Source organism: Desarmillaria tabescens (genome assembly GCF_030435595.1).
Source record: "Desarmillaria tabescens strain CCBAS 213 chromosome Unknown EV420scaffold_47, whole genome shotgun sequence".
In the NCBI taxonomy this organism is placed as follows: domain Eukaryota; kingdom Fungi; phylum Basidiomycota; class Agaricomycetes; order Agaricales; family Physalacriaceae; genus Desarmillaria; species Desarmillaria tabescens.
The window spans coordinates 1-256,556 of NW_026848346.1; the positions used below are offsets into that span (position 1 = coordinate 1).

The 256,556-nt window shown below is 48.5% G+C and overlaps 78 protein-coding genes across 78 annotated transcripts in view; 41 read left to right on the top strand and 37 right to left on the bottom strand.

The window, feature by feature from the left end:
- Positions 1–1,045: 1,045 nt before the first annotated feature.
- Positions 1,046–1,941, bottom strand: EV420DRAFT_1715790 (uncharacterized protein; the record flags this gene model as incomplete). Its single annotated transcript, XM_060479685.1, has 7 exons — positions 1,046–1,142; positions 1,193–1,263; positions 1,311–1,394; positions 1,434–1,509; positions 1,559–1,633; positions 1,698–1,735; positions 1,894–1,941. 7 exons carry the CDS (start codon positions 1,939–1,941, stop codon positions 1,103–1,105), a joined length of 432 nt encoding a protein of 143 aa, XP_060325726.1. The 3' UTR covers positions 1,046–1,102.
- Positions 1,942–3,833: 1,892 nt separating this feature from the next.
- Positions 3,834–5,113, top strand: EV420DRAFT_1715793 (uncharacterized protein; the record flags this gene model as incomplete). Its single annotated transcript, XM_060479686.1, has 6 exons — positions 3,834–3,945; positions 3,996–4,037; positions 4,090–4,322; positions 4,378–4,456; positions 4,508–4,812; positions 4,862–5,113. The coding sequence occupies 6 exons, from the start codon at positions 3,834–3,836 to the stop codon at positions 5,111–5,113; spliced, it is 1,023 nt and encodes a 340-aa protein (XP_060325727.1).
- A 788-nt stretch (positions 5,114–5,901) lies between these two features.
- Positions 5,902–7,336, bottom strand: EV420DRAFT_1767770 (uncharacterized protein; the record flags this gene model as incomplete). The annotated part of the gene is made up of 5 exons (XM_060480935.1): positions 5,902–6,055; positions 6,104–6,176; positions 6,224–6,422; positions 6,475–6,677; positions 6,728–7,336. 5 exons carry the CDS (start codon positions 7,334–7,336, stop codon positions 5,928–5,930), a joined length of 1,212 nt encoding a protein of 403 aa, XP_060325728.1. The 3' UTR covers positions 5,902–5,927.
- Positions 7,337–7,688: 352 nt separating this feature from the next.
- On the bottom strand, positions 7,689–11,496 carry EV420DRAFT_1484041 (uncharacterized protein; the record flags this gene model as incomplete). Its single annotated transcript, XM_060470038.1, has 23 exons — positions 7,689–7,844; positions 7,879–7,930; positions 7,973–8,019; positions 8,078–8,140; positions 8,356–8,427; positions 8,481–8,562; positions 8,589–8,628; positions 8,705–8,767; positions 8,822–8,860; positions 8,931–9,001; positions 9,048–9,086; positions 9,147–9,205; positions 9,263–9,283; positions 9,351–9,363; positions 9,444–9,504; positions 9,626–9,651; positions 10,224–10,236; positions 10,324–10,500; positions 10,642–10,748; positions 10,799–10,916; positions 11,118–11,242; positions 11,299–11,365; positions 11,409–11,496. 23 exons carry the CDS (start codon positions 11,494–11,496, stop codon positions 7,689–7,691), a joined length of 1,599 nt encoding a protein of 532 aa, XP_060325729.1.
- Positions 11,497–15,688: 4,192 nt separating this feature from the next.
- EV420DRAFT_1252702 (pseudouridine-5'-phosphate glycosidase) lies at positions 15,689–15,923 on the bottom strand (the record flags this gene model as incomplete). Its single annotated transcript, XM_060466742.1, has 2 exons — positions 15,689–15,741; positions 15,788–15,923. Coding segments are annotated over 2 exons (189 nt in total), but the record flags the coding sequence as incomplete, so codon positions are not given.
- A 317-nt stretch (positions 15,924–16,240) lies between these two features.
- Positions 16,241–16,942, top strand: EV420DRAFT_1570366 (Molybdopterin biosynthesis MoaE). The gene is made up of 3 exons (XM_060474253.1): positions 16,241–16,394; positions 16,522–16,710; positions 16,799–16,942. Exons 1-3 carry the CDS (start codon positions 16,250–16,252, stop codon positions 16,885–16,887), a joined length of 423 nt encoding a protein of 140 aa, XP_060325731.1. The 5' UTR covers positions 16,241–16,249; the 3' UTR covers positions 16,888–16,942.
- A 3,186-nt stretch (positions 16,943–20,128) lies between these two features.
- On the top strand, positions 20,129–20,848 carry EV420DRAFT_1484043 (uncharacterized protein; the record flags this gene model as incomplete). The annotated part of the gene is made up of 4 exons (XM_060470039.1): positions 20,129–20,192; positions 20,244–20,326; positions 20,516–20,548; positions 20,597–20,848. The coding sequence occupies 4 exons, from the start codon at positions 20,129–20,131 to the stop codon at positions 20,846–20,848; spliced, it is 432 nt and encodes a 143-aa protein (XP_060325732.1).
- A 2,213-nt stretch (positions 20,849–23,061) lies between these two features.
- EV420DRAFT_1570383 (uncharacterized protein) lies at positions 23,062–23,460 on the top strand (the record flags this gene model as incomplete). The annotated part of the gene is made up of 2 exons (XM_060474254.1): positions 23,062–23,084; positions 23,209–23,460. A coding segment is annotated over exon 2 (187 nt), but the record flags the coding sequence as incomplete, so codon positions are not given.
- Positions 23,461–24,858: 1,398 nt separating this feature from the next.
- On the top strand, positions 24,859–25,698 carry EV420DRAFT_1276588 (uncharacterized protein; the record flags this gene model as incomplete). Its single annotated transcript, XM_060467969.1, has 3 exons — positions 24,859–24,918; positions 24,969–25,144; positions 25,197–25,698. Coding segments are annotated over 3 exons (738 nt in total), but the record flags the coding sequence as incomplete, so codon positions are not given.
- A 27,406-nt stretch (positions 25,699–53,104) lies between these two features.
- On the bottom strand, positions 53,105–53,576 carry EV420DRAFT_1570390 (uncharacterized protein). Its single transcript, XM_060474255.1, has 2 exons — positions 53,442–53,576; positions 53,105–53,381 (listed from the first exon to the last, which is right to left on the bottom strand). The coding sequence occupies exons 1-2, from the start codon at positions 53,545–53,547 to the stop codon at positions 53,254–53,256; spliced, it is 234 nt and encodes a 77-aa protein (XP_060325735.1). The 5' UTR covers positions 53,548–53,576; the 3' UTR covers positions 53,105–53,253.
- A 222-nt stretch (positions 53,577–53,798) lies between these two features.
- On the top strand, positions 53,799–55,960 carry EV420DRAFT_1631108 (uncharacterized protein; the record flags this gene model as incomplete). The annotated part of the gene is made up of 9 exons (XM_060476140.1): positions 53,799–53,964; positions 54,018–54,054; positions 54,129–54,244; positions 54,293–54,661; positions 54,716–54,751; positions 54,801–55,034; positions 55,085–55,195; positions 55,247–55,433; positions 55,893–55,960. Exons 1-9 carry the CDS (start codon positions 53,857–53,859, stop codon positions 55,958–55,960), a joined length of 1,266 nt encoding a protein of 421 aa, XP_060325736.1. The 5' UTR covers positions 53,799–53,856.
- A 198-nt stretch (positions 55,961–56,158) lies between these two features.
- On the bottom strand, positions 56,159–57,029 carry EV420DRAFT_1570396 (uncharacterized protein). Its single transcript, XM_060474256.1, has 4 exons — positions 56,691–57,029; positions 56,623–56,670; positions 56,294–56,552; positions 56,159–56,241 (listed from the first exon to the last, which is right to left on the bottom strand). The coding sequence occupies exons 1-4, from the start codon at positions 56,843–56,845 to the stop codon at positions 56,194–56,196; spliced, it is 510 nt and encodes a 169-aa protein (XP_060325737.1). The 5' UTR covers positions 56,846–57,029; the 3' UTR covers positions 56,159–56,193.
- Positions 57,030–57,945: 916 nt separating this feature from the next.
- EV420DRAFT_1648065 (uncharacterized protein) lies at positions 57,946–59,046 on the bottom strand (the record flags this gene model as incomplete). Its single annotated transcript, XM_060478109.1, has 10 exons — positions 57,946–57,990; positions 58,044–58,097; positions 58,143–58,196; positions 58,250–58,312; positions 58,367–58,425; positions 58,506–58,601; positions 58,656–58,689; positions 58,766–58,788; positions 58,838–58,868; positions 58,918–59,046. 10 exons carry the CDS (start codon positions 59,044–59,046, stop codon positions 57,946–57,948), a joined length of 588 nt encoding a protein of 195 aa, XP_060325738.1.
- A 1,948-nt stretch (positions 59,047–60,994) lies between these two features.
- Positions 60,995–62,312, bottom strand: EV420DRAFT_1484047 (uncharacterized protein; the record flags this gene model as incomplete). The annotated part of the gene is made up of 8 exons (XM_060470040.1): positions 60,995–61,173; positions 61,348–61,404; positions 61,549–61,639; positions 61,687–61,723; positions 61,770–61,786; positions 61,840–61,889; positions 61,940–62,017; positions 62,048–62,312. 8 exons carry the CDS (start codon positions 62,310–62,312, stop codon positions 60,995–60,997), a joined length of 774 nt encoding a protein of 257 aa, XP_060325739.1.
- Positions 62,313–62,348: 36 nt separating this feature from the next.
- Positions 62,349–62,692, top strand: EV420DRAFT_1570428 (uncharacterized protein; the record flags this gene model as incomplete). The annotated part of the gene is made up of 1 exon (XM_060474257.1): positions 62,349–62,692. A coding segment is annotated over exon 1 (220 nt), but the record flags the coding sequence as incomplete, so codon positions are not given.
- On the top strand, positions 62,555–63,166 carry EV420DRAFT_1570430 (Molybdopterin biosynthesis MoaE). The gene is made up of 4 exons (XM_060474258.1): positions 62,555–62,582; positions 62,635–62,820; positions 62,843–62,844; positions 62,873–63,166. Exons 2-4 carry the CDS (start codon positions 62,688–62,690, stop codon positions 63,020–63,022), a joined length of 285 nt encoding a protein of 94 aa, XP_060325741.1. The 5' UTR covers positions 62,555–62,582; positions 62,635–62,687; the 3' UTR covers positions 63,023–63,166.
- Positions 63,167–64,085: 919 nt separating this feature from the next.
- EV420DRAFT_1767779 (uncharacterized protein) lies at positions 64,086–65,384 on the top strand (the record flags this gene model as incomplete). Its single annotated transcript, XM_060480936.1, has 7 exons — positions 64,086–64,219; positions 64,270–64,311; positions 64,364–64,596; positions 64,653–64,731; positions 64,783–64,938; positions 64,981–65,087; positions 65,136–65,384. The coding sequence occupies exons 1-7, from the start codon at positions 64,108–64,110 to the stop codon at positions 65,382–65,384; spliced, it is 978 nt and encodes a 325-aa protein (XP_060325742.1). The 5' UTR covers positions 64,086–64,107.
- Positions 65,385–65,978: 594 nt separating this feature from the next.
- Positions 65,979–67,538, bottom strand: EV420DRAFT_1715818 (uncharacterized protein; the record flags this gene model as incomplete). The annotated part of the gene is made up of 10 exons (XM_060479687.1): positions 65,979–66,153; positions 66,204–66,274; positions 66,322–66,520; positions 66,570–66,598; positions 66,661–66,746; positions 66,803–66,815; positions 66,885–66,923; positions 66,979–67,209; positions 67,260–67,309; positions 67,358–67,538. The coding sequence occupies 10 exons, from the start codon at positions 67,536–67,538 to the stop codon at positions 66,114–66,116; spliced, it is 939 nt and encodes a 312-aa protein (XP_060325743.1). The 3' UTR covers positions 65,979–66,113.
- A 443-nt stretch (positions 67,539–67,981) lies between these two features.
- On the bottom strand, positions 67,982–71,650 carry EV420DRAFT_1484050 (uncharacterized protein; the record flags this gene model as incomplete). Its single annotated transcript, XM_060470041.1, has 15 exons — positions 67,982–68,082; positions 68,146–68,266; positions 68,319–68,381; positions 68,431–68,469; positions 68,548–68,610; positions 68,665–68,746; positions 68,907–68,961; positions 69,098–69,137; positions 69,216–69,316; positions 69,550–69,575; positions 70,300–70,325; positions 70,455–70,817; positions 71,075–71,216; positions 71,267–71,332; positions 71,367–71,650. 15 exons carry the CDS (start codon positions 71,648–71,650, stop codon positions 67,982–67,984), a joined length of 1,572 nt encoding a protein of 523 aa, XP_060325744.1.
- Positions 71,651–75,596: 3,946 nt separating this feature from the next.
- Positions 75,597–76,222, top strand: EV420DRAFT_1570437 (uncharacterized protein; the record flags this gene model as incomplete). The annotated part of the gene is made up of 5 exons (XM_060474259.1): positions 75,597–75,722; positions 75,744–75,745; positions 75,783–75,804; positions 75,855–76,012; positions 76,088–76,222. Coding segments are annotated over exons 4-5 (238 nt in total), but the record flags the coding sequence as incomplete, so codon positions are not given.
- A 1,452-nt stretch (positions 76,223–77,674) lies between these two features.
- Positions 77,675–78,958, top strand: EV420DRAFT_1648074 (uncharacterized protein; the record flags this gene model as incomplete). The annotated part of the gene is made up of 6 exons (XM_060478110.1): positions 77,675–77,786; positions 77,837–77,878; positions 77,931–78,163; positions 78,221–78,299; positions 78,351–78,658; positions 78,710–78,958. The coding sequence occupies 6 exons, from the start codon at positions 77,675–77,677 to the stop codon at positions 78,956–78,958; spliced, it is 1,023 nt and encodes a 340-aa protein (XP_060325746.1).
- A 310-nt stretch (positions 78,959–79,268) lies between these two features.
- Positions 79,269–81,103, bottom strand: EV420DRAFT_1313839 (uncharacterized protein). The gene is made up of 6 exons (XM_060468620.1): positions 80,994–81,103; positions 80,513–80,945; positions 80,254–80,456; positions 80,003–80,201; positions 79,883–79,955; positions 79,269–79,832 (listed from the first exon to the last, which is right to left on the bottom strand). Exons 1-6 carry the CDS (start codon positions 81,041–81,043, stop codon positions 79,705–79,707), a joined length of 1,086 nt encoding a protein of 361 aa, XP_060325747.1. The 5' UTR covers positions 81,044–81,103; the 3' UTR covers positions 79,269–79,704.
- A 1,088-nt stretch (positions 81,104–82,191) lies between these two features.
- EV420DRAFT_1570451 (uncharacterized protein) lies at positions 82,192–82,558 on the bottom strand (the record flags this gene model as incomplete). Its single annotated transcript, XM_060474260.1, has 2 exons — positions 82,536–82,558; positions 82,192–82,448 (listed from the first exon to the last, which is right to left on the bottom strand). A coding segment is annotated over exon 2 (187 nt), but the record flags the coding sequence as incomplete, so codon positions are not given.
- EV420DRAFT_1767781 (uncharacterized protein) lies at positions 82,394–83,506 on the bottom strand. The gene is made up of 8 exons (XM_060480937.1): positions 83,439–83,506; positions 83,213–83,360; positions 83,055–83,154; positions 82,969–83,003; positions 82,824–82,922; positions 82,678–82,766; positions 82,529–82,625; positions 82,394–82,503 (listed from the first exon to the last, which is right to left on the bottom strand). The coding sequence occupies exons 2-5, from the start codon at positions 83,270–83,272 to the stop codon at positions 82,878–82,880; spliced, it is 240 nt and encodes a 79-aa protein (XP_060325749.1). The 5' UTR covers positions 83,273–83,360; positions 83,439–83,506; the 3' UTR covers positions 82,394–82,503; positions 82,529–82,625; positions 82,678–82,766; positions 82,824–82,877.
- On the bottom strand, positions 83,286–85,616 carry EV420DRAFT_1648076 (uncharacterized protein; the record flags this gene model as incomplete). The annotated part of the gene is made up of 9 exons (XM_060478111.1): positions 83,286–83,506; positions 83,559–83,674; positions 83,736–83,955; positions 84,426–84,585; positions 84,634–84,941; positions 84,994–85,072; positions 85,128–85,360; positions 85,413–85,454; positions 85,505–85,616. The coding sequence occupies 9 exons, from the start codon at positions 85,614–85,616 to the stop codon at positions 83,286–83,288; spliced, it is 1,491 nt and encodes a 496-aa protein (XP_060325750.1).
- Positions 85,617–87,343: 1,727 nt separating this feature from the next.
- Positions 87,344–87,655, top strand: EV420DRAFT_1255075 (uncharacterized protein; the record flags this gene model as incomplete). Its single annotated transcript, XM_060466760.1, has 1 exon — positions 87,344–87,655. A coding segment is annotated over one exon (312 nt), but the record flags the coding sequence as incomplete, so codon positions are not given.
- A 237-nt stretch (positions 87,656–87,892) lies between these two features.
- Positions 87,893–88,111, top strand: EV420DRAFT_1248082 (uncharacterized protein; the record flags this gene model as incomplete). The annotated part of the gene is made up of 1 exon (XM_060466706.1): positions 87,893–88,111. A coding segment is annotated over one exon (219 nt), but the record flags the coding sequence as incomplete, so codon positions are not given.
- Positions 88,112–94,186: 6,075 nt separating this feature from the next.
- EV420DRAFT_1570466 (uncharacterized protein) lies at positions 94,187–95,344 on the top strand. The gene has a single exon (XM_060474261.1). The coding sequence runs from the start codon at positions 94,262–94,264 to the stop codon at positions 94,892–94,894; it is 633 nt and encodes a 210-aa protein (XP_060325753.1). The 5' UTR covers positions 94,187–94,261; the 3' UTR covers positions 94,895–95,344.
- On the bottom strand, positions 95,117–96,979 carry EV420DRAFT_901224 (N-terminal nucleophile aminohydrolase). The gene is made up of 12 exons (XM_060483925.1): positions 96,849–96,979; positions 96,704–96,803; positions 96,572–96,639; positions 96,464–96,522; positions 96,336–96,411; positions 96,178–96,277; positions 96,093–96,127; positions 95,935–96,042; positions 95,790–95,879; positions 95,649–95,738; positions 95,572–95,602; positions 95,117–95,520 (listed from the first exon to the last, which is right to left on the bottom strand). The coding sequence occupies exons 1-12, from the start codon at positions 96,897–96,899 to the stop codon at positions 95,339–95,341; spliced, it is 990 nt and encodes a 329-aa protein (XP_060325754.1). The 5' UTR covers positions 96,900–96,979; the 3' UTR covers positions 95,117–95,338.
- Positions 96,980–96,984: 5 nt separating this feature from the next.
- Positions 96,985–98,212, bottom strand: EV420DRAFT_1570484 (vesicular-fusion protein SEC17). Its single transcript, XM_060474262.1, has 4 exons — positions 97,817–98,212; positions 97,582–97,762; positions 97,357–97,531; positions 96,985–97,303 (listed from the first exon to the last, which is right to left on the bottom strand). Exons 1-4 carry the CDS (start codon positions 98,091–98,093, stop codon positions 97,067–97,069), a joined length of 870 nt encoding a protein of 289 aa, XP_060325755.1. The 5' UTR covers positions 98,094–98,212; the 3' UTR covers positions 96,985–97,066.
- On the top strand, positions 98,213–100,249 carry EV420DRAFT_1570485 (phosphoacetylglucosamine mutase). Its single transcript, XM_060474263.1, has 6 exons — positions 98,213–98,346; positions 98,398–98,515; positions 98,575–98,955; positions 99,006–99,446; positions 99,497–100,019; positions 100,072–100,249. Exons 1-6 carry the CDS (start codon positions 98,246–98,248, stop codon positions 100,149–100,151), a joined length of 1,644 nt encoding a protein of 547 aa, XP_060325756.1. The 5' UTR covers positions 98,213–98,245; the 3' UTR covers positions 100,152–100,249.
- A 19-nt stretch (positions 100,250–100,268) lies between these two features.
- Positions 100,269–101,724, top strand: EV420DRAFT_1767786 (uncharacterized protein). Its single transcript, XM_060480938.1, has 5 exons — positions 100,269–100,655; positions 100,706–100,930; positions 100,988–101,158; positions 101,215–101,338; positions 101,393–101,724. The coding sequence occupies exons 1-5, from the start codon at positions 100,379–100,381 to the stop codon at positions 101,544–101,546; spliced, it is 951 nt and encodes a 316-aa protein (XP_060325757.1). The 5' UTR covers positions 100,269–100,378; the 3' UTR covers positions 101,547–101,724.
- A 475-nt stretch (positions 101,725–102,199) lies between these two features.
- EV420DRAFT_1276582 (uncharacterized protein) lies at positions 102,200–104,433 on the top strand (the record flags this gene model as incomplete). Its single annotated transcript, XM_060467968.1, has 17 exons — positions 102,200–102,270; positions 102,328–102,341; positions 102,390–102,430; positions 102,495–102,612; positions 102,670–102,690; positions 102,748–102,784; positions 102,838–102,859; positions 102,917–102,940; positions 102,998–103,033; positions 103,089–103,187; positions 103,238–103,323; positions 103,376–103,541; positions 103,603–103,666; positions 103,789–103,802; positions 103,857–103,913; positions 103,964–104,055; positions 104,103–104,433. Coding segments are annotated over 17 exons (1,293 nt in total), but the record flags the coding sequence as incomplete, so codon positions are not given.
- Positions 104,434–105,777: 1,344 nt separating this feature from the next.
- Positions 105,778–107,063, bottom strand: EV420DRAFT_1648086 (uncharacterized protein; the record flags this gene model as incomplete). The annotated part of the gene is made up of 6 exons (XM_060478112.1): positions 105,778–106,032; positions 106,081–106,351; positions 106,439–106,518; positions 106,576–106,808; positions 106,860–106,901; positions 106,952–107,063. The coding sequence occupies 6 exons, from the start codon at positions 107,061–107,063 to the stop codon at positions 105,778–105,780; spliced, it is 993 nt and encodes a 330-aa protein (XP_060325759.1).
- Positions 107,064–109,283: 2,220 nt separating this feature from the next.
- Positions 109,284–110,080, bottom strand: EV420DRAFT_1570521 (Molybdopterin biosynthesis MoaE). Its single transcript, XM_060474264.1, has 6 exons — positions 109,930–110,080; positions 109,848–109,871; positions 109,718–109,797; positions 109,608–109,692; positions 109,373–109,558; positions 109,284–109,335 (listed from the first exon to the last, which is right to left on the bottom strand). Exons 1-5 carry the CDS (start codon positions 110,069–110,071, stop codon positions 109,410–109,412), a joined length of 480 nt encoding a protein of 159 aa, XP_060325760.1. The 5' UTR covers positions 110,072–110,080; the 3' UTR covers positions 109,284–109,335; positions 109,373–109,409.
- An 835-nt stretch (positions 110,081–110,915) lies between these two features.
- On the bottom strand, positions 110,916–115,706 carry EV420DRAFT_1570535 (uncharacterized protein). Its single transcript, XM_060474265.1, has 17 exons — positions 115,491–115,706; positions 114,856–115,433; positions 114,725–114,809; positions 114,614–114,671; positions 114,120–114,564; positions 113,903–114,068; positions 113,521–113,848; positions 113,440–113,471; positions 113,347–113,391; positions 113,275–113,298; positions 113,204–113,225; positions 112,947–113,148; positions 112,675–112,890; positions 112,453–112,620; positions 111,858–112,400; positions 111,567–111,809; positions 110,916–111,519 (listed from the first exon to the last, which is right to left on the bottom strand). The coding sequence occupies exons 1-17, from the start codon at positions 115,636–115,638 to the stop codon at positions 111,148–111,150; spliced, it is 3,675 nt and encodes a 1,224-aa protein (XP_060325761.1). The 5' UTR covers positions 115,639–115,706; the 3' UTR covers positions 110,916–111,147.
- Positions 115,707–117,962: 2,256 nt separating this feature from the next.
- Positions 117,963–119,475, top strand: EV420DRAFT_1570547 (uncharacterized protein). The gene is made up of 6 exons (XM_060474266.1): positions 117,963–118,333; positions 118,381–118,399; positions 118,451–118,649; positions 118,702–118,768; positions 118,821–119,157; positions 119,215–119,475. Exons 1-6 carry the CDS (start codon positions 117,977–117,979, stop codon positions 119,409–119,411), a joined length of 1,176 nt encoding a protein of 391 aa, XP_060325762.1. The 5' UTR covers positions 117,963–117,976; the 3' UTR covers positions 119,412–119,475.
- On the top strand, positions 119,472–122,052 carry EV420DRAFT_901768 (uncharacterized protein). The gene is made up of 5 exons (XM_060483926.1): positions 119,472–120,648; positions 120,698–120,782; positions 120,836–121,375; positions 121,432–121,611; positions 121,664–122,052. Exons 1-5 carry the CDS (start codon positions 119,572–119,574, stop codon positions 121,828–121,830), a joined length of 2,049 nt encoding a protein of 682 aa, XP_060325763.1. The 5' UTR covers positions 119,472–119,571; the 3' UTR covers positions 121,831–122,052.
- Positions 122,053–122,248: 196 nt separating this feature from the next.
- On the bottom strand, positions 122,249–123,014 carry EV420DRAFT_1648092 (class I glutamine amidotransferase-like protein; the record flags this gene model as incomplete). Its single annotated transcript, XM_060478113.1, has 2 exons — positions 122,249–122,904; positions 122,954–123,014. The coding sequence occupies 2 exons, from the start codon at positions 123,012–123,014 to the stop codon at positions 122,249–122,251; spliced, it is 717 nt and encodes a 238-aa protein (XP_060325764.1).
- Positions 123,015–123,772: 758 nt separating this feature from the next.
- EV420DRAFT_1622499 (splicing factor, Prp19-binding domain-containing protein) lies at positions 123,773–127,651 on the top strand (the record flags this gene model as incomplete). Its single annotated transcript, XM_060475814.1, has 12 exons — positions 123,773–124,103; positions 124,158–124,222; positions 124,300–124,343; positions 124,396–124,541; positions 124,589–124,872; positions 124,926–125,175; positions 125,223–125,402; positions 125,424–125,636; positions 125,903–125,988; positions 126,059–126,158; positions 126,217–126,723; positions 126,777–127,651. 12 exons carry the CDS (start codon positions 123,773–123,775, stop codon positions 127,649–127,651), a joined length of 3,081 nt encoding a protein of 1,026 aa, XP_060325765.1.
- Positions 127,652–127,707: 56 nt separating this feature from the next.
- On the bottom strand, positions 127,708–130,528 carry EV420DRAFT_901846 (PARP-domain-containing protein). The gene is made up of 14 exons (XM_060483927.1): positions 130,134–130,528; positions 130,033–130,081; positions 129,890–129,977; positions 129,634–129,839; positions 129,217–129,586; positions 129,099–129,165; positions 128,794–129,050; positions 128,560–128,746; positions 128,498–128,509; positions 128,425–128,447; positions 128,302–128,374; positions 128,204–128,244; positions 128,010–128,154; positions 127,708–127,954 (listed from the first exon to the last, which is right to left on the bottom strand). The coding sequence occupies exons 1-14, from the start codon at positions 130,407–130,409 to the stop codon at positions 127,895–127,897; spliced, it is 1,854 nt and encodes a 617-aa protein (XP_060325766.1). The 5' UTR covers positions 130,410–130,528; the 3' UTR covers positions 127,708–127,894.
- Positions 130,529–130,774: 246 nt separating this feature from the next.
- EV420DRAFT_902192 (uncharacterized protein) lies at positions 130,775–132,162 on the top strand. The gene is made up of 5 exons (XM_060483930.1): positions 130,775–130,908; positions 130,963–131,714; positions 131,766–131,825; positions 131,877–131,932; positions 131,984–132,162. Exons 1-5 carry the CDS (start codon positions 130,866–130,868, stop codon positions 132,033–132,035), a joined length of 963 nt encoding a protein of 320 aa, XP_060325767.1. The 5' UTR covers positions 130,775–130,865; the 3' UTR covers positions 132,036–132,162.
- EV420DRAFT_1715861 (uncharacterized protein) lies at positions 132,155–133,350 on the bottom strand (the record flags this gene model as incomplete). Its single annotated transcript, XM_060479689.1, has 2 exons — positions 132,155–133,131; positions 133,183–133,350. 2 exons carry the CDS (start codon positions 133,348–133,350, stop codon positions 132,289–132,291), a joined length of 1,011 nt encoding a protein of 336 aa, XP_060325768.1. The 3' UTR covers positions 132,155–132,288.
- A 138-nt stretch (positions 133,351–133,488) lies between these two features.
- On the top strand, positions 133,489–136,048 carry EV420DRAFT_1570561 (nuclease Le1). Its single transcript, XM_060474267.1, has 19 exons — positions 133,489–133,752; positions 133,808–133,970; positions 134,024–134,172; positions 134,225–134,240; positions 134,293–134,367; positions 134,416–134,453; positions 134,506–134,537; positions 134,595–134,657; positions 134,706–134,717; positions 134,766–134,837; positions 134,905–134,909; positions 134,964–135,058; positions 135,117–135,123; positions 135,174–135,180; positions 135,229–135,314; positions 135,363–135,539; positions 135,592–135,663; positions 135,728–135,775; positions 135,836–136,048. Exons 2-19 carry the CDS (start codon positions 133,968–133,970, stop codon positions 135,866–135,868), a joined length of 990 nt encoding a protein of 329 aa, XP_060325769.1. The 5' UTR covers positions 133,489–133,752; positions 133,808–133,967; the 3' UTR covers positions 135,869–136,048.
- On the top strand, positions 135,506–138,576 carry EV420DRAFT_901979 (peptide N-acetyl-beta-D-glucosaminyl asparaginase amidase A-domain-containing protein). Its single transcript, XM_060483929.1, has 14 exons — positions 135,506–135,539; positions 135,592–135,663; positions 135,728–135,775; positions 135,836–136,387; positions 136,435–136,546; positions 136,602–136,629; positions 136,685–136,709; positions 136,768–136,819; positions 136,872–136,958; positions 137,018–137,040; positions 137,098–137,322; positions 137,377–137,948; positions 138,002–138,125; positions 138,185–138,576. Exons 4-14 carry the CDS (start codon positions 135,883–135,885, stop codon positions 138,514–138,516), a joined length of 2,085 nt encoding a protein of 694 aa, XP_060325770.1. The 5' UTR covers positions 135,506–135,539; positions 135,592–135,663; positions 135,728–135,775; positions 135,836–135,882; the 3' UTR covers positions 138,517–138,576.
- A 60-nt stretch (positions 138,577–138,636) lies between these two features.
- EV420DRAFT_1276731 (uncharacterized protein) lies at positions 138,637–139,673 on the bottom strand (the record flags this gene model as incomplete). Its single annotated transcript, XM_060467976.1, has 2 exons — positions 138,637–139,399; positions 139,450–139,673. 2 exons carry the CDS (start codon positions 139,671–139,673, stop codon positions 138,637–138,639), a joined length of 987 nt encoding a protein of 328 aa, XP_060325771.1.
- Positions 139,674–139,739: 66 nt separating this feature from the next.
- EV420DRAFT_1570578 (uncharacterized protein) lies at positions 139,740–141,081 on the top strand. The gene is made up of 3 exons (XM_060474268.1): positions 139,740–140,149; positions 140,201–140,280; positions 140,333–141,081. Exons 1-3 carry the CDS (start codon positions 139,944–139,946, stop codon positions 141,070–141,072), a joined length of 1,026 nt encoding a protein of 341 aa, XP_060325772.1. The 5' UTR covers positions 139,740–139,943; the 3' UTR covers positions 141,073–141,081.
- A 34-nt stretch (positions 141,082–141,115) lies between these two features.
- EV420DRAFT_901967 (uncharacterized protein) lies at positions 141,116–144,206 on the bottom strand. The gene is made up of 5 exons (XM_060483928.1): positions 143,775–144,206; positions 143,616–143,727; positions 143,556–143,562; positions 142,549–143,503; positions 141,116–142,500 (listed from the first exon to the last, which is right to left on the bottom strand). The coding sequence occupies exons 1-5, from the start codon at positions 144,042–144,044 to the stop codon at positions 141,160–141,162; spliced, it is 2,685 nt and encodes an 894-aa protein (XP_060325773.1). The 5' UTR covers positions 144,045–144,206; the 3' UTR covers positions 141,116–141,159.
- Positions 144,092–144,968, top strand: EV420DRAFT_1648103 (TRAPP complex subunit trs31; the record flags this gene model as incomplete). Its single annotated transcript, XM_060478114.1, has 4 exons — positions 144,092–144,384; positions 144,434–144,630; positions 144,677–144,801; positions 144,855–144,968. The coding sequence occupies 4 exons, from the start codon at positions 144,092–144,094 to the stop codon at positions 144,966–144,968; spliced, it is 729 nt and encodes a 242-aa protein (XP_060325774.1).
- A 758-nt stretch (positions 144,969–145,726) lies between these two features.
- Positions 145,727–148,031, top strand: EV420DRAFT_902212 (MFS general substrate transporter). The gene is made up of 9 exons (XM_060483931.1): positions 145,727–145,920; positions 145,981–146,113; positions 146,167–146,515; positions 146,571–146,632; positions 146,694–146,721; positions 146,781–147,047; positions 147,103–147,171; positions 147,230–147,600; positions 147,657–148,031. Exons 2-9 carry the CDS (start codon positions 146,027–146,029, stop codon positions 147,777–147,779), a joined length of 1,356 nt encoding a protein of 451 aa, XP_060325775.1. The 5' UTR covers positions 145,727–145,920; positions 145,981–146,026; the 3' UTR covers positions 147,780–148,031.
- Positions 148,032–149,929: 1,898 nt separating this feature from the next.
- EV420DRAFT_1570584 (P-loop containing nucleoside triphosphate hydrolase protein) lies at positions 149,930–152,106 on the top strand. Its single transcript, XM_060474269.1, has 3 exons — positions 149,930–150,246; positions 150,299–150,800; positions 150,853–152,106. The coding sequence occupies exons 1-3, from the start codon at positions 149,979–149,981 to the stop codon at positions 151,940–151,942; spliced, it is 1,860 nt and encodes a 619-aa protein (XP_060325776.1). The 5' UTR covers positions 149,930–149,978; the 3' UTR covers positions 151,943–152,106.
- Positions 152,107–152,199: 93 nt separating this feature from the next.
- EV420DRAFT_902253 (UV radiation resistance protein and autophagy-related subunit 14-domain-containing protein) lies at positions 152,200–155,882 on the top strand. Its single transcript, XM_060483932.1, has 10 exons — positions 152,200–152,473; positions 152,529–153,644; positions 153,693–153,994; positions 154,046–154,148; positions 154,248–154,329; positions 154,386–154,515; positions 154,570–154,920; positions 154,969–155,047; positions 155,101–155,204; positions 155,258–155,882. The coding sequence occupies exons 1-10, from the start codon at positions 152,408–152,410 to the stop codon at positions 155,811–155,813; spliced, it is 2,889 nt and encodes a 962-aa protein (XP_060325777.1). The 5' UTR covers positions 152,200–152,407; the 3' UTR covers positions 155,814–155,882.
- Positions 155,883–157,071: 1,189 nt separating this feature from the next.
- Positions 157,072–160,781, top strand: EV420DRAFT_1715923 (pumilio-family RNA binding protein; the record flags this gene model as incomplete). Its single annotated transcript, XM_060479690.1, has 12 exons — positions 157,072–157,173; positions 157,232–157,270; positions 157,324–157,951; positions 158,003–158,058; positions 158,111–158,698; positions 158,749–158,986; positions 159,037–159,207; positions 159,261–159,427; positions 159,506–159,619; positions 159,670–159,840; positions 159,894–160,013; positions 160,064–160,781. 12 exons carry the CDS (start codon positions 157,072–157,074, stop codon positions 160,682–160,684), a joined length of 3,015 nt encoding a protein of 1,004 aa, XP_060325778.1. The 3' UTR covers positions 160,685–160,781.
- Positions 160,782–161,320: 539 nt separating this feature from the next.
- EV420DRAFT_1648108 (ribosomal protein S14) lies at positions 161,321–161,599 on the bottom strand (the record flags this gene model as incomplete). Its single annotated transcript, XM_060478115.1, has 3 exons — positions 161,321–161,329; positions 161,385–161,484; positions 161,538–161,599. 3 exons carry the CDS (start codon positions 161,597–161,599, stop codon positions 161,321–161,323), a joined length of 171 nt encoding a protein of 56 aa, XP_060325779.1.
- A 247-nt stretch (positions 161,600–161,846) lies between these two features.
- EV420DRAFT_1570605 (uncharacterized protein) lies at positions 161,847–163,017 on the top strand. Its single transcript, XM_060474270.1, has 3 exons — positions 161,847–162,002; positions 162,052–162,743; positions 162,798–163,017. Exons 1-2 carry the CDS (start codon positions 161,877–161,879, stop codon positions 162,727–162,729), a joined length of 804 nt encoding a protein of 267 aa, XP_060325780.1. The 5' UTR covers positions 161,847–161,876; the 3' UTR covers positions 162,730–162,743; positions 162,798–163,017.
- On the bottom strand, positions 163,018–165,369 carry EV420DRAFT_1570608 (SprT-like family-domain-containing protein). Its single transcript, XM_060474271.1, has 13 exons — positions 165,120–165,369; positions 164,994–165,068; positions 164,913–164,942; positions 164,627–164,863; positions 164,242–164,574; positions 164,129–164,187; positions 163,981–164,080; positions 163,882–163,924; positions 163,788–163,827; positions 163,717–163,738; positions 163,630–163,667; positions 163,470–163,577; positions 163,018–163,417 (listed from the first exon to the last, which is right to left on the bottom strand). Exons 1-13 carry the CDS (start codon positions 165,305–165,307, stop codon positions 163,236–163,238), a joined length of 1,455 nt encoding a protein of 484 aa, XP_060325781.1. The 5' UTR covers positions 165,308–165,369; the 3' UTR covers positions 163,018–163,235.
- A 44-nt stretch (positions 165,370–165,413) lies between these two features.
- EV420DRAFT_1570610 (glycoside hydrolase family 79 protein) lies at positions 165,414–167,834 on the bottom strand. The gene is made up of 7 exons (XM_060474272.1): positions 167,401–167,834; positions 166,990–167,354; positions 166,857–166,928; positions 166,709–166,804; positions 166,597–166,661; positions 166,463–166,539; positions 165,414–166,408 (listed from the first exon to the last, which is right to left on the bottom strand). The coding sequence occupies exons 1-7, from the start codon at positions 167,561–167,563 to the stop codon at positions 165,591–165,593; spliced, it is 1,656 nt and encodes a 551-aa protein (XP_060325782.1). The 5' UTR covers positions 167,564–167,834; the 3' UTR covers positions 165,414–165,590.
- Positions 167,835–170,672, bottom strand: EV420DRAFT_1570612 (WD40-repeat-containing domain protein). Its single transcript, XM_060474273.1, has 9 exons — positions 170,422–170,672; positions 169,752–170,323; positions 169,572–169,695; positions 169,362–169,522; positions 168,862–169,314; positions 168,518–168,809; positions 168,353–168,462; positions 168,189–168,305; positions 167,835–168,132 (listed from the first exon to the last, which is right to left on the bottom strand). Exons 1-9 carry the CDS (start codon positions 170,597–170,599, stop codon positions 167,995–167,997), a joined length of 2,145 nt encoding a protein of 714 aa, XP_060325783.1. The 5' UTR covers positions 170,600–170,672; the 3' UTR covers positions 167,835–167,994.
- Positions 170,673–170,789: 117 nt separating this feature from the next.
- Positions 170,790–172,647, bottom strand: EV420DRAFT_1570613 (uncharacterized protein). Its single transcript, XM_060474274.1, has 4 exons — positions 172,544–172,647; positions 171,726–172,493; positions 170,975–171,672; positions 170,790–170,923 (listed from the first exon to the last, which is right to left on the bottom strand). The coding sequence occupies exons 2-3, from the start codon at positions 172,324–172,326 to the stop codon at positions 171,110–171,112; spliced, it is 1,164 nt and encodes a 387-aa protein (XP_060325784.1). The 5' UTR covers positions 172,327–172,493; positions 172,544–172,647; the 3' UTR covers positions 170,790–170,923; positions 170,975–171,109.
- A 22-nt stretch (positions 172,648–172,669) lies between these two features.
- On the top strand, positions 172,670–174,130 carry EV420DRAFT_1276656 (WD-40 repeat-containing protein; the record flags this gene model as incomplete). Its single annotated transcript, XM_060467972.1, has 7 exons — positions 172,670–172,887; positions 172,939–173,185; positions 173,238–173,346; positions 173,396–173,566; positions 173,614–173,708; positions 173,746–173,846; positions 173,896–174,130. The coding sequence occupies 7 exons, from the start codon at positions 172,670–172,672 to the stop codon at positions 174,128–174,130; spliced, it is 1,176 nt and encodes a 391-aa protein (XP_060325785.1).
- A 1-nt stretch (position 174,131) lies between these two features.
- On the bottom strand, positions 174,132–177,072 carry EV420DRAFT_1570619 (SPRY-domain-containing protein). The gene is made up of 7 exons (XM_060474275.1): positions 176,091–177,072; positions 175,916–176,039; positions 175,843–175,857; positions 175,655–175,785; positions 175,527–175,601; positions 174,468–175,469; positions 174,132–174,420 (listed from the first exon to the last, which is right to left on the bottom strand). The coding sequence occupies exons 1-7, from the start codon at positions 176,860–176,862 to the stop codon at positions 174,284–174,286; spliced, it is 2,256 nt and encodes a 751-aa protein (XP_060325786.1). The 5' UTR covers positions 176,863–177,072; the 3' UTR covers positions 174,132–174,283.
- Positions 177,073–177,095: 23 nt separating this feature from the next.
- EV420DRAFT_1648116 (proteasome maturation factor UMP1-domain-containing protein) lies at positions 177,096–177,785 on the top strand (the record flags this gene model as incomplete). The annotated part of the gene is made up of 5 exons (XM_060478116.1): positions 177,096–177,167; positions 177,219–177,377; positions 177,424–177,525; positions 177,575–177,668; positions 177,724–177,785. The coding sequence occupies 5 exons, from the start codon at positions 177,096–177,098 to the stop codon at positions 177,783–177,785; spliced, it is 489 nt and encodes a 162-aa protein (XP_060325787.1).
- A 349-nt stretch (positions 177,786–178,134) lies between these two features.
- Positions 178,135–182,899, top strand: EV420DRAFT_1715929 (uncharacterized protein; the record flags this gene model as incomplete). The annotated part of the gene is made up of 9 exons (XM_060479691.1): positions 178,135–178,384; positions 178,432–178,896; positions 178,964–179,128; positions 179,180–179,778; positions 179,834–180,676; positions 180,734–181,065; positions 181,146–181,551; positions 181,608–181,682; positions 181,739–182,899. The coding sequence occupies 9 exons, from the start codon at positions 178,135–178,137 to the stop codon at positions 182,897–182,899; spliced, it is 4,296 nt and encodes a 1,431-aa protein (XP_060325788.1).
- A 51-nt stretch (positions 182,900–182,950) lies between these two features.
- Positions 182,951–184,643, top strand: EV420DRAFT_1715934 (uncharacterized protein; the record flags this gene model as incomplete). Its single annotated transcript, XM_060479692.1, has 1 exon — positions 182,951–184,643. The coding sequence occupies one exon, from the start codon at positions 182,951–182,953 to the stop codon at positions 184,373–184,375; it is 1,425 nt and encodes a 474-aa protein (XP_060325789.1). The 3' UTR covers positions 184,376–184,643.
- Positions 184,644–205,728: 21,085 nt separating this feature from the next.
- Positions 205,729–207,438, bottom strand: EV420DRAFT_1715944 (uncharacterized protein; the record flags this gene model as incomplete). The annotated part of the gene is made up of 5 exons (XM_060479693.1): positions 205,729–205,807; positions 205,857–205,951; positions 206,070–206,167; positions 206,217–206,247; positions 206,926–207,438. The coding sequence occupies 5 exons, from the start codon at positions 207,436–207,438 to the stop codon at positions 205,729–205,731; spliced, it is 816 nt and encodes a 271-aa protein (XP_060325790.1).
- A 595-nt stretch (positions 207,439–208,033) lies between these two features.
- Positions 208,034–211,328, bottom strand: EV420DRAFT_1715950 (uncharacterized protein; the record flags this gene model as incomplete). The annotated part of the gene is made up of 7 exons (XM_060479694.1): positions 208,034–209,028; positions 209,100–209,335; positions 209,387–210,235; positions 210,288–210,567; positions 211,101–211,109; positions 211,162–211,236; positions 211,289–211,328. The coding sequence occupies 7 exons, from the start codon at positions 211,326–211,328 to the stop codon at positions 208,034–208,036; spliced, it is 2,484 nt and encodes an 827-aa protein (XP_060325791.1).
- Positions 211,329–214,043: 2,715 nt separating this feature from the next.
- On the top strand, positions 214,044–214,645 carry EV420DRAFT_1570635 (uncharacterized protein). Its single transcript, XM_060474276.1, has one exon. The coding sequence runs from the start codon at positions 214,102–214,104 to the stop codon at positions 214,306–214,308; it is 207 nt and encodes a 68-aa protein (XP_060325792.1). The 5' UTR covers positions 214,044–214,101; the 3' UTR covers positions 214,309–214,645.
- On the top strand, positions 214,473–217,269 carry EV420DRAFT_1715953 (uncharacterized protein; the record flags this gene model as incomplete). Its single annotated transcript, XM_060479695.1, has 5 exons — positions 214,473–215,106; positions 215,145–215,647; positions 215,715–215,728; positions 215,779–215,939; positions 215,996–217,269. 5 exons carry the CDS (start codon positions 214,473–214,475, stop codon positions 217,267–217,269), a joined length of 2,586 nt encoding a protein of 861 aa, XP_060325793.1.
- A 413-nt stretch (positions 217,270–217,682) lies between these two features.
- EV420DRAFT_1276681 (uncharacterized protein) lies at positions 217,683–219,713 on the bottom strand (the record flags this gene model as incomplete). Its single annotated transcript, XM_060467974.1, has 9 exons — positions 217,683–217,760; positions 217,816–217,845; positions 217,895–218,175; positions 218,226–218,562; positions 218,614–218,722; positions 218,764–218,835; positions 218,892–219,380; positions 219,426–219,504; positions 219,557–219,713. The coding sequence occupies 9 exons, from the start codon at positions 219,711–219,713 to the stop codon at positions 217,683–217,685; spliced, it is 1,632 nt and encodes a 543-aa protein (XP_060325794.1).
- Positions 219,714–220,629: 916 nt separating this feature from the next.
- On the top strand, positions 220,630–222,067 carry EV420DRAFT_1276637 (pyridoxal phosphate-dependent transferase; the record flags this gene model as incomplete). Its single annotated transcript, XM_060467970.1, has 4 exons — positions 220,630–220,981; positions 221,034–221,380; positions 221,435–221,848; positions 221,906–222,067. The coding sequence occupies 4 exons, from the start codon at positions 220,630–220,632 to the stop codon at positions 222,065–222,067; spliced, it is 1,275 nt and encodes a 424-aa protein (XP_060325795.1).
- A 324-nt stretch (positions 222,068–222,391) lies between these two features.
- EV420DRAFT_1715959 (uncharacterized protein) lies at positions 222,392–231,995 on the bottom strand (the record flags this gene model as incomplete). The annotated part of the gene is made up of 7 exons (XM_060479696.1): positions 222,392–223,659; positions 223,711–225,652; positions 225,707–228,337; positions 228,390–228,464; positions 228,522–231,139; positions 231,189–231,683; positions 231,737–231,995. 7 exons carry the CDS (start codon positions 231,993–231,995, stop codon positions 222,392–222,394), a joined length of 9,288 nt encoding a protein of 3,095 aa, XP_060325796.1.
- A 1,147-nt stretch (positions 231,996–233,142) lies between these two features.
- On the top strand, positions 233,143–234,667 carry EV420DRAFT_903006 (uncharacterized protein). The gene is made up of 4 exons (XM_060483933.1): positions 233,143–233,570; positions 233,630–233,964; positions 234,015–234,085; positions 234,134–234,667. Exons 1-4 carry the CDS (start codon positions 233,331–233,333, stop codon positions 234,553–234,555), a joined length of 1,068 nt encoding a protein of 355 aa, XP_060325797.1. The 5' UTR covers positions 233,143–233,330; the 3' UTR covers positions 234,556–234,667.
- A 671-nt stretch (positions 234,668–235,338) lies between these two features.
- Positions 235,339–241,595, top strand: EV420DRAFT_903008 (uncharacterized protein). Its single transcript, XM_060483934.1, has 6 exons — positions 235,339–236,285; positions 236,338–236,457; positions 236,507–237,313; positions 237,364–240,378; positions 240,439–240,945; positions 241,003–241,595. Exons 1-6 carry the CDS (start codon positions 235,593–235,595, stop codon positions 241,417–241,419), a joined length of 5,559 nt encoding a protein of 1,852 aa, XP_060325798.1. The 5' UTR covers positions 235,339–235,592; the 3' UTR covers positions 241,420–241,595.
- A 203-nt stretch (positions 241,596–241,798) lies between these two features.
- On the bottom strand, positions 241,799–243,441 carry EV420DRAFT_1276640 (Oxysterol-binding protein; the record flags this gene model as incomplete). The annotated part of the gene is made up of 9 exons (XM_060467971.1): positions 241,799–241,886; positions 241,944–242,235; positions 242,275–242,392; positions 242,439–242,572; positions 242,627–242,874; positions 242,924–243,019; positions 243,074–243,181; positions 243,234–243,281; positions 243,332–243,441. The coding sequence occupies 9 exons, from the start codon at positions 243,439–243,441 to the stop codon at positions 241,799–241,801; spliced, it is 1,242 nt and encodes a 413-aa protein (XP_060325799.1).
- A 120-nt stretch (positions 243,442–243,561) lies between these two features.
- Positions 243,562–245,926, bottom strand: EV420DRAFT_1570651 (DEAD-domain-containing protein). The gene is made up of 8 exons (XM_060474277.1): positions 245,782–245,926; positions 245,673–245,735; positions 245,575–245,611; positions 245,487–245,528; positions 244,490–245,335; positions 244,284–244,431; positions 243,899–244,230; positions 243,562–243,846 (listed from the first exon to the last, which is right to left on the bottom strand). The coding sequence occupies exons 2-8, from the start codon at positions 245,694–245,696 to the stop codon at positions 243,620–243,622; spliced, it is 1,656 nt and encodes a 551-aa protein (XP_060325800.1). The 5' UTR covers positions 245,697–245,735; positions 245,782–245,926; the 3' UTR covers positions 243,562–243,619.
- A 758-nt stretch (positions 245,927–246,684) lies between these two features.
- EV420DRAFT_1622521 (histone-lysine N-methyltransferase) lies at positions 246,685–248,403 on the top strand (the record flags this gene model as incomplete). Its single annotated transcript, XM_060475815.1, has 2 exons — positions 246,685–247,114; positions 247,169–248,403. 2 exons carry the CDS (start codon positions 246,685–246,687, stop codon positions 248,401–248,403), a joined length of 1,665 nt encoding a protein of 554 aa, XP_060325801.1.
- A 2,134-nt stretch (positions 248,404–250,537) lies between these two features.
- Positions 250,538–251,507, top strand: EV420DRAFT_1570658 (uncharacterized protein). Its single transcript, XM_060474278.1, has 3 exons — positions 250,538–250,793; positions 250,847–250,897; positions 250,976–251,507. The coding sequence occupies exon 3, from the start codon at positions 250,980–250,982 to the stop codon at positions 251,472–251,474; it is 495 nt and encodes a 164-aa protein (XP_060325802.1). The 5' UTR covers positions 250,538–250,793; positions 250,847–250,897; positions 250,976–250,979; the 3' UTR covers positions 251,475–251,507.
- The window catches only part of EV420DRAFT_1570662 (SNF2-family ATP dependent chromatin remodeling factor snf21), a 5,130-nt gene continuing 81 nt past the window's right edge, over positions 251,508–256,556 (bottom strand). The window contains exons 1-13 of the mRNA XM_060474279.1: positions 256,479–256,556; positions 256,328–256,424; positions 256,136–256,278; positions 254,710–256,113; positions 254,359–254,656; positions 253,865–254,303; positions 253,617–253,812; positions 253,338–253,561; positions 253,012–253,219; positions 252,619–252,960; positions 252,295–252,561; positions 252,094–252,246; positions 251,508–252,039 (exon numbers count right to left, since the gene is read on the bottom strand). The exon at positions 256,479–256,556 is cut by the window's right edge and continues 81 nt beyond it. Coding sequence (XP_060325803.1) covers positions 251,641–252,039; positions 252,094–252,246; positions 252,295–252,561; positions 252,619–252,960; positions 253,012–253,219; positions 253,338–253,561; positions 253,617–253,812; positions 253,865–254,303; positions 254,359–254,656; positions 254,710–256,113; positions 256,136–256,278; positions 256,328–256,424; positions 256,479–256,556 — 4,248 coding nt within the window. The 3' untranslated portion in view covers positions 251,508–251,640. The remainder of the gene's footprint in view (positions 252,040–252,093; positions 252,247–252,294; positions 252,562–252,618; positions 252,961–253,011; positions 253,220–253,337; positions 253,562–253,616; positions 253,813–253,864; positions 254,304–254,358; positions 254,657–254,709; positions 256,114–256,135; positions 256,279–256,327; positions 256,425–256,478) is intronic.

Consider the following 256,556-nt stretch of genomic DNA (forward strand, 5'->3'; position numbering starts at 1 on the left):
GATTCTATACTTGGCTTTCATCATTTGCAATGATTCTGGAGCATATTATCTTGATCCCATAGCTAGTATCATGAAGGTGTGTTCACAATCTTAAAAGTCATTATTTATTAAGCACCTTATGTAGGGAGTTGCACCCACACTCATTGTTGGCAGAGCAGCTGCAGGATACACACGGCCAACTGAAGAACATGATGAAAGTGTGACAGTGTCAACCCTTCATTTCCAGACATCTTTGCAATCTTCTCAACCTTCACAACCTTCCATGGCAAGCTTTCAGCACTCCACCATGCAGAGTGGAGTCCTTGAAGTGGACATTGAAGCCCAAAGGGAGCAGTCAGATGAGCTTGTGGTAGTTGTTGAAAGGACAGAATAGAGCTCATGGTGGACATCTGAAAGTCAGGGTGGGATGGAGACTAAATTTAGACTGTAATTTTTTGCTTGCTATCCTTTTTGATTATTGTATTCTCTACTTTATTTTTCGATCAACTATAGAGTATCTAAACTTCTGTAATCCCCTCTTTGCTTTGGATCTTTATACATGAACCTGTAGGACAGTCCTAAGGAGCCATGTTATTCCAGGATGGTCACATCAAGCAAAGATCCTTGAGTGCTATTAATCTCAAGGCGGAGCTGCCATAAACGGTCAAAAGCTATTACCTCAAATGGTTCAGTCTCAGATGTCTACTCCCATCATACATCGGAGACGACAAGCACTACTCCCCACCAAGCTCAAGCTTGCAACCTTCCAAATGCACCATCAAACCCAGGTCTGCTGAATACATCGTGAGTATCACCTTTGCTCGTTGGTTCATGCCTGACTTCATCCCAGCTGGGCGAAACGAAGACACTATTTGGTGTATGTGTCCAAGTCACTCTGACGAGGTCATGTATGACTCTCCGGTACATACTTGGGGAAGTAAAGCAGAAAGCACAGATTTGGAAACGAGGATACTTCGAGAGAATGGATAGCAGAGTGGAAAGCTGATGCATAACAAGTACAGGAACCTTTAATCATCAATCTACCTTCCATTCTTTTTGGACTGTGTCATCTTCAGTACTAACAAGTAGTTCAATAGACCACATAACTAGCATGAAAAAGATGTTAATCCAGTGCCACCATACTTGGAATGAATGATCCAACACTGGACAATGGATCAGCGATGTACCCCAAGTGAAAGACGACAAGACGCACAGAGGAGGTGAGAGTACAGTGACGAAAATCAACTGTCGATACGTCAAGAGTATCCGAGTCAACGTCAATGTCTGGAGGTGAGATTAGCGCAAGTATACACTCTGAGCTGCTCTCTCACCGGTCGATCTTCCCATCCATTATCAACGCCATCTTCATTGTCCCAACTATCGGCGCCGATACCCAGCAAGATCTTCGAAGCCAGCTGCAACACTGTCAATCAGTACAGCAAGGCAACCAGCACCGGTTTAGGCAGCGTGTTCGTAACAAAGTTGAGCAAAGTCTGAAGATGAGGAATCAGGTTTGGGAGGAGTGGAACGCTATCACGACAGTCAGCATTGGCTCCCCGAAGGATATCATGGAACATACTAGGAATACGATGGGTCCAAAGACAGCTCCTGGTCAAATCCACAAAGCCAGGCTGGAAGATTTGATGATATTCGTCTGCCTCAAAAAGAACCCGATGAACGTAAGAAAGAGCAACATGGTAATCGCAACTCCGAGAAACGTCGAGGACAGCGGGGAAGATGCAGCTGCAGGGTATGCCTGGCGAGTGCATGTAAGTCAGAACCCACGAGCGCAAGAAGCAAATGTACATTGACAATCCACCAAGCACTAGCCACATACGTCCCAGCAGAAGCAATCAACAACCCAAACTGATACATCTCCCCCTCCTCCACCAACCTCTTCTCCTAAAACCATACCTTGATACTAGCCAAGGCAGCAAATATCAGTGTAGCACTGCAAGTCATTCTGTACAGTTCAGCCCCCACGAAATCCCAGTATATTAGCCAACAGTACCTCCATCCATCCAGTCTCAAGGGCTACTACTAGCTTGTGTGTGGACAATGCTTCTTGAACTTCAGGGTAGATGCAGATGTCCAGAGGAGCTGTGTGGTGAGCTGTGCTGAACTGGGCTCGAGATGCAAGTCTTAATGAAATATTGAACTAAGAAAAGGTTGTGCAGCAACCAAATATAAATACCAACTCACTAGCGATGCATGCAACAGAGGAATTAAAAACAAGGAGCCAATTAGGAGAAATATTCCGCATGATGTGGCAACTCTAGACCTTGCCAAGAAGAAAGAGCATCGTGTTATCGAGCACTAACTCGGATGACTGACTCAGGATATTAATTAGTGACCATGTGGTTGACGCGTCACAGAGAGGAAATGGCTCCAGGGTAGAGTGTATCTATTTTCGATATTTTTATTTATATAATTAGCTGTAGATAAAAGCATGGTAATTAGAAGTAGGTAGAGAGCTTTCGAACCCCCGCAGTTGTGACACGTAGCAGAGAGCCTAGTGTGCAACCAAAGGAATTGTGTTTGTAGCTTCGAGTGAGAGAATATTATTGGATCTAGAATTATTTTGAGATGCTTGAGAGGTCACGAGGCACACCTTGCTCGCATGCAATGCCTAGCTTGATTCTGGACAGTAATTGATTGCGCTCAACTCGGAGAAATATTGTATTGTGATAACTTGAATGTGCATTTGTGTTTGCGGAACATGTTTGTGAATTCTGAGTTGTTGCAAGTGGCAGAGGTTCAAACCCTTTGGCTTGTCAATACTCTTTGAGGGTTTTTGGTTTATTCCCAAGTAGCATAGGCTCAAACCCTGTGGCTTGTGGACATGTTTCTGTGTTTCTGTGTCTCTGGATCGCATAGGTTTGAACCCTGTGGATCTACGAAAGGTTTTTGAAGTGTTTTCTGCTTAGAGCGTGAGGCTTTAAGTCATGTGTAGTTTGTTTGATGGGTTGTGGCCACCTGTGTGTTGCGCACAATGTCAATTGAGGGTTGTACGTTCTTGTGGGACATTTGTAGGCTTGTGAAATATTACTTTCGCCTCGAGGCCGAGCGATACATATCGCTCACCTCCTGTCCTAAAAGCATTTGGACTTAGAGAATTCTTTTGAGCTAGCACGCTATTATATCTTGAAGAGCACAAGACATCTTTTAAGTCTATTGTTATTGTGTGCTTGTATCACACATCTCCCCTGAACTACTGAGATTCTGTGTGTGTGTGAGTGTGAGAGTGGGTGTGTTTAGTGTGTCTACACTATCGCATTTCAAGCTTGGCATGCACAGAGCCTCTTCACTGTGCTTTGGGCTCTCATTTCTATATAATTTGCAAAGCTGGTACCCCTACAAAAATCTCTACTGGGACACAAATATCAGGATCCTTCAGTGTAGTGACATTCGGAACTGGCATCAAAACATTCCTAGATTGTGGAGTAAGACCTACTTAAGATTCACATCATGACAGAACAGGCTCATGTTGGTAGGTGCCTCACTTCAATGAACATCTTGATTCTCTTCCCAGATAGAACCTAATTCAACAGAACATATATCTGTGAAGCTTACAGTTTATGTAAGTGGCTTTCCTACAATAGAGGCTTTTCTCCAGAAATATCTTACTTTGAGTCATGTCAATGGTTGCACTTGCGAGTTGAAATGAGTTGGAAATGTCAATGTACATCATGGTTCATTAGCTCATTGAACATGTGTAAAAATCTCAGTTTGACTTGATACTAATGGATATCTTTGCAGCAGCCAATGAGCATGGCTATGTGCTGCACTGTTTATAACAGTAGGGTTGGTACATGTTATTCTCACCCACTACCCCATTTCTCTTACTTTTCCTCATGGCCACTCAGACAGATATTCCACCAGATCTTACTGACAATGACAAAGCTTTCTTGTTTCAATATCTTGATGCTATCCTGAACTCCATAATTCTCTATGCACTATTACATGGTGGGCAACAATGTTTAGCACCTTCACATGTAAGTGTTAATTGATGACAGGCATATACACTGGAATTCTTGCTGTTACATTGTGGAATATATGTGAGCCAGGGGCATCTCTATTACAACATCCAAGCTGACATGAGTTGTACAGTCATCAATAAACACCGGCTGATCCGACGAGCCTTGGTTGTCATTATTATTCTCCTTCATGCTCTCATTACTATTGATTTGGCTGCTGATTGGTCATTTCTATGCTCTTCATTCATTGAAAATGGGAAAAGTTTTTGGACTGTATTCTTGAAGCTTGACAGTGTGAACCAAGCAGTCTATTTGGAGGCAGGTACTACAGCCTCTATAAGTACCATTCTTGCAGACTCATATATTGTGTGCTACTTCACTTGTGATTATCTATGTCAGCTTACCATCTTTTCAACTCTAGATTTGGTGCTGTTGGATGGTCTGGGGAAGGCGCTGGCTTATTGTCCTGCTTCCAATCCTTTGCCTAATTTCTGCAACTGGTAAAGTATCCAATCTCATCTACTCTTTTCATATATTTAACTTTTGTGTAGTTTCAAAAATCATTGATGTATACTATGTGTACTTCATTGGATCTGACTTAGTATTCCAGACACTCTATGTACCCTTTGTCCTGGCAACAACATTATGGTGCACACTGCTCATCATTTTCCGCATTTTGACTGTTACTGGGGTCAGACATGGAGCAGGTGGCCGACTGAGAGTTTATCACCATTTTATTGAAGTGCTAGTGGAATCCTCTGCTCTCTATTCAATAGCTCTGATTCTATACTTGGCTTTCTTCATTCACCTTGATTTTGGAGCATATTATCTTGAATCTATAGCTGCTATTGCAAAGGTGTGTTCATGATCTTAAAAACTTGTTATTTATTAAGCACCTTGTGTAGGGAGTTGCACCCACACTCATTGTTGGCAGAGCAGCAGCAGGACACACACGTCCACATGAAGAACATGACGAAAGTTCAACAGTGTCTACCATTCGTTTCCAGACATCTTCACAATCTTCTCAGCTTTCACAACCTTCCATGGCAAGCTTTCAGGACTCCAACACCATGCAGAGTGCAGTCCTTGAAGTGGATATTGAAGCTCAAAGGGAGCAGTCAGATGAGCTTGTGGTAGTTGTTGAAAGGATAGAATAGAGCTCATAGCTAACATCTGAAAGTCGGAGTGAGACTGGAGACTAAATTTAGACTGTAATTTTTTGCTTGGTATCCTTTTTGATTATCGTACTCTACTTAATCATAGTTAAGCTATTACAAGATGGTTGCACCTAGCTAAACGCCCTTAATGTGCGAAGCAAGAAAGGAGGTGTTGGGGTTAACCGAACTCATCTTGTTTCTTCCTTGTCAAGATTCCACCCTGCGTTTTTGCCCTGCCATCTGGGAACGCAAAAGTTTGCAAGGACTGCCTTTTGGAACCCCAAATAATGGCAGGAACATCTTCCGATGCGATATCCGGAGAATATTTTGAAAGGCGAGGTAGCAGATTCTGGTGCATCACTCGACCACAACATACGTTGTCTTTCTGGTCTAATGAAGATCATTGGGTGCTACTAATCTCGAGGCGGAGCTGCTGTAAAACGGTCGGAAGCTAGATATCACCTTGAATGGTTCAGTCTCAGACGTCTATTCCCAAACAACAAGCACTACTCTCCACAAGCTCAAGCTCGCAACCTTCCAAATGCACCGTCGAACCCAGGTCTGCTGAAGACATCGTGAGTATCACCTTGGCTTGTTTGTTCATGCCTGACTTCATCTCAGCTGGGCGAAACGAAGACGCCATTTGGTGTACGTGTCCAAGTCGCTCCGATGAGGTCACGTACGACTCTGCGACACATAGTTGGGGAAGTAAAGCAGAAATCACAGACTTGGAAATGAGGATACTACAAGGGAATGGATGGCAGCGAAGCAGAGTGGAAAGCTAATGCATAACAAGTACAGGAACCTTTAATCATTAATCTACCTTCCATTCTTTTTGGACTGTGTCGTCTTCAGTACTAACAAGTAGTTCGATGGACCACATAACTAGCGTGAAAAAGATGTTAATCCAGCGCCACCATACTTGGGATGAATGATCCAACACTGGACATTAGATCAGCGATGTACCGAGTGAACCAGGAGAAGACTTACAGAGAAGGTGAGAGTACACAGTCACGAAAATCAATTGTCGGTACGTCAAGAGTATCCGAGTCAATGTCAACGTCTAGAGGAAAGATTAGCGCAAGGACATAAGTATACACGTTCTCTCACCGGTCGATCCTCCCAGCCATTATCAACACCATCTTCGTCGTCCCAACTGTCGGCGCCGATACCCGGCAAGATCTTCGAAGCCAGCTGCAACACCGTCAGTCGGTACAACAAAGCCACCAACACTGGTTTAGGCAGCGTGTTCGTAACGAAATTGAGCAAAGTCTGGAGATGAGGAATCAGGTTTGGGAGGAGCGGGACGCTATCACAGCAATCAGTACTGTCGCCTCTCTGAAAGGTAGAGTAGTACATACTAAGAATAAGACGGGTCCGAAGATAGCTCCTGGTCAAATCCACAAAGCCAGACATTGTACGCCATGAACAAAGCCAGGCCGGAGGACTCGATGATATTCGTCCGCCTCAAAAAGAACCCAATGAACGTAAGAAAGAGCAACGCAGTAATCTCAACTCCCAGAAATGTCGAGGACAGTGGGGAAGACGCAGCCGCAGGGTACGCCTAGCGAGCGCGTGTAAGTCAGAACCCACGAGGGCAAGTACTAAACGCACATTGACAATCCACCAAGCACTAGCCACATACGTCCCAGCCGAAGCAATGAGTAACCCAAACTGATATATCTCCCCTCCTCTACTAACTTCTTCCCCTGCTGCCCCAGCTTCTGGACCACCACCAAACTCCAGAGGCCCTCCAGGGCAATGAACAGCGGGCCCATGCATGTGAGTATGGTGCCCTATACGGAGGTGGCGAAGCCGAGCCATGGGTGGACGGAGGCGGAGAATGCATTGAAGCAGACAAGCAGGAGGAACAGGTGCATCGGAACATGGAGGAGCGAGAGCACGGGGGAGCCCCAGAAGAGGATGAGGGTGCCGTGAATGGTGGCATGCACGGTGAGGAGGAGGGAGAGCAGGAGGAATGTGGGCCCTCTCCAAGCCAACCTTGATGCGTCCCCCAACGATTCCAATAGTAGCCGGGACGTAACCCATGGATCTGACAATGTCTTCGAGGTCTGACGAGAGGGTGTAGTTGATCAGGTGGGGGAACCCATGGGTGACGAGGATAGTCTCGAGAGCGACGACAGGTTTGTGTGTGGATAAGGCCTTCTTGGACTTCGGGGTGGATGTCAAGGGGGGCGGTGTGGTGGCGGGCGAAGCGTGCATGAGTGAGGATGGTCATGGTTGGTGTTAAAGAGCGGTGTTCATGCGTTCTGAGCGTGAGAGGACCGGCGGACGCCACCATAATACATCACCATTTGCGGCAGTTGATGAGATGTCAGGACCTCGAGAGCGGGCTGAATGAGGCTATTCTGTGGAGAAATGGGTGCGCTGTCGCCGATAAAACTCTGCATGAGCCAGGTCCGCCTCCTTTGATTATGTAATCACTACACTCGAACATAATCTTGTATTTAGCAGAGTCGACCAATAGTAACTGTTTCAGTGTTACACCCTCACTTTCCTCCCTTGCAGGGTCCAAAAGAAATAGCCAGTCTTGGGACTTGCCCAAGACGGCTATTCAAAATACTGGGACCCCACCATCATTCCATGGGACCTCTCCAGGCTTGTCCGAGTGACTCTTCAACCAGAAACCGTCTCCGAGTCGCGCGCGCTGTGCCTGAATCCTCGCAAGCATGCCTGCACTCCCTGCGTGCACAAGGGCGTGTGCGTCCACCTGCACTTGCTCGTAAACTCAGATTTCCGCGCACGAGGGTGTGGCTCCGCAAGCGTTCGGACTCGAAATTCTTGGTGTTTTGGAAACTGCGAAAATGTGAGGTGAATGTAGATTAAAACGTCACGTACCTGGCTTTCCTGAGAACGACTTGGCTCTGCGGTCGTGTCTCACTCATCTGCAAGAAAACCCGCTTAAAATTCGAGCGGAATTAACAAAAAATAACCCAAACTCACATTTACCTTTATTTTCTCGATGCGTCTCTGCAGGGTTTTAGTCTCGAAAATTTCGTGGTCGAACTCGAACCCAGAACGCGTAAAAGTTTACCGTAATGATATCAAAAATACGCCAAATAACAACTTACCGCGTATTTGACATCGAGTCAAAATGGAGAGCGGCGGAAAGAGCTTGATGAGCGTGAGATCAGCTCCCCGATGTTCACATCCCTGCAAATCAACTTCTGTCCCTGTGAAAAGAATGAGAAAACAAAGAAATTTCCCACCAAACAACTTACCTCGCTCGCCGGAAGACGATACATATACTCCAAACCTAACAAGCCTTCCCGGCACATGTTCAAGCTCAGATCCTGGAGAAAGTCCTTAGTAAGGATAGGAAACGCGACTCGTCAAGTGAACATACCTTGCTCGCCGGACGAAGATGCATCGTCTCGGAGTAATCCTGGTCTTGGTTTGATTTCAGTATCTTCGAGCCAGTGTCAGTGCTGATAATAGTTTAGTGATGACTTACCTCACTCGGCGGATGGAAATACGTCGTCTCAAAACAACTCCTGCATTAGTAGGAGTTCGGCAGCTTCAAGCTAAAGTCAGTATATTGATTATTTATCGACAGGAGCAAAGGCTTACCTTGCTCGGCGGATGAATATAGGTCGTCTCGACGCAACCCTCGTGTTGTTTCCAGGTCAGCAGCTTCAAGACAATGTCAGTGATGATATTGAGTTATTGACTTGATTGAATACTTACCTCGCTTGCCGGACGAACATACATCGTCTCGGAGCAATCCTGGCCATAGTTTGATTTAGCTTCGAGGCAAAGTCAGTGCTGATAATAGTTTAGTTTAGCGAAGACTTACCTCGCCTCAGCGGAGGGAGATACGTCGTCTCGACGCAATCCTGGCATTGGTTGGATTTCGGCAGCTTCAAGCTAATGTTAGTGGTGATATCGAGTTATTGACTAACTGAAGACTTACCTCGCTCGCCGGATGGCGATAGGTCGTCTCGGGGCAATCCTCATGTTGTTTTCAGTTCAGCAGCTTCATATCGAGTTATCGACTCAAACGAACACTTACTTCTCTCGCCGGACGGCGGTACGTCGTCTTGGGATATACGGAGTTCGTGATGACAACAACTATGGATTGATATGTGAGCACATTTTCTTTAGACAAAGATAATAAACGGGACTTACATTAGCTAGCTGGATGGTCACCTATCATGTCTACATGATCTACAACAACCGAAGCTAGACTTGAAGGACAGTAAGTCACTGAGCTCACCAAAATCCCCGGCCTTGAATAAAGTAGCGACAGAAACTAATCGGCTGTTAGTTAGTTCAGTTCTGAAACTGGTAGCTGCAGGCCAATACTCACCTTGGAAATCTAAACACGCTCTGCTCCGCAAATTCTACGTGAGTTGACCCATCCAGGAGACCTAGAGGTAAGAAAACGACGTGAACGTCGCGTCACATGTCGTCCGTCACGAAAATTCGACGCTTGAGGCCGTCTGGAGAGCGAAGGATTCAGCCAAGGTATCAACTCAGCGGAACACGTACCATAGCTTTGCGGTACTATCAACACTCTAAACCCAAGGTCATGAGCATAAGAGCGCACGATAGGAAGGGGTAAAATTTACCGTGGTGGTGAGAGGAAGGAAGTGTACACCACGTGGTTGATCAAATGTCGTTGATCCCGATATGGGCATCAACGCCCATAACTCCACCCCATATTATTAACCATCGAGGACAAGTGGGAGGCAGCAGGGTGCGCTGATTATATGCCAGATGGCGTAGAGGAGAGAGATCAGGAGGAAGGGAAGAGTGGGAGACGGGAGGTTAAGTTGATGGAGGTAATGGAATAAGAGGGAAACGGTTTGACAGGCTGTCGGCAGGACTCGACGACAAATTCACCAAGAGAAATCAACAAGATCACGGGGGTGGAGACGCGACAACGGGATACTTTGGCGGCTGGGACACCTGTCAAAATCGCTGAACTTCAAATATCTTGATGGCACCAAAATTACATCCCCCATTTTTAAGAAGCGTTCAAAACTCGAATCCACCTTCGAAACATGTATGCTATTCCGAATAAAATACGAATACAACAGTGTGTAATCCTGTCACTCAAACTCGCTATAGAAATATGCTCGAATACCCGAACGTCCTACCTGCAGATTTCGCGATCAAATGTCATGGGTGACTATGTGCCCGAGTCATGAACGCGTGTGTCTAGATATACAAACAAATAAACGTACGCCGTTTACTCTTCCTCCCTGGTCCATGCCAACAGTCGCCATTCTTGACTCCGAAGCACGTCCAGCCTGCACCTCTCCCGAAATCTTGAAGTTGACCGAGTACCACCGATTCAGACTTAAATTTCCATCGTGTTCTCCAATCCCCTGCTGGAATATTTGCACAGGTTCGAGAAGATCCTTCCAGGAAAAGTGAGTCAACAGAAAAACATGAAACAGACACGCACCCACCACAGTTTTCAGGTATATTCAGCTCCATATCCCCGTACCACAACGATGAAGGTCACTTGGATTTCCTGACCGACTAACTCTCAAGCTTACCAGCTTGTCTCTCTCGCTCAACAGCCTTCTTAGACTCCCCAGTTACTATCCGTACCCTCGCAAATCCGATATGACCCATTTCGAATGTCCGACATTGAAACAGCGAGCTTCCAAGACATCCGGTGAGCGGCGGGAAAATTTCTCAGAGACGGCGCACCCGACATCAAACAGAGGATCCCAGGCATTGAGCGCAGCAGTCGCTTTGGTAAGACGCGTCTGACCTGGCGCGAATACAGTGGACCCGACGGGATTCAGACAGCCGGCGGGATGTGCAGCTATAGTCGCCTCATCTCAAGATCATGAACTCGAATTCAAATTCGACCTTGACGGCGGCGCGCCAGGGGATGATTTTCTCTTGCCGTGATCAAGGCTTCAAGTCTGACATGCAAATCCAGGGTCCTCCGACGCCATGTTCGGAGCCACTCTAAATGGATGGTGAGTAAACAAGTTGATGGGTGATTGACATGGTTACTTACCAATGTCTTCTACGCAGTCTGCGTGATATCCTGCTCGACGTGAGGATGCAGTGCGCCACCCCCAAGAAAGTACGCTTGCGAGTCTTCGAATGCTTGCCGTCGCCCGGGTTTCATTCCTTAAGTTCCTATCCGCACTAAATTAACAGTGAGTCATTCCAAATTGAATTTTGAGGTCGCTTACATTTGAGGACCGTCTAATCCAGGGGCAATCGTACTGCTGGCTGAGAAACTCCGAGTGATCTTTGTCGCTGTAAGTCTGGAAGCAATTAATCTTGGTCGACTAATGGGTACCTGGAAGGTTTGCCAGTTTCTGAGCTTGATGCCGCTGTTGAGCAGTCAATACTGAGTCATACACGATAGAAGTATGTTCTCGATCCATTTTGGGTGCCATAAAGTGACGTTGATTCATAGAGTCCCATTCAAAATGAACCCGGTGATGAAACAAGAGAGATCTTGGCTCGAAACAGATCTTCTCGTGAGCAATGGTAAGTCAAACCATTGAAATCCGGCTTGCGATCTTTAATTCTACGGTTTCAGGGACTTGATGTAGAAATATGGGCCGGCATCTGTGGGAGAAGACGAGATAAATAAATGTTCAGGTGAAATTAGGTACCGGGAATTGAGGTAGAGCACGGGAAATTGATTCTGGGTCTGTAGGCGTCAACAGCTTCGATCCACAGGTGTTAGATATACATGTAGCGTGCTTATTTTATTGAATAAAACATAATTTCCGCAATACTTGAGTGAACAAATCAGAAATGAACTCATTACACGTTCATATAACAGAGACGACGCTTACTTCCGGGCTCATGGGGAAATTTGTTCCAAAATCCGGCCTAGTTGACTACCCACTTCACTAAAATCAAATTACCCCGTTGTATATCTTATATCCAAGTGTTAGTCATGTCATCTGTAGCCTAGAAGCAAACAAAACATACTCAGAAACGTTACATGTGTCCAGCAAGCGGGACATCGGAAGGCAGCCCAAAATCGAGGTATATGCTTTTGTACCGGCACCGTATGCGAACAGAAGTTTGCGCCAAGTGTATCCAAACCCAAAGCATCGGTGGATCCAGGATTTGCCGAAGTTATCCAAGGTGAGAGGTCACGCTCATGCTACTACGAGACTGACGTGAAACAGTAGAACGTCAGACGGGAGACACTTGCCTGACATGCATGATGCGCAACTCTGTTGACATCTTCGATCAAAAATGCCTCCCTCTCGAAATCTCGAACATTGCAAGTCCCCTTCGAGGTCTAGAGGGTGAAAAGTACACTATCAAAAGTGAATTGAGGGACGGGAAAGACGCGAGGCGAGGTGGATGGGCGAGAAAAAGAGGAAAGTCGCGAGAGCACGTGGTTGACGCGATCTGTGAAGTTATTAAGTCGCTGACGCTTATTCTCTCGCCACCGACTCGATTCTTGCTTGTTTCGCTTAGCCTGCCGTCCTCCTCCGCATCTTCAGACTTTCGAACAACCTCTATTTCCTACGACGTACTTCAAAATGCTTTACGTTTCCTTTGGTGCCAACCGAATGTCGTATGAACATTGAATTCTCCCGAGACTAGAAACCAATCACTTGCTATCTCGTTTCCATGTTAGTTTTACAACATCTTCCATTGTTCAAAGCTCACTGTTTATTCTTTCGACAGGTGACATTTTTCGTTTCATCTACCGCCTCACTATCAGCCGGACATGCTCTACTCGAGTCCCACCTCTCAACGCCTTCACTACAACATCGATGACGTCGGCGAGTCCTTGATTTTCGTCCATTTTCGAGGACTGCGGTTCATTTTATGACGTCGTGTTTAATGGGATGCTATTGGTGAGTGAACTTGAACTGGTTCTGAGAGTAAATTGTGCTGAGTCTCATGCTTGTATTCGTTCCAGGTCTAATAATGTTATTCTTTGAGGAATTTACGCAGCAGGGCCCTCATGATTTGCTGCATGGACCGGAAACCAACATCGGTCGACATCGACATATAACTGGCAAGACGTCCATCCATCCCGATGCCTCACATATGTTCCCATCAAAATGTCACGTCGATTCCTTGTATTCACTCTGAATTTCAGAACTTTCCTGTCATCACCACACGTATAATTTGAACAACCTTTGAATCCGGTGTTATTCGAATTTCGACCAGTTTCGAGTGCGGGGACATTTGCGCAGCCGGGTACAAGAATTGAATGGTATTTCGCCTATCACCGCACTCTCAGTATCGTCTCCGATATGGTGTTTGCCAAATGATTTCCAAGTGCAGAGCTGTCGTGCTATCAGCTGTTTTTCGTGTTCCTCGCCCGATTCAAGTTCTGGAAACGGGTACCAGCAATTCGAAATGTATGTATCTTGACCTTAATTTATTAAAATCCGATCCCCAGTTTCCTAGCCCCGAGGTCATTTTGAGTTTCGTTGATTTGCTGATTTCCCAATATGTGACTGGTAGCACGAGGATACGAAGACATCGAGCACTGGTGCGTATTTTTCAGGTTCGGTTTCTTCGGGAGTGACTCAAATTATATTAAATTTATTCAAGAGCGTTGATTTATTGTTTGCTTGATCAGTTGATCCACGCAGAGCGAACACACGAGTACAAAGGTGTACTCGATGGAACACGGCACGGAGGCTGGCAAGGTATCCAGTGCATCCGATCACCGCAAGTCAAGCGAAGCATTCAAGGTTTTTTTCTTCCCAGTCTAATCTCAGAGTTGGAGCTGACAGGATTACCCAGGAGACGAGGACAATGAATATCATTATCCGAACTGTTAATCTACGAAGTTCAAAGTCGCTGTATGTCAAAGTTACCGCACGCCGGAAATAACAACGTTGTCAGTCAGAACCGATCAACGTCCGATGTCTGCTTTGTTATCCTCTCTTCGTGTTCTCTCCGGGTCCTTTCAAACTTGAAACTCCACGCCGTTTCGGATTGGATTCCTTAAGCGGGGTCGATTTTGGGATCGAACTCCAGCGCCCTGCTTCATTCCCACTTCTCCCCTTCGTCCTCCCCTCCTCTTTTGACCTCTACTTCCTCACTCTCGACTCTGCTACTACCTAGTACGCTCTCGCTGGGTGCACGGGCCGGACTGCCTTAGTGCTGGCCTTGTGACTGTCACGCTTTCATCTTGATTGCTGCTTCATCGTCGAGCTCAGTGGTGAGCTCATCCGTTTTCTTTTTCTTTGATTTTATCCTCATAGCTTGTTTGGTAGTCCCTTTGCCATTGTTGTCGATCTCGATCTCGAAGATGGTGACGCGGTTCTCCCGCGTTCAAAAATGCAGAGGTAAGCTTTTTCCCCCTTGTGAGTGCCGTTGCCTTTTGTTGACGAAAATCCTTATCCGTAGCTATATATCAATCAATTGCATTGGTAGGACATGGGGCTGCTGGTGCGTGTATTGTCGTTTTGACGAATTTCTGTATTCTCAACTGCCTAGGTTTTTATAACCTGCCGTCTCCTCGAACAGTCGATTGACGCCTCTTGCCAGCCCGTTTTCGCGTGCAACATATCCCATAGTACGCCTTCTCAGTATCCTCTCGCTTGTCTCTGATGCCGTCATTTTAGGGTGAATCGACACGCCATCGACACATCCCCGACAAGCCCAATCAAGAGATGCCAATCTACCAACACCAACACGACCACCCACAAGCTCTACAGTCATGGCAGCTGTCCCGCCAACACTCGGCAAGCGTAGTGCCCCGGCTTGAGTCACAACGACTATTCAAGGTCCTTGTCTGTTAGTGCGACGTTTTCGCTGTGAATGAGGGGTTGATGGTAGTGTTATTGGTGTGGGATTTGAAGGTGCGTTGAGTTTACAATATTTTTTCTTTTTCGTTAGTATTCTAACAAGTAGGCTATGTACAGTGCGTGCACTCCCACCAACACCTGCGGCAGAGTCGTCGCACCCGGTGTGGATGTGTATCCTGACCGAGGACGAGCGACTTCTCTGCACTGACTCCCGCCCTTCAATACTTACGAAACGCGGCGCAATGGCTCAATTTATGACGACGAAGGATGCTGTGAATGAAGGCATGCTGGTATTATCAAGGTGTATTCACTTTACAAGGGTTTGCCGTTGGTATTCTAACAAGTAGCTTACGCAGAGTGCGCGCGCATCCACAGCAACACTCCCAGTCCGCACCCGCGAGATGGAGCTACCCTGTGAGGTTGTGCCTACTTGTACCCAAACACCGTCCTGCACGACGCCGGCTCTCCTTTCCTGCATTGCCTGGCATTGACACGATACGTGGCTGCCTGGTGAGAAGCTGTGATCGATGCGGCAGGCATGAGAAACGAAGGATGGGGGCCGACGGCTGACGATGGGAGGCGGGACGGGAGGCGGCAATTGCAGACGGACGAAGGGAGGTGCATGACGGCAGCAGGTCGATGCGGGCGGAGGGCGGATAGTGCATGAAGGGAGAGAATTCAAATTGAAGATGGCGGAGGAAGGTGATGTTGGCACACGTAGTCGTAGGTTTTGTACGCGTAGACGAGTTTGAATATCAGTCCGGAATGCATTTGTCGCGCGAGTTGGGGTTAATGTCTGTTGGGGATACATGGCAGCGTGTGTGGGTGAGCATACCTTGATTCCAGCCATAGCAGCGAATGTCAGTGTAGCACTGCAAGTCGTTCCTGTACACAACTCAGCTCAAACCCAGTAATCTGCCTTTAGCCGTACCTCCATCCATCTTGGCATCAATCACAGACGCGACATCCCTCCTCGAAACCTTGACAACCCCAGAATTCCCCTCCCTATCTGCCAACCTCTCAAGCTCATGTCTCTCCAAGCCAACCTTGACGCGTCCCCCAATAATCTCAATAGTAGCCAGGGCGCACCCCCGTGTATCGTATGATGTCTTCTAGGTCCGACGCGAGGGTGTAGTTGGTCGGGTAGGGGAACCCGTGTGTGATGAGGGTGGTTTCGAGGGCTACTATGGGTTGGTGTGTGGATAAGGCTTCTTCGGCTTCGGGTGGATATCGAGGGGAGCGGTATGGTGGTGGTGAGGGGCCGTGCTGTACCGGGCTCGAGAAGCGAGTCTTCGAGCGAGGCGTGCATGAGTCAGGATGGTCATGGTTGGTATTAGAGAGCGTTCATGCGTTCTGAGCATGAGAGGGCTGAACTATCGGCCCGGTCTCAAGCATGACAACTCCCAACACCTCCATAGACATCGCTCTAGACGTCCCAGGCGGGGTCTGCTCGATAACTTCACAGCCTCTGGACGTTCAGCAAATTGTCAAATATGTAGGCCCGGACAATGCTGCGGGCGCTACTGCCGTTTTCATTGGTAAGGTCGACTCGCTCTTAGCTTGGTTCTGATATCCTTATACTACTGCTCAGGCACTACGTGAAATTCATTCAAAGGTTGGTAGGAGCTCATCGGCACTATGGTGAAATGCACATCTATGTGCTAGGAAGAACCATTACACGCCTTGAATACCAAGCTTATTCGAAATTGGCTATCAAGACTATGGCTAGTATAATTCAAGACGCACGACAAAGCCTAACGTGCTCGGAGCATCACCCAGAATCTCAAAGCTCCCTCATTCATTGCGTCGTTCATCACCGGATTGGTGTCGTTCCCGTTGGAGAACCGTCAATAGGTACTGGCACAATCCTCACCCATCCCTTCAATACACTAACTCAACCCCCACTGCCCGGTTATCGCCGTCTCCTCTCCCCACCATAAAGAGGCCTTCGTAGCATGCGGGAGGATCCTCGAAGAGGTGAAACAAAAAGCACAGATTTGGAAACGAGAATACTACGAGGGAATTGGATGACAGCGAAGCAGAGTGGAAAGCTAACACATAACAAGTCCAGGAAACCATGAATCATTTAAGGTACCTTCAGCCATTCTTTTTGGACTGTATCTAATGAGCCCATCTGTGAAGTCCTGTCTTCTTCATCGCTCAACGAGCTGGTATCTCCCCTCGTTCGCCATCCTTTCCGATCTTTTCCAGGTGCCTGGTCATTCTTCTGTGTAACTTGATTTAACTTCCCTCCAATACCATCGCGCCATGCCAACATTAGCCTTGATATCTATAGCTCACCAGCCTATTCCCTCCACAGTCTTGGCCTGTGTCACCATCTTTGCCAATCTCGGCATCCAAGTGACGGCTAATGAAGAAACGACGATGGAAACAAAGATGAGTCGACTCATACTCGGATACATTGCGTAACGCCCTGTCTCTGGAGATGGATCGAGTACCGGAAAGCTCCGGAAGAGATCGGGGATCTTTAAGCTCATTGTGGGGTATGTGTTGTTGTATTCTCTTCCCTCCCTTTTCCGATCGATGCCCTATTTCCAGGATAACTTTCTCCTATCTTATATGACCGTCCTTCTGGCTCTTATTTCTATATGATTTGCAAAGCTGGTATCCCTATGAAAATCTCTACTGCGATTCAAATATCAGGATCCCTCAGCATAGTAATGTTCGGAACTAGCATCAAAACATTCCTAGATTGTGGAGCAAGATCTGCTTAAGATTCAGGTCATGACAGAACAAACTTGTGTTGGTGGGCGCCTCACTTGGGTTAATGAGCATCTTGATTCTCTTCCCGGACAGAACCTAATTCAACAGAACACATATCTGAGAAGCTTGCAGTTTGTATAAGTGGCTTCCCTACAATAGAGGCTTTTCTCCGGCAATATCTCACATCGAGTCACGTCGCACTTGTGAGTTGAAACGAGTTGGAAATGTCAATGTACACGATGGTTCATGAAGTCACTGAAGACGCATGAGGATCCTGGTTTGACTTGATACTGATGGACATCTTTGCAGCAGCCAATGAGTATGGCCATGGGCTGCACTGTTTATAATGGTAGGGTTGGTACATGTTATTCTCATAACCCACTACCCCGTTGCGCTTGCTTTCTCTCATGGTGGCTCAGGCAGATATTCCACCAGATCTTACTGACAAAGACAAAGCTCTTGTGCTTCAACTTCTTGATGCTTCCCTGAACAACCAAATTCTCTATGCGCTATTACATGGTGGGCAACAGTGTTTAGTGCCTTGACATGTAGGCATTAATTGATGACAGGTATATACACCGGAATTCTTGCTGTTACATTGTGGAATATATGTGAGCCAGGAGCATCTCCACTACAGCATCCAAGCTGATGTGAGTGACACAGTCATCAATAAACACCGGCCAATCCAACGAGTGGCCTTGGTTGTTGTTGTTATTCTCCTCCATGTTCTGATTACTATCTCTTTCGCTGCCCAATGGTCGTTTGTATACTCCGCTGTTGCGACTGCAGCCTATTTACACATGTAATTTTGCAATCTAGAGTGTTTTACATGCATACTGAGATATAGTGAGCGAGCGGACTAAAACTACGCGTCGACACTAATGCTACGCGGTGCAATGATATGGAATATAACTTATGGCATAAGAAGCAACGGGATTCTAAACAGGACTTAGTCACTGCACTGTACCTGATGGGCATGCATGATGAGAAGGCCAAACCCTATACCCAATGCCTTAGGCTCTAACTTACAAGCATGCTTGTGGGAGCTAGATAAAACCTTGAAGATTGCAGTGACACTGAGAGTACTTAGCACGCTCGCTAACTGTGATGTGTCGTACCTGAAAATCCAGGGAAATCCTTAAGCGAGATAACAGATATCACCGGCACGAGCTTGGGCAATGGGCTTCAGCCCAAGTCTGTGAGCCCGCGTTCCATTGTTCTGAGTCCCATTGTTCGAAGACTCACTTGTTGCCATGTCTACGAGAAGCCTCTGTGAATCCAAGAAAGAAGTCCTGAACGACATACGCCAGAACTGATAGTTCCGTGCGCCTAGACCTGTCGGTCGCTAGAGAACAAGCCCATGGGTGTCGGGAGAGCACCTCTTGGCACGTGTTTAGCGAGCTCACTATAGAAATGAGACTAAAACTGGGAAGTCCAACTCGGATGCCCAGTAAGGCGGCAGTGGCAACGTGCTACGCATGTAGGAGTCTGGGTACTGTGTGATGTTTGTAATTCTAATTCCCCTGTAGTATAAGTAGGCTGGTTACAGTAGGTAGAGGCAAAGTTTCGAGCCCTTGAGTTCCCATGCACGCGTTGAAGGCAGTACTGTAACAAAGGATCAGTTTGTGACTTCGAGCTGTGCATAGAATTAGCGAGCTCACTCAGAGAAATATGAGATACCCTTTTGATAAGACTTTTGAGAACTTAGTCAGAGTGAATACGAATCAGTGACGCTGTTTCTGTTCTGTTAAGTGTGATAAGTCTGTTCGGAGAATGTGTTGAAGTGGAAATCTGAGATCTGTTCTGTTCTGTTCTGTTTCAGTCTGTTCTGTGTCAGTTCTGTTCGAAGTTCCATTTCTGAATCTGTTTTCCGAGCGCTTCTGAAGTGTTCTTGAGTTGAGATAACCTGCTGGAGTTAGTTGGAGAACCCCTACATACAGTTGTGTAGCAAGTGGGCTAAGTCAGTGCTTGCCTGTGGTGTTCTTTTAGCGAGCTCACTAAAGTTTCAGCATGTATTGCCTCTGTTTCTGTTGGGATCAGTGTCCCTTGTGTATTATAACTCAAATCTGCCTTGAAGGTTGCGTTGTGCCAGTGAACGACCTTCCTGTAAAAAGTTCCTAGACTTAGGAATTCACTAGAGAAAGCTTAGCTTCACTAAGAGTGCTGAGAATAAGAGAAACTCTTTGAGATACTGAAGTATAGTTGGATCACATTAGAAATAATCGCTCCCCCTAGAACTTATGAGGGTGGTTGTAGTTTGTGTAGTTGTGTGAGTGTGTGTGTGGGTTTTTGAGGTTCGCCTTTTAGCCCACTCACTATTTCACAGGTGCCCACAGCCAGCCTCATCACCGCATTCATTGAAAATGGGCAAAGTTTTTGGACAATATTCTCGAAGCTTAGCAGTATGAACCAAGCTGCCTATTGGGAGGAGGGTATTCCAGCCTGTATGAGTACCCTTCTTGCAGACTCATATATTGTGTGTGCTACTTTGCTGGTGATTATCCATGTCAGCTTACCATCATTTTGACTCTAGATTTGGTGCTGTTGGATGGTCTGGGGACAGCGCTGGATTATTGTTCTGCTTCCAATCCTTTCCCTAATTTCTGCAACTGGTAAAGTGTCTGATCTCATCTATCCTTTTCATATACTCAACTTCTGTGTAGTTTCAAAAATCCTTGATATACATCATGACTACTTCAATAAAACTGACTCAGTATTCATGGTGGTCTACGTATCCTTTGTCCTGGTAACAACATTATGGTGCACACTGCTTATCATTTTCCGCATTTTGACTGTTACCGGGGTTAGACATGGAGCAGGCAGTCGACTGAGAGTTTATTACTGTTTTATTGAAGTGCTAGTGGAATCCTCTGCTCTCTATTCAATAGCTCTGATTCTATACTTGGCTTTCCGCATTTGTGGTGGTTTTGAACAGTATTACTTTGATGCCATAGCTGCTATCATGAAGGTGCGTTCATGATATTAAAACTCATTATTTATTAAGCACCTTGTGTAGGGAGTTGCACCCACACTCATTGTTGGCAGAGCAGCAGCAGGACACACACATCCACATGAAGAACATGACGAAAGTTCAACAGTGTCTACCATTCATTTCCAGACATCTTCACAATCTTCTCAGCTTTCGCAACCTTCCATGGCAATCTTTCAGGACTCCAACACCATGCAGAGTGCAGTCTTTGAAGTGGATATTGAAGCTCAAAGGAAGCAGTCAGATGAGCTTATGGTAGTTGTTGAAAGGATAGAATAGAGCTCATAGCTAACATCTGAAAGTCGGGGTGAGACTGGAGACTAAATGTTGGGATTTGCAACTTCAAGCTCATACTGGAAGATTCCTGAAGCTTTGGCTTACTCATTTGTCACGATACTTAGATATATTTAGTACTTTTGGTAGAATATTCTAGATACTTTGTGTAGTATATAAGGAGCTCATTAGGAGCTCTAGTAGCTAACAATTTGGTATTATACCTACTGCAAGCCTCCCACTGCAATAATTCCAACACTAAATTTAGACTGTAATTTTTTGCTTGCTATCCTTTTGATTATCGTACTCTCTACTTTATTTTTCAATCAACTATAGAGCATCTAAACTTCTGTAATCCCTCCTTCCCTTTGGTTCTTTAGGCATGAGCTTGTAGGACAGTCCTAAGGAGTGATGTTGTTCCTACATTTTCATGAATATAGGAACTCCAGAGAATGTACCCATAACCTAAGCCATACTCTGTTCTCCATTGTCACCTGACTCAGGTGTATTTTGCAGTGTGTCAATTGGGGAAAGCTTGCTTCGAGGATGCATCATATTTGGTGTAGCATCGTAGAGGAAGCATATATTACAAGACAGCTACACCTAGCCCTGAGTAATGTGTGAAGAAAGAGGAATCGGGATTAGCTGAACCCAGCTTGTTTCTTGCTTTTGTGCAAGATGTCAAGCTCCTGCCCTGCGCTTCACCCCACCATCTGAGAACTTGAAAGTTTGCAAGATCCACCGCCTTTCAGAACTCGAGCTAGCATCTTCCGACGGGATATCTGGAGTTTGATTCTACTTTCCCTTAACGCATACTTTGCTATGCTCGATATCACCTTCGATGATTCACTCTCATCCACAACAGACGTCTACTATCCCAGATCCCTGGCAGACAACAAGCACTACATCCATCATGCATCAAGCTCACACCCCTCCAAATGCACCATTGAACGTGAAGATGTTGGTATCATTGTGAGTAATCACCTTTGCAGCTCATCCATGATCGTGATCGTGAATCTTTGTCTTAGTGTACGTGTCCAAGTTTGAAATTTAACCACCCAAAAGTGCCGGTGGACATGCCACGAATCAAGGATTCTCCTCAGTACCAGTTTCCAGATACAACTTTGCGCCGGTGGTTGGTGCAGGCAATATTTGGGACGAAGTGTATGCAGTGCTCAGGGTGTGAACATACTCAGGGGGGTGTTAGTCACCGGCCCGTACTTTCTCCTGACAATCGGAGGGCAGGATGGTATGATTCTGTATATGACACTGGGTGCCCAGCCTTGCATATTCACGTCTGTCACACCGGTGAGTACGTGTTAGTCTTGTATGGGACATTGATTATCTGAGGTGATCCAGGCATGGAATGATGTCAATCTTACATGACTCACTGAAAAGATCAAATTGCCACTTGTATTGTGAGTTGAAGATATTAGCTGCTACCTCGCTTTGATGTTCATTATCCTCAACTTCAAGTGGACACGTACGAGCTACAACAGCAGGATCATTGTCTCTAGACAACTGCCATCCATTTGTACATGGAAAGCTCATAGTACGTTAATTTCCCCTTTGCCTAGCCGAATCGTGACTCACAGACGGACGGACTCTAGTTCATGCACAATGGTGGAATCGTCGATTTCCACCTGATCAAGCGAAAGTTGCAGAGTCAACTGCCTGATGTCGCTTTTGGCATGGTCCAAGGCAATACAGGCGAGTCATACCCAAAATTCCCTCCATTTCCCAGCTCACGCAGCCCATTAGATTCTGAATGGGCCTTTGCACTCTTTCTATCAAAGGTAACCTGAATTCTATGGCTGTTGTTTTTTAGTTTCTCATCTCCAGCCAGCTTCCAGACCCGAACACCATGACCTTTAGCTCCCAGACATTGTGAAAGGCAATGCTTGACACGATTGCTTCCTTGAATACCTTTGCGGAAGAAGCTGGGATCACTGAGGTGTGCTCGATGCTGTTTCTCTTGAGGTTCATGGATCTGATTGTGCTGTTTTGCTAGCTGAGTCTTATGAACTTTTGTGTGATGGATGGGGACACTGTTGTTGCTACATGGTATATCTCATTGTGGAAAGATGAAGCAGCCTCCCTGGTAAATATGCTTTGCTAAGCTCTATCCAGTTAATGACTGATGCGATCGCAGTGGTTCTCGTCTGGCACAACATTTAGTGAATATGCAGATGGCGGTCATTATAAAATGTTGAAAGCTGACAAGCGAGAGAACATAATCATGGTCCATCCTTTTAATTGTTTGCGTAATTTACATATCCTTCCAGACTGCGAGCGAACCACATACGTTTGAACGAGGTGAGGACTGTTTCTGTGATTCACCTATCGTGCTTATCCTCATTCCTTAGCTGATTGGATGGAAATAGAAACCAATACCATGGTCATCATCATGCCCAAGATGAATCTCTTACAGACACCGATAATCGACCAATTTTACGTCACACCTTCAGATCCTAATTCTGTTCGAACTACCGAGTTTGCACGAGAAAAGGGTTGCTTACGCCTCAGAAAGAGCTATCTTTGCCATAGATTATATAGAATAGTATATTGTTGTTGTTGTACATACAAATTGGAATCTCACTAGCAATTACCTGTGTGGGGCATGATAGTTGATCATTACATCCAACTGTACGATGAGTCAGCAGGAATGTGATTAGAGCTATCTTGCGAAGAAGGGAAAGAGCACAAGTTGTCCCGTTTCCGTTTCTTGAGGAGCGGGCTGTCATCATTTGAATAGCTAGCGGTGTTCCTATTGCAATGAAGTCAGTCAAAAACGAAGCTTTCCTCTTCAAGTAGGGTGAGATAAACTTACTTGGAGGGAGAACCATATCCTTTGATCTAGAGCGCAATGATGGCACAAACGGCAGTCCCAAGTACATGACTTTGTCGAGTTCGATCTCAAAGACCTTGGCAAGACCTGTCTTGTCATGAATGATACTGTGAAAGAGGCCCGAGAGCTTTCAGTCACTGGCCCGGCGAGGAGAATCCTTAGTGTCATAGCGAATGGGAAACCATAAACCCAGAAAATAGCAGCGGCAGTTTCAGGCTGTTGAATTTGAGCCAAGGTAGAAATGCTTGTAGCTCGAGCTGGTTCTCTGGCACAACGTCTCTCTCGAGGGTTCAGGACACCTGTTTCGGGGAGACTCGGGGAAGACGGTGTGAGAGTAGAGGCACTTGTGCTTGGCCTGCTATCAGATACATCAGGAAAGGCAGCGCAAGGGGAGGTGAGTAAAGAATGTTCTTATGCTTTGGATTGAGGGCGTCTCCTCATAGTAGGGGCAGGCAAGTTTGTTCAAACATTTAATATATCAGTATTGGAGCGGAATGAAGGGGAGAGAAATAGGTTGCAGTCGTCTGGGAATGCGATTGAAAGCCATGACATCGATTAAAGGGATACAACTTGTTTACATCGCGGGCTGCCACCCGCCGGTAGGTGCAATTTGCAATCAGTAGTTCTAGCACATCTTTGATGTCGTCGAGGGTGTCGAGGGAAGCTTTGTAGGGCAAAACAAACTCAGATCAAAAGATGCAAGGAATAGCTTGGTAGGGGTAGTACACAGGAGGAAGGGACTATTTTGGAATGCCAGCAAGAGGCATCGTGGTAGCAGGAAGTTTTGAGAGCATAGTGGATGTTGAACATTGAATGTTCAGATTGACATCAGTTGACAAGAGGGAATTTACCACGGCCCCTGTTGTAGTCATGTTGATCATGATTCTTTTGTCCCGCATCGACTGCAGTGGCATGCGTGTACCGACAAGGCTTTAGACGCGAACATGTCATTTAGCCCTTGGATTCTCTGGAGCACACTCTCCCATACTGCCAGGTAACGTTTCTTGTAGCTGACCTAAACATTTCTCAACCATGTTCGCAGACTTTCCACCGCCCTCCAGATCCTCATCTTCCTCTCTCTCACATTAGCAACACTCTCCAAACCTGCATTCCTCCTGCTCTCTCTCCTCCTCATCATACATGCTGCCATCCACGGCACCCACATCCTCTTGGGTTACTCATTGCTTCGGCTGGGACGTATGTGGCTAGTGCTTGGTGGATTGTTAATGTATGTTTGCTTCTTGTGCTTGTGGGTTCTGACTTACATGCACTTGCTAGGCATACCCTGCAGCTGTGTCTTCCCCACTGTCCTCGACGTTTCTTGGAGTTGCAATTACCATGTTGCTCTTTCTTATGTTCATCGGGTTCTTTTTGAGGCAGACCAATATCATTGAGTCTTCGGGCTGGCTTTGTGGATTTGACCAGGAGCTGTCTTCAGACCCATCTTATTCTCAGTATGTACTACTCTACCTTTTGGAGAGTTGACAGGACTGATTTTTGTGATAGCGTCCCACTCCTATCAAACTTGATTCCTCATCTCCAGGCTTTGCTCAACTTTGTTACAAACATGCTGCCTAAACCAGTGCTGGTGGCCTTGTTGTACTGGCTGACTGTGTTGCAGTTGGCTTCAAAGATCTTGCCAGGTATTGGTGCTGATAGTCCGGACGATGCAGAAGGACATTCAGTTAGGACTTGGATCATCACAGGCATATGCACCACCACCGAGAGTGAACCCAGTCACACCAATCCCCATTACCCTCCCTCCGAGTACGTTCACACCCTGAGTAAGCACCGCATAGACGTCATCCCAAATATTACAAGCACCAACTACCACCGTCTGTGCTGCAGAGTCGTACATGACTGTTACGGTTTATTCATTTTTCTTCGTATTACTCAGCTTGATTACTCATATGCGATTGCCACAGACAGTTTCTCACATACTATTATTAGCGTATCCAAAGTGTATTTAAGTAGAGCCTCAGCTGGTCTAAACCCCAGCTTCGGCTAAGGTTTAATCTACCCAACATCGAACTCCTTGTTTCGTGTCTATCTGTCCCCAATTGACTTCATTTATCACCTTTGACTTACTAGAGTATCATCCACCGAAGTGCGAGTGGTGATCCTAGTTCGATCTAAGTTGATTATAGTTGGTTGATAACATTTAGCCGAAGCTCGACACACGTTGCCCAGTGTCACGTCAGAGCACAATATGCTGCCCAACATTTTCCCAACCCTACTTCTTGCTGTGGTACTGGTTTGGGTGGTACCCTTTGTGCTACTCGACCCAACCTTCCCAATCCTGACCGTCATCCTTGTGGTGGTCATTATTCGGATTTATATCGCGGCCCCGATCCTAGCAGCTCTGCTCCTAGTAGCCTACACCGGCTACCTACGAGTTTGAGAAATCTGCTATTATATCTCTACACAGTCCGGCTATTCGCAATCCTAGCAGTATTACTGTTAGCGACGACTAGCTCTGTGACACCCGAATTCCCCTCAATAGGCGACTTCTCGTTGATGACCGGTTCCAACTATGAAACCGACCTCAGCCTGATCATTGCCATACTCATCACACTCACCATCCTTGTCATCTGACAGCTCGTATGCCACTTACTGAATTGTTACCAACTATCGCAGTAGCTTTTGGGTTGCTCGCAGGAGCACTGTTAGCGCTTGCCATTTGGACAGTCTATAGGTGTTGCATTCGTGCTCGAAGAGCAAGGCTCCCATTCCACTACATTCCACACCTTCTGATCCCATATCCTATGGTTCCTTATCCGCACATTCCGGTGCAACCAACGCTTCATGATGGACAACCCATCACACCTAGAGGAGAATCCTCAGGTTCCGGAGAGTCTTCCCCAACCCCAAGAGCAGCCTCTGTCGACATCACAGACATACGAGGCATCGACATACTCGGTGACATCCACGTCTCGCCCCCAGGAATCATTGACCTCCCTCCCGTTGGAGGAGAGGAAGGAGGGTCTCTGGACCAAGGCAAAGAAAGCGATGTCGATACCAAGTTCGAAGGGGACGAGCTCACAGATCTCGAAAGAATCCGCCTCCAAGACCTCCTCGACGGCCTCATCATGGAGAACGAAGGGGATGAGGACGATTCTGGAGTCAGAAGGATCGACCACGAGAGAGGTTACCATGGCGGAAGCAGCTATGAGGAGAGTGACAGAGGGCTCGGCCTTGGGGCCTCCGCTGCAACTACCACCTGTCCAGCTGGAGCAGACCCCTATAATGGTCGAATCATGCCAGGCACAGGCAGAGAGTCAGGAGGGATCCCTGTGGCGTGGCACCCCTCAACAAGTTGGGTCTTCACAGGGGGGGAAGAAACTCCTGTGGCCAGGACCTCAGCCCAAACCCCAGGGCCCGAGGACACCCCTGTCGCGAGGACCATTGCCCTCCCCACCGAGACAGAAGAGCGTATCTGGAACACCATCGAAGCGTACTCCCCGGATGCTCACCCCGATCTATACACAGAAGGAGCTGCCACCGACACAGTCGAAGAAATTGAGTGGACAGAATACCCAGGAGACACCGAGGAAGGAAGGAGGATACTTCGCAAGTTTGGAGGAGGTCCCTCCTCCGACCAATTCCCCGGAATCCCCTCTTTCACTCCGTCAGTTGCGCTGCGAGCCTTCGCTGTGCCCCTCCCTTTCAATCAGAGACCCTGGACTGACGAGTACAACATGCTTGTCCAGTCCAACTTCAACCTTCGAGCTGCCCGGGCAACCCCAGAAGGAGCAGCCCTCCTGGACCGAGGAAGAACGGCAAGCGCACGGACTCGGAATGCCGAGCGCCAAAGCCGTATGAAACTTATCCTTCACCCTTCCCATCGAGCCAGATGCAACCGACGATGAAGCGTGACGAAGAATTGGGACCGCAGAGCTACGACTCCACAAGGAGTCCCGCCGAGCCAGAGATGACCTTGAGCGACACGATGAGATTATGCAGGACTTCCTCTTCGAGGTCCTCGATGAGGACTGTTCTGCCCTATCAGAGTGGCGGAACCAGTATCATCTCTGGGAGAGACATAGGAGAGAGCATCCGAGGCCGTGGTCTACCAGAGGAAGTCGACAATGGAGCGCAGAAGAAGTCGCCCAGTGGAATGCCGAGCAGGCTGCCTCTCAGTGCGATCATGAGGGAGGTCATGAGGGACATTCAGAGGATACTCACTGAACCAATAACAGTGGTACCCCCCACCCTGAATCTCCTCACCTGGAACAACCTTTACGAGCTAATAGCCGAGGACATGGTGATGGACCTTCAGTGGTTACTCACGGAAGCAGGAGAAGATTACCTCAATGCTCGCCTCGACGGAGACGAGTACTTGATGAAGAACATCGTAGAAGTCGATACGTGGCACCGGGCCATGATAGTCTGGAACATTTGTCACCCCGAACACCCTAAGCAGGGCTGCGCAGCATACCAACGACTGGCGCCGATGCCACACCCCCTCGAAACCATGAGGTTTGCGGCAGCAGGAGGCGGCGACAATAAAGATGACGGATGGGCAGATGAGGGGGCTGGACCCTCTAACCCCAACAAGGGGAAGGGGTCAACGGTACCACCGCAACCTCCAAAAGGACCACCTCCTTTACCCCTGAACTATCCAGGGGGGTACCTGTCTCCAGGGCATAACCCCCATCTCTGATTGTTACCCAGACCGCCCAATCCACCAGTCCTGCCAGTCCCGCCATCGCCACCAGACCCGATTCCTCCATGGCAACTCGCTCCAGGGGCTGCCAATAACCCTTGGAACGATGTAAAACCCAAGTTAATCACTCAGCCCGAATACTTTACGGGGGTCTCCTCAGACATCAACCGTTTCCTTCACCACTGCGAGATGTATTTTCAGGTGTTCCCGATGTATTACACGATGAATGACCAGGGGCAGAACCCCTACCAGATCACGTTTGCTCAGGGGTACTTGAGGGGAAAGGCACAGGAATGGTGGGGCGACCAGTACTATCGCTACCGAGATGCACGTGGACATTGGAGGTTTCCAATGTGGGAGGAGTTCTCACACGATTTGACCATCCAATTCCGTGAAGTAGCGGAACTGGCCATCTGGAAACAGGAATGGAAGAAGCTCCACCAAGCGGACTTCAAGTCGGCGATAGAATTCTTCGTGGCGTTTGAGAGACTAGCCCACAAGTGCGAGGAGTTCGGGGATGAGAAGCAGATGTTCGAAGCCGTGGAAGCTGCTATATGACCCTCGGTTCGAAATACGGTTATGCATGGGGACAATACGCGCCCCACAACCTATGCAGAATGGAAGTGGCGCGTCGAAAGGATCGGCGCCAATTATCGCTACAGCGCCGCCCAAAACCTGGGCAATAAGTCCTCCTCAAACCAAAGTGGCAGTTCAGGTCGAGGCAACCAAAATCAGTCATCACAGAAGGGTGGAGGATCAGGCGATAAGAAGGATGCCACGGGAACCACATATGGTGGAGCAGGGCAGCCGATGGAGATTGATAAACTGCGGAGCAAGAAGCGATGCTTCAAGTGCGGAAATACCGGATGGAGCTGGGACCATAAATGTCCAATGGACAAATCGAAATGGATCCCCATCAAACTCCCTCCTCGCAAGAAAATCCCCGCTCAGCGCTTATGACAATTACTTGTGGAGGCAGAGAAGGAAGAGAATGGGAAGGGCACGAAGGTCGAGGAGGTCAAGGAGGAGAAGTTGTCAAAAGACGAGCTGGCATCAAAATAAGCGATTCGACGGCGTCAGCAAAGGACTTAGTTTCATCTGGTGCGCGCTCCTGTAATACTAGTCGGACTTATGCTACATATGTAGGTACTCTGTACGAACAATATACCAACTTTTTCGCCGTGTTACCCATAGAAGAAACTAAGGAAGATGAATCGCAAAAACACAACAGCGTAGGAGGGGATTTCCACCACTCTACGCAGCCAGCGTCCAGCAATGAACCCCTAGGGGCTGTCCGACCTCCGGAACCCCCGCTTGACCGAATGGGGAAAGTTCTGGAGTACCCAGCGAGCGCCTCAGGTCAAGACAAGACTAGCGCCAGACGTGGTTGCGGTCGCCCCGGCAGGGAGAACTGGCCAACGACCCTGACTGACGGGCCTTCACTCGTTGTTCCTCCAGTCAGTGGTGGAAAAGCAGCTGAGGCTGGGAACCAAGGGGACCACCTACACTCAGTAGTGGCCTCACCTGCAAATGGTGCCGACCCCCTTGGGGAGCCAACATGTGTGCGTCCGCCTTGGGTTACCGAGAGTACTGCCGGGGTTAGGAAGGAGGATAAGTATGGATCCACAGTGGGGGTTACAACGCCGAGCACAAGCGCCCATGGCCAGGGCCGAACACAGGGCAGCGCACCCTCCTCCACCAACTCGACGGAAGGTGACCAAGTGCTGCCGAGGGGCCCCTTTCGGCCTGGTGACCAAATGCCACCTCGAGGCAAGAACCCTTGCATTTCGATAGAGGAAGTAGAAGACGAAGAAGCCTACCTTCGGTCTGACATCCTGACTACGACCCCAAAGGGGACGTCTTCTGTTACTGCTGAACCCGAACTGGCCCCCGAAGCCAAGAGGGCCATTCTCGACATGTACTATGAACCCTTTGGAACGCATTGGACCTGCCGTGCACTATGACTTGCAAAGAATGAAGCAGCCACATTCTCTGCGCTAAAACAGTGGGTGCATCCGCATAGGGGCAGGGAGATAACGGTCGAACTATGGGATTCGCTCAAAGAGCAGCCAGAGACGGCGACAGAATCCAGGGAAAAGTGGGAGTGGATGGAGGACCTAAAAAAGCCCCCCATGTACATACGAGGAAGGAAGGGACGCAATGTATCCATCAATATGCACTTGGAAACCTTAGACACTCGAGAGACGTTCGCACTCCAGACGCTAGTAGATAGCAGGGCCACGGGAAGTTCCATAGACCGCACCTGGGCCCACGACCACGCCCTGAATCTCAAAAAGGCAGCCCGTTTGGTACCGGTCTACAATGCCGATGGCACTAGGAACAAGGGGGGCGACATCACCGAGTATGCCGAGGTACGGCTACGAATAGGAGATCACGTGGAGAGAATCGAACTAGCGGTGGTAGACCTAGGCAACACACCACTTTTCCTAGGTCACGATTGGTTACAAAGACACAATCTGCTTATCAATTGGGACACCGGAGCTGTCACCCTAGCCCGTTGTACTTGCCAAAAGATACCCTTCCACCTGCCTGACACAGACCCCTCGTCGCGCTGGGATGAGTACGAAGAAGGGGATACTATTCTAGTCATAGACTTTGAGGAAGCCTTTCATGTGCGGGCGATGGGGACTAAAGCCAATGAATTGGCCGCCTGAGCTAACGCAAAGAAAACGACAAAATCTTTCGAAGAAATCATACCAGAAGAGTATTGAGAGTTCCGAGACATCTTCGACAAGGAGAACTTTGACGAGTTACCCCTGTGGAAACCCTGGGATCATGCCATCGGGCTAATCCCCAACGCCAATGCCAACTTAGACTGTAAAGTCTATCCTCTCAATCCTATCGAGCAGGAAGAGTTGGACAAATTCCTTGACGAGAATCTCTCCACCGGTCGTATTCAAGCCTCGAAGTCCCCTATGGCGTCGCCCTTCTTCTTCGTCAAGAAAAAGGATGGGAAGCTTCGTCCAGTGCAGGACTACCGAAAACTGAATGAGATGACCATTAAGAACCGATACCCGTTGCCGCTCATTGGGGAGTTAATGGACAGGTTGAAGAAAGCAAAATACTTCACTAAATTGGATGTACGGTGGGGTTACAACAATGTTAGGATCAAACAAGGGGACGAATGGAAGGCGGCATTTCGAACCAACTGCAGCCTTTACGAACCATTGGTGATGTTCTTTGGGCTCACCAATTCCCCAGCCACTTTTCAGTGGATGATGAATGACATTTTTAAAGACCTCATTGCAGCAGGAGAAGTATCCGTTTATTTGGATGACATCCTCATTGCCTCCAAGTCGAAGAAGGACCACCGGCGTATCATACGAGAGGTACTGAAGATCCTACGAGATAACCACTTGTTCCTAAAAGCGGAAAAGTGTGAATTCGAAGTAGAGGAGACTGAGTATCTTGGGGTGATCATCAGTGAAGGAAAAATCCGTATGGACCCCGTGAAAATTGCGGGCCTACTGGACTGGCCAGTTCTCCTCAAGAAACAGGAACTGCAGTCCTTCTTAGGCTTCTGCAATTTCTATTGAAGATTTATACGTGATTACAGCAAGCACGTTAAACCCTTAATGTCGCTCATGGGAAAAACTGAATGGAAGTGGGGGGAAGCCCAACAACAGGCATTTGAAAAGCTCAAGAAGCTATTTCGCGAAGATGTGGTGCTGGCTATACCACTAGACGAAGGGAGATTCCGGGTGGAAGCAGACTCCAGCAAGGGAGCAGTCGGAGCCATGCTATCCTAATGGCAGGACGAAAAATGGCAACCAGTGGCCTTCCTTTCGAAAGCCCTATCTGTTACTGAACGTAACTACGAAATCTATGACAAGGAACTTCTTGCTATCATGATAGCTCTGGAAGAGTGGCACCAGTACCTCATGGGGGCTAGGGAAGACTTCGAGATTTGGACCGACCATTCCAATCTCCAATACTTCCGAAAACCCCAAAAGCTCAACCAGAGGCAAGCTCAATGGGTGACAGAATTGGCTGAATACCAATTCACGCTGCACCACAAACCGGGAGCTCAGAATCGCAAAGCGGACCTACTCTCCAGACGAGCGGACCATGATCAGGAGAAGGGGGACAACAAGGACATAGTTGTCCTAAAAGCCGAGCATTTCTGAGCCCTGGTTATGCCCATGGAGGAAGAGTTGCATGAAAGGATCAAGCTAGCTACTCATGACCCCCGTAGGTGGGATCGAGGTATTTCGGACTCTCTTAATCATGAAAAGGGAATCTCTAGGGACCAAGGAATGCTCTGATACGACGGGCACATTTACGTCCCCGTGGATTGACGGCTGCGGGGGGAGGTCATAGCACTGCGACACGATCACATAACAGCTGGACACCCCGGGATAGAGAAAACCAAAGAACTTATCCTCCGAGATTACTGGTGGCCCCGGATGCGCCAAGAAGTGGAGGCCTACGTCAAAGGATGCGAAGTCTGTCAACGAACCAAAGCAGACCGTCGTCCAAGAAAGGCCCCTCTTCACCCTAACGAAGTGCCGACGAAACCGTGGACTCATATTTCAGTCAACATGATCACTAAACTTCCTTCTTCGAAGGGATTTGACTCCATCCTGGTCATAGTCAATCAGTTTTCCAAGACAATCATCCCCATTGCTTGCACTGAGGAACTCACTTCCCTTGGTTTTGCCAAAATACTATGGGACCACATATATGTACCTTATGGAGTGATGCCCGAGAAAGTCATCTCAGACAGAGGGGCTATCTTCGTCTCCAAGTTTATGAGGGAGTTCTACAGTCTTATCCACGTCACAGGAAACCCTTCCACAGCCTACCACCCTCAAACGGATGGGCAGACGGAACGAGTTAATCAAGAGATCGAAAAGTATCTCAAGATGTTTGTGAGCTATCGACAAGATGATTGGAGCGAGTGGTTATCGTTAGCCACTTTCACTCACAACAATCGAGAACACTCGGCGACAGGTTTCTCTCCGTACAAAGTAGTCTTCGGGAGAGATGGGCAGGTCATCAAAATGACCCAACGACCCGACATCATCCCAGCTGCCTCAAAACTGGTTCAAGGTATTCAAGAAATACAGGAGAAAGCAAAAGAGTCGTTGGAGCGAGCGGCTGAATCTATGAAAAAGGCCTACGACAAGCACAAGGACAAAGCGGTCGAATACCAAGCAGGCGACAAGGTGTGGTTGGATTCTACCAACCTGAACCTTCCTTGACCCACCAAAAAACTTGGAGATTGACGTGTAGGACCCTTCACTGTCGTAGCAAAAAAGGGCGCCTCCGCTTATGAACTGAAACTCCCAGCGGGGTGGAGGATTCACAACAGATTCAACGAGTCCCTCTTAACTGCCTACCATGCTCCTGAATTCCCAAATCAGCCATGACCTGAAAGACTGCCTCCCAAACTCATTGACGATGAAGAAGAATATGAAATCGAGGAAATTGTAGAGCAGCGGGACAAAATTGTTGGACGAGGGCGGACCTGCCGCACAATCACCAAATACCTCGTAAAGTGGAAAGGGTACCCACATGAAGAGAATTCTTGGGTAAAACGATCCAATATGGCCAATGCGGAGGAGTTGGTAAACGAGTACGAAGCCCGGCTCCAAAGAATCCAATGGGAAATCGACAACAAAGGACGTATGGTGGGGATAGATAACAAAATACCCGCAAACAATATGGCTGCATATCACGAGCCATACACCCCTTGCGTTACTGATATTGAAACCGTCTATTCGTCCCAATGCTTGAATCCAAGGCACTCGGAGACCCAACAAGACTCTTATCCCTCTTCCCCTTCTTGTCAATCAATTGACTTAGCAGCCCAAAATTGGCACCCAGCATTTAATCCTGAACTCGAACTGGAGTTCCTACAAAGCAAATGGCCAACAGTCACCACAGATGAAGCCGACGGAGTACCCATGATAGAAGAAATAAACACCGAGGAAGAGGTTAACCTTCAAAACCTCCAAAGGATTCACGAAAACTGGGTTGATAAAGATGAAGAAGAGGACGATGATGATGATGACGATGTACCATCATTCTACTCGGAATCAAGACACTCATCTTCCGACGACGATGAATGGGAGTCTGATGACTCATTCGGGACGAATGAGTCTTAAGAGGGGGGTAATGTTACAGTTTATTCATTTTTCTTTGTATTACTCAGCTTGATTACTCATATGTGATTGCCACGGACAGTTTCTCACATACTATTATTAGCGTATCCAAAGTGTATTTAAGTAGAGCCTCAGCTGGTCTAAACCCCAGCTTCGGCTAAGGTTTAATCTACCCAACATTGAACTCCTTGTTTCGCGTCTATCTGTCCCCAATTGACTTCATTTATCGCCTTTGACTTACTAGAGTATCATCCACCGAAGTGCGAGTGGTGATCCTAGTTCGATCTAAGTTGATTATAGTTGGTTGATAACAATGACCTCATCAAAGTGCATCATGGCGACTTGGACATGTACACCAAACAAACAGCATCTTCATTTCGCCCAGCTGGGATGATGTCAGGCATGAACAAACAAGTAAAGGGATGATGCCAACATCTTCAGCAGACTTGGGTTTGACAGAAGGGGTGCATCGGGACTTGGAGGAGCGAGAGTGCGGGGGAACCCCATAAGAGGATGAGGGTGCTGTGGATGGCGGCGTGCACGGTGAGGAGAACGCGTCCACCGATAATCCCAATAATTGTTGGTATGCACTATGGATTTGACGATGTCCTCGAGGTCTGACGTGAGTATGTAGTTGGTCGGGTAGGGGAACCCATGTGTGATGAGGGTGGTCTCGATATTACGATTTCGCGCTTTATCTTATCTTATCAGCTCTATCGTAATCTCGCTATGCTAATTCTCCAGACTTGATCGCATTCACCATGCGGGTTCAGTGCGCTTAGCGTACCGTTGCAGACACTTGTAGTATATTTAGCACGACCCAAACTGTATTTAAGTAGCTCGACTGCAGGTCTTAAACCTCAGTCTCGAACTAAAGTTTATTCACCCGATAACTTAGTCTGAACTCACTCTCACTCAACTAAGCGATAGTTCCCTGCACGCAAACCTGCGAGCAACATAAAGCGCCTGACCGAAGTGCGAGTCACGCTTAGTTGTTTGGTCTTGTTTGTGTAATCGGTCGCTAACAATTAGTTCGAGACTTTCTTACTCTTCATCAACAACCACGTTGACGAACAGTACCGAATGAACCCCATTGAACAATACCTCACCGACCTCTTTGGACTCCAAGGCTTTATTGCCGCAGCCTACCTCGCATTCATATATGGATACGAGTACCGACGAAACCAGGAGCCAGTCTCCGAAGAAACTATCCCCGTCGAAACCCCCAACCCGGAGACTAGACAATCGAACACACCCCCTCCCGACTACGTCGACAACCGACCCGCATTCATCCACTTCATCTTCATCGACAGGGACGAGTGGATCACAGAAGACTCCGACTCAGACGAGTCCGACGAGTCCGACTCCGAAGTGGAAGGATGGCCCGCACAAAGAGGCCCAATCGTTGAAGAAGAAGAAGAGCGAGGAATCTACGAGCAAGGGGTGGACCAGCGTGTTCTCTCTCCCATTACCGAAGAAGAAAGCGAAGGGGAAAGCGAAGGAAGTAATCCCTGGGACGCCCCTTCCCCCACCTCCACCGAAAACTCAGCCGCCAACCCTGGATATGATTCAAACGGACAACGTCTCTATCAAAGAGGGCTTAGATATAATCTGGGAGAAAGAAGAGAGGCTGAAGATGGAACTGGAAGCAGTTCAGATGAAGAAAGCAGCGATACAGAAGAGGACAGTGGCAGCGACGAGCTCCCAGGGCCGCACAACGACTGGTCACCTCCAAGGCTGGATTCAAGGGGAGAAACATGGGGCTACTACTACGCCCGCAGCGAGTCCTCAGACGACGAAGGAAGCTACCTACAGCTCATCACGCGTCCCAACACCCCGGTCATCATCAACGATAGGGCCGGAGAAGCCACCACAGAGCTCGACCAGTGTGGCCCCACCTACGACGCCGATGCCAGCTGCGATGTATGCAGACAAGTACAGGACTACGCCGACGCCTGGCTCATGTACGAAGGAATCCAACCCCCTGCCTCCGTCGTCCCCTACATCATCTATCCACTCGCACCAGAACACCCCCACGCAGCCCCCGTCCCTTTCATCGCACCCTGGGTATGGGACCGACCACGAAGACCTGACTTCAATCAGGTCGTTCTCAGGGTCAATGAGTGGGCAAGAATCATTAGAAACTGGAACCGTATCATCACAGGAAGCACAGAGCCTTTCGAACGAGTCCGACCTATCGGACTTAGAAGAAGGCGAAATCTACGAGAACCCTGGAACAGGGCGGAGTACGATCTACAGCAGCAGCATTGGGTCGGAGAATACGGAGAGGAGGACATTATCCCGGAATTCGTGGAAGGATCTAGCTCGGGAGCCTACTAAGGCCGAGTTAGAAAATATGACCTATTTAGAAATGCTGCGATGGATTGAGAAGAAGCTGCCATGGGAACTGTCATGGAACAGTTCGCCGCAAGGACAGTACTTCCAGAAGGAAAAGAACTCCCAAATTGGGGCGCAGGTGATCTACCGAGAGACCATTTTTCACACAAACGCGTTATGGAACCAAGTACACCCGAACGACTACACGGACCCCGGGGAGCGATACCAGGTACCCGTCCCATCAGAAACAAGCGGAAGTACGGTGGATCTAAGCCACCTGTCAATTCTAAGAAGGACAGGCTATGTGGACCCAAGCCGGCTATTCGCGGCCGCAGGCACACCAGGAAGCGCAGGCGCAGCAGCAGCAGCAGTCCCCGTGGTACCAATACCAGTGCCAGCGCCACCAGGACTCATATCCCCGCATCACAATCCGGCACTACGATCGCTACCATGTCCAGCAGCGATACCTATCCCCGCCGATCCAGTACAACCACCGAACACGCCGCCACCCTTCATTGTCGGAGTAGCCAATACAAACCCGTGGGGACAAGTGAAGCCACAGCTCGCGGATCCCCCCGAGAAATTCAAAGGGGAATCCAGTGACGTGGACAGATTCCTAAATCAATGCGAGGATTATTTCAATGTTTTCCCCCAACAATTCACTATGAATACACACGGACAAATGTTAGCCACTAACTCTTATCGACTTAGATCGGGTTAGGATCGCTACTCGCACTTCGGTAGACGATGCACTAACAAGTCAAAGGCGATACAAGTCGATGGGACAGATAGTCGCGAAGAACGGAGTTCGATGTTAGGTAGAATAAACCTTAGCCGAAGCTGGGGTTCAGACCAGCTGAGGCTCTACTTAAATACACGTGAGTATTCTAAAAATATGATGCGCAGTCAGTCCGTGATGATCGCGCACCGCGTAATCCGGCTGACTAAAGAAGGAAAAGAAAAGAAAAGAAAAAGAAAAAGAAAAAGAAAAGAATAACCGTAACATTACCCCCTCCTTAAGACTCATTCGTCCCGAATGAGAATATATCTCCTTCCTTCCACATGAGCGAGTCGAGGGGCTCCCTTCTGCTTTAAAACAGGATCGATTGGACCTCCGCTACACCATAAAGAGCCACTCGTTGTGTTCGGCCTCTGACCCTCTCTCCCCCTGGACTTGGGTTCCTATAAATCCTAAGCCACTTTGCGCCGGTTAGGCCTCGACTGTCTGTCGGGATCCGCGATCCCTAAGGGTTCAATGCTCGTGCTTGAGCGGTGGAAATCCCCTTCTACACCGTGGATATTGATTTAGGACTCCTCCGAGCCGAAGGAGTCATTAGATTCGTCTTGCGAGGAGGAAGGTCGGGATTCGGAGTAAAACGACCATTCCTCGTCGTCTTCATCATCGTTATCATCATCTTCATCTTTGTCCCAATTTTCTGTGACCCGTTGTAGGAGGTCTACGTCCGAGTTATCATCGATGGGCGTTTCCTCCACTATCGGTACTCCGTCTGCTTCTTCTGCAGTTACTTCTCGCATCTCCATCGAGGACTGTGCGTCAGAATGTCTTGGATTGGTGCACTCGGAGGAGTAAACTGTTTCCACGTCCGTGACACATGGAGTGTCCGGGTCGTGGTATGGTGTTCGAGCCTCCAGGGGTATCTTGTCGTCTCGCCCGACCGTTTTTCCGTGTTTGTTGACTTCCCAATGAATCCGCTGGAGATGCGCTTCATACTCGTTTACTAGCTCCTCCGCGTTGGCCATATCCGAACGTTTGACCCAGGAGTTCTCCTCTCGCGGATATCCCTTCCATTTTACGAGATATTCCGTTATGGCCCGGCGAGTTCGTCCTCGGCCTACGACTTTGTCCCGCTGCTCCACTATTTCCTCGATTTCGTATTCTTCTTCTTCGTCAATCAATTCTGGGGGCGGCCTCTCAGGACGTGGTTGATTGGAGAAGGCGGGAGCCACGTAAGGTGTCAGCAACGACTCATTGAAGCGGTTGTGGATTTTCCATCGGACGGGTAATTTGAGCTCGTAAGCTGAGGCTCCCTTCTTGGCGATGATAGTGAAGGGTCCAACACGGCGATCTCCGAGCTTCTTGGTAGGGCGAGGGAGTTTTAGGTTGGTAGTGTCTAACCATACCTTGTCTCCCGGTCGGTATTCCGCCGCCGGACCCTTGTGCTTGTCATAAGCCTTCTTCATTGATTCGGCCGCCTTTTCCAGGGATGTCCTCGTTTCCTTCTGCGCCTTTTCGATCTCTGTCACCAATTTTGCCGCTGCTGGGACTACCGTTGGTTTTCGTGCTGCGGTAATAACCTGCCCGTCTCGCCCAAAGACTATTTTGTACGGGGAGTACCCGGTCGATGAGTGCTGGCGGTTATTGTGAGTGAAGGCCGCCAGGGGTAGCCATTCGCTCCAGTCATCCTGTCGATCGTTGACGAACATCTTCAGGTATTTTTCAATTTCCTGATTGACCCTTTCAGTTTGTCCGTCCGTCTGGGGGTGGTATGCAGTAGAAGGGTTTCCTTCAACGTGAATGAGGGCGTAAAATTCCTTCATGAATTTGGAGACGAAAACCGAGCCACGATCCGAAATGACTTTTTCAGGCATTACCCCGTAGGGCACATAAACATAATCCCTCAAGATCTTGGCGAACCCGAGAGAGGTGAGTTCTTCGGTGCAGGCGATGGGGATAATGGTTTTAGAGAATCGGTCGACAATGACCAGAATGGAGTCATAGCCTTTCGAATTTGGTAGCTTGGTGATCATGTCTACCGAAATGTGGGTCCAAGGGCGGACCGGGATCTCGTTAGGATGTAGCGGGGCTTTCTTCGGTCGACGGTCGGCCTTGGTTCTTTGGCAAACGTCGCACCCCTTTACGTAGGTCTCCACATCTCGTCGCATTCTGGGCCACCAGTAGTCCCGAAGGACTAACTCCTTGGTCTTTTCGATGCCGGGATGCCCAGCCGTGACGTGGTCATGTTTGAGGGCTATGATCTGCCCTCGAAGGTCGCGATCTATGGGTACATAAATGCGCCCATCATACCACAATAACTCTTGGTCGCGAGAGATGCCTCTTTCATGGTTAAGGGAGTCAGCGACTCCTCTGTCCCATCGTCGAGGTTCGTGAGTCGCTATCTTGATGCGCTCATGCAAGTCCTCGGTTGTGGGCATGATGAGAGCCCTGAAATGTTCGGCTTTGAGCACCACGATATCTTGATTGTCCTTTTTGCCCTGATCGTGGTCCGCCCTTCTAGACAGCAGGTCGGCCTTCCGGTTCTGAGCGCCCGGCTTGTGGTGTAGGGAGAACTGGTACTCCGCCAGCTCGGTGACCCATCGGGCTTGTCGCCGATTGAGTTTCTGAGGCTTGCGGAAGTATTGGAGATTGGAGTGGTCCGTCCAAATCTCGAAGTCTTCCCTGGCTCCCATGAGGTATTGTCGCCATTCGTCAAGAGCAATCATGATGGCGAGTAGTTCCTTGTCGTAAATTTCGTAGTTACGTTCCGTAACTGAGAGAGCTTTGGAGAGGAAAGCGACCGGTCGCCACTTTTCGTCTTGCCACTGAGAAAGTACTGCCCCCACCGCTCCTTCACTTGAGTCCGCTTCTACCTTGAACTTCCCTTGGTCGAGTGGAATGGCTAATACGACGTCCTCGCGAAACAGTCCCTTGAGCTTTTCGAAGGCCTGTTGTTGTGATGTCCCCCACTGCCACTCCTGCTTTCCAGTGAGCGCCGTAAGGGGCCTCACATGCTTGCTATAGTCGCGGATGAACCGGCGGTAGAAATTGCAGAATCCAAGGAAGGACTGCAATTCTTGCTTGCGTCGAGGTACTGGCCAGTCGAGTAAACCGGCAATCTTTACCGGGTCCATGCGAATCTTCCCTTCACTAACTATAACCCCTAGGTATTCGGTCTGTTCCACCTCGAACTCGCACTTCTCCGCCTTCAGGAATAATTTGTTTTCGCGGAGAACCTGGAGTACCCGGCGTACAATCCGCCGGTGTTCAGCCTTGGTCTTCGAGGCGATAAGGATATCGTCCAAATACACGGATACCTCCCCCGCTGCAATAAGGTCTTTGAAAATATCGTTCATCATCCACTGGAATGTAGCGGGGGAGTTGGTGAGTCCAAAGAACATCACCAAAGGTTCATAAAGCCCGCGGTTGGTCCGAAAGGCCGCCTTCCACTCGTCTCCCTGCTTGATTCGAACGTTATTGTAACCCCAACGGACATCCAGCTTGGTAAAGTATTTGGCCCTCTTCAACCTGTCCATCAACTCTCCGATAAGCGGCAACGGGTAGCGATTCTTGATCGTCATCTCGTTTAGTTTTCGGTAGTCCTGGACTGGACGTAGTTTGCCATCCTTCTTTTTTACGAAAAAGAATGGCGAAGCCATAGGAGACTTCGAGGGTTGAATTCGCCCAGTAGACAAGTTCTCGTCAAGAAACTTGTCTAATTCCTCTTGTTCGGCCTGGTTAAGGGGGTAGACCTTACAGTCCAAATTGGCGTTTGCATTGGGGATCAGCTCGATAGCATGATCCCAGGGTTTTCGAGGGGGTAGCTCGTCGAAGTTTTCTTTGTCGAAGATATCTTTAAATTCCCGGTATTCCTCGGGCACCACTTCCTCAAAGGACTTTGCAGTCTTCTTGGCGTTGGCTCGAGCCGCCAGCTCGTTAGCCTTAGTCCCCATGGCTCGTACGTGGAAGGCTTCCTCGAAATCAATTACTAGGATAGTATCTCCTTCCTCATACTCGTCCCAACGCGCCGAGGGATCGGTGTCGGGGAGGGAGAAGGGAATCTTTCTGCACGTACATCGGGCCAAAGTAACGGCTCCGGTATCCCAATCAATGAGCGGGTTATGACGTTGTAACCAGTCATGCCCTAGGAATAACGGGGTAGAGCCTAGGTCGACCACGGCTAGTTCGATCCGTTCCACGTGGTCTCCTATCCGTAGCCGTACTTCGGCATATTCGGTGATATCTCCCCCCTTGTTACGAGTGCCGTCGGCATTATAAACTGGGACGGGTCGGGCCGCCTTTTTCAAATTAAGGCTGTGGGCCTGGGCCCAGGCGCGATCAATCGAACTGCCCGTTGCCCCGCTGTCGACTAAGGCGGATAAGGCGTGAGTCTCCCGGGTATCAAGCGTTTCCAACTGCAGCTTTATTGAAACATTTCGTCCCTTTCTCCCCCGTATATACATCGGTGGCTTCTGTAAGTCCTCCATCCATTGCCACCGTTCCCGGGCCTGAGCGGCCGTTTCGGTCTGTTCTTCCAGTTGATGACACAGTTGATCGGTCACTTCCTCTCGTCGCCGTGGGTGTACCCATCCGTTGAGAACGGCGCGGGCTGCCGCATCTCCTCGAGCAATTCGTAAGGCCCGACGGGTCCATAGGGTACCGTGGGGTTCGTAGTACATCGCTGCGAATACCTTCTTGTTGTTGGCGTTCGCGGTGAGGGACATGGCAGGGGATGATGGCCTTTTAGGGGTTACGACGGGTATGTCGGATCGGAGGTGAGCTTCTTCATCTTCGACTTCTTCTAACGAAACCGAGGGAGTCTTGCTTCGAGGCGGCATTTGGTCACCGGGCCGAAGAGGGCCCCTCGGCGGCATTTGGTCACCTTCCGTTGAAGTGGTGGAGGAGGGCTCACTGCCCTGTGTTCGGCCCTGGCCTCGGGCGGTTGTGCGCGACGTTGTAACCTCCACGGTCGATCCTTTCTTACTGCTCTTCCTAGGCCCGGCGGTACTTCGGGTTGCCCTTCGCGGGGGCACACATATTGGCTCCCCCGAAGGGTCTGCACTGTTTGCCGTCGGGTGTCCCTTGGCTACTAGGGGCAGGTGGTCCTTCGAGTTCCCGGCCTCAGCTGCTTTTCCGACGCTTCCCACTGGAACAGACGCTTCCACGGGCGAAGACGCAGGCCCAGCGGGCTGGGCTGACGACCTTTCTCCCTCTCCGGGCTGACCTCCCTTCGTCAAGGGTGCAGTCGAGACACGACCTAGGGGGCTCTGCCCTCGAGGGGCTTTCCCTGTGCGGTCGGCCGGGGGTTCCTGAGCTTGGACAGCCCCTAGGGGTTCAGTACTGGGCGCAGGCCGCGCCGAGTGGCGGGAATCCCCTCCTACGCCATCGTCGGTTGGCGATTCAGTTTCCTTAGTTTCTTCGATAGTTAACGCAGCGAAAAGGTTGGTATATTGTTCATACGGGGTACCTACATACGTAGTATAAGTCCGACTAGAATTACATGAGCGCGCACCATTCGAAACTAAGTCCTTAGCCGACGCCGTCGAATCGCTTATTTCGACGCCGGCTGATCTTTTGACGACTTCTCATCCTTCTTCTTTTCTTCCTTGACCTCCTCGATCTTCGTAGTGGAAGCGGTTTCCTCTTTCTCGGCTTCAGCGAGCAATTGGCGGAGACGGGCGACGTTGGGCTTTTTGCGAGGTGGGAGTTTGACGGGAAGCCACTTGGACTTGTCGTCAGGGCATTTGTGCTTCGGGCTCCACCCCGTGTTCCCACACTTGAAGCACCTCTTGTCGGACCGCAGCTTATCGATTTCCATCGGCTGTCCGGCACCTCCATAGGTGGTCCCCGTGGCGTCCTTCTTATCGCCACCTGACCCCTGTCCACCGCTTCGTTGATTGCCTCGACCCGAACCGGCCTGGTTCGAGGAGGTCTTACTGCCCATTCCCTGGGCGACTCCGTATCGATAATTGGCGTCTATCCTCAAGACGCGGGCCTTCCATTGCGCGTAGGTGGTGGGGCGCTCGTTGTCCCCATGCATCACCGTATTCCTCACGGTCGGTCTGATGGCTGCTTCTACCGCCTCGAACATCTGTTTCTCGTCGCCAAATTCCTCGCATTTGTGGGCCAACCGCTCGAACTTCGCGAAGAACTCCACGGCGGACTTGAAGTCCGCCTGTCGGACCTTCTTCCACTCCGCCTTCCATATCGTCAGCTCTGCGACTTCGCGGAATTCTTGCGTGAGGTCGTGCGAGAATTCCGCCCAGGTGGGGAATCTCCAATGACCCTGCGGGTCGCGATACCGGTAATACTGATCGACCCACCACTGCTGCGCATCCCCCCGTAAGTACCCTTGAGCGAACGTGATCCGATAGGGGTTGTGCCCCTGATCGTTCATCGTGTAGTACATGGGGAATACCGCGAAGTATACTTCGCAGTGATGGAGGAATCGAGTGATATCCGACGATACTCCGGTGAAGTATTCGGGCTGCGTTACCAATTTGGGTTTGACATCGTTCCAGGGGTTGTTGGTCCCCCCGGGCGCTAACTGCCAAGGTGGAATGGGTTCCGGCGGCGACGGAACGTGGGGAGGCGCCGGCGGCTTAGGCGGTCGGGAAAGGGATCGTAGATTTCGATTTTCCCCTGGAGGGGGATACCCAGCAGGGTCGGGGTATCGCGGCGGCTTTGGCGGAAACGGGGGTACCGTAGACCCCTTTCCCTTGTCTTGGCGGGACGGTCCGGCTCCCGGATTGTCCATATCGTCGTCGTCCTCTCCTGCTCCTCCGAAGAAGCCTTCGGGAAAGAAGTCTGATTGATCAATTGGGTGCGGCATCGGTTGAGGCCGCCTATAGGGCTCGCACCCCTGCTGCGGGGCAGTGGGGTTTACCAGGTTCCAGACGATAGCCGCCCGGTGCCAGGTTTCCACCTCGAGGATGTTTTTCATTAGATACATGTCACCCATACTCTTGGCGTGACGGTAATCTTCTCCGGCCTCAGAGAAGAGCCACTGCGGGTCTTTCTCCATATCTTCCATCATGATTTCATACAGTCCGTGCCATGGCAATAATTCGAAGATTCCCGGCCTAGGCACTGGGCCCTGAAGAAGGACCTGCTTCACCGCTGCCATTACCGTCGGTTCCAGGGCCTGGTTCGGGGGCCGACTTGGCATTCTCCGCGTCCTTCCTCTCTCGGGCGATTCTGTCGATCTCCTTATTTCTTCGCCACCTCCCGATGTCGGAGTCCTCATTGGAGATCTCCTCCTGATAGACCCTCCACGCTCGGGCTCGGGCCTCGAGGTCTGTTCCTGCCCTTCGGGCGTATCCGGAGTAGCGAACGGCAGCAGCTCGTATCCGGTTATCGATTTCGGCGGGAGTGGCATCGGGCTCAACGGGTAAGTCCCAGAAGCCATCGGGCCCGTAGAGGGCGTCCTCCTCGGCGCGTCGGATGCGTGCATCATGCGCTCGGCCTCGCTCCATTCGGGCCTGAATTTCTGGGGACTCCCGGACATTTCGAGGGAATCGGAGGGACTCGACGTACGTGTGATAGAGGAGCGGCCAAGGACGCTGGGACGCAGGGACGGGGTCGGCGAAGGCTCGCGACGAGACGGACGGTTCCCAGTTGGGGACTCCGGCGAGGCGCTCGGCGGCGGTAATTGTCCCAAGTTCTTCGGCGTTGAAATCTGGGAACTCGCTCCAAAGCTCCCCACTCGTCGGCTCGATCGAGGAGACGGGGGGAGGGAGCGTGGGTGTCTCGGGCCTTTCAGGGATGGGGTCGGGCCTTCTTCTGGCCGCGGTGCTGGCCATAGCAGTTTCTTCCCCGTTGTCGGCGTAGACCCAACTGGTGCGGGGATGCCAGCCGACTGGGGGTCCTCTATTGGTTGGCCAGGGCCTTGGAAGAGGCTGTGGCTGAGTTGTACTGGTGGAAGCCACGGAGGCTCCGAGGCCAAGCTCTCCTGAGTCGGCGTCGTAGTCATCCTTTTGCCTCTGTATATACCTTCTGCGCTCTGCTCCGATGTCTGAATCTCCCCACTGGGCATCGACCCACTTGGTGGACGACCTTCCGGACCAGTTGTCTCTGGAATAGGTTGCATCCTCCTCCGTGTTCGGGTAGAGGTCGTCGAGGATGTCGTCGAGACGGGTTCTTTCCCACTTGGTGAGCTCGTCCCCTTCGAACTCGGTGTCAGGGCTTTCTTCGCCCGTGTCCAGAGGCCTGGTGCCTTGTCCTCGGCCTCCGTCGGGGTTTGACTCGCCTTCGACTGGAGACTGATCGAAGAGGCCTGGTAGGGGCGAGTCTCCTCTGTCGAGGAGTATGCTCCTGGTATCGGTGATGTCGACGGAGTCGGTTGACTCGTCGGTGGCGCTTCTGTAGGAGTCGGTGCTCGACTCTGAGGATCGCGAGCTGGGTCGCGACGATCCGTAGAGGGACTCTCCATAGAGAGAGTGTAGCTCTAGTCGAGGGGTTTCTGGGACTGGTAGGGTTTGTTGCGAGGCCGCGGGGATATCTATCACCTGCGGGGGATATGCGGGTACGCTGGGCACGTAGTGGAAGGGGAGCTGAGGTCGAACCCTTCTCTGTTGTCGGCAACAGCGGAGTGTGTAGTACAAAGAAATGGACAAGAAAAAGGCGATAAAAGTTACGAAGATTGCAGGAATGGCATCGGACCAGGGCATCCGTATAGAGGTCTATCCTTGGCGTAGGTCGACGATTGACCATGCAAGCTGGTATACCGCAAGAATGGTGAGAACGATCAAGAGCGCGATGATCAGGCTGAGGTCGGTCTCGTAATTAGAGCCGTTCATCAACAGGATCTCACACTCGTTGGAATCAGGGGAGCTCGTCACTATCAACAAGATGATTGTTAATAGGGATGCGAGCTGGAGGGCGAGAATGAAGGGTCTAATGTTGGGATACGTGGTGTCCTTAAACGAGGCGGGGATATAGCGTGTACAGGGCAACTAGCAAACTTGCTAGCAACACTGCCGGTATTCCGAGTCCGATTAGAAGGAAGGTTAAGTATACAGTCAAGAAGACTGCGAGGAGTAGGTCGTCGTAGATGATGATTTCAACAATCCACCTGGTCACTAACAACAGGAGGAGTAGCCGAGGGGGTATTAGCCACAAGGCTAGCGCAACGAAGTAGTGTATCGGATGAATGTTGGGTGGTAAGTGCTTTTCCGTCGGTCCACTCGCTGTACGTTGACAAGCACCGGGTTGTCCACACGAACGTAGGCGATGACCTCTCTGGTCAAGCAAGATGATATTTCGTAAAAGAGTTGGGCAGCGCTCTTTCTCGGAAGTGACGCTGAGCAACGTAGAGCGAGCTTCGGCTAAATGTTAGCCACTAACTCTTATCGACTTAGATCGGGTTAGGATCGCTACTCGCACTTCGGTAGACGATGCACTAACAAGTCAAAGGCGATACAAGTCGATGGGACAGATAGTCGCGAAGAACGGAGTTCGATGTTAGGTAGAATAAACCTTAGCCGAAGCTGGGGTTCAGACCAGCTGAGGCTCTACTTAAATACACGTGAGTATTCTAAAAATACGATGCGCAGTCAGTCCGTGATGATCGCGCACCGCGTAATCCGGCTGACTAAAGAAGGAAAAGAAAAGAAAAGAAAAAGAAAAAGAAAAAGAAAAGAATAACCGTAACAACAAAGCCCGAACCGGGTGGTATTCTGCACCTTCCGACTCACGGACAAAGCTCTTCACTGGTGGAACCACGCACGAGATGAGTACTATGACGAGACATGCGGATACCTGCGGTATCCTGCGTGGCATGTCTTCAGGCAGATCATAGAAGACCAGTTCCGAACCGATGCGGAGGTAGAACTCAAACTACAGGAGTTCAAACGCATCCGCCAGAACACGTACAAATCGGCAAAGGAATTCTTCCGGGACTTCGAACGACTAGCAAAAGAGTCCGGAAAGCATCACAATGAAGAGTATATGATCGAAATACTCAAGCCGGCAATCCGCAAGAACGTAAAGACCGCGATACATGCCACCGGCACCGCACTACCTCGTACATATGCCGAATGGAAATTCCGAGTGGAACAAATGGACTACAACTACCGCGTAGGACTAGCAGAAGATGCAGGCAGGAACCAGGGAGCGCAGGGTCAGCAGAACAAGGGAACGGGAAAAGCCGGAAGCTCCGGGAATTCCCAAGGGGACAAAAAGACAGGAACCGGCACCACGTACGGGGGCCAAGGACAACCGATGGAGATAGATCGACTGCGGAAAGAAGGACGATGCTTCCGCTGCGGTCACAAAGGCCATCGGAAGCAAGACAACAAGTGCCCAAAGGACGAAAGTACGTGGCTCGTCAAACACCAGCCCAAGTTCTCCCGAGCCCAAATTCGCGCAATGTATCAGCAAGTATTGAAAGATGAAGAAGGGGAAGCCTCCATGTCAAAAATCGAGGAGGTAAAAGACGAGCCGGCGGCGTAAGCGACAAACGCGCGTCGGCTAAGGACATAATTTCATTTAGTGGTGCGTCACAAGATTCCGCCGGTCGGACTAATGTACCGCATGTAGTACCTCGAGGCAATGACAAAACTTTCACGCTATCACAAAATGAAATTACCAAGTCGCATATAAAGAAGAACGGTGTACAGGGGATTTCCACCGTGCTCGAAGAAGAACCCCACTCAAGCTCCTTGGCCACCGGTGCGAAAGCACAAGCGGCGCATGCTGCGCAAGGCGGCAGGATACCCGGGATCAAGGTCAACATCGCTCCGTGGAGGGTAGGTACCGGCGCAGAAAACGGAGGAAGAGCGGCCGAGCCAGTAGTGGGCGACGGCGCCTCCAAGCGGGAGAGGAACGGTGCAGGGCCTCACCCGAAGGCGGAATGTACGCACCTGCCCTATGCGGCCAACTATCCCAACACGACGGAGCCGCAAGAGGGATCGCGAATCCCCATCAAGAAAACTGCCGCCCCGCAAACAACAGTCCAGACGACCGGGGACATCATCCACCCTCCCCCAATCACGGTGCGTCTCCCTTCGTCATCACTAACACATAATGGCACCGGGGGCTCGTGTTCCCCAGTGGGCGGGTCGGTGGGACCATTATGTGCATTCCCTATTTGTAATAAAAAGAATGTTTCTATCGAAGAAGTGCCAGATGAGGAAGATGACTACAGTTATCAACAAAGCCTCAAACCACGAGGGGAAGACCCGGTACTACATACCGAGGAGTACCCAGAGGATTACGAAGTAACGGAGTTGGAAGAAGAATATTACAACGACAAGTGGGACAAGGGGTGGCTCAAACCCCATAGCGCGGAATGGGTAAGAAGAAAGATGAGACAAGAAAAGACAATGGACGGAAAACTCGCTACTCTTCGAATGTGGGTACACCCGAGACGCCTCATAGAGGTAGACAAGGACCTCGTTCTAGAACTCCTCGGATCATCCAAAGAAACCTATAGGCAACGAGAACAATGCCTCCAAAACATGGAAGACCTATGCGTACCTCCCCAATACATACGAGGAGGAAAGGGAAGGAGTGTCACGATCCGCGTCCAACTTGAAACGTTGGATACCTCACAAGTACGGGCAGTGGACGCCCTGGTTGATAGTGGGTGCACGGGAAGCTGCATAAACCGAGCGTTCGTACAAGAACAACAAATGAACACGGTAAAACTGCCCAAAGCGCAGGCAGTGTACAATGCAGACGGAAGCAGAAACAAAGGGGGAGACATCACGGAGATAGTAGAACTGCGCATGACAATCGGTGACCATAGCGAAAAAATCGACTTGGCCGTCGTGGATTTAGGAAACGTATCATTATTCCTAGGACACGACTGGCTCAAACGCCATAACCCCCTCATCGACTGGAAAACAGGAGCAGTAACGCTAGCCAGGTGCACCTGCCACCAAATACCCTTCCTACTCCCTGATGAGGACCCAGAACAACAGTGGGGAACCGAGGTGGAAGAAGGAGACACTATCCTCGTCATAGACTTTCAAGAGGCCTTCCATGTGCGAGCCATGGGGAGCAAAGCAAACGAGCTAGCCGCCAAAGCAAACCAAGCTAAGGAAACCAAAACGTTCGAGGAAATAGTACCGGAACCATACCGGGAATACCAAGACGTCTTCGCCAAGGAGAACTTTGACGAGCTACCACCTCGCAAACCCTGGGACCACGCAATCGAACTTACCCCCAACGCACAAGCCAGCTTGGACTGCAAGGTCTATCCTCTTAATCCAGCCGAACAAGAGGAGCTGGATAAATTCCTTGACGAAAACCTAGAATCAGGAAGGATAAGGCCCTCCAAATCGCCCATGGCTTCACCCTTCTTTTTCGTCAAGAAAAAGGACGGAAAGCTCAGGCCCGTACAGGATTATCGAAAGCTGAACGAGATGACCATCAAAAACAGATACCCGCTACCGCTCATTGGAGAATTGATGGATCAACTCAAAGATGCCAAATACTTCACGAAGTTAGACGTACGGTGGGGATACAATAACGTACGGATCAAGGAAGGAGACAAGTGGAAGGCGGCCTTCCGAACCAACAGGGGATTGTTCGAACCCATGGTGATGTTCTTCGGGCTCACCAACTCCCCGGCCACCTTCCAGTGGATGATGAACGACTTGTTCAAAGAGCAGATCGCAAGAGGAGATGTCACCGTCTACCTGGATGACATCTTAATCTGCACCAAAGATAAAGGCAAACATCGAGCAGTAGTACAAGAGGTCCTGGCCATTTTACGTGCAAACAATCTGTTCCTAAAAGCGGAAAAATGCGAATTCGAGGTATTAGAAACCGAATACCTCGGAGTGATCATCAGTCAAGGATCAATACGCATGGACCCCGTGAAGGTCAAGGGAATCACAGAATGGCCCCATCCCACAAAGAAACGAGAACTACAATCGTTTCTAGGCTTCACCAATTTCTACAGAAGGTTCATCCAAGATTACAGCAAGCATGTACGACCTCTGACTCAATTAACGGGAAAGGTGGAGTGGACCTGGGGAACCGCTCAAGAAAATGCATTCCAGGAGATCAAGAGAAAGTTAGCCAAGGAGGTGGTGCTAGCCATACCCACACAGTCAGGCAAATACCGTGTGGAAGCAGACGCGAGTGAAGGAGCGGTCGGAGCAGTCTTATCACAAGAACAAGAAGGAAAATGGAGGCCAGTGGCGTTTTTATCCAAAGCCTTAACCGTCACAGAACGAAACTATGAAATTTACGACAAGGAGCTGCTGGCGATTATGTTAGCCCTCGAAGATTGGAGACATTACTTAATGGGCGCTCACCAGGAATTTGAGATTTGGACAGACCATCAAAATCTCCAATATTTCTGGAAACCACAAAAACTCAATCGAAGACAAGCGCGATGGGTAACGGAACTGGCGGAATACCATTTCACTCTACATCACAAACCGGGGACGGCCAACAAGAAGGCCGACCTACTATCCCGAAGGGCAGACCATGACCAAGGAGGAGAAGATAATCGAGAGGTGGTAATGTTGAAGCCGGAAATGTTCAGAGCCTTAATCATGCCGGAAGAAGAGGAAATTCACAAGCGCATCCGTACAGCGCTAAGAGATGTTACCAAATGGGATAAAGGGATTGAAGCATCCCTACATCACCCAAGAGGAATCACTCAGAGGGACGGATTGATGCACTACGACGGGCGATTATATGTACCTCGAGATGCCAAGCTACGAGGGGAGCTGATCGCCATTCACCACGACCACATCACTGCCAGACACCCCAGGATTGAAAAAACAAAAGAACTCGTACAAAGGGAATACTGGTGGCCAAAGCTAAAAAATGACGTGGAACGGTATGTGAAAGGTTGCGAGGCCTGCCAACGTACCAAAACAAGTACTCAGAGACGAAGGGCCCCTCTCCATCCTCACGCGGTACCCTCCCGACCATGGGAACACATAACTGTCGACATGATAGGTGAATTACCAGAGTCCAACAGATATAATGCAATCCTCATGATCGTAGACCGATTCTCGAAAGAGGTCATTCCGGTACCATGCTCTACCGAATTAACCTCCGCTGGATGGGCAAAAATCCTCCGAGACCACATCTGGGCAAAGCACGGGATGCCTCAAAAGGTGATATCCGACCGGGGGCCCCAATTCGTATCCAAATTCATGAAGGAACTGTACAGGATGTTACATATACAAGGAAATCCATCTACGGCATATCATCCACAAACCGATGGACAAACGGAAAGGGCAAACCAGGAGATCGAAAAATATCTTCGAATATTCATCAATCATCGGCAAAACGATTGGAGTGAATGGTTACCACTTGCAGCCTTCCAGCATAATAATCGAAAACACTCCGCAACGGGGTATTCCCCTTTTGAAATCAATCATGGACAAAAGCCACACCTGGCCCCGCTCTCCATCAAGGAAGGAACCAATCCAGCGGCCAGGGAATTCGTGGCAGATATACAAAAGGTTCATGAACAAACAACGAAGGCGCTGGAAAAGGCGGCAGAAACAATGAAGCGGCAGTATGACAAACACCAACGGACAGCCATCGAGTACCAGCCAAAAGACAAGGTATGGCTGGACTCTACGAACCTATCTCTTCCCCAACCAATGAAGAAACTAGGAGACAAGCGCGTAGGACCCTTTGAAGTGATCTCCAAACATGGCGCATCCGCATATAAATTACGGCTTCCCCCCGCATGGAAGATCCACGACCGTTTCAATGAAAATCTCCTTACTCCATATCATCCGCCGGAGTTCCCAATCCAAATACAGCCTTCACCGCCGCCACCAGATCTCATAGACGGACAAGAGCAATACGAAGTAGAAGAAATTGTAGACAGGAGAGAAAGAGCAAGAGGAAGAGGACGAAGGCACGGCACCGGAATCGAATACCTCGTCAAGTGGAAAGGATATCCCAGAGAGGAAAACTCTTGGGTAGATGAACAGGAACTAGACAACGCCAGGGACGCAGTCGAAGACTTTGAACAAGTCTTGTTCATCACCCGACCACCCGCAGAATGGTGGGAAGATAACAACGAATCTGACTCATGGTCCGAACATGAATCAGTAACGGAGTCGGAAACCGACCACCCATTGGTACAGGCAATCCAAGAATACCTGATAAAACCAAATGCCCCCTCTCTCGTAGGAGCTTACCCTCCAAAACCAAGTTACATCGCAGTCGGGACGACTGCCTTAACAGGGGGGTAATATTACGATTTCGTGCTTTATCTTATCTTATCAGCTCTATCGTAATCTCGCTATGCTAATTCTCCGGACTTGATCGCATTCACCATGCAGGTTCAGTGCGCTTAGCGTACCGTTGCAGACACTTGTAGTATATTTAGCACGACCCAAACTGTATTTAAGTAGCTCGACTGCAGGTCTTAAACCTCAGTCTCGAACTAAAGTTTATTCACCCGATAACTTAGTCTGAACTCACTCTCGCTCAACTAAGCGATAGTTCCCTGCACGCAAACCTGCGAGCAACATAAAGCGCCTGACCGAAGTGCGAGTCACGCTTAGTTGTTTGGTCTTGTTTGTGTAATCGGTCGCTAACACTCGAGGGCTACTAGTACTATGGGTTTGTGCATGGATAAGGCTTCTTGGACTTTGGGGTGGAACGTGGATGTCCAGAGGAGCAGTGAGGTGTGCTGTGCTAAACTGAGCTCGAGATGCGAGTCTTTGAGTGAGGCGTGCATGAGCCAGGATGGTCATGTTGGAGTTAAAGCTTAGCGGTGTTCATGCGTTCTGAACATGAGAGGACCGGCAGACGCCACCATAATAGCATCGTCATTTGTGGCAGTTGATGAGGTGTCAGGACCTTGAGAGCAGACTGAATGAGGGGGCGTGCTGTCGCCGATAAAACTTGTGAGTTTGGTGCAGCTCAGCCGAAAGACGGTGCCAGCTCACGTCCTGGAACAATGGGCTTCAGATTTACGATAGCAAAAGAGAGTGAAGAGCCATAGAAGGCTTGTCTAGTCACTTCAATCGTAGAGAAAAGCAAGGAAGTGTTCATTGGTACGTCTCATGGCAAAAATAAAGTGGATTGAATGTGGTGGTGGTTGTAGGCGAAATTTCCTCGGGGTTTGCTGATGGGCTGCCCTTCCAGTGATCAGATGCCTTGAATCTCTTGCTCGTCTCCCCTCCCCCCCCTCAAGTACTCATTTAGCTCTGAAGGCAACCAGCAAAATGGATTCTCTGGTAATAGAATCACGGTAATTTTCTCACTTCGACATGATATCTCAGTCAGCATTACCCATGACCCTTGTGGAATGGCGACTTATAAGCCTGGAAGTCATGGAAGTTTACATCCCATTGTTCCATCATGGCTAAAGACTTTACTGTTGCTATCGTGGGAGGCGGAATGTGTGGAATCGCCTGCGCAGTCGGTTTATCAAAGTCTGGTATTCAGGTTGATGTATTCGAAGCAAGTATATGTTGGAACCACAAGAAATTGACCATATGGCTGATATAATGATTTACTAGTCGAAATTCGAAGAGATAGGAGCAGGGGTTGGATTAGGTGGATATTCTATCTTTTATTGTTTTTGTAAATGCTGCTCTATTGACACTGCAAAGGTCCTAACGCCTTATGAGCCCTCAAAGGCTTGGGATTATACGATGCTGTCTTATCTTGCTCGGATACTGGGAGCCCTACTTTTAGACAGTTCCTATTTTTATCCAGATTGGACGAGCATAAGGTCGTGTATGATGTTAGTAAGACTTCTGCATATGTTTCTTACTGCGCTAACATGACTTAGTATCCTATAGCGTCCATGGATGACTTGGGGCTCGCCATATACAGACCTGTGTTCTTGGATGCCGTGGTCAGTCTTTTGGATCCTAGTATTGTCCACTTCAACAAGCATTGTGTGTCCATTGCATCGATGGAAGGCACCACGACGATCAATTTTACGGACGGAACGAAGCACGAAGCCGACCTGGTAATTGGAGCTGATGGTATCCGAAGTGTAACAAGAGATTACATCGTTGGAGATGGCGTACAGAAGCATTTAGAGTTCACTAATACAATCACATACAGAGGCCTCATTTCGCTTGAAGACCTGAAGGCAGCAGGGCTACAGACGGAGCTTTCCACGTGCCCCGTTGCGTTTGTCAGATTGAACAAAGTAGGGTCGGAGCTATCTTTCTCTTGATACTTTCCATACTCATAGCATTTTTAGCATTTCGTTATCTATCCCATTCATAGTGATAAAAGAGTATGCAGTAACTCAATCCATGCAAATCTAGAAGGTGACTGTGTCTTAGATTAATGTGGTCATTTTTGTGTCCAAGAAGGACATCCCTTTTCGACCTGTGCTTCCATCTCCATGGGTAGTGACAGCCCCAGATGGGGAGCTCCAGGACCACTTCCAAGCATGGGGTCGCAATGCCCGCATAATTGTGGACCACATGAAAACATCTAGTAAATGGTCTATACACACTCTGAACCCTCCCCTTGCAAGCTACTATCGTGATAGGGTAGTGCTAGTTGGCGATGCCGTGAGTGCCTCGACATTTCTTCACTCCATTCATTCTCTGATGCCCACTAGGCACATGGCATGCCGCCCCATCTTGGGGCAGGTGTTGGCCAGGGATTTGAAGATGTGTTTGTGCTTTGTGAATTACTCAAGAACGATCAAGTCACTAAGTCAAATATTGAGGTAGATATTTGAAATCTATTGTGTCATGCTATGGTAACAAGTGTTTTACAGGATGCACTTCAGGCTTATACAAAAGTGAGGTCGCCGCATGCGAATGGTGTGATCGAGCGGACCATCGAAGCCGGACAAATCTATGAATCATACCAACCAGGTATGGAAACGCAGGAGGCGACAAAATTGTCCAATTTATGGGAGCCAGTTTGGCACCTAGGGCTGCATGCCATCACCATATTATATGGTTTTCGGTAACCGTTATACGGAATACGAACCAAAGCCGAACGCACCCCAATGACCATTTGTATGGTACGGTGTACGGTTGTTCCATCACCGTCAAGACCTCTCACAGACGGCCATACAACATTGTAATACAGCTTATTGCTTAATCTTACTTTTGACTCAGCCAAGAGTCCTTTTTAGGGTAAGTCTATGACACAAAATAGCCATCATTCAATTTCGTAGCTTTATTAACTTGCTCTTTTAGCTGTCTTGTCAATTTTTCATACACATTCAAGACAATATACATGACTTTATTTTAAGTCTTCGATATCTCTAGCCCTGCTCAATGCGGCATAGCTGAATAAAACCAGGTGCATTTTACAGATTTTTGGCAATCTTAAAGGCATCTGACTAACTTCTTTATGAGCAATCAATTTCATACTCAGGCGCACGGTCGTCAACGACCGTAGACGGCCGTAAGGTACCCGTACCGACGCCGACAAGGCATTCAAACTGATCATACGGCACGGTATACGGATAGTTCCGTGACCGTCTGGGACATTGGCTTTACGGCCGTATACCGTATATGGTACGGTGCGCAGCCCTATTGGCACCACGATCTCGATGCAGATGTTAAAAGAGCGATAGAGATGGTTTCAAAGAATATCCAGGTTTTCTAAGGGGCTATATATGCATGTAACGATCGTTGCCTATCAATACAATTTTCTATGCTATGAGTGATTCTAATACACGATACAATTATAAGAAAATGTGCCTGCAAGCTAGAAACGGGTCGGCCTATGGGACCGACTTAATTCAGCATATTTTTTCTGGTGCGAATGTATATGCGCAACCGGTGGGGGGGGAGAGGCTATTGGACACCTGGAGCATCTCGTCGATATGCCTGCCATCTGCCGATCCGTATGTGTATTCCAAAACGGCCAATTCCTTACACTGTCCCGCTTGACGTGCAAAAGCACCCCTCGTGTCAACCAGACACGGCGTGGCATTCGGGCACTCGTGAAGTGCCGTGCTAGCAAAGTCGACGATGCGGATACCGTCAGGTGTGGTCAGGATATGGGACGAAGGCTTGACATTCCCAGCTTGGTGAATTTTGCTCATCGCAATCATGATTTTGCAACTAGAAGAAAGCTTCAGTGAAGGGGAGTTGTTCGTAGTAGTGCCAAGAAACAAACCCATAGTCGGCATGCCTGATGTTTGTAGTGGCACAGTGTTCCAACACGAGACAACCCATCCTCCTTCCACCGTTATTGGTGACGAATAGTCCATAACATTTGGGACAACAGTGCCTTGCAAAGCTTTCAGGTGCTGATTATAAACCTTCCCTTCCCACTGGAGGAAAGACAATTCCGTCTCGGTGCGTGCCACTTTGATAACGACAGGGGTGGTAGGCTGATGTCCGGATGGGCCCATGGAAGCGCGAAAGACGCGCGGTCGGATACTCTCGCAACAATGAATTGTGAATTGAGGGGTCGTATCGGAATCGACGTGACCTTTGAAACCGTCGACTAACATCCAATCGGAAAGTCCATTGTCACTTGATGGTAAAAGACAACCCTTCAAAGAGAGATAGAAAGGAAAGCCACCGAGACTGAAGTTCTGTGTGAGAAGGTTGAACATATCAGTAGCCAGGACGCCCATCAAAAACGCGCGAGCCTCGAGGCAGACAAAGTCAAGTCTTGATCACTGTCGAATATACACAGCCACCATCGTTGATGAAGTCCACCTCCTTCGATTATGTAATCACTACACTCGAACATAACCTCCCTTTCCTCTCTTGCAGGGTCCAAAAAAAATTGCCAGTCTTGGGACTTGCCCAAGACGGCTATTCAAAATACTGGGACCCCACCATCATTCCCTGGGACCTCTCCAGCCATGTCCGAGTCCGCCTCTTCAACCAGAAACCATCCCGGAGTCTGCGCGAATCCTCCCCGCCGGCACAAGGGCGTCGAAACCTCGCCTGCACTTGCTCGCAAACTGAGATTTCCGCACCCCCGATGGTGGCTCCCCGAGGGTTTGAACCCGGAACTCCTGGTGTTTTAGAAACTGCAAAAACATAAGTCAAATGTAGATTAAAACGTCGCGTACCTGGCTTGCCGGAGAACGACGTGGCTCTGTGGTCGTGTCTCGCTCGTCCTGAAAGAAAATCCGATTAAAATTCGAGCGGAATGAACAGAAAATAACCCAAATTTACGTTTTCCTTTATTTCGACGCGCGATGCCATTGACTCCGCAGAGTTTCGGTCTCGAAATTTTCGAGGTCGAACTCGAACCTAAAACACGTAAAAATTTAGCATGACGATATCAAAAATACGCAAATAACAACTTACCGCGATATTTAACATCAAGGCAAAATGGAGAACGGCGGAAAGAGTTTGATGAACATGACATCGGCTCTGCGAGGTTCACATCCTGGCAAATTAACTTGTGCTCCTGTGAAAAGAATGAGCAAATGTCAACAAGAAATTTCCTACAAAACAACTCACCTAGCTCGCCGGAATGCAATACGTATACTCAAGTCTCTCCCAACCCTTCACGGCACACGCCCAAGCTTTGATACTAGGAGAGGAATTTAGTAAGAACGAGAAATGACACTTGTGAAGTGAACATACCTTGCTCGTCGGACGAAGATACGTCGTCTCGGAGTAATTCTGGTCTTTCGGTATCTTCGAGCCAGTGTCAGTGTTGATAATAGTTCACCGAAGACTTACATCGCTCGGGAGATGGAAATACGTCGTCTCAACACAATCCTGGTGTTGGTTGAGCTTCAACACAATGTCAGTATAATAATAGGTTGTCGACTTGAGGTAGGACTTACCTTGCTCGGCGGACGAAGATGCGTCGTCTTGACACAGTCCCCGTGTTGTTTCCAGGTCGGCAGCTTCAAGACAATGTCAGTCATGATATCGAGTGATTGACTCAAACGAACGCTTACCTCGCTCGCCGGACGGTGATACGTCATCTTGGGACATCCGGGGTTCGGGATGACAGCAACTATGGATTAAGATATATGAGCACATTTTCTTTAGACAAAGATAACAAACGGGACTTACATTAGCTAGCCGGGTGGCCACCTATTATGTCAACATAATCTGCAACAACCGAAGCCAGACTTGAAGGGCCAGTGAGCTCGCCAAAACTCTTGCTCTTGGATAAAGCAGCGATAGAAACTGAATCGGCTGTTAGTTCAGTTCTGAAACTGGTAGCTGCAGGCCAACACTCACCTTGGAAATCTAAATGCGCTCTGCTCCGCAAATTCTACACGAGTTGACCCATCCAGGAGACCTAGAGGTAAGAATACGACGTGAACGTCGCGTCACATGTCGTCCGTCACGAAAATTCGGGGCTTGAGGCCGTCTGGAGAGCGAAGGATTCAGCCAAGGTACCAACTCAGTGGAACACGTACCATAGCCTTGCGATACTATCAACGCTCTAAACTCAAGGTCATGAGCATAAGAGCACACAATAGGAAGGGGTAAAATTTACCGTGGTGGTGGTGAGAGGAAAGAAGTCTACACCATGCGGTTGATCAACGTTGTTGATCCCGATATGGGCATCAACGCCCATAACACCACCTCGTATTGTTAACCATCGAGGACAAATGGGAGGCAGCATGGTACGCTGATTACATGCTAGATGGCGTAGAGGAGAGAGAGATTAGGAGGGAGGGAAGAGTGACTGTGGGAGACGGGAGGTTAGATTGATGGAGGTAATGGAATAAGAGGGAAACAGTTCGACAGGCTGTCGGCAGGACTCTCCGACAAATTTACCCAGAGAAATCAACAAGATCACGGGGTTGGAGACGCGACAACGGGATACGTTGGTGGCCAGCATACCTTTCAAAATCGCTGAACTTCGAATATCTTGATAGCACCATCAACGTCCGACGTCTGCTTCGTTATTCTCTCTTCGTGTTCTCTCCGGGTCCTTTCCAACTTGAAACGCTACGCCGTTTCGGATTGGATTCCTTGGATATAAAAGCCGGGTCGATTTTGGGATCGAACTCCAGCTCCCTGCTTTATTCCCACTTCACCCCTTCGTCCTCCCCTCCTCTTTTGACCACTACTTCCTCACTCTCGACTCTGCTACTAAGTACCTAGTATGCTCTCGCTCAGTGCACGGGCCGGACTGCGTACCCTACCTTGACTGCTGCTTCGTCGTCGAGCTCAGGGGTGAGCTCATCTGTTTTCTTTTTCTTTGATTTTATCCTCATAACTTGCTTGTAGTCCCTTTGCCATTGTCGTCGACCTCGAAGATGGTGACCCGGTTCTCCCGCGTTCAAAAATCCAGAGGTAAGCTTTTTCCCCTTCTGAGTGCCGTTGCCTTTTGTTCACGAAAATCCTTATCTGTAGCTATAAATCGATCAATTGCATTGGTCGGACATGGGGCTGCCGGTGGGTGTATTGTCTTTTCGATGAATTTCTGTATTCTCAACTGCCTAGGTTTTTATAAGCCTCTGTCTCCTCGAACAGTCGATTGACGCCTCTCGCCAGCCTGTTTTCGCGTGCAACATGTCCCACAGTACACCTTCTCAGTATACCCTCGCCTGTCGACTCTGATGCCGTCATTTCAGGGTGAATTGAGACATCCCCGACAAGCCCAATCAAGAGATGCCAGTCCACCAACACCAACACCAACACGACCACCCACAAGTTCTACAGTCATGGCAGCTGTCCTGCCAACACTCGGCAAGCATAGTGCCCCGGCTCGAATCAGAACGACTACTCAAGGTCCTTGTCTGTTAGCGGTGCGACGTTTTCGCTGTGAATGAGGGGTTGATGGTAGTGTTATTGGTGTGGTATTTGAAGGTGCGTTGAGTTTACAATATTTTTTCCATCTTTTTTGTTGGTATTCTAACAAGTAGGCTATGTACAGTGCGCGCACTCCCACCAACACCTGCGGCAGAGTCGTCGCACCCGGTGTGAATGTGTACCCTGACCGAGGACGAACGACTTCTCTGCACTGACTCCCGCCCTTCAACACTCACGAAACGCGGTGCAATGGCTCAGTTTACGACGACGAAGGATACCGTGAATGAAGGCTTAGTGGTATTATCAAGGTGTGTTTACTTTACAAGTGTTTGCTGTTGGTATTCTAACAAGTAGTTTACGCAGAGTGCGCGCGCATCCACAGCAACACTCCCAGTCCGCACCCGCGAAATGGAGCTACCTTGTGAGGTTGTGGTTACTAGTACCCAAACACTGTCCTGCACGACGCCGGCCCTCCTTTCCTGCACTGCCTGGCACCGACACGATACGCGGCCGTCTGGTGAGACGCTGCGATCGATGCTGCAGGTATGAGAAATGAAGGATGGGGGCCGACGGCTGAGGACGGGAGGCGGCAATTGCAGATGGATGAAGGGAGGTGCATGGCGGCAGTAGCCGATGCGGGCGGAGGGCTGGCAATGCATGAAGGGAGAGAAATCAGATTGAAGACGACGGAGGAAGGCGATGCTGGTGCATGTGGTCATAAGTTTTGTACGCGTAGAAGAGTTCGAATATCAGTCTGGAATGCATCTGTCGCGCGGGTTGGGGTTAATGTCATATTTTGAGATCTGACAATGCTAGGGATAGAGGAGCCATGGGGTGACTTCCTTCCCCCTCTTACTCATACCATTCTCTTCGGACTCGCGAACGGCTTGATCCACAGCCTTCTGGATGGAGGACCCCTCTTTCTCGTGCTCTTCCGGGATGGGTGCTGCTATCAGTATACCGTTGTCCATACCGAACTGCCATTGTGTATCTGAATAGAGATAATGAGCTCAGCGTGATGGTTTGAGAGAGAACGCGTACGAAGAAGCCTTGCGGCAGATAAAGGATTATCCACCTTACACGGAACCTGGTTTTATCAATTAGGCCTTCCTTGGGTACGTCAGAAGGGTGCCTTTACCCACTTGGATCCCCCTCCTCGACCTACCACCCTCGCTCGAGCGAGTGAAAAACGCGGGGAATTCACGAGATTTCCCATACGTGACTACAGGAACGCCCAGTGTTTCCTGTAGAATGTATTGGTAGGGGAACAAGGACCATTACGAGGACAAGACGTGCGAGATATTCCAAAGTCCTGCGAGGTTTCATTAGTAAAAGTGGCTCTCCAAGTTTTGGACGCGTCACGAACCTTCCAATGTCCAGAATGGATTTAACCCCCGAAGACACAAGACCGACTGGACAACGGGTGAGCTCAAAGAGGTCAGCTGAGATGTCCATTGCTGATGGATGGTTCGTTAGCGTTATGTTATTCGCAATTCAAGAACACCATAAAGTCTTGTGCTCCACGATGAACGCCACCAAGCCTAAAAAGCGCATGAGATCACGTCGTTCGAGTAGGAAAATGCTCACCCTCCCGTTGCGAACACCTGTAAAAAGAAAGAATTGGCTATCACCGACGGTACATGGGGAAGAACCATACCTTGATTCCAGCCAGAGCAACGAATATCAGCCTAGCACTGCAGGTCGTCCCTGTACACAATTCAGCTCCCGCAAAACCCTCTTTAGCAGCAGTTATGTACCTCCATCCATCTTGGCACCAAAAACAGGAGCGATATCCCTCCTCGGAACCTTGACCACCCCAGGATTCCCCTCCCTATCTGCTCAAGCTCATCCCTCTCCAAGCCAACCTTGACGCGTCCCCCGATGATTCCAATAGTAGCCAGGACACACTCCGTGGATCGTACGATGTCTTCTAGGTCGGGTGTAGTTGGTCGGGTAGAGGAACCCGTGTGTGACGAGGGTGGTTTCGAGGGCTACTATGGGTTTGTGTGTGGATAAGGCTTCTTGGACTTTGGAGTGGATACTAAGGGGAACGGTATGGTGGGAAGCTGTGCTGAACCGGGCTCGAGATGCGAGTCTTCGAGCGAGACGTGCATGAGTGAGGATGACCATGTTCGTGTTAGTAGAGAGCGCTTGAGAGGGCGGAAGATCGGCCCGGTCTCAAGCATGACAACTCCCAAGGCCTCCATCGACATCGCTCTAGACGTCCCAGGGGAGGTCTGCTCGACAACTTCGCAGCCCCTGGACGTTCAGCAGATAGTCCAACCTGTATTGGATGACGCTGCAGGCGCTACCACCGTCTTCATTGGTAAGGTCGACTCGCTCTTAGCTTCTGATCTCCTTATACTGCCTAGGTACTACGCGAAATTCATTCAAAGGCTGGTAGCAATCCATCGGGGGGCACTACAGAAAAATGCATATGTGTGCTGGGGAGAACCGTTACGCACCTTGAATACCAAGCTTATTTTGAAATTGGCTATCAAGACTATGGCTATCATTCAACACACGCAGCAAAGCCTGACACGTTCGGAGCATCAACCAGATTCGCAGAGCCCCCTCATTCGTTGTGCCGTTCATTACCGGATCGGTGTCGTTCCCGTTGGAGAACCCTCAATAGCTACTAGCACAATCCTCACCATCCCTTCAATACACTAATTCGATCCCCAGTTATCGCCGTCTCCTCTCCTCCGAGTCACCGTAAAGAAGCCTTCGTAGCATGTGAGAGGATCCTCGAACAAGTCAAGCGAAAGGCACAGATCTGGAAACGAGAATACTACAAGGGAATGGATGACAGTGAAGCAGAGTGGAAAGCTAACGCATAACAAGTACAAGAAACCATCAATCATTAATCTACCTTCAGCCATTCTTATTGGACGATATCTAATGATCCCATCTGTGAAGCCCTGTCTTCTTCATTGTTCAACAAGCAGATATCTCCCCTCGTTCGCCATCTTTTCCGATCTTTTCCAGGTGCCCGGTCACTCTTCTGTGTAACTTGATTTAACTTCCCTCCAATACCGTCGCGCCATGTCAACATTAGCCTTGATATCTATGGCTCATCAGCCTATTCTCTCTACTCAGTCTTAGCCTATGTCACCATCTTTGCCAATCTCGGCATCCAAGCGATGGTTAATGAAGAACCGATGATACAAACAAGATGGGTCCGATCGACTCATACTCAGATACAGTGCGCAATGCCCTGTCTCCGGAGATGTGTCAAGTAAGTACCGGAAAGGAAACAGCCTCTGGAAGAGATCGGAGTTCTTCAAGTTCATCACGGGGTACGTGTTGGATTCTCTTCCCCTGCTTTTCTGATAGATGAATCATTTTCAGGGCAAACTTTCATCCATTGTGTATGGCCGTCGGCCATTCGGGGTATGACTTACAGATGTCGATACCCTTGCCAATCCCTTTCTCAGAACTCTGTAGCCTTAAGCTCCACCATCATACATATCATCGAAACTTACAGGCTACTTTTTTTCTGTCAACTTTGCAGCCAAATCTCACACTCTGACGGAATGACCTCAATCTGACAGCTGCGCTGAAATCTCATCAGGATGGTCCCTTGATTCTCTTCCAGGATGCAACTTCTTCCGTGATCAAACAGAACCCATCTCTGAGAAGCTTCCAGTTTGCATTGCCACTTTCCCCATGATGTATGACTTTTTCCAGGAACATCTCATTTCAAGTCACATCTCTGTCGCAAGTTGTTGAAACTATCAATGTGCACAACAGCTCAATTATTTGCTGAGCATGTTCAGCATGCAAGGATCCTGGTTAAACTTGATACTGATGGTCATCTTTGCAGCAGCCAGTGAGCATGGCCATAAGCTGCACTGTTTATAATGGTAGGGTTGGTTGGTACATGTTATTCTCATCCACCACCCTGTTTCTCTTACTTTTCCTCATGGCCACTCAGACAGATATTCCACCAGATCTTCCTGATGAAGACAAAGCTTTCATGTTTCAAACTCTCAATGCTTCTCTGAATGAACAAATTCTCTATGCCCTATTACATGGTGGGCAACAATGTTTAGCAACTTGACGTGTAAGTGTTAATTGACAACAGGCATATACACTGGAATTCTTGCTGTTACATTGTGGAATATCAGTGAGCCAGGAGCATCTCTACTATGGCATCCAAGCTGATGTGAGTGACACAGTCATCAATAAATGCTCACCGATCCGACGAGCCTTGGTTGTTGTTATTATTCTCCTTTATGCCCTCATTACTATCAATTTGGCTGCTAGTTGGTCATCTATATACTCTGCATTCATTGAAAATGGGCAGAGTTTTTGGACCATATACTTGAAGCTTAATGGTAGGAACCAAGCAGTCTCCTGGGTGATGGGTATTCCAGCCTGTATGAGTACCATTCTTGCAGACTCATATATTGTGTGCCACTTCACTTGTGATTATCCATGTCAGCTTACCATCTTTTCCAAATCCAGATTTGGTGTTGTTGGACAGTCTGGGGACAGCACTGGCTTATTGTCCTGCTTCCAATCCTTTCCCTAATTTCTGCAACTGGTAAAGTGTCTGATCTCATCTATCCTTTTCATATATTCAGCTTCTGTGTAGTTTCAAAAATCATTGAGGTACATCATGACTACTCCAGTGCATCTGACTCAGTATTCATGATGCTCTACACATCCTTCGTCCTGGCAACGACATTATGGTGCACACTGTTTATCATTTTCCGCATTTTGACTGTTACTGGGGTTAGACATGGAGCAGGTGGCTGACTGAGAGTTTATTACCATTTTATTGAAGTGCTAGTGGAATCCTCTGCTCTCTATTCAATAACTCTGATTCTACTCTTGGCTTTCCTCAATCACAATGATTTTGGATTCTATTACATTGAAGCTATAGCTGCTATTGCAAAGGTGTGTTTATGATCTTAGAACTTGTTATTTATTAAGCATCTTGTGTAGGGAGTTGCACCCACACTCCTTGTTGGCAGAGCAGCAGCAGGACACACACAGCCAACTGAAGAACATGATGAAAGTGTGACAGTGTCAACCCTTCATTTCCAGACATCTTTGCAATCTTCTCAACCTTCACAACCTTCCATGGCAAGCTTTCAGCACTCCACCATGCAGAGTGGAGTCCTTGAAGTGGACATTGAAGCTCAAAGGGAGCAGTCAGATGAGCTTGTGGTAGTTGTTGAAAGGACAGAATAGAGCTCATGGTGGACATCTGAAAGTCAGGGTGGGATGGAGACTAAATTTAGACTGTAATTTTTTGCTTGCTATCCTTTTTGATTATTGTATTCTCTATTTTATTTTTTGATCAACTATAGAGTATCTAAACTTCTGTAATCCCCTCTTTGCTTTGGATCTTTATGCATGAACCTGTAGGACAGTCCTAAGGAGCCATGTTATTCCAGGATGGTCACATCAAGCAAAGATCCTTGAGCGCTATTAATCTCAAGGCGGAGCTGCCGTAAATGGTCGAAAGCTATTACCTCGAATGTTTCAGTCTCAGACATCTACTCCCATCATACATCAGAGATGACAAGCACTACTCCCCACCAAGCTCAAGCTCGCAACCTTCCAAATGCACCATCAAACTCAGGTCTGCTGAATACATTGTGAGTATCACCTTTGCTTGTTGGTTCATGCCTGACTTCATCCCAGCTGGGCAAAACGAAGACGCCATTTGGTGTATGTGTCCAAGTCGCTCTGACGAGGTCATGTATGACTCTCCGGTACATACTTGGGGAAGTAAAGCAGAAAGCACAGATTTGGAAATGAGGATACTTTGAGGGAATGGATAGCAGAGTGGAACGCTGATGCATAACAAGTACAGGAACCTTTAATCATCAATCTACCTTCCATTCTTTTTGGACTGTGTTGTCTTCAGTACTAACAAGTAGTTCGATAGACCACATAACTAGCATGAAAAAGATGTTAATCCAGTGCCACCATACTTGGAATGAATGATCCAACACTGGACAATGGATCAGCAATGTACCCCAAGTGAAAGACGACAAGACGCACAGAGGAGATGAGAGTACAGTGACGAAAATCAACTGTCGATACGTCAAGAGTATCCGAGTCAACGTCAACGTCTGGAGGTGAGATTAGCGCAAGTATACACTCTGAGCTGCTCTCTCACTGGTCGATCTTCCCATCCATTATCAATGCCATCTTCATTGTCCCAACTATCAGCACCGATACCTGGCAAGATCTTCGAAGCCAGCTGCAACACTATCAATCGGTACAGCAAGGCAACCAGCACTGGTTTAGGCAGCGTGTTCATAACAAAGTTGAGCAAAGTCTGAAGATGAGGAATCAGGTTTGGGAGGAGTGGAACGCTATCACAACAGTCAGCATTGGCTCCCTGAAGGATATCATGGAACATACTAGGAATATGATGGGTCTGAAGACAGCTCCTGGTCAAATCCACAAAGCCAGGCCGAAAGATTCGATGATATTCGTCTGCCTCAAAAAGAACCTGATGAACATAAGAAAGAGCAATGCGGTAATCGCAACTCCGAGAAATGTCGAGGACAGCGGGGAAGATGCAGCTGCAGGGTACGCCTGGCAAGCACGTGTAAGTCAGAACCCACGAGTGCAAGAAGCAAATGTACATTGACAATCCACCAAGCACTAGCCACATATGTCCCAGCAGAAGCAATCAACAACCCAAACTGATACATCTCCCCCTCCTCCATCAACCTCTTCCCCTGCTACCCCAGCTTCTGGACCACCACCAAACTTGATAGGCCCTCCAGAGCGACGAACAGTGGGCCCATATACGTTAGTATCGTACCCCATACGGAGGTGGCAGGGCCGAGCCATGGGTGGATGGAGGTGGAGAATGCGTTGAAGCAGATGAGGAGGAGGAAGGGGGCATCAGGACTTGAAGGAGCGATAGCACAGGGGAACCCCAGAAGAGGATCATGGTGCCATGGATGGCAGTGTGTATGGTGAGGAGGAGGGAGAGCAGGAGGAATGCGGGTTTGGATAGTGTGGCTAGTGTGAGAGGGAGGAAGATGAAGATCTGGAGAGTGATGGAGAGTCTGCAAACATGGTTTAGATGTGGAACCATACCTTGATACTAGCCAAGGCAGCGAATATCAGTGTAGCACTGCAAGTCATTCCTGTACAGTTCAGCCCCCACGAAACCCCAGTATATTAGCCAACAGTACCTCCATCCATCCTCGTGCCAATGAGGGTGGTCTTGAGGGCTACTACTAGCTTGTGTGTGGACAATGCTTCTTGAACTTCAGGGTAGATGCAGATGTCCAGAGGAGCTGTGTGGTGAGCTGTGCTGAACCGGGCTCGAGATGCAAGTCTTTGAGTGAGGCGTGCACAAGTCAGGATCGTCATGATGCTGCGGACGATCACTATTTATGGCAGTTGATGAGATGTCAAGACCTCGAGAGCAGACTGAATGAGGCTATTCTGTGGTGAAATGGGCACTCTCTCGCCACTCGTGTGTGTGGTTTAGACCTCCTTGGATTATGTACTCACTACACTCAAACATAACTACACCCTCAATTTCCTTTCTTGCAGGGTCTAAAAAAAATTAGCCAGTCTTGGGACTTGCCCAAGACAGCTATTCAGAATACTGGGACCTCTCCAGGCAACCACCTCTTCAACCAGAAACCCTCTCTGAGTTGCCTGAATCCTTGCAAGCGTGCCTCCACTCCCCGCATGCACAACAACATCGAATCAGGCTTAAGTTAAATCTTGGGTACCTGGCTTGCCTCAAGAACGACATGGCTCTACGGTCATGTCTTGCTCATCCTGCAAGAAAATCCACTTAAAGTTCAAGCAGAATCAACAGAAAATAACCCAACTTGCGTTTTCCTTGATGTGTGATGCTGGCTCCACAGGGTTTCAGCCTCGAAAATCAAGGTCAAACTCGAATCTAGAACGTGTAAAAATTTAACACAAAGATATTGACAAGATACTAAATAACAACTTACCATACTATCTGACATCGGTTCAGAGTCGAGAACAGTGGAAAGAGCTTCATGGGTCACTTCAAATCTACCCTGCAAGCATGCCATTGACTCCGTAAGGTTCGCATTCTGGCAAACCAACCTCTGTCCCTGTGAAAGAATGAGAAAATATCAATGAGAGTTTTCCTACAAAACAACTTACCTCGCTCGTCGGAAGGCGATACATATACTCAAACTCTTCACTGCATTTGTTCAAGCTCGAATACTGGGGAAACACCTTAGTAAGGGAAATGAGACTCATAAAGTAAACATACCTTGCTCTCCAGGCAAAGATATGTCGTCTTGGAGTAATCCTGGTCTTGGTTTCATTTGGGTAGCTTCAAGCCAGAGTCAGCCCTGATAATGAGTTATTGACTTAAGCGATGATTTACCTCAATCAGCGGATGAAGATACGTCGTCTCGGCATGATTCTGGTGTTGATTGGAGTTCGACAGCTTCAAGAAAATGTCAGTGATGATGGTAAGTTATCATCTTAACTGAATGCTTACCTCGCTCACTGGATGAGGATACATTGTCTCAGAGTAATTATAGTCTTGGTTTGATTTAGGTAGCTTCAATCCAAAGTCAGTCCTGATAATAGGTTATCAACCTAAGCAATGACTTAGGTCACTCGGCAGACGAAGATATGTCGTCTCGAAACAGCCCCCACGTTGGTACTAGTTCAGCAGCCTCAATCCAATGTCAGTATAATGATAGTTCATGGACTAGAGCAGACACTGACCTTGCTCACCTGACGAAAATGCATCGTCTTGACACAATCCCCATGTTCTTTCCAGTTCGGCAGCCTCAAGACAATATTAATAATGATATAGAGTTATTCACTTAACCGAACATGTTGTCTCGGAGCAATCCTGACCTTGGTTTGATCTAGCTTCAAGGCAAAGTCATTGCAGGCAATAGTTCAGTTTAGTGAAGACTTACCTCGCCTCTGCGGATGCAAATACGTTGTCTCGGTGCAATCCTGGTGTTGGAAGAAGTTCAGCAACTTCAAGCAAATGTTAGTGATGATATAGAGTTATTGACTTAATTGAAGACCTACCTCACTCTCCAGATGATGATACGTCGTCTCGGGCCAATCCCCGTGTTGTTTTTGGTTGGGCGGCTCCAAAACCCTGGCCTTGAAGAACATAGCAACGGCCACTGAATTGGCCATTAGTCTAGTCCTGGAACTGGTATCACTAGACCAAGACTTGCATTGGTAACGTAAATGCGCTCTACTCTGCAAATTCTACGTGACTTGACCCATCCAGGAGACCTATAGGTAAGAAAACGACGTGAACATCATGTCATATGTCGTCCATCACAAAAATTCGGGACTTGAGGCCATCTGGGGAGTGAAGGTTTCAGCCAAGATACAAACTAGAAACACATACCATAGCTTTGTGCTGCTAACAAGACTCTAAATTCGAAGTCATGAGTGTAAGAACATACGATGAGAAGGAATAAAACTTAGCGTGGTGGTGGTAGGAGGAAAGAAGTGTGCACCACATGGTTGATTGATGTCGTTGACCCCAATATGGGCATCAATGCTCAAGACTCTTCTTGCAATGGAAAAGCATTGAAGGAAAGCCACAGAGCAGAGAACATGCTGTTTCCGTGTTAAATGAAGTGGAGGAGGGGATAGTGGGGAGGGAGAGGGAGGGAGGGAGGGAAGAATGGGGATGGAAGGTGGCAGAGTTTGTACAGGTAAAGGTATAAGAAAGAAAATAAACTGACACGGTATCAACAGAACTTCGGCACTTGTCAACAATAGGATAAACAATATTGCGGGGGAAAAACATGACGACGGACTCTGTTGGTGTTGTCACACCTGTCAAACATCTATACTTCAAACATATACAATCTTCTGCGCTCGAGAAGCCTCAACACTCGGATACCGTAACCCTCAAATTGTGTATTTTGTTCAGAAAAAATAAAACTGAAATCGGACATCCGTCTGTCATTTAACTTGTTCAGAAATGGGCTCGACTTGAATGGCACACTTCCAAATTTCCATCAAATGTAACATTAACTGTGTCCCTGAGTCAAGATGTGCCAAGATATACAAACAAATCAACGTACGTTGTTTACTCTTCCTGCCAACAGTCACTGCCCCTGACTCTAGCTCCTGTCGTCATCCGTACCTCCCAAGAACTCTCAAAGCAGCCCACTGAATACCAGCAATTCAGGTGTAAATCAGGCAGAATTCATCCATCATGCTCTTGGACACAATGCTGAAAGTCCCTGGCATCCTTTGAAGGTAAGTCAACAGGAATTCATGGAGTAGAGATGTACTCACAGCATTTCTCAGGCTTATCCTCTTCCCACAGAGAAGTGAATTTCGAGAGTCTTGAAATCCAGAGGTGTATGCACCTGTGTTTGCTGTTGCCAGCAATTTCCCGTTGAACTGACTTCTCCATCTCTCGCATTCAACCGTCTGGCCAATGGCACGAAATTGAATCCAAAGACGCAATCGCCATCTATACCCTGGTAATTCCAATTCTGATCTGCACTCAACCCACAATGATTCAGCTTCAACTTCAAGGCAACCAGCTTCCAAATCATTCAGTGAGCGGCAGGAAAATTTCTTGGAGACGATGCACCCGACGTCAAATGGAGGATCTTGGGCATTGAGCGTAGCAGTCGCTTTGGTAAGACATGCCTGACCTCGTGTTAATGCAGCAGAACCAACAGGATTCAGACAGCCAGTGGGATGTGCAGCTATAGTCGTGTCTTCTCAAGATCGTGAACTTGAATTCAAATTTGACCTTGACGGTGGCATGCCAGGGGACGATTTTCTCCTGCTATGATCACTTCAAGTTTGACATGCAAATCCAGGGTCCCCCGACGCCATGTTCGGAGCCACTCTAAATGAATGGTGAGTAAACAAATTGATGGGTGATTGACATGGTTACTTACCAATGTCTTCTCCATGGTCTGCATGGTATCTTGATCGACGTGGAGATGCAATGTGCCACCTCTGAGAAAGTACGCTTGCGACTCTGTGAGTCTTCGAATGCTGGCCATCATGCAGGTTTCATTCCTTAAGTTCGGGTCTGCACTAGATCAACAGTGAGTATTCATTCCAAATTAAATTTCGAGGTCACTTACATTTGAGGACTGTCTAACCTAGGCGCAATTGTACTGCCAGCTGAGAATTTCAAGTGATCTTTGTCGCTGTAAGTTGTGATAGCATTTATTCTTCATTGACTATCGGGTTCCTGTAAGATTTTCCGGTCTCCAAGCTTGACGCTGCTGTTGATCAGTGAATGGCGAGGCATAGGCAGGAGAAGTACATTCTTGATCCATTTTGGGTGCGCTAATTGACCTCGATTCATAGAATCCTATCGCAAATGAACCCTTTGGTGAAACAAGAGAGATCTTGGCTTGAAACAGATCTTCTCGTGAGTGATGGTGAGTCAAGCCATTGAAATCTGGCTTGCGATCATTAATTCTGACGGTTTCAGGGACTTGATGCAGAGATCTGTCGGGCATCTGTGGGAGAAGACGAGAGGAATGAATGTTCAGGTGAAATTAGGTACCAAGAATTGAGATAGAGCATGAGAAATTGATTCTGGGTCTGTAGGTGACAACGGCATCGATCCACGGGTGTTAGATATACATGTAGCATGCTTATTTCCTTGAATAAATCATAATTTTCTGCGATAGTTGAGTGAACAAATCAGAATGAACTCGTTACGCATTCCTATGAAAGAGACAATGCTTACTTCTGAGTTCATGGGAGATTTTATTCCAAAATTTGGCCTAGTTGACTACCTGCTTCAATTATCGCATTGTACATCTTCTATCCAAGTGTTATTCACATCATCTGTAGCCCAGAAACAAATAAAAACTTACTCTGAAACATCACATGTGTCCAGCAAGTGGGACATCAGAAGGCAGCCCAAAATCGAGGTATATGCCTTCATATCGGCACCCCATGTGAACAGAAGTTTGTGCCAAGTGTATCCAAACCCAGAGTCAGTTGATCCAGGAATTGCTGACATTATCCAGGGTGAGAGGCCACATTCATGCTACTACAATACTGACGTAAAACAGCAGAACATCGGATAGGAACTGGAAATACAAATTGAAGAAGGAAGAACTTACCTGACAGGCACAGCTCTGTTGACATCTTCCATTAAAAAAACCTCCCTCCCGAAATCTCGAACATTTCAAATCCTCCTCGAGGTCTAGAGGGTGAAAAGTAAATCACCAAAAGTGAACTGAGGGAGGGGAGAGATGCGAGGCGAGATGGATGTACGAGCAAAGGAGCAAAGTCCAAGCAAGAGCATGTGGCTGACACAATCTGTGAAATGATCTAGTTTGCCGGCGCTTATTCTCTCACCACCAAGACTCAAGTCTTCTTGTTTCACATAGCCTGCCATCCTCCTTCGCATCTTCAGACTTTCAAAAGACCTCGATTTCTTATGACGTATTTCAAAATGCTTTACGGCTCCTTTGACGCCAAGCGAATGTCATATGAACATTGAATTCTCCCGAGACTAGAATAATCAATCACTTGCTATCTCGTTTCAAGTTCCAGGTTAGTTTTACAACATCTTCCATTGTTCAAAGTTCACTGCTTACTCTTTCGACAGGGGACAGTTTTCGTTTCACCTACCTCCTCACTATCAGCTGGACATGCTCTGCTCAAGTCCCACCTCTCGACACCTCCTTCCACTAGGATATCAATGACATCGCCGATTCCCTGATTTTCATCCATTTTCTGGAACTGTGGTTTATTTTATGATGTCGTGTTTAATGGGATACTACTGGTGAGTGAACTTGTGCAGGTTCTGAGAGTAAATTGTGCTGAGTCTCATTCTTGTATTTTTTTTAGGTCAAATAATGTTATTCTTCGAGGAATGTATGTAGCAGGGCCCTCATAATTTGCTTCAAGGACTCGAAACCAACATCAGTCGACATCGACATATCACTGGCAAGACGTCTATCCATCCTGATGCCTCGTGTATGTTCCCATCAAAATGTCACTTCAAATTGTTGTATTCACTCTGAATTTTAGAACTTTCCTGTAATCACCACATGTATAATTTGAGCAACCCTTCAATTCGGTGTTATTCAAATTTCAACCGGTTTCGAATGTGGGGACATTTATGCAGCCTGGTATGAAGAATTGAATGGTATTCCTCCTATCACTGCACTCTCAGCATTGTCTCTGGAGTGGCGTTTGTCGATTGATTTGCAAGTGCAGAGCTGTCATACTCTCAGCTGTTTTTCATGTTCCTCCCCCGATTCAAGTCCTGGAAATGGGTCTCAGCAATTCAAAATGTGTGTATTCTGTCCTGAATTTGTTAAAATTTAACCCATCCCCAGTTTCCTAGCCCCGAGGTCATTTTGAGTTGCTGCTTTCCCAATATGGGACTGGTAGCATGAGGATACGAAGACATCGAGCACTGGTGCATATTTTTCAGGTTCTGTTTCTTTGGGAGTGACTCAAATTATATTAAATTTCTTCAAGAGCGTTGATTTATTGCTTGCTTGATCAATTGATCCACACAGAGCAAACGCATGAGTACAAAGGTGTACTCGATGGAACACGGCACAGAGGCTGGCAAGATATCCAGAGCCTCCGATCACCACAAGTCAAGCGAAGCATTCAAGGTTTTTTCTTCCCAGTCTAATCTCAGAGTTGGAGCTGACAAGATTACCCAGGAGACAAGGACAATGAATATCATTATCTGAACTGTTAATCTATGAAGTTCAAAGTCGCCATATGTCAAACTTACTGCACACTGGAAATAACAACGCTGTCAGTCAGAACTGATCAACGTCCGATGATTGCTTCATTATTCTCTCTTCGTGTTCTCTCCGGGTTCTTTCCAACTTGAAACTCCACACCGTTTCTGATGAGATTCCTTGGATATAAAAGTGGGGTCAATTTTGGGATCGAACTCCAGTTCCCTGCTTCATTCCCACTTCACCCCTTTGTCCTCCCCTCCTCTTTTGACCTCTACTTCCTCACTCTCGACTCTGCTACTACCTAGTATGGTGTACGGACTTCCATCTTGATTGCTATTTCATCGTCGAGCTCAGTGGTGAGCTCGTCTGTTTTCCTTTTCTTTGATTTTATCCTCATAGCTTGTTTGGTAGTCCCTTTGCCATTGTTGTCGATCTCGATCTCGAAGATCGTGATGCAGTTCTCCCACGTTCAAAAATGCAGAGGTAAGCTTTTTTCCCCTTGTGAGTGCCATTGCCTTTTGTTCACAAAAATCCTTATCTGTAGCTATATATCAATCAATTGCATTGGTAGGACATGGGGCTGCTGGTGTGTGTATTGTCTTTTCAACGAATTTCTGTATTCTCAACTGCCTAGGTTTTTATAAGCTGCCGTCCCCTCGAACAGTCAATTGACACCTCTCGCGAGCCTGTTTTCGCGTGCAACATGCCTCATAGTATGCCTTTTCAGTACCCTCTCGCCTGTTTCTGATGCTGTCATTTTAGGGTGAATTGACACATCCCTGACAAGCCCAAACAAGAGATGTTGGTCTACCAACACCAACATGATCACCCACAAGCTCTACAGTCATGGCAGCTGTCCCACCAACACTCGGCAAGCATAGCGCCCCGGCTCGAGTCACAATGACTATTTGAGGTCTTTATCTGTTAGTGCAACGTTTTCGCTTGAATGAGGGGTTGATGATAATGTTATTGGTGTGGTATTTGAAGGTGTGTTGAGTTTACAATATTTTTTCATTAGTATTCTAACAAGTAGACCATGTACAGTGTACATACTCCCACCAACACCTGCGGCAGAGCCATCGTCGCACCCGGTGTGGATGTGTACCCTGACCGAGGATGAACAACTTCTCTGCACCGACTCCCGCCCTTCAACACTCATGAAAATGCAGTGCAATGGCTCAGTTTACAACAACGAAGGATGCTGTGAATGAAGGCATGTTAATATTATCAAGGGGTGTTGACTTTACAAGGGCTTACTGTTTGTATTCTAACAAGTGGCTTACGCAGAGTGCGCGTGCATCCACATCAACACTCCCAATCCGCACCTGTGAGATGGAGCTACCCTGTGAGTTTGTGCCTACTAGTACCCAAACACCATCCTGCACGACACTGGCCCTCCTTTCTTGCACTGCCTGGCACTGACACGATATGCGGCTGTCTGGCAAGATGCTGCAATTGATGCTGAAGACGAAGGATGAGGGTCGACGGCTGAGGATAGGAGGGCGGGATGGGAGGCAGCAATTGCAGATGGACAAAGGGGCGGGCAGAGGGAAGGGAGAGAAATGAGATTGAAGACGGTGGAGGAAGGCGATGTTGGTGCACGTAGTCGTAGGTTTTGTACGTGTAGCCGGGGATACAGCTGGCTGACTTCTAGGGCTACTACTGGCTTGTGTGTGGATAATGCTTCTTGGACTTTGGGGAGCAGTGCGGTGGGAGGCTGTGCTGAAACCGGGCCAACAACCATTGACATCGCTCTAGACATCCCAGGCAGAGTCTGTTCAATAACTTCACAGCCCCTGGACATCCAGCAAATAGTTCAATCTGTAGGGGACGACGCTGCGGGTGCTACCACCGTTTTCATTGGTAAAGTCGACCTGCTCTTGGCCAGGCTTGGCTCTGATATCCTTATACTGCCTACTAGGTGCTACACGAAATTCATTCAAAGGTTGGTATCAAACCGTTGGCACTATGGAGAAATGCATATCTATGTACTAGAAAGAACCATTATGTGCCTTGAATACCAAGCTTATTCAAAGTTGGCTATCAAGACTATGGCTAGTATAATTCAAGACGCGTGGCAAAGCCTAACATGTTTGAAGCATCAACCAGAATCGCAGAGTTCCCTCATTCGTTGCACCATTCATCACCGGATTGGTGTCATTCCCGTTGGAGAACCTCAATAAGCACTACTACAATCCTCACCCATCCCTACACTAACTCAAATCCCAGTTATCGCCATCTCCTCTCCCCACCATAAAGAAGCCTTTGTAGCATGCAAGAGGATCCTCGAAGAAGTAAAGCAAAAAGCCCAGATCTGGAAACGAGAATACTACGAAGGAATGGATGACAGCGAAGCACTTGGATGTTCAGCGGTATCAACCCCCTAGAGCTTTGAACAGCCGGTTTTTTCTGGGCTTTACTGGACTCAAATCCACCATCACCAGGAAATTCTGGAACTGGAGAGATGTCATCTATGAAGCGGCTGAGATGCTAGTACTACGGAGCTTTTGCTCTGGTAAACCAGACTCAATGATCCGTATGAAGACAGGTTGTTCAATGCATGTAGACGGAACTTTAGCATCAACGATCACTCAACGATGAAACCGGCATTATAGAAATGACAAACTGAAGGAGGTACGAATGAATAAGTGAGCTTTTTAAAGAATCATTGGTTTGGACAATAATCGCCATTTTAATGTGTTATCTAGTATTATTAGTATAGCCTGAAACGACAAAGACGTCGTGAGTTGCAGTGCCACCTCTGGGATGCTGGTGGTAGCACATGTACTGCCTTCCGTGATTACGGTCACCAGAATAATGAGCCCAACTGTGAGACCTTGTCTTCTTCACCACACAGCGAACAGCTATCTCCCCTCCTTCGCCATCTGTCCCGATCCTTTCTAGATGCCCGGCCACTCTTCTGTGTAACTTGATCAACTTCTTTCCAATACCGTCGCATCATGTCGTTTCTATGGCCCACCCGTCGATTCTCTCAGCTCTCAGTATTGGCCTGCTACCGCCTTTACCTACCTCAGTGTCCAAGTGATGGCTATTGAAGAAACGACGATGGAAACAAAGATGAGTCGATTCATACTCGGATACATTGTGTAACACCCTGTCCCTGGAGATATATCGAGTACTGGAAAGCTCTGGAAGAGATCAGGATTCTTTAAGCTCATTGTAGGGTATGTGTTGTTTTCTCTTCCCCTGCTTTTCCAATAGATGCCCCATTTACAGGATAACTTTCTCCCATCTTATATGACCATGCTTCCGGCTCTTATTTCTATATGATTTGCAAAGCTGGTACCCCTATGAAAATCTTTACTGAGACTCAAATATCAGGATCTTCAGCATAGTGACATTCAGAAACTGGCATCAAAATGTTCCTAGATTGTGGAGCAAGACCTACTTAAGATTCACATCATGACAGAACAGGCTTGCATTGGTAGGTGCCTCACTTGAGTTAATGAACTTCTTGATTCTCTTCTTGGATAGAACCTAATTCAACAGAACACATACCTGAGAAGCTCACAGTTTGTGTAAGTGGCTTCTCTACAATAGAAGCTTTTCTCCGGAAATATCTCACTTCGAGTAACATTGGACTTGCAAGTTGAAATGAGTTGAAAATGTCAATGTACATGATGGTTCACTAAGTTGCCAAACATGTTCAATATGTATGGATCCTGATTTGACTTTATACTGATGATCATCTTTGCAGCAGCCAATGAGCATGACCATATACTGCACCATTTATAACAGTAGGGTTGGTACATGTTATTCTCATAACCCACTATCCCATTGCACCTGCTTTCTCTCATGGTGGCTCAAACAGATATTCCACCAGATCTTACCAACAAAGACAAAGCTTTCATATTTCAAGTTCTTGATACTAACCTGAACACTCAAATTCTCCTGGCATTATTGCATGGTGGGCAATGACATTTGGTGTCTTGACATATAAGTGTTAATTGATGACAGGCATATACACTGGAATTTTTGCTGTTACATTGTGGAATATATGTGAGCCAGAAGCATCTCTACTACAGCATCCAAGTTGACATGAGTGACACAGTCATCAATAAACGCTCAGGGCTGATCCGACGAGCCTTGGTTGTCATTATTCTCCTCCATGCTCTGATTACTATCTCTTTTGCTGCCAAATGGTCTTTTATATGCTCAGCATTCATCAAAAATGGGCAAAGCTTTTTGACTGTGTCTTCAGAGCTTAACAGTGTGAATCAAGCAGATTATTTGGAGATGGGCATTGCAGCCCCTATGAGTACCATTCTTGCAGACTCATATATTGTGAGTGCTACTTTGTTAGTAATTATTCATGTCAGCTTACCATCTTTTCAACTCTAGATTTGGTGCTGTTGGATGGTCTGGGGACAGCACTGGCTTATTGTTCTGCTTCCAATCCTTTCCCTAATTTCTGCAACTGGTAGAGTACCTGATCTCATCTATCCTTTTCATATATTCAACTTTTGTGTAGTTTCAAAAATCATTGATGTATATCATCAGTACTTCAGTGAAAATTACTCAGTACTATTCCTGACACTCTATGCATCCTTCATTCTGGTAACGACATTGTGGTGCACACTGCTTATCATTTTCCGCATTTTAGCTGTTACTGGGGTTAGACGCAGTGCAGGCAGCCGGTTAAGAGTTTATTACAGTTTTATTGAAGTGCTAGTGGAATCTTCTGCTCTCTATTCGATAGCTCTGATTCTATACTTGGCTTTTTTCCTTTGTGATGATTTTGAATATCTCTATTTTGATGCAATAGCTGGCATTGCAAAGGTGTGTATGCTATCTTGAACACTCTCATGTTTTATTGAACACCTTGTGTAGGGAGTTGCACCCACACTCATTGTTGGCAGAGCAGCAGCAGGACACACACAGCCAACTGAAGAACATGATGAAAGTTCATCAGTGTCTACCATTCATTTCCAGACATCTTCACAATCTTCTCAACCTTCAGAACCTTCCATGGCAAGCTTTCAAGAATCCAATATGCAGACTGCAGTCCTTGAAGTGGACATTGAAGCTCAACAGGAGCAGTCAGATGAACATGTAGTAGTTGTTGAAAGGACAGAATAGAGCTTATGGTGAGACTGGAGACTAAATTTAGACTGTAATTTTTTGCTTGCTATCCTTTTTGATTATTGTCCTCTCGACTTTATTTTTTGATCAACTATAGAGTATCTAAACTTCTGTAATCCCTTCTTCCCTTTGGATCTTTATGCATGAGCTTGTAGGAGAGTCCTGAGGAACAATGTTATTTCTACTGTCTACATGTTTATGAGTATAGTAGGAACTCCAGAGAACATTCAACATACCCATAACTCAGGCCATACTCTGTTCTCCATCATTTCCTGATTCAGATGCATAGTTAAGCGATTACAAGATGGTTGCGCCTAGCTGAACGCGCTTAATGTGCGAAGGAAGAAAAGTGCTTCGGGATCAGCCGAACCAACTTGTTTCCTGACGATGCCATGTGAGGATCCAAGTCCTAGCTGAAAGCCTTTCTGAAGGGTATTCGTGGCTGAGCAACCAGTATGGGCTCGCTATCGATGTGCTCGCGTACGAGCTAGTAGTCCCAAATGCCATCATCCATTACAACGATTATGTTCAAACAACAGCAGCGACTATGGCTGCAAGTCTTACCACTCCACCTAACAATGCTTGCGGTTACATCGACTTGCCCAGTAAGACAGCCCGTCGCCACCATACCTGGGATAGTAAAGCAAACAGCACTGGTTTAAAACGAGAATATTACGAGGGAATGGGTGACAGCCAAGCAGAATGGAAAGCGAATGCATAACAAGTACAGGAACCGTGAAACATTAATCTACCTTCCATTCTTTTTGGACCGTATCGTCTTCAGTACTAACAAGTAGTTCGATGGACCACATAACCAGCGTGAAGAAGATGTTTATCCATCGCCACCATACTTGGGATGAATGATCCAACACTGGACAATGGGTCAGCGATGTACCCCAAGTGAAAGACGAAAAGACTCACAGAGGAGGTGAGAGTACACAGTCACGAAAATCAATTGTCGGTACGTCAAGAGTATCCGAGTCAACGTCAACGTCTAGAGGAAAGATTAGCGCAAGGACATAAGTATACACGTTCTCTCACCGGTCGATCCTCCCAGCCATTATCAACACCATCTTCGTCGTCCCAACTGTCGGCGCCGATACCCGGCAAGATCTTCGAAGCCAGCTGCAACACCGTCAGTCGGTACAACAAAGCCACCAACACTGGTTTAGGCAGCGTGTTCGTAACGAAATTGAGCAAAGTCTGGAGATGAGGAATCAGGTTTGGGAGGAGCGGGACGCTATCACAGCAATCAGTACTGTCGCCTCTCCGAAAGGTAGAGTAGTACATACTAAGAATAAGACGGGTCCGAAGATAACTCCTGGTCAAATCCACAAAGCCAGACATTGTACGCCATGAACAAAGCCAGGCCGGAAGACTCGATGATATTCGTCCGTCTCAAAAAGAAGCCAATGAAGGTAAGAAAGAGCAACGCGGTAATCGCAACTCCGAGAAACGTCGAGGACAGCGGGGAAGACGCAGCCGCAGGGTACGCCTAGCGAGAGTCAGAACCACGAGCCAGCCTCACACACAAAGGAACGAACAACGCACATTAACAATCCACCAAGCACTAGCCACATACGTCCCAGCCGAAGCAATGAGTAACCCAAACTGATATATCTCCCCCTCCTCTACCAACTTCTTCCCCTGTTGCCCCAGCTTCTGCACCACCACCAAACTCGATAGGCCCTCCAGCGCGATGAACAGCGGGCCCATGTAGGTGAGTATCGTACCCCATATGGAGGTGGCGGGGCCGAGCCACGGATGGACGGAGGTGGAGAATGCATTAAAGCAGACGAGGAGGAGGAACGGGTGCATCGGGACTTGGAGGAGCGATAGCGCGGGGGAACCCCAGAAGAGGATCATGGTGCCATGGATGGCGGCGTGCACGGTGAGGAGGAGGGAGAGCAGGAGGAAGGCTGGTTTGGAGAGTGTGACTAGTGTGAGAGGGAGGAAGATCAGGATCTGAAGGGCGGTGGACAGTCTGCGAGGATGGTTTAGAAACGTTTAGGTCAGCCACGAGAAACGTTACCTGGCAGTATGGGAGAGTGCGCTCCAGAGGATCCAAGGGCTAAACGACATGTTCGCGTTCTGTCGGTACACGCATGCCACTGCAGTCGACGCGGGACAAAAGAATCACGAACAACGTGACTACAACAGGGGCCGTGGTAAATTCCCCCTTGTCAGCTGATGTCAGTCTACATCCACTGTGCTCTCAAAACTTCCTGCTACCACGACGCCTCTATGCCGACACTCTGTATGTGTCGGCATTCGTTCCTTCTTCCCGTGTACTAACCCCTGCTGAGCTATACCTTGCATCTTTTGATCTGAATTTTTTTGCCATACATAGCTTCGCTCGACACCCCCCGACGACATCAGAGACGTGCTAGAACTACTGATTGCGAATTGCACCTACCGGCGGGTGGCAACCCGCGATGTAAACGAGCTCTCATCTCACATTGTCTTCAGCCTATCCCTGTCATGGCAATCAATCGCATTCCCAGACGACTGCGACTATTTCTCCCTCCCCTTCATCGCGCTCCAATACTGAAATACTTAATATATGAACAAACTTGCACACCCCTACTACGAGGAGACGCCCTCCGTCCAAAGTACATAAACAGTCATTACCCACCTCCCCTCGCGCTGCCCTTCCTGACGCATGTCAAGCACAAGTGCCTCTACTCTCACACCGTCTTCCCCAAGTCTCCCCGAAACAGGTGTTCTGAAGCCAAGAGGGAGACGTTGTTCCAGAGAACAAGCTCGAGCTAAAAGCATTTCTACCTTGGCTCAAATTCAACAGCCCGAAACTGCCGCTGCTATTTTCTGGGTTTATAGTTTCCCGTTCGCTACGACGCTGGGGATTCTGACTGAAAGCTCTCGGACCTCCTTCACAGTGCCATTCATGACAAGGCAGGTCTTGCCGAGGTCTTCGAGAGCGAACTCGACAAACTCACGTACTTGGGACGGTCGTTTGTGCCACCGCACTCTAGATCAAAGGATATGGCTCTCCCTCCAAGTTTATCTCACCCGACCTGAAGAAGAAAGCTTCGTTTTTGACTGACTTGCGTTGCAATAGGAACACCGCTAGCTATTCAAATGATGACAGCCCGCTCCTCAAGAAATGGAAACGGGACAACTTCCCCTTCTTCGCAAGATAGCTCTAATCAGTAGATATCACATTGCTGTCGACTCATCGTACAGTTGGATGTAATGATCAACTATCGTGCCCCGCACAGGTAACCCCTGGTTAGATTCCAATTAGTATGTACAACAACCAAAATATGCTATTCTATATAATCTATGGCGAAGATAGATAGCTCCTTGCGAGGTGTAAGCAACCCCTTCTCTCGTGCAAACTCGATAGTTCGAGCAGAATTAGAGTCTGAAGGCGCGACGTAAAATTGATCGATTATCGATATCTGTAAGAGCTTCATCTTGGGCGCGATGATGACCATGGTATTAGTTTTTATTTCCATCCAATCAGCTAGAAGCAGATACGTTCAAACGTAAGTGGTTCGCTCGCAATCTAAAAGGATATGCAAATCACGCAAAAAGATTAAAAGAGACGCACCATGATTATGTTCTCTCGCTTGTCAGCCTTTGACATCTTATAGTGACCGCCATCTGCGTATTCACTGAACGTCGTGCCGGACGGGAACCACTGCAACCGCGTCAGTCATTACCTTGATAGACCTTAGCAATGCATTGTTTACCAGGGGAGCCGTTTCATCCTTCCGTGATGAAATATACCGCGTAGCAATTACAGTCTCCCATCCGTTACACAAAAGTCGATAAGACTCGGCTAGCAAAACAGCACAATCAGATCCATAAACACCAGGAGAAACAGCATCGAGCAAACCTCAGCGATCCCAGCCTCTTCTGCAAAGGCATTCAGGGAAGCAAGCATCGCCTTTCACAATGTTTGGGAGCTAAAGGTCGTGGCGTTCGGGTCTGGGAGCTACCCGGGTATGAGAAACCGAAACCGAAAAGAGAATTCGGGTTACCTTTGATAGGAAGAGTGTAAAGGTCCATTCAGAGTCTAATAGGCTGCGTGAGCTGGGAGATGGAGGGAATTTGGGGTACGACTCGCCTGTATTGCCTTGGACCGTGTCAAAGGCGACGTCAGGCAGTTGACTCTGCAGTTTCCGCTTTATCAGATGGAAATCGGCGATTCCACCGTTGTGCATGAACTAAAGTCCGTCCGTCCGTGAGTCACGACTCGACTAGGCAAAGGGGAAATCAATGTACCATAAGCTTTCCGCGCACAAACGGATGGCAGTTGTCCAGAGACAACGATCCCGCTGTCATAGCTCGTACGTGTCTACTTGAGGATAATGAACATCAAAGCGAGGTAGCAGCCAACGTGTCCGACTCTCAACACCAGTGGCGACTTGATCTTTTCAGCGAGTTGTGTAAGATTGACATTATTCCATGCCTGGATCTCTTCAGATAACTGATGACTGCACACACTCACAGGCGTGACAGACGTGAATATGCAAGGCTGGGCACTCAGTCCCTCGTCGTATACAGAATCGTACCATCCTGTCCTCCGATTGTCAGGAAAGGAACTCACACCCTCCAAGTACGTTCGCACTTTGGGCCTGAGCACTCAGCACCACATACACTTCGTCCCAAATATTGCCGGCACCAACCACCGCCGCAAAGTCGTACGTCGTAAGGCGATCTGGAAACCGGTCATTGAGGAGAATCCTTGATTCGTGGCGTATCCACCGCCGCTTTTGGGTGGTTAAATTTTGACTTGGACGCGTACAACTGAACGGCATCAAGAGGAAGATTCGCGATCACGGATGGGCTGCAAAGGCGATTATTCGCAATGATACCGACATCTTCGCGTTCGATGGTGCATTTGGAAGGTTGCGAGCTTGATGCATGATGGGTGTAGTGCTTGGCGTATGGCGGGGAGTAAATGTCTGTTGCAGACGAGACTGAATCGTCCAAGGTGATATCTAGTTTCCATAGCAAAGTATGCGCTAATGGAAATTAGAGTCAAACTCCGTCGGAAGATGCTCGCTCGAGTTCTGAAGGGCGGCTCTTGCGAACTTTCTCGGAGTTCCCAGATGGCAGGGTGAAGCGCAGGGTGGAATCTTGGCGTCTTGCACAAAAGCAAGAAACAAGTTGGGTTCGGCTAATCCCGATTCCTCTTTCTTCGCACATTACTCAGGGGCAGCGCGTTCAACTGTCCTACAAGCTCATGCATAAAGATCCAAAGGGAAGGAGGGATTACAGAAGTTTAGATACTCTAAGTATGGTTGATCAAAAAATAAGTAGAGAGTATGATAATCAAAAACGATAGCAAGCACAAAATCAGTCTAAATTTAGTCTTCGGTCTCACCTCGACTTTCAGACATTCGACACGAGCTCTATTCCGTCCTTTCAACAACTACCACAAGCTCATCTGACCACTCCTGTTGAGCTTCAAGGTCCACTTCAAGGACTGCACTCTGCATGGTGGAGTGCTGAATGCTTGTCACGGAAAGATGTGAAGGTTGCAAAGATGCCTGGAAATGAAGAGTCGACACTGTTGCACTTTCATCATGTTCTTCAGTTGGATGTGTGTGCCCTGCTGCTGCTCTGCCAACAAGGAGTGTGGGTGCAACTCCCTACACAAGGTGCTTAATAAATAACAAGATTTAATATTGTGAACACACCTTCGCAATACCAACTATGGGATCAAGGTAATACCATCCAAAATCATGGCGAATGTAGAAAGCCAAGAATAGAATCAGACTTATTGAATAGAGAGCAGAGGATTCCACTAGCACTTCAATAAAACAGTGATAAACTCTCAGTCTGCTGCCTGCTCCATGTCTAACCCCAGTAACAGTCAAAATGCGGAAAATGATGAGCAGTGTGCACCATAATGTTGTTACCAGGACAAAGGATGTGTAGAGCATCATGAATAGTACTGGCTTAGATGCATTGAAGTAGTCATGATATATAATAATGATTTTTGACACTAGGGACAAAGTTGAATATATGAAAAGGATAGATGAGATCAGTCACTTTACCAGTTGCAGAAATCAGGGAAAGGATTGGAAGCAGGACAATAAGCCAGCACTGTCCCCAGACCATCCAACAGCACCAAATCTAGAGTCAAAATGATGGTAAGCTGACATGGATAATGACAAATGAAGTAACACACAATGTATGAGTCTGCAAGAATGGTACTCATAGAGGCTGCAATACCCATCTCCAAAAAGGCTGCTTGGTTCACAGCACAAAGCTTTGAGTATACAGTCCAAAAACTTTGCCCATTTTCAATGAATGCAGAGCATAGAAATGACCAATTGGCAGCAAAATTGATAGTAGTCAAAGCATGAAGGAGAACAAGAACAACAACCAAGGCTCGTCGGATTGGCCAGCATTTGTTGATGACTGTACCACTCACATCAGCTTGGATGTTGTAGTAGAGATGCTCCTGGCTCACATATATTCCACAATGCAACAGCAAGAATTCCAGTGTATATGCCTGTCATCAATTAACACTTACATGTGAAGGCACTAAACATTGTTGCCTACCATGTAATAGTGCATAAAGAATTTGGTTGTTCAGGTTAGCATCAAGATACTGAAACATGAAAGCTTTGTCTTCATTGGTAAGATCTGGTGGAATATCTGCCTGAATCACCATGAGGAAAAGTAAGAGAAATGGGGTAGTGGATGGGAATAACATGTACCAACTCTTCCATTATAAATAGTGCAGCTCATGGCCATGCTTGGCATTGGCTGCTGTAAAGATGTCCATCAGTATCAAGTCGAACCAGGATCCTTACGTGACAAACATGTTTGGCTAATAATTGAGCTGTTGTGCACATTGATAGTTTCAACAGCTTGTGATGGAGATGTGACTTGAAGTGAGATATTCCTGAGGAAAGCCCTGTATTGTAGGAAAAGTGGCGATGTGAACTGGAAGCCTCTCAGAGATGTGTTCTGTTGAATCATGGAAGAAGTTGTGTCCTGGAAGGGAATCAAGAAAACCATCCTGACGAGATTTCAGTGCAGCTGTCAGATTAAGGTTGTTCCATCATAGCGTGAGATTTGGCTGCAATGTTGATAGAAAAAAGGTAGTCTGTAAGTTTTGATGTCATGTATGATAGTGGGGCTTATGGCTCCTGAGTGCTGAGAAAGGGATTGGCAAGGGTATCGACATCTGCAAGTTATACCTGGACATGGTTGTACACAGTGGACGAAAGTTTACTCTGGAAATGATTCATCTATCAGAAAAGAAGGGGAAGAGAACACAACACGTACCCCGTGATGAGCTTGAAGAACCCCGATCTCTTCCAGAGGCTGTTTCCTTTCCCGTACTTGATACATCTCCGGAGACAGGGCGTTGCGCAGTGTATCCGAGTATGAGTCGATCGGACCCACCTTTTTGTATCGTTGGTTCTTCATTTACCATCACTTGGACGCTGAGATTGGCAAAGATGGTGTCATAGGCCATGACCGAGCAGAGAGAATAGGCCTGTGTGCTATAGATGTCAAGGCTAATGTTGACATGGCACGACAATATTGGAGGGAAGTTATTGCTGTTTGCAGAATAGTTGGTGCAGCTGCCTTTTTGGGCTTGATCGCTTTTTTTGTCCGTCGAGTCGCAATATCACTTTTCAGTTATATCTTCTCCGTTTCCCCATCAAATTACATGGAATTTTGTATGTGTGTGATTCCCTCACTATTTCCGAGATGCGAGCCCCAATTCTGAAGTTTCGCGAGCAAGTTTTGAGTTCCTCAAATTTCGGCATGCATAACTGACATTTTCATCACTGCGAGAGAAGGTAACCAGATGTAAGCATATGGTAAGCTGAGATAATTTTTGAGTATCATTTCTGAGGTGCATGCAATGGAATTGGAGTTTGTTGGAGGATATCCGTACAGTATACCAAGTTTCCTTATCTTTCTCCCATCGTTCGTTTTACTTACTATATATATCTTACCTCCTGTCCTTGACTCGATCACTATATAGCTTAGCCGTCGATACCCGAGTACCTCAGTCGTTCCACCTTCGCTGTGCCCGACTGAGGTACGTATACCTTACTGTCTCTAGCTTATAACTTACTCACACTCATTCATACTAGATCATTACTTATATCCTTTGTCTTTAGGTACAGTACCTTTCAATACAGTCGTTCCACCTTCGCTGTGTCCGACTGAGATCATTACTTATATCCTTTGTCTTTAGGTTATGGTGCCCTGTAGCCTATAGCTCAGTCAAAAAGGATACGTGGCAAAATTTTTATTATCAACGACTCAACTACTGCCCACTGCTCACACTTGCCCAACCATTACTATTGAACACATACTCCTAACATGTCGTCGACTACGTCGGGAGTTACAATCCTCCCCGATACCCATAGCCACTTCAACAGGAAAAACTATGCCTCGTGGAAACTTCAGCTTACTGAACTATTGAAGGGGAAAGGATTGTGGGGGTACATAGAAGGTACTATACCCTGCCCTGCCGCCTCTGCGACTTCCGCGAGTGGACCAACAACTACTCCACTACCACCAGACCCCACACCAATCTACTCTTCGAGCCCTTCCCACGACGAATGGACGTTCCGTGATCAGCTAGCTCATTCCCACATTGTTCTCAATGTTCTTGACCCTATCGGACTAGGGGTAAGGACTGACGGGACAGCGAAGGAATGTTGGGATTCTATCATCGCTGAACACGCCAAGAAGACTGACATGGCTCTCTCCGAGGCTGAGACGTCCTTGAATGCAGTCAAATTTGATGGCAATGGTGATATTGATGCCCATGTTGCAGAGCTCCGTACAAAGAGACGTGCCATTAATGATCTTCGTGCCACCCCCCTCACAGACCAGGAATTCCGCGGTATCATTATTCGCTCGATTCTCCCAATGGCCAACTGGATGCCTATCCTCCCAAGCTTGTATCAGCTGTCTAGCTCCACAGATATAATCTCCCACCTTCAGACCCATGCTGCTACCTTACGTGCGGCGGGTAAAGGCCCCACACAGTCCCAAGCATTAGCAGCCAGATCTTCTACCATCGGATGCTCTAATCCTGGCTGTAAGGCACGAGATAAGAGCAAACATACTGCGCAAAACTGCTATTGGCCAGGTGGGGGAAAGGAGGGACAATTTCCCCCTAATTTTGGCTGACAGAGACGGGCTAACCATGTAACCGTGAACACTTCGGCCAATACACCAAGGCATTTTGTTCTCGCTGCACGTGTCGTTACTCTTGAGCGGGAACGGGACAAGAATGGGATCATCGTTGAGGATGGGGAGACGGGGAGTCATGCCTATGAGTGGAATGGGACCCGTTCTTTCTGGTGATGGGATGAACCTGAGGGAGATGATTCAGCTTCCACAGCATCTTCCGAAATGGCTGAGGATACCTTTGACATTGAAAGTGTGGGCTCCTCTGCCACTGAGTATTCCAATGCAGACGACGACACAGATGATGATATGCCTGGCTTGACTAGTGTTGATGTTGACGATGATGACAAGGCAGAAAGTGAGGATGAAGCTGAGGATGAAGCTGAGGAGGACGTGGGACCTGCTGAGTTGATTAGCAATGTCGAGGTTGAGGATAGGGCATTTGTGACAACCACCTTTGAAGGACGCACACCCTCTGTTACGCTGACGTTCATGGATTCTGGTGCCAGTGATTACTTCTTCAGAAATTGTGAAGATTTTACGGAGTACACACCCGTTGCTTTCCGCACTGGTTCTTCGGCCATCGAAGGGAAAGGGACTTTTGAGATCCTCGGAAAGGGAACAGTCTCGAAGACTTTCCGTCTGGATGGGAAGGATGTCAAGCTGACATTCAAGAATGCACTGCACTCACCCTCGCTCGCTGCGAACCTCGTGTCTGTTAGCTCTTTGGACAGGGCTGGGCTCTCCACTGTTTTCTCCAATGGACAAGCAGTAGTCTGTGATCAGTCTGGCAAAGAGATCTTTGCTGGACGAGGTTCAGATGGAATGTACATTCTCGATGCAGCCCTCCAACCACAAGCTATGTCGTCCCGCTCGTCCCCTACCTCGCTCGCAGACTGGCACCGTCGTTTCATGCACATGAGTCCCACTACGATTGAGGAGATGGCCTCTAAAAACCTTGTTGATGGCCTGAACATTACTTCCACTTCCCTCCATGGGCAATGCAAAGACTGTATCCTCGCATGCCAGACCCATCGTCCATTTGATGAACCCACGGACCCTGATGTAGAGGGACTCAACCTTGTTGCTACAGACTTGTGGGGGCCGTCGAGGACTGCGTCAGTGAGCGGGAAGACGTATATGATGGTCATTGTGGATAGTGGTACATCGTTCAAGGTGGGGGAATTCCTGGCTGATAAGTCAGATGAGACAACCGTGGCAGCCTTTGATAGGTTCCGGAAGATGGCTGAAACTCAGACAGGGCATTCGCGGGGTCTAAGTGGGCCAAGTACTGTGCGGAGCATGAGATTATTTTGGAGCTGACTGCCCCACACTCCTCAGCGCAGAATGGTCTTGCGGAGAGAGCAATCCGCATGATCATGGAGGATACTCGTGCTTTATTAAGTGACTCTGGTTTGCCAGATCATTTCTGGGCGGAGGCTGCATCGATGTCAATCTTTACATGGAATCTCGCACCTTCCAGTCGTCACCCTGGCAAGGTGCCGGCGGAAGCGTTCACAGGCCATCACCAGGACGTCTCGTTTCTACGTGTTTTTGGGGCTACTTGCTGGGTGAAGAAACCCACTTCGGGTGGTATTCTGGTGGATGGCGGAAGCAAATTGGATGATTGATCGAAGAAGTGCGTATTTTTGGGCTATGCAGGGTCCAACTACCGCATGCTTGATGAATCGGGCCATGTCTTCGTCTCTCGTGACGTTGTTTTTGACGAGGGGCATGCGCATCGCACTGTGAGTGTGGGGGAGACTGAGACAGAAGTCCCACTCACTGTGCAGGAGTCTAACACGCCCTCTACCACATCTGCTTCTGTTCCCCCTACTTCCTCTGTTCCATCAATGACTCCATCAGTTCCCATGGAACCAGTTTTACACTGGTCGTCGCATTTAACTCGCCCTAGTGACAACGCTACTGAGTCTCTATTATCCGAACAATGTGAAGCCGATGCTCGAGACCGTGGAGATGAATGGGCAACTAACAGCAGAAGACCACGAGCATCAATGGCTGCAGCTGAGAACGTGCCCGACTCGTATATCCCAAAGAATTATCAAGACGCCATGCGGGTTGATGAAGAACGCTGGAAGGCTGTGATGGATGTTGAATACCAGATGCACATGACGAAGCACACTTGGGACCTTGTCGATGCACCAGAGGGAGCTAATATAATGGATTTGTAACGAGCATGCCGATGGAAACCCAACTTCCACTCAACCCAACAAGCCACAGCCCGGAAGCCTACGGATTCCGATTCCCAGTTTCTATTTCATATTCCATTTCATATTCCATTTTATATTTCACTTCTCCATATTAATTTATCAATAGCCCAACATCGGTAGTGAACATGTCATCGGACCCCATCGGCTACCGACCGGTAGAATACATCCTCCGACAACCCTAGAATGTAGACCACTCCGAGTAGGAACTAGATCGGACTCCTAACTAGTATATAAGCCTTAGAATTACACTGTAGATACTCAGTTCGAATATCAACTTGGTTCAGCCCAATCTCTCTCTCTCTCTGACTCTAAGTCTAACTCTCGTTCTCCAGTCCGCGGAACTCCGATCCGTTGGACTTATCTTTTACCTCGTCTCTGCCACTCTGCAGACTTCCGCCTGTATCCATCTTAGGGCTTTGGCTCAGGGGTGACGTTGCTAATAGCTTCGCCTACGCCCGACGCATCCCGCGGCATTCTGCTACGTGCACTTACTGCCGCAATCCTATTGGCACGATCCTAACAGGATTGCAAATGGGTCTATGGGATGAAGTGGGATGGCAATGGAAAGTGGTTGCGGGATAAGGCGAGACTTGTAGGGAAGGGTTATATGCAGCAACGGGGCCTGGATTATAACGAGACTTGGGCTGCCATCACTCACCTTGACTCCATTCGCATGTCTGCTGCCATCGCCGCCAAACTCGACTTACACCTATGGCAAGTGGACTTCGTATCAGCCTACCTGAACAGCAAGACAAAGGAGGACATCTACATGCACCAACCACCAGGATACATCATCGAAGGACAAGAGGAGAAGGTGTGCAAGCTGGTTCATACAATTTATGGGACGATGCAAGGCGGTCATGACTGGTTCAAGACACTCGGGAAGACATACAACGACCTGGGATACAAGACTTCTCAGGCCGACCCATGTGTACGAACGATTGGTGAGCCAGGTAGCAATTATACCCTCACAGATACATATACTGACAATGTGTGGGGGGCGTCTTCGAGCATAGATGAGGCTAGCCAAAGGAAAGGGGAGTTGAGGGAGAAATGGGAGCTTAAGGATGTGGGGGAGAACCACTACTTCTTGGGGATGAAAATCAACCAGGACCTCGATGCCAGGACTATATCTTTCTCTCAGCAACCGTACTGGGAGAACGTCATTGAGGATTTTGGCCTTGAATACATCATGGTACGCTCGACCCCACTGCCTGTTGGAATTGTACTCGATAGCTCTCAATGCCCTTCAACCCAAGCCGAGAAGGATGACATGGCTCAGTACCCGTATCGATGTCTCTTGGGCCGAGTTATGTGGGGGCAGCTTGCAACTCGACCCGATCTCTGTTACCCAGTGAGCCTTCTGGCTCGTTTTCAGACTAACCCAGGGATGGCCCATTGGCGTGCACTATTGCATGTCATCGCCTATATCAAAGGGACTATGGACTATGGGGTCATTTTCTCCCGAGACGAACCACTGATGCCAGTTGGGTTCGTCGACGCTGACTATGGAGGTTGCCGGGATACCGCTCGCTCGACCTCGGGCTATGTTTTCACCATGGCTGGGGGGCCTGTCTCTTGGAGTTCGAAATGCCAGGCTGCTGTAGCACTCTCAACCGTTGAGGCCGAGTATATTTCTCTCACTCGCGCCGCCCAACAAATGATGTGGATGATGTCATGGATGGACGAGGTGAAGCTACCGCACCCATGCCCAGGAGTTCTGTATGGTGATAACTAGGGGGCAGTTGCGCTTACAACGAACATGAGGGCCCACCATAAAGTGAAGCATATCTGCATCCGCAAGCATTATATTCGGGAGCTAGTCAAAGACGGCAAGTTACGCATTGATTTCATTCGTGGAAATTCAAACCCGGCCGATATGTTCACCAAGGCTCTCCCTCGGGATGTTCATCATGGCTATCTTGACGATCTCAACATTGCACCTGTGGCATAGTATGGATATGGGGGAGTGTTGGAGGATATCCGTACAGTATACCAAGTTTCCTTATCTTTCTCCCATCGTTCGTTTTACTTACTATATATATCTTACCTCCTGTCCTTGACTCGATCACTATATAGCTTAGCCGTCGATACCCGAGTACCTCAGTCGTTCCACCTTCGCTGTGCCCGACTGAGGTACGTATACCTTACTGTCTCTAGCTTATAACTTACTCACACTCATTCATACTAGATCATTACTTATATCCTTTGTCTTTAGGTACAGTACCTTTCAATACAGTCGTTCCACCTTCGCTGTGCCCGACTGAGATCATTACTTATATCCTTTGTCTTTAGAGTTGTGGTGGCATCCTATTGTTCCTTTAGGATGTCAGGGTCCGGGTCGAAACATGCAACTCTTGATTTAACACCGTGATGATTTTTCTGGCACCAAAAATGCTGTTGTGCATCTCGCCTTGTATGAATACATTGACTTTCTCCCTTGGAGCATCTTCGTAGCATCCGTTGTTGGCAAGATACAGCTGAAAAGTTGATCTGAGCCCTCACAGCAGGCTAGAATTTTCGAATTGACTAAATTAAAATTCTGACTGCACCGGCACCTCAAGGGCTTCAGGAAATGTCGAAACATATGTTATTTCAAGCAAATATCTAATGTACTGACCGAGCTACAGCTGAAAAGTCTTTTCGCGCCAAAAAAAAAGCAACCAGGCCCAAAAAGGCAGCTACGCCAACTATTCTGCAAACAGCAATAAATCAAGTTACACAGAAGCGTGATCGGGCACCTAGAAAAGATCGGAAAAAACAACGAACGAGGGGAGATACCTGCTCGTTGAGCGACGAAGAAGACAGGGCTTCACATTAGATACGGTTCAAAAAAAATGGCTGAAGATAGATTAATGGTTCATGGTTTCCTGTACTTGTTACGCATTAGATTTCCACTCCGCTTCGCTGTCATCCATTCCCTCGTAGTATTCTCATTTCCAGATCTGTGCATTTTGCTTTACCTCTTCAAAAATCCTCTCGCAGGCTACGAAAGCTTCTTTACGGTGGGGGGAGGAAACGGCGATGACTGGGGATTGAGTTAGTGTAGGGATGGGACATGGATGAGGGTTGTGCCAATACCTATTGAAGGTTCTCCGACGGGAACAGCACCAATCCGGTGACGAACGGCACGACGGACGAGCGAGGTTTGTGGTTCTGGTTGATGCTCCGAGCGTCGTCTTGGATTATACTAGCCATAGTCTTGATAGCCAATTTTGAATAACCTTGGTATTCAAGGCGCATAATGGTTCTTCCTAGCACATAGATATGCATTTTGCCGTAGTGCCGATGGATTGCGACCAACGTCTGAACGAATTTCGCGTAGTACCTAGGCAGTATAAAGTTATCAGAACCAAGCTAAGAGCGGGTCGACCTTACCGATGAAAACGGCGGATTAGTTCCCACTCACTTCGCGGCGCCCTCTCTTCGCGGCCTCTCTGGCCCGAGGTTCAGATGTACAAAGCTGGTGTGGCTGGTCCCCTATTTGACGGGCTACGAGCCATGTACAGCGGTATGTACGTCTGGGGAAAATTCGTCAGACTTCTTTACAGCTGATGTGGGGATTCTGGCGGGGAACTGTACATCTCCTGGAGTCTGGAACTTCTTTGGATCTGACTTAAAGCCGCGCCCCCGCCCTGACGATGTGTTCTTTGGTGACCAACTAATCTTGAACATGCCGATGTGGTCCACATCTATCCCTAGGATACAGTCTCCTGCGATGACTATGGGCCGTGGGCAAGCAGTAAAGGATTGTTGATCAAATTCGCAAAGACATACGCACTTTGATCAGTTGGCACAGCTGGGTGCCGATTATTTGGCACCTCCCTAATAAGGAAATACTAAAGGATTTTAATGTCATTCTGAGGGCAGGCAGGGCACATTTTGACTCGTGCAAAATAGTTGTCACCCAGCTGTGCGCATGGGATCTCGTGCTGTATTTTTTCTTACAGCATATCTACGCTCTCCTCTCTTGACCCAAGACCATGTACACTGCCGACTGCGTTGCCAGAGTCGCCCCTTGAAGTGTACTGACGACACCAAGTACCTCGGTATCGTGTTCTGCTCCACAGCAATGGATATCTCGAAAGAGCACTCTGTCGAGGTGGTAAAGATTCAAGAAGGCACTGCGTGTTTGCGATGGAGAGGTATCTGGGGGATATCCACCCTCGCAATTTACAGCGCCTGGGTTGACTCTCTCCTCACTTACGGGTCCCAGGTTGTGGTCGTCACTACACTTAGGCAGCTGGAAAGGGTCCAAATCTTGTGGTTGAGTGGGAACAGGTGTTGGCTGACAGACATCACTACCGCCCTTCAACGTCTCAACTACCCAATCCATGCAACTCTGGAGGAGCTATACGACACAGATTTCGTAACGATGCTGTCGAGTCGATGTGGAAGACCGAGGTTCGTCGATGATCCTACTACGTCTCTACTCGTTCAGGTCTTCTCCCGCAGTGTTCCGGTCTCACCTCGACATTCGTATTACGGCACACCGTATTGCGATGACCCGGGCTTTGACTTGAATAGCAGTGTTGACAGGGAGTTCCAATGAGGTGGAAGATTTTCCTCGTGTTCTGTTTGTGTGCACTTACCAGCCCAGCCTGCTCGCGCGTCCTTTCTCTGGGAACGGTATCCTGGTTGTAGAAAGATCGTCCGATCACCCGCTGGTGGAGACGGATGTCCTTGTCGCAAGTGCGGCACGCTTCGTTGACGATATGTAACTGTTCCTTTCATCAGTCTACTGCCGAGGCCGTGAGGGGTACTCATGACGGGCTTTACCATAGCCGCAGAGCATAGGACGGGTGTAGCAGCATTACTCCTCATTTGGTCTTTTCTGTAGTTCGCACATTGTAGCTAGCGTCGTAGATACCGCCTCTGTACCTTGAGGAGCTGTAGTACGGACCGCGGCTCGTTTCCATCGAGGAACACCGTCGGGTAATAAAACAACTTCCTTCCAGTTAGTATGTACAACAAAAACTATGGTATTCTATATAATCTATGGCGAAGATAGCTCCTTGCGAGGCGTAAGTAACCCCTTCTCTCGTGCAAACTCGATGGTTCGAGCAGAATTAGGATCTGAAGGTGCGACGTAAAATTGGTCAATTATCGGTATTTGTAAGAGATTCATCTTGGGCGTGATGACAACCATGGTGTTGGTTTTTATTTCCATCCAATCAGCTAAGGAAGGAGGATAAGCACCGGTACACGAATAATAGAGGCGACCCTCACCTCGTTCAAACGTAAGTGGCTCGCTCGCAATCTGGAAGGATACGTAAGTCATGCAGACGAGTTAAATAAAGGCGCACCATGATTATGTTCTCTCGCTTGTCAGCCTTTGACATTTTATAGTGACCGCCATCGGCGTATTCACTGAACGTTGTGCCGGACGAGAACCACTGCGATCACGTCAGCCATTAGCTTGATAGACCTCAGCAATGCATATTTACCAGGGAAGCTGCTTCATCTTTCCGTGATGAGATATACCGAGTAGCAATGACAGCATCCCCATCCGTTACACAAAAGTTCATAAGACTCGGCTATAGAGCAACACAATCAGATCCACGAACACTGCCAAGAGAAATTGCTTCGAACCTCAGTGATCCCAACCTCTTCCGCAAAGGTATTCAAGGAAGCAATCGTGTCAAGCATCGCCTTTCGCAGTGTTTGGGAGCTAAAGGTCGTGGCGTTCGGGTCTGGAAGCTGGCCGGAGATGAGAAACCGAAAAGGAACAGCCGTAGAATTCGGGTCACCTTTGATAGAAAGAGTGCAAAGGCCCATTCAGAGTCTAATAGCAGTGTGAGCTGGGAAATGGAGGGAATTTGGGGTATGACTCGCCTGTGTTGCCTTGGACCATATCAAAGGCGACATCAGGCAATTGACTCTGCAGTTTCCGCTTGATCAGATGGAAATCGGCGATACCACCATTGTGCATGAACTAGAGTCCGTCCGTCTGTGAGTCACAATTTGGCTAGGCAAAGGGGAAATCAATGTACCATGAGCTTTCCGTGTACAAACGGATGACAGTTGTCTAGAGACAATGATCCCGCTGTCGTAGCTCGTACGTGTCCACTTGAGGATAATGAATACCAAAGCGAGGTAACAGCCGATGTCTCCGACTCACAATACTAGTGGTGACTTGATCTTTTCAGCGAGTCGTGTAAGATTGATATTATTCCATGCCTGGATCTCTTCAGATAACCGATGACCATGTAGGACCACACGCACTCACTGGTGTGACAGACGTGAATATGCAAGGCTGGGCACCCAATTCCTCGTCGTATACAGAATCATACCATCCTGTCCTCCGATGGTCAGGAATGAACGGCCAGTGACTCAAACACGACACGCGACCACCACGTACCAACACCAAACCCATCTCCGTTCATCGGTCTCCGGCGATCTAGTCGTAAACGAGAGTCAAATGCTTGGTTTATTATTGAATGGCATGGTCGCGTTAGAAGCTAATAAAAGTCAGGGCAGGGAATGACGAGGGGATCCACACGGACATGTGAGAGTTGGACGGGAGACGTGCCCTTGTAGATCACAAAACGACACATTGGCTGTAGGTGGTGGTAGGTAAAGAAGAAGAACAAAAGTGAAGAACGGAGGTTCGAGACATGACAGTCGAATCACACAATGTGATGAAATCTGCACAAATCGGCTTATTTATTTAATGACGACCGTCCAAGCATACATAAAATTACACGACGATTTCTACTACTGCCTAGGTGAGGCCCGGTTCCTCCTGGATGCCTCGCTTAATCTTCAGCAACATGCTGGTTTTCCAATTATCAAGCTTGGTAACCTGGTCGTACTCCACCACAGCTCCGGTATAAGCCTCGATATCTCCAGCTTCCATAGCCTCAATCAGGGCATTCAGAAACTTGCTCTCCCGAGTAGACGCAAATGTCACATCCTGACTCGCATAGGCCTGCGCACTTCGCCGGGCGGTGACAGGATCCTGGCATAGCATTAGCACAAGATGGCGTCGTAAACACGACATCAGACACGTACATTCATAGCTAGAGCACACAAGCCGGCCCGTAGCCAGTATTCCTTCACGCTGTATTTCGTCAGGTTCGATCCTAAAGAGTGATTGGCGACTTCTTGGTAGCGAGCGATGGCTTGCGGGTATTCTTCGAGGTCGGCGTGTAGGTCGGCGGCGTCTTTGAAGCAGGCGTTGGCGGTGCTGCGAATGAAATGAAATGATGATCTTGGGATATGGGACATGGTACTCACGCCATGGCGTCCTCCTGGGCGTACCACTCCCCAGCTCGCTCGTAGCTGTCGCATGCCTTCCGTAGATCGTTGTTCTCCTGCAGATATATCTGCCCGATTTCCTTCTCCCTATCGGCCGCCTGCCGGAACCTCCCGCACTTGGTGAGGAAGGTTATAGTTTGACCCAGCGCATCGATGGCCTCTGATATCCAAACAGATAAGCAGAACGAAATAAACACAGCACAAAGATGCGTACGCTGAGGATATCCGCGCTTGTACGCCTTGGCAGCATTCCACCACGCATTAGCAGCCTCACTGTCTTCCTTGCACTGCTCCCTACACTCTGCCTCCCTAGCAAAGCAGTCCCCAGCCTCCTTGAAGAGCTTCTCGAGCTTGAAAGAATTCGCAGCCTGCTGATACAGGTCTCCGGCTTCTTCCCATTTGGTGGAAGAGGACGAGAACCAGCCAGTGGATGAGTTGGCCTTCTTGTCTGCCTTTTCTAACAGGACCTGCGCAGGAGACTTAGACGGCATGTAAGGAGTAGAGATGCCCTTTAGATTAGAGATGATGATGATGGTTTGAGTCTCAATTAATGCGTCATAGCCACGTGCAACACTTTCCTGTGCAGCAGACCCACACTACAGCTCCTTCACCTTAGTTTCCCTCGACGTTGGTCGTAGCAGTAATGGCCTCTCTCCCTCGCTCAGAAATCCAATCCCTATCCGATCTCCACCCAAAGCCAGAGAACGTCACTTACCAATATGGTACAGCCGGCTTCAGGACACTGTACGTCCCGATTCGACTCGATACACGATGATCTACTCACCAATATCGCAGGGCATCCGTATTGGACCCTGTCCTATTCAGAGTAGGCATCATCGCTGCGCTGCGAAGCAAGAAATTCGATGGCAGGACCGTCGGGGTGATGATCACCGCGTCCCACAATCCTGAGGATGTACGTTTCCGTCCTCGTAACCTCCCTCTCCATCCCACCCTTAGTCGTTGCTACCCTAGGACAACGGCGTCAAGATAGTTGATCCGCGAGGCGAGATGCTCGAAGCATCGTGGGAAGGACACGCTACCGTCCTCTCCAACGCTACAGACTTTGTCGAAGCTCTAGAGGCGTTTGTGCAAACAGCCAAAATCGACTTGGCGAAGCCATCTCGCGTCGTTTACGCGAGGGATACGCGGCCGTCCGGCCCGGCGCTCGTAGCCGCTCTGGAGGACGGGTTCAAGTCTATTGGAGCCGATGCGAGGAACGCCGGTGTTACTACGACTCCGATTTTGCACTACTTGGTCCGAGCTATCAACACCAAGGGTACAGAGGACTCGTACGGGGTTGATTCGGAAGAAGGCTACTTTAAGAAACTCAGCGGTGCTTTCAAGAAGCTCATCGTGAGTATCCTTCTTAAGGTTTTATTTGCATTAATGTCATCTCTCTTCAGGCTGGGAGACCAACACCGCCACCACTGCTCATTGATTGTGCTAATGGTGTCGGTGCCATTGCTGCCGAGCAATTATCTCAATACCTAGGTGATACCCTTCCATTTTCTTTAGCGAATACCGCGACAACCGCTCTTGGAGTCTTAAACAAGAACTGCGGTGCAGATTTTGTGAAGACGACACAGAAACTCCCTCCATCGTTAGCCGACAAATTACAGCCTGGTGAACGTGCTTGTAGTCTTGACGGTGATGCCGATCGCCTAATGTACTACTACCTCGATGAACGTGGCCATTTCCACATGCTCGACGGAGACAAAATCGCGGCGCTGGTTGCTGCTTTTATTGTCGACCTCGTCAAACTCGCGGGTCTTGAAAACGAAATCAAAGTCGGCATCGTGCAAACGGCTTATGCCAACGGGGCCTCGACAAAATACCTCCTAGAAGTACGTCGTTCTCCAATCCATAGAATCCACATACTTATGGAAGAACGAAGCGTCTTCCTGTCAAATGCGTGCCTACTGGTGTGAAACACCTACACCATGCCGCGGAACACTATGACATTGGTGTGTACTTCGAAGCCAACGGACATGGCACCGTTCTCTTCTCGAGCACTACACTGGCCACGCTGAAATCCCATCAACCACTGTCACCTGCCCAGTCCGGAGCTCTAGAACACTTGATCAGCTTGACGGAGTTGATCAATCAGACGGTTGGGGATGCGCTGTCTGATATGCTTCTCGTTGAAGTTGTCCTTGCCCATAAATCTTACACTGGTGTCGAGTGGGACTCGCTGTACGCGGATCTGCCTAACCGGCTTGTCAAAGTGGTTGTTGGTGATCGGAATGCGTTCCGCACGGAAGATGCTGAGAGGCGGCTTGTTAGTCCTCCGGGGCTTCAGCAGAAGATTGAGGAGCTGGTTAATTTGTATCAGGGTGGTCGTTCTTTTGTCCGCCCTAGCGGCACGGAGGACGTTGTTAGAGTATATGCAGAGGCTGCTATACGTGCCCAAGCTGATGGTGAGTGTTCCTTTTGTTTTGAAAGTTCATATTTTTAAATCTCTATGAATAGAACTTGCGTTCAGAGTGGCTGGACTGGTCTACGATGAAGCTGGTGGGGATGCTGCTCAGCGGCCTAAGGAATTCTTGTGAGATGGGAGATGTTTTTCAAATTTGACTAGCAACGGAATGGACATGCATAATGGTTGTACTTAGTAACAGTTTGCCTAACTTCGAAATTTTCAATGGTCAATTTAGCTGCCCAATTTAGGCGCGTACGTGGTCACACGTCACCAAATTTACGTTAGGAAATAGCCGGGACCAGATCGCAGGCACTGCACCGCGCATATTGACAAATTTCCTCCTTCTTCAATGCCACGATGGCTGTCGTGGCCTTTCTCTTCCTTCGTTTGATTCATGCGTTATATTCCATTGCCGTCTTCGTGTCTTCGTGCTGGCAACGTTTCAATTTTGTTCCGCCTCTTCCTCTCAATGCAACGCGTCGTCGTGTACCAAAACACTTGGCCGTGATTTTCGTTCCAGACCTTGATGTACATCCGGACATTACACATGTGTGTTTGTTGGAAAGTGTCTATAGGACGATAGACTGGTGTCGTGAATTGGGCATTGAGAAGGTTACTTTATATGACAGTGAAGGTGTGCCTTTTGATGTGTATTGACGGGACGGTTGTTCTCACTGCACGTAGGGTTACTCCAGGCATCAGCTACCACCATTCGTCACCATATAGCCCTGTCATCGCAACCTTGTGAAACTGCTGCCTCCGTGGACCACGAGTATCCCCCAACACCCCCGCTCTCGGAGCCAGATTCCCGGCCAGTCTCTCCAGAACATATTCCAGAAGTGAATCCATACACGGTCATTTCTCTTCCAAGGTCTTGTGTTGCTGCGGATGGACGACGGAGACCTTCAGGTGCGTAGACATATCGACAAGACATTTACTGGTTGTGTACTAATAATATCTTGGTAGCTACGCGAAATTCACATGGACCAATGATATTGTACCTCGTCTCCTCCTCCTCATCTAAACCCGCGATCGCTGCGGCTGCGCGTTCCATTTGCAAATTAGAGCTCTCTTATTCAAAAATATCTACCGACAAATTTAAACTTTCGGTTGAGGAATTAGGTCAGAGACTCGAGGGTATGTACCGGCTTGTGCTTTTCTTTTTCTGCTATTGATGTCTTCGCTGTATGTAGGAAAAGACGGAGTTCCTCCACCTGATTTCATGATCGTGCACCCGATGTCTCCATCCAAGTATAACCGTACACCACCAGAACTACACGGGTTTCCTCCTTGGCAAACAAGACTTACTGAAATATAGTAGGATTCCTCCTTTGATTGTATAAGAATACCCAGCGTCTGATATCTCCCCAGCCATAATCGACACATAAAACGGCACGCGGCTTGGATAACTTGGGTCCTCCCTCAGAGATTCTACTCTGCCAGATGGCCCGTCCCACTAACGGAGATGGAGTTTAGAGAGGCCCTTGACGAGTACGCAGGTGCCGAGATGCGCTTTGGGAAGTAGCTGTGTGTGTAGAAGTTGTTCTAATAATGTTGGACATTTATACAAGTTAGAATACATATCTGTGAGTGTTTTGGTGGAGGTGACTCGCGATGCATGAGCTGACGCGTATAGCTAGGTTTATGTATACTTGACCTTAATCCCATTTCGTTTCACCTATTCCTAAAGGTGAAGCTGTGTTTGTCGAAGCAGCACAATCCGACCGCAGATCTAGCCGGTGAAGTGCTGTCACTCGCGCTTGCTTCTCTCTGTTTTCGATGGACAGTCCAACGTAGCTGCTCAGACGAGCATTCTCAGTGTCAGCTTGTCAACAGCGAAACAGGAATCTTAAGCACGTCCTTATGATGTACCTTCGGACGTCTTCCCATCTATATCACACGGGCATTCTGGCCTTGGGTGTAAAACGAGCCCAAAGAACAGGTGCGATTCTCTTCAAGTATACCGGTTATTCAAGGACAGGCTCCATGTCATATTGTTGAGAAATAGGATGCATGCCAACTGAAATGAACCGTGACGCAGCGAAGACAAGCGGCGACTGGGTGACAAACGACGGGAACGGCAGACTGTGATCGGCGCCGTCATGTAAGAGTGCTGGAGATATCAGCTGCAGTTTAAAAGGCCCCCTTTGCGAGTGAGTTTTCCGCGATTCCTTCCATCCAATGAGTCAGTCTGAAGTTTCGACTGACAACACGCGCGATAGAAAGAGGCTGATAGTTTGCTGTGATGGGTAGGTGAACTTTTTGGAGATCACCATGTTCGCTCTGACAGAACGAATTTTGGTTAGGACGTGGCAGGATGGTGGGTCTTTAGACAACTCTCAGCCGCCTGCTTACTCACCTCACGTAGGCGTGTTAACGCAGGATCGCTTGTTATATACAAATACGCTGGTAATACATTCACTCTCTTTCCGTCTTATGTTTATGTGTAGCATTGTTGCAATTGACACTATAGAGGCTCGCAAGAACAATCACAAACGAAGACACACGATCCGATCCGCCAATACAGCAAATTGTTTTCTACCAATCCGGAATAGGTTCTGAGGGAAACCTCTACGATGAATACGTCGATGGTAATAAACAAGATCTTTTCTATCCTGAACACTCTTGCTCATGTATTTCCCTCGAAGCGACTACTGGAGGATCCTTAGGTATATGCTCTCCGTTCTCGATGCTCCGGCCATGCTCTGATATGGCACTACCTCTAGCTGATAAAGTGGAAGAAGCCTATGGTTTTATTGCCCTGTTCGTTCTCTCCTCTCCATTTCCTATGCGTCGAATCACTGAGCGGCTCTCAGAAACTATTTTCCGGGTGACGAGGTATGAAAGTTATGAAAACTATTTCATACGCCTGCCAACTTACCCGCTCGCCTGTAGATATTCCTATTCGGATTTTCGAGGGTAAGGAAGACTAACCAAGCTGACGGGCCCTTGATTCTTATTGAAAAGACTCCGTAGGGTGCATATACTGCGCGTATGGTAGCCATGTTCATTGTAAGAGACCTTGCTCTTCTCTTCGGTATCAGACGTACTTGGTCAAAATTTTCAGGGAGCGATCGGGCTTCTCGACCGCAGGGACATGGACAACTTTGCTCGGATCTTTATTGCCTACCAACGTCTTGCTAAAAGTGACAACGAAACAGGCTCGGTTTTCCAGTTATCTCATAAGCGTTGACACTCACTGTTTTATCAAAAGAGCGACGCTTACTAAGAGATGAACTGTACGCTTTCACGAAGCCAGATGCACATGGGCTGCAGCGTGCTAATACTCCTTTTTCCATCAAGTAAATATTGACTTTGACTGGTTTCGTCGCTCGCTGCTTACATTCGACTTAGATGCGTTGGCGTATTCGAGACTGTTGGTTCCCTCGGGCTTCCTGACGAGCTTACTCTTAATCTCAAGAAAGCAAAAGAGATATTCGGATTTCCTGACAAAGTTTTAGGAGGACATATCAAACGGGCGTACCACGCTCTGGCGCTGAATGAAACGCGCCGAGATTTCGTAAGGACAAGTCCGCTCCTGGTCGTCCTTACCCTTCTGACACTGTTCGTTGATGTTATAGGATTGCGCAAAGTATGAGCGAGCGCCTGAAGGTCTCAGTAAAGGGCAAATCCTCAAACAAGTAGGTCGATTGTTCACTAAAAGCTAGCCTTCCCCCTTCTGACTTGATTCTTTGTTAGTGCTGGTTTGGCGGTTAGTCTCTTGAATGTATATTGTACGCAAAATCTGAAAAATCAAATGTCCTTAGGGTGCCATTCAGATGTAAGCTAACATCCCGAACCCTTTGTCAAGTTCTCATCCAACTCCTTGACGTAGATAGGAGGAGGATATCGGGACCACGACTTGGCGGACATAGTATTGATCTGGATGGCGGTAAGAACCAGAGCATCAGCGCCCTAAAATTAGGCTGACCTAATCGGCAGGCTAACATTCAGGATATGCTATCTCTAGATATGGAATATCTACGCTCCGTGCCTTCGCCCGTTGCACCTTGGGGCGCTCAGAAGCCGCACAAGTAAGTGATTATGTTTTCTTCCTTTGCATTGACTGATCGTGCCTTAGCCCTAGAACAGGCCTGTCGTCTTTGTTTTTCGCTACACAGCGCAAATTACCTCTGAGTATTGACAATGTTACCAACGAAACGATCCATCTGTCTGTGCTTGAGCAGGCCGAGTTACCTTCTGTGCTTGCTGACGCTATAGCAGCAGGAAACACGCCGGTGGAAAATCTCCTTCCCCTGGAAGAGGAGTTCAAGGTCAAGTGGATCGTGGAAAGAGAGCCTCAGGATATTCTCTCCAGCGCTGGAAGAGAGACATTTTATACTAGACTATTGCATCATCGCCTGACTTCACGTTATGAATATATCAACGTCTATGATATTTTGAGGTCATAGCGACTACGGTCAAATAAAGAGTCGACGAAGAGAAGATTTTAGACCTACTGAAGTAAGGTAACTGAGGATGATACGGTCTAAGGATGATGGAAAGTGGATTATTTAATGATTCATGGTCCTCGTAATTGTTATGTGTTAGCTTTCCACTCTGCTTCGTTGACATCCATCCCTCGTAGCATTCTCGTTTCCGACCCGTGATTTTGCTTTATTATCCCAGGTATGGTGGCGATGGACTGTCTTACTGGGCAAGTCAGTGTAACCGCAACCATCAACATTGCTAGGTGGAGCGGTAAGACTTGCAGTCATAGTCGCCGCTGTTGTTTAAACATAATCGTTGTAATGAATGCTGTACCAGCTCGTACGCAAGCACATTATCGATAGCGAGCCGCTACCGGTTGCTCAGTCATGAATACCCTTCAGAAAGTCGTTCAGTTAGGACTTGGATCATCACAGGCATACGCACCACCACCGAGAGTGAACCCAGTCGCATCAATCCCCATTACCCTCCCCGAGTGCATTCACACCCTGGGCATCCAGCACCGCATAGACGTCATCCCAAATATTACCAGCACCGACTGCCGCCATCCGTGTCGCAGAATCGTACGCAAGGCATTGGAAACTAGACATTGAGGAGAATCCTTGATTCGTGGCATGTCCGCCGCTTTTGGGTAGTTGAATTTTAACTTGGCTTGACTTGGATGCGTACACTAAACGGCGTCAAGACGAAGATTGGCGATCACGGATAGGCTGCAAAGGCGATACTCGCAATGATACCGACATCTTAAGAAGACTCACGTTCGATGGTGCATTTGGAAGGTTGCGAGGTTGATGCATGATGGGTGTAGTGCTTGTTGTCTGCGACGTATGACGGGGATCCGGGATATAGATGTCTGAATCATCCAAGGTGGTATCTAGTTTCCATAGCAAAGTGATGCGCTAAGGGAAACTAGAATCAAACTCCAGATATCCCGTCGGAAGATGCTTGCTCGAGTTCTGAAGGGCGGCTCTTGCAAACTTTCGAGTTCCCAGATGGCAGGGTGAAGCGCAGGGCGGGATCTTGGCATCTTGCACAACAGCAAGAAACAAGTTGGGTTCGGCTAATCCCAATTCCTCTTTCTTCGCGTATTACTCAGGGGCAGCGTGTTCAGCTCCTTAGGACTGTCCTACAAGCTCATGCATAAAGATCAAAAGGGAAGGAGAGATTGCAGAAGTTTACATACTCTATAGTTGATCGAAAAATAAAGTAGAGAGTACGATAATTAAAAAGGATAGCAAACAAAAATTACAGTCTAAATTTCGTCTCCAGTCTCACCCCGACTTTCAGACGTTCGCCATGAGCTGAGTCTATTCCATCCTTTCAATAACTACCACGAGCTCATCTGACCGCTCTCCGGACCGTTGAGCTTCAATGTCCTCTTCAAGGACTGCACTCTGCACAGTGGAATTCTGAAAGCTTGCTGTGGAAGGTTGCGAAGGTTGGGAAGATTGCGAAGACGTCTGGAAACGAATGGTAGACACCGGCGAACTTTCATCATGTTCTTCGTTTGGACGCGTGTGTCCTGCCGCTGCTCTGCCAACAATGAGTGTGGGTGCAACTCCCTATACAAGGTGCTTAATAAATAATGAGTTTTAAGATTGTGAACATACCTTCATGATACCAGCTATAGCTTCAATGTAAAACTGTTGAAAATCATTGCGAATGAAGAAAGCCAAGTATAGAATCAGAGTTATTGAATAGAAAGCGGAGGATTCCACTAGCACTTCAATAAAATGGCGATAAACTCTCAGTCGGCTGCCTGCTCCACGTCTAACCCCAGTAACACTCAAAATGCGGAAAATGATGAGCAGTGTACACCATAATGTTGTTGCCAGGATGAAGGATACATAGAGCATCATGAATAATGAGTCCGGAGATGCACTGGAGTAGTCATAATATACATCAATGATTTTCGAAACTACACAGAAGTTGAATATATGAAAGGGATAGATAAGTTGGACACTTTACCAGTTCCGGAAAATTAGGGAAAGGATTGGAAGCAGGACAATAAGCCAGCGCTGTCCCCAGACCATCCAACAGCACCAAATCTAGAGTTGAAAAGATGGTAAGCTAGCATGGATAATCACTAGCGAAGTAGCACACACAATATATGAGTCTGCGAGAAGGGTACTCATAGACGCTGCAATACCCATCTCCCAATAGGCCACTTGGTCCACACCGTTAAGCTTCGAGAATGCGGTCCAAAAGCTTTGTCCGTTTCGGATGAATGCGGAGTATATCAATGACCAACTGACAGCAAAATTGATAGTAGTGAAAGCATAGAGGAGAATAATAATGACAACCAAGGCTCGTCGGATCGGCCAGCGTTTATTGATGGCTGTGTCACTCACATCAGCTTGGATGCCGTAGTATAGATGCTCTGGCTCACATATATTCCACAACGTAACAGCAAGAATTCCAGTGTATATACCTGTCATCAGTCAATACTTACATGTCAAGGTGCTAAACATTGTTGCCTACCATGTAATAACGCATAGAGAATTTGGTTGTTCAGGTTAGCATCGAGATATTGAAATATGAAAGCTTTGTCTTCATCAGTAAGATCTGGTGGAATATCTGTCTGAGTCGCCATGAGGAAAAGTAAGAGAAACGGGGTAGTGGGTGAGAATAACACGTACCAACCTTACCATTATAAACAATGCATCTCATGGCCATGCTCATTGACTGCTGCAAAGATATACATGATGTTTCATTAAGTCACCGAAAATGCGTAAGGATCCTGGATCGACTTGATACTGAAGGACATTGACATTTTCAACTCGTTTCAACTCGGAAGTGCGACCGTTAACGGTCAATGTGACTCGAAGTGAGGTATTGCCGGAGAAAAGCCTCTATTGTAGGGAAGCCACTTTACATGAACTGTGAGCTTCTCAGATATGTGTTCTGTTGAATTATGTTCTCCGGTTAGAGAATCAAGAAGTTCATTAACTCAAGTGAGGCGCCTACCGATGCGAGCCTGTTCTGTCATGATGTGAATCTTAAGCAGGTCTTGCTCCACAATCTAGGAACGTTTTGATCTCAGTGCCGAATGTCACTACGCTGATATTTGAGTCCCAGTAGAGATCTTCGTAGGAGTACCAGCTTTGCAAATCATATAGAAATGAGAGCCCGAAGCACGGTCATATAAGATGGAAGAAAATTATCCTGGAAATGGGGCATCTATCGGAAAAGCGGGGAGAAGAGAATACAACACGTACCCCATAATGAGCTTAAAGAACCCCGATCTCTTCCGGAAGCTTACCGGTACTCGATACATCTCCAGAGACAGGGCGTTATGCAGTGTATCCGAGTATGAGTCGACTCATCTTTGTTTCCATCGTCGTTTCTTCATTAGCCATCACTTGGACGCTGAGGTAGGTAAAGGCGGTGATAGGCCCATACTGAGAGCTGAGAGAATCGACGGGTGGGCCATAGAAACGATATGATGCGATGGTATTGGAGGGAAGTTAAATCAAGTTACACAGAAGAGTGACTGGGCATCTAGAAAAGATCGGAAAAGATGGCGAATGAGGGGAGATAGCTGCTCGCTGTACGGTGAAGAAGACAAGGCCTCACAGATGGGGCTCAGTATTCTGGCGACCATAATCACGGAAGGCAGTACATGTACTACTACCAGCATCCAGGAGGTGACTTTTGTCGTTTCTGACAATACTAATAATACTAGATAACGCATGAAAATGGCGATTATTGTCCAAGCCAATGGAACTTTAAAAGGCTCACTTATTTATTCGTACCTCCTTCAGTTTGTAGCTTCTATAATGCCGGTTTCGTCGCCGTGTGATCGTTGACACTAAAGTTCCGCCTACGCGCATTGAACGACCTGTCTTCATACAGATCATTGAGTCTGGTTTACCAGAGTAAAAGTTCCGTAGTACTAGCGTCTCAGCCACTTCATAGATGACGTCTCTCCAGTTCCAGAATTTCCTAGCGATGATGGATTCGGTTTCATTGAGGATGCAAAGGTAGAAGCCCGGATGTTGGTAATGAGTCCAGCAAATCCCAGAAAGAACCGGCTGTTCAAAGCTCTAGGGGCGGTTGATACCGCCGAACGACCAAGTCAAGAGCGGTTCCAGCGTGGTTTGGCATTAGCCTCTGTCGGGGCATTATGACGCTGCCGTGCCATGCCGTTTCCCCGGTGGGAAATTCGCATCAACCAACACGGTGTGCGTGTGAAGGTTATTATCTTCGATGAGATGTCGTCAGCCACCTGTTCCCCATTTATCAGAGCTTGTTTCACAGAGATGACCGAAGACGCACAATACCAATATCACGACTTTGTGTCTTAGAGCTGGTGCATGTCATGACTTTGACTAGGATGTAGCGGAGTAAAGGCTGAAATGGTCGGTGAATTGACCGAATAGCCTTATGAGTGAACGATCCAATGCTGTCTTAGTCCACCTCCGATGCAACGTTCTTCTTTTGCGATCTCCTTTCGGAGGGAATGTGCGCATGCAGACCAGCATCAGGCTGGATGGCCTTTTTCAGAGCCTAGATTGCGATCTAACACGGTTCTGGGGGTGGGCGTGGTAGGCGGGTGGATATCATTGGTACCAGACTGAAAGATGCCATGCAAAGTGTACCCACAGGTGAGAATGTGCGGAAAATGGATGTTTCCGGGAGCCGGGAGCGTAGTTGCACGGATCGGTGAGAGACTAGTTGCAGGCGATGGCTCGACATGATTTGAGGGGCGGCACCGAGCCTATAAATAAGAGAAACAGATGTAGAGACGATAAACGAAGTCGGTATTCGGAACTTGAAAATCGGTGGTTTCGAGGCGAGTCAGTAGCCTCCTGACGGCACTTTTGAGCCGAGGGGGGTCCCTATTTAAAACAAGGCAAGCAAGGTAGACTGGAAGGCGACACAGTCCAATAGGAATGGCTGAAAGGTAGATTGATGATTCAAGGGATTCCTGTACTTGTTATGCGTTAGCTTTCCACTCTGCTTCGCTGTCATCCATTCCCTCGTAGTATTCTCGTTTCCAGATCTGTGCCTTTTGCTTCACTTCTTCGAGAATCCTCTCGCATGCTACGAAGGCCTCTTTACGGTGGGGAGAGGAGACGGCGATAACTGGGGTTGGCGTTAGCCTTGTAAGGATAGGTGAGGTCTGTACTAGTACCTATTGAGGGTTCTCCAACGGGAACGACACCAATCCGGTGATGAACGGCGCAACGAATGAGGGAACTATGCGATTCTGGCTGATGCTCCGAACGTGTTAGGCTTTGCCACGCGTCTTGAACTTATACTAGCCATGGTCTTGATAGCCAATTTTGAATAAGCCTGGTATTCGAGGCGCGTAACGGTTCTCCCTAGCACATAGACGTGGGTTTTCCCATAGTGCCGATGGATTGATACCAACCTTTGAATGAATTTCGCGTAGTACCTAGTAGGCAGTATAAGGATATCAAAGCCAAGCCTGGCCAAGAGCGGGTCGACTTTACCAATGAAAACGGCGGTAGCGCCCGCACCGTCGTCCCCTACAGATTTGACTATTTGCTGAACGTCCAGGGGCTGTGAAGTTATCGAACAGACCCCACCTGGGACGTCTAGAGCGATGTCGATGGAGGCTTTGGGAGTTGTCATGCTTGAGACCGGGCCGATCTTCCGCCCCTCTCACGCCATGAACACCGTTCTACTTAAAACCATGACGATCCTGACTCGTGTGCGCCTCGCTCGAAGACTCGTATCTCGAGCCCGGTTCAGCACAGCACAGCACACCGCCGCCCCTCGACATTTGCCCTGAAGTCCAAGAAGCCCTGTCCACAAACAGACCCGTCGTCGCTCTCGAGACCACCCTACACCCTCGCTTTAGACCTCGAAGACATTGTCAGACCCACGGGCTGCGTTCCGGCTACTATTGGGATCATCGGCGGATGCGTCAAGGTTGGCTTGGGAAGAGATGAGCTTGAGAGGCTGGCGGATAGAGAGAGGAATCCTGGGGTGGTCAAGGTTTCGAGGAGGGATATCGCCCCTGTGATTGGAGCGAAGATGGATGGGAGTAAGTACTTACTACTAATCAAAGAAGATTACGAGGGCCTGAATTATGTACAGGAACGACTTGCAGTGCTACGCTGATATTCGCTGCTCTGGCTGGAATCAAGGTATAGCCGCTAGTGCTCACTCGCGTCAAGGTTGGCTTGGAGAGGGCCCACATTCCTCTTGCTCTCCCTCCTCCTCACCGTTCATGCTGCCATCCACGGCACCATAATCCTCTTCTGGGGTTCCCCCGCGCTATCGCTCCTCCCAGTCCCGATGCACCCGTTCCTCCTGCTCATATGCTTCAGCGCATTCTCCACGTCCGTCCACCCGTGGCTCTGCCCCGCCACCTCCGTATGGGGCACGCTGCTCACATACATGGGCCCGCTGTTCATCGCGCTGGAGGGCCTCTCGAGTTTGGTCATGGTTCAGAAGCAGGGGAAGCAGGGGAAGAAGCTGGTGGAGGAGGGGGAGATGTATCAGTTCGGACTGTTGATTGCCTCTGCTGGAACGTATGTCACTAGTGCTTGGTGGATTGTGAATGTGCGTTGTTTGCTCCTTTGTGTGTGGTAGGCTCGTGGTTCTGACTCTCGCTAGGCGTACCTGGTGGTTTCACGGTGTCTTCGTATTGATGTGATTAAACTGCTATGATACAATCCTCATTATATGTCGTCCAGTCATTATCATAAGTTATCAAGCTTCATACCATCGACGTGGCTGCTTCCAAAGCTGGAACCATCATCGAGCAGTACGTATCGTCCATTCTCCATCCGAACGTCGAGCGAAAGGCCCGGCGACGGTACCCCCGATCTCCAAAGTGGAGTTACGCCCATCCACGCACCAAGCTTGGCAAGGAAATTCCTCCTTCTGCACCCACTGAGCACAGGATCGCTAAGCAAGCCTTCCCACCTGTACGCAGGCCTAGCCCTAATAGAGGAATTGTCGTGATCTGTCCCCCCTCCAGTGCCTAACGTTGAAGGTTGAACTAAAGTGTCAAGATCTACATCTTCCATATCTAATTCCGAGTGGTCCTGTCCAATGTGGAATAAAATAGCCTGAAGGAACATGAGAAGTTGTACAACACGTCGAGAAAGAGACACACTCTACTGGATCCACGAAACACTGTCTCATTCAGACGCAGATATAGTTTGTTCAAGAAGCCAGAGTGGAAAAAGTCGCCCCATCGCGGCGACTTCGATAAAAGACCTCGCTGATTGAGAAATGTCTCCAGTGCTGCTCGAGGGAGAGGGGTATAGGCAATAGATGTTGGGTAAGATGGATTGAAGTCGGCCGCATGGAGTTCTAATCCTGATATAGTGTCGTGATTCCGTCGCCAGAGATCGTCCTACATGTATGTAAATCACATGAAAACAGCATCTTCTCAAAGACATACCCAGAATATATACCACCAAGTACTCGTCTCATTAACAGATACCGCCGAAAATCGAGTGTAAGCTGCTGAGAACACTTCTTCGCTTCCGGACATCAACACTCGCACTCGTTGATCCTTCTCCAGTTCTATAGAACTGGCCGTAAGGCCCGAAGGCTCGCGCGGATGGTCGTATACGTGGGACAAAAAGCGATACGTCAGTGTCTCCGATTTCCGGTGACACTCTCTTCTGTGGTGCCGTCTATAACTGGCTAACGTACTTTCGATGTATGCTAGTCTCGAAGAGATAAGCTGACTGTTCAACATGAAAAAGCGGGCAAGCGGCGATGTGAGGTCGAAATCGTCATCTAAACCAATGACGCTGCCATCAAGATCCAGCTTCTTTGAATAGACGAGTCGAATATCAAAACCACTCCCTAGCTGGAGGCCCTGCCAGGCTAGATGGCCACGGTGCTTGATTCGCAGAACGCAATAATCGTAATGGGTTGAGGACTGCGTGGTGTATCTTCTCCGACCCCAAGATAAAGGAGACTGCGAGCCTATGGGCTATTAGTTTGTCAGACCAGGTAGTTCTCCTTGATGACGACAACGCTTTTACCGTTATATGCTCGTACGGCCACTTCACCACCTGCCCGTCAAGTGCTCTGAGCGACAGTCGTACATGGCGTCGTCTGCGAATGCTATGCGAAGAATTCTGGGATATATAGGCTTCAAGCTCGGCTACTTCTTGTAAAACAGCGTAAGAACCGCTGTCGTAGCGGAGCACCTAGGTGGTAGCTGACATTAGAATTCGATAAAATATGGATGAGATAAGACGAACTAGGATAGGAGGAAAGGGTATCCACCAAGCATTGCCGAAGAAGTTAGCACATCCAACTGCTTCTGGCTTACTTTCAGATGGGCTTTTCCAATAACAATCAGGGCCGATGAAGTGTTTCTGTATCTGGGACTCCAGCCTCCTAAACCACTCGTAATCTGGTCCAGATAACAGTGCGGACGCCTTATTATACTTGTGCGAGCCAATTTCGCGTAAAATCTAGTCCAGAGGTCATCGATCACATACATTTTATTATGAATTTGCATTTATTTTACCTTGAGATTCTCTGCGTGTCTTTCAGCAGGCGTTCCGTAGAAATTCAGAAGATATGGCGGGAATTCAGAGTCTCGAGCCTGAGCGTATACCATGCGCTGCTTCGTGGGGATCCTACACTCGGGACTTGTTAATAATAGTGCTGTGATTGACTCTTGCCATATGCGTCGCTTGGTGTGGGGAGAGAGGGGGGAAAGATCCAGTCTGCCGGATCGCATGCTTAGCTGAATTGAACTAGAGGACTATCAAGTCTCCTTACCGGGGAGAAAATATATCAATGCCTGTAGACTTGCTTCAGTATGCAAAAATATGGCGGCTAAAGTGACTTACTGAAATCTATCCTGCGCGCGAGCCCTAGGACGTGTTAGTTCCGAGTTTATCAAGCATGTTAAGTATATTTACTTTTGATCATCCGACGTACAGGACCCAGATTAATGGTAGTAAAATCTAGAAAAAGGGTTTACAATGTCGTTTCCACAGCAGAAGTAGACTTACATATGCTCAAGCCATAAGTGATGATATAAATTCTAAACACCCCGTTGAGTCATGTCTTTGTGGAGAGGATTTGACACGTACATATAAAGCAGATATACATTGTAAATATTCTGCCCAGGAATGTCAAGAACGACCAACAAAGCAATAGTCGCTGTGGCCACATAATTCAGCCTAGATGTCCATTCGCTGGCATTATTGACCGGGTCAAGAAATGGCGCAAAGATGCATTGAGCCAAGAAGAATCCGATGGTGGAAATTAGAAGCAATACTTGTCGAACTATGGGGATGGTAGAACGAGAAAAGGATCGAAACAAGCAGTTGTTAGGATCAATGACCGCGATGATGACAAGCGTGCTAAATTTGGCAAAGAGGTAAGTGGACTGGTAAGTTCCCCAACCATGACGATAGCCTGTCCCCCTTGAAGTCAGGACAGCACCAAAGACCGAATAATTAGTATACTTACCACTATAAAGAAACGCAAATGGGTTTTGATCCCGAGATAGTAATCGATGGTACTCTCCATCAAGGTCTACGCTATTTCTCAGTCTACCCAAGCCGGTATATCGATCGACTTTGGGGACAGAGTGCTTGATGACACTACGAAGCGCGATTGGAAACCAGATCGTCAGCTATGAAAGGTGAGGTCAGTGTCACGCCGAAGGACACAGCAGGATGCTTACTGAGAGTACCACTATGGCCGCAAGCACGACAACTACTGGTGCAAAGTTAATCTCGTTCTTCTTCATTGTTGTTGTCCAACAGAAATCCAAGGGATCGCGATATTCATCTGCTGGCCCTAAAGAAGCGACAACGGACGGGAAAGAGGTCGCGTTCGTATATGGATTGGCTACGGCCCAAAGATCCTCCGACCAAACGAGAACGTGAACTGCCATCGTGCTGAGAGGAAGATAGACCACGGTTAAAATAAAGGTCACGACAAGTAGTGCCCATCTTTTCCCTTCTTGTACCGTTTGCTGTAAACCCTCGATACACGTGTAACGATCACATCCGAGGGCAGAGCGAAAGAAATAGTAAAGGAGGCCTGAGGAGATGGCGAAGAAGATGATGAGGTACACCAATGATTGAATTAGCGTAGATGCAAAGTTGAGGGCAATAATATTTGGACTACAGATCTCGGTCAATTTTTGGTAGAAAGAAAAGAGCCAGGACTAACATGGTGCCAAGAAACAGCTGTCTCCATTCGCTCAAAACCTCGCTCCCCTTCACTGGCACTATAACAGGCAATTAGATTAAAGAAGAAAGTGAATAACAAGTCATAGCAGACCGATCGTGTTCAAGATCAAGGCGAATATTTGTACGGTGTTCGTCAGGCCCTGAAGACTGTAATACGTAGCGAGTGCACTCGAACCCTGGTCTTATTGAATGACGCGTTCATCAATAGGTATAGAGACGCACCGTGACACCCAACACTATCCCAACCGCTGATCCAAATATCGTCTTTCTTTCTCTCCATGAAGCAGGAACCTTGGAATTAGTCTCCAAGTCGTCCAAGGACATTCCAGTAAGAGAAAGACGGTCCATGGGGGGAAACATGGAAGTCTTGTCCCACTTGGAATCATCCTGGAGGAAATCTGGCGGTGGAAGTGAAGAAAGATATTTGTCAAGCCTGGGGAGATGTAGCGGGGCTGCCTTTCGAGCAAACAAAGCAGTAGCGGCGATGGGCGTGTGAGGTACTGCGACTTGTTTCGCGTTATGGCGCTGGATTAGTGAAGATTTCTCCTTGGATGAAGGTGCGGATACAAGGGTGTCTGAATCGGAATCCATGAGTGGGTATTGGTCCGATTTATAGCTGGGGGATGGAGGCTCGAACTGTTTGCCTATACCAGAGAGCGAACTTCTGTCTTCATGAGTACTTTTGGGAATGTTCTTGTTGCTCCTGCCTTGGTCAGCAATGTCAATTGTGAGCTGTCGTGAGGGGTCATGAGGAGTCGTAATAGTCTTCTTCATCAGGGGATGTGGTGGTGGTAGAATCGCTTTGTACGAGTGATTCAGGTAAGAAATATTTAGGAAAAACAGGATTCAGAGCGTACTGTGAGGTATGCTGTCATCTTTCTCAACTTTGGAACGACTCGAGGATCGTGGAATCGACTGGGAGCTTGTAGGACGACTGGGGCCAGGAACTGGACTGGATGCTGACAGTGAGGACTCGTAGCGGTCGACTAGGTCCTTGACAGCCATGGCCCTTCAGCTTGCTGGAGAGGCGCTGTATCTTGCGGTCGCATCCAACTAGAGCATCGACGAGCTTGGATGAGCCGAAGTACTGACACTTTGCATGATCACCTAATTTCAAACAAGTGCCTGCCGCGTGCCGAGGCGAGTACGACCTTGCTGAATCTTGTCCTTGAACCCTATTGCTGTCTCTTTCGAGTCGACCTTTTCATTGGCAATGCTCCCGACTCAAAACATGTAAGGAAACACTGAAAGCGACGATTCCTCGTCAGGTTGATCTACGTAAGTCATACCAATATGTTACGAAGTGTTTGCGTGGCACGTCTGCTTCTTTGAACACCGATATACCAGTCGTATACCTCGCAGATCATTTGTACATTGAAAAATCCACACTGCATAGTGCCAAACCATCTCTAATAAGAGTCCCCGAACTCAGACCCATAATCTATTCCAAAATTCTGACCGGTGTCACGACGCCGTGCGCTCGTTCGCCAGATGTCGATACGTCATGTCTGCGCAAAAGTCGTCGTCCAGGGAGAGGCTGGGGTGCGAGGTGTACAATAACAGCTAGACGCAAAGGATCTCGATCAGTAACGAAGACAGTCGACATCGTGCGACGTGCGTACTATGTCCAGTTTACCCTAGCCCTATACTCCTTGTATCCCCAACAATACCCCGACGCCATGCTCTCGCTTGCCGGACGTCGATACATGGCGTCGAGGTAAAACCAGTCCCTCCTAAGACTACCTGCCGTCCCTACCCTATGCGAAGTTTCGCCGTGGGTGTGTTCACCGGTTTTGAACACATCGTCTAGGCGCAGACGTCTTGCTTGCCAGAAGACGATCCATTGTCTCCAGCCAAAACTCGGACACCTACACACCAGGATGGGGTGGGGTCATATTTCGCGCAGTCTCCAGGCATACTCACTCCCTCCTCGCACCAGACAGGAGGCAACGTCCTCTTCTACTTTCCAACAACGCAAGTTACTAGCCATTGAAAGACCAGCGCAGCGGGAACAGGTAGACGTCGTTGAGTAGTAGGGGATGATGCAATATTGGAAGGGAATGTCCGACTGAAGGAGGGTCGTGGGGATGGGTCGTTGGGTCGGGGTTGATGTCGATTTGTCATGGTGTGGTGGATACGTGGCAAGGGGGAGGAGAGAATAGCAGAATCTAGTGAATGGATAAGGATCAATGGCGTAGAGCACTAACAGATGTACTCACCAGTATCAACTGCGTGCATCATGCGCAAACCTGAATATAATATATCGACGGCGGCTGAAAGCTTCATCGGGACCATGAACAGTAGATGGGCGAGCTCATTCCCATATAGGCTTACGAGATAGGTGGTCCAGGCGATCACACCTAGCTCCGCGGTCCTGGTCATCCTTGGCTATTCCCTCTGCCAGAAAAGCATTCAGTTTCCACTCTGCCTCGCCTTTTCCTGTATTTTCCCCCTGGATGAGCTCCTTTAGTACCTCGACTATCACCTTGTGGTCCTTTTACAAGCTTGTACCGATCCTCGTCTTGCGGGCTGATATACGTGATAATGATCTTGTTGGGTACAATGTTCTCGTGTATTGAGCATGGGATGCCAAAGGGAGACTTTCCCTCTGCAAGTGTCCAGAGACGAAGTTAGAAAGTGTGCTTTTTGTTGGTGGCAAGAAGGACAGATGCAGTGTTAATTGTGCTAGGACAGCACAGCGAGTAGTACTAGTCCTCGTAAGTGGAACAGACTATAAAGTGCAACGCATGAGCATCAGCGAAGGGAAAATACGGAGAAGGTATTAGTCACTCACGATCCAATTCTTAAGCAATTCCCCAGATGTTCAGGTTCAAACGTTCAATATTCAATGTGCGAGGCGACTTTTTGAAGCTAGTGCTGCAGGTGCGATAGAGTCGAGATGGTAAACGGCTGAGTACTGAGTACTGAGTCTTGACATGCTGCACGGCTACGTTGTATTTGTTTGGTTTTGGCAGATGCGAGAGTAGGAAGAGGACTGCAGGATTGAGCACAGCCACCTATTTGTACTTAATTGCTTTTGGCAGACGACGGAAAAGGAAACTTTATGACTGTGGGTTGACCTTGCTTTTCAGCAAGGTAATTCAACGAAACGTGCGAGAAAATTCCGACTTGGATCATGAACGGAACGGAAGGCTTTCTATACTTATGCCTCAAATACCGACTGTTAGAGTAAAGAAATCCAAATCTCGATAACCTGCCGATAACGTTACTGTGAAGCTGGGACTCGGAGATCCCTGGGTTATGTTGTATTCATTAGGGCACGTGACGTCACTGGAAGGAAGATCAAATTTGAAATAGATTTTCATTCTTTCTTGCTCTCTAAATGCCCCGTCGTACACGGCCAGCTTCTCGACCGCCTCCTCGTCGAAACCGTCCTTCGACCACACCATTATCACAATCCAATGCAAAGCCGTCGCCCAATCTGCAGGATCCAACTGCGAAGATGCAAAAGTCACTAGAGAAAACACGCAAAGCAAACGAGATCATACAGAATTCTTCGGATCCTTCGTCTGAGGATGACTCGGAGGAGCAGGATGCTGATTCAGAGGATGAACCGCAGGAGAGAATTTCCGAGGATGAAGCTGAGGATGATATGGAAGACGCTGATGCACCAAGAGCAGTACAATGGGTTGACGATGAGTGGGAGGAGGCAATGGCTCGTCCAGGACCTTCGAAACCGGTATGTTGCTTTAAGTTTGACTTTTTTGGTGTCTGATGTAAACAAAGAGGAAAGAAATCCATGATGGCAAGTGCGAGTTCTATTGGTGATTCGTTCTGAATAAACGGTTTGCTTCAGATATATCTTCTCTATCCATGGGCTCCCTCCGTACTGCGCAACGTGCTCTAGTACAAGCGGAAACCATTTCTGACTCTGAAGAAGAAAGCGATGACGGGGAAGTAGAATCAACGTCTAATACCCTCGCAAGCAAGAGGAAAAACAAGGAACGATCCGACCACGAGAGGCCTAAAGCCGCGCCACGGCCAAACAAGCATGCGTACGTGACGCTCATCTTAGAGTCGATTTCATCGTGTTGAAATATCAGATAGTCCCATGGAAATGACCTCTAAGAAACCGGTAACTCGGAGACGCACCGTTGTTGAAGTGAAAACAATCGTGCGTAATTTTAATTTTGCAGTACTTGAAAACCGAATCCTCCACTTGTTAGCAACCACGGGATCCAAGATTTTTACCTTTATCAGGCGAATTCTCAGAGGAGAAATACCGCCACAATTATGCGTTCTTAACTAAGGCGCACAAAGACGAGTTGCAGATCTTACGAGAAAACTTGAAGCGTGCTAGGAAGCTCTTGGTGTCATCACCTAAGCATCTTCGCTCCGAGAGGGAAAATGAGGTGGAACGGCTGGAATTAGCGGTCAAGAGAGCCGAAAGTGCCGTTAATAAAGATAGGCGAGAAGAGGTGGACCGAGCAGCCCTTGATAAGCTGAAGAAGGAGGAGAAGGAGAAGCAGGGACAGGGTAAAGGATCCTGGTGGATGAAAGAAGGTACGCTGCTTTTCCAAGGCTTCTAATGGGTTCATCTCACCAAAACTTTGTTTCTAGCCGACAAGAAGAAACTATTGATGCATGCTAGATATGATGCCCTAGCCCAAAGTGGCGGAGAACGTGCAGTAAAAAAGGCGATTGAAAAGAAACAGAAGAAAATCGGCCAGAAAGAAAAGAAATCTAGGCCATTCGGTAAACGTAACGCGCTAAGCGAAGGTGCAGGAAGGCCTAACAAACGACCAAGGATTGAGTAGAGTAGCGTGGGAATATCTAAACTTAGGCCACCATGAATTTATTTCATGATACTGTTTTTTGCTTAGTTCAGTTCACACATGCGCCACCAAACCTCAACGGCATAGTCACCGCCCACTGTAGTCTTCGGCGTCGCCACGACTACAGGAAAGCTGACTGACCATGTCTCCATTGCTGGTGCCCGCCACCGTATCCCCTCGTGACAACGACGACTTGAACGATGACGGCGACATTTACAGAGGCCCATTACCTTCTCCGTCGCCGAGGCCAGAATCCATTATGTCCTTGTCGTCCTCGTCATCCGGCTCAAGTTTTGGTGCCGCTCGGCTGGGCACAATCGCAGCGGTCGTAGAACATGCAATTTCTCGCTGGGCCCGGGGCGGAGTCAGTAGCTCATCTTCCTCCACGACTTCTTCCTCGTCCAAGTCTTCAATAGTCACCCTTTCACGCTCGCAGATGGCTCGGCGGCGTAGGCGTCGTCAGAGCATGGGCAACCTCCATAGCGACCAGTCCGAGCGGGACATTGCGGCACGAATAAGCTTGATCAAAGCCCGGGAGGAGTCGAGGCTCGTTCCACGCCAGTTTGCCCTATACTTGTCTCCTGCGTATCGCATCTTCGTGCAAGATGATGGCCAGGACGGCTCTCAGCAAACACAGAAATTCACCCTCACTTCCTCGTTATCATCTGTCCTCAGTCAACTCGATACGGCCTTGAAGAAGGCTTCAAAAGCTCGGCGATACCAAGAACGAGCTCGTCTTACGAGGGCACTTGATATACCTTCATCTCGTCAGGGCGTCATGCTTCCTGAAAGCACCATCCCCAATCGTCCGGCTTCCTTCCCCGACCTCAAAGAAGTTCGAAAACCGAGAAAGGGGAAACAGCGGGAGCCACCAATGACATCGACAAGCATTGTTAACGACCCTTCTCCCAAAACCTGGTTCCTCGACGTCGCCTCCCCAACTTCTGCTGACATGCATGACATCGGCAAGCTGCTTCATCTCCATCCACTGACTCTGGAAAACATTTTACACCAGGATCCAAGAGAGAAGCTCGAACTCTTCCCCAAACTCGGCTATTACTTCATTTCCTTCAGAGCGATTGAAAGCGTGGTTATTCGAGATGGCGGCCTCCATAAAAGACTTGATCAAAGCACAGAAATTGGATACAGTCGGCCTGAAGAAGGAGTATTAGGGGAGGCCAATGTTTACATTGTTGTGTTCAATGAAGGTGTCTGTACAGTATGTTTTGATACCTCGTGCTTATCTGCAGAGGGCTCATGTACCGCAGTTCCATTTCACAGACATATCCGAGCACATCAATCGCGTTAGAAATCGTCTGTTCATGTTGGAAGAAGTCCGTAGTCTGTCTTCGGGTGAGTATAAGCTGTCATAACGGGACAACGTTTGCTGAAGGCACTATTTGCAGCTTGGATTGCTCACGGTCTGCTGGATTCGATCGTCGATTCTTTTTCCCCCTTTTTGGAAGAGATTGAAAAGGAAGTGGTCGCGATTGAAGAACTTGTTTTCTCTTTACATCCTGGAGCTCGCCACAATTCCCATCGACCACTGATAGAACAGGTCAACATTGCGATATCACCCTCTGTGACGATACATAGCTTCGACAAAGAAAAGGAAGAATTCTCCGAAAAACCACTACAACCGAAAGATGTCAGCCTCCGAACTAGATTTTCTCTTCCTCATCAACCGCTTCCCATCATGTTTAGAAGGATAAAGCGTCTTTTCAAACAGAATCGAATAGCTTCTGCGCCAGAAACCTCTACCTCCACGAGTCCTACTGCTTCGACCTTGCGCCGTATGGCTACAACTCGACGCCTCGTCACCTCGTTGACACGCTTATTGGCATCCAAGGCCGACGTGGTGTTGCAGATACGAAAGCGATTGTTGTCTGGACAGGACAAGAAGGCAGAGGATGGTGAAATCGCTATTTACATGGGAGATATCCAGGGTACGTTTATGCTGCGCTCGGACATATGACTTCGCCCTAATTGGCATTCTGCTTAGATCACATTCTCACTTTGCAGCATTCGTTAGCGCATTATGAGCGTGTGCTTAGCCAATCCCATCCCATCTACCTCTCCCAGCTGCGTGCATCAATCGCTCTCACCAAATCAGGCACGGATAAATCTCTCATCATCGTGACAATCGTCAGTGTCGGGTCCCTATGTCTCCAACCATTGATCGGTGAGCAGTCACCATCGAGGTTTCTTTCTGCCCTGACTTAGTCATCTCACAGGTGTTGCGTCAATGAATGTCACCATCCTAGCAAACGGCCTGTTTCCAGGTTATCCGTTTCATGGGTTTGGGATTGTTCTTAGTCTATCGACAGTGATCATAACTGTTTATTTATCAATGGTTCGGAGGTGGTGGATACAAGCAAAGAGGCGGCGCGCGAAGTACTGAAGGTAACGATATTCTAATAATGATATTAAGTATTTTTATTAGGTGGTATAAATAATAAGTAGCCTGGTACTTTATCATGCACATCCGTCGTACACTTACTGTACCAGTAGCTGGCCAATTGAATGGACCTAACTAGTTACCTTCACACCGTGTATAGGAAATTAGGCAGTTTAACTTTAATATTTATTATGTGGACGGCGATGAAGTGAATACCTCACCTTTTACTATGAGCATAGTGCCCTGCTTGAAAGTGTTGTGGGGATCACAACGGAAAGGTTATTGTACCTAGTCAACAACATCCTGTATGTATACTTCACTAAGAGGAGCCCATCGTCGAGTCCCCATAGATACCGAAGAGAACATGGAAACCAGCAACTCAATTGGCAGATGTACCTAGATATGTAGCAAACAACGTTTCTTACAAACCGTATAATTCTGCAAATGGGTCCCAACTCGAATTAGTCTCCCTCACATACTCCATCGAATTGGCTACAGATTCCGTTGCGTCAGCACCGTACACGGCCTCTATGAAAGCATATGTCCCATCAATGCCAGCACTGACACCAGACGTAGTGTAGATATTGCCATCAACTACCCATCGAGCATGCGCAATCCAGTTGACGTTAGGTCCTTGCGACGTCGCCCACTCCCATGATTTTTTATTGGTAGTAGCGTTCTTCCCGTCAAGTACACCTGCTCTCGCCGCAAGAGTCGCGCCAGTGCAAACTGTAACCAGATATTGCAGAGATGGGTAAGTAGCAGCGATATAATCAATGGTGGCATTAAGACCCGAGGCGCGTGTGCCAAGGCCCCCCGGCACGATGAGCACATCGAGCGATTCAGGCGGCGAGTCAAAGGTGTGGGTAGGTACGATGGATTCGGAGAAGTTGGAATTCATGAAATTCATCTGACTCGACTGCGGCTTGGTGGTGACAGGGTCGAGGGTCTCAGCGATGATGAAGAGGTTGAGTGGGTATGCGAAAGAGAGCATGTTTAAAGCGTCAAGGGGCCCAAAGACATCAAGCGCCTGGAAAGCTGGAAAGACGACGATGCCATAATTTACCGGAACGGACTCTAATGCAAGGTCAGAGCTACCAACACGAAAGGTATGAGGAATTTGCACCATTTGACTGAACTAGAACCGATAGAACAGCAAAAACAACAGCTAAGACCACTGCTTTCATAGTGAAGGTCTTGTTCTTTAACAACACCCTTGAGAGTCCTAACCAAGAGGCGTTTCAAAGGATCCAAGAGAAGGCAAAAGAAATACTGAACTGAGGATAGTATGAGAGCGATGAAACATAAGCTCCCTTCTCTTATAGGCCAGGTTAAAAGGAGCCAGTGAGTGATCCGAGTCGAAGAATGGTCGGACCATACCGGTGCCATGGAAGACGTACGTGTTTACTTAACCTGAAATTGCCCTGCTCTCAAATGCGACTTCAAAAATCTGTTCTGTTGGCGAAGATCCTATCCCTTTGAGCTACTAAGTGTGTAGAAAGCCGGGCTCACAGCAATAAGCCCCAGTGCACTGAAGATGTTTTGAACACGACGGAGTGTTGGAAATTTCTCGGGTGACGGTGAACCCGAAATTCAGCCGTAGGCAATCCCCTAGTATTGGACGTTAACCCCAATTGCATAACGATATCCCGTTTGATCCTGAAACCTGGCATCGAATTCATATTCATTATGCTTATTGGGCCATCCGAGAGGTGACATCAGCAACACATAGATCGCAGCCTAAGTGTACCTTTCATTGCCCTAGTAGAGAGAGGAAGACGTCAGATACGTATCAATAGCAGGCGGCCTTTTGAAAATGGACGTTAGACACTGGTGGATGATATGCTGATGCTATGAGATGCGGCCTAGTCGGCCCGAACCTCAACGAAGTGAGTGTGCCATCGGCCTGCGAAACAAACAACGCGCTCCCTGTCATCGTTCCTCCATGTCTTCGGCTCCTCGCAAACAAGCCCCCCGCCTCGCACGTCCCGCTGCACGATATTGGAAAGGAAAAGCACCTAAGGGTGTTGCTGAGGTTGACTCCGAATCTGACGAGGAGGCGCCCGAAGTTGAGGAGGAAGGCGATGTTCTCATTGGAGGAGAGCAAGACATCGTTCAGGAAGACGATGAAGACCTGCCGACCGCTCAAAATGTCCCAAAGGCTCGGATAAAATCCATGAATGTGGCTTTGAAAGATGTCAATATCTCGAAAGATGGAAAGGTCATCGTTGCAGGCAGAGACGAGTCTGGTCGAACGGCCCTGGAGGACGAAGAAGGTTTGCTTTCTAATTGTGCTTGGAATTAACTTTTACTGAACTCATGACATGCAGAATCCGAAGAAGAGGAGTCTGAAGAGGACACGAAGCCTGGTCAACTGAAGGAGGAATCCGACGAAGTCTGTCATATATTTCCCCTACTACAGCGTTCTTACAAATTAATCTATAGTCTAGCGAATACGAGACAGACTCGGAGGATGAAAAGCCAAAGCTTCAACTGCGGCCCGTCTTCGTTCCAAAGTGCGTATTCAATGGAAATATCCTGCCTTCAGGCTAACACCTTCAAGTACAGACGGAATCGAGTCACGATTGCAGAAAAAGAAGCCTTAGCTGCAGATTCTGAAGAGGTTCTTAGGAAGAAGGAGTTAGAACTTGAAGAGCGGAAAAAGCAGAGCCACGACCTTGTAGCGGAAAGCATCAGGCGGGAGTTAGCAGAAAGTGAGTTTTTCATGCTGACGTTTTTTTGTAACTCATCGGACATTCAGAGGAGAAGGAGGATGATATTCCAGATGTTGATGACACCGACGGCTTGGATCCTCCTGGCGAATTTGAGGCATGGCGACTACGCGAACTTGGGCGAATTAAGAAGGAGAAGGAGGAAGAGATTCGCAGAGAAGAGGAGCGGGCAGAAGTTGAACGTCGTAGAGCCCTACCCGAGGCACAGCGTCTAAAGGAGGACCTTGAGCACGCCCAAAAGCTTCGGGACGAGAAGCCGAAAGGCCAGCAGAAGTTCCTTCAAAAGTATTGGCACAAAGGTGCTTTCCACCAGGTACGCAATACTTTCTTGAGAGGTAGACTTAGACTTCTCTGACGTTGCAATAGGACGAGGAGATTCTCAAGCGCCATGACTACACGGAAGCTACCACATCTACGGTTGACGTCTCATCCTTACCCAAAGTCATGCAAGTCAAAAACTTTGGGAAGAGGAGCCGAACGAAATATACACACTTATTGGATCAAGATACCACGGTCCCTACTGGGGGCTTTGGTGGAAATGCACCAGTTCAAGCCGGGGGAAAATCCCTTGAGGGAGGGGGTTGCTTCTTATGCGGTGGACCACATTTGAAAAAAGGTAATTTCATTTGTCCTGTCATTATCGTTCCTCATTATCATCTCCAGATTGTCCACAAAATACGGGACCACTACCACTGTCAGGTCGTGGTCCTGGAACAGGCTCGAACAACGTTTCGGGAGGTTCGCGCACATGGGGAGCACCTCCACCACCGCGAGACGGACAGTCATGGCGATCGCATGATGACGTCCGAGACGACAATGACGGCCGAAGTAGAGACCGTGGACGTGAGAATTATGACCGAGGAGTACGTCGAGAGGATGACGGCTACCATCGACATGACAGAAGTAAACCGGGTGACCGCTATGATTATGATTCTCGGGGCTCGAGGCGCAGGTCTCGATCCCCACGTCGCTCACCCGACGGATATGATGACGACAGAGATTATCGATACAGAGAGCGGCGGCGTTCTCGAGAGCGTCTTGACGACCGGGACCATAGGGACAAGCGAAGACGAACGAGTTGAATATATATTTTGTGTGATCCGTTATCTATCTTCGCATTTCATCTTTTTCCGCATCCGGAAGGCCGTGATAACCGATCTTTCGGGTAAAATTGCGTGGCAGTTCGCTGATCGTGACGCGGTCAATCATGATGTACAAAAACTGATAAATCTCACCGCCGTGGGATGGGACGACTCCAATATCGACTCACTTTACGTTGACAATACTTATTCCCGAGCGTAAAAGATTGTCCAGCGTGCAAACGATGCCGAGGACGGTCAAAGTTGCTATAATAGGCAGTGGCCTCGCTGGCCTGACCGCTGCCTACCTTCTGACCAAGCACTCTCAGGACGGGGACATTTGCTTTGATGTTCATTTGTTCGAAAAGGCCTGTACCAGTATCCTACGGCATGTACATAAATCTTACCATTATGCTTTAGACGTCGACCTTGGGGATGGACAGTTCTTCCATATCCTTGCCCCTACCAGGCCAGGACCAAGACTGGAGAGTAGACGTTCCCATGCGCTCTTTCCAAGGAGGTGACCACCGTTCGAGCTGGTGTAGCGTACCATCAATGTACTGATTGTACCATTCCAGGATATTACAAGCAGCTAATGGCGCTCTACAAACGCCTCGGTGTCAAGTTCACACCACGAAATTTTTCGTACTCTTTCTCCCTCCTTTCCATGTCGGAGAAGGGCCGGCAAATAACTGCAGAAATGATATACAACGGCTCCTCAGGGCTTGGCGGTGTAAGCATGCCTTCAACGTTGGACGAGAGCAAGCCAGACCTGGGGTTGGCACTGCAAGCAGCCTCGAAAGCTTGGACGATCGGATTATTTGTCATTTGGTCTATCCATATTCTTCTCTGCTACCTAAGACTGCTGTGGCTCTCTATTCCCATGGTGCGATCATCGGAAGTCGAAACTATGACCTACAAAGACTGGGTCAAGAAGACTCATCCTACGAGTCTCCTGGCTAAATGGACAGGCTTTGAGGAAGTTTGGACAGAATTCACTCATACTATTATGGTGCCCTTATTCTCGGCTGTATGTACGGCACCGGAGCAGGAGATTCTTGACCATCCCGTCGAAGAATTTCTAGGCATGGCATTGTTTTTATTTTGCATTCATCATGCTTATTCACACCTCTATCAGATTATATCTGGCTTACCTTGGGCACACACCATTATGTGGTTGTCGATGGCGTTCGGGACGTCGTCGGGAGACTCGTATCCACGGTTCGGAATGTCCATCTATCACATCTCATTTCCTCCATCGAAGCCGATCCAGACAACCCGGATCTGGTATCCGTAAATTGCACCAACGCTGACGGTGCCAAGACATATACTGGTTTCCATCATATTATTTTCGCTACCCAAGCAAACCGTGCAGTCCCACTTTTGTCGTCCTACGCGTCATCATTAACTGGCAAAAGAAGGGAAGCAGTCGAGGAGCAGATGCACTGCTTGGAGAAATTCACATACCATTCTACTCTCGTTATCAACCACACGGACGAAACCCTTCTCCCCGACGATACGCGGGACCATAGGGACTTGAATCTGATTTATACCCGAGCAGACACCCTAATACCCCCAAAGACAGTATCATCACGATGTCTACCATCATCATATACCATGGCGACTCACGTTCTCCCCCGACCACCAGGGTTTCCTGCTCATCTGCCTGCTGTTTTCCAGTCCACAGACCCAATCATCGAACCTAGAGAAGGACGGATATTGAGTGTGGCGAGACTGGAGCGGGCCGTTGTGACGCTAGAGTCGAAACAAGCACTAAAGGAGTTATACCATGTGGAAGGTAGGACAAGGTGGCGGGGTCCGCGCGAAGAGTCGCTGGGGAGATTACAGGGTGCAGGGAGACTCCGAGATGGCAGTCCAGGCATTTGGATGTGTGGGTCGTTTGCATATCCTGGGATTCCGCTGCTAGAGGGGTGTGTTGTTAGCGCCAGGCTTGTTGTGGAGCAGGGATTATACAAGTCAGAAGGAGTACGGGTGAAGCATCCGCCTTGGTGACGTATGTTAAATGCTATAATCTTTGCTGATAGTGTACTGCTTTATCTAGAGACCATGTCACTAATAATTGGAATGTTGGCTTGTCGCGATCTTTTAGGAGGGCACCGGGAGGTGTAATCGACGAACGACATACCTTATAGAACAATGGTCACTTTATCGCACTAACATAGAGCAAGTTACAATGAATAGACGTTAATAAAATCATATCGACGCCAGTCCGATTACAGTTCAAATAATCAAGCTTTACATCTTCACCATCAGCAGATACTTCGTACGAATCTGAGCGACATCGTACACGATGTACTACACAAAACACACTGTCAACAAGCATCGCTCGAAAAGGCAAAAAATCGCGCACTTCGTTATACTGGAGGTAGCCACCGGTAGTTACATCGGATCCTCCTCCATCGGGCATCTCGCAGCCGATGAGTTCATCGTAACCCAAAGACTTCCCAGCGTCCTTCCATTTTGTAGGCTGAGTTCTGCCCAAACCTTTCGTAGCCCTGCCAAAGAATCAATGAGAGGCCCAAGAGCCAGAGCAGGTGAAACGACCTTTTGTTATTCTGTTTGCAGCTCTGGTCTGCATTGTATTCCTATACGCGACGGGGTAATCAGTAAGACGGATTTTGTTTCCGAGAAAGGATGCATACAGCATCAGTTCGCTCATAGAAGGGTTTTGCTGCAACTTCGCAAAGAAGTAGGATACCGGTGTTGTTACTCAACCTATGATACGAATCTTTCAGCAAGCGTTTCCACCAGGGAAATTTACTGACCCTGGATAGCAATATCCGGCAGACTAAGCACTAGTTTAGTATCAAACACAGCCACGAAATATGCCACACCGACCTTGGACATCATCTGCGTCAAATTATAAGCGATGTCCAAAAGATCATGGCTGAAGAACTTACATCCGCAAAGTAAACACCTTTACCAAACATGTAGCCATTTGCCGGTGCTTCCGGAGGAGCAATACGAAGCCCTTGCGAAAGGATGCCGGCGAAGTTTGTGGTCCTCGACCCGTGCCACAGCAGCAAGCGTTCTCCATGATCCACCTTGTGGAACCCTCCTTGTTCCCATCTTTCTTGTTCCCCAGGTCTAACAGCAAGTTAGCACGGTTGGGACACGAATTACCTTAAACAAACCTTTCGATTCTGTAGATATGTTGCACCTCGACGTGAATATGGCTATGGGTGGCACCGTGCGTATCCCGGGCATAGGCTTCGAGGGTTATGAACTCCTGGCTATCCCTAGCGAGAGGCTCCATCTTGGAAAGACCGAGAGAGTCGAATTGCGCATCGAGGGGATTAATGGGCACCCCATCAGCGTCGGTGTTGCTAGATGATGCGATGAGTTTGGACGCGATCTCCATGTCGCCGAGGGCGTCCACGATTTCAAGTTCCTACCACGCACCGTCAGACAATTTGAGAATTAAACAAAAACAACTGACCCTTTGCAATCTTTGCTTAGTGTCAATAACCATTGGTCTCTGTCGGCCAAAGTCGTGAGGAATGATTCTGCGCATTTGCCAGAGTTAGTTGAAGCCGCCTTGGGGCCATGTTACGTACGAGTAGTATGCGCCAGTGAGCTGCTCGATAGCTGCGCGCTGGTTGCCGCCATTTTCCTTTACGGCATCACAGCTAGGGTCGTCTAGGACCTCAGAGAGTGTCTTCAAAGCATTGAACCCATTCAAAATAGTGGCCTTGGATAATTTTCCTAGAGGAAGTTTCCTGGCATCATAATTCATGGACGACAATGTTGCGTCAATAATGCTGGTGGAGAAGATAAGTTTGCAGAAATCTTGAACCTGTGGCGCAAGAACAGAGTCGGGAATAGGTGGTTTCTCCTTCTCCGCAGGGGCCTTGCTCACTCCAGCCTTAACGTCTTCGTCTTTCTCATCGTCTTCAGCAAAGTCACGTTCCAGCCAGACATATTTCCCTGAGGAGACGGTCAAGATGATTCCAGGTTGTGTACAACCACGGTACCTTTCTTAGGAAGCATGCCGACTCGGGCTTCCCAGGCGACACCAGCTTTCGACTTGAATTGCTTCTTGAACTCGTTGACGGCTGTTGCAGGAGGAAAGGGACCTTTACATTGGGATTGTCCGTTCTCTCCCACGCGTCCCCAACGAGTGTACAACACACATGCAGAATTGGAGCTTATAGGGTGGAGCAACTGGAGGACATAAAACCTGGCGAACTCATCAAGACCCTTGAGGATGGCTTGGACAGAGAGTAATACTTGTTCTTGTTGGAACCACCACTGATATCAGTCTGGTTGAGCATGGCGTCCCAGACGCCCTCATCATTTGAATATACTTGATGTGAATCTTGTCGACGTTGATATTACGTGCGTGAAGTTATAGACTGCAAGTATATACGTACGAACTTTCCCCGACTGGGGATCAACAGGAGCTGCACCCCTTTTCAACACCTAAGATGACCTTGAGCGCCATCAACGGTCAACAGTGTTAGAAGGAACGCACCGTAACGATCTTCTCAGGTTCATCATCCTTCGTGACAGTCTCGTCCTCGTCATCCAGCTTTGCCTTTTTTGCCTTTTTGCTAGTTGGTTTCTTCGCAGGTGGGGCGTCATCCTCATCGTCCTCGTCCTCGGGGCTAAGCGCCCGTTTGTTATTGGCTTGGGAGGCTGGCTTGGCTGGTGCTGCTGCGCCGTCCTTGCTATTAGCCTTGATACGCGTACTAGAGCGTGTCGGAGCGGCAGCAGTACCGTCGGCAGCAGCTTTCTTGCGGGGAGGCATGGTGATGGAGGGAAATGAGAGGTAAGGGTCTCGATGCTCTCTTTAAGTAATCAAACAGGGGTCCCGAGTCACACTCCAAAAGAGCGATCGTCGGGAGCGGGAACCGACCCGACGAAGTCTGAATTTGGGAGCAAGATCACGTTTCTCATTTGATTTTGTGCACAGTTATTTCAGGTCCACCCTTTCACAGTCTTTCACAGGAATTTCATATACCACTCTATACGAGCACCCTTCAGCAGATTCTACGGGGATATCACTATAAAAGGTAATTTTGTGACGTTCAAAGGGGAATGTGAAAGGGTGCTGCCACGATGTGCTCGTAGCGTGTAGTTTTTGATCGCATTCCACCTCTCTCTGTGATCGTAATGTCGAGAATGCCTATGTTCGCGAATATAAAGCCGGGGGACCCGACTGCTCTTTTCTTTGTCTCCTTGCATTGTCCTCATCGCCCTCAGCATGTCCAGCTTTGTTCCCGCTCCCCAGTACTCTACCGAGCACTGTACGTGGACTTTGTTACTACGCGCCGGACTCTGTACTGACGCTCTGTTTCCAGCCTACGTCCATGCTAGCCAAGGTTTTCGGCCTCAGCAGTATGTCTTCAACGTCACTGTGTCTCCGTACCCAGGGGTCGCGCCTCTGGCACCCGAGTTCAGCGACACTCCATCTCCATCCTCTTCTTCTCAGTCCGACGCGTCCACATTCGCCACAGGCTCTTCTCGTAAGATTCCAAGACCCCTGAACTGCTACTTCATCTTCCGTAAAGACGTCATCGACAAGAAGCTGATTCCAAAGGGCACCGAACATGACAGTCGTCACCTTTCTAGGATCATTGGAGAGTTGTGGAGGAAACTGTCAGAGGAAGAGAAGAATGAATATTATCGGCGTGCCGAGGTCGAAAAGGAAGCCCACCAAAAACTCTATCCGGACTACGCCTACCATCCTCAGAAGCGTACCACCCCGCCCAAGAAGAGGAACACGAAACGAAACACGCAAGCGGACATAACTAGGTCCAAAGACATTGCAGTTTTGTTGCATACTGGAAAGACGGGCTCGGAACTTGAGGAGGCCGTGAGGAAGATGTCGTCGATCGCAGCGACGCCTCAAACTCAGGTTAAGGTCAAGCCTCCGAAGAAGAAGCGCGCATCTCGAAAGAGCGCGCCCTCTCCTCCACCTGTTCAGCATAGTACTACCGGATCGCAGGGGTGGAAGACAGAGGCATTGACACATCAGTTCAATGCCCCGATTCCTTCTATGGGCTCCGACACAAACACTCTCTTTGCCGCCTCCTTCGAGTCACAATATTCGGTGAGTCCTCGCATTCGTTACCTCCTCCTTCTTTCTCAACGTTGACTTCAGATGCCTCCCGAGTTCGATGATGGGCTTTTTGGTTTCCCAAGCCCAGCCTCAGAACTTATGGTGAACACATTTCGCTATTTTGGCAGTTCATAAAATGCTCACCCATCTCTGGGTTCCAGTATTCTCTTGCTATGTCTTCAAATCAGTACAACAACACTCACGACGAGGTAAGTGTCTCTGCACTGTAGCTGGTATACGTGCTTAATCATCTACTCTAGTATGGCAATGGCGCACTTGACAACTGTTATCTTTGATTATGTGTGGACTTAATGGCCGTTTGCAACGTTCACTTCTTCCCAAAACATTTTGATATTATTGTAACGAGTTCTCATTTTTTTCTAAATATTTGAATACTCATCTTTTGTATAACCTCAACTATGCTCCATGGAACCTTTTTTCAGCGTATCTTGCACAGATTTATTCAACCCAAATACTATATTACTAAACACATGTACAACCTATTTAACATAACATACATGTATATATATATATATATATACCTATTTAATAGCGCATTCACCGTTCATTCTCTCGACAGTATCTGGAAGGCTTTGATTCCCTCTTTTCCGAGGAACGTTGCACACCCAACGACTTCAGCGCCCGCTCTATTCATCCTCTCCACAGCCTGCTTACTTGTCACACCACCCACACCGATAATCACGATCTTCTCGAGCCCATCGTACTCCTTGGCCCTGTCTACATGCAGTAGTTTGTGGAACGTAAACACGTTTCCTAACGAAAGAGCATGCAATGACTCGCCAGCCAGCCCACCCAATCCAGTCGGAACGGCAAAGTCGCTCCCACTGGTACTCTCGTTGTGTGCCACCTGATCAGGGTACAACAAAGAGTTCCCCAACGTGTTTGTGCACGTCAAAAATGCAAACGGACTGCGTTTCTTCATCACGCCCCCCGCACCCATCGTAGCGGTAGAAAAGTCGGCCAGGACATTTAGCACATCCTTGAACTGCTGTTGATACACATACGGTGGGAGCTTGAGGCCGATGGTCAGCGTAGGGTCTCGGCGATTCTCCATCTCGAGTCCATTCAGCAGCTCCCGGAGATCATCGAATATGTATCCTTTCGGTGGGGACCCGGGGATGTTTGGGCAGCTCGTGTTGAGCTCGACGGCGATCCGGGAGCCACCAGGTTGACGATCCCCAATACTGGTTCGAAGAGACTGGATTGCGGCGATAACAGATTCAAGCTCTGGCCAAGTAGAGGCAGTCACGCTTATGATGAAGGCCTTGTGCGGATTAGGCGATGCAGTCTTCAAGATGGTTTCTATCCACGAAATGTAGTAGGATAGAGGATAAGGGGAATAACCGTAAGAGTTGAGCGACGTGATGGATGTTATTGAGAACGCGACCTACAGCACTGTCAGCGAAAACGAAACGATACACAGAGTCATATTACTGACTGCACAGTTCTCGTTATCTTTGTATCCATGAAGCGATGCCGTACGAGTAGTAACTGCACCGGTGAATGGACAATTATACAGGGCTTCAAGTTGATTGAAATCGCCTGCCCATGCGCAGGACGTATTGATCAACGGGGGAGATACCGTGATGGTATTGATTTTTGTCATGTCGGCGCTATCAAAGCCTTGAGAAGTGACTGAACGCGTTTAAACCGGAGAGAAATGATAAGGAACGGTAAGAGGCAGAGATAAGATTGCCGGGGGCAATTACAGCGTCACAACCACACCCTTTCACAACTTGCCAGCCAATCACCATATCGGAATTCCCGAAGTTATCATGCGTTCCTGTCAAGAGACCGCGCGTAACAAACTTATGTTGTATGCTCACATGTCGAGATTGCTAGAGGCACGTTCGTCTGGACCGACAATGGCTCTCGGGTCAGCCGGTGTAAATCAACCTAAATCAGCCCATATGGGCGTTCTGTTCTCTCTGCTTCTATCTTTGCACGTTTCAACGTGCTCGTGTACATGTGCGCTTGGGAAGTGCCCTAACAAATTAGAACCGTAGCGGTAAATTTCATGCTTCAGGATACCCTCCCATTCTTCTCACTGTACCGGTCGGCAGTATAATGTTCTCGTCATATAACGACTCAAAAATCGGTGTCAAGATTCTTCTTTGATTTGTCAATCCAAGCATGCCGTCCTTGCGAAGCAAAAATGGATCTGAGGGTCCATCCAACATCTATTCCTATTTACGCGGCGTCCATAATTAACGCAACATCCACATGGTGGCAGTCCATACGTCTCCATCGTGTTCTCTTGGTCTAATTTTAGCCTTCAGAAATCTATAAATTGGCGGCTCTTGGGCCTGGTCATTGGTATTCGTTTGTTCTTCTTCACTATGAAGTGCGTTAGTGCTCTTGCTGCTGTTATCGTCTCCCTCCTCCCCAAGGTTTACGGCTGGGGAGCTAGCGGACATGAGGCCGTCGGGTATGCAAGCATCCTCTGCTCTCGCCATCATTGACCTCAGGTCTATGCCTAGTGCAATTGCTCAACAGGTTTACATAAATTCTACTAAAGTATGCACAGTACAAATGACACCCGTCTTAGTTCCTTGCATCCAAAGCGTCCTCTTTTGTAGCATCTACACTTGCCAGTGGAGAAACGCTCAGTTCTGCAGCAACGGTACATTTCTTTGTAGCCTGATGCTTGTGGCGCTGACATGCTTCAAAGTGGGCCGATAGTATACGGTCTGAGTCTGCATTTTCATGGTCAGTAATCCCCATTCTAGGCTGACACATGATCTCACTCTGACAACAACAGGTCTTCGCCTTTGCATTTCGTGGATGCAGAAGGTAAAAATAATACAAAGGCATTTGTCAAGCATCCCCGGTGCTCAACGCTTTTATTAGACAATCCTCCTAGCTCTTGTTCTGTATCCGAGTCGAGAGACTGCTCGAACGGAAGATGCATTCGTAAGTAGGACTACTCATGCTAGAACTTTTGCTTATATCTGATACTAGTCACTGCCATTGGTTCGTTCCCTCAGCCTGTTCTCTACCGTCACTGCTAACTCGCATCAGCAAACTATACCAGCAGAGTAATCGACGACTCGTTATCTCACGAGCAAGTTTACGAGGCACTGAAATTCATAGGTGAATATGTCTTTTCTTCGAAAGAGTTCTACTAGTACTAGTTTTCTGACGAGATTTTGTTCTTTAGACCACGTGCGTGTCTTGCTTTTCCTTTTACAGTGATCAGACCAAGTGCATTGCGCACAGTTCGTTGGGGACATCGGGCAGCCCCTTCATGTCGAGGCCTTCGAACTGGGAGGCAACGACATCAGCGCGAAATGCAGCGGTTTGAGTACTAATCTGTGAGTCTACACACTTTCATACGTATCCCGGTACTAAACGCGCACCTGCCTCTGTTAGTCATGCTGTGAGACCTCGTTTCCTCGATCTTCCTAAACGCCTAACCTGTCTATTTAGGTCTGGGGTGCGCGCGTTGTATTATCCCATGTCATTCGTTCCTGACAAACCTAAGATTCTGGTATTATCAACAAACGCTTGAAGGCTGATTTTGGCAACTCTGTATCGTCGTGGGCGAACACCCTTGCCACTCGAATCAAGGTGGGTCTTAAAGCATCGTAGTACCAACATGCCAATCGTCCTACGTAGTCCGGCGCGTACGCGAATCTGACATCCGATTGGATTTCTTGCTCGTCGACTACAGAGCTAGCACGTAGGGAAAAGAGGAATGTTGAAACTGACATTAAGGGCCACCTGGCTTCTCGGGCGACGACCCCCTTAGAATGTCCCCACATCTGGGCCGTGGAAGCCAATGAGCTGAACTGTGTATGTCATCCTTCTGTTTATCAGCCTCGTTTCGTGCTTGAGGTCTTTCAAGGAATTTGTCTTTACCTACATTAACTTTTCGGACCTTTGTTCGACCAGTTACTATGACGATGCTGTTCCTCTGGTAAGTCATGTTTCCGTATTCTATCAGTTTTTCAATCTTGATTTTGGCAATGCGTCATTTATAGATCGAACTTCAAATTGCGAAACAAGGATTCCGTTTGGCTGCTTGGCTGGTTCGTGCTCCCATTCATATATGGATGTGCTTATTCTAAATTCTTTCAATTGTTTTCTAGAATGTCCTTTTTGATGGAAGTACTAATCTTTAACGCAGAAAAGTTGGATGATTGAATGGCATTTCGTCATTGTTTTTCCTGGTGAAATAAAATCTCTATTGCTATCGAAGGTCTTTTCGGTCCGAACCTGTTCGGTGGCCGGGCTGTCCACGGTCCGTATCTACTACCACCATATGCTGCATGCGATCGAAGTTCGCATGGTACCTTCTCGAGGAAAAGATGGAAGCTTGGCACGCGGCTTTGTAAGGTGTTGCCAATTCCTCACCATCATGATCAGGCTTTGGAGTATCGAAACGCGTTTTGGGGCCATGTCGCTCCTCCAACTTCTGTGCATTTTGTCGGTTACGTTCGCCCAGTTAACCGAAGAAGAGTTGGGTCCTTTGATTGAAGGTTTTGCAGAATTTTCAGCAGGAAGTGCATTGACAAAACGAGTGCCGTTAATGACCGATGATCCCACCGTTGTTCCCCTGGTCGATCTCCAGGTCTTTGCTCCCCCAGTCGTTCCTCAGGAAGGGCAAAGCTGTGAAGTAGAATTATTGAGGCATACTTTTGGTAAATCTGTGAATCTTCTACTCATCACCGGATTAATTTCCGTATAGGAGATGGTTCTTATAATAATCCTGCTATAGCTGCCTATTCCCCTCCTACCAACTCTGATTGTGGACATATTGGACAATGGGCTGCTATTAGTCTGAATGTTTCGGTTTCTTCGTAAGCCCTCTGACGTGTGTCCCTCCGTCTTTCTCGTCTTATTTTTCTCGCTTAGAAATGGTACACAATATGATCGTCTAGGTGTAAGTGTTGCCACGCGCCTTTGCCCGAGATTTTGACGGTACTATTGGTCTGTAGTCCATCTACCTGTCCCACGTGGAGAGTAAGTCATCCAGCGTCGAATAGGTTGGATACAGACTGATATACACTTGATATTATAGTTTGGCGTACGTCAAGTGCAGAGCCCACCAAGACGGGAACGATATGGAATACGTGCGTCTTCAGAGTCAATGAGCTACTACAGAAAATGAGGTGATCCTCTTAGAATTAAGGACGTCACTCATTTCACTCCGCTTTTTGCTGAGGATGGCGATTTCATGATGGATTTTAGCAACATTATTTCTGAAGAACTGTACGTTCATCCAATTCTCCAACCAACTCGAAATCACATTACTCATTGGGAGATTTTAGCTTACTTGACGGTGTTTTCGATGGTAGGTCTTCCGACCCTCACTAAAAATTACTTCTTCACGATAGGCGATGATGGACAGTGATTATAACAGCGACATTTTATGCTCCTACGCCAAACTTTCCAAACCCAAGGACATCCGATCTCATTATTCCACTCTCGAATCTATCTCCCACGGTAGCCAATTACTTTATCTTGGATAGTGACGCGGGAGGTACCACGCTGGTGTCGCTGCCGGGTACTACCGTAGAAGCCTACGTCGAAATTTTTTGCTCGGGAAATTCAGCAGAGGAATTCTGGTATCTGAGTGCGTTCAGTGTTAGATCCCGGTTCATCTTGAATGTCTGACCGTCGACTTCAGACACGCCTGATGAATTCACTCCTTACTTCCCAGACTCGACAGGGTTGATTGGCAAAGGTCCTTTTCGCGAGGTCCAGGTCTTAGTTGACGACAAGCTTTTCGGTGTCGTATGGCCATACGCCGTGATATACACCGGTGGTATTACTCCGTCAAACTGGCGTCCGTTGACTTCATACGGCGCATACGATGCACCATCGTATTGGATAGATATTACCCCGGCCCTTCCAATTTTCTTGGACGGCGGCGAACACAACGTATCTATCTGTGTTCGAGGGCAAGGGACTCATCCCTCTATCAATTCAAACTGGTTTGTTTCTGGGAGCGTACATGTCAGGACAGGAAGTTCAAAATCGTCTGGGGCCATCAAAGTTTACGAGGTCCCCGATCTGGACATTCAAACCCTCGGTGGAGCTAGCGAAGGAAATGAAACCGTTTGGACGAGAGTTACAGCTCATCGTGAACTGCGGATTCAAAGCGAAATACATACGTCGGAAGGAACAAAGATCGTCACTTTCACTCAGTCACTGGACTACATCAATGATGGCGCATATATTGATGAAGGCTGGATCCAAGTATGAATATTGCTCGCATCCTTGAGGACACCATTTGAAATACTCACTTTTAGTGGGGCAACCAAACTACGACGGGAACCACCGAATCCAAGCACGAAGGAAGTCAGGTCCTTCGAGATGCGTTTGAGTATCCGTTATCTGTATTCTCGAACTATTCTTTGTACGAATTACAGTTTGGTGAGATCGAGGTCGCATTAGTCTCTTGATGTCCAGTGGCTGATTATCTGGAAACTCAGGTGGATACGGATCCGAGATTAACCAGACGCATATTCGAGCCATCCAGCTTCCAACTGGCCCTTACACATCCATTCATTCCGTACAGCATGCCAAGGGTTGGATAGGTATGGATGATTGGCCTGGACTGAGACATGCGATCAACGGAACTGGCGAGACTGAGCAGACGTTTGCCCATGTAGACGGGCGCGGGGCGACATACTTTCGGGACATTGCTGCAAAGAATGATGGATGGGTCCGTGATCGAGTAGGGGGTACATTGCGTGACGCAAACCGTCCGGTGCCAGACAATCAGATATATGGACCAGACGGTGGGCCAGGTTTCAGAAGATGACACGTACCAAGAGACCGGCTAGTATAAGGCCCTATGCCACGCCTTAGTTATTATATAACGAAAGGCAGCCTGATTTGAATGTGTAGCAACACAATTGCCCCAGAAAAAGCTAGCATGGATTTAACCGTCCGAGTGAGATGGGGTATACTTGTCGAGCCTCTTGCGCAAGGGGCCCACGACGCCAATCTTGCGCAGAATAAGGGCAAGCTCTCCTGCGATCCTACTCCGTTCATCCTCGTCCACCTCCTTAGATTCCAACAACTCTTTGACCGCTCGGGCCAAGCGTCCTTTAGGAGTAGTTCCATTGGGCGTTTTTAAGGGCTTGTTTTTACCCTTCCGCTTGACTTTTGGAACGGCTAAGAGGGGCTCCACGAATTCCACCCTAAATCTCCGATGTGCGAGAGATGCGATGGGAATAATGCGGTCTAGGGAACTGGCAGCCTCTGCACACGACTCCGCCAAAATTAACGCCTCTGCAGGATCTCCATCGTTGTACCCCCATTTTTTCAATTCGTCCAACCGCTTTTCCTTCAGCTTGTTAGATAACTTCTCTCGTGTGTCATTGACGGTGATGGTTCTGGCGACATGCTCGAGAACATCGTTAATGGATAGCCAGCCTTTATCTTCGTCAACAGCGCGTTTTACATAGTGACGGTTGACGTAGTTGAGAAGACGGTTAACGGACTGAGCACCGGCAGAGTAGCGATTGAAACAGGGGATAATGTAATCAATCAAGGAGGAATCATCCTGAGGGGCACCGAGGAGCAACTCGCGGGCTGTATCGGCGAAAAATTTGTCCAGTTGTCCGTAAAGGTCTGTCCCAGTAGTAAGAGCGGAATCTTCGTTTTTTCGAGAATTGTAATTTTCAGTCTGGGCTGTAATACTAGAACGAAACTTAGACTTTCTTCTGATAGATGAAATTGGTCGACATACTAGTTGTAACAAGCCGAATGGATCCCCGAATAGAATTCGACATCAATCGCTGGGGCTTTAGAGATATTGTTGGTGGGAGACTTTACAATGTGATTCAAGGCTGGCAGAAGATAAGCCCACAGAGACGACAAGGACGCTGCTGGATTGGCGCTACCGGTGGCAGGATTAGGGAGAGGAGGCACGAGTGCCTGTCTTTCGGGCTGTTTTCCTTTCGATGTTGCCATGGTCGTCCGACTTTGAAAAATAACTAGAGCAAATATCACTGGTCATCGTTTCCTGTTGCCTAAAAAGGCGCTCTCCTTCTGACGATCGCGAACTGTTGTTGTTGTTGATACCAGCGTTCGGTTAATATTGGAGCTGACAGTGCTTAGTCCCCTTTGATACCCGTTGATATCTTGACATATGGCGGTACTCCGGCCACCATCATCCATCGTAATGCAACCTCACCATGGAATCGGATCCTTCCAGCTCTATTCCAGTATTCCAGATATATAATGATCTATGCAGCCAGCGATTCTTCAGCTGCGCTCACATTCTTTTCCCTCGAGTTACTGGCTAACTTCGAGAGGTTGCACACAAGCTGGCTTGTGTGGACATTTACCAAATTCTTGAAGATGTTCTACTGTGATCCCAAAGCCTATGTCTGGTCTCTCTTTTTGGCATCCCACGTCGCTCTTGTGGTATCTGCAGCGCCTGCTAGGTAAAATCTATATATACGATCACTTTCCATGAATAATGACCTTTGCAACAGGGACTATACAAAGCGTCTCGCTGGCGGCAGTTCCACAGTCAAGATTGAACGCGCACTGGCAGCTAACAATGGGGACTCCAGTCAGTCTTTTGATTCCCTCCGGTTTCCTTTCATATCAACGGTTGTACAAAGCTCCTGTCTCTGGGCTACCAGGATTATTGCCAGCACTCGCCACTCCAAGTAGCACAGTCTCAAGCTCAACCTCCGGCAATAGCGAAGTATCCTCTTTGCTGAAAGAAGTAACGGAGCTTGCTCCCGGTACTACTGTGATCAATGTCAATGTCGGCGACAAAAATCTGGGCTCTTTACTGTCTGACACAACCAGTGGTGCCACTAATCCATCAGACGGGCCACCAGAGTCTGGTGTCGCAACCGGTGGTTTTGGTGACACAGCGTCCGGCAACGATGGTGATATTCCACTGGATGGAACAGGCGGTGTAGGTGGTTTCGACGATGACACTACTATTCCCAGTGCTCCTACCGCAGTGGGAGACGGATCGCTAGCGTCGACAAGCAGTCTGGACCCTGGCACCACAGATGATGGTGGTGATGGCGACACGAACTCCACAAACTCTGATAGCCTTGTCGGTTCGGCAATCCAGGACGACGCAATGTCCTGGAAAGGAGTTAACGGGTCGGATCCGGCTATGAGTTCGGACAACTTAGATCCAGGATCAGGCGCTGCAAACGGGACAGTAGTCGTTACCACGGGTTCAAATTCGACGGCCGGTGTTGGCGACTCTCATTCTAATACATCGGACGGAGCGTCACCCACAGCTGGAGGACCACCCACGAATGGAACCTCCATCCTCAAGATCTCTATCGAGAATAACCAGAAGATCAACATCGAGAAAGGGGTATTGGCATCTTGATATATTTACTCTCCACCTATCTTATTATATCCACAATTATGCTATATTACGCGATGAAAGGTACTGCAATACAAAACGATTCATAGACTACACGACACCAAGAACAACAGTCGCCCTCAAACTAACCTTAGATCCCTGATGGTTCATAATATTGCCTTCATCATCGGGATCATCGTCTCCTGCTGGTATATCCTCCCCCTTCAACGAACTGCTCTTCCATCCCCAACTCTGGCTAACCTTGAACACGTCTGGTGTGCTCTTAAACCTTGTCTGTGAACTCCCCGTCGGATTCGCGCAGTAAATCATGAAATAGGCGGAAACACTGGGTCGAGGATCCCGGTATGGCTGAGAAGGCGCGGTACCCGGAAGGGTATATGGAAGACTGTACGGATAGCCATACGCATCTCGGAAACTAGATGCAGTTCCGCTAGTACCAGGACGATCTGGAAAGGTGTGGTATGATGGTAAGGATGTCGACGTAGCAGGACTCGACAACGGCGTTGTGCTACGCGTTGGAGTCACAGGGCCAGGGGACATAGGTGATGCAGGTTGCGATGTAGCGCTAGATGAGGATACTACTCGACTGCGTCCGCCACTCACTATTGCGCTGTGACTGTGGTCAGACGGACTAGACGCAGTGTCTTCGTCGTTGCTCTGTCGTACCACCAGCGGATTTGGTGCGCTTCGTGCGGGAATTGCTTCCACAGTGCTCTGTCGGCACAAATATATGCCTAACTGGCTCGTTTGGTCCTTGCCCGAAACCGTAGAGCCCTTCTTCTTTACGACTTGGATGTAGACGTTGAACAAACTACCAGCATACCAGATAGTTTGGGAGTGTAATCGCTGCTTCTCCTTCAAATGATCGGAGTCCCAGAATTCGACTGAAAATCTGAACGGAGGATAAGGTGAGTAGACGGCTTTCGGATCGGTGGAGGCGTCTCGTGTCGAAGAGGGGGTATAGAAATTTGGTAGAAGACCAAAGAAACTAGACTCGTCAAACGTGATGGGATAGTTTGAGGCCTCGTCGGACTTGAACTTGGCTTTCAAATTTTCTTCAGAGGAGAGCGAATAAGGGGAGTGAGAGTGTGCGAACAACTGCTCCATTGAGATCCCCTTGCCTTCAGAAGACGGCCCGCCATTTTCGCCAATTCGCAAAGTCTGGTCGACGGGAACAAGATAGAATGGGCCGTCCTTATGCTTGGTACCTCCATTAAGGAAAGACTCTCTGGTAAATGTTACGCCAAGGTCCTTTTCTTTGCCTTTGACAGAAGAAAATGTTGGTGTAGGAGGTGAAGCAGGACGGAATGTGAGGTCGTGTCGAAGAAGAGTCTGAGACCAATTGGCCGCCTGGAGTACGGACAGGGCTACGTAGGGTTGTTCTGTTGTTGGACATATATCGGAAGATATCTTAATGATATCTTCGGGCACCTTCATACGGAGTGAAGCACTCATAAGTCATTAAAAATACGGACTCACCATGTTAGCATAATATATTCCAGTCTCAAACATCTCTTTCCAAACTATCTCCTCGTCCGGATCTATCCCCCCTTGCTTCCTCCGTAATTGAACGGCTCGCTTAGCGAAGTCATATCGTCCCATCTCATCTTTGGTAAAAAAGGAATCCGACGAGATAAGAGCCTTGACCCAATGAGGGCTTAGACCACCGCGCCTCCATATCACTGGTATACTTGGTTTCGTAACGGACGTGCTGGCCGCATCGACAACTTCCGTACGAACCGCTGAGTCCAACGTCTTGGCTCTGCGACGAATTGTCTTTGGGTGAGAAGGCAGCGGGGGAATGTCCTTGTCCAGTACACCCTCGACGACTTTCTCTTCATATTCGAGAATATCTGGACCCCAACGAGCTAGCCAGGCTGCAGCAGCCTCACCAATCTTGTCCGAGACTGCACCATAATGGAATGTCACAGGCTCTGGCGCAGCCTGACTACGAGACTTGATAGAGGTTTGATGGGACTTGAAGGACATGCCATCATGAACAGGTTCGAAAGAAGTACGAACCGAATTTGGACGGTCATTTCTCGAGAGTGACGGAGGAATAGATTCGTCGTTATCAGAATCATGGTCTTCAAGGAGTTCTGCCACGCTCTCCAGCCCTACTGCGCCCTGAGCTGCATCCTCCGAGCTGGTGCAGTTTCCAAGGGAGAAGTTGAGATATGAGATGACGGTGTAAGGACCGAGAGTGCCGCAGATAGATGAAAGTGCCTGGGAAGCCAGTGAAGGGATCGATAGGTAGATGGATGTAGCAAGAAGTGACAGCAGGAACTGGGGTGTGGCGGCCTGGTGACCAGAAGGTGTTTCGTACTTGGGCTGATACGGGAAACCCGGGGTCAATGGGTGGGAAAGAGTTGGCCGCAGCAAAGGACAAACATGCAGCGGCGGGCCACCTCCATATAGGCGGGAAATACAGATTCTATAGTCAAGCATTGGTTTCCTGAACAAAGGCGGTAAAGTTGAAGACTCACTCGAATGCTAGACCGTCAAGAATCAAAAAAGGTTGCAGAACGAAAATAAAATACACGCACCGGCACGAGTAATATTGTGGTCATCAAATACAACGTCAATTTCGTCCGGGACTGAAAATTGACTGGGTGATGCTTCCACAAAGCCTGCAGTGAAGAGCGAGCGAAAAAAGCCCTGGAAATAGTCAATTACTGGCAAAAATACAGTCATCGCACGCCTACCGACTGGATCAAAATGACTCTGTGAAGATGATAGACAGCACGCCAAGAGCCCGAGATACGCAGGGCAACATCTGCAGTCTTGCCGTCAAGAAAGGCGTGATAGAGATGAGATTGGAGGTCCTGAGGCGACGGCAGAGGATAATTCATGCGACGATGGCGCCTGGAAACCTGGGAAGGAAAGGGAAGTGCGCCAAGAACGACATTAGCGGATAGGCCCAGCGATTCATTGGTGACGCTTGCTGCTGATGCTGACATCGAAGCATGCCGCATGCCTTATTTGGCCGGAGCCAATATACCCTTTCACCCTGACGGCCACCATGGCATACTCTCAGCCGCATCCCAGGCTCTCTGTTCTCTCCAATTCTTCCCTTTCGTCTGTAGAACATCTCTCACCGACCACGAGTTCTCGCTATTCTATTCCTTCGGCTCCATCCATAAACACGGCTCTCGGTACCAATAAACAGGCCCTCTCGAGACCAAACATATATGACAGAAACCTCAACAAACCTCGCGTGACTGATGTCTCTGGCGCCGCTTTCAGTTTTCTCTTCTCGGAAATAGTGCAGTACACCCAAAAACGCGTTAGTGGTATTAATGATCTCGAACGCCGGTTTGTCTCTTGCCTTAAAATCATCATATCGGCTAACAATCACCGCAAGACTAAATACTCTCGGCTATCGCATCGGCACTCGCGTCCTTGAGCTCATGGTATGGCGTGCAGAATCATCCTCCAAGACTCCGAAACGAGAAATACGGCTCCTGCCTTCCTTGATGACTATTCACACCCAAGTATGGCGGGCCGTCTTTGGAAAGCCAGCGGATGCAATCGAAAAGAGTGTCGAGAACGCAGATGAATGTATGTCATTGTAACATGTGTCGTCCTCTTTGGCTCATGTTTACAGATATGATCATTGACAATGACCCACCCATCGAGCGACATATCTCCGTTCCCAAGGACATGAGTCAATTAAGCTGTTCGTCCTTCACCGCGGGTATCGTTGAAGCCGTATTGGACGGGCTAGGCTTCGTATGTCCAAGCTATTCTTGGGTAGTGCCTGGGACTTATATCATCTGATCTAGCCCGCTCGCGTCACCGCACACAGTACACCCACAACTCAATTTCCCACACGAACAACGATTTTGATTAAACTGGAAAAGTCGGTTCTTGAACGAGAAGAATTGCTCAAGCAATAATCATCGCACGTTGTGTACTGCTGTGTAAGTTTGTGGTCTGTGATTGATCCTGTCAAGGCGCACAATTTGATATCCATTCTCCCAGACATCTCAATTCCATAATACCTCTGTACAGGGCCACTGCGCAAAACAGTACATCCATTTGAGACACCCTCAGTCTCCCTATTGGATGACTAGTGCCATGCCGCCGCTGATGCCCTAGCCAAAGCTTTACAATTACTGCAAGGAATTAGGGTGGAGAGGATCGGTCTTCAATTGATATATGACGACTGCAAGATATATCTTCTCGATATCGAAATACTCTTGATTTACTGGTGATGATCGACGCCCTTGGCAAGTTCCTGATGTAGATGATAGTAGCCCACTCGAAACGACTGTCAAAATATCCATCAACATCAACTTATCGCTGGTCATGATAAAACAATCTGCTGTGGAAAACACATTCTCTGACGACTGAAACAGAAGAACAGTTCGGTCATCTTATCGATAAACTATTAAGCTAAGGTGTTACAATCTCTTGCAGTTCATGCCCATTGGCTGGGACCAGCGGAACTCACGGCATACCCTAGCCCCATGGCAAAGGTAGCTTACACTGTGACTAAGCAAATGGACCAACATTCACGCGTTAGTTAACTTTGCGGAACATTTAGCCGGACTGAAACGCCCTGGCGAACATTTGGAGGATTCGTTCTTACGCGTACGTTACGTTCAATGTTCTTTTTCTGATTGTACAGTGAGAGCACTTGTTCTTTGCTTCAAGCTCTTAAGCTCATATCTGATAACAGAGACCCGGGTGTCCTCGAGTAGTGGATTGGTCAAGTTTTGATGACTGATCATCGGCGCGGCTATCCGATGGAAATGAAATTTCACTGACATAAATATGACTCTTCTTCCTCGACATGTTTAAAAAAACAACCCATCATGTCCACCGAAATTGAACTGGTTAATTTGAGTCAGACACGGTATACAGCGTTTTATATTCTCTGATCTCTGAAAGTTGACATGCGGTCAGGACGAAAATTGATAATTCGGACGAACGAACGATTGATCTCGAGGATATGATTATAGATGTGCAAACAGCACAGACAGGAGGAGCTAGCGATGTTGACGAAGTGCCTTTGAATGCGTCGTCGTTGCCTCCGATGGTTCGTCTTTAATTTCACCTACTTTCCCAACCTCAAGGCGAGTTTTCCCATAGGATCGTGGGTTTCATGCCTGGGCGTTCCTCGTCAGTCCATGGCTTCTCGAGTTTCTTGTCTGGTCTTATCCCTTCTCTTATGGTGTTTTCCTCAACTACTACACCTCGCATGAGCCTTTCCAAAACACCCCATCGTCGCTCCTCGCCCTTGTCGGGTCTCTATCCACTGGATTAATGTATTTTGCCTCACTTATCATCCTTCCTGTGTTCTCGCGATTTCCAGTACACAAAAAGAAGGGAATGTACATAGGGCTGGTACTATGCGTCGCAGGTTTATTTGGAGCAGCATTTGCAAAGACTTCGGGTCTTTTGTTATTGACTCAAGGAATTCTTTATTCGATCGGAGGCAGTACGTATTATCTAGCTTCCGTTAGAATCATGTAACTAATATGTTCCCGTCACAGGCATGCTGTATTTTCCTACCATGACGTACACGTTTGAGTGGTTTTCTGAAAGGAAAGGATTGGTAGGTTGTCGCGCATATCTGACTGATCTAAAATGGTCTAATTTTCTCGAACCATTCGAAGGCAAATGGCCTCATCTTTTCGGGCTCTGGTGCGTCCTTGACAGTACAGTTTGTAGGCTGGCTCATAACCCATATTTTATATTTTTAGGCATCGGAGGCGTCGTGATGCCAATAGTCATCAAGAGTCTTTTGTATACATATGGTTTCAGGACCACTATGCTAGCTCTAGGAACTGCCTTCACTGTTTTTGCCCTCCCTGCGTTGCCCTATATCAAGTCGCGAGTTCCACCATCCCAAATCGTCCATCATAGATCCATCAATACCCAGTTTCTCAAGTTCAAACCTTTTTGGATTTTACTCATCGCCAACTTGATACAAGGATTGGGGACATTCCTTCCTACGCTATATTTACCAAGTCAGTTAGCCATTTTCTATGGCATATTGACCGTTCTAATTTTACACGCTCGTAGCTTTTGCAACAGATCTTGGATTAAATAATGCAGCCTCCGCAGGAACTTGGGCACTGTCATTGATGAATGGTACGCTGATATGTTTTTTTGTGCGACCTAGCTGTTGACGTAAATCGCCGTTCTGCAGGAACTTCTGCGCCAGGTTGCATTTTCCTCGGCTATCTTTCCGATAGGTTCGACTTACGCATCTCCATCTTCCTGTCTGCACTCGGCTCCTCCTTCGCCGTTCTGTGTATATGGGGCTTTACTACCCAACTCGCTACCCTCCTTGTATTTGCTGCCGTCTACGGTTTTCTTGCACCCAGCTGGTCTGCGTTGTGGACAAAGTTCGCATCAACAATAGGCGGTGATGATCCACACTTGTCGTCAATGTTGATGTGTATTTTCATTGCCGGTAGAGGCGTCGGTAACGCCTTGTCTGCACCTATTTCCTCTGGGTTGTTACACCCATGGGCGCTCACAGGAAAGTCTGAGTATCCATATGCATTAAAAGGATATGTGAGTTATTTTAAAACAAATCAGCTTTCTCGTACCAATTAATATTTGCGATGCAGGGGCCTTTGATTCTGTTTACAGGCATAATGCTGCTGTCGAGTATGGTCGGAGTTGTCTACCGTCAGCTCGACTCGAAGGTACTACGTGTAAGTATACCGAGAAGACTCGGACACCTCTTATAAATATCCTCGTAGTGAAACTTAAGTATCTATGTCTTTTTTTCATCCTGACCGCAACACCCTCTCCGTGGTTCTTTGTCGTGTTGTCGTGACTATTCTGCTTTCTGTGCTCCGATGATCTATGTTTTCCTTTATAGATGCATGTACACTATGCAATGGGTCATTTGACGAGCAGCTGGAAACTCTAGAATTTGGCCGGACCTATTTGTGGTACACCCCTCGTGGTGACCTTAGCTGCTAACTGTCATGACGGCTTGGTATCTATCATCCTTCAAACAGCACCAAACGTACGCCTCGCTACACAGAGAGTATACTCTAAAGACACATGCACAAGACGCATAATGCTGTCTTCGATATCGGCACTGCACGCATGTATAAAACCCAAACGTTGCAAAGTCGACTCTGTGGTCATCTTGTCAAGAAACGCATTAGTAGTAGCACATAAAACGATGACCTGAGGCTTCTATAGGCCTTTCAGCTTAGTCCTGATCTCCATCCAACTTCTGGGATGAAATTTATCGTGTTCGTCGTCGTATCAGCGGTTTGCATTTCCTCAAGTACGCGCTTGGGCACCAAGTTGTTGGGTGAGAAGGTTTCACCCAGATCAGGTTCTTGATTTCATAGTCTTATTGTAGGCTCGTTGCCCAAGAGGTGAATATCTTCTATTCAAAACAGCCTACCGGTCAATCATCGGATATGTAACTAGTACAGTTCCTTGCACCCAAGGCATCTGCTTTCGTCACTTCGGTGACGAAACCCTCGGAGAATCAGCCACTATACGGATCTCTCTCGCAATTATGATCAAGGGCCTGAAGCTCTTCACAGTGGGTTGACAATGTCAAGTCTGACTCCACCTTCAAACAATAACAGACCTTTCATTCATTCGTTCCTGCCTTCGCAAATTATAACGTATATTCAAACGGTCTTCTGCTCTACATTGCATTGACGTAGAAGGTGAGTTTCCCATACATGCTTTTCCATTCTCGCACTCATAAGCTTTCTTAGACGAACCTCACAGCCCGTGTTCAGCGGACAAGGATCTCGACTGCTCGTATGGCAGGTGCATCGGTAAGTAAATAAAATACTCTCCCCTTGAAGTTCTAAGATGATTTCTTTAGTCGCCCCGATCTTAGACTGTTGCCCACCAAGGTGCGGGATAGGCTTAGGGATATTCCTTCTTTTCTGCTGGTCAGTGCTGGTCTAACCGGGTCGATAAAGCAGTGTTTGGATAACGACTTTGATGGATTAGTACCAGACTGAGTGGAAGAGCTTGGGTGTATAGAGGTATTCGCATCGTTTTTCTTACTATATGATTTCTCATCGCTGTACGGTCTAGCATGTCTGCAAAACGTCAGAGACTGGATATCGTGTTCTTCTACCGCTGAACCAGCGAAAAGAGGGGTTTATACCATTGAAACGGACGTCAAGGACCACCTGGCCGCACAAGCTATCACTCCTCTCAGATGTCCGCATATCTGGGCTATAGAATCGAACAAGATGGATTGTATACGGCCTCCATTCTCCTTTATTTGTCGACCTTGACGTGTTTTAGTCTTTCGTCTTTACCTAGGGAGATTTCTCTGACCTCTGCTCTTCCAGCTGTCATGATGACTCCATACCTCTGATAGGGTCAAACACCCTGTTTTTTTTTCTTCTAAACTGATATGATTCTAGCAGCAAAGCTATCTATCGCTTGGCTGCGTGGTGAGAAGCGCTGATCAACCCTACCTGTCAGACAATCTATTGAGTCTTCACTTGAAAAGTCGAATGTCCTTTTCGATGATGAAATAAACCTTTGAAATATGATACGAGTCTTGTTCTTTTTGATAGAAAGGGGATTGTAGCTTGCGTTTTATATATATTTCTACTCGGCCGCCGTTACAACATGGCTTCCTTGCGGTTTCAGAAATTTCAGGCCCATACTCTAATCTTTGGAATGCAAGTATAAACGGATTGGAGCCAGTAAAAATGTTGATGATTGTAGCATTAAAGTCTGTCGCACAATAAACGTGAACGTGGACATCGCGTGATCGTCGCGTCGTCCACGTGACTGACGCGTCGAGCAGCGCGTCGCTGTTTGTTCACGTACAATTTGATGGCCGAGATCCCAAACGTCCGTCATCAAAATTGGTTGTTTGGCTGGACGCTCTTTACCTTAACACCACCACCTGGTTAGTCGTAAGATCTTCATCGTCGCTAGCAATGCAAACACCACGGTCGACACGCTCCTCGACTCTCGGCAAACGCACTCACTGCAGTGAGTTGCCATCGCCAGACCCAACTCCCAGCTATAAGCGACCAAAAACGACGGTCACCGTACTCGATGGCGACGATAACAAGGAGAACATTCCTCCTTATCGCGTCCGCGCTGTGAACGCGGACGCCCCTTCGCCAATCTCAACAAGAGCAACGCGAGCGCTGAGGAGAACGACGACAGAGGTTGAAGTGACACCACCTCGTCGACGAGCGCGTACGTCTTCTATGTTCTAATAACTTTTGCTTGTTCTTATCATTAATTCCAGAGCGTCGCGCCTCTGCTTCCTCTCTGATTTCTTCCCCTTCAACGCCGGCCACACCAGTGTCACCCTCTATGATAACCACACCTCCTCCTACGCCCACTAGGCCCTTACCTTTCCATGTCAGGGCGCGTGCGCTACTTCGTGCGACATGTGATGATGCAGTGGATATGCCGGCGCGCCATGATGAGCGTGCAATCATTCGTGACTTTATCACGGGTTTCATGGCTGATTCGCCCCTGGACTCTGCAGATCATTCGTCTTGTCTCTACATTTCTGGGGCACCTGGAACCGGTAAAACCGCCCTCGTCAATTCAATTCTCCATTCTCTCGACAATGATATCGAGGTCATTACGATCAATTGTATGGCGCTAAGTAGTATTGAAGCCCTGTGGGAGCGGCTTCACGAGAAGTTCGAGGGAGCGAAAAAGTCATCTAGTCGAACAAAGAAGGCTACGAGGGGGAAAGATGCCGTAGAAGCTCTGATAAATAGTCTTCCGACGAAGTGGTATGGACATTTTGCACTATTCTAATATGTTCAGTACTCATCTCTGCTACAGCCTCTTAGTATTGGACGAGTTGGACCACATCACCACGACAACTCATTCATTGACGACTCTGTTCTCTCTTCCCACTTCCAATCCCTCCGTTATACGTGTCATTGGCATCGCTAACACTCATACCTTGACGTCATCTGCCTCGTTCGGGTCATCCGTGCAAACACTTCACTTCGCTCCTTACACGCCGACGCAGCTACTTCAAATCATCGAAGCAAGGTTAGCCCCTTTGCGTAATGATAAAGTCGATGCAGAGCAGGCCAAAGCGCTCCTGCCTGCTCCAGCCTTGACATTGTTGACAAAGAAGGTCGCGGCTATGACCGGAGATGTTAGAAGCCTTTTCGAAGTTTTACGTGGGACAATCGATGCTGCTGTCACATCCTGCAAGGGCGATAGATGTCCTGCCATCACGCCTGCCCATGTTCTTACCGCTCTTAAAAGCCATGGACCATCCAACAAAAAACCCTTGGCACCCTCCTCCACGCCCTCTAACCAAGGTTCAAACGACAATGAAATTATATCAAATGTCAAGTCCTTGGGCCTCCAAGCACGCATTGTTCTTCTCCTGATCTTGCTATCCTCCAAGCGAATCGAAGCTGGCTTGCCCCTCGTCTCAACCGCCGCAGCCAAGTCCCCTTCAAAATCCACAGGAGTAGAAACGTCGCATCTATTCATCTTTTATTCAGCGGCGCTGCAGCGTGGTGATAGCGATGTGTTCACACCCGTCTCGCGTAGTGAATTCATGGACCTAATTGGTATGCTGGATGGGGTTGGTTTAGTGTCCGCTACGTCTACCATCGGGTCTCCTCGCGGCAAAGGTGGCAAGCGTTCTCTTACAAGGACGTCATCGGGAACCATTACAGGGGATGTCCAAATCGCCTCAGGGATTCGACCAGACGAGGTTTTGAGGGGTTTGGGTGTCAAAAGTGCCGATGCAGAGGTATCAGACGACGTGATGGAAGAGGAGGTGTCTGCCATGTGGCATCGGGAGACGGCTAGATTGAATAAAGAGATAAAGGAGGTGCAAAATGCTGCAGCCAAGTCACAGGAGCGGCGGAATCCTCATTTCGCAGACGCGATGGAAGATAATTAGAGTTTCACTCCGTCTGCCCAATTTCTGTCATCGTCGCATTCATTCGTCTAGGTTATCTCGGTTAACACGTCTAAGAAGGTTGTATCAATAGTTGACTGCTTGTTTATGGGACCATGTAAAATGTACCATGTTAATTTATTGCCGTCTCCGTTTGTCCTACGATGTACGTAGATGCATACAGCACGTGTCATCCTTCCTAACCTTAGATTAGGGCTATGCTCGCCTTCGCTTCTACTCCGTTCTAGGTCTGGCTCATCGACGGTGTTTACCCTTTCAACTGGAAGGCCTTGCGCCTAAGCTTGATAAAGACGAGCGATAATTGGTCTGGGCTACATTCAGACCGACAACAACGCATATCGGACTATCTTTCAGTCACCTCGCCGAAACGGAGCCTGTAGGCTGTGGTACGGTCACTGTTTGACTGTCCTGAGGTCACCGCGCTGTGCCCTCTGCGCAATACTTTAAATGTTGGCCGGCTCGCATGCGGAGGCAGAAGCGATACAGGACGGTACCTATGATGTTCTCTCACAAGTTGCGTTTCCTTCCATCTCTAGCCACCAATGGGCTCATTTGGGTTCTGTCATAGAAGCGTATTCGTCACATAACATCTATTCAAGTCCGTAATCTGACCCCGTTTCCTGTCCGAGATGAATTTGCATCCGCTCTCTCTCAGCCTTCAGAGCAGCCACAGTTTAGCACTCACGGCCATCTAACCGACGATTTGGACATTTCTCTGACACTGAAACGAAGCCGCCGGGTGTCGGCTAATTCAGTGGCGACTTTCCGCAGCAAGAAGTCTGAAGACGTGGTTGAAGGTCAGGGATCAGGGGACAGCGCGGCAATATCCAGAGGAAGAACCAGAGCAGGTTCTCGCGCTAGCAGTGCTGGTGTTTCCAGTAAATTTGCATCCGGTTCTGCACCTACCATTCGTCGACATCGAGCGAGCTCTAACGCTTCGTCACTCGCAGCTACCTTATCTGGTCCTGATGTCTCAGCGCTGGCGTCAACTTCAGCTGCTCCATATAACACACTCTTTCATAATCATACGCAAACTGAACTGGAAAGTGTCATTCGAACACGTCTGGTCGAAACATTCCTGTCCATTATAGTGCATTCTCCTCATAATAATGTGCCTGAAGACACTACTCCTTCTCCCTCCCCTCGGAGGCCAGCTGGTACCTTTCGTCCGCCTGTGTCTCGCGGTTCCTCTGGCTTGAAGACCAAGAAACTCAATGGTGCCGAAAATGTCAAGAGCCATAGACCAACCATCAGTAATGTGGAGAGAGCAACATATGCGCCACGTACAGCTGTTCCTAAGTCTCTGTCATCTACACACTTGAAGTCTGCCTCGACATCGGCGCTGCGAACCAATGGCCAGGCGCCACCACCTGTAACTAAATGTTCCACTCCTTCCCCTCGGTCTCAGTCAGAAAGCCGTTCCTACCCTGTGCCAGATTTCCTATCCCCCATTCACCCTCCTTCTACCAACCCCACGTTTCGAGTAGACCCTCAAAACGACTTTTCAACTTCGACTGATATCACTGGCGGAGACCTTACTGTCCAGGTTTGGGCTTGTATGCCTGAGCGGAAGAATGATACCAGTGGTAAAGGAAAGGGCCGCCCGATACCTGATGAAACTGAATGGAAGCTGCTGGAGACTTGGGACTTCAACCTGGAAGAGCTGATACCAGTTCCAGAAGATGTAAGGTACATCCAGTCGGAAGTACTTCGTCACTGATCTTCATTTCAGTTCTCACACATATCGCAACTGCCTTCAAATACCCTGCTCATTACCTTAGATCCTCCAGGCCATGATTACTATCTCTTATCGACCAGGATCCCTCGAAACAGGACACCGTCTCCTTCTGCGGGATATGCGTCCGATCCAGAGACTGGCACACGAAGAGTCCGCCATATCGAGGATATATTCTCCACCGAGACCCCAGTCAATGCTGTTGTTTCTACTCCGAAGCGGTACAGGCGTGGTACCCGGCGCAAATCCCAATTATCTGAAGACTACGTGCAAACAGCCAGCTGGCGAGACCTATTCAAGTCAGTGAATTTTTTCGTATGAAAAGAAATCGTGTGACAATCACTCGCTAGATTGGTGACTCTTCAGGCATGTATTCACGACACATATTCATCGTTAGATGAAGTGGCTCGCAGTATTGACAAGTTCATGGAAGACGACGTCACTTTCAAACTGGTATGTCTATATTGGTTCCTCTGGAATATACTAGGGCATGTGTTACTGCCCTTACGTTGTTCCATTCTGATGTGGCGTCAAAGTTGATTTTTTTTATAGAGGCGCCGAGTCGATGAATGCGAAGCTCGCTTGGAAGAACTTCAATCCAATTTTCAGCACCTCCAAACCCTGCGGCAACAACGTAAATGTTTACAATCTTTGCATTTAGTGGCGTGCCTGATGTAATTTTCTTTCTAGGAGAGTGGGAAATCAAATCTCGTCGGGATCGGCTAAGGCAACGCCGGGAAACACTTGAGCTGGCGAGAAAGCAGCTTTTGGAAGGGTCGGACCACTTGGACAGTATATCACAATCTGTCATAGAGGAACGGTCAGCCTTTCCCTTCTTTTGAATGTTACAGCTGTAATGTGTATCTCATTCAAGGTCTCGTTTTGATGTTCTACAAAATCAAATCAAGCCAACGCGGACAACATTGCTTTCGACATTGTCTTGGATTTTCCCGATTGAATTGCGTTCACCTCCGGACCTACTGTACACCGTCCTCGATGTGCCGCTTCCCATACCTTTTTCCTCAAGTGACCCAGGACCTCCCCTATTCCTGATTTCCCACAATGATGTGAACGAAGACTCGGTTGCTACGGCACTGGGTTACGCGGCTCAACTCGTCCAATTCATCGCAGTCTACTTGGGCAAAGGCCTGGTGTACCCTGTAACTTTCGTGGGCAGCCGTAGTCTAATCCGTGACGGGATTTCTGCAATGGTGGGACCGAGAATGTGAGTATATTATCTTTAGATCGTGTTTGGCTTTTATAAATTTCCTAGGTTCCCCCTTTTCTCCAAAGGGGTAGATACGTATCGTTTCGAATATGGGGTTTTCCTACTTAACAAAGATATTGAATTGGTATTCACTTTGCTACCTATGACAAGCACAGCTCTCACGTTCCAAATTTCTAGTTAATGTCTGATTACGACCTTCGTGCTTTGGACATGCGCCACACGCTTCCTAACCTCAAGAATTTACTTTTAACACTGACCAATGGCGAGGGATTGCCCGTAGGGTTGGTATTTCACATTATTCTTCACACGGACATGTCTAGAATTCTGATTTTAGTCCCTCCCGACCATTTAATTCACCTGCGTTGTCTGTCTCCGGATTGGAGTCGCCTCGCTCGGAATCTCCAGTGGGTGAGAGCCCCGCAACACCAAAGCCGGTCTACCATGAGTTGCCCTTCGATAATTCAACGCCTCCTGCCAGCGGCTCAACGACACCGACTACTATGGACGGAATCAAGAAAGGACGAGCATTCATAAACCTTAACCCGTTGGCAGGTTTCCTTAGCCTGCGTTCTCGGTACCCTACGTCTCTGATGGTGAAAAGTCCGTCCGACGGCGAAGGAGCTCATGCAAACGGAAATACCCCCGACGTATCGTCGGAGGATGCACAAGAGGAAGGCGGTGGCGTGCCGGAGGAGGATGATCGCCGGACTATACGTTGCGAGAGCAATGAGGGTGAGAGGGCGGATGAGGATAAGCGCGCTTCCAACGGGTACTGGCATGGAGGCGAGTCGTCTGGCTCTCCGGGACCGGAGAAAATTAATGTGGAGGAAGATCGGCATCCGTCCCCAGCGCCTCCCACACCGTCGCCTCCGATAGTAGCACATGCGTAGAGTTAGAATTTTACGATCTACTTGAACGGAGGCCTTTAGTTTATGTACATTTTATGGCGCGACACGTACAACGGATATACCTATATGATGCCATTTGTTAATCCTGTGTACGGTTCGAAGTCGAAGTCTCCCCGAAATTATGAACACGTACATATGGAGACTAGACTATTCGTCTGACACAGAAATCGGATGTCAGGACCGGGCATAGGCCACTCAAGTACCACACTCTGGGACGACGGCCCATGAATATGCAGGTTTTGGGCTCGCTTGGACCTACACCGACACATACGTACCGGATGAATTGCGTGTAAAAAGATCTGGATCTCGGTAGAGCAAGGTACGATCACCATAAGATGGGAAACAAAAGGAAATTGTAGGACGCTAAAACATTAAATATGACGGGGGCGCACTTCTTAGAATTCCATGGATGCAACTAGCGCAAAATAAGGAAATGAGAAGGACGGACAACGCATCGAATGCTTGGGGGAAAAGCGGATTTTTCGCAAATTCTGTGTATGGCAACGAGCTTAGCGACGTCTGTGATGCATGCTCTCGCTTGGTCAGCAAGGGGACTGCGTACAGGGCCCAGACGCTAATTGGATAAAATGTAGAGACTGTGGCCCGCCCTAGCGGTGTCCAGACAAAAAGATAGAAAAAGAGGAAAGATAGCCAAGAAAAAAGCAAGGATATTTAGAACGGCGATCAACTAGCAAACTCCTCTTGCAGTGAGCTGGCGGTCAGGGAGGCACAGTGATATGTGAAGATGCAGAAAAGGCCATCAATTTGCATCAATGGCAACTTTTTTTTTTCAAGGGACGACGGAAATCGGAAAGTGACGGAGTTTTATTTTCGAGGGGGATTGCCGGGGTATTAGAGTTCAGGGTCCCCAGCACGGTGCTCAGCGACCATATTACTTGACTCTCTCACTCCTCTATCTCCCGTCTCTGCTTGGATTCTGGAGCATTAAAAAGGGTGCGTCGCTTTGTTGCCGCTCTTGCCTGCCTGCTGCCCTGTTCATCACTGTCGTCGTCGTCTAGCATCAGCCGTTGTAACATCAATACCTTTATAGAGGCCCAAAACTTGGCTTCAGGTCAGTCGTCATCGTCGTCTATCACTGTTCTCTCCTTTTCAATGCCTTGTCATCCCTGCACATCCAGCATCGTCCTTGTGAAATTAGCCTTTTCTTTATTTACTCATCCTTCGCTTTGTTTTCTGTCGTTCACATCCTTGGAACGGTTGTCGGTCTCTATCCTCCAAAATGAATATCTCCTCGGAAAATTCTAATATATCTACTGATAATATCTCGCCTTCCGACGAGAGAAAGCAGAGTCCGCCGGCTTTTCTGGACCTCGCTGACTCCGTATGTCTCCCCTTTCAATCTCGGCCGACTTTTTCCAACTTCTTTTCTTCTCTCGTAGGCCGCAAGGTTGGGAAGTAATATGCCGGATATGTCTGCTGTGCGCATTGTAGTTCTTATCCTTTGTGGCCTGCTGACGTATTTTACCTGCAGCGTGTCGAACTCAAACGACTCGAGCACGAAAGGCAGCGTGCTCTTCAGCGCAAAATGTTTGAAGATCAAATGCGTGTACTCGAGCAGCAACAGGCCCAGGAGCTGCTTAGCATTCCCTACGATCCCAACGCCCCCAACGGCACTGGTATTCAGCACCTGGCGGTCTCGGCGCCCACCACCCCTCCTCGAGTGAATGCCGTCCTCAATGGCGAGTTTATACCTGGCATGCGCAATAACCGTTCGCACCTTCCTGTCGATGCCGACTCCTTGTCAAAAGCCGTCGGTGCTGCTGACAAGCGAAAGTCCGTTACCTACGCTCAAAACGTCAACCTCTCTCCTGACCCAAGCAACGGTACCTCGACTCAGGGCGGCGCGCGCCCTGCCGGTGCTAAAAGCATGCCTGCTAGCCGCCGTACGTCTGCCAGCAGTCACGATGAAGAGTTGGCAGGTCATTTCCAGGGATTGGCTATCGCCGGAGACCATTCCAATAGAGCTTCTCCCGCACCGAATCCTATTTCGGCTTCCATCTTGAATCGGGGTTCGCGCTACGGGGAAGACGAGTCTCGCTATGGTAGCAATTTTAACGCTGGCATGATGTTGGACGAGCAGTTGGACCAGGAGATGCATAGTGAGTGGCTCCCAGTGCATTCAAGACCCTCTCTAAGTCCCGCTTCTGTAGATGCCATGCGGAATCTGCCCACTTCTGATGATGACAAGTATAACCACTTCTCCAAGGTGCGCCGTTCTATTGCAAAAATTTTCCAAGCCCACCACTCAACTCCCACAGGTTTCTACGTCATCGGCTGCGCTCGATCTTGCGCATATATCTCAAACGTCGCCACGGTCTTCGTTTAGTCGCGCCATGGAATCTCGGGAAAAACACTCGGAATGGCCGCAGTTCCCCGGATCTCGTGGAGATGGACTCGCTTCTAGGAACGACAGACGAACAGTGACTAACCCGACTTTGTCTCTGTCCCCGGCCGCTATTGATGCCAATGGGAAGCTCGCAGGGTCTGTCTCAGCGTCGGGCACGCCCCTGGTCCCCCAGCACCCTCAGGGACATCCTCATGTTCGACCTCCATCGTCTAGGCGCGGTACACCACCAATCATACTGGAGAGTTTGAACGGTACCACCCGATCTGTGCCAGCAACGCCACTTGGCATTTCGAACAACCCTCAGCATCTGTTGAAGACACCATCCACCCCCCTTACCGACACCCTGGGTTCTCGTATGGGTTCGCACCAGCTTGGCGACAGTAACGTAAACTCGGGTGACCTTCAACCGTCGCTGACGCGGCTCACACCCACGGCCCAGTATGAGACCGGCCCCTTGTCATTCAATTCATCACAAGGGAGTCTCGAAGAATCCATGCAGGTTCGTAACTTATTTCGCGTATTGACGTGTATTAATGATTCGTTATATAGCAGTATGGTGTGGACTCCGTGTATGGGCTTAATGGCGGGATGGACAACGGCCGGTATGATTCTTACGGGTTCGAGGGTAGCCGTACCCCCAATGGCGGAAGCGCCAATGGCTCTGGTGCCTTGTACTCTGGATCCCGTTATGGATTAGTCGCCGGTCGGGCTAGCAATGGTGTGGCTGATGGCAAGATGAATGGTTTGCACGGCCCCAAGCACAAGCGGGGTGACATTGACCGGGAATGTGTGTCAAAGCTAATTTCTTATTCTCCTGCCTGTCTCACCTTCTGCTAGTCAACCGTTTTGCTGGTACACGTCTAGAGGATCTTCAGGGTGAAATTCCTGCTCTATGCAAAGACCAGCATGGTTGCCGATACCTTCAGAAGAAGCTGGAGGAGGGTGTTCCAGAACACCGAGACATGATATTCCGTGAAACGTTCGGTCATTTTGCGGATCTCATGACAGGTGCGTTGTTCGGCCAAGGATGACAGGTTTTTTTTCTCATTGAATTTTTTCAGACCCTTTCGGGAACTACCTGTGTCAGAAGCTCCTTGAGTTTTCCACCGATGAGCAGCGCAATGTGATATGCGAATCTGTCGCACAGGATCTTGTCAACATCTCATTAAACATGCATGGGACGCGTGCGGTTCAGAAGATGATCGACTTTTTGTCAACAAGACGTCAGGCAAGTATAATTTCCTTACTATCTCTCCTATAACACTTACGTGGAGCGACGCAGGCTGATGTTCGCTACAATGCTCAGATCCATTCCATTATTGTCGCTCTCAGTCTTCATGTTGTTGTCCTCATCAAGGACTTGAACGGCAATCATGTTATCCAGAAGTGTCTCAACAAGTTGGCTCCCGAAGACAACCAGGTACGCTGTTTTGTGGAGATATGTACTCGTGCTGACGATATCCGCTGTAGTTTATTTACAATGCCGTTGCCGTCAACTGCGTGGAAGTTGCGACGCATCGTCACGGATGTTGTGTTCTTCAGCGGTGTATTGATCACGCATCGGACAACCAGCGCATTCAGCTCGTCAACGAGATTACCTACAATGCTCTCACTCTGGTTCAAGATCCATATGGTAACTATGTGAGTGTATCTTCATTGTCTGACGTATGTCGTTAACTAATTCGTTTCAACAGGTCGTTCAGTACATCCTTGATTTGAACGACAATCGCTTCAGCGATGCGGTTATACGTCAGTTCGCCGGGAACGTCTGTGCGCTGTCGGTCCAGAAGTTTAGTTCCAACGTTATCGAAAAGGTGCGAGATTTTTTCCTTCTGTTTAGAACTGTTCTGACGTTCCGCCGTAGTGTGTTCGCGTTGCAGAACACAGCACCCGGAAAATGCTCATCGAAGAGCTTCTTAATCGAACTCGTCTGGAGAAACTTCTTCGTGATTCGTACGGTAACTATTGTGTTCAAACGGCGCTGGATTACGCCGAGCCCGCACAACGCGCACTGCTTGTAGAGGGAATTCGGCCTGTCCTTCCTCTCATCCGTAATACGCCGTATGGCAAACGTATTCAGAACAAGCTGCAGCGCGAGCAAATGGACCACTTTGGCGGGTATCATACCCAGCAGGCCCTCGTCAACATGGCGCTCACCAACCAAGGTCTAGGCACAACCCCCACCGGCGGTCGTCACCTTCCTCAGGCTCATCATGCCAACACTTTGACAGACGTCTACGGACAAGGCAGCCTTTACGGCCTTCCTCAGCAGACGTCGTTCGGTCAGTCACATCTCTCATCCCAGCTCCATAACCTTCAGCCCCAGTCCATCGACGGCTACGTTTTGCAAGGAAACTCAGGTCATAATAGTCTGTCAGCGACCCATGGAAGCGCCTATTCTGGCTCGTTCAATGGCGTCAACCAATTTGGTGGAGCGGGCCTCACCGACCCCTACCAAAGATCGGCCTTTGGCTATGGGATGTAAACTCGTTCGGCGGGAACGACATCAACCTTAACATACGACTCCTCGTTCAACGCCCGCGTCTGTTGGCACGATACCTAAACCCTAAAAATCTACCTTATTCCACCTCTTTTTCCCTCATCCATCCATCTCTGGGGCACTGCCGTCCCGAATCTATCATACCACAACCTCATTGTATTCGAAAACTGCATTCCTCTTCTGCTTTCATGTCTGGACACTTCGTATTTGCCACCTCATTTGTACAGGTTATTTTCATTCACTCTAACTCGGTTGTTTGTCTAATAGTATCCTCGTCGCAGCACTATTTGTCATTCTGTAGTTATTCCTATCCCCAACCTCAGCTGTATAAAGTCTTTAATTAGATACTTGTCAACCGGATGCTTTGCCTCATTGTGTGTATCATTTGGAGTGTCTTGATTGCAATATACCGTTTTTTGCATTCATGACTTGTAGCATCTCACATTTAGACTTGTACTCGATAGAATAACATAGATTTGGAACGCAGGAATGTAACTCAGTTGTGGAGATGCCTGGAAACTAGAAGTTTATTTCCCTATCATGAAGACGGTTATAAAGGCATGGGCTGGTTGTATACGAAAGCAGGGGACGCAAAGTGAATGGGTCGAGCTCTACGAAGCTTCACCGGTTCTAGAAGTAATATGAGATTAACCGACACCACGAAAGGGGAAGGAAGACTACGAACCTTGACGAAACCGATAGCAGCAGACTTTTCACGGAAACATTGCCTGCAGAGGTCGAGACCGTACTTGCGGATGAGACCGGCCTGGTGAGCGCAGAGACGGCTGGCACAGGAGTTAGTCATGAAGGAGACCTTGAGAGTCGGAGGAATACTCACCACTGGCGGGAACCCTTTCCGAATTTTCTGGGACGAGAGAACCAAACTGCGTCGTGGGTCATTTTGTATGTATTTTCAGATAGCTTGACTAGAAGAGCAGGTGAGTGAGATTGTGTAGGGCAATACGAAGGGCAACATACGGAGGCCCTAGCGAGATGCACGCGTTGGCGATTTGAAAAGTATGGTGAATATTGAGGGCAGTTGCTTATGTAATTCTATACAGCCAAATATTAAAGTTGAAAGACCGACGGAATGTGCCGAAATCACTTCGGACCGATGAACCGGCGACTTAGACGCCAAAAAAATCGTGTGCTAGTACCATTTTGTCTTTTTCTTAAAATGAGGCACTTTCATTGGCATAACGACCAGGATGATTACATGTACGTCGACGAAGAGGATGGTGGCGGATACCGTCAAGGTCCCAAGTATTGGTGTAATGATGACAAGAAAGTAGTTCCCGGTATTGTATGAGACGGTCTATATTGTTGCTATTTTATATTCAATCTTCGAACAGAGACTCAGAGAAGGTCCATACGATCTGTCTGTTCTACCCGGAAAATATATCTGGGTCTACAGCGGTCATCCAGAATTTGAGAAGATAATAGTCGAGAAAGACTGGGGTGCTATCACCATCGTTGCGCAGAACAGTGGTGCAGAAAAAATTCTCCCTGAGCATATTGAGGCTACCCTCAATAACGGGGAGATTAAAGGCTCTTTCAAAGGCATCGTGCCTCGCAAAGTCGCTGGGTGCTCGAATTGCTTCTACATAGAGAGTGTACAGTGGGTCAAGGAGTGGGTAAATCGTGTGGATGAAGACGGACACGGTCTGTCTATCGCAGCAGAAGATGATGATAATGGACATCCTTTCCTCGTCTTCTACTGGAATGATGGATATGGCTGTCACGGCGCGTTCGGGGAGTACGATATCATTGCAAAGAAAGTTTCTGGTACCAATGACAATGGCGACTTCCTTTCAGAAGCTGAGTCTCAGCGCCTCGGGATAGAATGTACTCTGGAAGAGATAGAAAAGATGGCAAATGGCGGCGGTTCCAAAGATGATGACGCGTCCAGTGAGGACAAGCGCGAGGTTGAAGAGGAAGAAGAGGCAGGCCAGACCAGCATATTGGGTACGAAGCGGAAAGCGCCTGATCTTCCGGAAGAACAGTCAAATCCCAAGACTCGAAAAACTTGACATTACTAAACTCTGTAAGTCGCGTTAAGTCACGCCTTGTTCACTATAGCTTATTCATATCCTCATAGATCCAAATATTTACACTCAGTAATACTTTATGGCCATCGTTCATCTGTGCGTGTACGGCACGTCTGTATCACAATTCAGGGTGAGGCCGCCGCCAAACCCTAAGTACACACTACGTATGTACACTCGAAATTATACCAATCTCCCCGGCCATTCTTGCATATAAAGGAATCGAAACTAGGTGTAAAGCGCACTCGGGACCCAGAAAACTAGGAACACGCACTCTCTAAGCCCGTCAAAAAGTTGAATACCCCAATCATCTCCACGCGCAGTTCAAATCTCGACTGCTTGCCTGTTAAGAGATTAAGAGTCTGCCTAGGGGAGACTACGCGCAGATCAAAAATCAACTGGTGATAAATTTTAGATGACCTCTGTACTAAATTGTCCGTAAATCATACAACCAACTTTATCCAAAAAATTGTCATGTCATCACTTGAGCATCAGGAACTAGTTCCAGCTATTGTAGTAGATCCCAAGAGTGCAGCGAGCACCTCCACCTCTGAGTCCGATTCTGCGGCAGCATGAGCTACCTCCTCGTCGGAATCCACTGAGCATATCGTCAAGTCAATCGTGTCGTCCTTCAAAGCGTCAGACAACCGAGGTGATATCCGTAACGGTGAGTCTTCCAATTCACATCAATTAGTAGAAGCTCCAAGTCATGCATATGAACATACTCCTTGGCTTGCTCGCTGCCATACGGCTGACCTTCGGGGTCTGAGGAGCCTTCCGCTGACGTTGAGTGAAAAGAGGTATAAGCTTTCCTTCATGGCACCTGCCACACACTAACGGCAAGCCCAGCATCAGTAACATCGAGAAACTAGCGACGATACTTACCATCGTCCGGTTTGATCGACTTGCTATGTCTTCCATAACTGCAGGGAAGTCAGTCAAGATGATTGAAATAAGAATGAACGAGCTTACACTAAGTCACATATCTCGCACCCTATCAAAAATTAGACGTATTTTGTCCTCATAGATCAACAGACACATACTCCATTCAAACTTGTAAGAAATCTCGTAGTCATGAGTAGTCTTCATGCTATGGTCAACAAGACGAAAATGAAACCTTCAAACAGTAGAACATACCGAAACTTCAATGTCAGGCCGTTTTGCGGTCACTCTGGCCGCCCTGGTTGAAAGAAAAAATGAACGCGCAATGCTGCTGGTGATTATACGAGTCCCTACCAAGCTTTGAACAAGGGTCCATGGTGCTCGTTGAGTTTCTTGTTGATTATCCAACATGCAAGATGGCACATCTCGTGAGAGAGGGTCTTCATTACCCGCTCTACCGCACTATTCAGACATATATAGAAACGGGGCGTGTGCTACTCGCCTTCAGAATCTAGGATCTTGGTGGCCAGTTCGATTTTCCCAGAAATTATGCCGTCTTTCCTATTATATATATGAAATAAGCAACTACGCTTACGCTCCAGAATAATATCTCACCGGGCATACGTTGCGCGACCAGCCGTTGTATTGAGTCTTTTGCTCCAGCAGAGCTCAATGTCAGCCGGAAGGCCACTGTTGAAAACGTCTCTATTGAGATCATTGAACAGAATCTGAGTGAATTCCGCCAGACGCTTTAACTCGGCCTCTGCTTGTGCCTTTTTCGTGTTTGGTCGTGACCTAGGAGTTTTTGGGGCAGGAGAAGCTGTCGTAGGAGCACTAGGCTTCAATACAGAATTAGGAAGCTCTTTGTTCAGACGAGTTGACGAGCCAGCAGTGGTATTTTCATTTGCCGGTACGCGTAGAGGTTTTCGTGGGGATACAGGCGCGTCCCTGGTATTAATTTAATAAGGGACACGGCAAGCACATGACTTATAAGACGTACCAAGTCATGACTGAACCATCAGCAGATATCGCAACTTGAGGTATGCGACTATTCGAGCGGCTCGTTGGCTGCGGAATACGCGGTAGCGCTTCCTCTTCGTCAGATGAATTATCTGATATTTCAATGACCTCCGACTTGGTTGCGGGTCGCGAATCGCCTTCAGATTCATCGGAGCTTTGCACAATTCTTCGGACCACACGCTTAGGCTTTTTGGGACTGCTTGACAGATCGTCGCCACTGAGATAAGCAAATCAGTAACAATACTGAAAAATATAGAGGTCCGCACGTCGTAGGATTATATTTCACGGGTTCGTTTCTACAGGTAGATGTGAGAGACAAATTGAATAACTTTTACGTTGAATCGTACGCGTCTTCTTCGTCAGAAGAAATTACAATGACATCCTTCCTATCCTTCCGATCAACGCTCTCGCCAGGAGTGTAGCTACGTCGGTCTAGCGTGTCAACATCTGTATAAAGTCGTACAAAGTCCTACCTGTTTTCTTCCTCGCTATCGGGCACGATATTAGTACTACTTGTCCATCTAAGCTTGCCAGGTTTTCTAGGCGTATACTTCAGCTGCGCGTTCAATGGCGTCGCCGAAGCTGTGGTAGGAGCATTCAGCACAAGAGAGGGTGCCTTTCGCAGAGTGCGCGTCTTAGTGGGGGATTCGCTGCCTGACATGGGGCTAAGTAGGCATGAAGCGAGGTGTTTTTATAGGTTGGAAGGACAATGGACAGGGAACGGGAGCAAATCTAAATTTCAAATTGTCCTTCGCGTCCTCAAACATCACGTGAAATGCAGGGCCGCGTTCTATTAGTATCGCGTCTCAACCTGAAGCCTGGCTTTATTACATACTCGCGGAACTCGTAGCTGTACATAAATATCGCGTCCCTAAGATTCAGATGAAGTTCATATTAAATAAATTAAATAAGTCCATCTACAATATAATGAGACAAGCTATAGGTTAAGTAAAGAATCCAAAAATAAGGGCAAAACCAACAACAAGAGACCCAGGAAGCGCCGTACGTAGAGCTGAATTCGACTCAGCCTGAGACTGGGATAAGTATACCACTGCTAGGCTAGGACCAGGTACTTCTATCGTGCAATTTCCCGAGCAGTCCAAATTACCACTGAGGGGAAGCCAACTGAACCCGCTGGTATCACGCGTTACATTGACAGGCTTCCCATCGCTGGTACCCACAAACGACTGCTCACCCCAAGCGATGTTCCGCTTTTCCACAATATTCGACGATGCCAAATACTTGATAGATGGCTGGCCAGACACCGAATTTCCCAGGGAGAATTCCACGGACGAGCTATCATAGTTGAAAAGGACCAATTTTGATGCCGAAAGGCTCCCGGCATCGTAAACGGCATACCCGGCGACGGTAGTATTGCCAGTCATTGATCCTTCCAAGTTGAGGTCAACGACGATACTGCCGTTGCTGGCTTGCAATATTTCTGGTACGGCGAGTACGGCGTAGAAGGGTGGATTCGTCGTCCATGTATCACCGGGTACCGTGGTGTTGGGAGGGTCTATCAGGTTGTAAAATATGCCTTTTTCTCTTGTATGGATGTATGCAGCGGAATACCCGACTGCAGCCATTTGCAAAGCATAGTCGACCGTCCATAGCGATCCAACGGCAAAGGTATCTGAGATGTTGGCGATCCCACCACACGAGGCCGAGTTAAACTCGGACATGACCAGCCGAGGATGACTAGCAGTCGTATTTGAAGCCACAATATCAATACCATACTGCTGCCAGCTGGCCAGACCCACCGCTGGGAGACAAAGATTTATTCCAAGTTCAGATAAAGTGGGGGTCGGACACGTACTGTTGGAATGTTGCAGATAATACGGTAGCCCATACTGATAAGAGCCAAAGCAGTTATTCTGAGGATAGTGTTGTAGACTAAATGAAAGGCATGAGTAAATCAGAAAGCCTTCTTCTGTGGTAGAGTTGACTGACGTGATGTATTTAAGTATGTTACTAAACGTTGCCAAGTAGCCCTGCTGTAGCAGAGTCGCCAAATCCTAAGATATTCGTGAGATAGATCAATCTAAAAACGGGACCGACGTACCCACTGACAGCATATCGTCGGACCAGCACATATTTGAGTGTTCAGAATGTCGCCCGCAGAGGTATTATTCAGGTGATTCGAGACTCCCGAGAACTCCTACAATAAATCGCTCACACGACGCCAAGACGCATGTCAAAATCAAACGCACCCCGATGTAGTCCTGGACCGTGTAATTTTGTAACCAGGGTCTATCACCATGTGAAGTATACAAATCTGGTTCCTGTGAAGTCAAATTGAGATACGAGAGAAATGACGAGGGAAGTAGGGTTCAGACGACTGACGTTCCCTACGAGGATCGAATCCAAATTATCACCCAAGATCTCCTTCGCGTCTCCGGCGATTTTGGATCCGGTGTTATTAGGGTCGCTGAGAGATATACCGATGAGGTACTCTGTTCCTCCGACTGAGCCCGACACATTTTGTAATACCTGCCATAGCATAGGACCATAATCCACAGGCTGGTTGTTGTAGTTCGCATTCGGATCAGTGAGCTTGAGCATTGGCGAAGTCTGGTTTTGTAAATATGTTGAGCTATCCGCTGAATTACCACCTATCCGGAGCCGGACGGGATTGGACCCTGTACGGGTGCGTATTTCAGAAAGATAGTTCAACATTGTTTGTGGAATTGTAGACGTGTCATTGCCAACTAAGACTGGTCAGTACCGAGAGCAGTAGGATAAGAGCGGGCTCACAATATTGATCCATGAAGCTGAGCTCGAAACTCACTCCCAGGAAATTTGCCTGTACCACATTTCTTGACGAATCCGAGGCAGTGGTAGACCAGGAAACATTCACGGCAGCATAAGCGTGGAAGAATTGGAAGACGAGGACCAAGGAGAGAACAGAGAGACCCATCGATGCCCTAGTGCTGGCACCGGTGTAGGAAGACAAGCAAGCTGCAAACACGCTTTTTCAGGCCATCATCTCCTTGTTCGAGGAGCGGCGTAGACTCCCCGGAACCATAAGGCACGGGGGCTGTAGATCCCAGCACTCATATTACAGGGTCCCATATCAGATGTGCCACATCAATCGGGGTGTTGATCGTTGCGACGAACCAATGAGCTTGGCAAAGCGAAGCTGTGTGGCCTTCTTCCGGATCCGTAACGTGAGACGCGTGAGAGTACTTGCTCTCAACAGTACATGCACTGAAAGAGGTTAGTCTATGTACTGTATTGCGTATAAATACATTTGATGTGCAGGGGATATTGGTTTGTGGATGTCCATGTGTATATGCCAACCAGACCAGTATAAACCAAATAACTTTTATGCGCATAATTATTGTCGTGCTATAGTGACCAAATCTTGACCGTGGAATCGCGACCCCCGGAGACAAGGTATCGGTCCATGTACCTTAGCCGTTGTACTGGGTGGGTGTGTCCGTTGGTACTTAGCGTTGACTGTTGCATGCTCGTTCTGTTGTAGACCTACAAATACACAAAACACGTCGGTCTTTAAGAACGTCCTTTACGAATGATCGTACCTTTATGCCATTTTCACCAGCTGCAGCAACCAATTTTCGAGTGTCAAACTGTAAGGCGGTGACAGCGTGGTCATATTTCAGTGTCTCAAATACGCCTCCAGTTCGAAGATCCCATATCTACGACATTAATCAACCACAGAGCGGACGAAAGAAGACGGATTTACCCGAATAGACTTATCCAGACTTCCACTCGCAATATGTATCTCGTCAAATTGGATAGACGTTACTGGTCCGGTATGACCTAAGAGTGTTCGATGGGCTTGTCCAGTTCGCACTTTGAGAGTTCGCCAAGTCATTAATGAGAAGAGACGTGGAGATAGACGACGTACTGTCCCACATTCGGACCGCGCCATCCCCACTGCCGCTAACCAGACCGTAACCCCAAAACTGTACACCACCAACGAAATCTTCGTACATCTCCCAGCTTCCATCTGAGAATGGGGGTGTTGGGACCGCAAAAGAGCCGATCGATGCAGCGGCGCCAGAGAACAGGCCATTTGGTAATGACCCAGGGACTGATGTCGCTGAGTGGGACATCGCCCATAAGATATCCATAGTCATAACACATTGTCCCGTCGTTAGATCCCATTGTCGAAGTGTCTTATCCGAAGCACCTGTTACCTACGCAAGATAAATTAATCAACGTTGTTTCAATAGTGTTGATTAGCCATACCAAGCAGTTATCCTCAAAGTACAGAGTAGTTACGGCCTTGGTGTGGCCTTCCAGTACTCTGGCGCATGGATCATTCCACCGCTCCGAGGGTTCTCTACCGTTCCGAATTCCATTCGGTCTTGGCAGAGGCTCGTCGCCATTCTCGCTTTCCTCGGTAATGTCGCTAAGACTGACGATCTCACCCTCGTCTCCCCACCCATCCGTATCATCACTCTCTACTCTTCGCAAGTCCCAAAGTCGTACTGTACTGTCTTCACTTCCGGATAAACAGACATGATCTTCCACCTGTAGGCACTTCACTGCTCCAGTGTGACCTCGTAAACGACCAATCTCTGTCCCGGAGAAAAGGTCCCAGACTAATGGTTGGGCGTCATCTTGGGACGCGCTAACAAGGGTGCCGTATGGCTCAGAAAAGTCTAGAGCCGTTATTGGCGTCCTATGTGATTCCAGAGTCTACAAAAAAATTCAGAAGAGAACACGGAAGCAATGAAGTCACTTGCCATGAATGCCACGCCTGGTGGGAGCTCGTCGTGTTCCGAAGGTAGGAAGGCAGGTCCTTTTCGTCGCCGTGAACTCTGGGGAAGATGTATGGGTTGAGAATTCTGTTTCGGAGTTCGACTTGACTCTTGCTCAAATTCAAGTCGTTCCCGAACACCCACGACTGCGATGCCATTATTTAGAACTGGGAAGTGGTCTGCGACAAGACTTACGTTCATCGTCCAGCTCCAACTCATCCTCGTGCAATTTTAGGAGATCCTGCTCAAGTTTATTTCGAATGTTATCCAATGCCTGTATTTTGTTTGTGATCTCTGCTATTTCTCCATTAATCAAACTCTGGGAGAAAAGGTTGAGTGCAAAAGGACAGGAACGAGATAAAAGCTTAGACATACTCTTCGAATATTGATGTTCTCTTTATCCCGCAGGATCTCCTTCTTCTGCCGCGACAATTCCTCCTTGCCCAGTATTTTCGACGCACTTAGACTTTCTCTGCCCTTTCTCCTCTTCGTCTTTCGGATGGCGTCAGCGCGTGGAACCATTACGACGTCATCTTCGCTGGTAAGGCTATGGCTGTCGTCGTCATCGGCGAGCATTCCTCGGGCATGCATGCCTAACTTCTTGAGCCCAAGATGCGGTGCATCAACACTCCGCATTTGCTTTCGTCGTGTCCGACTTTGCTCTGCGCTAGGTATGGTCGCATTGAAACCACGAAGGAGACTGACGTTCGAGGCTACACCTTCCGGCTCGGGTACTTCAGATAGGAGGAGTTCCTCAGTGGCCTCTACAATCTCAAGATCGCGTGAAGTTATGCGTCGAGAGCCCATTCCTAGTCGAAGTGGAGCGCGCCCTAGCGTAGCAAAATCCATACGAGACCGTCCAATGGTTGAATTCCCTACAGTGGAACGCTGCCTTGAATTTACCGTAGATGCATTTAATAGTCGTGGATTCATGATCACAGGCGCTACTAGAGAAAAGTCAAAAATCAGTTTTCTACTCACGGCACGGTCGGGCACGAGATCATCCGGTCGGACTGTATAGGACAGGGAACAATGAGACACATACAGTCTGATAGTATTTTAGACGAATCCGTCTTTCTATGGCTGAACGGTGCCAACAATGCTTTGTGAACAATTTCTAGTCTGCTAGGTCCTGCTGCTGTATTCTCGGTTCGATTATCCACGGTTCCTCGAGCATTACGTTTTGAACTGGCGTCCGAGTAACCATTGAGACGAGAAGACATAAAATAGGCCTTTTACACGTAGAGAAACGGTGCAGATGAGGGCAAGGAGGCAAAACGAGTACCGATAGAGGCCTGAAGGGAGAGACGTTCCAAAGCAGGACAGACCGGCGCGACAGTGGGTCGTTACCTAATATTCCCACGGTCACCGTCGACGGTTTGGAATTCGATTTTTACGGTCGTGTAGGGTCGTGTTTGTACGGGCACCCCAATGTCTCGTTGTCCTGAGTCTTATCAGCCCATCCTGAGAATATTCCTTCGCAGTCAACACCAGATGAACAACCGGTCTCCTTCCTCATCTAATGATCAACTTCAATTCTCACAACGGTGAATAGCAGACTACAGCTTTATACGCTCGCTACTAATGTATGGCAATAGTAAACAATTTGGATTCACAATGCTGTATATCTAGTGGGACATTAAAGCGAGGCTACTGGCGAGAATGGTTTGGAAGTCGAGCAATACTGTATACACTATACTACAGACACAAATTACACCCCACATAATACATACCTACCTGTATACATACTTGTACCGCGTATCGCTAATGAGATCAAGGGCGTTCTCCCTTCCTTGACGTCGCAACTCCATTTCAGCCATCGTAGATGCCAACTGCTGCTCTCCCCTCATCTTTGCAAAGCTCGAAACACCTCGTACACGCTGGAGCATTCTTTCGTCAGCAGCTTCTGGCAATACGTTCCGCGGCATGTCCCCCCATCCCCGGAACGGCTCCAGCTGATACGCTCTCAACAGGCGCGAGAGATTCCCCCAAGCTCTCGATGGATCAGAGAGGACCTCGACGGTTGTTATGTCGATGAATCCCTTCCGTGTAAGGAGGGGCATCTGAGAATTAGAGGACTGGAGGGGAACGGAATGCATCATCGCTGGGTTGAACGCGTTTCCAAATAGACCCTGTAGTTGGGTTGTTATAGAAGGTGTTGTAGATCCCGACGGATTGTGTCTATGCTTGAGGATATGCTCGATAGAAAAGAGATCATAGGCGTTTCTCAGTGCCTTATCCGCCATGTTCTCCTTGGAACCGCCGTACATGGCATCTGGGACGAGGTTTGATTTCCCTATGGTGCATGAGCGTTAATTTGGTGTATTGAAGAAAAAGAAAAATACTTGCAGACGTTCTCATGAAGTAGGTACCCTTGGTCATCCAAGAAACGCGAGTATACTTCTGGCGTGAGATACCCAGTATACGATGGGTCTAGATATGTGAAGATCGCGTTGAAGAATAGATCACCGACGGTGGTGACATCCATGTAATCATCGAACAACGGGCTCCAGGTTAGCATCTCGCTACGATCAGCGGAGCCGTTCGGTGGGTTGGTAGGAGGAATATGTGGAGACGGCGGGACCGTGCTAGGAGTCGGACGCCCTGATGCACTGCTGCCAGAGTTGGACCTCGGTGGCAAGGGGGGCGGCGGGCCTGATGATTGGCGACGCGGCGGGAGAGGTGGAGGACTGCTGGGAGTTGGAGACTGATGAACAGGACTAGTATAGGTCAAGGATACAGTATCTGACAACGAAGGCGGTAAGTCGCCTCCTCCACTGAGCTGGTATATCTGAGTACGATGTGATGAATCGTGTTGACCAGTGAACCGTTCGCTGAGAGCGCAATCAGCACATAAATCGTAGTCGGTACAAGTGAGGCAGTGGACCCGTGGCTTGGATGGTAAGATGGCCTGAGAACAGGAATCACAGTTGATATGGCTGGGAATCATGAATGATGATAACCGCCGACTTGGAAATCGAGCTTTGTATCTTTATTCTGGTGATAACCGTCAAGGGGTCACCGGTCACCGGTCAAGCTTCAAGGGACAATCTTCAATCTCCACGCGCCAAGGACGTTCATGTCAACAGCTGGCCTTGCACGCGTACCTTCGAGTACCTGAATTCACTCTTAGTGAGAAAATTAGTGTAAAAATCAATTGCACATACTAGTCCAGCGCTGTTATCAGTATAGCATTATTCGTCAAGGGTAGAACTGGAATATCGAGACTGACGGTGAAAGTTATTGACCAAGCAAAGTGATTTACATAAATGAAATCAGGATAATCGACAAAAATGTCCGAGCCACCACCACCACCCCGCCATATCCTTCGGTCCCATTCTACTGGCGTGACGACCCTCTTCATCTCCCTGGACAACGAGCGAATCTACTCTGGAGACGGTTCCGGATTCGTTGTATCGACGTCAACGCGTACATTGCGTCCTATATCCTCTTGGAAGGCCCACAGCGACGGATTACTCGGCATACAGGAGTGGGGAGCCAACATTATCACGTACGTCACTTTCGGTCTCACTGGAGGCATAATTTACACCAAGGGATGCAGACAAGGTCGAGACAATAAGCTTCACGTATGGCGTCGTGTCGAGGAGCTGCCAGGCATCGGAGGATCCGCTGCTCTGTCTGAATCGCTTGTTCCCCTTCTCCGATACTCGATGGATGTGAATGCCTTGAACTATTGCAGGTTTTCCTTAATGCCTTTGCCGCCGAACGACAGCACGACAGGCTCATCGTCCAAGGATCAATCTAACGAGGCCCTTATTGCACTCCCAAATTTAGTCGAATCTTCAGAGGTACTGCAACAGTAGCTCTATTCCCCTGGAACGTATTCTTACAGCTTCCCAGGCCGATGTTTGGTCTCTGCCATCTTGTAATCGAGTCCACGCTGCGATAGGGAAGCAAGAAAGCAATGGTCCTATCCTTTCTACGGACGGGCGCGGGAATCAGGCGACCGGTAAGTAGAGTTTCTAGCATTTACTCCTGCCCTACTCATTTATATAAAGGTATCATAATGTCTCTTCATCTATTTGAGCACGATGGCGCTCTCCGAATACTCATAGCGTATGAGAGCGGAAATGTGACATTGCGAGAATTTGTCAAGTCTGATAGGACAACGTCCGTTGAAGGGATGGGATGGAAAGTGTTGTGGAAGGTGAAGCTACATGCTGAGGCTAGTATGTGTGCTTTCATTTCCTCTGTGAACTTCTCTAATACTCAACAGTAATGGCGATGGGCGTAACACAAGATAATTCTATGGCGTTAACGGTGTCCGCAGATCATCTGATTGGTCGATACGACTTGTCAGTATGTCGCTCAGTGAATGAAAGCCTGCCTACCTTAACGGCATAAAAAGTCATTTGTAGCTGAGACGCATCGAACAAATCACCCGGGAAACGGGGCAGTCGCGATTCGTGACGATGGCAGAGTTTGTGCTGTAGGTGGATGGGACGGACGGTATGGCATCCTCCTCTCCGCCACCTTTTCGTTCTTACGGTTTCGACAGAATTCGCCTCTATTCCACGAAAGCATTTAAACCGCTAGGAACTCTGAAATATCACAAAAATGGATGCCAGGCTGTTGCCTTTGCACGAACGCTATCCTCGCATCAGGCCGATGTAGATGAAGACGAGGACGGCATGAGTAAACAGGAAACAGAAGAGCGATCTAGGTGGCTCATTGGAGGTGCCAAGGATAAACTCGTCACAATATGGTGTTTGATGACTTTCAATAAAACATGAGAAGGGAGAGGACATTCCTTGACCGAAATCCATACACTGTACACTAGTTAACACACGTAATTTTACAGAGATGCCACTAAATAAGATCATAGAGCAAAGCGTGAGATGGGATAGAAGGCAGCTCATAACATAGAGGACACTAGCAGCCCGTCCTCAGATGTCGATGAACTCGCGCTTCATGTCAATAAACGGAGCTGCGCTCACGCCCATGAGTGCCAGCTGCTGAATACAGACAGCTGTGCGGCGATACAATGTCTCCAGTGTTGGATGGGGAGGCCGTCCTTGCGACTCTATAGTACTCTCAGCATTAGGTCGACCAAAGGCGGGAAGAACTTACTCAGGATAGCTTGGTTGAGCTCATTCGCGAGTGCAATCTTAGCTTCAGTCCCAACAACTTCCGCCGCCGTGCCACCGGCCGCCAAAGGGTCATGCCATGCAACGATCCCAAAAGTCTTCTTGATTATCCCTTGGACTTCTGGTCGTTCATCCGATTTGTAGTCTGTCAGTAAGGATTGGCCGTATGCGATCGCCTCCTTGAGTAACTTTTCACGCCGAGCCACAGACTTATCTGCCGCCGTAATCGAGACCCCATTACTAAAACCATCGTCGATATCCATACTCATGTCGTCGCCAAGATCCATTCCATCCATCATCTCTGAGTCACTGTCATTAACATCCGGAAGGGCGTGCGATTTTGGGTTCATTGCCTTTTTCATCTCTTCAGCCTCTAAGAATAGCTTGATAAATTGGCGACAGCGCAGCTTGAACAACATTAGGCCCTCCTCCGCTTCCAATACCGATGGATGGCATTTCTGCGTCTCTGAAAGAGCGGCAGCGATATCATCAGACATTACCGAGTTTACTATACGAGTACGAGACTCGACACCGCCTTCGTAACTTGGCCGCGGTGGGACATCAGTGTCCATATTGACGTCATCGTCGGGAGCGATCCCAGCATGCTCGCTGAGTTTATCCTGTTGCCTTTGAAGAGCATTTGCAGTTCGCGTGTATCCATGGTGAACTAGATAGCCTATAACCAGTTTGTTGATGGAAGTCTTTGACTCATCTTCCAGGAGCGGCGCCGACTCTTCGCGCGACGCAAGCGCTCCATTCATAGCCTCGGAGGGGGGAGTTCTACGGTTTTCATCGAAGAGACAGAGATCCAGAGGCGTGGTGAGTATATTAGCCCACGACTGATTTCGTTGCTGTTGCACGTGATACTCGATATCGAATTTGAACGGCTCATGTCCGAAATTGGCTCGTATCATCTCGTTCGAGTGTTGTAAACCAACAGAAGGGAAAAGGTCTAGGTTTTTCCCGACATTTTCGAAGACTGGTCCTGGGAGCAGAAAGTAAAAGCATAAGCTTTGTTGCTACGAAATATTTGCCTCCGTACCGATCAGTGTCCCATTTTTAGTGAAGAAGGCTCGATCTGTGGTGAAATCAATTCCGCAACCTATGACGTCACCTACTGTAGGCCATTCAATATGGTTGTATCTTCTGAGAAACAAAGAAAGTACGAACAGCCATAGGTAGGGCCGTAAGCCGTACCGTTCCTTTCTGTTGCGAAAGAGCAGCCATCATCCCCGTGGTAACCCCACGAATTGGTTTCCCAGCCCGGGAGTCTAGACAGCTTGACATCACGCCCAGTAAATCTAGGGGAATATCAATGAAGCATGAGCAGTCGTCGCGTACGTGATGAGAATTCGTACCCAATGCTTATGTGCCTGCCATTCCATGTGATGTCAGTTTCGTGGAATGAATAGAAATTGATTGTTAACTCACGCCTTTTGTTCTTTGCTACCGACGTAAACTTCATAGTAGTAGATTCCGCAGGCCCGTGGGATAGGGTGGTCGGTACGAGCTGCGGCAGCATGAGCAGTGTCTCTATCCCCATTACAGCTTGACCCTGGTAGTGTACATTGAATAAAATTTGAGAAGCACAATTAATCAAATGAACCTTGGTACGATAACTCGCGACCATCCGCGGACACATTTAACGACTGATGCCGTACTTCCTCACTCCAGCGAGTAGGCAAGCGGAGTACTTGATCTACAGCAGGAAGGGAAGCAGTTGGATTCTCACGCGGAGGAGGACTTGCGGTACTATCATCGTCACTGTCCGTAGATGGCGAAACTGCTCCGGAATAAGGCCGGTCGTTACTCGATTCTTTGCGGGAAGGGGGGAGAAGCGTTGGAGACTCGGTTTGAAGAAGGTGACTAAGGGCAGCATATTCAAGATATGCTGGTCGAGGAAATGACGCAGGAACAGTAGGGACTGCCTGTGCGACACTTGCACCTAAATGTCGCTGGGCGCTTGGCGCTCTGCCTGTTCCACTGGGTCTGCGAGTGCGTGTAGACGATGGAGAAGATGGCAAGCATGCAGGGTCAATATTCCGCGAGGAGTCAGCACGTATAACTCGTGGTTCAAAGCCATTCGATCGGGGTGCACTTCTCGACGGTAAACCGAGAGAATGTGGGTAGGAACGCGCAGTAGACCTGACAGGAGAAGTGCTCGCAGCACTGCTGGCGCCCCTTACTCCAGGTGCTCCACTGCTTCTGTGGACATCTACGCTGGCTCGAGTTGCATGAGCCTGGGACGGATATGGGTGCGATCTGCTTGATACGGCAAAAGGAATGGAAAGAATAGACTCGATATTCCGGGACGGGGAGGTGGAGGCAGCGCTCCTAGGTATGGGGATGCTAGAGGATCTTGAAGGTCGGGTGGCCATCGCGGCAATACCAGACCAATTCTATCCAGGTTCTGGCGTTGGGGGATGGAGTCGATTGTCGAGTGTTGAGATACACCACAATAAACCAATATGAACCAGAAAGTTAAGGTAGAAGAAATCAACGGGGCAGCAGGAAAGGGAGCTAGAATATGGGAAGGAAGGAAAAAGGAGCGAACACCTAGTAGACACTGGTCAACTGGTATGATGGAGTGCCCGGCAAAGTCCTGTCACATATGTCACAGAGTCTGGACTGTGTCACGCGTCTGACGCGTTCATCTCTCTCTTCTCTCATTACCACAGTCATGGTAGGCTTTGATCTTGCTACGAAAGCACTTGCTTGCTGAATTAATGATAAGGAGCCTTCATATCGCATTGTACCTTCAGGCGCCAACAAATCTGCCTCTGTTCAAGCCACAGCAGGCACCCTTGGCCTCCATGACACTCTGCAGTACGGTCCCCGTACTATCGCAGCCGAAGTCAAGACGGAAGGAGGGCTGAAAGGGAGACTTGAAACGGTGAGTTCTATTCTATGTGCTTAATGATGATTCTCATCTCCTTCAGTGGGAAGAGACGCAAGACAACTTGAAGCTCACCGTGCAACGAAACGTATACGGCTTGCATGCACCCATGCGACTTCTCATGGAGCGCAAGATCGTAGCTGATGTACGAAGCTATAACCCTGTGAACGACATCTTTCCTGACCTGTTGTTAGTCACCCCATATGCCTGCTCTTCCCCAGTCGAACCTACACTTGGACATTCTCATGGGCCGAGACGAGACTATAGCACCAGCAGACGTATTTGGTGGTAAGAACATTATTAAAGAGAGTCCTAAATTGAGGTTGATCTATCTATATTGTAGGCATGGAGACCGGGTCATCACTAGATATTCATAGAGATATGGAGAAGAAACGGCAGATGTAAATCATGTATATTCCCAGTGGCTCGTAAGTTTCAGAAACCTTCACATCGGATGGCTTAGTTGGCAGGCGCCAAGAATTCACCAATGCGGGATCCACATATGGATTCCCTTTCTTTTTGTTACTGGAGTTGTTCATCAGTAAGTAGCAGGAGGACAAGCCTATATTGAGTCTCATGCAGCCAGCCGTACCTACTGTAATGAAATTACGAGGATGTGCTGTTCGGCAAGTAAATTGCCGGTGTGGCGTGGCGGGGAACTGACGCGTTGCCCTCTAATTGTTTGTCCTTTGTTTCTTTTTCCATTCGCTTTGTTCTTGACCACTCTCTGAGTGAGTCGTCTTGCATCGCTCCCATGGCGGAGCTCGTATACATCGTCAATCACGTCTTTCTACCTATACAACTACCCCATGGCAATGATCAGTCCCAATCAAACGACGGCGCGCTCTGTTGCGTCGTATTGGAATCTGCCCAAGAATACCGAAATATGCACGCCAACCCAGATGTTTGGGGGCCTATGATAAAGATGTTACACAATTTCGAGGCTTCGCAGTCTTTGACGTCTACTATAGTAGAACGACAGTTCTCGCAGATGAGAAGAGGAGGTACGGATTCATTTCTCGTTGATGGTGCCGATTACCGATGAAAGCAGATGTCCTGGTCTTTCACATTCGCGCTCAGAATGCAGGTGTTATCTTCAGGATGAAAGGCGACCAAATCATTTTTGAATGTTTTGAAGCTGCTGCTCCCAGCGAGCACGTAATGGCAGCTGTTGGGAAGCTCGTCTGTTCTTTTCCAGGTCCGGCCATCACTTTCCCAGCAGTACATTTCCATGATGTGGATTTCCGTCGTGAACTTGCATCCTTTCTCATGCACATGGATCAAGATTCCCTCGAAGCCAACTTCGGCATCAACCAGGTCGCTCATCCCCGTTACATCGCTCAGCTCCTCACGGGAATCATAAACGGCCTTGGTCGAGCGCGTCTAGCGGAAATACGTCGTTTCACGAAGAGGATTTCTGATGATGTACTCTCGGATAGTAGAAATCACCCACCCTGGCGGCGTACCCCGGTATGGCTTGTGTTGCGCGTTGCTTTGCAGTCGAGTCTATATACAGGTTAGTTCCCCCAGCTTCCAGTTACTCTCTCTCAACGCGAGATCTAGGTGACCACACGCAACACAAGTCCTTCATGGCGTCTTGATGGCTCGGATCACAGAAAAATGTATAACGGCAAATTTGAGCATCGTTCGTCTCGTTTGCATGGCGTGCAAGATCTCGCATAGGAGCGTCAAACTTGGGGATTCTGCACCCAACTTTGTAGTCACGCATGTTAGGGAAGTCGTGAAACGTGTGCGCCAGTTGCTCGAAGGGAAGTTTCGGAATATCTAAAGTATCCAAGGGCGGACAGAGAATTGGGATCCCAGGAGGCTTAATGTTGCCGCCGATACGACGATGTCACTTCCACGGCTGTTACCCTATATCAGACGGATACTTCAACACGGCAACCAGGCGCCTACCACTTTCTTGTTTACCCCGCCGCACGTCACTCGCCTTCTAAACGATCAAGTCTCAGGCTTTAATTTCTCTCGTGACCGTCTTTCTGGAGCATTTCGAGTGGACGGTCGGGTTGCACTAGCCGACTTCGAGTTCTACGTGGAGCTGTATCTGCAATCATGGCTAAGAGGTGCTATCAACGATGAGTCGGCATCCTCAAAGCTCTCTATTTGCATAGAGGAATACACAAAGGCAGCCATGGTTACCTACGCTTCGAATCCTGAGGACACGTCGATCATGATTTTGACCCTGATGACTCTATGGGTCGCGATGGATCAAGTCGCAGTTGCACAATGTCCATTGCTCCGTGATTATTCTCCCGAAATTCCCGTCGACCTCTTTCAACCGCTTCTTTTACACGGTCTATTGAGCGCCTCCTTCACATTCAACAGTATTTGCGGGGACGCCATGCTTCTGTCCCCAACAAACAAAGCGTCTTCGACAGTGATATTGGTCCTGATAGCTTCGCCGTGAAGTATTATGACTCCCCTGACGGTAGTCAATATCCGGGGCTGAAGGCCCGCATAGAACGGGACGCTCACAGGGAAGGGAAAGGGTGCGAGGGTTGTGGAGGGCAAATAAAGAGTTGCAGGAGCAGCTCCTAACCCAAGCAAGAACATTACAGCACAACGAAGTGATGATGCAGACTGGTAGGCGCAACAGACGAGGGTACATGACGCACGATGACCGGCAGTGTCCCAGGTGCCAGGCCAATAAAGCGGCAGAGTCAATGAGAACCGAAGTACACGAGTGGCCACTACCGGCCGCAGGCTCGTTTATGGAGAAGGTTGTACTTTTCGAACTGAGGCCTCCGCCGGTGTTTGTACACTGGCAGTCGACGACATACGCTATACTTTACGATGTCTGTCTCCCGCGTTCCTGCCATAGATCCGAAAGTGTTCGCTCTCCCATAACGCTAGCCCAGTATGTGCCCCTCCAAGGCTATACCGATAGAACATCAGGAAGGGTGGCTCTGGCTTCAACTGAACATCCCTTGACCAGAAGTGGTGGGTCCCGTTCTCTGCCTTGTAACGAAGCTGATGTCTGCCAGCCGAATGCATTGAGATATCGTCTACATGACTCTCAACGAGATATTTGGGTTCAAGACCCATTCCAGCAATGCAATATCTGGGATATGTGTACTCTGCGCATCACCCCTGGTAGCGTATACGATAACCTAGAATACGCTGTTCGGGGTACCAATCATACTCCAAACGAAGTGATAGCAAATCAAGCTGATTGTGCACAAGGCCTGACGCTACACGAGTATGAGGCATTTGCCACCTTACGGTCGGGGCCGAGGTTACAGTGGCTCAATATCATCCGGGAATTGAGGTCTAGAGTGTTGGCCTTTGGCTGCGAACCAGTACACACGCTTTTGATTCAAAGTGCATGGTAGATCGGTGTGATGACTGAGAATGGTTCTCTTGACTGGCATGAAGACTTGAAGACTCCTGATTTCTGCCAAGTCCTTCTGCGAGAATTAGACGATTTATTGGGGAGCGTGGAGGCGAATTGGTTGGAGTGCACGACTGTGCGGACAGTCGTTCTTTTAGCAGGGAGAGTCTTAGCATCCGGAGCCCTTCCTCCCGGAGACATCCTTGACTCGGCGTATCGGCTGCTTCGTCGAGCGAGGAATATCACGTTCTCTTGGATGCACCAGCTTGTGGATAGGCTACAACGTGCTGAGGAAGAAAACGCAATTCAAGATTTCCAGCGCCTTGTTTTCGAGTCGGCAGCAACATGTCGTAGCACTTATGACGTTGACACCAATCATCTTCAGCCTCTTCTTACAACTCGCAGTGATATAGCTATCTTGGTCGAATGCTCAATCTGATTTCCGACAACTCACCGCCTCAACTGGATGCCATGTCACCTGATTTCATACGACTATACAGGAGGGATGAACGTTTTGCCACCTTCATCGAGATTCATTTATCCGCTAAATTTGATCAATCCTGCGATGGCTTGAATGACGCCATCAGCTCAATCTGGCCAGGATATCGACCCAGTGGTCGGTGGAATTCGGTGCCGCAGCCTGGTGAAAAGCCAGAATCTCAGCGTTGGATGATCACGACCACTGTCGCTGACGAAGGTCAACAGGCGCAAAGAGTGCATCTCAATCTGTTGACGGGCTCTCTCATCAATGGAAAGCCGTTGGGTCGTCTTCCGCGTAATATCACTACCCATCCGTTATATACGCGTATATTTGGTTCGGTAAGTCCTCTACGCGGCTCAAGCGGAAAGACAGTTCTAATTATCGTGTATCTCAGAAAATTCTCGACATTGTTCCTGCAGATATGCCTGGTACAGAATTTGCATGTCGATCCCTGATTTCAGGATGGCAGGTTCGTCGGCACCGACTTATGATCAAAGGACATACAGTTGACATCGTTTACTCTAGGTTTTTCTGGGGATGGATGAGACGCGGCTTGTCATTCGCACTAAAAAGGATGACCAAGTTTTGGAGCTCATACCTCACATCAAGTTTAATGGTGATTTTCCGAAACCTTTCGTTGAAGATTACATCCATTGGTTTGATGTCTCGACGCATGAGATCGAATTTAGGCCGCGTTCCAGCTTTTGGAAGACATCTCCATCGAACTGGCGGTTATCAAGCTTGAGGTCGAGGCCAAAGATGACTAATCCATCCCAGCGTATGGTCGACATCCATAGCCCAACATTCAATATGGTCTTATCTCAGCTGAAAGCATTGGAGATCCTCGACTTTATCATAATCACAATACCATCCAACTCTCCCGACCAGCTCCAAATTGATCTTCCCCGTTTTCAGCTATCTTTTTTCATGAACACGAACGGGGAATTGGAATGCCAGAACCTTCCTGAGATGATCATTGACTCTGATCAGTCGGCTGGGACCCTTTTCGGCCTCCGCGATTACCTTCTTCTGCGTTCCAAGGATAATTACGAGCTTCCTCGATGTAAGAGAATCCTCATACCTTACGGCGAAGTACATTGTGAAGGGCATGAAGATCACGTCAGTATCACCATCGACCGCGGGTCGTCTCGTAAAGTCACGTACCACGAGTATATGATCGACAACGACATGCGATGTCTTGTTAGTCAAACGAGCTTGACCGGGAAACTATACCAGGTGTATCTTCATGCACTGAGTGGCTACTACCTTCCGGATCCATTCACCCTGCAGACGGGTACTGAAGAAGCCCTTCGCGAACTCCAGTCCGCCGCCTGTTTTTCCTTCCAATCCATTCAAAAAGAGGACCTTGTACTGCTGGAAAAAATTCGCGCTCTGTCTCCGCGACGTGCATGGTGTCATCAAACGCAAAATATGCAACATATTTATTGGCGGTCCAATTTGTCCCCTCTAGCTCAGCACCATGGATTCTCTACGCTTGTACACTCCATCACGGAGCACATACAAGCCACAGAAATGTTTAGAACGAAACCCGATGGTGACACTGATCATAACGACCCCGAAGTAGACCATTTATCACGTCGAGCTGCATTCCGTCTAGCCGCATTTTACCCTGAGGAGTATGGGTTTGCCCCTCTGTCCCAGGAGATGTGCGATGTAGTATATTAGTCCCGGGATGTCGAGCGGCACGAAGACAATATCGCTGTCAATGTATCTCGGATGATATTTGCGGGTCCATCCGCACTTCACCGCACTCCCACTCTCAGGGAGAAGCTGCACGAATGGGGAAGTGTTGGGCCCACCGACAATGGATTGGAATTCTCCTTCTCGTACAGCAGGCAGTGGCTAAGCGAATCATATCTGAGACGGAACTGGGTTCCTTTCTTGTACTATCTATCCTCAAACCGCACAAATCGCACGTTCGTCACCAAGTGCCGTTGGAAACTCATGTTTAGTCTCCCGGCTTTGGCATATTGCGCCAAAGATATGCGGCCCTTGGTTCCCTCACTCCTAGCCTCAGTCATGTTGAATCAGAATGGGCAAGTCTTACAGATCCCTCAACCATGGGCACAAGCGGCGTCGTCGATGCTGCTAGATCTGTCCTCCGGGACGGTACCTCAGGATAGGAGAATGCAGACTATCATTTCGGACGCAGCTCATTCCTTGCAGAACAGTCCAGTCTGGACGCTTAGACAGGATAACCAGGAACCGTTTGAGGTATTCGTCACCAGACGGCTTCTCACATACCAGAATCTCCAAAGGACGCAAGGCGACTCATTAAGACAGTTCCTACTCGCCACATGGCCATGCGATAATCCCATATTGGAAACGCAACGCACAGCCGAGTACACAATGTTTAATATTCGCGCGGTCTTAGCAGATGCGAGGCCATATTTCAAGATGTGCTACAACAATAACGTGGTCTCTTCGTTCACGGACATAGTGCAAAACGACATCAGTGCTGCCCTCCGAATTGGCATAACGGAAACTGTAGCCAGACATGACTTCGTTCCCTGCAGCCAGAGACATGAATCCAAATGCTCAACAATTTCCGTCTCTCATGTGTTCGCCACAAGGAACCTGCCTGCAGCCGAGAGCATTACACGGAGTTTCAGGTCTGTTCAAGTGCCTGAAGCTTGGCGCTTCCCGCCAGACACGGCAAAGCTCGGGTTACTCATAGAAGAATTTCAGGAAAGCCCTGATACATGTAAGAGATTGTATGCCAATGATTTACAACAAAGTCGGCAATCGTTGTGGGGTCAATCTTCCGAGCCACTTCCCCCATCAGTTATAGTTTGGACCATTGAGCAGGCGGAAGACTACCGCAATGACTGTCGGCAATCTATGGATGCAACCCTCGTGAATATACAAGGGTCGCTCAATCAGTGTTCTTCTCACAATGAAGAGACGCTTCAGCTGGTGGGCCTTTGGCCGCGACTTACTCCACGCACTGTCCTACGACGCCTCCTGCACGTCAGTAACCATCCAGCTAGCAGCATAGAGAAGTATGCGTACTCGTACTTGGAGTACCAAAGATCCCAGCGATTGCTGCATGCCGTGGTTCGTGAGAATCACGCTGTAAGGGGAGTGACCTCATCGCCCTATGAGGTCGCTCACCCTTATCAGATGGTTATCTTATCTTGACATATTTGTAATTCACTATATCTTACTTTCTTGCGCAGTTAGTGTAGGTAGTCTTTTTACCACCACCACTTGTACACTCAGTAGATCGCCAATCTACTCTGGTTATCACTACTTGTGTGTATTGAGTAAAGGTGGTATTTTTACACTTTTTTAGTGACTTCAGCTATATTTGCAACTACTACTGTACTATACCATTCCAATCACTTTGAATGGCTTGTGACATGTGACATACCTGGACCATGCTGAATGATCAAATGCATGACTAGTGACTGAAACATTCGTACAAAATACAAATACTTTTCCTATTTTGGACCAATTTAGACCTAATTTTACAGGTATTGAACCCCCAGAATGGGTCATAAACAGTGTGAAAAGCGTTGCAAGCAAGGGAAAAAACCAAATTTCAGCCATTTTGCATCTAATTTGGCATTTTTGCGGATTTGTGACACCAAACCTTCCCGAATGAGACTCTTGTGATATGTGACACAGGGTTATTTTATGAATACGAATGTGCCTCTGCAACATGTGACATTCAAAGTGATTGAAATGGTACAGTACTATTTCAACCAAGTGTTCATAAATTTGGAAATTTTTGGTTGAAAAAAATACAAAAGAAATCGGAAAAATTGAAAGAAAATTATGAGTATCAACTGTTTTTTGGGAGCATTACATGTTACTGAACACTTGGTCAAAATTGTACAGTATACCAACCTGAACCCAACTAGAAGCAGCACTGGAATGATGTCCAGCACAACTACATGAAGCAAGGTGAAAGACACCTGAATGAAAAACACCACCTCTAACCCCCAAAATGCCACAATGATGGCACCCACAGCCAACACCACACAAAAAAACAACAATGCCAACTAAGTGCCACCTGCCATTACGGGAAACATGAAAAACTAGACACAGCAGCCTTAGCAGTCAATAGAATATATCAAACCTGGTCAATTGACTGGAGTCCTATATAAAGTAGTCAATGCTGTCACTCTCTCTGGGGACTGTCACAGCTGGTCATGGCCCTCCCCTGCACTCACTGGGGCACAGCCACATCTCCACTGCTCATCACTGGCAGCACATGCTTGCCTGCTCATTGTGGGTGCTAAAATTTCATTTTGGGTGAAATCTCAAAATAGGTTCAATCAATCTGGCTTTTTTTGGGTCAGTTTTTTCAGGGTAGTGGGGCAGCTCATTTTACATCATATGTGCTCACTCCTGATGGGCAGGGTGGGTCTATTTTTGGAAATTTTTCAACCATCTTTCTTTTTTGTTGGTCTTAATAGACACCATTGTTTCTTATCTTTTTCATGAATTTCATTTTTTTGGGTGGGTGGGAGCATGTCGGCTTGTGGTAGGATACTGATCACATATTCTAAAAATAGATTATAATAATCACAGCCAAAATTTACAGGACAGGGCTGCAAGCAAATACATGTAAATATCACTCATTCCATCAGAAAAATGGCATAAAACACAATTAAACACCAGTGAAAGTATCACTTAATCATCTATGAATAGAAGCACTCAATATTGTCCCTGCAGAGTAAGAAACACAAAAACCATATTTTTGGCATAACTATCACTAATAAATATGTACATAACTACTATTGAGTACTCTAGATACATATGACATTGATACTTGAGCTATTTATAACAGACGTCCCAGAACAAAGTCAACATTTTCGACTGTCTTATGCCAATCCTCACAAGCATGTTTAGCTGCCGCCTTTTCACAATATCCAACCTCACTCATTCCATTTAAAGTCCATGCCCAAAAGCATAACACTGCCATGACACTGACCCACCCATTCATTCCCAGCAACTGCAGAGACTCCTAATCACCCTTGGACTTTCTATCAGGGTATCCTTCCTTATCGATGGCCAGTATAATGTCTGATTTATCATGCTGGCAAAATTCTGGCTGCAGTTGAGACCACCACCAAGGGGTCTCGAAATTTTTAATTAAGTACATCACGTCTATTTATTTTTTAAGCTCTCGACCAGCCAACCAACCAACCAGCATGAGAATAACATATCTAGTAAGGCAAAACAAATGAGCTTGGTAATCACACAGCCATCCAGTGACTTTATATACCCACACATTACTGGATCTGGCAGGCTAACTATTATTTCCAAGCTGCCTCTGCTCCCCTCTGTAACGAGCATGCCGATGGAAACCCGACTTCCACTCAATCCAACAAACCACAGCCCGGAATCCTACGGATCCTGATTCCCAGTTTCTATTTCATATTCCATTTCATATTCCTTTTTATATTTCACTTCTCCATTACAATTTATCAATAGCCCGACATCGGTAGCGAACATGTCATCGGACCCCATCGGCTACCGACCGGTAGAATATATCCTCCGACAACCCTAGAATGTAGACCACTCCGAGTAGGAACTAGATCGGACTCCTAACTAGTATATAAGCCTTAGAATTACACTGTAGATACTCAGTTCGAATATCAACTTGGTTCAGCCCAATCTCTCTCTCTCTAACTCTGAGTCTAAGTCTCGTTCTCCAGTCCACGGAACTCCGATCCGTTGGACTTACCTTTTACCTCGTCTCTGCCACTCCGCAGACTTCCGTCCGTATCCATCTTAGGGCTTCGGCTCAGGGGTGACGTTGCTAATAGCTTCACCTATGTTCGACGCATCCCGCGGCATTCCGCTACGTGCACTTACTGCCGCAATCCTATTGGCACGATCCTAACAGTATATTCGAACTCAAACCCTTGAGTCGAAATTTCTTCCTAACCATGTCTTCTACTTTCACTGTTCCTCCAGAAACCAGCTGCAACTCCACGGTCAACAACCGAACCTACACCATGGACGATATCCCTGCCTCTGCTTCAAAAGAGGGTCCCCTTCTCTTCGGATCGGATTCCACCCCTCGCCAACAATCCTGTAGGGAAACCTACCTTCACAGTGGCTTCACTGCTCGCCAATCCGATGCTAACCGATCGCCTAACCCCTTCCTAGCCCAGCGATCAGAATCCAATGGCTGGGGTGAGTATCAAAGCGACCCTCCGCGGAAGCCAACTACCTCTCTGTTCGATGACATCCCAGGTCGCGATGACGACGATCAAGGTTCAGAAGATGAGGAATTCCCCCCTCACATGCCAATGAATGGCCACGGAAACCCATCAGGAAACCCTGGCGGTGGCCCACCCAATCCTGGTGGCCCCAGAGGCCCCAGTGGTCCCGGTGGTCCTGGAGGAGGACCTAACAACAACCCTGGTAACAATCCTAATCCTCCCAATAACGACGCCCAGATCCTCATTCAGCTCATGAATGTCCTCCGCGGCGTCTCCGATGCTGTCAATGGCAATCAACAACGTGCGGTACGCACCAAGGTCAAGGAACCAGATACCTTTGATGGTTCAGACTCCTGAAAACTTAAGGCCTTCATCGTCTCCCTCCAGTTGAACTTCAACGACTGTCCCGACGCCTTCCGATTGGATACGGCAAAAGTCAACTACGCTATCTCCTTCCTTTCCGGTGTCGCCCTTGACTGGTTCGAACCGGATATCCTCCACCCTAATCACCGCAACCCCCCTGCTTGGGCATATTCCTATACTGCTTTCCTTTCAGAACTCCGCACCAACTTCGGCCCCTTCGACGCTGTCGGCGATGCTGAAGATGAGCTTGAAAATCTTCGGATGCGCGACGGAGACCGCATCATGAAGTATATTGTCAAATTCAATCAGTATGCTGCCATTATTGGCTACGGCGACAACTCCCTTCGTCATGCCTTCTACCGTGGCCTTTGCTCTCGCATCAAGGATGATATGGCCCACCACGGGAAACCCGATAATCTCCGTGATATGCGGAATCTCGCTCAAGAGCTCGACGCTCGCTACTGGACTCGGAAAGCCGAAATATCCCGAGAGAATCGCAGTAACCCATCTTCCTCTTCCAGCAACAGCAACAAGGCGAAGAGTTCTAACTCTTCGTCTCCCAACTCCAACTCCGCGAGCCAAAAGTCCTCTCATTCGGGCTCCACGGGATTATCTTCGTGTTCCCCCAACAACTCTTCCTCTTCCAACCCTAAGCCCTACGCTGACAAGCTAGGCAAAGATGGCCGTCTTACTCAGGAAGAAAAGGACCGCCGTCAGAAGAATAACCTCTGCATGTTCTGCGGAGGTAAGCACAAGACTGAAGATTGCAACAAGCGCAAAGCCGTGGCCTCTGCTCAGGGTCATGCAGCCGCAGCTACTCCTGCCCCTACTCCCGAGTCCACTGCCTCTATTGAAACGGTTCCGTCGGAATCGGAAAACTAGAGAGCAACCCTGTATCCTCCGCACTAGGACAGGGTTGCGTTGACTGTCACAGTGCACTGGAGATCGTAACCCTCAACGCTGCCGCTCTTTCCAATCATTCCCTAACTGTCTCTCTCTCATCTGAAGTCGGCTCCGGATCGGAGTCCGACGGTTCCCCCATTTCTACTATCCTTTGTTTTCTCGCACTCGTTGATTCTGGCTCTAGCCACTGCTTTGTTGATTCGAAGTATGTTGAGGATCACAACCTCCTTACCAAATCTATCCCACCTGTCCAACTTCGGCTTCTCGACGGCTCCATCGGATCTCACATCTCCCAATCCATTTCCCTTCCAATCCGTTTCCCTTCCGGAGACATCCTTCCTATTGACTTCTACGTCACTCGTCTAGATTCATCTTGTAACGTCGTTCTGGGATACAACTGGCTCTCCCGCTACAATCCGTCGATTGACTGGGTAAAGCACAGTATCACTTTCCGTTCACCATTATCGGTTGTTTCTTCATCAAGCGCTTCCGTGGCTGCCGACACACATGTGCCAGTCCGCTCGGACTCTTCCAGTCCAATCCAACCATCCCAATCATCATCTTCCACCCCAAAATCGAGATCCTGACGGGCTCCGCCGCCTTATGAACCTATCTATTCCTACCCTACCATTCCTTCCTTTGGCGCTTCGGCCGCCCCCAAGATATCTATTATATCGGCTGCCGCTTTTGTCCGAGCTTGTGCAGAAGAAGGAGCTCAGCAGTTCACATTGCAGCCTTCTACGCCTAGTGTTAGTGGCAAGTCTACCTCTGCGGCTCCTGCTAACTTATCCGATGTCCCACCGGAGTACCATGAATTTGCTGATGTATTCAGTGATTCCCTTTCTGAAAAGCTCCCTGAGCATCGCCCTTATGACCTCAAGATCAATATTGAGGAAGGCTCCACCCCTCCACTCGGACCCATCTATTCCCTTTCTGAATCCGAACTAAAAGCCTTACGCGAGTTTATTGACGATAACGTCCGTAATGGTTTCATCACTCCTTCCCGCTCTCCGCACGGAGCTCCGGTACTGTTTGTCAAGAAGAAAACCGGTGAACTTAGACTCTGTGTAGATTATCGTGGCCTTAATAAAATCTCTAAAAAAGACCGTTATCCTTTGCCCCTCATTTCCGACCTCCTCGATTCCGCGCGTTCCGCTCGTCTCTACACCAAGCTAGACCTTCGTCATGCCTATCATCTCGTCCGCATAGCCGAGGGTGATGAATGGAAAACCGCTTTTCGGACCCGCTACGGTTCCTTTGAATGGCGTGTCATGCCATTTGGACTCACTAACGCTCCCGCGGCTTTCCAGCGCTTCGTCAACGACATCTTTTCTGATATGCTCGATGTATCTGTTGTCGTATACCTTGATGACATCCTTATCTACTCCGACAATCCCGAGGATCACCAAAAACACGTACGCGAAGTCCTTCGCAGACTCAGGGCTAATGGCCTCTACTGCAAGGGTTCCAAATGTGAATTCCATCGGGACTCCGTCGAATATCTTGGTTACATCCTCTCGCCCGAAGGCTTACGCATGTCTGAAGACAAGGTCAAAGCTATCACTGACTGGCCGGTTCCACGCAAGGTCAAGGATATCCAATCCTTCCTCGGCTTTGCTAATTTCTACCGCTGTTTTATTCACGAGTACAGTGAGATCGTCCTGCCCTTAACACGACTCACTCGCAAAGGTACTCCATGGAAATTCGACAAACAATGCCTATCCGCTTTCAACGAGTTGAAGCAGGCTTTTACTCATGCTCCTATCCTCACCCACTGGCTTCCCGACCGTCAACTCGTTGTGGAAACCGACGCATCCGACTACGCTATTGCCGCCATCCTATCCATTTACCTAGAGGATGGTGAGATCCATCCCATCTCCTTCTTGTCCCAGAGTCTCCACGGTGCTGAACTCAACTACGATACGCACGATAAAGAGCTCCTAGCCATCTTCAAAGCTTTCAAATACTGGCGCCACTACCTTGAAGGCTCCGCGGAGGCCGTGGACATCGTTACAGATCACAAGAACCTTGAGTATTTCTCTACTACCAAGGTCCTTACTCGACGTCAAGTGCGCTGGTCCGAATTCCTCTCCCAATTCAACCTCGTTATTCGGTTCCGACCGGGGAAACTTGGTGGGAAACCGGACGCCCTCACTAGACGATGGGACGTCTACCCTAAAGAGGGGGATAGTCAATATGCTCAAGTCAATCCTCACAATTTCCAACCCGTTTTCACTCAAGAACAACTCTCCGCTTCACTCCGCGCCACATTCCTTGAAGGTCCTGTCTTACGCGCTAGTGCTATCATGGACATCGACAAGCTCCACTCTGATATCAAGAATGCACAGCCGTTGGATTCCGCTGCCACCGAAGGCTTCCGACTCGCATCGTCCTCTTCCAACTCCTCTCGGTGGTCCGTGGATGAATCAGGACTACTACGTCTTGACAGTCGCATTTATGTCCCGGACTCCAATGATCTCCGTCTTCGCGTTCTCCAAAACAATCACGACCACATCTTGGCAGGGCATTTTGGTCAAAATAGGACTCTCGAACTCGTCCGGCAGAATTACACCTGGCCACAGATGCGTGAATACATTCGCCACTACGTTAAATCCTGCACTACCTGTGGATGTAACAAAACACCTAGACACTGCCCTTTTGGCTTACTCAAACCTTTGCCGGTCCCAGTACGCCCGTGGGATTCCATTTCTATGGATTTCATCGAACAACTACCGGATTCCAACGGATTCACTGCTATCCTTGTAGTAGTCGACCGCGCAAGTAAGCAAGCAATTTTCATTCCTACCCACGACACCATCAACTCCGAAGAGCTCGCTCGGTTATTCATTAACCATGTGTTTGCTAAACATGGCGTCCCCAATCATATAACCTCTGACCGCGGCTCCGAATTTGTCTCCCAGTTCACTCATGCTCTTGCCAAAGCCTTGGATATGGAGCTTCACTTCACTTCTGGATATCACCCGGAGGCCGACGGACAAACTGAACGTGCTAACCAAACTCTGGAACAGTACATCCGCATCTACTGCTCCTATCAACAAGACAATTGGGATACCTTACTACCCATTGCCGAGTTTGCTTACAACAACGCTCCCAACGCTTCCACCGGGATCTCCCCATTCTTCGCTAACAAAGGCTATCATCCCAATATCACCGTACATCCTGAACGCGACATCGCCTCCGCTCGGGCCCGTGACTTCATCGTTAACCTCGATGAGCTCCACCAATTCCTTCGAGATGAAATCACTTATGCTCAGTCCCGTTACAAATTCCAAGCGGACAAGCGACGGTCCCCGGCCCCTGACTTTAAAGTAGGTGACAAAGTCTACCTCAGTTCCAAACATATCAGAACTACTCGCCCTACTGCGAAATTTGCCGAAAAATTCCTAGGACCATTCGATATCATTGCTCAGCCAGGATCCCATTCCTTCACTCTCAAACTCCCATCGGACCTCCGCTCCATTCACCCTGTGTTCCATGTCTCCCAACTTGAACCCGTGGAGACCAATACTATCCCTAACCGTACCCAACCTCCACCACCTCCAGTTGAAGTCGACGGTGAAGAACAGTATGAGATCTCTCAAATCCTCGACTCTAAACTCGACCGTCGGTTCCGCTGTCCACTCCTATACCGAGTCCAATGGTTGGGTTATGAAGGTACCGATGAAGAGTTTGCCTGGATCCCCGCTACAGAATTCTCCGCGGACGAGTATATCAAAGACTTCCACCAACGTTACCCAGACAAGCCAGGACCGCTATCCAAAGTCACCATCCGCAAAGTCTCCCTCAAACCCTTGCCCATTGCTTCTTGACCTACTCATAACTTATCGGCTCCCTACGGTCTCCGCTCCTCGAATTTCAAATCAAATCCTGGAAAACTATTGCAAATTATCCTTCCTAATTGGGAACGGAACCCATCGGACGCCTATTTCTTGCTTTCCCCCTCCCTCTTACTCACTCAAGCCTACAAGCCAAGATATATATATTTATGCCCATCGGGGCCCGCGCTTTCAAAATCCGTGTACAAGACAACATCCAAAAAATATATACAAGTCCAAGAAGGGCGCCTAGGATTCCGCGTGCACCAACTCTCCCATCACAACATCCTCGTCCACCCTATCTTCCCTTCCACTTCCTTCCTGCTCCTCATCACTCATAACAATAAGCTCCAGCTCATCCAGTGCCGGAATGCCGATGGCACCCACACCTGGGCACATCTCATCCCTCTCCTTCTCCTCGGGATCCACTTCCCCTTCAGAATCCTCTACCAAAAACTCATCCGCATCCTCCAAATACCTCTTCCACAACGCCCACTCAATCCGACGGCCTCCGAGCGCATAGAACTTGTCCCTTGCGTCCAAGAAATGGTCGCGACGTTTGATGGCCAATCGAAGACCGTCTTTTCCAAGGCAGCTGTACCAAACTTGCATGTTGGCGACCTCGAAGGGATCCGCAACGTCAAGAGTTTCAGTACCCGTCACGTGAGCATTCCACAACTGGGCAACGTCCTTGTCAAGTCGCATATGCATCGCGATCCGTAGGGCCTCCGAGTTCACGTTCTTGAGGTCCCCGAGCTCAGCCTTAGATGCTGCCCATTCCTCCCTAAACTCCTCCTCGACGAAATCCAACGGCCATTCCAGAGCATCACCCTCATGAAAATCGTCGACCAAGTCATCGACGCGGCTTCCGAGGAAATCCACCTTTCCCTCTACCCTTTCCAAGCCTTCCTGAAAATTGTCCATCTTGTCGCAAAGTTTTTGTAGGAGGTCAATGACCTCACTGGACCCCGTGGATCCCGAACTTTCACCTTGTGGAAACACACACTTGTTCTTCTTTAATTTGCACCGTTCGCAAGTACGCCCGCGGCGAATGAAACATTTTACGTTGTCTGCCTTACAACGTCCACAACGCTCTATGCACCAAGTCAGCAAAATAGTCGGAACCCGCGGGGAAGCCTACCATTATCCTTATATTCCTCGTCGTCCGCCTGCATCTCAGGCTCAGTTTTCAACTTCTTCAACAGCCGCCCCGATGGCCCTGCGACTTCCTCCTCTCCACTCAATACCACTGCACTGGACTTGGCCTTCCTCTTCTTTGAATTCCCTGCGGCCTCCGAATCCGTCGCCTTACCCTTACCCTTCCTATCCTTCCTCTGCTTTACCAACTTTTTCAATGCCTTCCTCTTTGGGTCCTTCTCCCGCTCGTCATCTCCGTCGGACCCGCTACCAACCTTGCTCCCCCCACTGCCACCTTCCTTCTCCTTTGCCTGCTCCTTGTCGGCCTCCACGGCCTTCCGAGCCTCCAACGCCTTGGCCTTAGCCTCATCCACTAACTTCTTCTCTGCGGTTTTCCTCTCCTCCAAAGCCCTTGCCTCTTCTTCCAATCGCTTCACCTCCGCCTCTTCCTCTTGTCGCTTCCTCTCCGTGGCCTCCCGCTCCTCCTGCTCCTTTTTTGCCTTGGCTTCGGCAACCCGCTTCTCCCGTGCCAACTTCTTCTCCCGCCACTCCAACTCCTGGGCCTGTTTCTTCTCCTCCTTCAGCTTTTGCGCCTTCCAGGCTTCATGGGCCTCCGCGGCATCCTCTCTCGCTTTTTCCGTGGCGTCCCACTCATCGAAGAAAACTTCTAGTTCGTCCGGGCGAAGATTGTTGGGTGTCGGGGCGGGCTCATAGGGCTCGGGAGTTACAGACAAACGATACTCAACGTTAGAAGACATAGCAAATGTTGACGATGGAGTTAGGGAAAGACACGGAGATGGTGGTGGTTACAGGTCAAGAGTTGAAAACTCACGTGACCAACCAGAAAAAATTCCACACGGACACACTCGGCCATCGGGATCTGCATCCTTGAGGGCAAGAACGCTAAGGGGGGGATACTGTAACGAGCATGCCAACAGAAACCTGACTTCCACTCAACCCAACAAGCCACAGCCCGGAAGCCTACGGATTCCGATTCCCACTTTCTATTTCATATTCCATTTCATATTCCATTTTATATTTCACTTCTCCATATTAATTTATCAATAGCCCGACATCGGTAGCGAACATGTCATCGGACCCCATCGGCTACCGACCGGTAGAATACATCCTCCGACAACCCTAGAATGTAGACCACTCCGAGTAGGAACTAGATCGGACTCCTAACTAGTATATAAGCCTTAGAATTACACTGTAGATACTCAGTTCGAATATCAACTTGGTTCAGCCCAATCTCTCTCTCTCTAACTCTGAGTCTAAGTCTCGTTCTCCAGTCCACGGAACTCCTGATCCATTGGACTTACCTTTTACCTCGTCTCTGCCACTCTGCGGACTTCCGTCCGTATCCATCTTAGGGCTTCGGCTCAGGGGTGACGTTGCTAATAGCTTCGCCTATGCCCGACGCATCCCGCGGCATTCCGCTACGTGCACTTACTGCCGCAATCCTATTGGCACGATCCTAACACCAACGCTTTCTAGTACTCGTTCGTTAAGGGTACTACTCCGCTGACTGAAAATTCGCAGTGTATACTTGCATTCTTGAGGAATTCATCACACGGAGGTGCACCGAAACACTTGCACAACAACAAAGCCTTTATTGCCGCTACACGCTATTTGCCGTGAACTCCTCTAGAGTTTTGGTTTTTGCCGTTGCCATGGAAGTTAAGACTCATCACCATATCTTATGGGACTAGTAATCGGACACTTTGATGTTTATGTCTTTTCCATTATAGTTCATGGATAAACTCAAATCGACTAAGAAGGATGACAAAATCGGGGCCGTAGGGTATGTGAAGTTCCAGATGATACAGTTCTCTATGCCTACATACTTTCATTCGCCGGTTCAGGTGCTGCTTTGGTGGAGTCACTGTTATTAGGTTTGGTTCCACTGGGTTCTTCGATGCCCTTGTCATCTGCCATCCCAGAAGATTTAGTATGGATGAGCTGAAAGCCATCAAGGCCGTACTCTCTACTTGGTGTCACCCGTTTTCATTCAATTGGATTTGTCTAGGTCTGGTGCATCAGTTCATGTTTGTAAGCCACTAACTCTGATCGACTTAGATCGGGTTAGGATCGCTACTCGCACTTCGGTAGACGATGCACTAACAAGTCAAAGGCGACGTAAGTCGATGGACACTTAGTCAGAAGAACGGAGTTTCGATGTTAGGTAGAATAAACCTTAGCCGAAGCTGGGGTTTAGACCAGCTGAGGCTCTACTTAAATACACGTTGCGTAGGCTAAAGATAGTGCCGCAGCAACGTCCGATCAAAATCGCAGCATAGAGTAAGCGTGAATGCGTAAGAAAAGAAAAAGAAAAGAAAAAGAAAAGAATAACCGTAACATTACCCCCCCCTCAAGACTCGTTCGTCCCGAATGAGCTCTGACTCTCCTCCGTACTTTGTGCCGATTCACTGTAAAAGGACCAGACATCATCATCGTCATCATCGTCGGAATCGAAATCCCAGTTTTCGTAGACTCTTTGTAAGTTCTCGAGGTCGAGCTTGGAGTCTTCATCGTCTGGTGTTTCGTCTATGATGGGTGTTCCGTCTGCTTCTTCTGCCGTTACTTCTCGCATCTCTACTGAAGATTGCACATCCGAATGCCTTGGGTTTGTGCATTCGGAGGAGTAAACTGTGTCCACGTCTGTGACACATGGAGTGTCCGGGTCATGGTATGGCGTCTTAGCTTCCGGAGGTATCTTGTCGTCTCTTCCGACCGTCCTTCCATGTCTGTCAACCTCCCAGTGGATTCTTTGAAGGTGGGCTTCGTACTCGTTGACGAGTTCTTCTGCGTTCGCCATGTCCGAGCGTTTGACCCAGGAGTTCTCCTCCCTTGGATAACCCTTCCATTTCACCAGGTACTCTGTTATTGCGCGGCGGGTCCGTCCACGACCGATAACCTTGTCTCGCTGTTCCACGATTTCTTCTATCTCGTATTCTTCTTCGTCGTCAACTAGCTCTGGAGGTGGTCGTTCGGGGCGTGGTTGATGAGGAAATACGGGAGCCACGTAAGGTGTTAGCAGTGACTCGTTGAAGCGATTGTGAATCTTCCACCTTATCGGTAGTTTCAATTCGTAAGCAGAAGCCCCCTTTTTCGCGGTGATGGTGAAGGGGCCAACACGACGGTCCCCAAGTTTCTTGGTTGGCCTGGGGAGATGAAGGTTGGTCGTATCGAGCCATACCTTATCCCCTGGCTGGTATTCCACTGCCTGGCCTTTGCGCTTGTCGTAAGCCCTTTTCATCGAGTCCGCTGCCTTTTCCAGGGATATTTTGGTCTCCTTCTGTGCTTTCTCGATTTCCGTTACTAACTTTGCCGCTGCTGGGACTATTGTTGGTTTTCGGGATGCGGTGATTACCTGCCCATCTCTTCCAAAGACTACCTTGTACGGAGAATATCCAGTGGACGAGTGCTGGCGATTATTGTGAGTGAAGGCTGCTAAGGGCAGCCATTCACTCCAGTCGTCCTGTCTATCGTTGACAAACATCTTGAGGTATTTCTCGATTTCTTGGTTTACCCTTTCCGTCTGCCCGTCCGTCTGTGGGTGGTAGGCGGTGGAGGGGTTTCCTTCGACGTGAATGAGAGTATAAAACTCCTTCATGAATTTGGAGACGAAGACGGAACCGCGATCCGAGATGACCTTTTCGGGCATTACTCCGTAAGGCACGTAGACGTAATCCCTCAGGATTTTGGCGAACCCAAGGGAGGTGAGCTCTTCAGTGCAAGCGATTGGGATGATGGTTTTGGAAAAGCGATCAACGATAACCAAAATGGAGTCGTAGCCCTTCGAATTCGGCAGTTTGGTGATCATGTCTACCGAAATGTGGGTCCAAGGACGAACCGGAACCTCATTTGGATGAAGGGGTGCTTTCTTGGGACGGCGGTCTGCCTTGGTTCGTTGACAGATGTCGCACCCCTTCACATATGCTTCGACGTCCCTACGCATTCGCGGCCACCAGTAGTCGCGAAGTACCAACTCCTTGGTCTTTTCGATTCCTGGATGCCCGGCGGTGACGTGGTCGTGCTTGAGGGCTATGATCTGTCCCCGTAGGTCGCGGTCGACCGGTACGTAAATGCGCCCATCATACCATAAGAGGTCCTGTTCGCGGGACACCCCCTTCTCATGATTGAGGGAGTCCGAAATCCCCCTGTCCCAATGGCGGGGATCATGAGTAGCGATCTTGATCCTTTCATGCAGCTCTTCGGTAGTCGGCATGATCAGAGCCCTGAAGTGCTCTGCCTTGAGGACTGTTATGTCCTTGTTGTCCTCCTTTCCCTGATTGTGGTCCGCTCTCCTCGACAGGAGATCTGCTTTGCGGTTCTGTGCCCCGGGTTTGTGGTGTAAGGTAAACTGGTACTCCGCTAGCTCAGTTACCCATCGTGCTTGTTGTCGATTGAGCTTCTGAGGCTTGCAGAAGTACTGGAGGTTGGAGTGGTCCATCCAAATTTCAAAGTCCTCCCTTGCTCCCATCAGATATTGACGCCACTCTTCGAGGGCGATCATAATGGCTAGGAGCTCCTTGTCATAGATTTCGTAGTTTCGCTCCGTCACAGATAAGGCCTTGGAGAGGAAGGCTACGGGTCTCCACTTCTCGTCCTGCCACTGGGAGAGTACGGCCCCCACCGCCCCTTCGCTTGAATCTGCCTCTACTCGGAATCGTCCTTGATCAAGCGGGATAGCGAGTACCACGTCTTCTCGGAACAACTCTTTTAGTTTTTTGAAGGCCCCCTCCTGGGCTTCTCCCCAGTTCCATTCCTGTTTGCCGGTGAGGGACGTAAGCAGTCGAACGTGACGGCTGTAATCCCGAATGAATCGCCGATAGAAGTTGCAAAATCCAAGGAAGGATTGTAACTCCTGCTTACGACGGGGAGTCGGCCAGTCGAGTAGCCCTGCGATCTTGACTGGGTCCATACGGATCTTTCCCTCACTAATGATTACCCCCAGGTACTCGGTTTCTTCCACCTCGAATTCACACTTCTCGGCCTTTAAGAACAAGTTGTTCTCTCGTAGTATCTGGAGGACTTTTCGTACGATCTTCTTATGCTCCGCCTTGGTTTTTGAGGCAATAAGAATGTCGTCCAGGTATACGGATACTTCGCCAGCAGTAATGAGATCCTTGAAAATGTCGTTCATCATCCACTGGAAGGTGGCGGGAGAATTGGTGAGCCCAAAGAACATGACGAGGGGTTCGTAGAGGCCGCGGTTGGTTCGGAACGCGGCCTTCCACTCATCCCCCTTCTTGATTCGCACGTTATTGTAGCCCCACCGAACGTCCAACTTGGTGAAGTACTTGGCCTTCTTCAACCAGTCCATGAGTTCTCCGATAAGCGGCAACGGATAACGATTCTTGATAGTCATCTCGTTGAGCTTTCGGTAGTCCTGAACTGGTCGTAGTTTCCCATCCTTCTTTTTGACGAAGAAGAATGGAGAGGCCATGGGAGATTTGGAGGGTTGGATACGTCCGGTGGTCAAGTTTTCGTCCAAAAACTTGTCCAATTCCTCCTGCTCCGTGGGATTGAGGGGGTAGACTTTACAGTCTAGGTTGGCATTAGCATTGGGAATTAGCTCAATGGCATGGTCCCAGGGTTTACGTGGAGGGAGTTCGTCGAAATTCTCTTTGTCGAAGATGTCTTTGAAGTCCCGATAGTCCTCGGGCACAATTTCTTCGAACGACTTGGTGCCCTTCTTGGCGTTAGCTTGGGCGGCTAGTTCGTTGGCTCTAGTTCCCATTGCTCGTACGTGGAAGGCTTCTTCAAAGTCAATTACTAGAATAGTGTCCCCTTCTTCGTACTCGTCCCATCGCGCCGAGGGGTCGGTATCCGGGAGGGAGAAAGGGATTTTTCTACAGGTGCACCAGGCCAAGGTAACGGCTCCGGTATCCCAGTCGATGAGCGGGTTGTGGCGTTGTAACCAGTCATGTCCTAGGAACAACGGGGTAGAGCCTAGGTCGACTACCGCTAATTCGATCCGTTCCACATGATCTCCTATCCGTAGCCGTACTTCGGCATATTCGGTGATATCCCCCCCTTTGTTACGAGTGCCGTCGGCATTATAGACCGGGACGGGTCGGGCCACTTTCTTCAGATTGAGATTGTGGGCCCGGGCCCAGGCGCGGTCGATTGAACTTCCCGTTGCCCCGCTATCGACTAGGGCGGATACGGCATGGGTTTCACGGGTATCGAGCGTTTCTAACTGCACTTTTATTGAAACGTTCCGCCCCTTCCTTCCTCGTATGTACATTGGCGGCTTCTGCAGGTCCTCCATCCACTGCCACCGCTCCCTGGCCTGTGCGGCCGTCTCCGTCTGCTCCTCTAGCTGATAACACAGCTGGTCGGTTACTTCTTCGCGGCGACGGGGATGCACCCATCCGTTGAGAACGGCGCGAGTTGCCGCGTCCCCTCGGGCGATCCGGAGGGCTCGGCGGGTCCACAGGATCCCATGGGGCTCGTAGTACATCTCTTTGAATATCTTTTGGTCGTTGACGTTGGCGGTAAGAGATATGGCGGGTGACGTCGGCCTCTTGGGAGCCACGACTGGTATGTCGGACCGTAAGTGGGCTTCTTCATCTTCGACTTCCTCCAACGAGACCAAAGGGGTCTTCCCTCGAAGTGGCATTTGGTCACCTGGACGAGAAAGGTCCAGAGGCGGCACTTGGGCGCCTTTGGTAGTCGAGGTGGTGGAGGAGGGCTCGCTGCCCTGTGTTCGGCCCTGGCCTCGGGCGTTTGTGCGCGACGTTGTAACCTCCACTCTAGTTCCGTGCTTACCGCTCTTCCTGGACCCGGCGGTACTTCGGGTGACTCTTCGCGAACGCACACATGTTGGCTCGGACGGGGGGTCTGCACCGTTTGCCGCAGCATTGTCCTTGGCTACTAAGGGCAGGGGGTCCCTCGCCTTCACGGCCTCAGCTGCTTTTTCGACGCCTCCCACTGGAACAGACGGCCCTGAGGATGCAGGCCCAGCGGGCTGAGTCGTCGACCTTTCTCCCACTCCGGGGTGACCTCCCTTCGTCAAGGGTGCAGTCGAGACTCGACCTAGGGGGCTCTGCCCTCGAGGGGCTTTCCCTGTACGGTGAGCCGGGGGTTCCTGAGCTGGGACTGCCCCTAGGGGTTCATTACTGAGCACAGACTGCGCCCAGTGGCGGGAATCCCCTCCTACGCCGTCGCTGACTGGCGATTCATTTTCCTTAGTTTCTTCGACTGGTAACGCGGCAAAAAAGTTGGTATATTGATCGTACGGAGTACCTACATACGTAGTATAAGTCCGGCTAGAGTTACATGAATGCGCACCAGTAGAAAACTAAGTCCTTGGCCGACGTCGTCGAATCGCTTATTTCGACGCCGGCTCGTCTTTTGACGACTTATCGTCCTTGACCTCCTCGATCTTCGTCTCTTTACCGTTCTCTTCTTTTACGGCTTCTTCGAGCAATTGACGGAGGCGGGCGACGTTGGGTTTTTTGCGTGGTGGGAGTTTGACGGGAAGCCACTTCGACTTGTCGTCGGGGCATTTGTGCTTCGGACTCCACCCAGTATTCCCACACTTGAAGCATCGCTTGTCGGACCGTAACTTGTCGATTTCCATCGGCTGCCCGGCACCTCCATAGGTGGTTCCAGTGGCGTCCTTCTTATCGCCCCCGGAACCCGACCCGCTTCCCTTCGATTGATTGCCTCGACCCGAACCGCCTTGGTTCGAGGAGGACTTACTGCCCAGTCCTTGGGCTACTCCGTACCTGTAATTGGCGTCGATCCTTAGGACTCGCGCCTTCCATTGGGCGTAGGTTGTGGGGCGCTCGTTGTCCCCATGCATAACCGTGTTTCGCACTGTCGGCCTTATCGCCGCTTCTACTGCTTCGAACATCTGCTTCTCGTCTCCGAACTCCTCGCACTTGTGGGCTAGCCGTTCGAACTTCGCGAAGAATTCGACTGCGGATTTAAAATCCGCTTGTCGGATCTTCTTCCACTCGGACTTCCAGATGGTAAGCTCCGCCACCTCACGGAACTCGCGTCGGAGATCCTCGGAGAATTCCGCCCATGTGGGGAACCTCCAATGACCTTGCGGGTCCCGGTATCGGTAGTACTGATCCACCCACCACTGCTGCGCGTCCCCTCGTAGGTACCCCTGGGCGAACGTGATACGATAGGGGTTGTGCCCCTGATCGTTCATGCTATAGTACATGGGGAACACCGCGAAGTAGACCTCGCAGTGATGGAGGAAACGCGTGATGTCCGAGGAAACCCCGGTGAAATATTCCGGCTGGGTTACCAGCTTGGGTTTTACGTCATTCCACGGGTTATTGACTGCCCCTGGGGCAAGTTGCCAGGGGGGAATTGGGTCCGGAGGGGATGGTACGTGAGGGGGTACCGGTGCCTTAGGAGGCCGCGATACCGACCGTAGATTCCTGTTTTCCCCAGGTGGGGGATAACCCGCGGGGCCTGGGTAGTATAGCGGTTTCGGCGGCTCCGGCGGGACCGTGGACTGCTTTCCCTTGTCCTGGTTAGAGGGCCCTGCCCCCATGTCTGCGTAATCGTCGTCGTCTTCCCCGGCTCCTCCGAAGAAGCCCTCAGGGAAGAAGCCTTCTACGTCTGTTGGCGGCGGCATTGGTTGGGGTCGTCGATACGGTTCGCACCCCCGCTGGGGCGCGTCCGGATTTACCATATTCCATATAATTGCCGCTCGATGCCACGTTTCTACTTCGAGTATGTTTTTCATGAGGTAAACGTCCCCCATGCTTTTTGCAGCTTGATAGTCGACCCCCGCGTCAGTGAATAACCACTGGGGGTCCTTTTCCATGTGTTCCATGATGATTTCGTAGAGCCCGTTCCATGGGAGGATATTGAAGATGTCAGGTCGCGGGGTCGGTCCCCGTATCATGACCTGCGTCACCGCCGCCATTACCGTTGGTTCGAGGGTCCGGTTGGGCGGACGACTTGGCATCCTTGGCCTCCTGCCTCTCTCGGGCGAGTCGGTCAAGCTCCTTGTTTCGCCGCCATCTCCCGATGTCAGAGTCCTCGTTGGAGATCTCCTCTTGATAGACTCTCCAAGCTCTGGCTCTGGCCTCGAGGTCGGCTCCTGCTCTTCGGGCATATCCTGTGTAGCGGACGGCGGCCGCTCGTATTCGGTTGTCCACCTCGGCGGGGGTGGCGTCGGGCTCGAGGGGGAGATCCCAGAAGCCATCGGGTCCGTAGAGGGCATCCTCTTCGGCGCGGCGGATGCGTGCATCGTGCGCTCGCCCTCGGTCCATTCTGGCCTGGACTTCTGGGGACTCCCGGGCATTTCGAGGGAGTCGGAGGGACTCGACGTACGTGTGATAAAGGAGCGGCCACGGACGCTGGGTGAGGGGGACGGGATCGGCGAAGGCTCGCGACGAGACGGTCGGTTCCCAGCCGGAAACTCCGGCGCTTCGCTCGGCTGCGGTAATTGTTCCAAGTTCCTCGTCGTTGAGGTCTGGGAACTCGCCCCAAAGCTCCCCACCCGTCTGCTCGTGCGAGGAGACGGGGGAAGGGACCTCTGGGGCCTCGGACTCTTCAGGGATCGGGTCGGGCTCTCCGCGGGTCGACTCTCTGGCCACAGGAGTCTCTTCCCCGTCGTCTGCGTAGACCCAACTGGTGTCGGGGTACCAGGCGACCGGGGGTCCTCTATTGGTTGGCCAGGCCCTTGGAACAGGCTGTGGCTGAGCTGGACGGGTGGTAGCCGCGGAGGCTCCGAGGCTAAGCTCTCCGGAATCATCGTAGAAGTCGTCTCGGCGACCTCTGTTGCGCGCCATTCTTGCGCGATCTCTTGCGTTGTCCGCCTCGATCCTTCGATTGCGGACCTCCTCCCACGTTCCTTTGTGTCCCCACCCTGAGTGGGTTCTTTCGCTGTGGGAGCCTCCGGTATCGGGGTCATCTTCCTCCTCACTCGCATAGAGGTTGTTGAGGATGTCGTCGAGCCGGGTTCTTTCCCACTCGGTGAGCTCGTCCCCTTCAAACTCGGTGTCAGGGCTTTCTTCGCCCTCGACCAGATGCCTGGTGTCTTGTCTTCGGGCTCCGTCGGCGCTTGACTCGCCTTCGACTGGAGAGACGTCGAAGAGACCTGGTAAGGGTGTGTCTCCTCGGTCGAGGAGTATCCCCCCGGTATCTGCGATGTCGATTGAACCTGCTGCTGCGCTGGAAGCGCTTCTGTAGGAGTCGGTGCTCGACTCTGAGGATCGCGAGCTGGGTCGCGACGAGGTGTAGAGGGATCCTCCAGGTTCCCCGGAGGCGTTGGATCCGACATCTTCGATTGTCTGCTGAGATGCCGAGGGAATGTCGATCACCGGCGGTGGATACGCCGGGGCGCTGGGAATATAGTGGAGCGGAAGTTGTGCGCGGATTTGTCCCCGCTGGCAGCAACGGCGAAGTTGGTACAAAGTAATGGACAAGAAAAAGAGTATAAAAGTCGCGAAGACGGCGAGAATGGATTCGGACCAGGGCATTCGTCCGCGAATCTATCCGTGGCGTAAGTCGACAATGGACCATGCAAGCTGGTAGACAGCAAGAATGGTTAGAACAATGAGAAGAGCGATGATCAGGCTAAGGTCGGTCTCGTAATTGGAACCGTTCATTAACGAGATTTCGCAGGTCTCGTCGGGAGGGGTGCTCGTTACTATTAACAGCAAAACTGTTAAGATAGAGGCGAGCTGAAGGGCGAGAACGAAGGGTTTCGTGTTGGGATACGTGGTTCCTAAACAAGACGCGGGTATAGCGTGTACAGGGCGACTAGCAGACTTGCTAGCAACGCTGCCGATATTCCGAGTCCGATTAGGAGGAGGGTAAAGTATACAGTCAAGAAGACTGCGAGGAGTAAATTGTCGTGGTAGATGAATTCAGCAATCAATTCGATCACTAACAACAGAAGGAGTAGCCGAGGGGGTATTAGCCACAAGGCTAGTGCAACGAGGTAGTGTATCGGATGAATGGTGAGTGCTTTTCCGTCGGTCCACTCGCTGTACGTTGACAAGCACCGGGTTGTCCACACGAACGTAGGCGATGACCTCTCTGGTCAAGCGGGGTAATTTCTCATAAAAGAGTTGGGCAGCGCTCTTTCTCAGAAGTGACGCTGAGCAACGTAGATCGAGCTTCGGCTAAATGTAAGCCACTAACTCTGATCGACTTAGATCGGGTTAGGATCGCTACTCGCACTTCGGTAGACGATGCACTAACAAGTCAAAGGCGACGTAAGTCGATGGACACTTAGTCAGAAGAACGGAGTTTCGATGTTAGGTAGAATAAACCTTAGCCGAAGCTGGGGTTTAGACCAGCTGAGGCTCTACTTAAATACACGTTGCGTAGGCTAAAGATAGTGCCGCAGCAACGTCCGATCAAAATCGCAGCATAGAGTAAGCGTGAATGCGTAAGAAAAGAAAAAGAAAAGAAAAAGAAAAGAATAACCGTAACAATGTTGCAGTCAACATCTAATTTTGATATTTTTCTTAGATGACCTCCGATTGAAGGCAGAGGCAGCCATAGCTGAACGGAAGGATGGAGTTGCGTATGAGTTCAGAGAATATAAAGGTCAGTCTTTCATGTCACCGGAGCATTCTTACTAACATATTTTGTGAAGGCACGACCCATGGCTTTGCAGCACACTCGAACATCGACTATCCTGATGTGAAGGAGGCATATGAAGGCACCTTGCAGCAGACCATGGATTGGTTCAAGAAAACTTTAATTTCAAGCTCATAAAGCGGTGCCGACTTAGCCGTCTTCCCTTGTATTTGTATCGCGTATGTTATGCAACAGCAGCAGTTTACTGATAAAATAGCTTCCCCAGAATGGTTGAACCAGCCAACCTTTTATAACTGACCAGTCAGCTGAAGAATCACGCCTTTTACTTCTCTCTAGTCAAGTCATCCGTGCCCCTCCAGCTGCGCAGAAGCGTCTGCTTGATGCTTCCCAACCCTTGGTGTTCGTCCTCAGCATGTCTATATTCTGTTTCACCCTTGACAAGTTCAGCTGCAGTACGCTGATCTCCAGGTGCGAAAGGTTGGTTCCAGGCAGTAATGATGAAGGAAGCAGGGTCTGGCAGCGAGTGGGCGGCAATTTATTGAAGTTTTCGCTGTATAGACAGGCAAAACACGTCGAGGACTAGGTCATTGAGATCGTAATTGAATGGATTCTCACTGATGGAATAATGAGTACCTGTTCTTCTTCAACAGTGGTCTTACATACATTTCCTGGCCAATCTCGAGGAAACTGAGTAGAAGGAAGGACAAAAATGCCGTTCCAGGGATCGTCAGGTATTTGAAGTTGTCAAAGATTTGGAACTGCTCATAAAAATGTCAGAGGCAGTCAGAGGAGATGACGAACCAGAAGGAGGAACAAGTATACTCAAAGGGACATCCGCAGATGCATTTGATACACAAGTGGAAGCGGTTTGTTCACAATTCGTCCAAGGTGGGTTAACATATCTTGGAGTGCACCAATGTTGTTGATGATGCCAGCTGCAATAGGTGGCTGAAGGACCCCAGAACGCATGATATCTGCGAAAATAGGTTAGCAACCAAACAGAGATCTGAGAGAAACACAAACAATTGACATAATCCGACAGATAGGTGGTAATCTGTAAAGATACATTGCTTTCTTCGATTTTTGGCCTGATTTTTCTCCCGAGAGCAGTTCGTGATGCTTCTTCTTTCAAGTAAATTGTTTTGCGATCCACTCAAAAATAAGAAGAAGGGGAATATAGTCATAAACACTGGTCTCTGGAGGGCTACGAGCAGGTTCAAGGGGTCGATGACTGAAGACAGTAGGAAGAGCCTTCTCTGAGTCGAACGTCTTGGGTTTTGGGGTGTGTTTCCCAAATGAGGGCTATCCTAATGATGAAGGGGCAGGAGAGGCAGAAGGGCCGGGAGGAGCCAATTTTCCTTTCTACGATGGCATAGCATGGATTTTGTGATCATAGGGATCTTCTTCGAATGCCTGCCAGAGAGGCAGCATGTCGGTACAGTCCGTTGCTGTTTCTGATGTAAATTTGGGCAACAACAAGATGAGAGGGTAGAGATCTTCATATTACACCATCATCCAATGATGAGTTGGCGAAGCGGCAGATGGCCTGCAATGATAAAATTAGACCCTGATTCCCTGAAGATGAAATAGAAAGTGTGAAGGGCGTATACATAATCCAAAGCACAAAATCTCTAACCACCTTAAATCAACTAATTTTGTGGTTCCCGTCTATATGGCATCTTCCCATCATAAGGATTCTTCTGACACGGGGAATCTTCATATCCATATACACCTTGGCCACCTGCGGAAGTGGATCTGAATCGGACAGGTTATGATGAAGGAGCAGGGCATGCATTTTCACATCTTCAAAAGCCATCGACATGACCTCCTCAGGATCAGGTGAGACTGCATTGGCCGCATCACAAGGACAATCCTCACAGCACCCTTTGCCAGACCCAGGATCATGCCATGGAGGGACCAATACAGTAAGGGCAGAATTTCGTAGCAAGGTTACGATGAGCCATGTCATGAAGCGAGTAGAGTGGGTTGACACGGAATGAACCTCTATAAGGAAGCCTCCACGAGTCATGTTTTCTAGGCTTTCCCATGGCAATATATATCTTCTGAAGACATATCGTGAGGCAATGGTGTATCGGTCGCCGACATAGACCAGAACATCGCTTGCTGTTGATGCCCGCAGGTAGGGAAGAGCATAATCAAAGAGCCCATCATGCCGCGACTGAATTGATCTCGTCTGATCCCTCTCGACATGTTTCCCAACGCTGTTTACAAGACTCCATGACATTGGCAACTTCGAAAACATTGGTGCAGCGCCTACTTCTGAAGCTGGTACAGGAAGAAGGGTCAAGATTCATGTTTCTGAGTTTGATTATGTAGCTGGCGATGGCGAGAAAAGGTATGATTTTTGTGCCTGGCAAAGCGTTAGGGATCTGACAGCAGAATGAGTCAGCATGGCAGCCATAGGGCTGGCAAAGCTTTGATTTATTAACTGAAAATCTTTACTAGCTCGAGTGCAACTTGGAAGCAGAGTCTGTTTTTTTTTTCTTTGAAAACGTGAAGGATAAGTTAGAGCTGCAAGTCACGATACTCAGGTCGTTTATTATGGAGCAGTAAAACTAAGCTATGCCATACTACTCCCCTCCTTCAAATGCAATTAAAAATGAGAGTTGTTGTGGCTGGTTCAATGACTCGGGGCAGCACTGTTACGGGGAACACAGAACCTCTACAGGCACAAATCACAGGTTAGTAGACATCTTGACAAGTTATTCATCACGGCTCACACTACCAATGTGTAAATTGTTGCAATTTAAACCAAAATTGGCAGCCTCGAATCGGAAGCAAGGCATCTAGGGTAAAGAAAAAACCGGATTGTTGTAATGTCAGATTTCGTCAAGACGAAGTATTCCAATCGGCTCCAGCTTGGCATCTGACTTGTGCTCTACTCTTGAGATATCACAGGTGGTCGCGACAACGCTAATAACCAAGGGGGCCCACGTCATGTCTCGTTTAGGGCAGTGGATGGCAACGTTTTGGCACTTCACCCGTTTTCTGGGTTGCACTTCCCCTAGCATTGGTTTCTCAGCATCCAACAGGGGGGATAACCACTGCGATGAAAATTTGTAAGTCCAGTCTTGAAATATGTTTATGAGAACAACCGATGCACATACATTATCCTCCATATAACAGGAGGTTGAGAGCGGTTCCTTGACATCAGTTGCTCCAATCCTGTCCTGAATAACCAGCACCGACCTCTCCAATGTCGTCCGATTCTCAACAATAGCAAGAGCATCTGACCAATGATATGCATCTGGAAAAAAGAAAGGAACACCACTCGGATCCTTTATCCAACGCATAACATCATCAGGTTCTCGGGCTTTGAACCCCAGGTGAGGAGATGCACCCAACTTCCATGTAACGCGCACAGGGATTTGCACACCGCTGTCGCTGTTCCTCACAAAGGAGATCAGACGATAACACTCCTTCGTCCAGGGAGGAGCACCATTGTGAAACTGAAGGATGTCATCCAAGGTGCAACCAGCTTCCTTTCCCAGCTTTTTCATCAACACCAATATTGTGCCTCTCTTGAAGATATCCTCCTCATCTGCGATTTCTTCCACATCAAATACCGCCTTCCTCATGGAAGCTTTGAGAGTGTCTGCTCCAGCAGAGCCAAGAAGCACCATTAATGACAGTGCACCGCAAGGCTCTGTCAAAGCGACACTTTCTGCTACGTCTCTCATAAATTGATATGGAGTTCGAGCCACAATAGGGGGAAGAGAGGTGACCCCGAAGTCAACGAGTCTGGAAGCATGATTGTGAGAAAGCTCTCGACCTGAAGGGTTGCTAAGAATCCAGCGATATAGAAGTCGTGAGACTGTCATCATCAAGTCACAATCTGGACACTGTTAGTGGTCAGACACATATTGAACAGAATTTGATGCATACCGCTTTCATGTTCAACCTGCTTCTTCACTCCCATGGCACCAGGAAGAAAGTATTCACTGAGAATGAGCTTCGGTATTTCCTCCTCTTGTGTTTCCAAGAATGCAGCATCCATGGGCCGGTATCCAGTCAATGCCTCAATTGTGCTGGACAAAATCTTGTGGTATGGAATTTTTTGGATTTCCTCAATGTGTTTCACTGCCATATACATCTCGAGCAGCCTAGCAACAAGTCGTGGTCTTGTAATCAAACTGTAAGCAAAAATCTGAATGATTGCAGTAAACGCTTACTGAGGCGATAGCCACATTGTAAACCTCTGAAGAAGAACAGGGACCCTTTTCAGCTCTGGCAAATGGCAGAGGATATAACTAGAGCAACCCTCCAAAGTATGGTCTGGTTTCGAGACTTTTGAGGTGTAAATCAACCTGGTAGGGGGGCCTTGAACAAACTCCATGCTGTCCATTATTTCAAATACATCCATGGAGAGCCTAGAGGCTGTGGATACTATTGCTCGGGGCTCTAAAAGGATATCCAACGATTCGACAAAGCATCCGAGTATGGATTGCTTGGCAGATCCATCTGAGGTTGTATAAAGCCAGTGATCACTGGTAGCAGCCTCTATGTCATCGAAGATGAGGTGCATTTGTTGTGAATCAGAAGAGTCATTGTTACGCAGAAGCATCTTGATGGATCGGTGAAAGTTATACAGCGAGTTCCTGCAGCCCTGTCGCAGTGTTTCCATCCCAAATGAGCTTGCCGCAGTCACCAAGTGGATGAAGAGATCTGATATGGTGTCATCATCAAAGGGACGACATGGGGGACATGCTTGTAGAAGCAATAGGCGGCGACGAACATCTAGAGTTGTAACTGTGGGATCCCACAAGATGAGATCCAGGAAATGGTGTAGAATGTAAATCCTTGAATAGAGAAGCATGTAAAATGCTCTTTGCACCATTTTCTCCTCGTTCACCCCAACTATGTTGCTCTCGTTGATCATACGTATTATCCATTCTAAATCACTTGATCCCGTTGCCCAAGTTGATTTCCCTCTAGAGCAAATGAAATATATAAAAAAGTATTTCACGACTGCTTCAAATAGCAGTCTGGTCTTTCCGTATCCAGGCAAATCAATAATGGACCTATAATGTTGCCTATCAGAACATAGCTAGAAGGATGGAAAGGAAAGAGTACACTGAAAACGGTTTGTATGTGTCCTCTTCATCACTACGGAAGACTGTCTTCCAACCTGTCAAGGTCTGAGTTTGGTCACCAAGGCCAGCAAGGAGGAGATGAACCTGGTCTGCATCCGGATTGTGAACATCGCCATGAGGTCCTTTTCCTTTGTGTGTTGATGAAAAGTGGTAGTCAAGCCTACCCTCTGCGTAGTCCTTTAGGATATCAGAGAAGGGGTTGAGAATGTTCTTGGACTGGCTCTCGAGTTCATTCGCCTTAGCATCATCCGCATTTGGTCCTTGCAAATGAAATCAGGGACTGGTAGGTATCGGTGTCATCGGTAAAGAGGTACCTTGGATCTTGTCTGGTTCAACTCAAGCATCATTCTTGGCGTCACCCAAAACAACTGTGGAGACAGACAATGGGTATAAGAAAAGTCGGAAGATATAGGACTTACAATTGAGTTCTCTTCCTGCAAAACAGTCTATGCAAGAAAAGATGAGCAAAAATATGAGGGTTGCGAACGGAAGAAACTCAATGATGTTTTAAGAGCTCTTGATAATTTCCATCTTGTTGCGCTTTCCGAACCATATCGTAAACTTTGTCCGGAGGTTTTTTGCGATCGATTGCCCCAAATAAAAAATGCTCTAGCTGTGTGAAACGCCTGACCTCTTTCTTGGTGTCACACTGAAACTGGCTCAAAATCCTATCATTTATCATTCTGATATGTTCGTCGTTCCAAGGTGCATGATAGGTGGTCACACGACCCATCACAGGCACTAGTTAACATTGAAGAAATTGGTCACTACACTGGAAAGAGGAGTGACCTACTCAGTACATCTATTGTGGTTCAATGAAAAAGACAGATATCGTGAAAATTAAATGCACGTACATTCTCTAGTTGACTTGGGGCTGCCTAAAACATCTGGCATCAACGCGGTGTCCTCTTCTTGCACCACTTCCATGTCTTTGAAAATGTTCATGCTCACTAAGTGCATGCTTGGAATAGATAGGCGTACCTGTTGCAACATCTGCCATTGGGAAATTGATATCGGCCATCTTCAGTATGCGGTGATTTTTGGAAATGTATGTGTGGATTGATATTACATATATGTTTAAACGTAAGTTGTCTGTTTATGGATTTGATAGAAGGGTGTCCTGCAAGGGAGTAAACTGTGATAGAGTGCAGACATGTAGAGCTTAACACCGGGGATGCTAGACCTTCAGGTATAGCCGATATCCACATGCATAATCGTCTGTTATATCCCTAAAGTAGATCTCCTGTTGTACATATTCTTCATCTTCGTTGAGCTCCAGCTTCCAATTGCTACTAAATTTCGCTGTCAGCTTGAGATCAGCGCCATGCGACGGGCCATCACTAGTCACTTCTCATACGGCTCCACTCTACTTTTTAGTTCAATTCGGGGCCCAAGTTCTAAGGGTACCACATCATATTTTCAACACATGCGACTTACCCAGTTAGTTCATTGGTGGTAGTAGTAGTACTGGTCGTGTGAGTCACATTTTATCCACATGCGTTGTGTCCTGCTGAATGCATGTGACATTACTGTCATCTGATCTTTACTACATAGTACATAATAAGTACGTAGGGTTGAGCGAAAAAGCACCGCTTTTTTTACAAAAATAGTTTTTTACCATGTTTTTTTACATGGGAGAGTGGAGTTTTTGGGCTCGCTACTGATGCTTGTGGGTCGGTCTGAGAAAAAATAAAAAATAAAAAATAAAAGAAAAAGAGAGAGAGAAAAAGAGAAAAGGGTGAGCACATGAAAGCTTCATAAGACCTATCTGTAAATTCTAAAATGATTTTGAGTATCAGAAACATGTATTTAAAGAGGGTGGTGAAAAACAGTGCTCTGTGCACCTTTCTGATGCCTGAAGCACAGCCACATCAAACGGCAGACCTGCCGTTCAGTAGTGGATTCATTTAACATAAAGGAGACATTCCATTTCTGGTGCCTAAAATTTTGATTCAAGCTTATTTCTATGCATAAAATATACCCTAAATTTTTCGAGCCCTCCAGGCAGGAAAATAAAATTTGAGTCTTTTCTGAATGGTAGCAGCCAAGTCGCTACTGACTGGAGTTTGAATTTCGAGCTAAATGTGGTCAATTGCTGCAGTGATTTATTAGTGCGTGCTAAGGCTCACCATCGCATTCAGCATCGATGGCTGTCAGCATCCTTTGCAGAGATCTTGTTTGGGGTCAATAGTTAGTGTGCATCTAATACTAGGTATTTTTCTTCTCCTGAGGCTGAAAGGGCTCCATAGTTACCATTTCATGAAGTAAGATAAAGTACATGAACTGGTAGGCTACAGCTTCAAAATCCTATGGATATGAGCATTCAAGATGATAAATTCTTTACGAGGTAAATTTCCGGGTGTGGGAAGGAGCAGGAAACTACTCAGCACTACCAACTGTAGTCCGCGAACGGCATCGCGTGTCCAAATGGGAAATGCCAGTTAAGTTAAAACTCAGTTGAAGCTCCGGTCGCTAGCAACTGCTATCAGTAGCGACCCCCAAGCATGAGTAATGAGCCAGTTTTCGATATAGCTGAGGGAAATTTTCAGAATATAATTGCCAATCTTGGCATTGCACCTGCCAAATTCATATATTCCATTATCATGTGACTGCCAGGCTATCCTGGAGGGTAGGGTTGAGGGAAAAACCTCCAGGGCGTTCGCGGTTGGTATTTTGTGAGCCTTGGAGGGGGTTTCTTACTATGTAAAATACCTTGTCACATAATTAGATAATATAATTTATTTTCCACTTTTCCTATGATTTTTTGGCTGTTCCAAATGCGGTCAGAGTCTCCTAAGAATTCAAGGGGCTATGTCATTGTCTCCCCTTGGTGCTTCAGTGACCTATAAAAAGTCTTTGAATAATTGAGTCTACATAGAGGTTAGAGATTAGAAACCCAGTATGCGGTCCCAATAAGGAACACAGGGGGTTCTGTGCCGAACTACAGCCTACTGTAGCTGCTTTGTGGGTGAAAATACATGTATGTGATCTGTGTATTTTACCTAGTTGAAACCCCCCTCAGGACCCCCTGGTAAAATACATTGTAATTTACTATGTAATTTACTGTAAAAAAACTATTTTGGTAAATAACCTATGCTTTTCCCCTCAGCCCTACTGGAGGATCCCTCTATTGGGCCTTTTGTTCTTGTCTGCCCGCCGAGATGTAAATAGGACAGATAGCTTCTATTTAGCATCCTTACAATGCTTATGTCTGGGCCTCCCCGCCGATGATAGGTGGTCTGACTTCGCCCTTGCTTCGTCCGATGACGGATTCACGTCGTACCACCACCCGTGACCGCACTTGGTATTTCTGGTTCTGAATTCCCTGGAGGCAATCCCAATGGGGGGGGCGTGTAAGGGGAGTGACCTCATCGCCCTATGAGGTTGCTCACCCTTATCAGATGGTTATCTTATCTTGACATATTTGTAATTCACTAGATCTTACTTTCTTGCGCGGTTAGTGTAGGTAGTCTTTTTACCACCACAGCTTGTACACTCAGTAGATCCCCAATATACTCTGGTTATCACTACTCGTGTGTATTGAGCAAAGGTGGTATTTTTACACACGCAGAGTTCTATAGAGAAGGATTCAATAACGAGGTGACTGCCTATAGATATCCCGAATGGATCCTTTTGCAGGTGGATTTTCTTCTGCTTTCCTGTTATTTCGGCTGACATCGTTGTTCCTTGCATTACAGTTGGAGAATAATTTCATATGCCGTCCGATTCAGACAAAGGTCACCCGAAGGATCATCTCCCCGCGCTCAGGCCAGAACTCTGTTCTTCAACTCAATATGGGAGAAGGAAAATCGTCAGTAATCATCCCGATGGCTGCTGCGGCACTAGCACAGGGCAAAGCCCTTGTGCGGGTCGTGGTACTAAAGCCGCTTACCAACCAGATGTTCCAGCTGCTCGTTGAGCGCCTGAGCGGACTTCTGAATCGTCGTATATTCTACATGCCTTTTTCTCGACAGCTTGACATCGGGCCCGAGCGAATTTGACTCATTCAGAGCATCTATACGAGGTGTATGGAGGCCGGCGGGATATTGGTTGCACAGCCTGAACACATACTTTCGTTTAAATTAATGGGTATCGATCGCTGCGTACATGCATCGATGAATCCCGGGGAGGAACAGTCTTCTCGCGATTTGTTGAAAGTACAACAATGGGTACGGAATACTCCAGGGATATACTTGATGAAAGCGATGAGATCCTCCACTGTCGATATCAGCTCATATATACCATGGGACAACAGCGTTCTTTAGAAGGGTACCCTGATCGGTGGACAACCATACAACAAATTTTCAGTCTCGTGGCAAGCTGCGTCGAAATCATCCAGCAAATTTTTCCCCTTGGAGTTGAAGTGCGCTCACGAAGCGGTTGTTTCCCTTTCTTCCGTATCCTGCGGCGCGAAGCTGGGGACGCCTTGATCGAGGCTGTCTGTCAGAAGATTCTCAGGGGGCAATTAGAGAACTATCCGTTCTTCTCGCGACTTCCAAGTGGTGTCGTGCAGGATTTTATCACGAATGTTCATGTCGCCGCTGACCGTGCGCGCGCCATTGAAAGCCAATGCTCAGAGAGCAATACATGGAGCCTTCTTCTGATACTGCGTGGACTTTTTGCGCATGGAATCCTCAACTATGTCCTGTCGTCGCGTCGCTGGCGAGTAGATTATGGCTTGGATCTAAGTCGTAGTCTGCTAGCGGTACCGTATAGGGCTAAGGATGTTCCTTCTCTATTGGCAGAATCTGGCCATCCCGATGTCGCCATTTCTTTGACTTGCCTGTCCTACTACTACAGTGGACTGACGGAGAACCAGCTTGATACTTGCTTCCAGCTCCTGTACAAACAAGACGACCCTTTCTCAGAATACGAATCCTGGATCAAAAATCGATGACTCTGTACCAGCACCGTTACGCCCATCTTAGTGGAGTCAACACCAAGGATAAGGAGCAATGGTCCAATCATCTCGTCCCCCTTTTCCAGCGGAATCGTGCTGTTAATGATTTCTATCTGTCGCAAGTCGTCTTTCCCAAGCAGGCGAAAGAGTTTCCTTGTAAATTATCCACATCTGGGTGGGATCTTGCGGAGCGCAGGGCGAAAGTGACGACAGGCTTCAGCGGCACCAACGACAACCGATACTTGTTGCCTACGTCTATCCAACAATGCGATCTCCGTAGTCAGCAAGGCACCAATGCCAAGGTACTGGCATACCTTCTTCGGTCAGAAAACAACCATTATAAATGTGTACGCAATCCGCACAACGGAAACAGCCTCACCGCTCAAGAGTTCCTCGATCTCTTAGTTCAAGAGCGACCGAAGATCCAAGTTCTCTTGGATGTAGGGGCGCAGATGCTTGAACTTAGGAATGAGCAATTGGCTAAATATTGACTGTCTCTATGTACAGACTTCTTGGGAGCCGTGTATTTCAGCAATTCGGATGAGTTGATGGTATTGAACCGAAGAGGCAGTGCTGAACCATTGTTGCTATCGCCTTTGAAGTACCAGCTCGACAGGTGTCTGGTATATCTTGATCAAGCTCACACCAGAGGCACTGACCTTAAGCTGCCTCTGAGCTTCAGAGCAGCCATAACTTTGGGCTCCAAAGTGACAAAAGACCGTCTGGTACAAGGTGAACCTACCTTTTTGGATACTGGCAGCTATCGTGTTCTAATTCATTTTTTATAGACGCTATGAGGATGAGACAGCTCGGACAGGGACAGTCTGTGATGTTCTTCGCTCCTCTTGATATAGATCAGAAGATCAGAGCAATTGCAGGAAAATCCGAGTCGAATGTGCTGGAAACGATCGATGTGTTGAGGTGGGTTATGACAGAAACGTGGGACGACATTACGCATCACGTCCCTCACTGGGCACTGCAAGGGCTGGATTATTTCGGAAGGAGAGATGCTTTGAACATTTTCACTGCGTCGGGATCCACTGAATACCAATATCTTATCCCTTGGGTCCAACCAGAGGGTCGTTCGCTCAAGGAATTATATGCTGTGCCTGAGGGTCCAACTACAGCATTGAACGCCATGGACATACCGGAGCTTCGTAACCGCTGTCAGCAACTAGGTGTCAATTTTGTTTCTAACAACAATGTTGATGAAGAGCAGGAAAGAGAAGTCAACCAGGAAATCGAGCGAGAGCAGGAGATCGAAAGACCAGCGAAACGCAAACCTGCCATACACGTGCTCCACAATGATGTTCGCCATTTCATCGAGACGGGTGTCATCTTTCGACAGAGTTCCGCGTTCGCGTCTTTGTTCCAGTCGCTCAACGATCGTCATTCGTTTGGTACAAGGGTGTGGTCTCCTCGGTTGCTTTGCACATATGATTTTACGAAGACGGTCCTGGAGGAGACTATGGCCGTCCAGGGAATACAAGCACCGATCAATTCTTCATTCCATTCCTTGCGCTCGGTGAACTGGATTCTATCATCCACAGTGGGGAATGATTCGCGACTCGTCGTTCTCAGTCCATTTGAAGTAAACGAATTGCTGCCCTCCATACGACATAGCAGATTCGTACGCCTCCATGTCTACGCCCCACGTGTCACATCGACGACAAAACCCTTTGACGATCTGCAATTCCATTACTTCCCCCGAACTGTGGCTGCCGGCAGACCCTTCACTGTCGATCATACCTTGGCGACACAACTCAACATCTTCTCAGGCCAGTTGTACCTGACCGACTACCATGCTTATCGTGCCTTGTGCCTATTCTTGGGCCTTCACTTACCGGGAGAAACAGACGGTCTCCCTTATCAAAGTGACGGGTTCATCTTGCAACGCCATCGGTCTCGAGATGGTCGAGTGGACCCCTCTCCCTTTACGAGCAGCCCGGTTGTGTTCTTCAAGGATTTGGTCGCGCTGCGGAGAAAGGGTAACACGTATCTGTCAACACATGTGGGCAAGCTGCTTCACGGACATTCATTGACACCGGAATCATTTTCCTGAATCTTGGTGAGTTTGCCATTGTGTTTAGTATGATCGGAGGAACTCAGTAGGTGATTACAGTGCTATTTGTACTATTCTGATCGGACGTTGAAACGTATCGAAGTTATAATTACTTGTACTACTTACTCCGATTATTTTAGAATAGAAACTTGTCATAGATAGACTCCGATGAGAGCTCAATAATATCACGGTGATATGCAATTAAGTGCCGGTACGTACACTTTTCTGCCCCAATCAACAGCCCCTTGCCAACGACGTTGTAAAAGTCGTACCTTTCATAAAGCTACTCTCCACTAAGAGCGGTCCTCAGGCACCAGCTTGTAGCATCCAAATCAAATCCAAATTGCCTACAATCATAATAATACAATTTTACGGTATATATCCCCGCTACGTAATACTTACTCGAGGCGCTATCAATTCGGCCCAATAAACTGGTATAAAATACGTCTCACAAGTCCTGACAAGTGCTGAGGATCATTTTGGTATGTGCACTGAAAACAAAGGTATCAGTACCGTACCACCTCACAAGCGTACAAATACACATACCATAACCATAGCCATCCCAATCGCCGTCAACTACAGGCGAATAAGAAAGCGAAAACGCGACAACACAAAGACGACTTACCAAGGCCTCTCCAGTCTTGCCGGTCCGAACTCCTCCAGGAACCTTCCCAGTAGCAACGCGCCAAAAGCTCTCCAGCGCCTTTGGCAATACATACATTGACAACTCCGCACGCCTCCTCTTCTCCTCGACAAATAAACTCAGACCGCTTGCCAAGCCTGGTATGAAATACGCTGCTCGGGATACGAACATGGCGTCCACCAGCCACTGTGGTAGCTTGAGCATCGAGTTGACTGGGAGCATTGAGAAGAATTCATGGAAGAAGCTTCGCAAGCATATGGCAGCTAGAGTAACGATCAGAAAGAGTTGTCTCTGTGTCAGAAGGGATGCGTACTCTGGTAAATAACGACAAAGACTCCGAGGAAGGTACAGCTCCTCGCAGTTCCCATCGCAGACTTTAGGAGAATTTTAAGAGGGTTCTTCATGAAAGCCTTGGTCCTGAATAGAACGGGAGGTAGGAAATGCAGTGCTCCGTATACGGGAAGCATGAATTTGGCTACGTAGAGAAAACGTGCTGCGGGAACGTGCCAGCAGGATGTCTGGCCGGGATGGAGAGCCTTGCAAGGGCACTGAGAATCAGCGATGTATTTGGAAGGGTTGGACGCTCCATTAAAGAAAGCGTCCTTGTGGGCCAGAAGTGTAGTGGTGTTTTGGGGAGTGATTTTGTATTTCTGTGGGAGATCCAGTCAGTGACGGACAAGAAGTGATTAGGAATAGCTTACAGGATTAGCAATAAGTTTATCTAAATCGTTAGGGTTATATGTGTGGTTGCGCATCAAGTCGCGATTTATTCTATACGCCTCTGGAGGAACTTCGGATACTCTTATAAACCTGCAAAAAGGTCAGAAAGAGAATTTAAGCGTCGAACATACCCGTACCAATTGTTGTATCCTCTGTTCAAACTATCGGGTCTCAAGAAGTTCGCATACAAAATTTGTCCATTACTAGAAGAATGGAAGTCAGTTATACGAAGGGCTTCACCGAAGATCTCTTCACTCACATAAGCGCAAACAGTATAACATCGCCATGGGGTATCTTGATATTCTTAGCCGTTGTGTACGCATTGAAACATCCCTGGAGCCCCCGAACGAACATCTGCTGTCCGATAGTCACCCTCCTCCCTGATGTCTCGAACAAGACTGCTATCCCGCCGGCAACCGCACCGGCAAAGGCGGCATGCCATCGCCGCGTTTTCTTGCGGACCCAAGCTTTCTGGGCATTCACGCTCAACGACAACCTAGCGGTACGACGGCGACGTGTATCGGATGTAATAGCAAGTTCGAGAGATTTTTTCTCGAGGCATTCCATGTCTTCTTCACAGAACGAATTGGATAATAGGTGGCTCGAGGATAGTCTCGTCTCGGGAAGTAGTATTGGTAGGGCATTGAGAAGGAATTTGTATATTGACGTGAAAGAGCCGAGCATAGCAGCGAACCGCCAAGTATCGGTCCCAAATATGGCGTGTACAAGTAAAGGTAACCGTTTCTTTCTAGAAACGGGTTAGTTACAGATATTAAAAGTCCAGAGGGCCTACTTGGGAAGCGATCGAAGGCGCATAAAGGCCAATACAAGGTTGAAAGCGGCTCTGATATTAAACGCAAGTGTGGCGGATCCTGTCGAACGATAGCTCAGTCCATTTCCTTGAAACAGAACAGCAGTACTCACGTAACCCCCCGATGGCGGCATGCTTCAGACACGACTCGACATCATCCAGCTCGACGACCGGCTGCCCTTTGACCCGCCAGACCATCTGTCGCGCCTCTTTGATTCTCTCCTGATGATTTGCCAACGCGACGAGGTTTTCAAAGGACATCATTGACATCGCCCTGTGTAGGCCCGGAGGCGAGGACGGTGGCGACAATATCTTCGCCATTGCGAAGAGTACGCTGAGGAAAGCGTGTCGTGGTGGATCCCCAAAATCAAACTTTGGAAAGTGTCCCTGGAGTCCATGGTAGGATATATATACCAAGGAATTGGGGAATTGGGGTAAGAAAAGGACACGGCATGTGAAAGCAGACGTGACATTTGGTCAACCGGTGAGTCGTTTCAGGTACGTAACCCCCGAACGAAAACGGAAACCATGAAAGGACGGTAACTGCAAAGTACCACGCGTAAATCTACACCGAGCCTGGAGCAAGGTAGCGAATGGTGGAGATAACAGGAAGGGTCACTGATTCGCATTCAATATCGTCTTGATTTCGAACGAAACACCGAGTCTCCAAGCGCGTAGGCAGGCGTAGGCCCTCTAGGCTCTGCGTGTGAGGAATTACGGCAATGGTAACTGATCCCAGCGACAATCGAAGCTGATGGCGATAGACTTCGAGGCTAGGTACTACACAACATCAGCCCACCGACTCGGAATCTTCTATTCAGCAACGAATGGAGGGATGCACATGCAACTACAGGGATGTTCCAAGTATAAAGCGATAACGAGGGAAATCGTAGCAAAGCAACAAGCGGAACATCAAATCGGAACATCGGCCCGATAGTCGCTGACATTTTTATCTCCCTGTCCCTCTATTCCCGGCTCCGTATGTGCTCTGCGCGTCGTGTAATGTTCCACGTTTCTCGATTTTCTAACTTGCATCCGCAGTCCTCCACCTTTGTGCTGCGGGAGATTAGACATGATGATAAATAACCACTTCTCATGCTCAGTTAATGGCAAATAGCTACTCTTTCCAAAAATGCCGCTTTTTCACAGGCATCCTCCCCATTCGGATCTCTTTCCTCCTTACTCCATGGCTCTCGACGTCGACAAGGCCCGTAGCCAGTTCCCGGCCCTCAAATCAGGCTTCATCTTTGCTGACAATGCAGGAGGTTCTCAGACCGCCGTGGGAGTCGCGGACCGAGTATACGATTATCTACTGAATACGAACGTCCAGCTAGGCGCCGATTACTCCGTATCGGTGCTCAGCACCCAGAAAGTAACCGTTCAAGCACCTGCAGATGCTGCAAAGTTAATCAACGCAGCATCCCCGGATGAGATCGTCTTTGGATCCAGCTCCTCGGCCAATATGGAGAACCTCACTCGCGGTCTCGATGGTGATATCCATGAAGGGGACGAGTTTATCTTGACAGGGGAGCATGAAGGTGGTCTATCTTGATCACTGATAGCTCCATGGGTTCCTTACTTTCAAATTAGCGAACAATGGGCCGTTCAAGAAACTTGCAGGGCGGAAGGGGGCTGTCCTCAAGTATTGGAGCTCCACTCCCACGAGCCCCAATAACCCGTACTCTGTCAGCCTCAAAGTCGAGGACCTCCTGCCTCTGATTACCTCTCGTACTCGGATAATCGCATTTACTGCGTGCTCCAATATTCTAGGCTCTATCGTTCCCGTCAAGGCGATCGTCAGAGCGGCTCGCTTGACCGCTCAAGAGGCGGGCGCCGCGAAGGTCGAGATATCAATTGATTGCGTCGGTTATGCCCCGCATCGATTGATCGATGTGCAAGATTGGGATATCGACTATTGCGTATTCTCATACTACAAAGTATGAAACAGGGCGCTCGCCACCCTTCTATTAGTTCTGATCCTATCACTGTAGGTATATGGACCTCACGCATCTGCTCTATACATCCGCTCCCAAGCGCTCCAGTATTCGCTCTCATCCATCGTCCATCATTTCCTCGACGTGAAACACTCTGCGGGGAAGCTCCAGATCGGCGGACCTGGTTATGAGCTTGTCTATGGGACCACTGGGGTGATCCCGTATTTGCTTTCGCTGACCCCGGAGAACGACTTGAAAGCCACATTTGCAGCCATAGCCATGCATGAGCAGACACTGGTCGAGCCTCTCCTGGCATATTTAACCCATGCTGATCAGCAAGCCAGAGGGGTCCGGGTAGTAGGTGAAGAGTACCCGGGGCTGATGAGAGTGCCGACTATAAGCTTTGTCGTTGTCGGTGAAAGGCCAATGAAGAGCAGAGATGTCGTGAAGATCTTTGACCAGAAGGGCGGAGTATGTTGTCTCTCAAGCATTTGGAATTTTGTCCTAATAAGTATATTTATTTTTCAGATTGGCATTCGCTATGGTCATTTTTACGCCTATAGCCTGGTGGATGGACTTCGGCCGAAGCTCGATGTAGATGACGGTGTCGTCCGCATATCCTTGGTTCATTATAATACGGTGGAAGAAGTGCAGAGAATCATTGACATCTTGAAGGAAGCATTAGCGTAGTGAAGAACAGAAGCAACCTGTATTTAGCGGAAGAAATGATGGATCAGACAACATTGTGAATACTTGATCCGAAAGCTTGACGAGAGTCATAAAGATATCTATCAATAATTCTCACAGCAGTTTACTAGCGCTTCAAATTTGGACGATTCCATTACTTCTATAGTATTACATGTAGAATTGAGAACGTAAGTCGGAACTAAAAATTATAACACTGCTAGTCTATAAGCAACCTAATCCTGGGCTATCCTTAAACGCAGATTTAGTATGCACTACAACGGCTGTCAGTAAGTTTTCCGCTGAGCACCAACGACAAACTCACGAAATTCAGGAAAACGATTCTGGTGTCAATGAGTGTCCGTGCAGCAACTTGCCAATATGTGTGGACAAATACGTGTTGCCCTTCCTCCGTAGCCCAAACAATTCCTTCAAGAACGGAACGGGGCTCTTCGTAAAGGGAGAAATGTCGTGTCGACCCCCTTGTGAACGGTATCGCTTCGTGATGAATCCATCGCTTTGGAATGGAAGCCCGTCGGTTTCTCCAGCCAAGTGAAGACCCAGGAATGAGCAAAGCGTACGGTAAGCGCTGAAATCCGTCACGTATAATTGGCCTGCGAAGATATTGAGCTGCGTCACTATATGGCTATCGACAGAGAACACGTCGAGAGGACTGAGCAGCCGGGGGAAGTAATGGAACTGAAGATCGTCGAATGGCTTTGTCGTCGAAGTCACCTTTGGTGCGTAAACATGAAGACGTACGACCTTGCTGGTTCGTATAGTAGGCAACAGTTCGTTAACCTCGAATGGGCTGAGCACGACCAATCGCAGTTCGTCGCCCTTCTTGGAAGACACGATCCAGTTAACGGATCTCAGGAATTGCGAAGAGGGATCTTGGAACCTTCCCCGTACGGTGACATTATCCTCACGTACGACAGTCCTCGTGAAATCACTGGTGCATAATAGCCGAGACGCCCACGCGTCCCCGCTAAACGATTCGAGGCCTCTGAGAGGACGGTATAACGGCACGAAGGTAGAGTTCGAGCGAATGGTGCCAGTTTCGATGAAACTACGAACGTGGCGGTGAATGGAATGCGTCGCGGGTTTGCACTTTGCCGGCCTTTCAATCTGCTGTTCTCGCTCTATTTCTTGACTCACTTCCCTTTCCTGTTCTTCGTCCATGTTGCTGTCGAATACAAATGTGACGCCAATCTTCCGACAACGGTCTCGAAGTTCGGGAATGTTCATGAGAGATGTATTTGTCGTCGCAGAGCTTGCATTCACCCAGTATAAATCCACGAGAGAGCGTCCTTCTGGTTGAATCCAAGGGTTGAGAAGGTGATCGTCCAACTCCGAAGCAATGTAAGAGTCCCAGGCATCCCTCCTCCGGATGTAGTCTAACCCTTGCTGTGCCCAGTGAGGAACATGATGCGTGATATCGTCACACGTCTCAATCATGACCCATCGCAAAACGTCGGTTGTTTCCAACGCCGCTGATTCAGGTTTCCCCGCTGCTTTCCTGATTCTTTGGTCTATCTCAAGCGGCGCGAAGAACATCACTGATTGTCCCTGTCCCAGCTGCCGCATTCTCATGGCACCTATACGAAACGCATTAGTACATGATGAAGCTCGAATGAGAACAAACTGACCTTGCACAAGGCGATCTTTTGTTACCTTCGATCCTAACGTTATTGCTGCTCTGAACGTAAGAGGCAACTTGAGATCTGTGCCTCTCGTATGGGCTTGGTCAAGATAGACCAGGCATTTGTCCAGCTGGTACTTGAAGGGGGACAACAGCAGTGGCTCTGTGCTACCGCGTCGATCCAGCACCATCAGTTCGTCCGATTCACTAAAATACACAGCTGCCGACAAGTCCGGACGTAGAGAGAGCCAATGTTCGACCAGCTGCTCGTTGCGAAGCTCGAGCATCTGCGCCCCAACGTCCAACAGTACCCGTACTTCAGGTTGTTCTTGGACTAGAAGATCAAGAAATTCTTGGGCAGTTGGGCTATTTCCGTTATGTAAATTATGCAAACACATATAATGATTGTTCTCGGGCTGCAGAAGATACGTCAAGACCTTCGCATTCGTGCTTTGCTGATTGAGGGGGTCGCATTGCTGAATAGATGTGGGCAGCAGATATTGGTTATCGTTGGTGCCGCTGAAGCCTGTCGTTACATTGGGCTTGCTCTCCGCAAGATCCCATCCTGAGGAGGAGAGTTTTGACGGGAATTCCTTTGCCTGTTTTGGAAACACAACCTGCGACAAGAAGAAATCGACAACAGCATGGTTTTGGCGAAACAGGGGAACAATGTAAGTCGACCATTGCTCCTTGTCCTTGATGTTAACCCCACTGAGATGACGCAACTGAGCTGGTATGGAGTGACTGATCTTAATCCAGGTCTCGTATTCCGATAACGGGTCATCCTGCTTGAACAGGAGCTGAAAACAAGTTTCGAGTTGGCCCTCTGTCAATCCGCTGTAGTAATAGGACAAGCAAGTCAGAGAAATGGCGACATCGGGATGGCCGAATTCTGCCAATAGGGAGGGGACATCCTTGGCCCTGTATGGTACCGCTAGAAGACTTCGACTAAGATCCAAACCATAATCAACTCGCCAGCGGCGTGAGGATAACACATAGTGAAGAATTCCATGCGCAAATAATCCCCTGAGCATAAGAAGAAGACGCCATGTATTAGTCTCGAAGCATTGATTCTGGATAGCTCGAGCTAGATCCTTGTCAATGTGAAGCTGACTGATGAAAGTCTGTACGACATCGATGGGAAGTCGTGAGAAAAACGGATAATTTGGGAGTTGCCCGTTGAGAATCTTTTCACAGACGCTGGCCACCAAAGCGTCGCCGGCTTCGCGTTCAGTGATACGGAAAAATGGGAAAGAACCATCCCGTGAACGGACTTCGACTCCGAGAGGAAACTCTTCCTGAATGGCTCGAGCGCAGCTCGCGACGAGGGTGAAAATTTGTTGTATTGTCGTCCAACGATCGGGATAGCCTTCCAAAGGCCGCTGTTGTCCGATAGTATAGATAAGTTGATATCGGCAATGAAGGATTTCATCGCTCTCGTCCAATATGTCCCTAGAATGTGCGGTTATCCATTCTTGTAAGTCCAGCAAGGCAGCGGACGGGGTTTCTACGTCCTCTTCGTCGGGATCAACAGGTGCATGTATTAGACGATCGATGCACATCAGTCGGAACGATAAAATATGTTCAGGCTGGATGACCAGAATTCCACGCGCCTCCATACACTTCGCATACAAGTTGCGAATGAGCTCGATTCGTTCAACGGTAACGTCAAGCTGCCGAGAAAAGGGCATGTAGAAAATGCGTCGATTCAAAAGTCCTCCCAGACGCTGAACAAGCATCTGGAACATCTGATTGGCAAGGGGCTTGAGCACCACCACTCTGACGATAGCTTCCCCCGCCGCCAAAGCAACAGCAGCCATGGGAACAATAACCGAAGATTTTCCTTCTCCCATATTGAGTTGGAGGACAGAATTCTGCTTTGACGAGGGTGAGATGATTTCTTTGGCAACCTTGGTCTGAATAGGCCGGCAGATGAAGTCGTTCTCCACCTAGAAAGAAAAGATGTTATCAATAAGGCTACAGCAAACTGAGGAGTAACTAACCTGGAGTAATATCCACTCAGGATAAGTCACGGCCGTAACAGTGTGGTTACGCTCCTCCTTGTAAAATTCGGTGGTATTCCCGTTGATGACTGCACGAAGTAACCGTTGGGACCGTTGGTACTCCAAGTACAGAAACGCATATTCTGTTATACTGCTTGTCGGAATATCTTCAACCGTCAGAATGCGACGCAGAATGGACCTGGGAGTAAGTCGTGGCCATTTCCCAGCAAGCTGAAGGGCGCGCTGATTACGAGAAGAGCAGTGTGTCAATGTCTTCTTAATATTTTCGAGTGCTTGCCTCATAGACTGTCGACATTCATCGCGATAATTTTCAGCATCCTCGATCGTCCAAAGAATCGAGGCAGGCATAGATGGCGCGGGAGGTTGAGACAGCAATGACAGCCGACTTCCCTCCAGATCTTTACCGTAGAGCTTCTTACACATATCGGAGCTTTGTTGGAACTCGTTGATGAGAGATCCGAGCTCAGTGGTATCTGATGGCGCACGTGTGGAATTGGAAAGATCAAGTGAGCGGAATGGGACCATGAAAGCGTCGGCAGTGGTCAGATCTCTTTTGGTAAATAACCGAGAGATAGATATAGTGGACGCCATAGACTTATGGCTTTCGGTGCAGGGGTTGAAGCGATACTGTGGCACTGTTTCTGTCATGGCATTTAGCAACGCATCATTGACAATGGCTTGTGCTGTGCTCATGACCTTCACTACGCGGTCATTGTGGTAACAGGCTCTGAAATAGGGCTTCACCTTCACCATGGCTGTAGCAACGTCAAACATAGTGAAATCAGCTGCTTGGCGGGTGGTCAGGGTCGGGTCTTCGCAAGGCCACGCGCGGAAGAGACGCTGCAATAGTTGTTGGGCTTGCTGCGTCTGAAGATTCTCGTACGCCAAACGTCTCCTGTCGCGAAATGCATCGTACTCCTCTGTAGCACGCTGCTTGAGCTCTCCAGCAGGACTGTCCTGCAGGGACACAGTCATCTCTACAATCATCTCCTTCACTCTTGTCTGGCTAGGCTTCGTTCCAACTGAAAGATCAAGATATAGCGATGAAGCCGACTTCGCCCACGGTTGATCGATCTGTATGTTATGCACATTGGAGGGCACCACCAATGCCAAGAGTGAGGGAATCATAGGTCGAAATTCATCATCACAATATGCCAGGGCGGAGAAACTGAAGATCGACTGCCAGCGACGCCTCTTGAGAGACGCGGGGGTTTGCGGACTCGACCGTACTGAGTAGATGAACGGAATCCAGTTTCGTTTTAAATATGATGCACCAAGCCAGTGCCTCTTATAAGAGAAGGAAAAGTCCACGCCACTGTCAGAGGGTCCAATATTGTTCCACTCGTAAAGCCTAGTTAGTAGACTCGGGGGTTGCGCTGGGGCGGACGGCCCAATTTGTACCATGCGTGACATGTTCGACGAGATATTCTCATCCTCACGCTCAAGATCTCGAGACTGATGAACCACATCCCTCTTCTTTGAAAGAGCAAATGAAAACTCCTCAGGATAGAACGCCGCTAGACGGAAATTTGCACGGAGTGCAAGGCGGGACGGCGTAAGATCTTTATTCTCGATGTCACCATCTGGCTTATCTGCAAAGACTTGCATAGCAAGTACGTGCTGCAAAATGGATCCGACAAGCTTAGAAAAGTGATAGTGTTGAGACAGAGTCGACACGCCGGCTTGCCAATGAACATGGTGGCTGGTTTGTGATTTGGAAGTCCACGAGCGACGCGGAGTCAGGGCACCGATCTTATTCAGCAGGGCAATTTCTTCTTTCTGGATCGACTGGAACGAAAAGCATGCAGCAGACTGAAGTTCGCGAAGAGCTTCTTCTGTTCCCGTCTGCTGCGTCAAAGGGTCCGGGAGACAATAACTGCTTAGTGCATGGAGGTAAATTTGGTACAGCTTTCCGGGCAAACTCGTATGGCTGACCAGACAACCCATGTCACTGTCGATCATGTATTCGTGATAGACGACCTTTCGGGATGAACCACGGTCAATGGAAATGCTGACGTGGTCTTGCCACTGCTGATAGCGAACCTCTCCGTATGGTATGAGAATGCGCCTGCAACGAGGAAGATCATAATCATCCTTGGAGCGAAGGATTAGATAATTGTTGAGTCCAAAAAGAGTCCCGGCCGACTGATTGTCGTCGATAAGCATTTCAGGAAGGTTTTGACATTCCAGGGCTTTATCTGCGTTCAAGAAAAAGGACAGCTGGAAGCGTGGGAGTTCAACGTGGAATTGATTAGGAGAGTCGGATGGTGATGTGATGATTATGAACTCAGGGTCTTCTAGAGCCTTCAGTCGGGACGCCACCATATAGAAGGTAGGGCTATGAATGTCGATCATGTGCGAAGATGGGTTGGTCATTTTGGGATTCGAATCGAGAGACGAAATTTGCCAGTGCGCTGGAGATGACTTCCATAAACTGGAAAGTGGTCTAAATTCGATCTCGTGCGTGCTTAAATCAAGCCAATGACCGTAATCCTCGACGAAGGGCGTCGGTAGGTCTCGTTTGAACTCGTGATAAGATATCAATTCCAGGACTTGATCATCCTTCTTGGTGCGCACGATGAGACGGCCGTCATCCAGTCCCAAGAAGACCTAACACAAGTTCAGTTCCCATTTCTGTAAACTAAGGAAGTATTGAACCAACCTGCCAATCCGCGATAAGGCACCGACAAGCAAACTCAGTACCTGGCATATCGGCGGGAACGACGTCAAGTATTTTCTGTAAAAGGGAAAGGTTAGGACGAATCATTCGTGCACATTAGCAGAAGAGACCCACTGAACCAAAAATACGTGTATACATCGCATGCCCAGTTATAGACCGTGGAAGACGACCAAGTGGTTTTCCATTGATGAGAAGCGAGCCTGTCAACAGATTCAAGTGCACCTCCTGCGCCTGTTGGTTAGCGTCGGCAACGGTCTTTGTGGTGATCCAACGTTCATTGGGCTCCTCGACCATACTCCACTGAAGGTTTGATCGATATCCTGGCCATATAGACTTGATAGCATCGTTCAAGCCCTGTGTTCCTGTAGTCAATCTCTTGCATAACCATGGCTCAATATAGCAAGCGAGACGTTCATCCCGCTTCAACAACCTCTGGAAATCTTGTGACATAGCCTGTGGTTTATCAGGGGAGTTGTCATAGACTGTGATCGCGCATTCAATCAGAATAGTAACGTCCTCGCGAGATTGAAGGAGATTGGCGAAATGTATAGGATCCACATCGTAGGTACAACGACACGTCGCCGCTATCTCAAAAACACGTCGTTGAAAATCACGGATGGCGTCTTCCTCTTCTGCTCTTTGGAGTTTGCTGGCAAGTTGGCGCATCCACGAAAATGTTATCCCTCTAGCCCGACGGAGCAACTGATACGCCAAGTCGACGGCAGGTTCTGAAGTAGATGCCGCGGATGCTAGCATTCGACTAGTCAGCAAAATGATCGTCCGCACAGTGACACCTTCAAGCCAATTGGCTTCAACACTCCCTAACAGATCATTTAGCTCTGTCAGAAGGAGCTCACAGAAGTCGGGAGACGTTAACTCCTGGTGCCACTGGAAGGTACCGTTATCGGACACCATGCCCACCTGCCACGCGCTTTGAGTCAAAAGCGTATGTACTGGGTCACGGCTGAATGTGAGTATACGAGATCTCAGCTCTCTAGCAATATTAAACCACTGTAGTCTGGGCCCGGCCCGTAAACTACCGAACGCTTCGTACTCGTGCAAGGTTAGCCCTTGAGGGCAATCTGATTGGTTTGCGATGACCTCGTTTGAAGAATGGGTTGTATCCCGGATTGCGTATGTCAGACCGTCATATACGCCGTCCGCAGTGATGCGAAGGGTACAGAGATCCCGAATATCACAACTTTCGAAGGGATCGTCAATCCAAACATCCCCATCTGCATCATACAGGCGATAATTCAGCGCATTAGGTTGGCAGACATCAGATTCCGAGCATGGCAGAGCATGGTACGGATTATTCTTAGTCAGGGGTTGTGCCAAGGAAGCCAGTGTTACTTTTCCGGGACCATCTGCTTCTTGGATGTAGCCCTGGAGGGGACGATATGAAGTTAACGTTACGGGAGGACGAGCACGTTCATTCTTGCGAGAAGAAATTGGGATGCAGACGTCATGAAGAATGGAATATGTCGTCGATCTCCAATGTTTGAACACTTCGGGGGGTACCATCTCGAACAGGACGAGCTTCTCCATCACAGAATTTTCGGGAGGAAGTGGCCATTCGTGTACTTCTGTTTTCATAGTGCGAATCTCCATTTCCGCCTGGCATTTGCGACAAGCATTCGTATCATGCACGTACTCTTCTCGCCGAGTGCGACCTCGACCTATAGTCTTCTTGACTTTGGTATGACCTAATCCATCCGCCTCAGTGACAAGGTTTGAGCGTCTGGTATGGTTAGACTTCATCTGTTGGATCACCCGCTTCCGCTCCTTGTTGGCGTCACGTTCGATCCGCGCTTTGAGGTCCTGATACCCATCACCATCAGGAGAATTGTAGTATCGCACAGCGAAGCTGTCGTCGGTGACCTGGGTATCAAATACACTGCTTCCGCCTATAACAGATTCGTGGCGTTGCCGCAGGTACCGATATATTTCTCCCAGACGTTGAAAGGTCTTTGACTTGCGCAGAAGAATCGGCTGAAGAAGATCAAGGGGGATTTCCGGAGAGTATTCGCTTAACAATGGGCATTGAGACACGGCAACTTTGTCCATGGCAACCCATAGATCCATTAGAGTTAAAATCATGATCGATTCATCCTCTGGGTTTGATGCGTACGCATTCCTTGCAGCTTTCATATACTCTTCCACACAAACGGAAAGAGTGGCAGAAGACGACGCGTCCGTCAAAGCGCGGATTAACCAGACATCCAGATAGTTTTGGACACAGAACTCGAAATCGGCTAACGCAACGCGTGCGTCAGCTGTAAAAGCCCCGCTGAGCTTGTCGCGAGTGAAGTCATGGAAATTACGCGTCTTTCGAAGGCGAGGGACATGTTCGGCCTGGAACACAGATGGCGTATGGATCGTGGCAGCGTATTGGAGTATTCGTTTGGCGGCTGGTTTCGACTGTGGAAGGGCCAGAGTCGTATCGGCCACGATATCAAGTTTATCAGGCCCCCATCGCGACGACTTTTCCTGGTTGTTTTGAATCCCCTTCCACTTCTTCTGTAAAAGACCTTCCACGCGTTTCGCGATGTCCTCGACACGCTGAACCACAAACTGCGGAGCAGCAGTGCTAAGCTTGTAGATTCGACCACATATCTTCGCCCTCATACAGAAGAGTAGGTCGTTGTCGCGCAGATTCTCCTTTAGAGCACGCTCCAGGATTCCGGCCATAAAGAACGCCATGAATGATTTGTATTCCGCGTGGCCATCACCTGGATAGGGGCATAAGACCGAAATTGGAGATGACACAAAACCACAAACCTTCGTAAAGACTCGATTGCAAAGCAACGCGAAGGACGAGCCACAAAGGTGAACGTCGCCAGGGTGCTTGAGTTCTGTCTGATAGAATATCATCGCCTATCCTTTTTGTAAAGCGATGGACATTCGCAGAGGAACCTCCTTCGAGGCCATACAAGATGCCAGTGAGGAGCTGGGTGATGTAGCGAGGATGAGGGACTCTCCTCTCTTGTGCGTTGGTACTGCCACCATCTTCCGGCAGCTTAGCCGCGGGATCCAGGATATCTTTGCTCATGTGTACCAGGAATGACGCTAGCTCACGACAGAAGTCGGGGTCGCTAAGCAGCTCTGATGAGAACGAGATTGCGGGACCGGGAAAAGAACGTATGAGCTTTCCTACGGCGGCCATCACTTGCTCGCTGGGAATGGCGGCTTCGAAGCACTCAAAGACGACTTCATCATCCACCATCCGAAAGATGACGCCCGCATTTTGGGCATGAATGTAGTATGTCAAAACATCTGGAACATATTTTGCATTAGCAGTCATCGCTATGGATATCAACGCGCCGTACCTCCATCTACCATCTCTGATAACTGTTCCTCTACCTCTGCGGGTGAAAGAGCTCCATGTTTTTGCGAAGCCTTGAATTTTCTGAGCATCTTTACAATTGACTCCCAGTGGTCTGAATTTGAACGTGACACCTGGAACCTTTTCGCAGAATCCAGGACGACGCGACAGAGCGCGATATCGTTTGCTGACTCTCGATCATCTCCGTGAGGTAACTTTGGAGGTAAAAAGACATGATGGATGATGTAGGTAAGCTCCTCCATGGAGTACGGGCTGGCCAAGGGGACGAGCCGCGTGCAAAATGAGGGATGACACGAAAGAGAAGCGCAGTGACAAGAGTGGCCAAGACAAAATAATAATCCTAATTAAACGCGTACAAAAAAAAGGATTTTAAATTTAAATTGCCACAATTAGCACGTGGCCGTAGGCGGCGCGTTTATGGCTGCCGCCCAGTGCGTTGACATTTAAGTCATCATGCATTGGCATCAGAAAGTAAGCACTTGAAGTGCAAGATGTGCTGAAGGTAGTCAAGAATCAGAAACAAAGGAAGATTCAGAGGGTTCCGTCTTTTTACATTTTAACCGGGTGTTACCTGTGAGTTCATACGTCAAAATGCGGAAGTCAAGGCGTCAATCACTTGAACTCACTCTGTAGTAGTAGTTTGACTTGATGAGAGATAGGTATTAGATGTCGACCCGGATTCTGGAGGGGGGGCCGATTTTGAAACGTCGTCAGCTATGTGAGATGGTTCAGTCTCCGCCTCAAATTGATTCGGATCGTTGACGGTAGTTTCAGATGGATCACAAAAGTTTCATTACACGCATCTTCATCACTCCAAGCGACCTCAATACCAGCGCCTTTGTTGATGCGCTATTTATCTGAAAGATGTGCGTGTAGCTTGTACATCGAATCAAGATCTCTCTATTCTAGTAGTCCTAACTTTAGCTGTTAAAACATGCTGAAATGCTAGACTTTTTCCGTTGAAACAAACCGGATTCTCCCTTGGGTCATTGCACGGTCAAGTTTTCCACGATTCACTGCCGATTGGCCCCCAATGCCATATCACAATACGGTATGCCATGTTCTATGCAAGGCAGGATACCGGAAGTGGGGCTGTACTTCAAAAGTGGCCCAGCCTGCCGCGTTGGCGGCGTACCTAGTACGGTGACGATATGTGACCCTTCTTCTCACTCCTAGAATTGCCCTACCTGATATCAGCATGCGGTATCGCACGCGTTTACGATGCCAACAAAGCAAATATCAATGATACATCAGTCCCAGTCCTCAGTAGCGCGGTAGTGTGGGTCCCGATCATCAGCCTCTGTGAACTGCTCTGGGGTTAAGTACCAGACAACGACCGCTGTTCATCTTCTAATTCTTCATTATCATCATCGCATGCCAGCACTTACAGGATCCGCGGTCCACTGCTTTACTCGATATGATGCGCTCAAGAACAGACTTCTCAGTAGCACGTTTCCCGAGTCTAACTGTACTGACGACATCAAAGCCTGAAACGCTTGTACCCTCCACTAAACTATCCTCGACCTTAGTACAAAAATGTGCTGGACTTCTACAGATGCAGACTCAAAGCTGTTACAATGTCGTCCACTCCTGCAAGCTATCCTCCGCCTCCTGCCGGGCTTAACTATCTCGCAGTCATTCGCCCTTCTCTGAAATTGTTACTTCTAACCTCAGCATGGTCTTCAGTTTTGATTCCACTTCTCTTCACATTGTTTCTGTTCTCCTCTAAGTCATTGAGGCGAACACCTATCTTCATGCTGAATGTCGCATCTATTATCATGGGTCTAGCCTTGGGCGTCCTGTCTTACTATAATGGGGTGAGCGTCATTGACCTCATGGACTACACTCCAGCTGAACCATCCATGTGGATTCGTAGCTTACGACTATGTTGTCTCCAGAGTTGACAATAGCTGGCACAACCGTCATCGCGTACACGATTTTCATCAATGCCTTGCCGCTCTTCTCCGAATCAATTTTAGTGCTTAGGGTGTTGACGGTGTATCCTCTTCGAAGAACATCTCGGTCGACTCTCATGATCGTTTACATTCCACTGTGTTGCATGAAGGTTGCCCGGCTTGTTAACATTTTGGTATACTGGGTTACGTGGTTTCCTACCATCCTGGCGGGAGGAAATCCTATTGCTGTTGCGCAACAGTCATGGCAACTTCCTTCCGAAAAAATTGAGTGGTTTCTGCAGATGCTCGACAATGCGTAGGTCGTGATATGATGTATAGGAGTCAACTCTGACGTTTCTTCTTCAGGTATGCATCGGCGATTTTTCTCTATCGCCTCAGACAGAGTCGACATGTAGGTTGTCGGGTTGAACAGCCGAGTAAGTCGTACGGTTTACCCTATGACGCTGAAGTTGACCACGTCACAGCCTCTTATTCAAAACGTATCAGCACTTTATTCTGGATCGCTGTCTCCAATTTCGTTTTTCCCGTCATGCTTTCCTTCGTTCAATTTGTCCTTGCTTTCAAGGCTCAATTATTTCTCGACGCCACGTACATCATCATAACCAACGTATATTTCGAAATCATCGCCGTGTTGCTTGCCACCGTTTGGTCTGCTGGTAGTAAATGGTCCGAGAAGCAGCAGGCGACGAGGGACTTGGCAGCAGTGACTCTTCCTCCCTTTACAGCCGGTCTCATGTCCACCAGGACACCGGCATTATACCAAGGAGATAGTACAGCGGCTACGTGCCCGCGATCCGCTATTCTCATGGAAAGTGTGAGCCTAGGAAATGATATCGAGTCCAACGGATGCGGTCATGCGGAAGTTAAGCACGACACGGAGTGCTAGTTTTGAGAAGGACGTTTCTTAATTTACTTTCTGAAGACAGTGATTAGTATCTATTAGACTCGAACAGGTTGTTTATCCCTTCAATTACAGTCGTATATTCGCCCTCCCAACCACGACTCGAGGCACATAGCACGACCCTGCCCAATTTAATCGTGCTATTCCGTTGTTGGAAGCGGAATACGTTAAATCTCACACCAGCCGACGTAGGGTACGAATATCGGATTCGCTTAGGTTTACTTCCTGCCGATCTTACCTTCTCTATAAGTATGCGCATTTCTGGACAATTATCGAAGCCAATGTGGACATCATATATTCTACCTGTTCTAAGTAGCTATGGCTGTAATTCTGATTCTTTCGGAGCCGCTTCTGCGTCCGAGTTCTCTTCTAGAACAAAAGAACACATCAAGCGAGGTATCTTCTACCGACTCGGAAGTGCTACACTTGGGATAACTTCGCGTTTTGATGAACCTACCATTCGGGAGCCCAACATGCTTTTCAAGGCTTGGTGTACACCGCATGTACCCCAATGGCTACATTAAACCTGCTACCATCTCATCTTGTGTCCGTCAAGGCCACTTGACCGACAACCCCGCAGTTAGCGAATGGGTAGGCATTGTTACTAGGGTGCTTGGATTCCTACTTATTGTCCTCGGTACACCAATCGTTAATCGAAGCTGGAGTATTTAAGGAGAAACATTGCTAACTTTAATGTTAAATAACGCTACAGTGAATGTCTTCGCCGGGACAGTGAGTGATATTGTTTGAGAACGTGGTAGCACGTGGTGTATATTCTGTGCCTTTGCGACACTGACCACGGCTTGGTGGTGGGACAACGGGTTGTACTTATAGCGTGCAGTGGTCTGCCGGCATTGCTCGCCTTTGAAGTCGCTCGGAGCCCTTTTTCTTCATTATACCCTTTGTCGTCGACCACCATCTTCGACGCTTTCACCTGTCACTTCTTGTCGTGCCGCCGTCGGTATCGTCCGACTCGTTCACCCTCACCTTATTCCTCGCTGTCTCCTCAAGATTCGTAGACCATGGCGAGGCATCGTGACGCCTTGCCAAGGCTCAATATACCGGCCTCGCTCAATATGCAGCAGCCCATGCAAACGATGTATTCCCCAGCCCTACCGACATCTATTCAGCAGGGCTTTCACCCTCCTCTTCCTATGCAAACTCCCATGCAAAACTTTTTCCCTCAAGTTCCGTCTGCCCAAGGTCGACCAACCCACCACGCCGGACAGGCCAGCGTTGCTCAACTGGCTGCTGCTGGCATTCATCCTCCCAGCGGGTACCCCATGACGCCTATGGGCGGCCACTTTTCGCGGCCATCCATGATGATGAATGGTCCTCCTGGAGGCCATCCTTTTCCTGGCAGAAACAGGAGACAGCTTAGCATTGGAGGTCCTCCCAAGGCCGTTTTAGGAGGGCCGAATCGTAAACTCAGTCCAATACCCCCTGCTGCAGTAGCAGCCACTGGATCAAGTACGTCCCCCGCGCCACAAGCAAAACCCAAAAAGATTGTTGTCAATCTCCCAAAGGAGGATATCATCGGAGATAATGGACAAGTAGTCGGTCGCGCTCCGTGGGCGAGGAATCCTTTGAGCGATCCCGTTATTCTGCCACTTCCTGACGTCACCGCGGTAGAAACGTACTCAGTAGAGATATACCCCTCGGAAGACTGGAGATATGGTATTCCACCAACCATTGATGTCTTTTTACCAGGCAAGGTTAGACCATCTTTACGTTGTTCCCTTTATCTCTACTGACTTGGCATAACAGAGCGCTTGGGACACAATGAAGCAAATGGCCATAGAAGAGAAACTGGAGAAACTGGGCGTAGAGCGCGGATCAGGGAGCAACGTACCTCATATATATGCACCTCATGCGCGTGCGGCATCGGTATGTCTTATCATTCTGCGTATACCCTAAGTTTCATGGTTCGCTCCAGGTATCTTCTCCTGCAGATCCTGCCCTTCTGCTCTTCAAGCTCAACAAACTCCAGCAATCACAAAACGCGTCATCCAATAATTCTTTGGCCCCTTCACCTCAGCCGTCTTTTGGCATGTCACCATCGCCACATCAACAAGGACCAAGATTTATGGTGAACAGACACGGCCACAGCATGTCTCTGGCCCAGCCACCCACGCAACCCCTATATCCTTACAACAGCGGGCCTGCCGCCGCGCTGAATCCGTTTGGACACGATGCTGTTTTAGGTTCTGATCAAATGCCCTCGCGTTCGCCGCGTGTTTCTCCTGGCCCTTCTGGCATCGGCGAAATTCATGCTCCTCAAGGCCGAGTCCCTGTTGCACTTCCATCTTTGGTACCTCCACCTCTATCCGTTAGTCGCCCCGACAGCAGGCCAGATTTTAATAGAGGGTTTGGCCTTGATATCCCCGAAGAGGAAGAAGAGGAAGAGGAAGCTGCAGAAGACGAAAACATGACTCAGACTGACTCCGATGAAGAAGGCTTTGATCAAGAGGTTGATGATGATGAAGACCGGGGAACGGAGGACGCTGGTTTGACAACGGCTTCACAGAGCCAGCGCCATTCCAGACATACGTCGAAATTATCGGCTGCGCTTTCTCTCAGGTCGTTTGGTGTGTTCAATGCTGATGGACTGAACGAAAGGACCGATTTGGAGCCAATAGCCGACGGAAACAACAGCATGGAGGAGAAGCATGATTTAGATGGCGTCGAAGAATGGACGGGATCGGAGGACGTGTTTATGGGCCTCGAAAGTTCGGACGACGAGGTGTGTGGTGGCCAAAATCTGTTCTGTCTCTGTACTCATCTTTCGTTCAGAGCATCGGGGAATGGTCAAATCCTTCAGACGAGGAAAGGGCACGGCAGCAACGTCTTGAGCGACGAGCGCGTCGCCGGGCTTTGCAGCAAGATGTTGAACAGCCGAGACGCATACCCAACTTCCCTCGTCCGCCTGAGAATACTATGGTATTAGCTCGATCTGGTGAGGAAGATATTATATCAAATCCCAGTGAGGAAGAGCAATTGCATGACCACGAAGTTTATCTTGGCGTGCATAATTACTATGAACGTCCCCCTTCAAATATGAGCGGACGCTCGTCTCGACCTCTTCCTCCCCTTCCCCATTCTCGATTACCTTCTGGACAACACTCTATTCACGACCCAGCCCAAGCTCATTCGCGCCACCCGTCAGACCTTAAACCTGACTTTCCTGAACCCAAACCAGCCATTCCCCGTCTTAATCCTAATGCTAAACCCTTCGTTTTCGGCGCTCCGCTTCAGAGTTCTTGGAAACCTGATGCATTTACTGGCTCTGGTGACCATACTCACTCGCGTGCACCATCCTTTGGCAAAACTCTCAATGCTGGCGCACAAGAATTTAAGCCCAGTGCTTTCACGTTCAAGGTTGCAGGTCCTATATTCCCTGTGGCAGAGCCTTACCGACCGCTCCCTGTTCCCCCTGTTGATCAGTCGTCACCATTCCGGGTTCAAGGCCGCGAAAAGCGTAGACGCCACGGATCGACTGAGACTATGGAGGAAGGAGATAGTATGGCGTCATTCAAGTTCCCGCCGGTTGCTGATTCGCTTCCGGGTCTCCATCAGATGCCATCACCCCGTCTTGATAGATCTGCGCATTCCTCTGCCAACCCGTCTGCAGAACCATTTACATTCGCTGGCTTTTCTGCTGCTGCAACCTTACCACCGATACCCCCTGCGGAACCTGCTGAAGAAACTCTACAAGACGAGAGTACTGCGCGCGCCGAGTACGGTGATTCCCAAATGGATGCATTTGAACTACCTTCGAGCTCGAAAACCAAACGGGCACCAATACCGCTGGACTTCAAGCACACTGTATCGAACAATACCGTCCCCGCCGGTTTGTTCAAAGCCTTAGTCAATAACGGTGGTGAGGAACGTACCCGCCGAGCCGTGCGCTCACGGCTCAGTTCTCGCGAAATCTTTGAACACGTTTCTCGTCCTTCGTTGGATGATCTTAGTGTTCCTGCCATCTCGCACAAAGTATCCCGAAGCCGACTGGTTACTGATCCCGGTCATAGGCAGGTGTCGCCCACTGAAGATGTATTTGGATCTACACGCCATTCCCGGAGACGATCATCGCTTCCTGATGCTCTGCATCCTTTCTCTACCGCATCATCCATGTCAGAGACATCGGTCATTAATAAGGACCTGACGAGCCGGTTCGAGCTGCATAAAATCGAGGATCTGTTGGATGAAAAGATCGCCGTCCTCCGTCGTGATATCAGAGGAGGGTCTACATTGAATCCCAATACAGAAGCCATGATAAGTGAGGTCCTTTCGCTATTCAGGACTCAGCTCCGTGATTCCGCCACGCGTAGTTTGGAAGATACTCAGTTGGATGCGCGGGGGGAATTGGATTTCCAATTGATCAAAGACGTCATCGAACAGTCCCATGCTGAAACGCTTGCCCATCTCAAGCAGGAGCTTAGCAACATATCGCAGAGCTTCTCTAAAGGACGTCCTATCTTGAATCCGGTCGTTCCGGATGCTCTGGAGCAGTATAGTACCCGCACTATCCAGGCAGTCAATGAGGCGATATCAGAAATGTCGGTTCGCTTGGAATCTATTGGACGAGCAGCGCCGGCGAGAGAGCGAGATGCCATTGTGGATGCTATAGTATCTGCCCTGTCTCCTGTTCTCAGCTCCATTCGTCCGGACGCTGTTGATTATGACTATCTGTCCGAGAAGCTCTCTCAAGCAGTCAAACCCAACATATCCCAGTTAATTGATCTTGCATCAGATAAACGCGAGACGGCTGGCCTCATTGTTAACCAGTTAATTCCTCTTTTGTCAAATCTGCAGGAGCCTAGCCCTGCTGTTGACACCGACGCCATCAGCCTTCAGCTCACATCTGCTGTCACCCGAGCCATCGCACCAATCGACGCCTTCGAAATCAAGGAGCAAGTCGCTGACCTTGTCGTTGAGCGTCTTGACGCTCGTCTCGCTAACCGAGATAAGACGTTGACAGTGGACACCATCGCGAGTCGCGTTACCGATAGCGTTTCGGGTCTTTTAGAGCCACTTCAGAGCATCGACAGCACGTTGTCGACACTTGTCGAAGGACAACGATCCCTTGCTTCTCTGCAATCAGACTTGTCGTCGGCTCAGAGTAATGTTGTGGATGTCATGACAGGTCTTCCTTCGAATGTTTTGTCTGCAGTACAAGATATCGGAAGTCAGATTGAACTGATGTCGAAAGGTCAAGTCGAGGATAAACCGATTGCTCCGGATGAGAACATTGTCCATATCAAATCGGTCGTGGATGAGCTTACGGGCAAACAGCGCGCACTCTCCGAACAGAGTGGCGAAATTTTGGGGCTTCATAAAGACGTCATCCAAAAGATCAACGCTCTTCCGGAATCTTTCTCTGTAGCTACCAGTGTGCTCCAGCAGGCACATGCCGAATTCGCGCTCTCGAGAGATGTAGTCAAACATGAACTTGAAGACCTCAGGAAGGCCAACACCGAGTTACAAGTCCAGGTCGCCAAAGCTCGAGGCGCGCATGGACAAGTTCGCGTTGAGAAGGAGATGCTTTCTGAGAAGTTAGGCATTGTGGAGGCTGATCGGGATCGACTACGGGCCCAAGTGAAGGAATTACAGGATTCTGCTACGGCAAAAGCCGAGGAGAGCACAGTTGTTGAAGTTCGAAATACAGAATTGCAAGATGCTCTAGCGAAAGCTCTTTCACGCCTCCAATCTTCCGATGTTGCAACACAGTCTAATCAAGAACGAATCGCTGAGCTTGAAAAAGCTAATCAAGAGCTGCTGTTTGATAAAAGGACGCTAAAGACCAAGGTAAATGCCGTCATCTCGTTTTAACATATGACACGCCTGACATATTATGCCAATTATCAGATTGACGCTCTTGAACTGAAAGTGACGTTTGCTTCTCGTGACAAAGATTTGGCAGAGGAAACTATCGCCGCTCTTCGCAGGCAAAATGAGGATCTTACGACGAACTCGAGTCAATGGGACAGCCTTCGTCAAGCTTCGGAGCAAATTCAGATGGTTGCAAACCTTATGCGCCAGTCTGACGACGAAGAGTTAAAGGAGCTTAAGCGCATCCGTGATAGGTCGAAGTTGCTTGAAGGGGAACACTCGGCGCTGCAGAAACGATTCAAGGACCAAGAGGGACGGATATCCAACAGCGAGAAAGCGGCATTTACCGCCCGCCAAAGTCTCTCTCAAGCACAACAGCGGGCTAGCGAGTGGGAGAATCGTGCCAAAGAATATGAAGGCAAGCTCGAGCACACGCAGACGATGCTGGACCAAGCCGAACAAACTCAAGCTCAATTGGATACCGATTACTCGTTGGTGAAGATGCAGTTAGAGGAGCGTGAAGCGGATGAACGTTTGGCGAAGGTAGACGTGCTCTTTCATCACCACTATATCCTCCTGACAGTATTATTCTTTGCCCAGGACCGAGAGACTCGCTTACGCGAACAAATCAACGCCCTTGAAGCCAAAATCAAAGTCATGCAAACCGAATTCGAGCGATCTAGGAATGCGAACATCAAAACGTCAGCAGCCGCCAGACCTCGGAACGGTGTACCGCGTCCCGACTCTCGTGCGAGCACAGAGTATAGTCGTTCGCGATCGGTGACGCCCAATGGACATACTCCTCCTCAGCCGTCGGTATGGGACTCGATGCATGCGCCAAAGAGTAATGGGGTCCCGGTCCATTCGTCAACCTACCCACCTGCCCCCTCTCGTTATCCGACTTCCCTAAGCCGAGGGGCACCCAAACGACAATCTCGGCTACCAGCGCCCCCTTCGCCTACACCGAGCACTGTATCGTTGGCGCCAACTGTAGACGAAGACGGCTGGTGGACATAAATCTTCCAGACAGGTTCTTTTCATTGACCCTCTTTTCCAACGCTGTCAATCATCCATGTGCATTATCACTCATTCATCTATGGCTATCCCTGTTGTCGGTATCCTACATTCAGTCTTGCTTTTATCTATTTGCATCACCATCCATTTCATCATTGGCTAACACATTGGTTTACACACATATATACGTTATCCCCAAGTCTTTCAAGCTCTATTACCCACCTCACTGCTGATTGTACATAAATACCCTCTTCTTTTCACTGTACACTCGGAAATGGAATTGCATTACTATGTCAGTGTGTAAGTATAAGCGTGCATTAATTATATCGTGACAACAGATGGTAACCCGGAACTGATGTGTAAAACTGGAGGGACGAAGTCGTTATGTCTTCTCTGTGGGCGGAGCGGATGGAGCGAGCTTCAGCCACACGTTCACTACCCGCTCTGCTTCAATTGGATCTGCCGGAATCCTGTGTTTACTGTCAATACCTTGACGCGTACAAGAAGAGAGTCTGAAAGATGCATACTCAATCTTTGGCTCCCATCTCCCGTTCTTGTGCATAAAAAATCTTGGTACGTGTTTCTGTCCATGATGTGCCATGGTCTTCCTCTTCTCTCTCTGTGCGTCCTCAACTGCTGATTTTGCAGTTGTCGCCGCCTCCATATCTTTGTCTAGAATAGCCTTTGTCAGATCACTCCATAGTCTGCGAGACTCGTTGGGCTCTTGCTCTTCCTCAGAAGGAACCCATTTGGGCGATATATTCTGCCCATCTTTAACGGCGTCGAACAACACGCGCCGCTGTCGTTGTCTAGAGGGAGCTCGATCAGAGAGGAGCAGGCGTAAAATATGACGTAGACTGGCCTTAGTGCTCTTGAAATCCATAACATGACTCCACCGCCCGGACACCTCGCCAATCTCTGTTGTATTTCGACGGATCTTGCCGCTGATAGCATTGTATGTTCCAGAGAAGAAGCCCTGGATGCCGTTAAGGAAGAAGGAAAAATCAAAGAGATATGCATACCTTGGTTTTAAACTCAAGGTCGCAATATAACCCGTGTTTCTCATTCTTAGCAATACACGTATCCCCCAGCTCTAGAACCATCTTTCCAAATAGTATGCCGCGTGCATACATGTTGGGCATGGTAATCACGTATTCTGTTGGATGTCAGAGCACAGCCCGGGTGCAGGAACGAAACGAGGGAAACGCACCTCCATCTTCCGGCTTGCTTAATAGCAAGATCCTGTTCTCGCCCTCCATCGTTGTCGACACGCTGTTCCCCAGGAACTTACTCTTGGGCCGCAGCTCACCGAGGATAATAATACGGTTGGCAGGAGAGATGTAGTAAAACGCCGAGACCGGCGGGTGATGCGAGACTTGCTCTGCGATGTAGTATCCGTGGGTGCCATTTGGATAGTCGTACCGACATCGAAAGAATTCCCCGAGAATAGGATTATAGCTGTATGCGGTCGATGTGAGGAAAGAATGTTTGAGAAGAAGGGACGCACGGCTTCTTGACGCCCTTTGGCTTGATGTGCCATCCTGCGAGGTAGTACTGAAGGACACGTAAGAAGCGTTCTTCTGGATCCTCCATGTCTTCTGCGCTGTGTTATTCCACGAAGTCAATGGATATTCTGTTGTGCAGCTAAGGGGCGTACCCGAAGATAAGATCTGGATGGGACATAAAGTCGGTTATGCGCTCGAGCATGCTGCGAGGTTCTAGGACGAAAGTCGGAAAGGTAACTCTTGAAAGGTCCATGCCGACGCTGCGAAAGCCTCAATTTCCTTCGAGACAGGGAACGACGACGGCGAGCATACCGTAATTGGGAGATGAGGGAAGTGATAATCGAGCCTTCATTCTCGTCTCTGAAGGACAGTGAGCATCATTTCTGTCGATAAAAGAGCTGTATACGGACAGGATGGAAGTATCGTCTGGCTCTGTGTCGGTAGGGACGCCCTCGTCGTCGCGCTTACCTGTTGCGGCTGCACGTATGTGGGAACTGGCAGTGCTGAAGAGGCCCATCATGGTCAAGGGAAGCGGGCTGGTTGGCTATATGCAGCCGCGGAAAGGGAAAGGGTAGCAGCTGGCTATGCTATGCTAGTCCGGAGGAACCTGATATATGTGTCCCAGACAGGGGGACTTGCGGCTCGGTTTCGGGTCTTTGATGTCATCAATGTTATGTATATCTAAAAACAAAACATTTCTAAAAAACAATCTTCTTCCTCCCTACTGGCATCTCTATATCGTCTCTGAAAAATGCTCCGTACGCACTGTGCTCCTTCTTTTTAATCGTCATCGGGAACTTATTCCGGAGCTCCTCGTTGTCGTACCCGCCTTCCCTCAACACCCTTGCAAATTCACCAGCTAGCGACTTTTCGTGTGCTGCGCCTGTAAAAAATGTTATAGACTTGCCAGTACGTCCACCGCGACCTAGGAAAAAACAAGTGTCAGAAAACAGGATCCGACAACGACGACCTCTTACCAGTTCGTCCAATCCGGTGCACATAATCTTCAACCTTCAAAGGGAATGTATAATTTATCACCACACCGACGTCAGGAATATCTAATCCACGAGCAGCCACGTCTGTTGCCACCATGATATTGGTTCGGCCCGTTTTGAAATCTTCTAGTGCTGCCGTTCGAGCCGGTTGCTTCATGTCCCCGTGCAGTTCGCTGACGCGGTACTTTTCACGCTTCAATAGCGCAGCTACGCGAGAAGCCTCAGGCTTGTATAACGCGAAAACAAGGACACGATTCGTGGTACCCGCCATCTTGTTGGGCAAAATTGTACGTAGATGCTTCAATAATCGGGTACTGAGGTGAGGAGCTCGGTCAGGTACAGCATGCGGAGACAAGCGGTGACTCACTCTTTACTTCGTTCATCATCAAAAACTTCTGCACTCTGTTCCACTCGGCTGTTGGCGGTTAAATCTTCGCTACCAACAGTTACCCGTACAGGGTCACGCTGGAAAGTGCTAGCAAGGCGCCTGATTGATTCCGGCCACGTCGCGCTGACTGTCAGAAACCATATCAGCCGGACCGTAAGAACGAAAAAAAAATGAGAAAAACTCACACATCATCGTTTGCCTCTCCTCATTCTTCTTTGTATAAGAAATAATTTGCCTAATGGCATTCTCAAACCCTTGATCTAACATCCGGTCGGCCTCATCCAAGACCAGATAATCAACTCCACCCAATTCACACACCCCTTCTCCAATCAAATCCAATATTCTGCCTGGCGTGCCAACAACAATTCTCGTTGTCACCTTGTTCCCCTTTCCTCGCATCGCATTCCGGAGCATTTTGATTTGAGCCTCCTTTGGCGCTCCACCATACACAGCAACGCTGCCGATGCCAAACGGCTTGCCGAGTTCTTCGAGCGCATCGTGGGTTTGCATAGCGAGCTCACGAGTGGGCGCCATGACGAGAGTCGTGACGCCGTCTTTATTGGGCGGGTTGTGGATCAATTTAGCGAGAGCAGGGATTCCGAACGCGAATGTTTTGCCGCTGCCGGTTTCGGCGATACCGACGACGTCGCGTCCTTCAAGGGCGGGGGGCCAAGCGCAGGCCTGGATGGGAGTGGGAGCAGGGAAACGGGTCAACGGCGCACGGAGGTCGTCGGGAATGGGGAGCTGGGCAAAGGTTAGGTATGGTGTGATGGATGGCGTACAAGTAATGTTGTTCGTGGTAAGGAAAGTAGTAATGTCAGATTCCATTGCCGTATTTTCGACTTTGGTAGACTTCTTCGTTTTTTTCTCTACGGGATCTAGACGGAAAGTTGAGAAGTCGAATACTAGAATGTATGTGCTCGATAACGCACGTTCTGAAACCTCTGCGTTCTCGTTGGACGCCTCATCTCTTTTTCGTTTCTTCTTCTTTTCTTTTCTGTCTGCTGATGAAGAGTCTGCAGTTTCTGTTTCTGAAAAAGTATGAGTTACGACTCAATAGTGTAGACACCGTACGTACGGTCAGGTGAAGGTTCCTTCGAAGACTTTGATTTCTTCTTTTTCTTCTCCTTTTTGCCTTTAGACAGTCAGGATGAGGCATTTAAGATGGAAAGGAAGACTCACTTTCAGTACGATCCTTACTTGAGGTATCAACGGCCTCCGTTACTGCAGATACGTTAACCATAAACTGATGTAATTGGACTTGACATACGTTGTGATTCTTCAACGTCGGCATGCTTGGTTTTCTTCTTTTCAGATTTGGCTGTAAGAAATCAGGATCGTCAATTCATATATGACCGGAATACCCACAGTCAGTATCGCCATCCTCAGCATGCTTCCGTTTCTTGAACTTCTCTTCCACGGTGCCTGTCGTTTCTGAGCTTGAGAAACAACTGGAATCATATTAAACTTGAAATCACCTTCGGAGTGCTTTTTCTTTTTCTTCTTCTTTTCTACTTCGTCCACGGGTATAGCATCATTGTTTACGGGTATCGTGTCTTTTGTTGGCTTGAGCAAGGCATCGTTAGACATTATTTGAGGAATAAGCTTTTTCGTGAAGGAGGGAAGAAAAAGTGAAATATGAAATGTTTGGCGATGATTGGTTAAAAGGCAATCACCGGCCCGCTCAGTGACCTCGCCCTGACACCGTCTGAATTTAGGTCAATCCTGTAAAGTTTGCGTTCGGGTTGACCTCTTGTTGGAAAGATGCATATTCTGTATCTACAGCATCCTTAGAGAGTACACCGACGCGGTATCAGAGGAACAACTAAAATAGCTGGCCACGACGCTGTCCCTTGAGGCAGTGTAAGTATTCTTGCCATTCATATGACGCAGCGCGAGGATCAGGAGTAGCTATCCGAACCCTTTCAGGCTATAATAGTCGATCTGTATCTGATGGTATCTTGCGCCGGTAATATCTGAGAGCCAAGGTAAAAGATCTCTATGTTTTCAAAGCTCGTGTGAAGAGGACAGAAGTAAAACACAAGGACTGCTAAATTTGGCCAATTGTCGGTGTTTGGCGATGACGTTGATATATGGCCTTGTAAAAAGTACCAGGGATAATAAACCGACAAAAAAACAAGAAATAGTGTTGTTTTCTTATGATGAAAGGGCTGTGATAAAACAAAAGAAAAGTCGGATGGGAAGCTGAAGAAGGAATGAATGAAGAACCAAGCACGTGGACAAAAAGATGGACAGAGCACAGCCACGCTGCATCCAGCTCTTTTGCTTTCACCACCCAGCCGCTATGGGAATGCTTCACCTCGCCGTAACGGTGTTCCCCAACTGCTCGGCTCCCACAGACACGTCACACTACTCACCAATGATATCCTCTTCTTCACCGCCCGACGACTCAACGCGTCAGTACCAAGAGTCGCCCCATTCATCACCATCGCTCGCGTCGTCACCGCTGTCCTCGTCCTCGTCCTCGTCCTCCTCATCTTCGTCGCGAAAAAGAAAGAGCTCAGAAGGTCCTACAGACGTTCTTCGTAGTCAAAAGCGCTCTAGGTCTGCGAAACCCAACCAGAAGTCACGCAAACGCGCCTCGCCAGACTCGGATGATGACTGGGGGTCAGACAGCGGCGATGCCTTCCCTCAGCAGCCTATCTATCGGTCTCGCTCGACATCTGCTGTGCAATGTACGACCGGAAAGACGCGCAACTGCTCTATTGAGGCCGATGGAGACCCAGCGAAGACACCCTGTGTATCGTCCTTGAATGCTGTGAAGGATTTTATGCGGACATACAAGGCCTGTGCGTGACAGCTCTACCGTGTGATTTCTCTTTCTAATCCCTCGACAATGGCAGATTTTTCAAATCCCAAAGACCCCGAAGACTACTCTTGGAAGCCACATCCTATTCACCCACCAACTGGCGAACTTGAATACCCGAATAAGGACGCCTGTGAAGAGTTTATTCTCCTCGAGCCCAAAGACAAGGATCATTACAATCCAATCATGGATCTCGAGAGGTCATTATACACCATCGTCGACTGCTACATGACACCAAAACAGCAGGCCATATTCGGCACTCTCCCTTCCGATTATTATTCTGATACCCACTCCAAACGACCGTCGCCGCCGACTACACCATACCCTGAAGGTCCTTATGGGAATCTTCTCCGATATTTGCAACGCGCAATACATATACGGGACGGTCCTCTTTTCTCCACCACTCTCCATAAGATCAACTGTCTAATTCGCGAACTCAAATACCCTAGTCTGCTGAGCCCTAGTCTCTTGGGTGACGTTTTCCTCCCTACACCTTCCAACGAGCTCAAAACGGCTGTCTCAACATGGTCCAATATCCCGAAAAAGGTGCTGCTTCGTGTCGTGGAAGAAAATTATCAGCGGAGTGTCGGTCCCCATGTACAAAGCCTTAAACAGTACGAGGCTTTCTCGAGCACTGTCTATGGCGAATTGATGCCCAGTCTCGTGTACGACATCCTTGCCAACACGAATCTAGACCAAAATTCGCTTTTCATCGATTTGGGAAGTGGAGTGGGGAACATTCTCGTCCAGGCCAGCCTTCAGACAGGGTGCCGTAGCTATGGGATAGAGCTTATGCCTGCGCCTGCAGGTGTCGCAAAGAACATGGTTCAGCATTTCGCGACCCGGTGTCGAATGTGGGGTGTATCATTGGGAGACATAGAGGTAGAAGAGGGTGACATGCTCGAGAGTTCGCGGGTAGATGAGCTGTTGAAGGAAGCCGATGTTGTGCTGGTTGACAACAAGGTCTTTGACGAACGGCTAAACGAGGCGATCCGAGCCAAGTTCCTCGATCTCAAGGAAGGCGCCATTGTTGTCAGCTTGAAGCCGTTTGTGAATGCTGTCAATGCAAGAGTGACAGAGAGGAATGTGGATGACATGAGCGCTATTTTCGATGTGCAGGAGAAGACGTATCGGAGCGGTGATGTGAGTTGGGGACCTGGGGGAGGGAGCTACTACGTCCATCGCGTTGACCGGACGGGCTACGCAGATGTGCGCTCGCGTTTCGAGAACTCGAGGATTTCTGGAGGAAGACGGTCAAGGACTTCACGGTGACTACAGCATTATCCATCCTTCAGCTATTTTTATGTTTGTATTTCCAGTGTTGATTTACATACTACACTTGCTTCTAATATCGTACGGTCCACGTAGAGACTGGCTGCTGTTACCCCCTACCAAGGACTATTCTCCACATTCTTTATTTATTTAACTGTCGAATGTTTCGCTCGCTTTTTGTAAAACACCAGTCGGGGAGAGATACGGCAGGCGTACGTAGAGTAGGGCACTACTTTTGGAGCTTTCATCCCTACTATCAGACTCGTCAAATGTAAATGACTTATCACTTGTCGATGAAAGAACGGTCGTAAGCAATGAAGTCCAAATTTTCGGGCTCTACATTATGTTACTACAAAAGCGATTATCGGTGGTAGATGTCTAATGAAGAGAAAGGCGAGTAGCTCAACGCTCGCATTACGTTCAGCGTGCAGGGAGGTCAAGTCCAGGCGCCATTCTACGCAACATCTATTCGCCCACCTTTCCAGAATGCATGATAGGATCTTGAGAATGATCACTATTCCTTGCGAGAACCATGGACTCCGTTGGTCTTCCAGTTTTAAATACGCATAAGGTACCTGTGAACACACCTTGAGACCTGCCTCTGGATTCTGGAATACCTGAGACGCCAGTCTTTGACAAGCAGACCAGGTTGTCGTTACTGATACATGTATCATGGGATTATGCCGCAGCAGTATTCTGTCACCGGTACTGCGTACACGAGGACACAAAATAGAAGATTCCGCCATGGCAAAGGTATTCGGTTATCTGTAGCAGCATTGCTGCAAAAGTAGGCGACAAGTCGACGAAGAAAGAATTTGGAAGGACCTCTAACTTGTTCATCACCGCCAGAGGAAACAAGCATCGAGATAGAAGCTGACCATAAGCTGCCGTTCCACCACTGTTGGACCACGTCCGTCAATTACGGGGTTTGTCGCTCTTGTCGTTCGATTCATTCTGCATTTTGTGTAAAGGGGATCATACCGTGTGGCCCAATGTATGTGACGGATCAAGTTCAATCCTGCTCTCTTCTAGTCCTTGCATCTCGACTCTTTAAGGTCCAAGTATGAAGGGCATATGGCCAAAAGAAGTCGATGTGATGCCTTTTCTATCCGTGTTCCAGATGAAGCGGCCAAGTACTCAGTAGCTTTCTCCCCTGATCCTTCCACTTCTGGTACGATTCTTCGTCTTGGTGAACGGAAACGGGTAGATCGGAACGGAAAGATATCGCCTTACCCATATAATGCATCATAGAAGCTTGAGAGCATCGGCCTGCAGAATAAATAGAGATAACAGAAAGTGACACTCGGTCGCGATTACAATTAGATTTGAATGGTCGAAAATTGACGTGCGTGAGGCCAGAGGGTGCTTGTGACTAGTACTACTAGTGTTCTGACATGTATTGACCTCTAGCACAGTGTCAATGGAGAAGAATGAGGCCGCTCATGCTTGCTGTCATATCTTTGGCCATTTAGACTGGCATGACGGAGGATGCATAGATAGAAGCCGTAATGAACAAAATTCACAAGCCATTTGATAGAGACACGCTGAGAAGGGATACTGCGTCGCGGGAGAAAGAAACCTGCAGGGCAAAGAAAGAACCGAGCACTGTTAGAGCATCAGAAGCCGCCGTCAGCGAGCTGCATGCGATAGCCGGAATCAAGTGCGTGTCTGTGTAACGGAGAGCTCTAGCTTTACATCAAGTGATTGATAGGGCGTAGCCCACGATGCATTCTAACAGGCGCTCAATAACCTGAGGACTCGTGAAGATGCCGAAGATATTCAACGTTTTGTGCGTGTACGCCGTGCTAGGGAAATATCCGGCACGAGATAGGCCCCGAAAGTAGCCTATGCGAAAAAGAAAGCATATGCGTCCTCTGTGCCTTCCGTTCTTTAACTTAGCTTTAGCAGAGGATTCGGTCCGAAGTGAGGCGTCGAAGCTGGAAGTACTACCAAATCGCTCAGTCCAGTGAAGGAAAAGATCTGCCAGCGCCTCCTTGTCGTGCACGGCATCTCTAGACGCGGTAAAGACGACAGTGCCATGAAGATATCAGTGCCATTGGACGAGTTCCAACCAACATCGCGCATGCCAAGTTGGGAATTGGAACCGGACCGCAAAGCTTCTATTTTTGGCGCACTGTACTGCCTTGATGTCCCGATCCAATTTAAACGACTTGTCCCCCAGATCCAGCGGATCTATTTCTCTATTTCTGCAGGTACCCTATGCGAAGGAATGTGATTATATCAGTCTACCGTGGGTATTCATTACGAGAACTGACCGTTGCCACTGCTTTATTGCTTCACTGGCTTCCTTTGTTAAGGACGCGTCTCTGGCAGTGTCCCGCTGGGTAGTTCTTTCCCCCCTTCTCAATCTTGGTCAGTAGCAGTGCGAGGTAGGTTCCAATGATTTCTGGGTATCATACTTTCATTGCTGACGCTTAAACAGCTATCGCTTCCGTGCCAGCAGTCTTCGGTTTCAACGAGCAACTCGTCCAAGGTAATGTGGATTCTCCTTCTCAGCACTTCAACTTCACCCGTGACGCACTGGGGCACTCATGATTGAACTTTCATCCAGAAATATGATTCCTACTTCGAACGTCACTGACCTATCGCTCAAGTATCCCGATGACGAGTCAGAGAAGAAAGTCTATCTTCAAGCGCGAGGCCCAATATCGGGCTCGCTGCATACACCACGTCACGTCTGGATTTTCTGGGACAACGGAGGCTCGTCCACAGCTGGCTCAAACATATTGATTCACCAAATCATCCAGCTGGAGAGGTGGGGAGATAGGTTCTACTACGTTGAGCCCAACATCAAACAGCGTGTCAGGGACAAGGCCCAGGAATCACAAACTTACGAGCTTGGCACGTTCACACGAGATCAGAGGGAGAAAATGCTGGAGTTGGCGGCTGATATACAGTTCAATGAGCGGTCACTTCATAACGGATGCCGTGTATGGACGAGAAAGCTTCTAGGCGCCATGGTCAACGAAGGACTGCTTGACCGAATGGATTTCGTAGCATTGATAGACCTTATTCCTCTACCTTATGAGCAGCCTGAATATTTCTACTAGGCATGTCTTATGTGAACATTTTCATGGGCGATACTCTAACTACAACGAAAAGCAAGTATTAAGTATCAACAAAGGTACAGCCTGACAGCAAATATAGATTTAAATCCAAGGATACGGTTTACAATAACGCTACAAAGATCGGACAAGAACAAAGTAAAAGAATGCATTAATCGTCGTCGCTTGGAGTAAGGTACTCTGGATCATCAGCCTCCTCGTCGCTGATGACCTGCTTGCGACCAGTACTTCTAGAACGCACCGGAGGTGGTGGTCGTTCGTCGTCGTCCATGGGTGTCAAGGCAGAATCGTACGATCCCGATGATGGCGCTCCGGGTAACCCCGAACCAACTATAGCTCGTTCGTATGCAGCATCAAAGACCTTCTCCATTTCCTCCGCGTCATTATAGACCCATGAGCCTTCTTGATTATAGGTCCGCGCATTGTTGAACATGAGTTTCCAATCATCCCTGAATTGCTGTACGGTTTTGTAGAACGAACTTTGGCTTCGTTTCTGGATTTGCGACATGCAGATAGGCCTGGAGATAAGTTGGTAATAGTCCGGATATGTCTAATTGATACGAGCTGTTAAATATTTTATAGTCAAATCGCATTGTAGACACACCTTCTTAGCTGGGAGTTGGAGGAACAAATCACGCCGTGTCCGACCATCTTCAGCCTCGCAGTCATACACAGCATCGTAACATTCTTCGAATGCCCTCTTCATCCGCTCACGCAGTGCAGGAGAGATGTCCCCCGTCTTCGTCTTCCGGCGTTTCTGTACAAATAAGTTAAAAGAAGACAAGAGCAGAAGAGTGTAATTTACACTTATTCGGTCCTCGTCTTCGTCATCCCCTGCAGCGGATGGGGTTACTGACATCGCTTTCATCCCCCTCTTCCGCTTGGAACCAGTTGCAGCCTCGTAATCTTGAGCTTTGGCCTTGCCTTTGCGGCCTTTACGCGGTCGAGAGTCCAAGTCAGAGACGGGTGTCCCTCGACTAGATGCCTCTCCTTCTCTCATGAACTTAGCGATGTTTCGCGTCTTTCGCGGCCGCTCGCTAAGATCTTCAAGATCTTCGCCGTCTTCCAGAGCCTATAAAATAATACTACGTTAGCCCATACAACGTAGAGGGTATCGAAAGGATCTTACCCTCGCCCATGCATCATCACTGAGGCCATCGTTGTAACTCACAACATTCCTGCGACGTTGACCGCGACCTTCAAATATTTCTTCAGTCTCTTTAGTTTCGAAGGGTTCGTCGGTCTGATAGCATTCAGGAAGCTCTTCGAGCTGTATCAAAGGAGGTGGTGCCTTGCCGCGCTTTCCTTGGTTCCGCCAATTCTCTTGAGCTTCGCGCTCACGCGAAGTATCCATTTGTCGGAAGATTTCTCCTTCCTCTTCGCTACGAGCGATCAAAGCATTGAGCTCTTCGTCGTTCATGTCGCCAGCCTCTTCATTTTCTTCCTCTTGATCGGCCTCAAGGATCGAACGCTACAAACAAAATCAGAACGAGGTGATGGTTGGAAGAACAGCTCAACATACCAAAAACTCTTCCTGCTCCTCTTGGGTGGATTTGTTATCGAAACGACCGGCTTGAATGACTTTGTCGTCAATATCCAATTTGTAGCGAGCACGCTGGTACATGGCTTCTTCCACACTCTTCTCTGTGATGAATCGGAGAATGAGCACGGCACGGGTCTGACCGATACGATGTGCACGATCTTGAGCCTGCAAGTCAGCATGAGGGTTCCTAATGGCAAGATCAGCTTTGTAAGACACAGGAAAGACGGACTCTTACCAGTCACTGTCGAAGCTGCAAACCAAAATAAGCATTCAACAGGAAAGATAAATAGAATAAAGATACAAACATGATAACCGTATCAGCTGTTTGCAAGTTCAAGCCCAGGCCACCGGCCCTTGTCGACAGAATGAATACTTTGTACTCCGAATCTTTCGCGTTGAACAGCTGAACATATGATGCACGCTCTTCTGTTTTGGTGCCACCATCCAGCCGAAGATATTTCCATCCCATCATTTTCAAGAAGTCCTCCATGATATCCATTACTTTAGTCATCTGAAAGAAGACGAGAACCTTGGGGAAAAAACATCAATCAAAGTTGAAAAGTTTCATACGATGGCATACATACTCGGTGATCTGCTGCAAAGAATTTCGGCAGTACACGACTGAGCAACTCAATCTTCCCGGACGTCCGAACAAGTTTTTCGTCGATAACTTGACTGGGATTGACTTTGTCCTCTACGCTTTCAAACAAGAAAGGATGTTGACAGATCTTCCGCAGCTGCATCAGCTCATTGCTCAAACCCTTCACACCACCCGATTTGCTGGACAACGGAGACGTCAGCTTACTGTATACTTGTTTAATCTATGACGTACCCTTTAGCATCTTTTCCGTCTGCGATCATCTTATGCTTCTTCATCTGCTTGTAGAGTTGACTTTGCAAAGCACTCATCCTGACCTTTATGACCTTCTCGACCTTGTCTGGTAGCTCACTCTCGACGTCTTTCTTCAATCGTCTCAACAAGAAAGGACGAAGCACTTTGTGGAGACGACGGATAATAAGAAGAGCCTCTTCTTCGTTCAATTCTATCTTGTCGCCCGTTCCTGAGTTAGCAAAGGGAGTGTTGAACCATTCGTCGAATGATTTTACGGAATTGAAGATTTTGGGAAGGACGAAGTTCAGTAAAGACCACAGTTCTGGAAGATTGTTCTGCAAGGGGGTACCAGTGAGAATGAGGCGGTATCGGGTGTGGTAGTAAGTAGTGAGAGTCTGAGAAAGTTTGCTTTGAGTGTTCTTCATACGATGTCCCTCATCTAAGACCAGAGTTTTCAGTTCCTGGATTATGGGGAGAAGACTGAATATACACACCGATGATCATATGCAACCACTTTAACTTGCTGAGATGAGGTCGATCTTTAATGATGTACTCATACGTGGTAAGCAAGACTTGAAATTGCCCCACCCGAAGGTCACCCTGTAAAGCGCGACGCTGAGCTGGATTGCCTTTGTACGACACAGTCTTGATGGACGGAGCCCACTTGGCAAATTCTCCCGACCAGTTCGTCATGGTAGAAAGAGGTACAATAACAAGGTAAGGACCGCGTTGACGTTTGACTTCGATGAGGAACGAGATCAGGGATATAGTCTGGATCGTCTTTCCGAGACCCTAGAAAATATTTATTGGTCACTGATCGCAGGAAGAGGATCGGAAAAACGCGCCATTTCGTCTGCCAAAATACCATTCAGTCTGTTATTATACAAGCTCACCATCCACTGCAGCCCCTTCAACTGATACTCTTTCAGTGTCCCACCGACCAGTATAGAAGGCTGTCTTGTAACCTTCTCGGATATGCGATGAGCAACAGCGTAGTAGTCCACCTTAGCCTTGTCTTCATTGGCGTCTTCTGAAATCTGTGCACCGAATGTAGCCTCTGTGGCCGGACCATCTTCCACTTCAAATTGAAAGTGTTCTTGTGGACCACCTTCATTCTGCTGTGCAACGACGGCCTGAGCAAGAGAATCAAGGTAGGCGTCCGTCTGCCTTAAAAGGTGTGTGATCCTAGTGTCTTTGGCCGTGTCAATGAGTTTCATGTACGCCTCTTCATCATCTGCCTTCAGCGCCTTCAAACGCTCTTTCGAAATCCTTTCGATCCTCTTCTGTTCCTCCTTCTCCGTATGAACATGGTAGCTCAACACGGCCCGCCCAATTCTCAGAACCCGCTCTTGAGCAGCACGGTTCACAGCGATCACTTCGCGTCCATGAGCTGTGATAACGTTGAGCTGCTCGACATGCTTGTGCTTCGCACGTCGCTCGCGATCGGTGCGCTGCCTTCGTTCGAGCTGCTCGGTCATACGCGCATCTTTGGGGTGTGGCTTTCGAGTGCGTTTGAAGTCGACTCGGTTGAGCGGAAGGAGAGACCCGTGGGTAAGTCGTTCAGCCACGAGAGCGCGCATGGCCCTCTGCTTCTCCACTAGACGCAACGACTTGAGCTCTATCATGGCGCGGAGCTTACCATGAGATGTGGCACTCGGATGCATAAGACTTCCAAGATGAGCGTCATTCGCCAGAGTGTTCTCCTTCTCGCCTTTGACCATCTCATCAATGTCGACATCTGGAACTAAGCCTCCATCGCCCATCGTGGAAGGGAGGCCCTCCAGTTCCCTGATTCGCTGCTGGATGCGGTTTTCAATGAAAAGGTCACGTTCGGCCAATATCTGGTTAGCGTCAAGGCCAGCTGGCATAATGGTAGGAACAAGCAGACGTTGTAATCGAGTGGAAAACATGGTTTTATCAGTCTCGGGACCGCGCTTGAGGTGGGAAAAAGGGTGTCTATACGCGTTATAAGGGTATATACCCGAATTGACATCGTCCTCGAGGAATGGTCCTTTGGGTAAATCGGCGGGATCGATTTCTATTTCTTCTGGTTCCTCTGACTTGCCACCATCGAGCGCTGGTGTCCCTGACTCGCCTTTCGGCACCTTCGCAGCGCCGTCAGCCGCTCGAGAGGTAGAATCGGGGGACTGAAGCCGTTTCTCGTCTGCGACAGCAACGGCATTGTGCATCTGCATGGCTTGCTGTACATTGTCGGGTACAGGAAGATGTCGACTGAAGAAGTTTGAAGGCTGATATTTGGGCACGAAGAACATTTATCTGGTCGGAGGTGAAGGATACGGGAGTGTGGGGGGGGACTGGAGGGACAACGACAGTCGTAGAACCATTAGTGATACCATTTCCGCTGACCAGTGGTTGCTGTGTTTGCTGCTGCGCAGCTTGAGGATGATTTCGAGCTAAAAAGATGAGATAAATTTGGGCGGCAAGGAGAGGGTGGTGACCTACCACTTTGACTGCCGACACTCTGGATGTATTTCACCAGATTTTCGAGCTCATTAGGTGTTTTCTGCTCGTTGGGATTCTTTTTAAGAAAGTTGGCTCGCTAGAAAGCAGGATGAGGGGATGTACTGAATATGTCAAGGGGCAATAGACGAACCAGAATGAGTTGCTGCAGCTCCTGCATGACAGGCTGTCGTGGCCCGTGATGTGGTGAGATATTCTGAGGGAGGCCGTT

Bases quoted from the DNA above. Each gene is read 5' to 3' on its own strand.
- EV420DRAFT_902253 (XM_060483932.1), top strand. From the start codon at position 152,408: ATGTTGGCCGGCTCGCATGCGGAGGCAGAAGCGATACAGGACGGTACC. The intron at 153,995-154,045 runs GTCAGTGAATTT...ATCACTCGCTAG, and splicing joins AGCTGGCGAGACCTATTCAA to ATTGGTGACTCTTCAGGCAT. The intron at 154,149-154,247 runs GTATGTCTATAT...TTTTTTTTATAG, and splicing joins ACGACGTCACTTTCAAACTG to AGGCGCCGAGTCGATGAATG.
- EV420DRAFT_1570612 (XM_060474273.1), bottom strand. From the start codon at position 170,599: ATGTCTTCTCGTCTCAATGGTTACTCGGACGCCAGTTCAAAACGTAAT. The intron at 168,306-168,352 runs GTAAATCCGTCT...TTAATGTCGTAG, and splicing joins GTCTGGATAAGTCTATTCGG to ATATGGGATCTTCGAACTGG. The intron at 168,133-168,188 runs GTACGATCATTC...GTGTATTTGTAG, and splicing joins CTGGTGAAAATGGCATAAAG to GTCTACAACAGAACGAGCAT.
- EV420DRAFT_1570619 (XM_060474275.1), bottom strand. From the start codon at position 176,862: ATGGCCACCCGACCTTCAAGATCCTCTAGCATCCCCATACCTAGGAGC. The intron at 176,040-176,090 runs GTTCATTTGATT...GTACACTACCAG, and splicing joins TCGCGAGTTATCGTACCAAG to GGTCAAGCTGTAATGGGGAT. The intron at 175,602-175,654 runs GTTCGTACTTTC...AATGGCCTACAG, and splicing joins TTACGGCCCTACCTATGGCT to TAGGTGACGTCATAGGTTGC.
- EV420DRAFT_1570608 (XM_060474271.1), bottom strand. From the start codon at position 165,307: ATGTCAGGCAGCGAATCCCCCACTAAGACGCGCACTCTGCGAAAGGCA. The intron at 164,864-164,912 runs GTGCGGACCTCT...TGCTTATCTCAG, and splicing joins GTGAAATATAATCCTACGAC to TGGCGACGATCTGTCAAGCA. The intron at 164,575-164,626 runs GTACGTCTTATA...AATTAATACCAG, and splicing joins GATGGTTCAGTCATGACTTG to GGACGCGCCTGTATCCCCAC.
- EV420DRAFT_903006 (XM_060483933.1), top strand. From the start codon at position 233,331: ATGTCGTCCACTCCTGCAAGCTATCCTCCGCCTCCTGCCGGGCTTAAC. The intron at 233,965-234,014 runs GTAGGTCGTGAT...TTTCTTCTTCAG, and splicing joins CTGCAGATGCTCGACAATGC to GTATGCATCGGCGATTTTTC. The intron at 234,086-234,133 runs GTAAGTCGTACG...ACCACGTCACAG, and splicing joins TTGTCGGGTTGAACAGCCGA to CCTCTTATTCAAAACGTATC.
- EV420DRAFT_1570390 (XM_060474255.1), bottom strand. From the start codon at position 53,547: ATGAACACTTCCTTGCTTTTCTCTACGATTGAAGTGACTAGACAAGCC. The intron at 53,382-53,441 runs GTGAGCTGGCAC...TATCGGCGACAG, and splicing joins GAAGCCCATTGTTCCAGGAC to CACGCCCCCTCATTCAGTCT.
- EV420DRAFT_901979 (XM_060483929.1), top strand. From the start codon at position 135,883: ATGATTGAATGGCATTTCGTCATTGTTTTTCCTGGTGAAATAAAATCT. The intron at 136,388-136,434 runs GTAAATCTGTGA...ATTTCCGTATAG, and splicing joins ATTATTGAGGCATACTTTTG to GAGATGGTTCTTATAATAAT. The intron at 136,710-136,767 runs GTAAGTCATCCA...TTGATATTATAG, and splicing joins CTACCTGTCCCACGTGGAGA to TTTGGCGTACGTCAAGTGCA.
- EV420DRAFT_1570613 (XM_060474274.1), bottom strand. From the start codon at position 172,326: ATGATTCCCAGCCATATCAACTGTGATTCCTGTTCTCAGGCCATCTTA. The intron at 171,673-171,725 runs GCAAGTATTTTT...CATGCACCATAG, and splicing joins CCTACTTCATGAGAACGTCT to GGAAATCAAACCTCGTCCCA.
- EV420DRAFT_1570366 (XM_060474253.1), top strand. From the start codon at position 16,250: ATGACAACTCCCAACACCTCCATAGACATCGCTCTAGACGTCCCAGGC. The intron at 16,395-16,521 runs GTAAGGTCGACT...TCTATGTGCTAG, and splicing joins CGCTACTGCCGTTTTCATTG to GAAGAACCATTACACGCCTT. The intron at 16,711-16,798 runs GTACTGGCACAA...CCCACCATAAAG, and splicing joins CGTTGGAGAACCGTCAATAG to AGGCCTTCGTAGCATGCGGG.
- EV420DRAFT_901967 (XM_060483928.1), bottom strand. From the start codon at position 144,044: ATGCGGCATGCTTCGATGTCAGCATCAGCAGCAAGCGTCACCAATGAA. The intron at 143,728-143,774 runs GTAGGCGTGCGA...GACTATTTCCAG, and splicing joins GAGTCATTTTGATCCAGTCG to GGCTTTTTTCGCTCGCTCTT. The intron at 142,501-142,548 runs GTGAGTCCGTAT...CTCCGTATGAAG, and splicing joins GAATATATTATGCTAACATG to GTGCCCGAAGATATCATTAA.
- EV420DRAFT_1570584 (XM_060474269.1), top strand. From the start codon at position 149,979: ATGCAAACACCACGGTCGACACGCTCCTCGACTCTCGGCAAACGCACT. The intron at 150,247-150,298 runs GTACGTCTTCTA...CATTAATTCCAG, and splicing joins ACCACCTCGTCGACGAGCGC to AGCGTCGCGCCTCTGCTTCC. The intron at 150,801-150,852 runs GTATGGACATTT...TCTCTGCTACAG, and splicing joins AATAGTCTTCCGACGAAGTG to CCTCTTAGTATTGGACGAGT.
- EV420DRAFT_1570535 (XM_060474265.1), bottom strand. From the start codon at position 115,638: ATGGCTGTCAAGGACCTAGTCGACCGCTACGAGTCCTCACTGTCAGCA. The intron at 114,672-114,724 runs GTCTGCTATGAC...TGCCTGTTATAG, and splicing joins CTTGATCTTGAACACGATCG to TGCCAGTGAAGGGGAGCGAG. The intron at 111,810-111,857 runs GTATGTCTTTGA...ACATACATGTAG, and splicing joins CTTGGTGGTATATATTCTGG to GACGATCTCTGGCGACGGAA.
- EV420DRAFT_1570466 (XM_060474261.1), top strand. From the start codon at position 94,262: ATGGGATCTCGTGCTGTATTTTTTCTTACAGCATATCTACGCTCTCCT.
- EV420DRAFT_1313839 (XM_060468620.1), bottom strand. From the start codon at position 81,043: ATGTCGTTTAGCCCTTGGATCCTCTGGAGCGCACTCTCCCATACTGCC. The intron at 80,457-80,512 runs GTGCGTTGTTCG...GACTCTCGCTAG, and splicing joins GTGCTTGGTGGATTGTTAAT to GCGTACCCTGCGGCTGCGTC. The intron at 79,833-79,882 runs GTGAGTCTTTTC...CCCATTGTCCAG, and splicing joins TGTGTACTCTCACCTCCTCT to TGTTGGATCATTCATCCCAA.
- EV420DRAFT_1570605 (XM_060474270.1), top strand. From the start codon at position 161,877: ATGAGGCACTTTCATTGGCATAACGACCAGGATGATTACATGTACGTC. The intron at 162,003-162,051 runs GTATGAGACGGT...ATCTTCGAACAG, and splicing joins AGAAAGTAGTTCCCGGTATT to AGACTCAGAGAAGGTCCATA.
- EV420DRAFT_1570561 (XM_060474267.1), top strand. The intron at 134,454-134,505 runs GTCAGTAATCCC...TGACAACAACAG, and splicing joins TCTGAGTCTGCATTTTCATG to GTCTTCGCCTTTGCATTTCG. The intron at 134,538-134,594 runs GTAAAAATAATA...CGCTTTTATTAG, and splicing joins GCATTTCGTGGATGCAGAAG to ACAATCCTCCTAGCTCTTGT.
- EV420DRAFT_1767781 (XM_060480937.1), bottom strand. From the start codon at position 83,272: ATGACAGCGGGATCGTTGTCTCTGGACAACTGCCATCCGTTTGTGCGC. The intron at 83,004-83,054 runs GCGAGTCGTACC...GCAGCCTATTAG, and splicing joins CACGGTCCAAGGCAATACAG to ACTCTGAATGGACCTTTACA. The intron at 82,923-82,968 runs GTAACCCGAATT...ATACCCGGGTAG, and splicing joins TTACACTCTTCCTATCAAAG to CTCCCAGACCCGAACGCCAC.
- EV420DRAFT_1570635 (XM_060474276.1), top strand. From the start codon at position 214,102: ATGGGAGAAGGAAAATCGTCAGTAATCATCCCGATGGCTGCTGCGGCA.
- EV420DRAFT_1570578 (XM_060474268.1), top strand. From the start codon at position 139,944: ATGATCTATGCAGCCAGCGATTCTTCAGCTGCGCTCACATTCTTTTCC. The intron at 140,150-140,200 runs GTAAAATCTATA...CCTTTGCAACAG, and splicing joins GTATCTGCAGCGCCTGCTAG to GGACTATACAAAGCGTCTCG. The intron at 140,281-140,332 runs GTCAGTCTTTTG...GGTTGTACAAAG, and splicing joins AGCTAACAATGGGGACTCCA to CTCCTGTCTCTGGGCTACCA.
- EV420DRAFT_1570610 (XM_060474272.1), bottom strand. From the start codon at position 167,563: ATGGGTCTCTCTGTTCTCTCCTTGGTCCTCGTCTTCCAATTCTTCCAC. The intron at 166,805-166,856 runs GTGCGTTTGATT...GATTTATTGTAG, and splicing joins CGGTCCAGGACTACATCGGG to GAGTTCTCGGGAGTCTCGAA. The intron at 166,662-166,708 runs GTACGTCGGTCC...CGAATATCTTAG, and splicing joins CGACGATATGCTGTCAGTGG to GATTTGGCGACTCTGCTACA.
- EV420DRAFT_902192 (XM_060483930.1), top strand. From the start codon at position 130,866: ATGTCCAGCTTTGTTCCCGCTCCCCAGTACTCTACCGAGCACT. The intron at 130,909-130,962 runs GTACGTGGACTT...CTCTGTTTCCAG, and splicing joins CCAGTACTCTACCGAGCACT to CCTACGTCCATGCTAGCCAA. The intron at 131,933-131,983 runs GTAAGTGTCTCT...CATCTACTCTAG, and splicing joins ACAACAACACTCACGACGAG to TATGGCAATGGCGCACTTGA.
- EV420DRAFT_901768 (XM_060483926.1), top strand. From the start codon at position 119,572: ATGTCTCCATTGCTGGTGCCCGCCACCGTATCCCCTCGTGACAACGAC. The intron at 120,783-120,835 runs GTGAGTATAAGC...CACTATTTGCAG, and splicing joins AGTCCGTAGTCTGTCTTCGG to CTTGGATTGCTCACGGTCTG. The intron at 121,612-121,663 runs GTGAGCAGTCAC...GTCATCTCACAG, and splicing joins ATGTCTCCAACCATTGATCG to GTGTTGCGTCAATGAATGTC.
- EV420DRAFT_901846 (XM_060483927.1), bottom strand. From the start codon at position 130,409: ATGCCTCCCCGCAAGAAAGCTGCTGCCGACGGTACTGCTGCCGCTCCG. The intron at 128,245-128,301 runs GTATGCATCCTT...CGTCGCGTATAG, and splicing joins TCTATGAGCGAACTGATGCT to GAATACAATGCAGACCAGAG. The intron at 127,955-128,009 runs GTGCGCGATTTT...TGTTTTGTGTAG, and splicing joins GCTACCTCCAGTATAACGAA to TACATCGTGTACGATGTCGC.
- EV420DRAFT_1570484 (XM_060474262.1), bottom strand. From the start codon at position 98,093: ATGCCGTCTAAGTCTCCTGCGCAGGTCCTGTTAGAAAAGGCAGACAAG. The intron at 97,532-97,581 runs GTGAGTACCATG...TTTCATTCGCAG, and splicing joins GCCCAGGAGGACGCCATGGC to CACCGCCAACGCCTGCTTCA. The intron at 97,304-97,356 runs GTACGTGTCTGA...ATGCTATGCCAG, and splicing joins TGTGTGCTCTAGCTATGAAT to GATCCTGTCACCGCCCGGCG.
- EV420DRAFT_1570547 (XM_060474266.1), top strand. From the start codon at position 117,977: ATGCCCCGTCGTACACGGCCAGCTTCTCGACCGCCTCCTCGTCGAAAC. The intron at 118,650-118,701 runs GTACGTGACGCT...AATATCAGATAG, and splicing joins CCACGGCCAAACAAGCATGC to TCCCATGGAAATGACCTCTA. The intron at 118,769-118,820 runs GTGCGTAATTTT...TCCACTTGTTAG, and splicing joins TTGTTGAAGTGAAAACAATC to CAACCACGGGATCCAAGATT.
- EV420DRAFT_1570658 (XM_060474278.1), top strand. From the start codon at position 250,980: ATGATTCCTACTTCGAACGTCACTGACCTATCGCTCAAGTATCCCGAT.
- EV420DRAFT_903008 (XM_060483934.1), top strand. From the start codon at position 235,593: ATGGCGAGGCATCGTGACGCCTTGCCAAGGCTCAATATACCGGCCTCG. The intron at 236,286-236,337 runs GTTAGACCATCT...TTGGCATAACAG, and splicing joins ATGTCTTTTTACCAGGCAAG to AGCGCTTGGGACACAATGAA. The intron at 237,314-237,363 runs GTGTGTGGTGGC...TCTTTCGTTCAG, and splicing joins TCGAAAGTTCGGACGACGAG to AGCATCGGGGAATGGTCAAA.
- EV420DRAFT_1570521 (XM_060474264.1), bottom strand. From the start codon at position 110,071: ATGACAACTCCCAAAGCCTCCATCGACATCGCTCTAGACGTCCCAGGT. The intron at 109,872-109,929 runs GTAAAGTCGACC...ACTGCCTACTAG, and splicing joins CGCTACCGCCGTTTTCATTG to GTACTACGCGAAATTCATTC. The intron at 109,559-109,607 runs GTACTAGTACAG...CGCCAACCCCAG, and splicing joins CGTTGGAGAACCCTCAATAG to TTATCGCCGTCTCCTCTCCC.
- EV420DRAFT_1570651 (XM_060474277.1), bottom strand. From the start codon at position 245,696: ATGCTGAGGATGGCGATACTGACT. The intron at 244,432-244,489 runs GTGAGTTTTTCT...GGTTTCTGACAG, and splicing joins GGAGAGGCAAACGATGATGT to TCAGCGCGACGTGGCCGGAA. The intron at 244,231-244,283 runs GTGAGTCACCGC...TCCTCACCTCAG, and splicing joins GATGATGAACGAAGTAAAGA to TACCCGATTATTGAAGCATC.
- EV420DRAFT_1570485 (XM_060474263.1), top strand. From the start codon at position 98,246: ATGGCCTCTCTCCCTCGCTCAGAAATCCAATCCCTATCCGATCTCCAC. The intron at 98,347-98,397 runs GTACGTCCCGAT...CCAATATCGCAG, and splicing joins ACAGCCGGCTTCAGGACACT to GGCATCCGTATTGGACCCTG. The intron at 98,516-98,574 runs GTACGTTTCCGT...TTGCTACCCTAG, and splicing joins CGTCCCACAATCCTGAGGAT to GACAACGGCGTCAAGATAGT.
- EV420DRAFT_1570430 (XM_060474258.1), top strand. From the start codon at position 62,688: ATGGCTATCATTCAACACACGCAGCAAAGCCTGACACGTTCGGAGCAT.
- EV420DRAFT_1767786 (XM_060480938.1), top strand. From the start codon at position 100,379: ATGGCTGTCGTGGCCTTTCTCTTCCTTCGTTTGATTCATGCGTTATAT. The intron at 100,656-100,705 runs GTGTGCCTTTTG...CACTGCACGTAG, and splicing joins TACTTTATATGACAGTGAAG to GGTTACTCCAGGCATCAGCT. The intron at 101,339-101,392 runs GTAGGATTCCTC...ATATCTCCCCAG, and splicing joins ACAAGACTTACTGAAATATA to CCATAATCGACACATAAAAC.
- EV420DRAFT_1570396 (XM_060474256.1), bottom strand. From the start codon at position 56,845: ATGGGCCCATCCGGACATCAGCCTACCACCCCTGTCGTTATCAAAGTG. The intron at 56,553-56,622 runs GCATGCCGACTA...GCTTTCTTCTAG, and splicing joins TGTGCCACTACAAACATCAG to TTGCAAAATCATGATTGCGA. The intron at 56,242-56,293 runs GTGTCCAATAGC...CATTCGCACCAG, and splicing joins ATATCGACGAGATGCTCCAG to AAAAAATATGCTGAATTAAG.
- EV420DRAFT_902212 (XM_060483931.1), top strand. From the start codon at position 146,027: ATGATTATAGATGTGCAAACAGCACAGACAGGAGGAGCTAGCGATGTT. The intron at 146,633-146,693 runs GTAGGTTGTCGC...AACCATTCGAAG, and splicing joins TTTCTGAAAGGAAAGGATTG to GCAAATGGCCTCATCTTTTC. The intron at 147,601-147,656 runs GTGAGTTATTTT...TTTGCGATGCAG, and splicing joins CATATGCATTAAAAGGATAT to GGGCCTTTGATTCTGTTTAC.
- EV420DRAFT_901224 (XM_060483925.1), bottom strand. From the start codon at position 96,899: ATGTGTCGTTTTGTGATCTACAAGGGCACGTCTCCCGTCCAACTCTCA. The intron at 95,739-95,789 runs GTAAATATGCAT...ACGTGATCGCAG, and splicing joins AAGATGAAGCAGCTTCCCTG to TGGTTCTCGTCCGGCACAAC. The intron at 95,521-95,571 runs GTGAGGGTCGCC...CTCCTTCCTTAG, and splicing joins GCCACTTACGTTTGAACGAG to CTGATTGGATGGAAATAAAA.